Raw genomic sequence first — 288,358 nt, forward strand, 5'->3', positions numbered from 1 at the left:
TGGGCTTCTTTCCTACCTCTGGCAGAGTTTGCTCTCAATAATAGGCGAAGCGAGTCCACTGGTAAGTCCCCGTTTTTTGGGGCATATGGTTTTCACCCCCAGTTTTGTACTTTCAGTAGGGGGGGCTCTTCGGGGGTTCCGGAGGAGGAACGATTTTCCTCATCTCTCGCTTCAGTATGGAGAGGGGTGCTGAAGAATCTGATTACTATGGGGAACCGATACAAACGTATGGCTGATAGGAGGAGAGTGTCTGGTCCGGACCTAAGTGTGAACGATCAGGTATGGTTGTCTACCAGGAATATTAAACTTAAGGTTCCCTCCTGGAAACTGGGTCCCAGGTTCATCGGGCCGTACAGAATCAGTTCTGTTATTAATCCGGTGGCATTCCGTCTTGACCTCCCCCCTACGTTTAAAATTCACAACGTGTTTCACAGATCATTGCTTAAGAGGTATGTGGCGCCGGTGGTACCGTCACCTTTACCTCCCCCTCCTGTGGTTGTCAATGGTAACTTGGAGTTCCAGGTATCGAGGGTCATTGATTCACGCTTTAATCGCCGGTCCCTTCAGTACTTGGTTCATTGGAAGGGGTATGGTCCTGAGGAGAGGATGTGGGTTCCTGCGTCGGATATTAACGCAGACCGATTAGTTCGGGCCTTCCACACGACTCACCCGGATAAACCTGGCCCTGAGGGTCCGGAGGCCCCTCGTAGAAGGGGGGGTACTGTCACGGGTGTGTTGCCACGAAGATCGTCACGAGTACACAGCCTGACTTCTCGCAGCTGACTTGTTGGTGCTTTGTGTTTTCTCGGCAGTGAAGGAGTTAATTCTCTCTCTCTCTGGGCTAGCTGAGGTCCAGCCTCGCCCAGCTGCAATCAATGCTTCGTTAGTGAGACTCCTTTATATTCCTGCAGGTCTGTTTGTGAGGTGTCGGTGAAAGCTTTTCATTCAGACTTACAGAGCGGATCGTGGTGTTTGGAGTTGCTGAGATAAGTGTATTTGAAAGTGTTATTTCCCTTTCCTCGCTTTATCATTTATCTCCTTTCCCGTTGGTGTTTCCTCTGTTGTAGTTTTGTTGAAGTTGTATGCAAGGTGGTTTTGGTTTTTCCCTTGTACTGTCTCGTTCGTCTAAATACTGTGTGTGGGCATATTATCGCTGGTTCCCAATTGTTGTGATCGGGGTCCTTCTCAGGACTAGATTACTGTGGTGCAGGGATCCTCAGGAGGTAGGGGTTACGCTGGCGGCCTGGACCTCTGTACCTTTAACAGTACCTCCAGGATGAGGGATTAGTCAGGGCCCCAGCTTAGGGTCAGCTTAGGCCCCCTACCTCCAGTATTCTGTGACAGTGTGACACAAGGATCGTAAGTCCAGGCTTGAGACTGCAGAGGAACAAGGTCCACAACATAATACACAAGCAAGGAAACAGAACAGGTGCTGACTTTATATATAGCTTTTGCAGGAAGCAAGATGGCTGATGTGAAACATAAAGATCCATGTTAACTAAGGGCAAAAGAAACAACAGATTCCAGGCCTAGATCCTGACACCACCAAAGTGGCATCAATTTCAGTAGAGTAGAAGTAGTATAATGGGGACTGACACCTCTTCTACTACAGCCAACCCAGCAGATGAAAATCCAATCAGGAGTCTCCACATTTCCAAAAATTAGTGCCTGACACCACCGAAGTGGCATCAATTTCAGTAGAGTAGAAATATTATATTGGGGACTGTGATGAATGGCACCAGAGGGACCCCACAGAATCCCACCACTGCCTCTACATGTGATGAATGGCACCAGAGAGATCCAGCAGAATCCCAACGCTGCCACCACTGTGCAGTATCCACACCTCACCATCTGCCTGACATCAAATAGAGCACGTGATGCGGATCTGCCCTTTGGACCAATGTGACGTTCTGCACCCCCTCGGGGACGCGTAAGGTCAGATTGGTTCTACACAGACACCCCTGTTCACACGGGTACAGGAAAGCACTGGGAGTAAGAAGAGGTGGCCCACTCAGTCACCGACGTGGCACCACAGTCGCTCACACCCCTGACAGGCTGAGAGGCCCCTTCACTAGCCCCAGTGAAGCAGAACCTTGTCAGCCTGGTAGAGCTGCCACCAGTTTCTATTAGATATAATGGGAATTATATCGGGCCAGAAACCTGCCGCGGTAGCGTGTTCGTTGGACCGAACAATGGACGTAAGGATTTGTGGATTGAGATAAAAGAGCAGCCCAAGGTTAAATTATGTATTTAATCGCCTTAAGGGCACACTAGACAATACACTATATTCATAAGGGTTATACATACATAATGGTCAGAGATGCAAACAATAGTATTTGTACAAAATATATAAGCAGTTATTAAGAGTCAGTTACCAGTCAGATGGAAGGCCTGGCTTGGGGGGAGGGGCTGCCACATGGGAGGCTTGTGGGTCCCTCTCTCTTTTCTGTGACTTCCCTCACACGATGTGTCGTCGCGTCCTCCCCAGAGAAAAAACGCTTGGCTATAGCTGTAGGTGCTTTTAACCTCTCTGGGTCACTTCACCTCCTGACCCCTGGCTGCACCGCAATCTCCACCCGTGGCCTCCCTCAGCTAAAAACTCCAAAAACTAAAATGGGTTATACGTCCTTAATGGACGGTCCGAGGAAGCCAGTTCTGGTGTCATCGGATCCTGCCAGACCCCTGCTACGCATGGAGACCAACAGGGGCCCAAGGGGTTTCTGAAAGGATGTGCCGGGTGTCTCCCCATCCCTACACACTAGACAGGGCTGGACGCCAGGGTGACATTTCCCATTCTAATTCTCTTGGGATCTCGAAAATCTAAGTTATGAATAACTGGGACGTATAGTATTCCCATAACTTGGTATTGAATTATATTTGTCTCACACAAAGGGAAGGCCGCATGGCTTGGAAGAAATTCACAGCTAGCTGGTGGGGGTGTAACTCCTTGGCTGGGAGTTGCTGTGAGATATTTGTCAGTCACTGTCTCTCTGCTCCCTCCCTTCTTCTTAGCTGCAGAAGTGTCCGGTTACAGCTGTACACGGTAGACCTTATAATCCCCTGCCAAACAGGATACAGTGATTAATGTGGGATTATATCTCTAATATTCTTGACAGGGACCAACACCTCTTCCAATACAGCCAACACAGTAGAAGGAGACCCAACCAGGAGTCTCCACATTTCCAAATATTAGGGGCTGACTCCACCGAAGTGGCATCAATTTCATCAATTTTTGAGAGAACGCTGGCTGCCGGGCATGATAAAACCTCCAAGGCGTGACAGGCGAGCAGGCCACTCATCCATTTTTGAAGACCAAAATGTAAAAGGGTCAAAACTCTCCCTGATGGTATTGATATTGAGCTCTAGATACTCCTGCACCATCATCTCCAGTTGTTCACATGTGTCAAACTTGTACTCTGTTGTGCTGGTGCACGAGCTGGTCTAAAAAATGGGCGAAAGGACTCACAGAAATTGCTTCTGCCACTTACACTGCTGCTGCAGCTAATGTTTTGGCTTTGATAAATTGACGTGCTGGAAGTTCAAAGTCTACAGCTGCGATGCACACTGTGTGCCTCACTGCTGTCTTGGGGAAAACCTCTCTTAAGGTTGTGTAAAAGCGTGTTCCGATACTCCAGTGGGTCCCTTTCCAGGGCAGGAAGCATCTGGCAAAATTTACTCTTATAACGAGGATTTAACAGAGTGGCAACCCAGTAGTCAGCACTATTTCGAATCATAACTATTCGGGGATCATGTGGCAGATAGTGCAGCAAGAAGGCAGTCATATGTCGGGCTCTTCCATGAGGTCCAAGCCCATGCTGTGTTGGGGGCAAGTGTTGGGGATTGATGCTTGTTTCCTCCGCCTCCTCCCGCCAACCACTAACAACAGAGAGGGGATGATTATACTCTTCATCTCCTGACTGTTGCTCGCCCATCACCTCTTCCTCCATTTCTTCCTCGGCTCTTGCACCTTCATTAACAGTTTGTCTGGTATCACCAGCCCCCCTCAATCGCAGTAATCCACCCTCCCTTGGCACCCGCCTGTGTGACGACAGTCTGGAACTTTGAGACATTTTTATCCCTTCTGCATCTTCCTCTTCTTCTGGGACCACCACCTCCTGCAGCAGGCTATTCAAAGTCTGTTCCGGCATGTAGATACTCCAAAAATCAACGTCCAGATTCAACAATGGCACTTCAGACCTTACAATCAATTACCCTTCCTCAGGACTATAGTCCCAATGAAAATGAAGTTTTTCATAAATATTACTAAAAGAACAATCTTTATTGATAATTATTAAAAACAAAAAAATATATAAAAAAGCAGAAATGCCTATAGAGGGCACTGTGGTTCCAAAGATCAATATATCTAATACAAGTTGTTATAATATGTACACATTTGTCCTATTTACATCCAAAGAATATATTAAATATTAGTCACAATATTCAGTGGATAATTCTTTATATAATATCCTCATATCTCTAACAAGTGACTCAATATAAACTGCAGGTTATGTCATCTAAAGTGCAACTTGTGGCCAGAGGCTACTAAATGCTCTTAGACATCAATCTTATATAGCAGCAAAAAGTGCCCATACGCATCATTGTGACAGAGACACAGGTCTAAATCAACCGATATAATTAATTTGATTACCTTGGGGAAATGAAGACTCAGTCAGTAACCACAGGACCCTCTCCCCCCGACGCCGTTTCGCCTCTCTTCTTTCAGGGGCGTGTCGGGGTGAGGTGCAGTTATCCAATTATATACCCTGGTGGCCAATCAATTGTGCTTCCCTATCCGCATCAGAGATGACGTAATGGCGTGTGACACGTCTGCCACTCCTCACTGCATAATTGAATTTCCCAGAAGTGTTCCCTGACCCACAAGCGTGTAATGCAAGGGAAGCCATTTCGGCGCGCCCCAGGAAATTTGTGAGGGTGAAAAGCAGCGCATGCGCTCTGTCATTCTGATGCTATAGTGTGATTCAATGAATGAAACAGCTTCAAAATCAATTATCTATTAACTACATTCTGAAAACGCTGTCAATACTATTAGAACTATAGAATATCCTATCAAAACACAGACACCATACATCAATATACTGTACATATACCTATATCTAGTTACTACTAGGATTAACAATCTTAATACAGCACTGAAGGTAAGTGAAAGGGGAAATAAAAATACAAAGTGCACAAGTGCTCAATGAATGTACCAACATACAAATATTAAATATAAAATTTATTGAGAAAAAGAGGGGTGCAAATATAAAAACTAGGTGCATATGAAAATGTATGCATACTACACAGTACTAATAAAATAACTACATGCATGTGAACATATTACAAAGTGCTAAAGTGCTAATAATTTCCACAATATAAATATGATTTATAAGAAAATGAAAATAGATCAAATTTAATAATGTGCAATTTTAGAAAAGTGCATAAGTGCTATATATAAAGTTAGCAATATGACTATAAAATTATTAATCCCCTACAATAAAGTGCTGTGGGAATAATTATTCCAAAAGTATGTGATAAATAAAACCGATTAATATTAAAAAGGTGCAGTTTTACCGAAAGTGCAATACTGCTATATACAGCAATATATAATTGGCAATATGACAATAAATTTATAAATCCCCTACCTAAACCTAAAGTGCCTAGTAATTAACATATAATAAATCCTTTTGTCTCATAAATAACCCCTGTATCTATAAATAAGATACATAAATACAAATATAAAAAAAAAAAAAAAATTAAAAAAATATAAGGTGCTGAATTATATCCTAAATAAGCTCATCCTATATCCCTATTGACCCACATATTGTATCAGTAACCCCTATATCTATAAATAAGGTATACAAATACAGATACAAAAAATATAAGGTGCTGAAGTATATCCTAAATAAGCTCATCCTATATCCCTATTGACCTGCATATTGTATCGATAACCCGCATATTCATGTTACATCATTGATGACATACATGTTCATAAAGTATTAAAATACAGGTGCTTCTCACAAAATTAGAATATCCTCAAAAATTGTATTTATTTCAGTTCTTCAATACAAAAAGTGAAACTCATATATTATATAGAGTCATGACAAACACAGTGATCTATTTCAAGTGTTTATTTCTGTTAATGTTGATGATTATGGATTACAGCCAATGAAAACACAAAAGTCATTATCTCAGTAAATTAAAATAATTAACAAAAAACACCTGCAAAGGCTTCCTAAGCGTTTAAAAAGGTCCTTTAGTCTGTTTCAGTAGGCATGGGGAAGACTGCTGACTTGACAGATGTCCAGAAGGCAGTCATTGACACACTCCACAAGGAGGGTAAGCCACAAAACGTCATTGCTAAAGAAGCTGGCTGTTCACAGAGTGCTGTATCCAAGTATATTAATGGAAAGTTGAGTGGAAAGAAAAAGTGTGGTAGAAAAAGGTGCACAAGCAACCGGGAAAACGGCGGCCTTGAAATGATTGTTAAGAAAAGGCCATTCAAAAATTTTGGGGAGATTCACAAGGAGTGGACTGCTGCTGGAGTCACTGCTTCAAGAGCCACCACACACAGACGTATCCAGGACATGGGCTACAAGTGTCGCATTCATTGTGTCAAGCCACTTATGACCAATAGACAATGCCAGAAGAGTCTTACCTGGGCCAAGGAGAAAAAGACCTGGACTGATGCTCAGTGGTCCAATGTGTTGTTTGCAGATGAAAGTACATTTTGCATTTCATTTGGAAATCAAGGTCTCAGAGTCTGGAGAAAGAGTGGAGAGGCCACAATCCAAGCTGCTTGAGGTTTGGAGATCCATGTCATCTGCTCGTGTAGGTTCACTGTGTTTTATATGTTTTATCAAGACCAAAGTCAGCACAGCTGTCTACCAGGAAATTTTAGAGCTCTTCATGCTTCCCTCTGCCGACAAGCTTTTTGAAGATGGAAATTTCATTCTCCAGCGGGACTTAGCACCTGTCCACACTGCCAAAAGTACCAATACCTGGTTTAAAAATAACAGTATCACTGTGCTTGATTGGCCTGCAAACTTGCCTGACCTTAACCCCATAGAGAATCTATGGGGCGTTGTCAAGAGGAAGATGAGAGACACCAGACCCAACAATGCAGAAGAGCTGAAGGCTGCTATCAAAGCAACCAGGGCTTCCATAACACCTCAGCAGTGCCACAGGCTGATCGGCTCCATGCCACGCCGCATTGATGCAGTAATTGGAAAAGGAGCCCTGACCAAGTATTAAGTGCATTTACTCAACATACAGTGGGTACGGAAAGTATTCAGACCCCTTTAAATTTTTCACTCTTTGTTTCATTGCATCCACTTGATACATTCTAAAAAGTTCACTCTGCGCCCCATCTTGACTGAAAAAAACAGAAGTGTAGAAATTTTTGCAAATTTATTACTACATGTATATGTAGAAATGTATTATTTATTTCTACATATACATATAGAAAACAATGTTAATGATGCTGATGACGGCATCGTCAGCGCTAACCATCTTAGTAGTCATTTCAAAGCTTTGCAGAAGGGTGCAGAGGTCCTTAATCTGTGCCTACTCCGTAAACGTGATATGCCCCAAGTCCGTACTGTGTTGGCCCAGGCTATACGACATGACATACTGCGTCAGGGCTCATTGCTGCTGCCACAGTTGCTGCAACATGTGCACAGTGGAATTTCACCATGTTGGCACATTGCATATCAACCTGTTAACTGGCATGGACAAAGACCCCTGTATCGATGCAAGTTGATGACCGGAGGGATGCGAACGGCAGAAGTGAGCACACGGCTTCCGTTCTTTCTGCAGCAGCTCATCCAGACCAGGATAGTGGCGGAGAAATTGCTGTAACACCAGTTTGAGGACGTGAGCCATGCAAGGCACGTGTGTGAGCTCGTAGGGCCACCACCAGGTTTGCACAGTTATCGCACACGGCCTTCCCTGGCTCCAAGTTCAGCGGAGAAGCCATTGCTCAAACTCAGCCTGGAGAGCTGTCCACAACTCTTCAGCTGTATGACTGTGATCTCCAAGGCATATTTTAACACTGCCTGAATTTGGTGAGCCCTGGCTGCGCAGTATAGAGGTGGTGTGTATTCGCTCTGCACTGTTGGAATGCGTGTCTCATTAAGGCAGAGAGGAGGCCCTGCATACTCAAGTATGAAATACAGAGGTTTGTTCTGCAAGCCTTGGGAATTCCAAGACTTGTGGAGCATCCCCTTCCCCGCCTGACCACACAGCCACCACAGTCACCCAGTTCCCAGTCAGCGAGATGTGACGCCCTTTGCCATGCTTACTCATCCAGGTGTCTGTGGTGAAATGCACCCCGGCAGACATAGATTTAGTCAAGTAACGGGTGATGTCTGGAGTAGCGCAGGCACAGCTTTCTTAGAGAAGTAATGGCGACTGGGCAACTGGTACCGGGGGACTGCGACGGCCATCAGCTTTCAGAAACCGTCTGTATCTACCAAAAGGTAGCATTTCCGTGGCAAACAGATTGGAGATGGTAGAGTTCAACCTCTTTTCTTTGTCATGTGTAGGAGGAAACAATGTTTTACGTTACCACAATTGCGGGGCCGAGGGCTGGCTGCAGTGCTGAGAGAGGGCAGTGAACGGGACAAACTGCTGAGTGAGGTGCAGGAGGAGATGTTATGGTGGACTGAGAAAGATGTGGTGTGCTCGATGAAACAAACACAGCAGGCATGTCCGTTCCTGTTACAGCTGATTTGCTCTCACTCAGCCTGACTGGAACGGGTAAACAACCGGAGATTCTGCGGTTGGAGACCTGCGTGATAATGCTTGGCATGGTAACAGAGGAGGAGGAAGAAGCAGCAGATGCAGTTGATGGGGCTGCTGATTGTTGTTGAGATCCGCTGGTCTGCATTTTATCGCAGTGAGATTGCCAGAGTAATACATGTTGATTGCGCATATGAAGATTCATGCATGTAGTAGTCAAATTATTGCATTTTTTCCCTCTATTGAGTTTTTTCTTGCAAAGTTGGCTGATAATGTGAGTTGGCTCATCCTTTGCAGTGTCAAAAAAGGCCCAGGCTAGGCAACCCTTGCTGCCTCTGCGAGATGCAGACCCGCGACCGCTGCTGGCCAAGGCCACAGTTGTGGCTAAAGATGCAGTGCTCATCGTGGTTGCATCACTCCATGTCTATAGGGTGCAATGTAACCTCCTTGTCTTCCTCCTCAGATGAGCTATTCAGCTGCGTGACTCTGGGCTCACACCAACTGGGATCTACAACCTCATCATCATCCAATGAGTTATCCAAATCCTCACCCTGAGAGTCACCCTCCTCCTCTTCTAGCCCTGACAGCACAGTACAGTCCATGTGAGCCTCGGGTATCTGAGACTCATCAGAATCACCGCCCGGGGGTTAACATCTGGTGACGAGGATCAGGAAGCTACTCAGACCCTACTTCATCCTGCCTCGAATCCAACCTAAAGAAATTTTGGGCACAGATGCAGATGCTTTCCTCCTCTTGACTCTGTGAATCTTTGGAGTACATGTCTGATGCCCATGGCATAGAGTGTGTGAACAATTCTGCAGACTCACCCTGTGGTTTCCTACAGTCAGTTGGGTGGTTGGACAGTTGTGTCATGGGGGAAGCAAGGGTAATTGGGTATCCACATCTGTGGACTGTACTGTGTGTGATGTTTAAGTGAAGGAAGAGGAGGAGAGGCTACTTGAAGCAGCTATTGCCATCCACTGAAGCACATGCTCTTTCTGGCCCTCATCAACAAGGCGTATCACTGTGCTGCTGCCAAAGAAAGGGAGTGGAGTAGCCTGTCCAGTAACAAGTTGTCAGTTGTCTTTGGCTAGTACGTAACAGTGTTGGTTCACTAGTGCTTTCACTAACATTACCACCTACCCCACGTGTTCCTTGAACACCAAGCCTATTCCCCATTCTACCACAACCTCTCTTTTTTAAAGTCATGTTGCTCAGATAATGTGGTAGGAGCATGGTTTTAGCAAAAAAATGTAACTTTTTACTCTGCACCAGCTCTGCACACAGCTGAATTTCAGCGGCACTAAATCCCAAGGTGAAATATGGCTTGCTGTATCACATTACTAACAGAAAAAAAGTATTTTTTAGTGTGGATGTATAACAGAAAAGATATGCTCCAAACAATTTCAAACTGTGATCTCCCCTTCTGTATCACGTTAGTAACAGAAGAAAATATTTTTTTACTGTGGATGAGGCCTGTATAACATAGAAGATATGCTCCAAACAATTTCAATCTGAGATCTCCCCTACTGTATCACGTTAGTAGCAGAAGAAAATATTTTTTTTTTACTGTGGATGAGGCCTGTATAACAGAGAAGATATGCTCCTAACAATTTCAAATTGAGATCTCCTCTACTGTGTCATGTTAGTAACAGAAGAAAGTATTTTTTTAGTGTGGATGAGGCTTGTATAACATAGAAGATATGATCCAAACAATTTCAAACTCAGATCTAGCCTGCTGTATCACGTTTGTCACAGAAAAAGATTTTTTTACTCTGCATGAGCTCTGCATACAACTGAATTTCACCGTAACAAAATGACAAAGTGGGCTATGGCATGCTGCATCACATTAGTCACAGAAAAAAATAGATTTTTTTACTCTGCATACAGATGAATTTCACCGCCACAAAATGACAAGGTGGGCTATGGCTTGCTGTATCACGTTAGGAACTGAAAAAAAATAGATTTTTAAAGGTGTACATGTGCATGGAGCACAATAGAAGCAGTGTACAACAGACTTTTATGAAATGTGCTCTGCTGTCTTTGCCTGGACCTCACTAATGGCACAAGAAAAGCAAAATCTGCTGGAAGATCAATTTCACAGCCACACAGGACACTAGCTACCTAAACTATCTGACTTAGAAGCAACTGCCTAGCTAACTAGCTAAAATCTTTCAGTATCCAGGAGCAGCATCAGGAGAATCCTCTCTCTGCAATTATACCGACAAAATGGCGCTAAAACAACATGTCCGCTCTTTATATAGAGAGAGACATGAGATTTCAGCAGCCAATGGCACACGCCCTTGTGTCTGGTCATTGTGGATGGTTCCTGCTCCCTGATTGGCTAGCCGCAATTTGCACACATAAAGTTAGTAAACAAAAAGATTACAGCTACGCTGCTCCTCTGAGCTCTCCCCAGCCCCTCCCCTCATCAAACTCGTCCCCCCCACTCATCATACACCACCACCTTTGGAAGTGCATTGAGCTGTAGGGTGCATTGCTGGAAAAGGGAACAAAAAAAAAAAACCTCTTTAAATCTTAGTTTGCGAGTGTGAACGAGCTGAGTGTGACCGGAGCGTAAGTGCGAATGAAAGTAAGTGTGTGACTTGTTTTCAGTGAAGAGGTATTTGGGAATCCTGCAGAAAATACCTGTGTGAATTGTGGTGAGTTGCTGCATTGTGACCTGCTGAGTGCTTTTCTACCTGTTTAGTTTTATTGGGCTTTTTAAAACCTATTTTCTCACTACAGTTTTACAGTTTCTTAGTTTACTACCTGTGTAATTAACACTAGGACTACTGGACTCGTGACCCCGCCTAGAACTACTGAAAGGAGTCATTTTGACTCCTTGCTTGTTTTCGTTTATTTTTAGAGTTTCATTTGTGGTTATTTATTAATAATTATATTTTTTGTAATGTATTATTATTGTGAGATCCAACAGTAATGCTTTTGATTGTTTTTTTTCTGCTTTTCTTATTTTTCTACAGAAAATAACAATAATTATAATAGACGTTTTTCAAACATTTTTTTTTATTCAAGTGCACACATATAAACAACAACTGAAGAACAAAAAGCAGAGAAAATGTAGGTGGAGGAGCATAAAAATGAAAATATGGCGCAGAATTCACCTTCTAAACATTTGGTGTTTCGCATTTTAGGCATTGCCTTTGATTTATGGCAGTACATTGCCCACACAAAGACTTACCACAAGTCTTACAATTTCCGACAGATCTATTTTTCTTGCACTTTTCTTTGATCTGGCAAAATTTTGTTTGAACCATCACTTCTGAGCATGTAGAAACTTGGGACGTGGAACCCTTTTCCCTATCTGTGACATAAGGACCACTCAACTCTCTCACAAGCGTTTGCAAAAATGCCTTGCGTGACATTTTTTGGTGGGTAATCTCCTTGAATATTATCCATGCATTTATACCCGCAAAGTCTAAGGCATTTTCAAATGCATGAACAGGCCATCTCCTTGTGCATGTTCGTGTGGTATATTTTCGTGCCATCTGATCCACTACATCTACTCCATATTTTGTTTCATTGTAAAACTTTACCGTTTCTGGAGTTTTTTTAGCAGAATCAGACGCAACAACAACATCTGGATGGACGGAACTCAAAATGACAACATTTTTGTTGGGCTTTCCTTGATATACTGTAAGTGTAAAATTATCTTAATTTCTAAACACTTTAGTGTTGTACAATTCCTCTTTCATGGATTTTATTTCTTTAGGCACTTCTCGCCTTATCTTGTTCAGTGTTCCCACGATGGTTGTTCCTTTGCTTTTTAGCTGTTTAGCTAATTTTACTGAAGTAAAATAATTATCGGTTGTAACATTGCGACCTTTTTTCAAAAATGGGTCCAATAACTTCATTACCACATGGTCAGCTAAACGGTCCTCAGCACGGCGTGTGTCATCTTTGCCTAGATAAGGGAAGCCATTTGCCAGATATTTGCTCCTCTTATCAACAGCTAGCCAATATTTGTGGCCATATTTATCTGGTTTGGAAGGCATGTACTGCGTGAATGGACACCTAGTTTTGCTTGGGAAAAGTTGCTCATCCACCATTATGTATGGGCCAGGTTTGTAACACGCAATACAATTTTCAATAAACCTGTCCCACACAGTAGAAAATAGAGCAAACTTGTCCATTTGCAGTCTCTCCGATCGAGTAGATTTCTCATCAAATCTGAGAAACCTCATAATTTCAACAAAGCGGTCCCTAGACATTGTCGCTTTGCAAAACGGTATTCCCCAGTCATTACACCAAATACTGCTAATCGAGTGACGGTTCGTGCCAGATATTCCACGAGCATAGAATATCGCAATGAATGCATCTAGCTCCTCATCAGATAGAGTTTGTTCAGCATTACACAGTAATACAAGCAGGTAAAACACAAGGAAAATGTGAAAAGTTGACATGTAAATTGAACTACATCTATATGAACATCAGGGTAAATAAGACAGAGTGAAAAAATTATGCACAAAACTTTATAGCAACATTTAGTGACAAAAGGACCTCAAAATATAGTAGGGAGTCAAAATGACTCCCTTCAATAGTTCTTGGTAAATTTTGAAAAAAACGCGCAAATTTTTCACCAAAATTATTTATTCTCACAAAATCTTTTTTCACATCATATTTGAGGAAAAGTCACCGAGTTTCAAGCCGGAATTCTGAAAAATGTAGTCACAGAAGAGAAATAAAAAACGAAAGGAGTCAAAATGACTCCATCAGTAGTTCTAGTGTTAAGGGTTAACTACATTACACTAAAATCCTGAGGTGTAGCTATACTCACAAGGGGTTAATTAAGGGGGAGGGGTCATAATTAAGGGTTTATAAGGGGCAGCTGGTTGGGCATCCAGTCCTTCGGAAGTGCATTGAGCTGTAGGGTGCATTGCTGGAAAAGGGAAAAACAAAACAAAAAAAAAACTCTTTAAATCTTAGTTTACGAGTGTGAATGAGCTGAGTGTGACCGGAGCGTAAGTACGAATGAAAGTAAGTGTGTGACTTGTTTTTCAGTGACTTTGGATTCAAGGAATTTGGAAGGGAGGACTTTGGACTGAATTGCTGTCTGTATTTTATTAATTCTTCACTTTTCTTTTTACTTAACATTCTGTCTATTGCAATCCCCATTAGGAAATGAGCTCCATTATTGACAATGCTATCCAGTGTACATCTTGCCATATGTATGCATTCCTTGAACAGCCGGTTGGGGTTGCTTACTGCTGCGCGAGATGTGTGCACATTGTGCGTTTGGAAGCCCAGGTACTGGATGTAAATGAGCAGCTGGCAACACTGAGATCCATTGACAATATGGAAAGGAGTCTGCTGCTCACAGAGCTGCAGCTCATTGGGGTAGATGTGGGGGAGGGTGGTAGTCGGGAGCTGCAGGACAGTGAGGCCGTTAGTTGGGTGACAGTTAGAAGGGGGGGTAGAGGGAAGAGTTCCAGGGAGACTAGTCCTGATCTGGCACACCCCAATAAGTTTGCAAAGTTGGCAGATGAGGGGAGTGATGGTACAGGGGTAGCACTTCTGCAGCAAAGCATGTCCCCTGAAAGCCGGAGGAGTGTCAGCTCCAGCAAAGAGGGAAATAGGAGAGCAGGGCAGGCCAGGCAGGTGCTGGTAGTGGGGGACTCAATTATTAGGGGAACAGATAGGGCAATCTGTCACAAAGACAGGGATCGTCGAACAGTGTGCTGCCTACCTGGCGCTCGAGTCTGGCACATCGCTGATCGGGTTGACAGATTACTGGGAGGGGCTGGTGAGGACCCAGCGGTCATGGTGCACATTGGCACAAATGACAGAGTTAGAGGTAGGTGGAAGGTCCTTAAAGATGATTTCAGGGAATTAGGCTGCAAGCTGAAAGCAAGGACCTCCAAGGTGGTATTCTCTGAAATACTACCGGTACCACGTGCCACGCCGGAGAGGCAACGGGAGATTAGAGAGATAAATAAGTGGCTCAAGAACTGGTGTAGGAAGGAGGGATTTGGGTTCCTGGAGAACTGGGCCGACTTCTCAGTTGGCTACAGACTCTACGCTAGGGACCGGCTGCACCTCAATGGGGAGGGTGCAGCTGTGCTGGGGGAGAAAATGGCTAGAAGGTTGGAGGAGTGTTTAAACTAGTGATTGGGGGGGAGGATATTCATTTTATAGGTGGGGAAGATAGTGCAGATAGTGACCTGGGCACAAATAAAGAAATTGGGGGTGGGGTTAGAACAGTCAATAAAGCAAGAAGGAATAGAGGTACAGAGAGATACATAAAATGCATGTACACTAATGCCAGAAGCCTCACCAACAAAATGGAGGAATTAGAATTAATTTTGTTGGAAAATAATTATGACATGGTTGGGATATCTGAAACGTGGCTGGACGAGAGCCATGACTGGGCAGTTAATTTACAGGGCTATAGTCTGTTCAGAAATGACCGTACAAACAAGCGAGGGGGGGGTGTTTATATGTAAAATCATCCTTAAAACCTGTCTTGCGGGAGGCTATAGGTGAATCTAATGAAAATGTAGAGTCCCTGTGGGTGGAGATAAGGGGAGGGGGAAAAAATAATAAATTACTGATAGGGGTTTGTTATAAGTCTCCAAAAATAATGGAAGTAGCGGAGAATATCCTCGTAAAGCAAATAGATGATGCAGCGACTCAAGGAGAAATCATTATTATGGGAGACTTCAACTACCCTGAAATAGATTGGGGGACAGAAACATGTAGTTCAAGCAAAGGTAATAGGTTTTTGACAACTATGAGAGACAATTACCTTTCACAACTGGTTCAGGACCCAACAAGAAGGGGGGCACTGCTAGACCTAATATTAACCAATAGGCCAGACCGCATATCAAATATACGAGTTGGGGGTCACAAGGGTAATAGTGATCACAAATTAATACGTTTTCATGTAACCTTTTATAAGATGTGTAGTAGAGGGGTTACAAGGACACTAAACTTCAGGAAGGCAAATTTCCAACGGTTGAGAGATGATCTTAGTGCAATAAACTGGGACGATATCCTGAGACTTAAAGCTACACAAAGCAAATGGGAGACATTTATTAACATCCTGAATAGGACCTGTGCACAAAATATACCCTTTGGGAATAAACATGCTAGAAATAGGAGGAAACCACTATGGCTAAATAGAGCTGTAAGGGGCGCAATAAGTGACAAAAAGAAAGCATTTAGAGAACTAAAGCAAGTAGGTAGTGATGAGGCATTAAATAAATATAGGAAATTAAATAAATTATGTAAAAAACAAATCAAGGCAGCAAAGATTGAGGCAGAGAGAATCATTGCCAGAGAAAGTAAAAATAACCCCAAAATATTCTTTAACTACATAAATAGTAAAAAACTAAAAAATGATAGTGTTGGCCCCCTTAAAAATAGTCTGGGTGAAATGGTGGATGAGGATGAGGAAAAAGCCAATATGCTAATTTTTTTTCAACCGTATTTACACAAGAAAATCGCATGACAGAAAACATGATTAGTGATAACAAAAAGTCTCCATTAAATGTCACTTGCTTAACCCAGCAGGAAGTACGGCGTGGTCTAAAAATCACTAAAGTTGACAAATCTCCTGGCCCGGATGGGATACACCCTCGAGTACTGCAGGAATTAAGTAACGTCATAGATAGACCATTATTTTTAATCTTTAAATATTCCATAATAACAGGGTCTGTACCACACGACCGGCGTATAGCAAATGTGGTGCCAATATTCAAAAAGGGGACAAAAACTGAACTTGGAAATTATAGGCCAGTAAGCTTAACCACTACTGTGGGTAAAATCCTGGAGGGTTTCCTAAGAGATGCTATAATAGAGTATCTGAAGAAGAATAACCTCATGACCCAATATCAACATGGGTTTACGAGGGACCGTTCCTGTCAAACTAATCTGATCAGTTTTTATGAGGAGGCAAGTTCTGGACTGGACCAAGGAAATGCAGTGGATGTTGTGTATATGGACTTTTCAAAAGCTTTTGATACGGTTCCACACTAAGGCTATGTGCCCACGATGCAGAAAAGAAGCAGAAAATTTCTGCAGCATTTCTGCATCTCCCTGGCAGAAAAAACGCATGCAGATTGAGCATGCGTTTTTCCTGCAGAATACATGCGGATTCATATGCGTATCCACATGCTTTAACGCATGTGTTCCCGCATGCGGACTGACAAGCACTTTCTAGGCGATAGCATCACTTGGAAAGTGCTTGACAACTAGGTCACACTGTATAAATCCATGCAAACGGCAAACGGTAAAAATAAAAAAATAAAGCTATACTTACCTCCGATGCCGCCGCATGTGCCGTCGCGCTCCTTCCTGGTTCCTTCCTGGCTTGCCGGCATCTCGCGTCATCTCAGGTCCTGGAAGGAGAAGCGCTGCAGGGGCCGCCGGACAGGTGAATATAAACTTTATTTATTATTTTATTCTTTTTTTTACAGGTACAATGGTACCCAGGTCTGGATGAGAGTCTTCTCTCCTCCAGAACTGGGTACCATCCGCACATTGAAACGCATATTATCCGCTTGTACAAATGTACAGACACGGATTCTATGTGTCTCAATGCAAGTCAATGGCGGCGCTTCCGCAAAATTAATGAACATGCTGCGTATTTATGAGCGCTGCAGAAACGCTGCGGAAAAATCCGCAGCATGTGCATTGACATTGCGGAATGCCATTGGGGACCATGGGGTGCGGATTACCATGCGTTTTTGATGCGTTTCCGCTGCCGAAATTCCGCAGTGGAAACGCATGAAAAACGCATCATGTGCACGCAGCCAAAAGGTTGATACATAAAATGAGAACAATGGGGATAGGGGAAAATATATGTCTGTGGGTTAAGAATTGGCTCAGTGATAGGAAACAAAGGGTGGTTATTAATGGAAAACACTCAGACTGGGTCTCAATTAACAGTGGGGTACCACTGGTGTCAGTATTGGGCCCCCTTCTTTTTAACATATTTATTAATGACCTTGTAGGGGGCATACAGAGTAATATTTCAATATTTGCAGATGACACTAAACTCTGCAGGGTGATCAATACAGAGGAGGACAATTTTATATTACAGGTGGATCTATGTAAACTAGAAGCTTGGGCTGATAAATGGCAAATGAGCTTTAATGGGGATAAATGTAAGGTAATGCACTTGGGCAGAGGAAATAAAATGTATAATTATATGCTTAATTGTAAAACACTGGGCAAAACTGTAACTGAAAAAGACCTGGGTGTATTGGTGGACGACAAGCTCACGTTTAGTGGCCAGTGTCAGGCAGCTGCTGCAAAGGCAAATAAAATAATGGGATGCATTAAAAGAGGCATAGATGCTCATAAGGAGAACATAATTTTACCTCTATACAAGTCATTAGTGCAACCACACTTAGAATACAGTGTACAGTTCTGGTCTCCGGTGTATAAGAAAGATATAGCTGAACTAGAGCGGGTGCAGAGAAGAGCGACCAAGGTTATTAGAGGACTGGGGGGTCTGCAATACCAAGATAGGTTATTACACTTGGGGTTATTTACTGTGGAAAAACGAAGGCTTAGGGGTGATCTTATTACTATGTACAAGTATATCAGGGGACAGTACAAAGACCTTTCTACTGATCTTTTTACTCTGAGGCCTGAGACTGGGACAAGGGGGCATCTTCTACGTCTGGAGGAAAGAAGGTTTAATCATAATCACAGACGCAGATTCTTTACTGTAAGAGCAGTTAGACTATGGAACTCTCTGCCGCAGGATGTTGTAATGAGTGATTCACTATTAAAATTTAAGAAGGGCATGGATGCCTTTCTTGAAAAGTATAATATTACAGGTTATATATACTAGATTCCTTGATAGGGCGTTGATCCAGGGAACTAGTCTGATTGTCGTATGGAGTCGGGAAGGAATTTTTTCCCCAATGTGGAGCTTAGTGTTTGCCACATGGGGTTTTTTGCCTTCCTCTGGATCAACATGTTAGGCTATGGGTTGAACTAGATGGACTTAGTCTTCCTTCAACCTTAAAAACGATGTTACTATGTATGTTACTATCCTAGCCAAAGTGCTAAAAATACTTTAGTGGCAACGCAATAATTTCCTGCACTTTTACCGAATTTTACCAATTTTGCAGATTTTAAGAAAAAATGCTTGTGTTTCCGATCACGAATCCGAATGTGCCATATTAGTGCCGAATGTGAAATTGGTGATCTCTTTTCGAACATATTCACTCATCTCTACTCCTGGCTGGACCAAAAATAGTAGCGCAAAATATTTATATACTGAAATGTGGCCTGCTTGCTGGAGCACAATATTAGGACAAACCATTTAGATTCAGAAATGTGGACTTCTGCCTGGAGCAAAACTAGTAGCATAAAATATTTATATACTGAAATGGGGGCTGCTTTCTGGAGAACACTATTAGCGCCAAGAATTTATTTTTTCAATTGTGAACTCCTGGCTGGACAAAAATATTACCAGCACAAAATATTTCTATGCAGAAATGTGGCCTGGTTTTAGGACCATGCTACTAGCACAAAGAATTTCCATTTTGAAATGAGGACTCCTGGCTGGACTAAAATATTAGCAGCACAAAATACACTACTCAAAAAACTAAAGGAAACACTTAAACAACAGAATATAACTCCAAGTAAATCAAACTTTTGTGAAATCAAACTGTCCACTTAGGAAGCAACACTGATTGACAATCAATTTCACATGCTGTTGTGCAAATGGAATAGACAATAGATGGAAATTATTGGCAATTATCAAGACACCCTCAATAAAGAAGTGGTACTGCAGGTGGGGACCACAGACCACATCTCAGTACCAATACTTTCTGGCTGATGTTTTGGTCACTTTTGAATGTTGGTTGTGCTTTCACACTCGTGGTAGCATGAGATGGACTCTACAACCCACAGAAGTTGCTCAGGTAGTGCAGCTCATCCAGGATGGCACATCACTGCGAGCTGTGTCTGTCAGCGTAGTGTCCAGAGACTGGAGGCTCTACCAGGAGACAGGCCAGTACACCAGGAGACGTAGAGGGGGCCGCAGGAGGGCAACAACCCAGCAGCAGGACCGCTACTTCCACCTTTGTGCAAGGAGGAACAGGAGGAGCACTGCCAGAGCCCTGCAAAATGACCTCCAGCAGGCCACAAATGTGCATGTGTCTGCACAAACGGTTAGAAACCGACTCCATGAGGGTGGTATGAGGGCCCGACGTCCACTGATGGGCGTTGTGCTCACAGCCCAACACTGTGCAGGACGCTTGGCATTTGCTACAGAACACCAGGATTAGCAAAGTCGCCAGTGGCGCCCTGTGTTCTTCACAGATGAAAGCAGGTTCATACTGAGCACAAGTGACAAACGTGACAGAGTCTGGAGACGCCGTGGAGAGCGATCTGCTGCCTGCAACATCCTTCAGCATGACCGGTTTGGCAGTGGGTCAGTAATGGTGTGGGGTGACATTTCTTTGGAGGGCCGCACAGCCCTCCATGTGCTCGCCAGAGGTAGCCTGACTGCCATTAGGTACCGAGATGAGATCCTCAGACCCCTTGTGAGACCATATGCTGGTGAGGTTGGCCCTGGGTTCCTCCTAATGCAGGACAATGCCAGACATCATGTGGCTGGAGTGTGTCAGCAGTTCCTGTAAGGTGAAGGCATTGAAGCTATGGACTGGCCCGCCCGTTCCCCAGACCTGAATCCGATTGAGCACATCTGGGACATCATGTCTCGCTCCATCCACCAACGTCACGTTGCACCACAGACTGTCCAGGAGTTGGCGATGCTTTAGTCCAGGTCTGGGAGGAGATCACACAGGAGACCATCTGCAACCTCATCAGGAGCATGCCCAGGCTTTGTAGGGAGGTCATACAGGCACGTGGAGGCTAAACACGATACTGAGCCTCATTTTGACTTGTTTTAAGGACATTACATCAAAGTTGGATCAGCCTGTAGTGTGTTTTTCCACTTTAATTTTGGGGGTGACTCCAAATCCAGGCCTCCATTGGTTAATAAATTTGATTTCCATTGATGATTTTTGTGTGATTTTGTTGTCAGCACATTCAACTTTGCACAGAACAAAGTATTCAATGAGAATATTTCATTAATTCAGATCTAGGATGTGTTACTTGAGTGTTCCCTTTATTTTTTGAGCAGTATATATATATATGCTGAAATGTGCCCAGGTTTCTGGAGCACGCTATTAGCACAAAGAATTTAGATTCAGAAATGTGTACTCCTCGCTGGAGCAAAAATAGTAGCATAAAATAATTATATACTGAAATGTGGCCTGCTTGCTGGAGCACGCTATTAGTACAAACAATTTCGATTCAGATATGTGGACTCCTGGCTGGACTAAAATATTAGCAGCACAAAATATATATATGCTGAAATGTGCCCTGATTTTTGGAGCATGCTATTAGCACAAAGAATTTAGGTTCAGAAATGTGGACTCCTGGCTGCAGCACAATATTGGCAGCACAAAATATTTATATGCTGAAATGTGTTCTGGTTTTAAGACCACGCTATTAGCACAAAGAATTTAGATTTTAAAATATGGACTCCTGGCTGGACAAAAATATTACCAACACAAAATAATTATATGCAGAAATGTGGCCTGTTTCCAGGACCACGCTATTAGCACAAATAATTTAGATTTTTAAATGTAGACTCCTGGCTGGACAAAAATATTACCAGCACAAAATATTTATTTGCAGAAATGTGGCCTGGTTTCAAGACCATGTTATTAGCACAAACAATTTAGATTTTCAATTGTGGACTCCTGGCTGGACAAAAATATTAGCAGCACAAAATATTTACCGTATTTTTGACACACCTAGGTTTTATAGGAGGAAAATAGAAAAAAAAATGTATGCAAAAAATGTGGTCATGATGAATTGTTAAGGGGGAGGGGGTCTGCAGCTGACACTGTTATAGGGGTAATGTCCCCCAAATCTGTTAATATCCCCATCGTGGTATATATGCCCCCCTTTCCTATTATACGATGCCCCCATCCCCATTGTGGTATACATGGCACCCCTCATCCCCATCCTGGTATGCATGGCACCCCAATCTCCCATCCTGGGGTGCATGGCACCCCTCATCTCCATCCTGGTATTAATGGCACCCCTCATCCTGGTATGCATGGCACCCCTCCATTCTGGTATGTATGGCACCCCGCATCCTGGTATGCATGGCACTTCTCATTCTTATCCTGGTATGCATGGCACTCATCATCCTTATCCTGTTATGCTTGGCACCCCTCATCCTCATCCTGGTATTAATGGCATCCCTCATCCTGGTATGCATGGCATCCCTCATCCTGGTATGCATAGTACCCCTGATTCCGATCCTGATATGCATAGCACCCCTGATCTCCATCCTGGTATGCATGGCACCCCTCATCCTGGTATGCATGGCACCCCTCATCCTTATCCAGGTATGCAACGCGCCCATCATCCTTATCCTGTTATGCTTGGCACCCCTCATCCTCATCCTGGTATTAATGGCACCACTCATCCTGGTATGCATGGCATCCCTCATCCTGGTATGCATGGCACCCCTGATTCCCATCCTGATATGCATAGCACCCCTGATCTCCATCCTGGTGTGCATGGCACCGCTCATCCTGGTACACATGGCACCCATCATCCTTATCCTGTTATGCTTGGCACCCCTCATTCCTATCCTGGTATGCAAGGCCCCAATCATCCTTATCCTAGTATGCATGGCATCCCTCACCCTTATCCTGGTATGCATGGCACCCCTCATCCTGGTATGCATGGCCCCCTCATTCTTCTTCCTGGTATGCATGGCCCCCTTCATCCCTCTTCCTGGTATGCATGATACCCCTCATCCCTCTTTCTGGTATGCATGGCACCCCTCACCCTTATTCTGGTATGCATGGCACCCCTCATCCTGGTATGCATGGCCCCCCTCATCCTTCTTCCTGGTATGCATGGCCCCCTTCATCCCTCTTCCTGGTATGCATGGCACCCCTCATCCCCAATCCTGGTATGCATGGCACCCCTCATCCTGGTATGCATGGCACCCCTCCATTCTGGTATGTATGGCACCCCGCATCCTGGTATGAATGGCACTTCTCATTCTTATCCTGGTATGCATGGCACCCATCATCCTTATCCTGTTATGCTTGGCACCCCTCATCCTCATCCTGGTATTAATGGCACCCCTCATCCTGGTATGCATGGCACCCCTCATCCTGGTATGCATAGCACCCCTGATTCCCATCCTGATATGCATAGCACCCCTGATCTCCATCCTGGTATGCATGACACCCCTCATCCTGGTATGCATGGCACCCCTCATCCTTATCCAGGTATGCAACGCACCCATCATCCTTATCCTGTTATGCTTGGCACCCCTCATCCCCATCCTGGTATTAACGGCACCACTCATCCTGGTATGCATGGCATCCCTCATCCTGGTATGCATGGCACCCCTGATTCCCATCCTGATATGCATAGCACCCCTGATCTCCATCCTGGTATGCATGGCACCCCTCATCCTGGTACACATGGCACCCATCATCGTTATCCTGCTATGCTTGGCACCCCTCATTCCTATCCTGTATGCAAGGCCCCGATCATCCTTATCCTAGTATGCATGGCACCCCTCACCCTTATCCTGGTATGCATGGCACCCCTCATCCTCGTATGCATGGCCCCCTCATTCTTCTTCCTGGTATGCATGGCCCCCTTCATCCCTCTTCCTGGTATGCATGATACCCCTCATCCCTCTTTCTGGTATGCATGGCACCCCACACCCTTATCCTGGTATGCATGGCACCCCTCATCCTGGTATGCATGGCCCCCCTCATCCTTCTTCCTGGTATGCATGGCCACCTTCATCCCTCTTCCTGGTATGCATGGCACCCCTCATCTCCAATCCTGGTATGCATGGCACCCCTCATCCTGGTATGCATGGCCCCCCTCATCCTTCTTCCTGGTATGCATGGCCCCCTTCATCCCTCTTCCTGGTATGCATGGCACCCCTAATCCTCAGCACGCTGCACATAAAAAAAATAAATACTTCTACTCACTTTTCTTCTCTCTGCTCCAGTGCTGCGTCCTGCTTTGCTGCCAGCACTGATCTCACCGTGTGAGCCATGCATGATGTCACTGCCATGCACACTCACAAGGTGAGATGAGCTGAGGGAATAGTCACTGCTCCCCACTCCGGGACTGTGTGCGTGGGGAGCAGTGACTTCATTCTCCTTAATAGCCGCCACACAGTGTAACCGCAGCGCAACTACTGCTGCGGCCAGGCGATCGCGTGTGCCCGCTATTAAAGAGCATGAATATTCACTACTCTCCACTCCATAAATTACATAAACATCGAAATAATGATTTGAATCAACTTATGAGGAAGGAGCAGGAATTTGAGGATGCCCTTAATGAATTATTGGTTAAGAATGAGGTGGGTACTTTAATCTGCTCAGGACCATTTACATCTGTAAAACCTAAGTCACTTACAACCCCATCCTTTTGTAAGTATCCTGCTATTTCCAGTTTTGTGGATTTAGTAACTAAACATCCACCATGGTTCCATTTGCCATGCCAACAATGTTACCCCAGAGGAATATAGAGACATTGAAGAACTGTGCAAGAATAATGATATAATAGTCAAAGCAGCAGATAAAGGGGGTAACACATCGATGTCATGGAAAATAATTTCTATGTTGGGATGGTGGAACGAATCTTACTTGATTCTGATACATATGAAAAAGTGAGAACAGATCCTACACCACAATACTTGAATGAACTGAAAAATATATTGGAAGACTGCAAACGAAAAGGACTTTTACGTGAAGATGAATATAAATTTATGTATAGTAAACATCCTACAATTGCAACTTTTTATGCACTCCCAAAAGCGCATAAGAATAAACTTAATCCCCCTGGAAGACCAATACTCTCTGGAATTGAGTGCCTCACTGAGAAACCAAGCAAGTATGTGGACAAAATCATTCAGTCATTTGTTAGCACATTACCTTCTTATTTAAAAGACACTACAAGATACAATGTGTAAATTATTGAACCTCTCAGTGTCACAAGATACCCTTATCACCAGCTTGGATGTGGAAATGCTGTATAGTAGCTTTAAGCATGATCTTGGCATCCAAGCGGTAGAATTTTTCTTAAAATCACATGGTTCCCATCATCGTGAACACAATTCCTTTGTACTCACGCTTCTTAGGTTTGTGTTAGAGCACAATTTCTTTTTGTTTAATGGGATAATCCTCCATCATCTCAGGGGTACCGCTATGAAGACGGTATGTGCCCCCTCATATGCAAATTTACTCCTGGGTTGGTGGGAGGATCAACATGTGTTTAATGAGGATCTTTTATTTGACACCAGTCACATTTTATTTTGGCCACGTTTTATTGAGGATATTTTGATTTTTTGGGAAGGACAGCAATCACTGTTTTCTGATTTTGTCCACGTACTGAATAATAATCAATTGGGCTTGAGATTCATCATTGAGATTAATGTGCGAACCATCAATTTTTTGGATCTCACGATATGGATTGATCCAAAAGGCAACATTCAGACTAAAACCTATAGAAAGAAGACTTCAACAATAATTTGCTCCATTGGGACTGTTTTCATCCAGTGCCACTTAAAAGGGGCATCCCAATTGGGCAATATTTAAGAGTGAGACAAAATTGCTCAAGGGATGAGGATTTTTTGGATGAATGTTCAAATTTATATAAGCGATTTAAAGAAAGAGGCTATCCCAGTAAACCCCTCAAAAAGGCTATCCACATTGCGAAATATACTGAGAAACCAGCTCTTCCAAGCGAAAATATCATATCCACTTGATAGTAACAAAAAGCTGATCAGATGCATTGGTACATTTGATCAGGGTGCATCTGAAGTCAGAAAGATAATGACTAAACACTGGCATATCTTATGAGAAGATAGAGATCTGAATGATAAAATTACTCAATACCCTACTATTACATACCGAAGAGGACCCAATTTGAGAAGCCTATTAGTCTCTAGTCATTTTCAGTCTATGACAGAACCAAGAAGTAACTGGTTAACCAATAATATTGTGGGATGTTTTAAATGTGGTCATTGTAAGGCGTCTGATTATATTTTGAAGACCAAACAATTTGTCAATCCCAAACAACCGGAAAAAATCTTTGTTGTGAGAGATTTTTTAAATTGCACGACCTCAGGTATTGTGTATGCTGCTACATGTCCCTGTTCATTACTATATGCGGGAAAAACGAACCAACAATTTAGGAGATGTTTATTGCAGCATATCGGATCCATTAGGAACAGCTATGATACACCTGTGTCATGCCTTATGAGATTCCATCATAGCTTGGACCCTTTTAATATACAATTTTGGGGTACCCCAAAATACTCTCTCAAATGGAGGAAAGGTGATCTTGACCTACTCTTATTGAGAGAGGAAGCTAAGTGGATATGCCATCTTAAGAGTTTAAGTCCAGACGGTCTGAACGAGGGTTTTTCTTATGGCGCCTTTCTGTAGATATGTGGGTTATAAAATATGTATTTATGTGTCTATACACATGAAAATACATAAAAATAGATAAATGTATATAATTTATCAGCTATAAGTGTATAAGTAGGGAGTTTATTCATGATAAAAATTAAAGAATACATTTATGTAGTTTAGGGGTATTATTTTAAACTGCCACTCTGCGGTCTGTGTGCCCACTATTAAAGCTCATGAATATTCACTACAACCCACTCCCATGGGTTGTAGTGAATATTCATGGTCTTTAATAGTGGACACACTGACCGCTTGCCGCAGCAGGAGCCACGCTGCGGGTACAGTGTGTGTGATATTGTAGAGAGTGAATGGTCACTGCTCCCCACGCACACAGTCCCGGCGCGGGGAGCAGTGACTATTCCGGCACAGCACTTCACTGTGTGAGGGTGCATGGCAGGGACACCATTCGCGGCTCACACAGTGAGAGTGTCAGCAGCAGAGTGGGACGCAGCGCTGGAGGAGAGAGAAGGTGAGTATGATTGTTTATTTTTTTGGGGGGTAGAGTGATGGGTGCTCAAGGGGTGCTATGCATACCAGGATGGGAGATCAAGGAGTGCCATGCATACCAGGATGGGGGATCAAGGGGTGCCATGCATACCAGGATGGGGGATCAAGGGGTGCCATGCATACCAGGATGGGGATTGGGGTGGCATGCATACCAGGATGGAGATGAGGGGTGCCATACATACCAGGATAGGGATGAGGGGTGCCACGTATACCAGGATGGGGGATCAGGGGGTGCCATGCATACCTCGATGGGGGATCAAGGGGTGCCATGCATACCAGGATGGGGATTGGGGTGGCATGCATACCAGGATGGAGATGAGGGGTGCCATACATACCAGGATAGGGATGAGGGGTGCCACGTATACCAGGATGGGGGATCAGGGGGTGCCATGCATACCTCGATGGGGGATCAAGGGGTGCCATGCATACCAGGATGGGGGATCAAGGGGTGCCATGCATACCAGGATGGGGGATCAAGGGGTGCCATGCATACCAGGATAAGTAATTGGGGTGCCATGCATACCAGGATGGGGATGAGGGGTGCCATACATACCAGGATAGAGATGAGGGGGTACCATGTATACCAGGAAGAGGATGAGAGCCACGTATACTAGGATGGGGATGAGGGCCATATATACCTGGAAGGAGGGGACATACATGCTAGGATGGAGGATATTAACAGAATTGGGGGACATTACCCCAATACCAGTGTCATCAGCAGACCCCCTCCCCCATAACAGTGCATCATGACCACATTTTTTTGCTTAAATTTTTTTTTCTATTTTCCTCGTCTAAAACCTAGGTATGTCTTATGATCCGGAGTGTCTTATAGTCCGAAAAATAGGGTATATTATCAGTTACTAGCGATGATTAAGATGCTATCCCTGTAATCCAATTATTGAGAGAAATGTTAAGACTATGATCACATCCAATTGAATTATCCAGTGCTATAATGATACCTGTGTTGATACATATGCATCTATTAGGATAAATGTGACTATGCCTTTGACCAATCATATTGTGCCATGTCAGTATGACAGAGGTTATGATGCTCTTACATCTGATTGGGTGCTTCTAATGAGATCTCCCATTGGATATTGTGACTATGTTAGCAGCCAATTGAAATGCGCCACGTCAGAATGACAAGCATGAGGACACGCTCGAGTCCGATTGGATGTTTAAAACAGGATATTGTGACTATGCTGGTGGCCAATTGAAATGTGCCACGTCAGTATGACGAGTGCGATGATGCGCTCACGTCTGACAAAAATAGGATGTCCTTCCTTTATAGTGATTGGATGAGCGCCATTATATTCTGATTGATTACTGATGTGGCCAATGAGGTTGTGCCACATCGGAATGATAATTATGATGACGTGGCCATTTGTGATTGGAGAGTTACAGAAAACCAAATTGGATGGCCGTTTCCATGGTTACAATGAGGTATGATGCATATTGTGTGAACGAATCATGGTGCTCCTTATATCAGATTTATGCTAGGAGACAATTGGCTAGATGTTTGGCCGCCTTCCATTGGTGTAAATGAATATGTGGTCACTTTCTCTATTTGGTTAAACACGTTTCTATTGATTATGGGATACATACAGAGGCTATATATGAGACACATGTCTGGCCGGCGGCTATTCATATTAGTGTCCCATCCCCTGAAGATGTCGCTAGTGCAGTGAAACATGTTGGGGGGACGTGCTGAGATTTATTTATCCCATTCATCTCTAGTGATGACACCCCACTGTACCATCAGAACAACGTCATAGATTTTAGTCTATTTATCATTTTGGTTGATTAGGGATAATATTTTAATGCCCTCTACATTCACATTTTAATATAAAAATTAAAAGTTAAATCGTATAGCCTGTTTAGAGAGTGATAATTATATGGGTTTTCCCATATGGTTCATTATTTATATGGAGAGGCACATGTGACTTCGGCAGCCAATGCCAAAAGTGTTAGAACCTTGCTCTTAGGTTTTTTCCTTTGCTGGTCACATGACCTTGTTGGCCTATTTAATCCTGCTCCGCCCTTCTGGCTTTGCTGGACTTCATTGTATAACTACTTTCTAGCTAGCCTGTGCTCTGTATCTAACTCTGTTAGTTTGCTTGGTCTACGGACCTCAGTGTTCTATATATTTTGTTTGTTTGTCTGTCTGCTACTATTTCTGTTAGGAGGTGTCCCATTTTCCTCCCAGTCCTTAGTACTTGTAGGGATTCCTTCCCCACATCTATAGGTCTCCGTACAGACTAGCTTAGGACTTTAGCAGGTCTGATCACAGGATCAGGTCCCCTGTTACATCGTAGGGATAAAGCTGAGTTCTATCGTAGGGACAGATCTCCTCTCTTTCCTTAGCTCTGGTAGCAGAACATAACAGTAAGTCCAGCCTGCAAATTCTCTAAGGAAAGATTTTTCTGTTCCATCATGGTGTCGGTTCAGGATTTGGCTCATCGCCTGCAGGGACTCTCTCTGGAGGTGGCCGAGCTCCGTCAGCACGTGAGTAACTGTCCTGGAGCACATTTCTTGGAGCCTAAGGTATGTTTGCCGGATTTATTTTTTGGTGAACACCGAGAATTTTTTTCATTTAAAAATGCTTGCTTATTGTATTTTCGTTTGAGACCCAAGTCCTCTGGGGATGAATCCCAGCGCATAGGGTTCATAATGTCACTTTTGCGCAAAGAGCCTCAGGAGTGGGCCTTTTCTTTGCAACCTAGTGATACATGCTTCAGATCAGTGGATAGTTTTTTTTCTGCTTTGGGGCTATTATATGATGATCCTGACCGTGTCGCATCAGCTGAGACTGAGTTAAGACGTTTGAGACAGGGATCAGGTAATGTGGAAAAATATTGTACTCATTTCCGTCGATGGTCTACTCAAACAGGGTGGAACGATTCTGCTCTGAAAAGTCTATTTCTTGCTGGGCTCAATGAAAGGGTTAAAGACCTGCTAATTGCTTATCCTACACCTGAAGATTTGCAACAGGCTATGCAATTAGCTATACGGGTGGATAGGAGACTGCGTGCAAGGGTTAATGAGAGCAAATCCTCTGCTATGTCAGTTTCTGGTTATGAGAATGTGTGTACTAACAGTGGTGAACCGATGGAGATTGGATCGGTGGCACCTCGCTCTCAAGAAAAAGACCGTAGATTTTTTGAAGGCTTGTGTTTCTATTGCGGAAAATCTGGTCATTTGATTAAAGGCTGTGAACTTCGTATGAAGAAAGAAAAAAAAATGGTCAGTCATGCCCGTATTGCCTGTTTAAATTCCAAGGGTGTATTTTTAGCTGCTTCCACGATTGCTCAGGAAAAATTAATGGAATTTCGGGTGTTTGTCGATTGTGGGTCTACTCTGAATGTAATTGATGGGGGATTCTTGGAAAGACTCAATTTAAAACCCGAACCTTTATCATCCCCCATTGCTGTGGTTTCTGTGGATGGTTCCCCTTTGAAGAATATTACTCTCAAGGTCTGTGAATTTCCTCTCACTATTAATGGTGTTCACCATGAGAAATTGGATTTGGTAGTTTTGAATAACTTGCCTTCTCCAGTAATATTGGGATTGCCCTGGTTAAAATTTCACAATCCTGTACTGGATTGGTCTACCAGTGAAATTAAATCCTGGAGCCATAAATGTTATGACAAGTGTTGTAACGGGCGTATTGCAGCTTTGGATAGGGGAGAATTGCCTGTTCCTATTCAGGATTTTTGGAGAGTTTTTTCTGAGAAGGAATCGCAGGTTTTGCCTCCCCATAGAGACTATGATTGTTCTATTGAATTTGTCCCTGGAGCGACTCTTCCTAAAAGTCGTTTATTTAACCTTACTATTCCTGAGAGGAAGGCTTTGGAGGAATACATACAGACAAGTTTGGCCGCCGGTCACATTAGGCCTTCTAAGTCTCCTGTGGCGGTTGGATTTTTTTTTGTAAAAAAAAAGGACGGCGGTTTACGTCCTTGTCTGGATTTTCGTGAGATTAACAAAATTACTGTACGCAATCCTTACCCACTGCCATTGATTCCTGATTTATTTAACCAGTTAATGGGGGCCAAGTGGTTCTCTAAAATTGACCTTAAGGGGGCATACAATCTGTTGCGCATGAAGGAGGGTGACGAATGGAAGACTGCTTTTAACACTCCTGTGGGTCATTTTGAGAATCTGGTTATGCCTTTTGGTCTTACTAATGCTCCTGCATTTTTTCAGAATCTTATTAATGACATCCTTAGACCTTTGATCGGCAAAAATGTGGTTGTGTATTTGGATGACATTTTGATTTATTCGCCGGATCTGGAGTCTCATTGGCGGAGCGTACGTGAGGTATTACAGTTGTTAATGGACAATTCGCTTTTTGCTAAGCTGGAGAAATGTGAGTTCGCTGTACAGAGAATTAGTTTTTTGGGTTACATTATCTCCAGCGAAGGTTTTGAGATGGACCCGGTTAAAGTTCAAGCTGTACAGGAATGGCCTAGGCCTATTGGTTTGAAATCGATACAGAGGTTTTTAGGTTTCGCCAATTATTACAGAAAATTCATAAAAAATTTTTCTAGTATTGTCAAACCTCTGACCGATCTCACCAGGAAAGGTGCTGATGCGGTTCAGTGGTCTTCTGAGGCTATTGAAGCTTTTGTGTATCTCAAGGAGAGGTTCACCTCTGCTCCCATCCTTATGCAGCCTGATGTGACTAAGCCGTTTTTGGTTGAGGTTGATGCTTCCTCTGTGGGGGTTGGCGCAGTATTGTCTCAGGATAACGGGGATGGATTACATCCCTGTGCCTTTTTTTCAAAAAAATTTTCGGAGACTGAACTGAATTACGATATTGGTAATCGGGAATTATTGGCTATTAAACTCGCATTTGAACACTGGCGCCACTTCTTGGAAGGTGCGGAATTTCCCGTTCAGGTTCTTACGGATCATAAAAATCTGATATATCTTGATGCTGCCAAGCGCCTGAATGCCCGTCAGGCTAGGTGGGCACTGTTTTTCTCGCGGTTTAATTTCTCCGTTACTTACATCCCTGGTACTAAGAATGTTAAGGCGGATGCCTTGTCTCGCAGTTTTTCTCCCATAGTCGGTGCTGAGAAAGAGGAGAACATTTTACAAGAAGGTGTTGTGATAGCTGCTTTGGACTCCGTTTTGGAAGATGAGATTCTTAAAGCACAGGAGAATGCCCCATCTAACACTCCTCATGGGAGGTTGTTTGTGCCTGGGACCTTTAGGAGAGATTTGTTTGTTGAGTGTCACGAATCTCGGTTGGCAGGTCATCCCGGAATCTCTGAGACCAAGAGACTGGTGGGTCGCAGTTTTTGGTGGCCTGGATGGCAGAAGGAAGTCATTAAGTGGGTGCGTCAATGTACTATATGTGCTAGATCTAAGTCCTCACATACTCCTGCTGCGGGGTTGCTTTGTCCTTTGGAGGTTCCCAGTGCTCCTTGGACACATTTGGCTATGGACTTTATAACTGACCTTCCCCCCTCTGAGGGTTTTACTGTCATCTGGGTGGTCGTGGACCGTTTTAGCAAGATGTGTAACTTGGTTCCCTTCATCAAACTGCCCTGCGCTAAAACTCTCGCTAAGGCCTTTGTCAAGGAAATTGTCAGACTTCATGGCGTTCCTACTGACATTGTTTCTGATAGGGGTCCTCAGTTCGTGGCTCGTTTTTGGCGTGCCTTTTGTGACAGGTTGGGAGTTCATTTATCGTTCTCGTCCGGATATCATCCTGAATCTAATGGCCAGACAGAAAGGAAAAACCAGGATGTTGAGCAGTTCTTGCGTTGTTTTGTGGCAGACAATCAAGAGGGGTGGTCTGAGTTTCTGCCACTTGCTGAATTTGCTCTGAACAATCATACATCTTCTTCTGCTGGTTGTTCGCCTTTTTTTTGTTGTTCTGGGAGACATCCGTCGTTTGGGTCGTTCTCCAAGTTGGGATCTGCCGTGCCTGAGGAGGAGAATTTTTCCGGTGATTTGGAGAGAGTTTGGACGGATGTGCGTGGTAATCTTCAGGAGGCCAACAGAAAATCTAAAGACTACTTTGATAGGAAACGACAGGAGGTTTTGTTCGCTGTTGGTGACATGGTTTGGTTGTCCTCTAGGAATCTGCGGTTGAGGATTCCTTCTAAGAAATTGGGTCCCAAGTTTGTAGGGCCCTTTAAGGTGCTTCAGGTTGTCAACCAATCTGCTGTTAGGTTGGAGGTTCCTACCTCCTGGAGAATTAATCCGGTATTTCATGTCTCTCTGTTAAAAAAAAAGCTGTTGTGTCGGATGGTGACGCCTCTGCCTCTGTTCCTCCGGTGGTGGAGGACGGGGAATATGAAATTTCTCGCATCCTTAACTCTAGACGGTATAGAGGTAGTTTGCAGTATCTTGTGGCCTGGAAAGGTTTCGGACCCGAGGATAACTCTTGGGTGAGGTCAGATGATGTTTCCGCGTCCAGACTTATCAGAGCGTTTCACAGGAGATTTCCTGATAAGCCTGGTCCTAGGGGATCCGGAGGATCCTCTTAGAAGGGGGGGTACTGTTAGAACCTTGCTCTTAGGTTTTTTCCTTTGCTGGTCACATGACCTTGTTGGCCTATTTAATCCTGCTCCGCCCTTCTGGCTTTGCTGGACTTCATTGTATAACTACTTTCTAGCTAGCCTGTGCTCTGTATCTAACTCTGTTAGTTTGCTTGGTCTACGGACCTCAGTGTTCTATATATTTTGTTTGTTTGTCTGTCTGCTACTATTTCTGTTAGGAGGTGTCCCATTTTCCTCCCAGTCCTTAGTACTTGTAGGGATTCCTTCCCCACATCTATAGGTCTCCGTACAGACTAGCTTAGGACTTTAGCAGGTCTGATCGCAGGATCAGGTCCCCTGTTACATCGTAGGGATAAAGCTGAGTTCTATCGTAGGGACAGATCTCCTCTCTTTCCTTAGCTCTGGTAGCAGAACATAACAAAAAGTCCTTATGTCTGGATGCTGTGGATGGTTTCTGCGCCCTGATTGGCTGCCGGAATCTCCACACATTAAGTAAAAAAAAAAAAAGTAATAATTAAGAATAAGAACAGTCCACCGCTCCTCTGACCTCCTCTGACTTCTCCCCTCCCACTCCCCTCATCAAACACGTTCTCTCCTGCTCATCATACAACACCATTATCCTAGCCAAAGTCATAACAAAAGCATTAGTGGAAACACGATCATTTACCGAATTTTGCCAACTTTGAGGAAAATGCTCGGGTGTCCGAACAGGAATCCGAATGTGCAATGTTTGTGCTGACTTTGACATTGGCAAACGTTTTCCGAACATGTTCGCTCATCTCTATGCAGGAGCAGGCAATGGTGCAGGTGACACAGGGGGCTGTTTCTCATTTCTACATGTTGAGGACTCCAGCACTACCCGAACCCTGATCACTTACAGCCCAGGCACCTGGGAATTGGGCTCCATGAAGCAGGTGGAGGCAGTCCCCCAGCCTTCCGAGGAAGGAGTAGAGGAAGCGGACACCTGAAGAGGATTACTGTATTACCCTCCTTATAATTTTTTCATGACTTTGCACTTTCTGCAAAACGTTTGTGAGTATATGAGTACATTAAGTACACTTTCAAAATATTTAAGTTCAAAATTTTTTTCTGAATTCAATTAGTCATCCATACAATTTAATGTGCTTTGTGTAAAATTACGGTGGGTTAAATTTTCTAAAACCACTTGGCCTGGTGCCGTTCACAAAATATTTTTGTTCAAAAAATTGACTATTGTCATATATACTGTAGAACCTGCTTTGCGTGAAATTTTGTTGGTTTGAAATATAAACTAAAAATGGCCTGCTACAGTTGTTCAAATTTAGTTGTTCAGAAATTGACTATAGTCATATATACTCTAGAACTTGGTTTGTGTCAAATTTAGTTTGTTTGAAATACAAAATAAAATTTACCTGCTACAGATGTACAAATTTGGTTGTTCAAAAATTGACTATTCTCGTATATACTGAAAAACTTTGTTTGTTTGAAATTTTGCTGGTTTGAAATAAAAAACAAAAATCGTCCTGCTACAGGTTTACAAATTTGGTCCCTCGGTACTGAGTCTCCAGCCGTTATTTCTCCCGTTGTGGCGTCCCCGCCATCTAGCAGCACGTGTCCATGAATATCGCCCTTGCCAATGCGGTTACTGGGATTGTCCACTTAATGACCGACATGTGGGCAAGTGCTTGTGGCCAGGGACGCTACATTTCCCTTATGGCACACTGGGTGAACATTGTGGATGTTGGGGCCGAGTCCCACCCTGGCACGGCACATGTGCTACTGACGCCAAGGATTGCTGGCCCTACTTCTATCAGGATTTCCTACACCTTCTACACCAGTTCCTGTAGCCTCTTCTGCTCATCCTCCATTTCCGATGTGCTATCTCAGAACACGTCATCCAAATCAGCAGGAAGCAGCAACACTGCCTCAGTGAAGCGGAAACAGGCTCTGCTGAAGCTAATTTGTCTAGAAGACAAACTGCACACTGCAGCAGAATTATTGAAAGCGATAACAGACCAGACAGATCTGTGTCTCTCGCCACTGAACCTACAACCGGGCATGGTTGTTTGTGATAATGGGTGTAATCTGGTGGCGGCTGTGAAGCTTGGCAAGTTCACACATGTACCATGCTTGGCCCACTTGCTCAACTTGGTAATTCAGCAGTTTCTGAAAACCTACCCAGATTTGCCAGAGCTTCTGGTCAAGGTATGCCACATCAGCGCCCATTTCTTCAAGTCAGCTACATATGCTGGCGCTGTGGTTGTGCTGTAGCAGCATATGCAAGTGCCAGGTCACTGACTGGTGTGTGACGTGACCATGCACTGGAACTCCACACTGCACATGCTGGCAAGGCTTTGTGAGCAGCAGAGGCCAGTTGTGAAATAGGAGCTCCAACACGCCCATTGGTATTCTGGTCACCCTAAACAAATGAAGAGTGGGCATGGATGTCTGACATTTGTGCAGTTCTCGAAAACTTTGACGACTCCACAAAGGTGGTGAGCAGTGATGACGCCATCATTTGCGCAATGATCCCACTTTTGTGCCTGCTTAAACAGTCGCAGCTGACCATTAAACATGAAGCTTTGCATGTGGACCAGGTGGAGATGGAGGAAGACATGAGACAGGGAGATACTGCCAGCCTCACCTCATCTGCTCAGCGCAGATTGGGTAACAATGAGGAGGTGGAGGCTGAAGAAGAGGAGCAGGAACTGGAGCTGGCTTCATCCCGTCTCTCCTACGTGGATGGGCTGAGGAGGGGAATGAGGAAAAGAGATGGAGGAAGAGGAGGAGATTGAGAGTAGTCACCATTTTGGAGACAGGGAAGTGTTGGCTGTAGAAACCTTGGCACATATGGCAGATTTTATGCACCGCTGCCTTTCCCGTGACCCTCACGATACATTCATCTTGGCCAAAAAAAGAGTACTGGTTGTTCACTCTGCTAAACCCACGCTACAAGGATAACTTCTTGAGGCGAAGAAGTCTTCTAAAATGGTGCTATACCTGAAGGCCAAAATTCCCATCAGACAATGCCAGCAGCAGGGAGAAAACTCCGTTGGCCAACCAAGGAGGAGAGGTGAGGGAGACACACAGCAGAGACAGGTGTACATTGTCAAAGGCCTGGGCCCATTTCATAACACCCTCTCAGCGTCCATGCCCTCATGACCAGGTATTTTTAACAAGGAGGGAAAAGTTTTTAAAAATGGTCAAGCAATGCCTGACCGACAAAACCAGCATACTCCCTAATTCCTTTGCAACCTTCAGCTGTTGGGCATCAAAGCTGGACACCTGGCATGAGCTGCCCCTCTTTGGCTTGGAGTTGTGATGCCCTGCCGCTAGCGTCTTGTCTGAGCGGGTTTTTAGTGCCACCGGGGGGAATCATAACAGACAGGCGCTTTCGCCTGTCAACAGAGAATGCTGACAGGCTTACTCTCATAAAAATGAACTGGATTAGCCACCACTCTTCTACACCACCAGATGACAGCAGCACATAAAGTGTTTTTTAATATTCAATATTTGAATGAAGTCCTCCAGTTTCTGCTTCAAGGGTGTATGGATGACACCCATTTTGTCATCCATACACCCAGATGATTATACATATCCATACACCCATATAATTGCGTATATTGTTTCTTAAATCCTTTTTAAATTTTGCCTTATATAAAAGTCATTATACAAGAAAAAATATTTCTTAACATTTTTTTCCTGTAAACTGCAATTTCTCGTTGATTTGTAATGTTTTATAGTCAGTCCTTAAAGTGGAGTAAAAGTGTCACATCACTGTTCTCAGCAGCGATCTGGGTGTCAGAGATGTTTCCAGGGGTCTACCCCATGCTGTTCTCCTTCCATTCAGCACTTTTGCCATCCATTTGAACATTTTCATTGCCCCCCAGGCCTCCTTGTAACGTCTGCCAGAAAAAATGCTTGGATTTCCCATTGACTTCCATTATATTCGTTACTCGAGATGAGCACCCAAGCATTAGAAATTGCTTTGTTCGAGAAACGAGCACCTGAGAATTTTAGTGCTCGCTCATCTCTATTAGTTATACATGGGGAGTGTAAGATAGGAGAGTCTGGCTGCTATGAACCTTGAACCATTTTTTTCCCTATAATCGGTTATAAATCTTTTTTGCCACATAACAATTTACGAGTTCTTGCCTTTGATTGTTATTCCCAGGGAGATTACATCTTTTTTATGTTCACCTCTTTTTATTGCATGTTATCATTGTATGTATGAACTTTTTTCTGAATAATAAAGCTGTGATATTTTATGATACACTTTGAAGTCAGCACTCCATTTTGTTCAGTTAATTGAATTTTGTATTGAGTAGGAGTCTCTTCTGCTCAAATTTATATCTGAATTATTAGTATTGGACCATGCTACCTTGATAATGAACATGTTCTTCGCTCAATTAATTATTTTCAAGATTTCCTGTGAATTTTCTACTAAAACTCGTAAAATGGCAGACAATAACCCCATTGTTAGGCCCCCTAGTTGCCATAGCAACCACAAACACCCCACAGTCGTGCTGCAGAGCGCAATCTTCCTCTGTCAAACTCCCCACATCCAGCACTCACTATTCCCAATGGCATCTGAAGGGTTAAAGTGCTGGGATTGGAGCTAAATCCAGTCCCAGCAAGTGAAATAGGAGTTTAGCTGTGTACATCAGCTGGCTGCTGCTGTGGATGGCAGGAGCACATCTCATCCACCAATGCCAACCCTGAACGGTAACTACATCGGATTGCGGAAAGCTAAATCCGGACATACAGGTACCTCAATTTGCAGGAAGGAGTTAAATATGGAAAAACTGCCACAGTAGTTATGAGATTCTAAGGAAATGGACAGCTGCCCAGGTTTCCCTCTTGAAGAAACAAGTTTGAATGTAATGTAATGTGATATACCGTATTTTTCGGACTATAAGGGAGGGGGTCTGCTGCTGACACTGTTATAGGGGTAATAGCCCCCATCCTGGTATATATGGCCCCCTCCTTCTTGTTATACGTGGCCCTCATGCCCATCCTGATATGCATGGCACCCCAATCCACCATCCTTGTATGCATGGCACCCCAATCTCCCATTCTGGTATGCATGGCACCCCAATCCCCCACCCTGGTATGCATGGCACCCCAATCCCCCATCCTGGTATGCATGGACCCCCTCATCCCTCTTCCTGGTATGTATGGCACCCTTCATCCTGGTATTTATGGCCCCCCTCACATCCATCCTGGTGTCTATGGCACCTTCATCCCTCTTCCTGGTATGTATGGTACCTTCATTCCTCTTCCTGGTATGTATGGCACTCTTCATCCCTGTATGTATGCTTCCCCCTCATCCTGGTATGTATAGCCCCCCTCATCCTTCATTCCTGTATGTATGGCCCCCCTCATCCTGGTATGCATGTCCCCTTCATCCTTGTATGTATGGCTCCCTTTATCCCGGTATGTATGGCCCCCTTGACGCGCCCCCTGGGCCATATTCTTTAGGGGAATACCCGGAGCCGGATCAGATGGGGGTTGTAGTCTCCGAGTGGCTGTGACCCGGTCCGTGCCCAGGGTGTCAAGCTCAGAGTATGTGGCAGTCCTACAGATGTTACAAAGTTCGTTATGTCGACTACGCCACCCGTTGGATTGCGGTCACTACGGCCGCCGCTGCAGCAGGGTCCGCTGAGGCTGATGGTGTTGGTGCAGCTTTAGATAGTATAACCCCCAACGGGAGGGGTATGGCCTCAGGGGGTCAGGTGCAGAGGATGGGGGTTGTGGTGGTGCAGCGTAGATGATAAGTAAAGACAGAGTCGGGTTGTGCAGTTCAGGGTTCTTTACTTACTGCAGATGTTCCGGTCACTCCGGCCTTGAGTGACCACCCGAGCCGTGCTGCGTCCACCAGGTCCTGGATTCAGCCAACCCCCAAGCAAGTCCGGAGCGTGTCCCTGAGCCCTCCTTCTTGTCCTTTCTTCTGGCCGTCCCCACCAGGGATCCACCTAGGTCCAGCTCCCTCGGGCCTTCTGTTGGGAGACCCTTGGCCTTGGGTTCCCTGACCCTACACGTGGTTTGCCTTCAGGGTGGATGTGGTGGGTGGCCGTGGCAGATCCTGCCCACGGCCTCCGGTCTCTGGCTGAGGTATGCTTTAGCCCCCACCAGTTTGGGATCCGGTACCCTGTTGCCAACTCTTCACCCTGCGATTGTATTTGGGGTCTCAGAGTTCCTTCTTTCTCCCCCTCTGGGTCTTTCTCTCTCCTCTCTCACTCTTGCTCTGGGCCTGGGGCTGCTCTGCTCTTCTGCTCTCTTCCTCTGGCTTCTTTGCAGACTGACCCTGATCTTAGATGGTGCCCACCTTATATACTCCCTCTATGTGTGAGCTCAGGTGACCAGCACCCAATGAGCTCCTAACCTTACCCAGGCTGCTCCCCCTATCTGCCCCTACACTACTGGGATGTACCACCCCCCTCCCACTCCAGCCAGGAACAGACTCGGTCGTACCTGCACATTTCTAAGTGGGAGTACCTTTGGTCTGTTCCTCGGAAATGGGATGTGTGTAGTGCATGCAGCTTTCTGAGCTCAGTTCCACACTCCATCCTTACCCGGGAGTGGAATATCACACCTCTGGGTCGAGGTGCAATACCCCTGTAGCAGCCGAATCCTCAGGGTGCTACACCCTTCATGCCTCATTCCTGTATGTATGGCCCCACTCAACCTTGTATTCATAGCACCCCTCATCCTGGTATGCTTGGCACCCCCTGATCCCCGTCACGCTGCACAGAAAAAAAATAACCATCATACTCATCTTCCCTCTCCTCTATAGCTGCGTCCCGCTCTGTTGGCGACAGAGTTCTCACTGTGTGAACCGTGCATGGCGTAACTGCCATGTGCCCTCACACAGCGAGATGCTGTGCCAGTATAGTCACTGCTCACCACACCCATGGGAGTGGTGAATATTCATGGACTTTAATAGCGGGCACACTGACAGCTGAGTGCAGCAGGAGCCACACTGTGAGTACAGTGTGCGCTATTAGGGAGAATGAATGGTCACTGCTCCCCGCGCATGCAGTCCCGGCATGGGGAGCAGTGACTATTCTGGCACAGCATAGTGCCAGAATATGAATATTCATTTTCTTTAGTAGTGGGCACAGTGTAGGCGGCAGCAGGCGGCTGCTGCTCCTGTGCCCCGCTACTCAGCCGCTGTCGCTTCCCCCACATCCCCCACTACCAATAGCCACAGTATTTATGTACATTGGATTATAAGACCCACCCCCCACTTTCCTCCAAAATTTTGGAGGAAAAAAGTGCATGTTATAGTCCGAAAAATACGGTATTATGCATTATAATGTGACTTGTGACATGCGTTAAAGATGTTAGTAATATTGATAGTGTGTGTAGCTTGACAATAGGCATAGTTAGAGTTAATATTTGGGACTAGCCCAGAGTGGGCTAAGTTGCAGGGAAAGTGAAAATTTCCTTTACTAAAGGGAAAAGAGGACATGGAACCGCAGGACAAGTAAACGACTCATGCTACGCAGGATTGCAGTATTAACACTGACTTGTGATGAAGTAGTGAGAAACAATGAACTTAGAGAACAATAGAGAAAATGAAAGAAGGAAACAATGCTTTGAGTTATAAGGAAATGTCAAGTTCCCATTTAGTAAAAAGTTAATTTTTGAATGGTGGTCTCCCTCACTGAACTGTCTAACATCTGGACCCCCACTTTCATGCAACATGCCATGGCATAAGAGACGAGTACCTAGCCATGGCTACCGCCCCGCACCACGTTACAAGATATCGGTGACCAGGATATGAATCACTTATTAGAGATAATTTGGGTGGATGGTATTATTTTCTCAGTGAGTGGTAATATGCATAACTCTCCATGGAGAGGGCTCTTGAATTATACAAAAGAGAGTTAATGTCACAATTAACTTGTAAGAGATTATTACATTCTCAATACTTTAACAGTTACTGATATAACTCTATACCTAAGCCTGCAATTATCTCAAAAAATAAAAACTTGTTTTAACTCACAAGGGTTTGGAAAAACCATAACAGTAAATCACAACCCTCATACTTATGCTTCAATGGAATCTGAAGTAACATATGCATGAGAGTTATTTGTGACAATGTGTATCGTTACATGAGGATGTGAGTTTCTCCACCGGAGGGGCAAACAACTGCTTTTCTCCCCTTCCACTGCCCACATTATTATACACAGTCTGTCCTGCAGTTCTCTTGGTACATTTTATGTCTCCTTTGTCTGCGTTGGCAAACTGTTAATCAGTCAGTGACAGCATAAATAAAATTAAAGGGTTTAATTAAAAACTAATGAACAAGCGAGGCGAGAGTCCCAGGTTCTTTTTGAGCCAGCACACTGGCCCCGAGTAATTAAATTGTCAGAGAAAATGAGATGTGCAAGCCAAGTTAGAAAGCTTCAAATGCTCAGGAGCTTCATTCTGCACTCACATCAGCACAGTGCTTGTGTTCAGATTTCTTCAGGTTCAGGGCTTGGCTATTTTCCCCTGTTATCTGCATAATTTTCCACAAAGAGAAAAAAAAAGGCAAAATAATAAGCCACATTAGGGTTGTACAGTCAGAGCGTGAACTAGGAAAGAACACCAACAAATACACTCAACGTGTCCACAGGCACAGGGTTTCTTTGGCATCTGCTGGGCAGGAATATGGAGGTTTACACTGGCATCAAGACTGAGGCCCTGCCCTCGACATGCAGCGGAGTGAGTGTGTTTATCAGGGTCTCAGCATAAGAGATCATTTTATTCATGGGGCAGTATAATGATACTCTAACCCATTTCCGACATGTGCCGTACATGTACGGCACATGTCATGTCTCTCCCTTTGGCGCGGACTCCGGCGATGAGCCCGCACCTATCCGGGCACATGACTGCTGATCAATACAGCCATCATGTGCCCTTAACAGACACGGGTGGAATCACAATCCACCCACGGCTGTTAACTAGTTAAATGTGGCTGTCAATCTCTGACCAGCGGCATTTAACATTGCTGCACCGGAAGGATGTCATTAGCCCTGCCCATCGGCGCTCGTGTAACATGACCGCGGGTCGCCAATGGGTTGGCATGACAACCCAGGGTCTGCAGGAGACCCCTGCAGTTGTCATTGCCAGGATGCTATGAGCGCCGCACAGCGGTCAGCGGTCAGCTCTCATAGCAAGTGAGCATATTTCTTAAACACAGGCAATTAGATAATTGCAGCTTCTAGTCTCTTTTGGAGACTATTGAAGCATGCAAAAAGTAAATAAGAAAGTTTTTAAAAATATTTAAAAAATATATATATAAAAGTTTAAATCACATATTTGGTATCGCCATGTTCAAAATCGCCCAATTTATCAATATGTAAAAAGAATTAATCCGATCAGTAAATGGCGTAACGAGAAAAAAAATCAAAAAGGCAGAATTATGTATTTTTGGTCGCCGCAACATTGCAATAAAATGCAATAATGGGTGATCAAAACATTGTATCTACACCAAAATGGTACCAATAAAAATGTCACCTCAACGCGCAAAAAATAATTCCTCATCCAGCCCCAGAATCCGAACAAAGGAGACGCTACTGGTGTCGAAAAACGGTGACTTTTTTCATTTTAACAAACTTTGGATTTTTTTTTCCGCCACTTAAATAAAAAATAACCTATACATGTTTGCCATCTAAAAACTTGAAATTAACTGGAGAATCATAATGGCAGGTCAGTTTTAGCATTTACACTGTGTTCCAAATTATTATGCAAATAATATTTTCTCAGATTTTCCCAAATTACCTATATGAATTGCAGTCATTGTCATTTTCCAGTCAAAAAACTATTAGAGTACAATTGAAAGGTTTTTGTACAAACTGCCTATGATAACAGTATATTTAAAAAAAACAAAAAAAACTCAAACTGCACTCAAAATGCATGTTCCAAATTATTATGCACAGCAGAGTTTTCAACGTTTTCATTTTAATAAAGAACAAAAAAATGGTAATTTTTGAAATTATAAGCATTAGCAGGTTATTACAAACTGAAATCAAACAGTTTTCAACTCAAAACTTTATTCTAGGTGATGTTACATTTGCACATAGGACCCCTTGTTCAAAAGGAGCTTCTGAACTCTCTCGTCCATTGAATTTGTCAGGTTTTGGATGGTTTCTGCTTCAATTGTTTTGCATGAGGACAGAATACCCTCCCAGAGCTATTGCTTAGATGTGAACTGCCTCTGGCCATCATAGACACTCCTTTTGATGATGCTCCAGAGGTTCCCAATGGGGTTGAGGTCAGAGGAGCATGGATGCCACACCATAAGTTTGTCCCCTTTTATGCCCATAGCAGCCAGAGATGCAGATATGTTATGTGCAGCGTGAGACGGTGCATTATCATGCATGAAAATGATCTTGCTGCGGAATGCACGGTTCTTCTTCTTGAACCATGGAAGGAAGTGCTGTTTGAGAAACTCAACATACATTATGGAGTTCATCTTTACCCCTTCAGGGATCCTAAAAGGGCTGACAATCTCTCTCCCCATGATTCCAGCCCAAAACATTACTCCACCTCCTCCTTGTTAGCACCGTAGCCGTGTTTGCATGGGGTGTCCATCAACCAGCCATCCTCCACTCCATCCATCTGGACCATCGAGATCATTTCATGCAAATGTGGCACACCAGGGGTCTGGTTTCCACAGTAACAGCAATGTTATGTCTGAGAGCAGGTGGGAGGTCTCTTGGTCAGGGATCCTGTGCATGCCACACCTCCTGCCCAGTCCTGGGAGGGGAAGAACTTCCCCTATATAAACCTAGGGCTGAGGCAGGGTTAGTGAGTAGAGAAGAAGTAGAGACAGAGAAGAGAAGCAGATATAGGAAAAGAACATCAGGAGCTCTGTGGGAGCAGTGCTATAAGGAGTCAGGGGCTGGCAGCTGCAGAGCTCGCCCTGACTGAGAAGCTATCACCGGACCCGGAGTCCGAGGCTGTGGGGACTAATCTTTACCCAGCAGCAGAAACCGCCCGGCAGGGGATTTCAGGTCCTCTGGCCAAGAAACCCGAAGGCACGGTCACACGCGTGGGACCAGCACCGCCGTCGTGGAGCGGACGCCACTAGAAGGCCCCGAGTCACCGGCCATACGGGTGAGCACCACACGGTACACTCAGGGACGTGGGCTACTTATACCCGCCTTTAGCAAGGTAGCCAGAAGAGTACAGTCAGTTTGGGAGGCCTACAACTCCGCCTGGCCAGGGGAGATCCCATCTGCTCAAGGACTGACCAGGCCCCGATCGCTAGCCAGTACTCCGGGAGGGTCTATCTTTATCACCAGTAAAGACCCTGAATTACACCGCATCGTCTCTGAGTGATTCCTGCTACCCCCATCATCCACGTCGACTGCCCTGATGCCATACCCCTCCCGTTGGGGGTGATACTATCACGCTGCACAATCCTACCACCGGCCTCAGCGGTCTGCCCTGCAGCGGCAGCTCCTTCGCTGCATTCAACGGGTGGCGTAGTCGTCCAACATCTACCGCTAATACAGCGCCACTTAGTCTGACTCCCTGGGCACGGACCGGGTCACTGCCACGAGACTACAACCCTCAACAGATCCGGCTCCTCCCGCGTGCGCAACGCTGCGCGACACAGGCCCAGGGGTGCGTCAACTTTTGGCGTAGTCGGCAGGATCTCGTGCCCGCAACCACCGGGTACTGCGTGCCTGAAAAAGACTGTTCAAACTTGCCAGTGGTGAAGATTCCCGCCATCCGGCGCCATCTTCTGTCTTCTTCCCGCCATCCGCGAAGTTTTCCCGCCATCCGGCGCCATCTTCTGCCTTCTTCCCGCCATCCGTGGAGTTTTCCCGCCGTTGGACGCCATCTTGAAGACGCCGCGCGGGAAGAAGAGGGGCGTGGACTCCGAAAGCGCGCGAGAACTGAAGCCCCGTCTCACGTCCGGACGTTGCGTAAGGTCCTGGAAGGAGCCCAGCAGACGCCGTCGTCACAGGAGCGCGACGGAAGGTCCTCAACCCTGACGATCCACTGCGGAGCCGCGGCCTACGGAAGAGGATCATCGCAAGGTAGGCCACGGTCCACTAGGGGGGAGAAGGATGTCGGATACGGAGGAGAGCTTCACCGCTTCAACCCCCGCCAGCGCCACCGCTGTTGCGGTCATGCCTTTCACCATGCCCTATATCCCGGGGGCAGCCTGGCTACCCCAGTACTCAGGGGAGTCACATACCCTGCATGACTTTAGAGAAAAGCTGGATAGCCTCTTCCAGGTGTATCCCCTCACAGAGGAGCAAAAAGTGAGCATCCTGGTGGCCCAATTAACCGGGGCAGCCCAAAGGGAGGCAAAGTCCTGGCCACCTGGGAGGAGGACTGTCGCAGAGATACTAACCCGGCTGAGGGACACCTTTGATACCCGCACCTCAGCCGAGATCAAGCTTAGATTCTACGGGTGCAAACAGCGGGCACATGAGAGTATAAGGGACTATGCCCTGAACCTACAAGAGGCCCTGAGAGCCATTAAGCAGACCGACCCTGACGGCGTGGGAGACGAGGACAGGCTGTTGACTGAACAATTTATAGAGGGTTTATATTGCAATGCCCACCGAACCCAGTTGCGGGCAATGGCCTTACAGGACCCTCATCTGGGATTTGCACAGTTCAAGGACAGAGCCATCCGGGTGCTCCGAGAACCAGCACCAGGTGGCGTTGTGACCCACAGACGCCCCACTACCACTTACCACCAGGAGGCGGCGCCCTTGTCGGCAGGGCCTGTGGGAGCTGATGCGCAGGCTTTGAACAATGACCCGGCTCCAGACCTGCACCATCAGGTCCAAGAGCTAGCTAAAAGCGTTGCTGCGCTAACCCGAACTGTGCAGTCTTTACAGGTTTCCACTCCACGGAAGATCCAGCTGGCATCCGGACCGGAGGACATCCCGTGGCGTCGACCAAGGAGGACCCCACCGGCCAGAGGAAGACCCAGCGACCGATACAACGAGGACGGACAACCCATCTGCCGCCGCTGCAATCAACCCGGACATATGGCAAGATACTGTCCTTTAAACTGGCACAACCTGGGGTAGAGGGCCAACCCCCAGGAAAAAGATCATCAGGCCCATCGAACTGGCGCGACAGATATGTGGGAGGACGTCCAGTCTTGCCTGTGGTACTGGATGGCATCCCTATGAGTGCCCTATTGGACACCGGGTCACAGGTCACCACTATCCCGTACGTGCTCTTCAAGCAGTACTGGAATGACTCGGATATCACCCGCTACCCTGACGACGACTTGAGTATCATCGCCAGCAATGGTCAGCCCGTGCCACATATTGGATTTAAAGAGGTGACCATTAAAATCGGTAGAGTCGAACTGGCAGCACAGGGACTGATCATTGTAGACATTGACAAACACGAGAGTCACCCAAAGATAACTCTAGGAACTAATGTAATTGAAAATTGTCTTGCAGAGGTGATTTTCCTTTTACAACAGGTTGCCAAGAACGCCAGCTCCGGCCAGCAGCGAGTGCTCCAGAAAGAGATCCGGGCACTGATGCGACGGCAACAGATAGAACTCTCCGGTGGTGAGATTGGTAGCGTAAGAATGTGTGACCCTTTCCCTATTGCCATGCCCCCAAAAAGTGAAATGATGATTTGGTGCCGGGCAGCTATTGGTCTGAGAGGTAGAGATTACCAGGCTATGGTAGAACCAGTTTACTCAGACAGTAGGCCCACCATTTTGACAGCACGGGGGGTGGTCAATGTACGCCATGGGAGGGTGCCCGTTCGCATAATAAATATCGGGAAGAGGGAAGTGTACCTGCCCCGGTATGCCACGCTAGCCAAATTGTATACCATCAATCAAAATTCCATACAGTCCGTAGAACCCTTGCCTCCATCTTCCTCGGAGGAAGGTAACGGCTCTAAGGAAACAATGGAGGACTGGTGTCAGCAACTACATCTGGGTACTGACTCCACTCCCTCACACCAGAAACAGGGAGTCTATCGGGTGGTTCAAGAGTACGAGAGAGTGTTTAGTAAACACCCGTTAGACTTCGGGCGAGTCAAAGGGGTAGAACACCACATCCCCACGGGAGACCATCTTCCCATAAAAGAGAGGTATCGACCCGTACCCCCTGCACACTACCAACACGCCAAGGGGATGCTTAGGGACATGAAGGAGGCTGGGGTGATCAGGGATAGCTGTAGCCCCTGGGCAGCTCCACTAGTCTTAGTCAAAAAGAAAGACAACACCATGAGGATGTGTGTAGATTACCGGAAAATTAACCGTATCACACACAAGGATGCGTACCCCTTACCAAGGATAGAGGAGTCTTTGGCTGCTTTAAGATCTGCTAACTTCTTCTCTACCTTGGATCTCACTAGCGGGTACTGGCAGGTTCCTGTAGCAGAGGCGGACCGGGAGAAGACCGCATTCACCACCCCGATGGGACTTAGCGAGTTTACCTGCATGCCGTTCGGACTCTGCAACGCACCGGGAACCTTCCAACGATTAATGGAGTGCTGTCTGGGCCATAGAAACTTCGAGACGGTCCTGTTGTACCTGGACGATGTCATCGTATATTCCAAGACTTATGAGGACCACCTGAAACACCTGGCGGAAGTGTTCGAAGCTCTGGCAAGCTACGGCTTAAAGGTAAAACCCTCCAAGTGTCACCTCTTGAAACCAAAGGTGCAGTACCTGGGACACGTGGTGAGCGCTGACGGAGTGGCTCCCGACCCTGATAAGATCACCGCAATTAAGGAATGGCCAAGTCCCTCCAGTGTAAAGGAAGTGCGGCAGTTCCTCGGGTTGGTAGGCTATTACCGCAGATTCATCCCCGGTTTCACCAAAAAGGCAGCTCCTATGCAGGACCTCCTGATAGGCCAGTCCCGGAAGGCCAAGAACCAGAAGCCGCCCTTCAAATGGGAGAAGTTAGAAGAAGAGTTCTTTCGCCAGCTGAAGATGGCCCTCACGGGGGATGAAATCCTGGCGTACCCTGATTACAGCCAGCCCTTTATCCTCTACACCGACGCAAGTAACATCGGGCTAGGAGCCGTACTGTCCCGGATCCAGCAGGGGAAAGAACGAGTAATCGCTTAATCTAGCCGAAAACTGCGACCCACCGAAAAAAACCCTGAGAATTACAGCTCATTTAAGCTAGAGTTCCTGGCAGTGGTGTGGGCAGTCACCGAACGCTTTAAGCACTACCTCGCTTCTTCCCGGTTCACCGTGTACACGGATAACAACCCGTTGACACACCTGGACACGGCAAGACTCGGTGCCCTAGAGCAGAGATGGATGGCCCGTCTGTCCAACTACGAGTTCACAATCAAATACCGGGCAGGACGCTCCAATACCAACGCGGACGCCCTGTCCAGGATGCCAAACCTACCGGACGTAGGAGAAGATCCAGAGGGACTGGAAGAAGTCGAACTCCCCGCGTTCCACCGTCATGAGACTATCCAGTATTCCCATCGGGTAAGGAGTAAGCAAGCCGCTACGTTTAACCCCTTGCCTCACTACAACTGGGAGGAAACGCAAGACAGTGACCCTGCCGTCCGGCTGGTAAAGGAGATGCTGACTCGGCCCGAGGCTCGCCTTGACCCAGACGCTCCGGAGGAAGCCAAGCAACTGTGGGCTGAGAAGAGTCGACTGTTCCTTTACAAGGGGAAGTTGTGCCGCAGAATGGTTAACTCCCGGACGCATGAACTAATCTGGCAAGTAGTGGTGCCACGGAGAGACGCAGCCATGGTGATGGAGGCATACCACGACGGGGCTGGACACTTCGGATGGAAGAAGCTGGAGTTCCTGCTGCGTGGGCGGTTCCACTGGGTAGGCATGAGGGGAACCATCGAGAGGTGGTGCAGAGACTGTGGCCCGTGCAACCTAAGAAGGAAGGACCGTGCCAGCCAGAAGACTCCCCTGCAGTCCATCGTCACCCGGCAGCCGTTGGAACTGGTAGCCTTGGATCATGTAAAACTGACCCCAAGCAGAAGTGGCTACGTCTACGCGTTAACCATTGTGGATCATTACTCCCGGTTCTTGGTTGTCGTCTCCGTTAAGGACTTAACGGCTCAAACAGCAGCTAGAGCCTTCCAGCAGCACTTCTGCCGTCCACACGGGTACCCGGACCAAGTGCTGACGGACCAGGGACCTGCCTTTGAAGCGGAGATCTTCCAGGAATTCTGCAATCTGTATGGCTGCCGGAAGATAAGGACGACACCCTATCATCCGCAAACTAATGGACTTTGTGAGAAAATGAACCAGGTGGTAATGGATCTCCTGAAAACGTTGCCCCTGGAAGAACGCAGTCTGTGGCCTGAGAAGCTGCCCGATCTGGTGGACCTATACAACCACATCACGGTAGGTTCCACCAACTGTACCCCGGCTTACCTAATGAGGGCGAGACCTGGTAAGTTACCTGTTGACCTGGAAATGGGAGTCCTGACACCCGAGGACACTTCACCAGAAGCAGACTGGGACACAGAGAGGCAGCAGCAGTACCGGAAAGTACAGGAGAGCATGGAGCGAAGTCTCTGTCAAGCTAGGGAAAGACAAGAGAAAACTTACAACCAGTATGCTCCCGCTGTTCCCCTGGTACCCGGAGAGCAGGTCTTGAAGAGGAAAAGACGGCTCCACAAGTTGGACGACCAGTGGGAGAAGGACCCGTACACCGTACTGCCCTCAAGCCACGAGAACCCGAAAGTCTGTACCATCAGTAAAGACGGAGGGGAGACCATAGCCATTGTATCCCGGGATCACCTGAAGAAGTGTCCTGAACAGCTACGGAACCCTGAAGAGGAACAAGAAGACCATCGACCCGTAGAGGAAAGGGAAGATATGGTTAGTACTGTCCTCGGAGACTTCCCTCGATCCTGGACTCAAGTCAATGGTGCAGTTGTGGTACCCGTCCTCACGTTCCTCCAACCAGCATCCCAAGTGCCTATGGAGCAACAGGTAGAGCTGGAAGAGCAGCCGGTCCAGGAGGCAGCAGACTCCACACAAGCAGAACAGGAGGACCAACCCTCTGCTCATAGTGAGCCTGCCGTACCCCTAGTGAGCCAAAGAGCCCATAGACAGCTGCCCAGTTTACCCTTGACAGCTCCTACACCCTGTAGTTCAGGGCCAGACAGTCAACTCCGTAGGTCCACTAGGGCCACTAGAGGCCAGTTACCCGCACGTTGGAGGATTTGAAGTGTATAAACTGTTTTATTTGTGGTTACCTGTTTTTCTTGTTGCTTGTGTATAATTATGTGTTTCTAGTTATTTTTAGGAGTCCTTGGTGGATTTACCGGGAATCCTTGTACAATTGGTTGGAGCGTAACCTAGGAATGGACTAAAGACTGTTAAGGACTTGGGGCAGGACAGACCCCTACCTGGTTACGTCTCCCTGTTTTGGTGAAATGGACACCTTGCTTTTCTTCAAAAACTACACCCGGTTGCGGACACACCGTGACCATCTTTATGTGTTTCCTTATTGTATTTTATTGTTGTTGTTATACCCTGTTATGTTTTTGTAAAATATGTTTAGTCCCGGAGTACTAAATTTCACTAGGGGGGAATGTGGCACCCCAGGGGTCTGGTTTCCACAGTAACAGCAATGTTATGTCTGAGAGCAGGTGGGAGGTCTCTTGGTCAGGGATCCTGTGCATGCCACACCTCCTGCCCAGTCCTGGGAGGGGAAGAACTTCCCCTATATAAACCTAGGGCTGAGGCAGGGTTAGTGAGTAGAGAAGAAGTAGAGACAGAGAAGAGAAGCAGATATAGGAAAAGAACATCAGGAGCTCTGTGGGAGCAGTGCTATAAGGAGTCAGGGGCTGGCAGCTGCAGAGCTCGCCCTGACTGAGAAGCTATCACCGGACCCGGAGTCCGAGGCTGTGGGGACTAATCTTTACCCAGCAGCAGAAACCGCCCGGCAGGGGATTTCAGGTCCTCTGGCCAAGAAACCCGAAGGCACGGTCACACGCGTGGGACCAGCACCGCCGTCGTGGAGCGGACGCCACTAGAAGGCCCCGAGTCACCGGCCATACGGGTGAGCACCACACGGTACACTCAGGGACGTGGGCTACTTATACCCGCCTTTAGCAAGGTAGCCAGAAGAGTACAGTCAGTTTGGGAGGCCTACAACTCCGCCTGGCCAGGGGAGATCCCATCTGCTCAAGGACTGACCAGGCCCCGATCGCTAGCCAGTACTCCGGGAGGGTCTATCTTTATCACCAGTAAAGACCCTGAATTACACCGCATCGTCTCTGAGTGATTCCTGCTACCCCCATCATCCACGTCGGCTGCCCTGAGGCCATACCCCTCCCGTTGGGGGTGATACTATCACGCTGCACAATCCTACCACCGGCCTCAGCGGTCTGCCCTGCAGCGGCAGCTCCTTCGCTGCATTCAACGGGTGGCGTAGTCGTCCAACATCTACCGCTAATACAGCGCCACTTAGTCTGACTCCCTGGGCACGGACCGGGTCACCGCCACGAGACTACAACCCTCAACAGATCCGGCTCCGGGTAAGCTCCCGCGTGCGCAACGCTGCGCGACACAGACCCAGGGGTGCGTCACATGATAATGCCCCGTCTCATGCTGCACATAACACATCTGCATCTCTGGCTGCTATGGGCATAAAAGGGGACAAACTTATGGTGTGGCACCCATGCTCCCCTGACCTCAACCCCATTGAGAACCTCTGGAGCATCATCAAAAGGAGTGTCTATGATGGCGGGAGGCAGTTCACATCTAAGCAACAGCTCTGGGAGGGTATTCTGTCCGCATGCAAAACAATTGAAGCAGAAACCATCCAAAACCTGACAAATTCAATGAACGAGAGAGTTCAGAAGCTCCTTTCGAACAAGGGGTCCTATGTGCAAATGTAACATCACCTGGAATAAAGTTTTGAGTTGAAAACTGTTTGATTTCAGTTTGTAATAACCTGCTAATGCTTATAATTTCAAAAATGACCGTTTTTTTGTTCTTTATTAAAATGAAAAGGTTGAAAACTCTGCTGTGCATAATAATTTGGAACATGCATTTTGAGTGCAGTTTGAGTTTTAAATTTTTTTTTAAATATACTGTTATAGGCAGTTTGTACAAAAACCTTTCAATTGTACTCTAATAGTTATTTGACTGGAAAATTACAATGACTGCAATTCATATAGGTAATTTGGGAAAATCTGAGAAAATATTATTTGCATAATAATTTGTAACACAGTGTAGTGAACATGATTAAAAAAAAAAAAAGAAAACAACTGTGGAATTGCACTTTTTTTTTTCAATTTCACCGCACTTGGAATTTTTTTCCTGTTTTCCAGTACACCACAACTTATCCCACAAAAAATAATCCCCCACATGGCCATATTGACAGAAAAATAAAAATGTTATAGCTCTGAGAAGAAGGGGAGCAAAATACGAAAGTGCAAAAATGTAAAATGGCCCTGGGTGAAGAGGTTAATTTTTAATTGCACCGTGTCAGGAAGTGCTGCTGAAGATAGAGAAGAGGGAAGTCTGCATATTTCAGCTGTAGGAGTGAAATCTCATTATGGCGTTTGTGCTGAATGGAGACAAAAGGGATGGGAATGACTCCATTTGGAGAAAATATCACCTGTAAGGTACCTGGATGCAAATGTTTATTTGCGAAACTGACTTGGTCTCATCAGTACTGTGGTTACTATATGGTCCACAGTCTGATGATGGCTGAACAACATCTCTCGGTATCTCCTTACTAGAGATGAGTGTATGTTTCAATATTCGATTCGGATTACGATCTCCAAATTTGCAATATTCGCCGATTTATTCGTCGAATGTTTGCTGAACGTTGCCAAACACCATAGGATTCAATGTGGGCAAAAAAAAAACGCATACACAACACCTTCAAACGGGCCCAAAAGCTGCCAAAACACATGAAATTAGGGGTAGATGCCTGGAAAGTGCCATTAATTGGCTCAGAGTGCAAGTAGAATAAATATTCTTACTATTACAGCGACATTTATACCTTTACATGTCAAAAGGGGTCACCGACTGGTTCAAGAGGAAAGAGGATCCTGCCCACAAGGACGCACAAATAATCTGCAAGGGATGGGTGAGGGTAGGGTAGGTCAGGGTAGTCTAGTCATGAAGCGGTATGGTGGAGCAAGGCTTACCTCAGATTGTATGTGACGCACCCCCTGGGCCGCGCGTGTGTGGGGATACCCGGAACTGGACCCGTTGCGGATGCTGGGAGTTGAAGTCCTCGTGTGGCGGGGACCCGGTCCCGTGGCTCAGGGTGGTCAACTCAAATGGCAGTCTATTTATGTGGTTTTTATGATATTAAATGTCCGACTACGCCACTCGTGGATTGCGGTCAGGATGAACCGCCGCTGCAGGGCAGACCGTTGAGGCTGGTGTTGTGGGTGCAGCAGAGTGTAGTACAACTCCCCACGGGAGGAGTGTAGCCTCAGGGCAGTGTATGCGGAGGATGGGGGTGATGGTGCAGGAGTAGCAGTGACGACACAGAGTCAGTGATGCAGTCCAGGGTCTTTACTCACAGTTCTTATTATCCAGACCACTTCTGCAGGTAACGGCTGCCCACGTCGTACTGTGCTCACCAGGTGAGGGGCTCGGGCCAACTCCCAGGTATCTCCGGAGTGTTTCACAGGACCCCCTTTGTGTGTCCTTTCTCTGGCCTGTCATACCCCGCCAGTGACCTCGCTTCTGTCCGGCTGCCTCGGGCCTTCTCTTGGTAAACTTGGCGCCAGTCTCCCTGACCTTATATGGTGCCTTTGTAGCGCCCCGAGGGTTCGGCTGCTACAGGGGTATTGCACTTCAACCAGAGGTGTGATATTCCACTCCCAGGTAAGGATGGAGTGTGGACCAGAGCTCAGTTAGCTGCATACACACACTCACCCCATTTTCGGGGGACAGCTCGACGGTGCTCCCATTTATGCAGGCACAACTGACCATGTCCCTGGCTGGAGTGGGGAGGGGGGAGAGAACCCAGTGATGTAGGAGCAGAGGGGACGGTTTCTGGAGCACAGGAAGGAGCTCATTGGGTGCAGGTCACCTGAGCTCAGACACAGAGAGACAGATAAAAGGTGGGAGCCATCTTAGAAGTTCAGTCAGTCAGAGCAGAAGGGAGAGAGAGCTGACAGGGAGCTGCGGCTCAGCCTGAGCTCAGCTCCACGAGGCAGGCCTGGAGAGAAGGCCGGGGCCAGAGAGGAGAAGAGGAGAAGGAGATGGAAGGAAGGAAGGAGAAGAGACAGAGGAGTAGAAAGGCTCCAGAAACAAGAAGGCAGAAGGGACCCTAAGAGAGCAGAACGGATAGCAACCGTTGCAAGCCCGCGTTATATTGGGTGAAGGGTCAGGCTGTGGAAGGGTACCGGATTCCCAAGTTGGTGGAGGTAAATCATCCCTCAGCCAAGAACCGGAGGTCATGATCATCGACCCCCCCCGCCAAACCTGCTAAGAAGGCACCATATAGGATAGCGGGAAGCGGAGGCCAACGCTTACCCGACACGGTCCGCGGTAGCTGGACAGAAGTTTGGTCACTGGTGGGGCACGAGAGGCCAGAGGAAGGACAGAAGGGGGTCCTGTGCCATACTCCTGAATTGCCTGGGGGTTGACCGAGCTCCTCACCTGGTGGACGCAGCACGGCTTGGGCAGTCATTGCTGACAGAAGTGACATGGATAACAACTGTGAGTAAAAACCCTGGACTGCACCATTGGACTCAGTGTGATCTTTGCTGCGCCTGCACCATCACTCCCATCCTCCCTACACGCTGCCCTGAGGCTACACTCCTCCCGTGGGGAGTTGTATTACACTCTGCTGCACCCACAACACCAGCCTCAGCGGTCTGCCCTGCAGCAGTGGTTATCCCTGACCGCAATCCACGGGTGTCGTAGTCGGACATTCAAAACACTGATAAATAGACTGCCGCCATTTGGTCTGACCACCCTGAGCCACGGGATCGGGTTGCCACTACTACCCCCATCAGCACCGTACACTAGAAGGCCCGGTTCCGGGTACCCCACGGCCCAGGGGGCGAGTCACCTTCCTAGCGGGTGTAGCGAGGGGCTGCGCCACATGAAATGTCACAGCCTCCGGTTTCTAGCTGAGGGTAGTTCCCGGCCTCCACTAGTTTCGGGGACCGGTCTCCCCCTTTGGCCTGACCCTTCTACGCAGGTAGATTCGGGCGTGCGGTGGCGACTCGCCGGTCCACATCCCTGGGGTCCCTTCTTTCCTTGTTCCTGGAGCCTCCTCCGCTCCTCTTCCTTCCTTCTCCTTCCTTCAGGCTCCGGCCTCTCTCTTAGGCCTGCCTGCGGAGCAGAGCCCATGCAGAGCCTCTGCTCCCACCTCCTGCTCCCTCTTGTTCTCTGTCTGAACTAACCGAACACTGATCTAAGATGGTGCCCACCTTTTATACCTCCCTCTAGGTGCACCCAGGAACTGCTCTCTCCCTGCTCCTGCACTACAGGGTTCCCCCTTCCCCGGTGTTCCCTCCCCCCACTCCAGCCAGGGACAGGGACTGTCATGCTCTACTTGGAGCACATCGGTCGCCCTGCCCCCCGGAAATGTGGTGTAATGCATGCATGTATCGGGGTCCTGATCCACACTCCATCCTTACCTGAGAGTGAGATATCGCACATCTGGATGAGATGCAATACCTCTGTAGCAGCCGAGCCCTCGGGGTGCTACATTCCCCCTGGTAAATCACAGCACGTCCGCGGGCTGGAACAGAGCAAAAGACAGGGTAAGTTAGGACATGCAAAATTTATTTATTTATTTTTTTAAACTGTCAACTGCATATCACTTCCATTTATGGGAAACATTTTCTCTTTTCACCAATATAAGTGCACTTTTAATATCACTGGAACTCTTTTATCAAACATCATGTAAAGCATCGTACAAAGCATTTCGGTATATAAAACTTTCCATAGAAAACATTTTCAAGTGGTCTCTCTTGTACTAGCCGTGGTGCAACTTGCGACCAGGTGTCCATTTTTCAATAAGGTGCAAACTTGCAAACAGGTAACAGACGAACATGAGGGACCCGTTCGTAAACCCTCAACGTAGGCCCTGGGGTGGCTGCAGGGCGTAGCCGATCCAGATGCCGGATCTCGTCTTCGGCCACCTCTAACGGGTTTTTGTTCTGAGGTCAGTTGTTGTAGTTCCTTATAAAACCAGTAGGGGGCACTTTAAGAAGTGCAATTATTTACAAAGTTGACCGCTCCCAGTCCTCGGCCGGATAGTTCACAAAAGTTGGCTGCTCCCAGTCCTCAGCCGGATACTTTTCACAGACCCTTTTCGGGTAACTTTCAGCACAAACAAACAGGCAACAGTCAGGAAACAGTCCCATCCGGGGTGAACTTTTTCTTCCTGTACCCTAACGGGCAACTATGTACAGTGCACTCACGTTTTCCTTTAATAGCGGCGTCCTCCTTGTGCACGCTCTTCCTCCTCGCCATATTCTTCAGACCTGTCCGGGTCCTCTGGGTAGTAGTGCTCATGGTAATATTCTTCTTCCACCCGCTGGACGTTGAGGGCGTACCACCTTCGCAGGCCTCGATGCCGGGTGTAGGACACCATGTCCCCCGGATACAGATCCCGTCCCCGGTGACCCTCAGGCAGATGGCTCTCCACGTCCCTCCTATTAACAAAGAGGTCCGTGTCTGTGGTAAGCTCCTGGATAAACCCCCACCCTTTCTCTTGGTGGAACTTTACTATGGTCCCTGCAATTTTAGGACCGCGTGCAGCTTGGGGGTTTCGGCGGGTTCGTGTCTTCTCCGCGCTCCGGGCCTGCAGCTGCTCCCTTTTCTGGCGCCGCGCCCGCTCTTCTTTTTCAAGCTGCCTAATTTCCCGCTCGCAGAACTCCTGCCTTCGGGCTGCGGCCGCCCGTGTCTCCTGCGCAAATCCCATCAGATCCTCCCCGGTCTGGTCCCATTCGATCTGGACCTCTTCCTCCGGGAGCTGGGGGATGGCGACTGACTGTGGGACGGGCAGGAGCGGAGCAAGCGGGGCCTCGGCCTCTGCGGACAGGTTCTTCCGCTGACTAGGATGAACCCATCCCTCTGGCACAGGGACCGGCTCTCCATCGGGTCCGGCGAGCTGGCTGTACAGGTCGGTCCCAAGGGGTGGTGGCTTCGGGACCAGGACCGCACGCGGTTCGGAGGCGCCTGGAGAGGTCGGGCCTTGCGACCGGGCCTGGAGTGGGCCTCTTCCGACCGCACCCGGGATCAGGGGGCACGGCCTGGGGCTTGATCCGGCGACGGGGCTCACAGTTTGGGGCCTGCGTGCCGGCGGCGGGAGCAGGGGAGGCGCAGCGATGCCCGGGACGTCTGGCTCCGCGACAGGGTCCAAAGGCAGGTTGGTGGCATTAGGGCCGGTGGCAGGGGTGTCCCCCTTACCTGCTTCCAGGGCTGTGCTGCTCTCGGCTTCCGGCCTCCGCTCCTCGTCCTCAGGGGCTGGCTCGCTGGCCGGTGCTGGCGGCGTCCTGTGCTGCTGGGCCGTGACCCACTGGGCCTTCTCCTCTCTCCACTCTTTTACAGCTTCTCGCTGCGCCTGGACCATCCTCCGGTCAAAATCCTCCAACGCCGTTTGGAGGAACTCCGGGTCTTCTCCAGGGAGCTGCGCCATCAGCTCCCTGAGGCTGTACGGGGCCACGATGGCCTGCAGCAAGCCACCCGTCAGGGTGCTGGAGTCGGTGCTGCTCGCCATCTCCGGGTGTGGTCTGCCGAGACTGATCCAAACCACACCCTGCCCCCCGGTTTTCTTCTCTTTCCGCCCCTGTTGGGGGTGGTCCTGGGGCAATCTTCTGACAATCACTCTTAGGGGCAGCCCCCCCACGTTGATGAACATCTCTACAGCCGCAATCATGGCTGTTGGGGGTGGGCTCCGTCGTTGGCGCCATTCTGGGACCTCACCCACGATGGGAGGTGGCTTCTTGTTGTCTTTTGGGGTGCACATTATGGCATCCGTTCTGCTGGGGTGGGTGCCATATTTAATACAGTGAAACAGTCTCTTTTCAGGCACGCAGTACCCGGTGGTTGCGGGCACGAAATCCTGCCGACTACGCCAAAAGCTGATGCGCCCCCTGGGCCGCGCGTGTGTGGGGATACCCGGAACCGGACCCGTTGCTGATGCTGGGGGTTGTAGTCCTCGTGTTGCGGGGACCCGGTCCCGTGGCTCAGGGTGGTCAACACAAATGGCAGTCTATTTATGTGGTTTTTATGATATTAAATGTCCGACTACGCCACCCGTGGATTGCGGTCAGGATGAACCGCCGCTGCAGGGCAGACCGTTGAGGCTGGTGTTGTGGGTGCAGCTGTCACGGGTGTGTTGCCACGAAGATCGTCACGAGTACACAGCCTGACTTCTCGCAGCTGACTTGTTGGTGCTTTGTGTTTCTCGGCAGTGAGGGAGTTAATTCTCTCTCTCTCTCTGGGCTAGATGAGGTCCAGCCTCGCCCAGCTGCAATCAATACTTCTGTAGTGAGACTCCTTCATATACCTGCTGGTCTGTTTGGGAGGTGTCGGTGAAAGCATTTCATTCAGACTGACAGAGCGGATCGTGGTGTTTGGAGTTGCTGAGATAAGTGTATTTGGAAGTGTTTTTTCCCTTTCCTCGCTTTATCATTTATCTCCTTTCCCGTTGGTTTTCCCTCTGTTGTAGTTGAGAAGTTGTTTGTATGCAAGGTGGTTTTGGTTTTTCCCTTGTACTGTCTCGTTCGTCTAAATACTGTGTTTGGGCATATTATTTCTTGTTCCCTTTGGTTGTGATCGGGGTCCTTCTCAGGACTAGATTACTGAGGTGCAGGGATCTTCAGGAGGTAGGGGTTACGCTGGCGGCCTGGACCTCTGTACCTTTAACAGTACCTCCAGGTTGAGGGATTAGTCAGGGCCCCAGCTTAGGGTCAGCTTAGGCCCCCTACCTCCAGTATACAGAGACAGCGTGACATTTTCACCGACCCACTTAGTTTTTCTCCAGCTACTATGGATCCAGTAGCCGGTCTAGCTCGGCAATTGCAGAGTTTGTCCATGGAGCTGGCGGACGTTAGGTCCAAGGTTTGGCATCCTCAGGAGCAAGCCGGACCAGAACCTAAAGTAGCTCTCCCTGATAGGTTCACTGGGGGGCGGGACAAGTTTTTTGTTTTCCGGGAGGCATGTAAATTGTACTTTCGGCTGCGGCCTCGGTCATCGGGGAGTGAAGAACAAAGGGTGGGAATTGTCATCTCGCTCCTACAAGGGGACCCACAATCTTGGGCGTTCTCTCTTCCCCCGGGTTCCCCGGCTCTCCAGTCAGTGGATAGGTTTTTCGCTGCCCTGGGACTCGTATATGATGACCCAGATCGGATCTCCCTTGCTGAGTCTAAGTTACGTAGGATCCAGCAGGGAGATCGTCCGGCGGAGGAATTCTGTTCGGAGTTCCGTAGGTGGGCCACGGACACCCAGTGGAATGACCCGGCTCTTAGGAGCCAGTTTTGTCATGGTTTATCCGACAAATTACAGGATGTGTTGGCACAGTATGACTCTCCCGTGTCTCTGGAAGCCGCTATGGCCCTCGCTATTCGCGTGGACAGACGGCTTCGGGAGAGGTGCGGGATAACTCTACCCCCTGTGATGACTCCACCTCCTACAAGGTCCCCTCATATGGTGGTTCCCCTGGTCAGTCCAGAGGAGCCTATGCAATTAGGAGGGACATCATTTCGGGGGAGGGGACCGGTGGTGCGCCATAAGGCAGGAAGGTGTTTCTTCTGCGGCAGAAAGGGACATTTTATTGGGGGGTGTCCATCCCGTCCCTTGCAGAGTGAAGAGTCGTCGGAAAACTGTTGATCCCAGGTTGTGTGGTGGACGGCAATCTGGGAGTAGGTATTTCGTCCCTAGGTTCGTCTCAGTTTCTCGTACCGGCGGAGGTGGTGGTGGGTACGAGAACTGAGAGGATATCTGTTCTTCTGGATAGTGGGGCCGGGGCTAATCTGGTTGATGCTCGGTTTGCCCGGGTTCAAGGTATGCGGTTGAGTGAGTTGGCTAAACCCATCCCCATATTCTCGATCGATGCCAGGCCTCTCGGGCAGGGAAGTTTTTTGCAAGTTGTGCATGACGTAAAACTTCAAGTGGGGGCAATACATAAAGAACTGTTGTCTTGCTACGTGTTGGAGGGTCTTCCCACTCCTATTGTGTTGGGCCTTCCTTGGTTAGCTAAGCATAACCCGGTTATTAATTGGCAAACCAGGGAGATAAGCCAATGGAGTAAATTCTGTAATAAAAACTGCATGAACACGGTCATTGGTGCGGTTACTCCTTGGGTCTTGCCTCCATTTCTGGCGGACTTTGAGGATGTATTCTCGGAGAAAGGGTGTCAGGAACTACCTCCTCATCGCGTGTATGACTGTTCTGTAAAACTGCTCCCTGAGGCCAAGTTACCTAAAGCTAGGTTGTATAACCTTTCTGGTCCTGAGAGGCAGGCCATGAAGGATTATATCTCAGAAAGTCTGGCTAAGGGGCATATTAGACCTTCATCTTCACCGGTGGCTGCGGGGTTCTTCTTTGTTAAGAAGAAAGATGGAGGCCTACGCCCTTGCCTGGATTTCCGTGAACTTAATCGGATTACGGTCCGAGATCCGTATCCGCTCCCACTTATTCCCGATCTCTTTAATCAGATCGTGGGCGCCAAATGGTTTTCTAAGTTGGATCTCAGGGGGGCGTACAATCTGATTAGGATGAAGGAGGGGGATGAGTGGAAGACGGCGTTTAACACTCCGGAGGGGCATTATGAGAACCTTGTCATGCCATTCGGTCTGACTAATGCCCCGGCGGTGTTCCAACACTTTGTTAATGACATTTTTCGCCGCTTGGTGGGACAGTTTGTTGTCATATATCTGGATGATATCCTAATTTACTCGCCGGATCTGGTGTCTCATCAGGAGCACGTTAGGCAGGTGTTACAGATCTTGCGGGATAATAAACTGTATGCCAAGTGGGAAAAGTGTGTGTTCGCCGTACAGGAACTCCAGTTTTTAGGCTTCCTGGTTTCAGCGTCCGGTTTTCGTATGGACCCTGGGAAAGTGCGGGCAGTTCTTGAGTGGGATCGGCCAGAGAATCTTAAGGCACTACAACGTTTCCTGGGGTTTTCTAATTATTACCGGAAGTTCATTCGTAATTTCTCGTCCATGGTTAAGCCTCTCACTGACATGACTAAAAAGGGGACGGATTTTTCTAGGTGGTCTGACAAGGCTTGTCAAGCATTCTCCTCTTTGAAAAAATGTTTTGCCTCGGCGCCCATACTCATTCAACCTGATGCGTCTCAGCCATTCATTGTAGAGGTAGACGCTTCCGAGGTAGGGGTGGGAGCAGTATTGTCACAGGGTTCGTCCCCTGGTAAGTGGCATCCGTGCGCCTTTTTCTCTAAAAAATTGTCGTCCGCTGAGAGGAATTACGATGTCGGCAATAGGGAACTCTTGGCCATTAAGTTAGCTTTTGAGGAGTGGCGCCATTTTCTGGAGGGGGCAGTTCATCCGGTCACCGTCATCACCGATCACAAGAACCTGCTATATCTGGAGTCCGCGAAACGTCTGAATCCCAGACAAGCTAGGTGGTCATTGTTTTTTACCAGGTTTAATTTTGTCGTTACATATCGTCCTGGGTCAAAAAATGTAAAGGCGGATGCCTTATCTCGTAGTTTCCCGGGGGCCGGGAATACGGACAACCCGATTCCTATCCTTCAGGAGGGGGTGGTGGTTTCGGCAGTATGCTCTGAGCTGGAGGAGGAGGTATTGGAGGCTCAGGGGGACGCCTATGTTGGACCTCCAGGGAGATTGTTTGTTCCAGATCAGTTGCGACAAAAGGTGATCGAGGCACACCATAACTCAGTTTTTGCAGGACACCCGGGGAGTAAAGCAACTGTGGATCTCCTCTCGCGTCGGTTTTGGTGGCCTAATTTACATAAGGAGGTGGTTACTTTTGTCGTGTCCTGTGGGGTTTGTGCGCGCTCTAAGACCTCACATACCCGTCCGTCTGGGGCCCTCTTACCTTTGAAGATCCCGGAGCGTCCTTGGACTCATCTGTCTATGGACTTTATTACGGACCTCCCTCCGTCTTCGGGTAAAACGGTCATACTCGTTGTAGTGGACAGGTTCAGCAAGATGGCACATTTTATCGCTCTTCCGGCTCTCCCTAATGCTAAAACTCTTGCGCAGGTGTTCATTGGGGAGATTGTGAGGCTTCACGGGGTACCCTCCGAGGTGGTGTCTGATCGGGGGTCTCAGTTTGTGTCTAAGTTCTGGAAGGCGTTTTGTGCACGGCGGGGGATGCAGTTGTCATTCTCATCGGCTTTTCATCCTCAGACCAATGGTCAGACGGAACGTATGAACCAGAGCTTGGAGACATATCTCCGGTGTTTTGTGTCAGAGAACCAGGAGGACTGGGCTTCTTTCTTACCTCTGGCAGAGTTTGCTCTTAATAATAGGCGGAGCGAGTCCACTGGTAATTCCCCGTTTTTTGGGGCATATGGTTTTCACCCCCAGTTTTGTACTTTCAGTGGGGGGGGCTCTTCGGGGGTTCCTGAGGAGGAACGATTTTCCTCATCACTCGCTTCAGTATGGAGAGGGGTGCTGAAGAATCTGAATACTATGGGGAACCGATACAAACGTATGGCTGATAGGAGGAGAGTGTCTGGTCCGGACCTAAGTGTGAACGATCGGGTATGGTTGTCTACCAGGAATATAAAACTTAAGGTTCCCTCCTGGAAACTGGGTCCCAGGTTCATCGGGCCGTACAGAATCAGTTCTATTATTAATCCGGTGGCATTCCGTCTTGACCTCCCCCCTACGTTTAAAATTCACAACGTGTTTCACAGATCATTGCTTAAGAGGTATGTGGCGCCGGTGGTACCGTCACCTTTACCTCCCCCTCCAGTGGTTGTCAATGGTAACTTGGAGTTCCAGGTATCGAGGGTCATTGATTCACGCTTTAATCGCCGGTCCCTTCAGTACCTGGTTCATTGGAAGGGGTATGGTCCTGAGGAGAGGATGTGGGTTCCTGCGTCGGATATTAACGCAGACCGATTAGTTCGGGCCTTCCACACTACTCACCCGGATAAACCTGGCCCTGAGGGTCCGGAGGCCCCTCGTAGAAGGGGGGGTACTGTCACGGGTGTGTTGCCACGAAGATCGTCACGAGTACACAGCCTGACTTCTCGCAGCTGACTTGTTGGTGCTTTGTGTTTCTCGGCAGTGAGGGAGTTAATTCTCTCTCTCTCTCTGGGCTAGATGAGGTCCAGCCTCGCCCAGCTGCAATCAATACTTCTGTAGTGAGACTCCTTCATATACCTGCTGGTCTGTTTGGGAGGTGTCGGTGAAAGCATTTCATTCAGACTGACAGAGCGGATCGTGGTGTTTGGAGTTGCTGAGATAAGTGTATTTGGAAGTGTTTTTTCCCTTTCCTCGCTTTATCATTTATCTCCTTTCCCGTTGGTTTTCCCTCTGTTGTAGTTGAGAAGTTGTTTGTATGCAAGGTGGTTTTGGTTTTTCCCTTGTACTGTCTCGTTCGTCTAAATACTGTGTTTGGGCATATTATTTCTTGTTCCCTTTGGTTGTGATCGGGGTCCTTCTCAGGACTAGATTACTGAGGTGCAGGGATCTTCAGGAGGTAGGGGTTACGCTGGCGGCCTGGACCTCTATACCTTTAACAGTACCTCCAGGTTGAGGGATTAGTCAGGGCCCCAGCTTAGGGTCAGCTTAGGCCCCCTACCTCCAGTATACAGAGACAGCGTGACAGCAGCAGAGTGTAGTACAACTCCCCACGGGAGGAGAGTAGCCTCAGGGCAGTGTATGCAGAGGATGGGGGTGATGGTGCAGGAGTAGTAGTGACGACACAGAGTCAGTGATGCAGTCCAGGGTCTTTACTCACAGTTCTTATTATCCAGACCACTTCTGCAGGTAACGGCTGCCCACGTCGTACTGTGCTCACCAGGTGAGGGGCTTGGCCGACTCCCAGGTATCTCCAGAGTGTTTCACAGGACCCCCTTTGTGTGTCCTTTCTCTGGCCTGTCATACCCCGCCAGTGACCTCGCTTCTGTCCGGCTGCCTCGGGCCTTCTCTTGGTAAACTTGGCGCCAGTCTCCCTGACCCTATATGGTGCCTTCCTAGCGTGTGTAGCGCATGAAATGTCACAGCCTCCGGTTTCTAGCTGAGGGTAGTTCCCCGCCTCCACTAGTTTCAGGGACCGGTCTCCCCCTTTGGCCTGACCCTTCTACGCAGGTAGATTCGGGCGTGTGGTGGCAACTTGCCGGTCCACACCCCTGGGGTCCCTTCTTTCCTTGTTCCTGGAGCCTCCTCCGCTCCTCTTCCTTCCTTCTCCTTCCTTCAGGCTCCGGCCTCTCTCTTAGGCCTGCCTGCGGAGCAGAGCCCATGCAGAGCCTCTGCTCCCACCTCCTGCTCCCTCTTGTTCTCTGTCTGAACTAACCGAACACTGATCTAAGATGGTGCCCACCTTTTATACCTCCCTCTAGGTGCACCCAGGAACTGCTCTCTCCCTGCTCCTGCACTACAGGGTTCCCCCTTCCCTGCTGTTCCCTCCCCCCACTCCAGCCAGGGACAGGGACTGTCGTGCTCTACTTGGAGCATATCGGTCGCCCTGCCCCCTGTAAATGTGGTGTAATGCATGCATGTGTCGGGGTCCTGATCCACACTCCATCCTTACCTGAGAGTGAGACATCACACATCTGGATGAGATGCAATACCTCTATAGCAGCCGAGCCCTCGGGGTGCTACATATGCTTGTCACAAGAAGTGGGTCTTCAGCTTCCTTTTCAAGGTTTCCACGGTAGGCGACAGTCTGATTTGTTGGGGTACAGCATTATCACAGTAGGGGAGATGCAAGGGACAAATCTGTCGGAAGCCTAAATCACGTTAAGCTTCCAGGAGCTCACAACTGAGCAGATTAACCCCTGCACCAATTAATATGAAGGCGAAAGTCTTCTTTCTAATGACTGCAGGAGTGGGAGGAATCAGACGCTGCGGTCTTCTGGCTCCTCTCTGTCACTGTAAACCCTAGACACCTAGTAAGCTTCAACACAATGTTCACAAGGTAGACAGCAGCGGTGGTCGATCTCATAGACAACGAGCTAACTCCTTTATGAGGATTGAGGACAAAATATGCAAGTAGTTTGTATGTTCTCCCCGTGTTTGTGGGGATTTCCTCCAGGTTCTCCGGTTACCTCCTCAGTAGAAAAGCAGCCATACAGGAGTGTTCACAGTTCAAAAAATTGGGGCCTGACACCACCATTTCCATGGCCAACAGATTGGAGATGGAGGAGTTCCACCTCTTAACTTAGTCATGTGTGGGAGGAAACAATCTTTTATGTGACCACAACTGTGGGACCGAGAGCTGGGTGCAGTGCTGAGAGAGGGCGGAGTACGGTGAAACGGACAAACTGCTAGACCATGAGTGAGGTGCAGGCGGAGATGTTGATGCAGTTGATGGGGCAGCTGATGGATGTTGAGGTCTGCTGGTCCGCATTTTATCGCAGTGAGATTGCCAGAGTAATGAATGTTGATTGCGCATGTGAAGGTTCATGCATGTGACGCGCCCCCTGGGCCTGTGCTGTGCAGGGGGATACCCGGAGCCGGGTCGCTGGGATGCTGGGGGTTGTAGTTCTCCGTGGCGGTGACCCGGTCCATGCCCAGGGTGGTCAAACCAGTGGCAGTCTATAGGTAAGAACAATGTCCGACTACGCCACCCGCGGATTGCGGTCAGTGGGGACCGCCGCTGCGCTGCCGACCGCTGAGGCTGATGTTGTTTGCGCAGCCGAGTATGGGATAACTCCCCACGGGAGAAGTATTGCCTCAGGGCAGCTAATGTGGATGATGGGAGTGATGGTGTGAGCGTCCCAGTAGTAATGGTGCTGGTGCGGCAAGGAATCACAGAGACGTGTGGTGCAGTTCAGGGCCTTTACTGATGGTATAAAGCAGACCCTCCCGGGAGTACTGGTTAGCAGTAGGGGCCTGGTCAGTCTGTGAGCAAGCAGGATCTCCCCTGGCCAGGTGGAGTTGTAGGCCTCCCCGACTATCTGCACTCTTTCCTGGCTACCTTGTTCTATGCGGGTAGAAGTATCCCACGTCCCTGAGTATACCGTGTGGTGCTCACCCGTATGGCCGGTGACTTGGGGCCTTCCGTCAGCCTTCGATTCACGATGGCGGTGCTGGTCCCTTGCTTGTGACCGTGCCTTCGGGTTTCTAAGGCCAGAGGACATGGAATCCCCTGCTGGTTGGATTCTGCTGCTGGACCTGGATGTCCCCACAGCCTCGGACTCCGTGTCCGGTATTAGTGTCTTCAGCCAAGGCGAGCTCTCTAGCTTCCAGCCTCTGGCACTCGCTCCTGCTCCTACAGAGCTCCTGTTGTCACTTTCCCTGTGTCTGGAACTTCACTCCAGGCTCTGACTGCTCTGCTTTTTCTGCAGGCTATGTCTAACCTAATCCCGCCCCAGACCCAGTTGATAAGGGCAGATTCCTCCCCTCCCAGGTCTGGGCGGGCAGTGTTGCATGCTTAGGGCTCCTGACCAGAGAAACCTCCCACTTGCTCTCAGACATAATATCTCTATTACTGTGGCAACCAGACCCCTGGGGTGTCACACATGTAGTAGTCAAATTATTGCACTTTTTCCCTCGGGATAAGGATGCAGTGCTCCTCGTGCTTGCATCACTCCGTGTCTGCGCCGTAGGGTGGAAGGTAACCTGCTCGTCTTCCTCCTCCACCTCCTCAGATGAGCTACTCAGCTGCATGCCTCTGGGTTTACACCAAGTTGGATGTGCAATCTCATCATCCTCCAATGTGTTATCCCATTCCTCGCCCTCAAAGTCACCCTCCTCTTCTTCTTGCTCTGACAGCACAGTACAGTCGAGGGTCAGGAAGCTGCTCAGACCCAACCTTTTTTTCCCCCCGTGAGTGGAGAAGAATATCTGCGCCAAACAATTTTAAGCTGAAATGCAGTCTGCTTTATATACCCATGTTGAGTTTATCAGGTCTGTGTAACCCTGTGTGGAGAAGAATATCTGTCCCAAACAATTTTAAGCTGAGATGCAGTCTGCTTTATATACCCATGTTGAATTTATCAGGCCTGTGTACCCCTGTGTGGAGAAGAATATCTTCCCCCAAAAATTTTAAGCTGAGATGCAGTCTGCTTTATATACCCATATACCCATGTTGAGTTTATCAGGTCTGTGTACCCCTGCGTGGAGAAGAATATCTGCCCCAAACAATTTTAAGCTGAGATGCAGTCTGCTTTATTTACCCATATACCCATGTTGAGTTTATCAGGTCTGTGTACCCCTGTGTGGAGAAGAATATCTGCCCAAAACAATTTTACGCTGAGATGCAGTCTGCTTTATATACCCATGTTGAGTTTATCAGGTCTGTGTATCCCTGTGTGAAGAATATCTGCCCCAAACAATTTTACGCTGAGATGCAGTCTGCTTTATATACCCATGTTGAGTTCATCAGGTCTGTGTATCCCTGTGTGGAGAAGAATATCTGCCCCAAACAATTTTAAGCTGAGATGCAGTCTGCTTTATATACCCATTTTGAGTTCATCAGGTCTGTTTACCTTTGTGTGAAGAACAATACCCGCAAAAAAATTATTTTCACTAGAGTATAACTATTATAAAGGAGACCAAAACCTCTTCCACTGCAGCCAACCCAGCACATGGAAACCCAATCAGGAGTGTTCACATTTCCCTAAATTAGGGGAATTTCAGTACAGTAAAAATAGTATAATTAGGACCGACACTTTTTCCCCTACAGCCAACCCAGTAGATGGAGACCCAATCAGGGCTGATCCCATTTGAAAATATATGGACCTAAAACCACCAAAGTGGCATGAATTATACTAAAGTATAAGTAGTATAATAGGGACCGACACCTCTTCCACTACAGCCCACCAAATAGATGGAGACCCAATCAGGATTCCCCACATTTCAAAAATTCCTGGCAGACACCAACAAAGTGGCATCAATTTCAGTACAGTAGAAATTGTACAATTAGCAACGACACCTCTTCCCCTACAGCCAGGGCCAGCTCCAGGTTTTTCTGGGCCCCGGGCGAAAGAGTCTCAGTGGGCCCCTTTAATACAGACCACGATTCATGATGCACAGATACAGCAGAGAAATATATATATATATATATATATATATATATATATATATATATATATATATATATATATATATATATATATATATATATATATATATATTACAATGCAAAGATTTCACTTCTTACATTACATGAGCGATATCTATTGTAAATTCTACAATAGCTCAGAACCGGCAAATCGCTCCACACAGAATACTGGCCCCCATATAAGGCCCCATACGGAATACTGGCCCCCATATAAGGCCCCATACGGAATACTGGCCCCAATATAAGGCTCCATACGGAATACTGGCCCCAATATAAGGCTCCATACGGAATACTGGCCCCCATATAAGCTCCATACGGAATACTGGCCCCCATATAAGGCTCCATACGGAATACTGGCCCCCATATAAGGCTCCATACGGAATACTGGCCCCCATATAAGGCTCCATACGGAATACTGGCCCCCATATAAGGCTCCATACGGAATACTGACCTCCATATAAGGCTCCATATGGAATACTGGCCCCCATATAAGCTCCATACGGAATACTGGCCCCCATATAAGGCTCCATACGGAATACTGGCCCCCATATAAGGCTCCATACGGAATACTGGCCCCCATATAAGGCTCCATACGAAATACTGGCCCCCATACGGAATACTGGCCTCCATATAAGGCTCCATATGGAATACTGTCCCCCATATAAGGCTCCATACAGAATACTGGCCCCCATATAACACTCCATACAGGATACTGGCCCCCATATAATGGTGCATGCAGGCTGTTACCCCCCACATAATGCCCCATACAGGCTTTCCCCCCTTATAATGCTCCATGCAGGCTGTTACCCCCCACATAATGCCCCATACAGGCTGTCCCCCCCCTTATAATGCTCCATGCAGGCTGTTACCCCCCACATAATGCCTCATACAGTCTGACCCCCCCCTTATAATGCTCCATGCAGGCTGTTACCCCCCACATAATGCCCCATACAGGCTGCCCCCCCTTATAATGCTCCATGCAGGCTGTTCCCCCCACATAATGCACTATGCAGGCTGTCGTCCCCCCCTATAATGTCCCATGCAGGCTGTCACCCCTCCTCTTTATAATGCCCCATGCAGGATGTACCCCCCCTCTTTATAAGGCCCCATGCAGGATGTCACCCCCCCCTCTTTATAATGCCCCATGCAGGATGTACCCCCCCTCTTTATAATGCCCCATGCAGGATGTCACTCCCCTCTTTATAATGCCCCATGCAGGATGTCACTCCCCTCTTTATAATGCCCCATGCAGGATGTCACCCCCCTCTTTATAATGCCCCATGCAGGATGTCACCCCCCTCTCTTTATAAGGCCCCATGCAGGATGTCACCCCCCTCTTTATAATGCCCCTTGCAGGATGTCACCCCCCCTCTTTATAATGCCCCATGCAGGATGTCACCCCCCTCTCTTTATAATGCCCCATGCAGGATGTCACCCCCCCTCTTTATAATGCCCCATGCAGGATGTCACCCCCCCTCTCTTTATAATGCCCCATGCAGGATGTCACACCCCCCTCTCTTTATAATGCCCCATGCAGGATGTACCCCCCCTCTTTATAAGGCCCCATGCAGGCTGTCACCCCCTCTCTCTATAATGCCCCATGCAGGATGTCACCCCCTCTCTCTATAATGCCCCATGCAGGATGTCACCCCCCCTCTCTTTATAATGCCCCATGCAGGATGTCACCCCCCTCTCTTTATAATGCCCCATGCAGGATGTCACCCCCCCTCTCTTTATAATTGTCATGGGTGTGTCGCCACGAAGATCGTCGTGACTACACAGCCTGACTTCTCGCAGCTGAGTTTTTGGTGCTTTGTGTTTTTTGGTTGTGAGGGGGTTAATTCTCTCTCTCTGTGCTTGACGAGGCTCAGCCTCGCCCAGCTGCAGTTAATGCTGCAGTATTGGGATTCCTTCAAATACCTGCTGGTCTGATAGGGAAGTTGTCGGTGAAAGCATTTCTTGCAGACCTTCAGAGTGGATCGTTGTTTGGTGGAGTTCGGAGCGAGGAGTATACGGTGTGGTTTGTTCCCTTCCTCCCTTTATCATTTATCTCCTAACCTGTTGTTGTTCTTCCCTCTGTAATTGTGGTGTTAGTTTTTGTATGCAAGGTGGTTTTTGGTTTTCCCCTTGTACTGTCTCGTTTGTCTAGTACTGTGTTTTGGGCATTTTCTATCCTGCTCCCCATTGTTGTGATCGGGGTCCTTCTCAGGACTAGATTACTTAGGTTCAGGGATATTCAGGAGTTTAGGGTTACGCTGGCGGCCTGGACCTCTGTACCATTAACAGTACCTCCAGGTTGAGGGATTAGTCAGGGCACCCATCTAGGGTCAGCTCAGGCCCCTGACCCCCCTGTACGCTGAGACAGCGTGACAATAATGCCCCATGCAGAATGTCACCCCCCCCTCTCTTTATAATGCCCCATGCAGGATGTACCCCCCCTCTTTATAAGGCCCCATGCAGGCTGTCACCCCCTCTCTCTATAATGCCCCATGCAGGATGTCACCCGCCCTCTCTATAATGCCCCATGCAGGATGTCACCCCCTCTCTCTATAATGCCCCATGTAGGATGTCACCCCCCCTCTCTTTATAATGCCCCATGCAGGATGTCACCCCCTCATATTTTGCCCCATGCAGGATGTCACCCCCCCCATATTATGCCCCATGCCCGGCTCCATACATTAAAAAAAAAAAAAAAAATCAAATACTCACCTCCCTCCTCCTCACCTGCTGCCCACTGCTCGGGTCCGGACTCCAGCGTTGCCGGCGTCTTCCTGCTCTGCGCTCCCTGTGACGGCTCAGGGGAGCGCGCGGTGGAAAGACGTCACCACTCCCTCTGACCTGAGACGTCACAGGGAGCGCAGAGCAGGAAGACAGCGGATCTGCGGAGGCACGGGGAGAGGTAAGTATCCGGCTGCCGGGGCCCTGAGCAAGCGGGGAAGAAGGGTGGGCGCTGACACCGCTTTCCTCTGCCCATAGCCCAGCGGGGTGCGTGACCGCCAGTGGGCCCCCCTGCCTGCTCAGGGCCCCGGCACTTGCCCGGGTGCTGACGCCGGCACTGCCTACAGCCAACCCAGTAAACCAAGTGGATAGAGACCCAATCAGGAGTGTTCACATTTGAAAACATTTAGCCTAAAACCACCAAAATGGCATTAATTTCACTAGAGTATAAGTAGTATAATGGGGACTGACACCTCTTCCACTACAGCCAACCCAATAGATGGAGGCCCAATCAGGATTCCCCACATTTCCAAAAATTACTGGCAGATACCAACAAAGTGGCATCAATTTCAATACAGAAGAAATTGTACAATTAGGAACGACACCTCTTCCACTACAGCCAACCCAATGGATTGAGAGACCAAATCTGTATTCTCCACATTTCAAAAAATTAGAGCCTAAAACCTGCAGCCGCAGCAAGAGTAGGCACACAAGCCATATCACAGACTGCAATTCCACAAGATCAATGCAGTACACTAAAAACTACATCGCCTACTCTGTACAGTGTGCAATTGGGATGCAAAAGTCTTTTGAGATCCATGACTTGTTCATCTTGATGAAAGTTAGGCGGTCAACACTTTCATGGGACAGCCGCGTGCACTTATCTGTCAGGACACCACCAGCAGCGCTGAACACACGTTCTGAGAGAACGCTGGCTGCCGGGCAAGATAAAACCTACAAGGCGTGACAGGCGAGCTCAGGCCATTCATCCATTTTTGAAGACCAAAATGTAAAAGGGTCAAAATCCTCACTGATAGTATTCATATTGAGCTCTAGATAGTCCTCATGAGCCTCAGGTATCTGAGTCTCATCAGGATCACCTCCCTCCCCGGTGGTTAACGTGTGGTGATGAGGGTCAGGAACCTGCTCGGATCCTACTCCGTCCTGCCCCTAAAAAAAATGTTGGGCATCGGTGTAGATGGTTTCCGCCTCTTCTTGACTCTGTGAATGTTTGGAGTACACTTCTGCTGCCCATGGTATTGAATGGTGAACAGTTCTACAAACTCGCTCATCTGTGGTTCGTTACAGTCAGTTGGACACTTGGACAGTTGTGTCGTGGGGGAAGAAAGGGTAATTGGGGTGCCACCTCTGTGGACTGTACTCTGTGTGATGTTGAGGACTAGGAAGGAGAGGAGAGGCCATTTGAAGCAGCACTTGCCATCCACTGGAGCACCTGCTCTTTCTGGCCCTTATCAACAAGATGTATCGCTGTGTGGCTGCCAAAGAAAGGGAGTGGTGTAGCCCGTCCAGTAACAGAGAATGTCAGTTGTCTTTGGATAGGACATGACGGTATTGGTTCACTAGTGCTTTCATTAACATTACCACCTACCCCACCTATACCTTGAACACCAAGCCTATTCCCCCTTCCACCACGACCTCTCTTTTCCCAGTCATGTTACTCAGATACTATGGTAGGAGCATGCTATTAGCAAAACAAAATTATATTTTTTTCCTCAGCAACAGTGCTGCACACATCTGAATTTCAGCAGCATTAAATGACAAGGTAAGATATGGCTTGCTGTATAATGTTACTAACTGAACAAAGTATTTTTTTTACTGTGGATGACGCCTGTATAACATAGGAGATATTCTAGAAAACTATTTCAAACTGAGATGTCCCTGCAGTATAACGTTAGGAACCAAGCAAAGTATTTTTTTTTTACTGTGGATGACACCGGTATAACATAGGAGATATTCTATGCATGTCTCCCATTCTCCTTCCAAAGTCCTTCTGAATCTCTGTCCCAAGACTCTCTCTGCTTCTCTGGGCTCAAGTCTGACTCTTACAAAAACACATGTACCTTCTTAAATACACATCCACAGGGCTTGAGTATCCACAGCTCATCCCCCAAGATTGACTGGCAAACACCCTACAATGGTATTTAACATATCTAGCAAACATTCATTGTTCTAGCTAATCTATTTACATAGTTTGTATCACAGGGGCTTTTGTAAATACACATCATTGTTTCAGAATCAAAGAGCAGATAGCATTCAGGGTTATACAAATAATAGTCTGTGTTAATCAACTAAAGAAGAACACAAATTAAAGAGTCAACATAAAAATAAAGGTGTGCTGCTCTTGCCATCAGAAAGTATGACTGGCATGATTAAGATTTTACTCTGTATCGTCACACTGACGTATAGCAGAGTGTATGACGTTTGCCACACAAAAAATCTTTTGTGGACTCTGCCTAGCAAGACAAAAATCTGTTTTTTTATGTTACGGGTCCGGGTGGTGGAACCTCTGTGCTTCGGTGCAAGGAGGGACCAGAGGGGCATGACTAAGTGCCTACTCGGCCCGACCAAGGTCACACGGTGGCTTAGTCGACTCATGAACCAGGGAGGGACTGGGCAGGTGGACCAGGTGCCACTCTGGGACCGACCTTGTGTGAGAGGTGACTCCCACGGGTCAGATGGCAGGAACTGACCGGTACAGCGGATGAGCACGGCAGGAAGGCTGATGGGTGGTCCGGGTAGCTAAGCAGTCTGGTTCGGCAGATAGCCAGGCGGGTGCTCCGGTTAGGCAAGCAGGCGGGCACGGCAGGTAACTGGCAGGTGCTCCGTGTAGGCTGGCTGGCGGACACAACTATTAACAGGCAGGTGCTCCAGGTAGGCAGACTGGTGGGCACGGCAGGTTACGAGCAGGTGCTCCAGGTAAGCAGGCTGGCGGGCACAACTGTGGACAGACTGGAGGACAGAACTGTTAGACAGGCTGGCGGGCTGGACTCACAGACTGGCAGGCAGTACTGACAGGCAGCGGGACCTGAGGGCTGGAGCAAGTGTTTAGCACACGGAACAACAACCTTGCACAGGCACCTCCATATTGGAGGAGGTGCCTTATACAGTGCCTACAAGTAGTATTCAACCCCCTGCAGATTTAGCTGGTTTGATAAGATGCAAATAAGTTAGAGCCTTCAAACTGCAAACGAGAGTAGGTTTTATGAACAGAAGCATAAATCTTACAAACCAAAAAGTTATGTTGCTCAGTTGAATTTTATTAAATTTTAAACATAAAAGTGTGGGTCAATTATTATACAACCCCTATGTTTAATATTTTGTGGAATAACCCTTGTTTGCAATTACAGCTAATAATCATCTTTTATAAGACCTGATCAGGCCGGCACAGGTCTGTGGAGTTATCTTGGCCCACTCCTCCATGCAGATCTTCTCCAAGTTATCTAGGTTCTTTGGGTGTCTCATGTGGACTTTATTCTTGAGCTCCTTCCACAAGTTTTCAATTGGGTTAAGGTCAGGAGACTGACTAGGCCACTCCAACACCTTGACTTTTTCCCTCTTGAACCAGGCCTTGGTTTTCTTGGCTGTGTGCTTTGGGTCGTTGTCTTGTTGGAAGATGAAATTACGACCCATCTTAAGATCCTTGATGGAGGAGCGGAGGTTCTTGGCCAAAATCTCCAGGTAGGCCGTGCTATCCATCTTCCCATGGATGCGGACCAGATGGCCAGGCCCCTTGGCAGAGAAACAGCCCCACAGCATGATGCTGCCACCACCATGCTTGACTGTAGGGATGGTATTCTTGGGGTCGTATGCAGTGCCATCCAGTCTCCAAACGTCACGTGTGTGGTTGGCACCAAAGATCTCGATCTTGGTCTCATCAGACCATAGAACCTTGAACCAGTCTGTCTCAGAGTCCTCCAAGTAATCATGAGCAAACTGTAGACGAGCCTTGACATGACGCTTTGAAAGTAAAGGTACCTTACGGGCTCGTCTGGAACGGAGACCATTGCGGTGGAGTACGTTACTTATGGTATTGACTGAAACCAATGTCCCCACTGCCATGAGATCTTCCCGGAGCTCCTTCCTTGTTGTCCTTGGGTTAGCCTTGACTCTTCGGACAAGCCTGGCCTCGGCACGGGAGGACACTTTCAAAGGCTGTTCAGGCCGTGGAAGGCTAACAGTAGTTCCATAAGCCTTCCACTTACGGATGATGCTCCCAACAGTGGAGACAGGTAGGCCCAACTCCTTGGAAAGGGTTTTGTACCCCTTGCCAGCCTTGTGACCCTCCACGATCTTGTCTCTGATGGCCTTGGAATGCTCCTTTGTCTTTCCCATGTTGACCATGTCTGAGTGCTGTTCACAAGTTTGGGGAGGGTCTTAAATAGTCAGAAAAGGCTGGCAAAAGAGATCTTTAATCCACACATGTGAAGCTCATTATTCTTGGTGCCTGAACTACTTCTTAATACTTTTGGGGGACCAAACAGAATTATTGTGGTTTGAGGGGTTGAATAATAAATGACACTCTGAATTAACTTTTAACGTTTAAAAAAAAAAAAAAAAAAAAAAATTTGCTGCAGTGCATTTCCCACTTCCAGGCTGATCTACAGTACAAATCTCACAATGCCAAGTTAATTCCGCATGTGTCAACCAGCTAAATCTGCATGGGGTTGAATACTACTTGTAGGCACTGTATAGGGGAAGTCCTCCAGCCATTGGCCGGGGACTCTATAGGACAGCGCATGCGGCCCCTTTAAGAGGGAGGGAGTGCGAGCTTGCTCTAAGCACAGTGCCCGGGAAGCTGCGCGCGCTGCGCGCCACAACCGCAGGCGAGCGGGAAGACTCCGGACCTGGACCGCGGCGGTGAGGGGAACGGCGTCTCTGCCCAACAGGAGGCAGAGATGCCGATGCTACAGTACCCCCCTTTATGCCCCCTCTTCTTTAGGCCCGCAAGAATTTTTTTAAGAAGATGAGGGGCATGAATATTCTCCCTGGGTTCCCAAGACCTCTCCCCAGGGCCAAACCCCTTCCAATCCACAAGAAAGTAAGTCTTTCCTCTCACCCTCTTGGTGGCCAAAATGTTTTCTACCTCAAAGACGTCCTCAGCAGAGACTGGAGCTGGAGCGATACCTGGATTGTCAGAGAAAGAATTAAGGACAACAGGTTTGAGGAGGGATACATGAAAGGAGTTGGGAATCCGTAAGGTGACCAGGAGTTTCAGCTTGTAAGCCATGGGATTGATTTGGTTCAGAACCTCGAACGGACCGATGAACTGCGGAGCCAACTTATAGGAAGGTATTTTGAGACGAACATATTTGGAGGAAAGCCAGACCTTGTCTCCCGGACGGAATTGAGGTGGATCCAGACGTCTCTTATCAGCATGCTTCTTCATCCCCTCGGAGGACAGAAGAAGCGCAGATCTAGTGTCTTCCCAAATAGCCGAAAATTCGCTGACCAGAGACTCCGCGGCAGGATTGTCCACAGAAGAGGAGACGGGAAACGGAATCCGGGGGTGTTGACCGTAGACCACAAAGAACGGGGATTTAGAAGAAGACTCGCTCTCATGGTTGTTATAGGAGAACTCGGCCCAGGGCAGGAGCTCAACCCAATCATTATGGTGAGTGTTGACAAAGTGCCGAAGAAAGCTGGTAAGGACCTGGTTGATACGTTCCACTTGACCATTGGATTGAGGATGATAAGCAGTGGAGAAATCCAAGGAGACATCCAGCAGCTTACACGTAGCTCTCTAGAAGCATGAAATGAACTGAACCCCGCGATCAGATACAATGTGGAGGGGTAGGCCGTGAAGACGAAAGATGTGATGGATGAAGTCCTTAGCCAGCACAGATGCAGACGGAAGACCAGGCAAAGGGATGAAGTGGGCCATTTTAGAAAAGCGGTCAGCGACCACCCAAATGACAGTACAACCGGCAGAAACAGGGAGATCCGAAATGAAGTCCATTGCAGTGTGTTGCCACTGAGTGGAAGGCACAGGTAGAGGAAGTAGACGGCCGGAAGGAAGGTGCCTGGGAACCTTGTTACGGGCACAGGAGGGACAAGCCACAACGAAGGCCACCAGTAATGTCGGGCGATGAGCAGAAAGGTCTTCCTCTGGCCAGCATGACCGGCTAGTTTGGATGAATGGCCCCAGAGTAGAACCTTCTTACGATCCAGAACCGCTACAAAGGTCTTACCGGGTGGAAGATGAGACAGGTCAAATGGAGCCACAGTCATCACTTTGGTGGGATCAATGATATGTAGAGGCTCCTCCTCTTGGTCGGAAGACAGGAATGAGCGGGATAGAGTGTCAGCTTTAATGTTCTTGTCTGCCGGGCAGTAATGCAGAGTGAAGCAGAATCGGGCAAAGAATAGAGACCACCTGGCCTGACGCGGATTTAATCTTTGGGCGTTCTGCAAATAAGCAAGGTTTTTGTGGTCAGTGTAGATGACCACTGGGTGCAGAGCCCCCTCCAGCAAGTAGCACCACTCCTCTAGCGCTAATTTGATGGCCAGCAGCTCACGATCTCCTATGCAGTAGTTGCGCTCGGACAAGGAGAAGAGCTTGGAGAAGAAGCCGCAGGTTACCATTCTCCAGGACAAGGATTTCTGGGTGAGCACCGCTCTGGCTCCGGAGGAGGATGCATCAACCTCCAGGAAGAACTGCTTGTTGCAATCCAGACGGTGTAGAACAGGAGCAGAGGAGAAGGCTTGTATTAGGGAGACGAAGGCCTCTTCCGCTTAGGAAGTCCATTCCCTGGGTGAGCACGGAGATGGGAGCAGTCCAGGAGGAGAAATGAGGAATGAAGAGGCGGTAATAATTTGCAAAGCCCAGGAATCGCTGAATCGCCTTCAACCCCTCCGGTCGGGGCCACTTTAAGACAGCAGAGACCTTCTCGAGATCCATCCGCAGGCCAGTCTCGGAGAGAATATAGCCCAGGAATGGTAGAGAGGTCTGCTAAAAGAGACATTTCTCGAATTTCACGTATAGGCAATTCTGCAGGAGCCTTAGCAGAACCTGACGAACATCCCTCCGGTGTGAGGGCAGATCCGGAGAGAAGACCAAGATATCGTCCAGGTACACCACCATGCAAGAATACAGGAGATCACGGAAGATGTCGTTAACCAGCTCCTGGAAGACGGCTGGAGCATTACAGAGACCAAAGGGCATTACGCGGTATTTGTAGTGACCGTCCCGGGTGTTGAATGCCGTCTTCCACTCGTCTCCCTGGCGGATCCAGACCAAAGTGTACGCCCCACGAAGATCGAGCTTGGTGAAGATCTTCGTGCCTTTAAGGCGGTCGAACAGCTCTGAGATGAGAGGCAGGGGGTACTTGTTTTTGATGGTAATCTGGTTAAGACCCCTGTAATCGATACAGGGATGTATAGAGCCGTCTTTCTTCTTGACGAAGAAGAATCCTGCTCCAGCCGGAGAGGTGGATTTCTGGATAAATCCCCTAGCAAGATTCTCCTCTATGTACTCAGACATGGCCTGCGTATCAGCCAGCAACAAGGGGTAGATACGCCCGCGTGAAGGAGAAGCACCAGGTACCAGGTCGATGGGGCAATCATACGGCCTATGAGGTGGAAGTGTCTCTGCTTCCTTTTTGTCAAAGATGTCCGCATAGGACCAATAGGGTGCCGGCAGACCAGGTAGATTAGCCAGAGTAGATGGGGGTCGAGCTGGACGAACCGGAACCAAACAGGACTCATGGCATTCCTGACCCCAAAGGAGCACTTCACCAGATCTCCAATTCAGGACAGGCTCATGTCTTTGTAACCAGGGTAGACCAAGCAAGAGGGGGTGAGAGAGACCGGACAGCACATGAAAGGAGATCCTCTCCGAGTGCAGCATTCCCACCTGAAAGGTTACAGGCTCTGTGATGAGCAAGATGGTCTCTGGAAGAAGCCTCCCATCCACGGAAGCAACCGCCAACGGTTCAGCCAGACGTACAGTAGGAATCTGATACTGCTCCACAACAGCCTGTTGAATGAGATTCCCAGCGGCTCTGGAATCCAGATGGGCAATCTCGAAGAAGCGGGTCTCACCACTGGAAATAGAAACAGACAGAGTCAAGGGCGGAGAGGATTTACTCTTGCCTAGGACGACCTCTCCGAGCTGTCCTAGACACTGGAGTTTCACGGCCTCACCGGGCAGGAACAGATCAGATGCTCTTTACTGCCACAGTAGAAGCAACTCCCCACAGCTCGGCGCGGCTCCTGGCAAGACTTGACCATCTTGGTTTGGTCAATTTGCATAGGCTCAGGCGAACATGCCCAGGGAATTGCTGGTTGTGAGGTTGGCTTTTGGAATACTGGAGGGAAATCTTCTCTCCCGGGTAGTCTCCTTAGAACGTTCCAGAAAACGGATGTCAATCCGGGTAGCTAATGACTCCAGATCGTCCAGGGTGGAAGGGATGTCATGACCGGCTAGCTCATCCTTGATCCGTCCGGAAAGACCCCCCCAGAAGGTAGACACCAGGGCCTCGTTGTTCCAGGCAAGGTCAGATGCGAGGGTTCGGAAACGTACGGCATACTAGCCCACGGAGAGACTCCTTTGGCGGAGACGGAGAAGTGAGGAGGCAGTAGAAGATTTTCGTCCGGGCTCATCAAAGACCTTCCGGAAGGCAGCGAGGAAAGCCAGAAAATTGGACACCAGGGGATCCCCTCTCTCCCACGGAGGGTTTAGCCATGTCAATGCCTCCCCAGTGAGGTGAGACATGATGAACGCCTTATTGACCCGGTCGGAGGTGAACTGGTGTGCCAGAAATTCAAAGTGCAGCGTGCACTGATTAATGAAACCCCGACATAAGGCGGGATCACCACCAAAACGTGGAGGCACAGAGAGCCGGGGTCCAAAGCCAGGTGCCACAGAGCCACTGGGTGGAGGTGCCGCCGGAGAGGGTGCCGCTCGGCTAGAGACGGACCCAGACGGGGAGGACAGCGTGTCCAGGTGGGAGTTGACAGTCCGCAGATAGGACAGGATAGTTTCCTGTGGGGATCTCTGACGTGAGACCTCCTGGTACAGGTCAGAGTGCAAAGGAGCCTGGGGGCCACCGGGTTCCATGACCTGTGCAAACTGTTATGGGTCCGGGTGGTGGAACCTCTGTGCTTCGGTGCAAGGAGGGATGGGAGGGACGTGACTAAGTGCCTACTCGGCCCGACCAAAGTCACACGGCGGCTTAGTCAACTCCATGAACCAGGGAGGGACTGGGCAGGTGGACCAGGTGCCACTCTGGGACCGACCTTGCGTGAGAGCAGGTGACTCCCACGGGTCAGATGGCAGGAAATGACCAGTACAGCAGATGAGCATGGCAGGAAGGCTGACGGGTGGTCCGGGTAGCTAAGCAGGCTGGTTCGGCAGATAGCCAGACGGGTGCTCCGGGTAGGCAAGCAGGCGGGCACGGCAGGTAACTGGCAGGTGCTCCGTGTAGGCTGGCTGGCGGACACGACTATTAACAGGCAGGTGCTCCAGGTAGGCAGACTGGCGGGCACGGCAGGTTACGGGCAGGTGCTCAAGGTAAGCAGGCTGCCGGGCACAACTGTGGACAGACTGGAGGACAGAACTGTTAGATGAGCTGGTGGGCTGGACTGACAGACAGACTGGCAGGCAGGACTGACAGGCAGCGGGACCTGAGGGCTGGAGCAAGTGTTTAGCACACGGAACAACAACCTTGCACAGGCACCTCCATATTGGAGGAGGTGCCTTATATAGGGGAAGTTCTCCGGCCATTGGCCGGGGACTCTATAAGACGGTGCACGCGGCCCCGTTAAGAGGGAGGGAGCACGCGTGCCCTAAGCACAGTGCCCGGGAAGCTGCACGCAGTATGCGCCACAACAGCAGGGGAGCGGGAAGAAGCCGGACCTGGACCGAGGCGGTGAGGGGAACGGCGTCTCTGCCCGGCGCCGATGCTACATTTTACTTTGAAAACAGCTGAGGTTCACCGCCACTAAGATAGTAGGTCGCTTTTGGCAGACTGTCTCATGTTTGCCACACAAAAAAATCTTTGGTGGACTGTGGTTAGCAACAGAAAAAAATCTTTTTTTTTACTCTGAAAACAGCTGAAGTTCACCGCCACTAATGTAGTAGCTGACGTAAGCAGAGTGCATGATGTTTGCCGCACAAAAAAATCTTTTGTGGACTCTGCCTAGAAAGACAAAACATTTTTTTTTTACTTTGAAAATAGCTGAAGTTCACCCACCAAAAAAATGACAAACTGGGCTAACACAGCTTACACTATCACATTAGCAAATGAAAAAAAAAATTTTTTGTGCTCTGCACTGACAAGCTGTGCAGATAGTTGAATTTCAATCCCACAAAATCAAAAAGTGGCCTCCAAGGGCTTGCTTGCTTTATCACATTAGCAAGTCCAAAAATAGATTGAGAGTATACCCCTGCATGGAGCACAGACAGTACAACCTATGCACAACACTGTTCTATGCCATAGGCCCTGCTCTTTCGGTCAGAATCTCAGTAATTGCACAAAAACAAAAAAAAGTGCTGCAAGGTCGATTGAACAGATACACAGCACAGGACTTATCTACACTATCTGACTTCCAAACAAGCACCCATCTATCTAGCTAATATCTCTCATTACACAGGAGCTGGATGCATGAGCAGCGTCTAACACTAGTGACATGCATAAAATGGTGCTGAAGGAACATGGCCGGTTTTTATATGATGAGGACATGTGATTTCAGCAGCCAATTGCAGAAGCCCTTGTTTCTGGGACACTGTGGATGCTTCCTACACTCTGATTGGCTAGCCCCGTTTTCCTGACTTAAAGTTGCCGCCTACAGAAAAAAAATAACAGCGCGCCACTGATCTGACCTGTTTTGAGCTATCACCAGCCCCCCCACTCATCTACCATGTCTCCCCGCTCATCATACACAAGCACTATGCTAGCAAAACTGTTAAAAATGCTGTAGTTGCCCCGCAATCACGTAACCACGGAAATTCGCCAAACGTTACCGATTTTCCAGAATTTAACAAATTTTGCTTGATTTTCCGATCACAAATCCGAATGTGCCACATTCGTGTCGAACTTAAGTTTGGAGATCGGATTTCGAACATATTCGCTCATCACTACTCCTTACAGTTGTTAAGGACATATTGGAAATTATAGGTTCAAGCAATACAAATATATATGGGTCTGACCTGACAATATAATTGATCGCTGTACTAAAATTTGTGCTGTATTCATGTACTGACGTGGTTCTGGCTCTATATTCATGTACTGACGTTGGTTCTGGAACTGCATTTGTGCACTGAGGGTGGTGCTGATGCTGCATTCAAGTACTGATGGTGGTTCTGGTGCTGCATTCATGTACTGACTGTGGTTCTGGTGTTGCATTCATGTACTAATGGTGATGCACTTGTGCTGACAGTGGTTGTGATCGTGTACACATGTAATTATCCATATTGGGCTTCAAAACATAAAAATCCTCAAAATCTAACGATTTGAGACTATGAGAAGTATTTGGTAAGTTTCTGTTCCAAAAAGTCAGTTTAAATTAGAGTGTGTTCACGCTGATTTTTTGGTGCAGGAAATGAGCGGAATATTTCCAAATCCTCCTCAAATACTCAAAACTTAGTTCTGGTGATGTATTAATATACTGATGGTAACAAATAACATAACTGAGGGCACCACTAATATATTTAGGGATCAACCAAGCACATACTTAGATTCCAAAGCTATGGGATCACCAAAAAAAAAAATGCTTTATTAGAAAGAACACAAAGAGGTACACAGAACAGAAAAAAAAACTTAAAACCACTAGGTGATAAATGCACTAATATGGTGTGTCCATAATAAGACCACCATCTATCCTCAATAGCCCAGCAATGAAAATACACAGGAAATATAACAGTGGCTATAAACATGTACAATCCAAAGATACAGTATTATAAAATACCTTATAAATGGATTGATCCAGATGCGGTAATAATACAGCACAGTACTATAGATGCTATGTACTGGTTAGAACACTCAGTTATAAACTGCTTAAAAAAATAAAGGGAACACTCAAATAACACATTCTAGATCTGAATGAATGAAATATTCTTATTGAATACTTTGTGCTGTATAAAGTTGAATGTGCTGACAACAAAATCACACAAAAATCATCAATGGAAATCAAATTTATTAACCAATGGAGGCCTGGATTTGGAGTCACCCCCAAAATTAAAGTGGAAAAACACACTACAGGCTGATCCAACTTTGATGTAATGTCCTTAAAACAAGTTAAAATGAGGCTCAATATTGTGTGTGGCCTCCACGTGCCTGTATGACCTCCCTACAATGCCTGGGCATGCTCCTGATGAGGTTGCGGATGGTCTCCTGTGGGATCTCCTCCCAGACCTGGACTAAAGCATCCGCCAACTCCTGGACAGTCTGTGGTGCAACGTGACATTGGTGGATGGAGCGAGACATGATGTCCTAGATGTGCTCAATCGGATTCAGGTCTGGGGAACGGGCGGGCCAGTCCATAGCTTCAATGCCTTCATCTTGCAGGAACTGCTGACACACTCCAGCCACATGAGGTCTGGCATTGTCAGCATATGGTCTCACAAGGGGTCTGAGGATCTCATCTCAGTAACTAATGGCAGTCAGGCTACCTCTGGCGAGCACATGGAGGGCTGTGCGGCCCTCCAAAGAAATGCCACCCCACACCATTACTGACCCACTGCCAAACCGGTCATGCTGAAGGATGTTGCAGGCAGGAGATCGCTCTCCATGGCGTCTCCAGACTTTGTAACGTCTGTCACATGTGCTCAGTGTGAACCTGCTTTCATTTGTGAAGAGCACAGGGCGCCAGTGGCGACTTTGCTAATCCTGGTGTTCTGTGGCAAATGCCAAGCGTTCTGCACGGTTTTGGGCTGTGAGCACAACCCCCATCTGTGGACGTCGGGCCCTCATACCACCCTCATGGAGTCGGTTTTTAACCATTTGTGCAGACACATGCACATTTGTGGTCTGCTGGAGGTCATTTTGCAGGGCTCTGGCAGTACTCCTCCTGTTCCTCCTTGCACAAAGACGGAGGTGGCGGTTCTGCTGCTGGGTTGTTGCCCTCCTACGGCCCCTTCCACATCTCCTGGTGTACTGGCCTGTCTCCTGCTAGCGCCTCCAGCCTCTGGACACTACTTTTATAGACACAGCAAACCTTCTTGCCACAGCTTGCATTGATGTGCCATCCTGGATGAGCTGCACTACCTGAGCAACTTCTGTGGGTTGTAGAGTCCTTCTCATGCTACCACGAGTGTGAAAACACAACCAGTGTTGCTACCTAAGTGGACAGTTTGACTTCACAGAAGTTTGATTTACTTAGAGTTATATTCTGTTGTTTAAGTGTTCCCTTTATTTTTTTGAGCAGTGTATATATATATATATATATATATATATATATATATATATATATATATATACACACACACACACACTGGGTACGGAAAGTACTCAGACCCCTTTAAATTTTTGGTTTTGCTATATATGTGTATAATATACATACATACATACATACATACATACATACATACATAGTCTATGCCACCTAACAATGAGTATAGTCTGGAATAAAGATAAGGAATAAAAAAAACAAATGGAAATGGTACAAACGATCAATGTTTTCGTCAATCGGCTAATTGGATGACAAAAATGGATATGAAAAAGTGACCATAAGAATAAACAAACCTTTGTGGTCAGTAGTGTTGAGCGAGCACTAAAATGCTCGGGTGCTCGAAGCTCGGGCCAAGCTCACTGTGATACTCGGGTGCTCGACCCGAGCAACGAGCCCAATGTTAGTCTATGGGAGACCCGAACATTTTTGCGGCGGCTCCCCCGGCAGTCTGTAGAAAGCCTAAAAAGTGCCCAAAACTATAGTGACAGTGCTCAAATGACATGGGGACAGCATGGGGATCGCCCCTGGAAGCATTTCTGACCCCCAGGTCACTGCTGTCAACAACGTGGTCAGAGGTATTAAGCCACTTTTACAGGCTCACAATAAAACGTTCAAAAACGAAAGTGAAAGTGCTTTCCTGTGAAATATGTTAACCCCTTAACGACCATGGGTCTTTCTGTTTTTGTGTTTTCCTTTTTTGCTTCCCTTCTTCCCAGAGCCAGAACTTTTTAATTTTCGTTCAATATGGCCATGTGAGGGCTTATTTTTTGCAGGACGAGTTGTACTTTTAAACACCATCACTGGTTTTACCATATCGTGTGCTGGAAAATGGGAAAAAAAATCCAAGTGCAGTGAAACTGCAAAAAAAATGCAATTCCACAGTTGTTTTTTGGGTCCTTTTTTTACCACGTTCACAGATTGCTAAAACTGACCTGCCACCATTATTCTCCAGGTCATTATGAGTTCGTAGACACCAAACATGTATAGGTTCTTTTTTATTTAAGTGGTGAAAAAAAAATCCAAAGCTTGCTAAAAAAAACAAAAAAAATGACGCCATTTTCCGAGACCCTTAGCTTCTCCATTTTTCGGGATCTGGGGCCAGGTGAGGGCTTATTTTTTGCGTGCCGGGCTGATGTTTTTATTGATCCCATTTTGGGGTAGATCCGATGTTTTGATCGCCCGTTATTGCATTTTATTGTAACGTTGTAGCGACCAAAAAAACTTAATTCTGGCGTTTAAAATTTTTTTCTCGTTACGCCGTTTACTGATTGTATTAATTCTTCTTTTATATTGATAGATCGGGCGATTCTGAACGCGGCGATACCAAATATGTGTATGTGTTTTTTTTTATATATATATATATTTTATTTTGAATGGGGCGAAAGGGGGGTGACTTAAACCTTTATATATTTTTTTTAAAACTTTTTTTTACACTTTCTGCTTGCTTCTATAGTCTCCAGAGGAGACTAGAAGCAGCAGTTGTCTGATTGCTTCTACTGCATACAAGCGATGAGCAGATCACTTGTATGCAGGAGAAATGCTCACTTGCTTTGAGCGCTGACCACTAGGTGGCGCTCATAGCAATTGAGACATGACAACCACAGGCGTCTGCTGCAGACCCTGAGTTGTCATGCCCACCCATTGGTGACCCGCGATTACGTGACGGGGTCACTGATGGGGGGGGCTTAGGACTCCCGGAAGCGTGAGTTAAATGCCACTGTCAGAGATTTAACATGTTAACAGCCGCGGGTGGATTGCGATTCCAATAATCAGCTGACATGTGCTCGCTTCAGTGCGGGCTCACCGCCGGAGCCCCCGCTGAACCGGCCTTCCCGACCTGGTGCATACTATTACTGACCAGGTCGGAAAGGGGTTAAGGAACATCCTTTCCAGGGTAAAGACTTGTGTATAACGTAAAATAACCAAAAACAAAAATACTCCTCCACACCTTGGGCTATGTTCACAAGTGGCATTTTTAATGCGTTTTTGCACGTTTGTATTGCTTTCAACCGTGACAAATGCATTCACCGGGAAATGTCATTTTAACATTTTACAACCTTATCTGGCCATGTGCTGTGTGACACATGCATACAGTGCTAAAAAGACATGGGAACAGCATGGGGAAGACCCCTGGAAGCATCTCTGACACCCAGGTCACTGCCTAAAAGTGTGCCCATCCGAAGTGATCCTTGCCGCATCAGAAGATGCAGACTTGCAACTATCCCCATGCAAGTCCTTGTCCAAGGGCAGTGTTCAATTGTACCTCCCCCATTCCTTGCAATGCAAGCGAAAATATGCAGCCAACCACCCACCCACCCGCAGGCTGCAATACCATACTGCTAGCTTTCACTTGAAATGGGGCCTTTTAGTTTGGAGTAGGCCGAAGCTGGCCACTACCTCATGGCCGCTTCGGCAGCGAGGTATCCATACTCTGTCCCCAGCCGCCCGGCGGCCGGGTGTCCACGCTCGGTCCCCAGCCGCCAGGTGGCGGCCAGGTGTCCATACTCGGTCCCCAGCCGCCCTGATTTCTCCTGTCACCTTCCCCCACACTTTTCTTAGCCTGGCCTGCTTTAGGGCAGCATTGGACGAGCCCACCAGAGAACCAGACTCCTCCGGTGGGCCCTGGCTTCTCCATCAGGGGAGTTGAGAGTGCCTAGGTGAGGAGCATGATGATGATGATAGAAGTTAGCATCTGCTTTGTTTTCTTGGAATTCAAGCGCATGTATGTAGTAGCGGCTAGGCCTGAGGTGGTCCGCGTTTTGGCGCATATCCTACCTCCTCCGAGGATTGCTGGATGTTTTCCTGCTACTATCCCAGTTCTATGACTCCCGTTAAAACAAAGCTTCAGGTGATAAATGATGGATGAGGTGGTGGCAAAGGAGAAAGAGCAGGAGGAACAGGGACCATTCACATCAATATCAGGCCAGTCAACCAGATATGTCTTGTAGGATATGTTTCTGTATCAAAAGGAGCGGTTCGGCTACACAGTTATAGGGCATACAGTGAGTGCAATGCCTACCAAAAATTTCGAGCCACTCCAATGCCCCTTGGAAATGACATGGAGGTCAGAGGGCGTTAACTAAACCTTTTTTTCGATTTATAGCAGCTGGGTCTCCCGTGCACTGTTGGCCTAAGCAGTGAATGGAAGGCTTTCCAAAAATTATGAGAAACTGCAATGCCCCTTACAAGAGCCATGTGTGGCACCCCAGGGATCTGGTCACCACAATAATAGAGATATTACGTCGGAGAGCAAGTGGGAGGTTTCCTGGTCAGGATCCCTTAAACATGCAACATCCTCCTGCCCCAGTCCTGGGAGGGGAGAATTCTGCCCTTATAAACTGGATCTGGGGCGGGGTTGAGTGAGTCAGAGAACAGTCAGAGTCAGAGTGAGAGCAAGGGAAAGTAACAGCAAGGAGTTCTGTAGGAGCTAGGAGCTAAAGACCAGGGGCTGGAAGCTGAGCAGAGCTCGCCCTGGCAGAAGACAATAGGAACCGGACACAGGAGTCCGAAGCTGTGAGGACTTATATATCCAGCAGCAGAAACAGCCGGCAGGGGATTTCAGGTCCTCTGGCCATAGAAGCCCGGAGGCTCAGTCACAAGGGACCAGCACCGCCGTCGTGGCGCGGAGGCTAACAGAAGGCCCCAAGTCACCAGCCATAAGGGTGAGCACTACACGGTACACTCAGGGACGTGGGCTACTTCTACCCGCTTACAGCAAGGTAGCCAGGAAGAGTGCAGACAGACGGGGAGGCCTACAACTCCACCTGGCCAGGGGAATTCCTGCTTGCTCACAGACTGACCAGGCCTCTTATGCTAGCCAGTACTCCCGGGAGGGTCTACCTTATAATCATCAGTAAAGACCCTGAACTGCACTGCAAAGACTCTGAGTCATTCCTGCTGCGCTCATGCACCATCACCCCCATCATCCACACTCACTGCCCTGAGGCTATACTCCTCCCGAGGGGAGTTATCCCATTTTATGCTGCGCACACAACACCAGCCTCAGCGGTCTGCCTCGCAGCGGTGGTACTCCCTGACCGCAATCCACGGGTGGCGCAGTCAGACAATTAACCTCAAAACCTAAGAAAGATTGCCACTGGTTTGACCAGCCTGAGCCACGGGACTGGGTCACCGCCACGGAGACTACAGACCCCAGAGACACGGCACCGGGTATCCCACACACGTGTACACACGGCCCAAGGGGCGCGTCACATGCAGTACAGCATATTACAAACATAAGTCCCATTATTGGGGAGTGGGTGTCCCATAGTATTTGCTTATGCTTTCCCAGCAAAAGCTGCCAAAAATTAGGACGGAGCAACTTGCAATGCCCCTTACAAGAGCCATGCAGTACAGCATATTACAAACATAAGTCCCATTATTGGGGAGTGGGTGTCCCATAGTATTTGCTTATGCTTTCCCAGCAAAAGCTGCCAAAAATTAGGACGGAGGAACTTGCAATGCTGGCACCCTGGTGGTATAGTGGTGGTGGAGGCTGAGGATAAGGAGAAGAAGATTAAACAGCCGAAACGAGGAAGCGTATACCCATGTGTGGGTGTGAAGCGGTGCATGTGAATACACCTCCCGAAATAACACAGTGGATTTGACTTTGTTACTCTGCTGTCATTTGGTGGTGATGAGAAGTCTGACCCAATCCAGCCCTTGTTCATTTTGATAAGGGTCAGCTTGTCAGCATTGTCAGTTGACAGGTGAGTGCGCTTATCAGTTATAATTCCCCCAGCGGCACTAAAAACACGCTCCGATAACACGCTAGCGGCAGGGCAGGCCAGGACCTCCAAGGCGTACAGAGCGAGTTCATTCCAAGTGTCCAGCTTGGATACCCAATAATTAAAAGGCACAGAGGAATCACGGAGGACGCTGGTACGATCGGCAAGGTACTCCCTCGCCATCTTTTGAAACTTTCCACTCCTTGTGAGAGTACCCCGTGCCTCAGGGCCTGTAAGCTGGGCGGGTGTCAGAAAACTGTCACAGAACGTTGACAGTGTTCCCCTGCCTCTGCTGGATTGGAGTTGCATCTCTCTCGCCTGTACACCTTGGTTGGGCAACGAACTGTGACCTCTGCCGCTAGCGTGTTCAGATGGGAATTTTTTTAAGAGTTCTGCAGCAAGGGCCTTCTGGTATTGCCCCATTTTTGTAGACCTCTCCACCTCAGGAATAAGAGAGTGAAAGTTCTCCTTGTAGCGGGGGTCTACAAGTGTCACCAACCAGTAATGACTGTCACCCAACATTTTGACAACGCGAGGGTCACGGTTAAGGCAGCGTAACATAAAGTCAGCCATGCGTGCCAGACTGGTAACGGGCAAGATTTCCGTGTCCTCACCAAGATGACGACTGACCATGCTCTCCTCCTCCTCCTCCTCTTCCTCCTCCCCCCTGTCCTCAGGCCACCCACGCTGAACCGACGGTATGACACTTGTACAGGTACTACCATCTGCAACGCACGATAGCCGCTCCTGTTCTTCCTCCTTCTCCTCCTCCTCCTCCTCTCCCTCATTGTCCCCCAATGCACGTTGGGATGAGATGAGGCTGGGCTGTGTGTAATCGCCCGCTACGGCTTCTTGATCCATCTCATCATACTCTGGCTGCAATGCCTCCTCTTTAATTCTCTGCAGAGAGCATTGCAAAAGACAGACAAGTGGGATGCTGACACTAATGATGGCGTCATCGCCACTCACCATCTTGGTGGCCTCCTCAAAGTTTGTCAGGATGGTACATATGTCAGACATCCAGGTCCACTCCTGAGGTCTTATGTGTGGAGTCTGACCTGAATATCGACGGCCTTGTTGCAGCTGGTACTCCACAACTGCTCTTCTGCTCACAAATCCTTTGCAACATGTGGAGGGTAGAGTTCCAACGTGTGGGGACATCACACACCAGTCGGTGTGCCGGAAGCTGCAAACGCTGCTGCAACACAGCAAGGGTGGCGGAAGCTGTAGCCGACTTCCGAAAATGAGCTGACAGGCGGCGTACTTTCACGAGCAGATCTGGCAACTCGGGGTACGATTTAAGAAACCGCTGAACCATGAGGTTAAGCACATGAGCCAGGCATGGTACGTGTGATCTCACCTCGCCTCAGAGCCGCCACCAGGTTACGGCCATTGTCACACACGACCATGCCGGGATGTAGGTTCAGCGGTCTCAGCCACAGATCTGCCTGCTCTTTCACAGCTGTCCACAACTCACAAGCAGTGTGAGGTTTATCACCTAAGCTTATGAGTTTCAGCACAGCCTGTTGCCGCTTGGCGGAGGCAGTACTGCAATGCTTCCAGCTTGTAACTGATGTGGTGATATCTGAGATGGAGGCTGAACATGAGGAGGAGGAGGAGGATGCGCAGGAGCTGTACACTGTGGGGGCAACTCTGACTGACATAGGGCCCGTAATCCTCGGTGTGGGGAGGATGTGTTCCGTCCCAAGGTCCGACTGGGTCCCGGCTTCCACTATGTTTACCCAGTGTGTCGTCAGAGAGATGTACCGTCCCTGGCCACAAGCACTTGTCCACGTGTCCGTTGTCAGGTGGACTCTCCCAGTAACTGCGTTGTTGAGGGCACGGCAGATGCTTTGGGACACGTGCTTGTGTAGTACGGGGATGGCACACCGGGCAAAATAGTGTCGGCTGGGGACCGAGTACCGAGGGACTGCCACCGCCATAAGATTGTGGAAGGATTCCGTCTCCACCAGCCTAAAAGGCAGCATTTCCAATGCAAGCAGTCGTGAAATGTGCGAATTTAGGACTGTGGCCTGTGGGGCGTTAGCTGCGAATTTCCGCTTTCGTTCAAAGGTCTGGGATATGGACAATGGAACGCTGCGGTGGTACGTGGACGTGGACGTTGATGCTGTTTCTTGAGAAACTGCCATAACAAGTGAAGACTGAGAGGAAGGGGCATCTTTACATGCAGTATGGACAGGGGATTGCCTTGCACACACAACAGGGGGTTCTACTGCACGCACAACAGTGGAAGAAGCAGTGGTGACACCCGCTGACACTGGTCGTGGACCCTGGGTTTCGCCCCACAAAGTCGGGTGCTTTGCTGCCATGTGCCTGATCATGCTGGTGGTGGTCAGGCTGGTAATTTTGTCACCCCTGCTGATGCTGGCATGGCAGGTGGAACATATGGCCTTTTTGGGGTTATCAGCAGAGTCTTTAAAAAAATTCCAGACTCTGGAAGACCTACCGCTTGTACTGGCAACGTCCCTCGTGTTGGTGTTACGGGGAACGGTTGCCTGCCTTCTGTCTGCGGCCACCACACTGCTTCTTCCTGCCTGTTGGGGTACTCTGCCTCCCTCCCCCTGTGTGCTGCTGGCCTCACTCTGCATGTCCTCCTTCCACGTTGGGTCAGTTACTAGATCATCCACCACCTCCTCCTCTTCCACTTGCGCACCACGATCCTCCTCCTCACTTCCTGGCAATTGTGTCTCGTCATCGTCCACCTCTTGTGACAGATTGACAACGTCGACTTCCTGTGGCCGTGGCTGTTCAAATATTTGGGCATCGCAACATGGGATCTCCTCTTCCACCACTTCAAGCGTATCAGGCGAGGGGCCCAAATATGGAAATGGACCAGTGAACAGCTCTTCAGAGTGTCCAAGTGTGGGATCACTTGCTGTCTGACGACACTCGGCATGGTGGGAGGAAGGAGCATCAGGGTGAGGAGGAGTATGCGGTCGAGACTCACGGCTACTAAGAGTTGACCGTGTGGAAGACAGACCGGAGGTGGTGGTGCCCAGGTAACTGGAAGTATTGTCTGCTATCCAATTAATAACCTGTTCACACTGATCAGTTCTCAATACTGGTGTTGTTCTGTGCTTCCCTAGTAATTCGGTCAAGAAGTGGGAGCGAGAAGATGTGGCTGTTGGTTGTGGCACATTTTCACCTTGGCCACGGCCCCATCCTCTGCACGAACCATCACCAGAACGTCCACTTCCACGTCCCTTGCCACGCGCCTTGCCCATTGTAAATGAAGTAAAATAGCTTACACTTGCACTATCAATGGAAAAAGGGTAATAAAGAGTAGATTAGAACCGTGGAAGAGGAAAACCACAGTTATTGTTTACTGGGGTATACCACACTTTTTTAAATAGAGATATTTGCGGCTGAACAGTGAGCGACACACTCAAACTGCTTTTTTTTAGATACCAATGGCCCAAAACTGGATAGTACAGCGATTTGACCCGTGGAACTGCGAAACCACACTGGGATGTCGGGCCTACACAAGACTATTTTCAACAGATATACTTTTGTGTCACAACAGTCAGGAGACACTACTGTTTTTCTTTACGGAAAAAACTACTAAAACCTGAATAATAGAGATTTTTTACCGTGGAACAACAAAACCACAGTTATAATTTACTGGTGTATACCAGGCTTTTTAAAATATATATATATTTGCGGCTGAACAGTGAGCGACACACTCAAACTGTTTTTTTTAGATACAAATGGCCCATAGAACTGCAAAACCACACTTGTATTTCTCGGGCCTACACCAGACTATTTTCAACAGATATGTTTGTGTCTGAAAAATCAGGGAGACACTATTATTATTTTTATACAGCAAAAAATGCCAAAAACAGGATAATAGAGATGTTTTACCGTGGAACATCAAAACCACAGTAATAATTTACTGGTGTATACCAGGCTTTTTAAAATATATATATCTTTGCGGCTGAACAGTGAGCGACACACTCAAACTGTTTTTTTAGATACAAATGGCCCAGAGAACTGCAAAACCACACTTCTATTTCTCGGGCACACAGCAGACTATTTTCAACAGATATATTTGTGTCTGAAAAATCAGAGGCACACTTTTTTTTGGTGGGGGGGGGGGCACCAAAAGGTTAATAAGATGGGTATTTGTACATTGTGAAGGAGGGAAAAAAAAAAGAGGATTTAGATAAAAAAAAAGGATTTTTCCTGGCCCCCGGGACCTGGAGCTAAGTCCAGCAATTTCAGCAACAGGAGCAGCACACAGGACTGTAATGCAGCGTTTGCTGGTATAACCACTGCGTCTCCTATACAGCCTGCCTGCCTGCCTGATATACCTGGGATGGATATTAGTCCTGAGAAGGGCTGTTTGTTTGATCTGGCAGCCTTTACAGACCCTACACTAACTATTTTGCAGGATATATCTCTCCCTAAATCAGCAGCGCTGTCCCTACACTGTCTGATCCGGAGCGACTGTGTCCAAGATGGCGGCGCCCGGTTTTAAATACTCGAGGTGACGCTGTGCGGCCAGCCAATCACTGTAATGCCCACAAACAACAGGGCTGCGGCATTACAGTGACTGGCTGGCAATCCCTGCATGTTCATTGGCTCTGTAAAGAGCGCCAAACATGCAGAGCGGAGACCCGAGCTCCCGCCCGAGTAACCCGGAAATGCTCGGTGCTCGCCGAACATCCCGAGTAGCGTGATGCTCGGGCGAGTACCGAGCAGTGTCGAGCATGTTCGCTCAACACTAGTGGTCAGACAAAGAATGAATGAGGAAATGCCTTTATAAGTTTATGCCACGCTTAGTTGACCCTTTCTTTTTTTAGGGCTTCATGTTGTCCTTTCATCTATATCTAATCTATTAAATATTTGATTTACCTGGCTATATTTATAGTTCGTGTCCATATTATTCTATCATTATTCTAATGCATGGACTTCATTGTTTTTTCACTCATATAATCATTGTGATATATACTTATCCTGCTTTATCTCATTATCATTCATAATTAATATGAGTCACCAATATGTTTAACATATCAGCTTAATTTTTTCTTATACAAAACTTAAACCTTATTTGTTATACAGTTTAAAAATTCCATGGTATGTCATATAAAGTATATACAGGGTGGGCCATTTATATGGATACACCTAAATTAAATGGGAATGGTTGGTGATATCAACTTCCTGTTTGTGGCACATTAGTATATGGGAGGGGGAAAACTTTTCCAGATGGGTGGTGACCATGGAGCCATTTTGAAGTCGGCCATTTTGGATCCAACTTTTTTTTTTTCAATGGGAAGACGGTCATGTGACACATCAAACTTATTGAGAGTTTCATAATAAAAACAATGGTGTGCTTGGTTTTAACGTAACTTTATTCTTTCATGAGTTTTTTACAAGTTTATAACCACTTATAAAATGTGTTCAAAGTGCTGCCCATTGTGTTGGATTGTCAATGCAACCCTCTTCTCCCACTCTTGACACACTGACAGCAACACCGCAGAAGAAATGCTAGCACAGGCTTCTAGTATCCGTTGTTTCAGATGCTGCACATCTCGTATCTTGATGGTATGGTGTGGTATATGGGGTACAAAGATAGTGGGACCATTCTTCATCAATGGAAACCTCAAAGCCACTGGATATCTGAAATTGCTTCATGATGATATTTTGCCCTCTTTATGCACTGAGATAGATATATATATATATATATATATATATATATATATATATATACATACATATCTTGTATATAAGGCACCCACCCCAGTAGGGAGGTGCCTGAGCAACCCCCGTAGTTACTTACATGGAGTGTGTGTATGCAACTGTATGTTGCCAGATCTACTGTCCTAGTATTCCGTGTAGTTTGTTCATGTTCCTGTAAACCTGTCTAGTCTGAATGTTACCCTGTATCCAGAGTTGTCTGAACCAGAACCTGAAGCCACTCAGATGGTACCTGAACCAGTTCCAGAACCCTGTGTTGTCTGAACGTGAACCTATCCCAGTATTCTGTGTTGGCCGGACTGTTATTTGAATCCTGCCTGTCAGTGACTGAGTCCTTGTACGTAACTGCTATCCTCACCCCTAGGGTAAGCAGTTGCAGTGCCTCGGACTGCCCAGAAGTGTTACCTGGTGGCTACCGTCAACACGAGCCTAAATCCACCATCAGGAGCTCTAAAGAAGACAAGGTAGCCACTTAGCCATGCCACTCCTGGGTAAGCCCGGCCTGTGACACAGTGGGTTCACGATCCACGTGTATGACAGCATGACAGTTTGCTCAGGCCATGGACCCCGCTGATCCCAAGACCCAGATCCCAAGATCTCAGACTTCGGAGCTGCATCAGGGATGCCCTAATCACAGCTGCTTCATCTGCTCCAGCTCAAGTTGCAACAGCTGTGGCTGAGTTTACTCTGCCTGCAACCTACATTAAGAGCAAAAGGGTAACAGTGTTTTGAACTTTTGACTTTCAGGCTCCATAGCTCACCATCCACTACTGCTTCGAACGTGAGACTACCATAATTTTATAGACAATCATCTTGGCTATTTCATATGTGACAGACAGAAGTTGGGTTGGTGTTTTCAAAAGCATCCAGCAACTAGAGGGGTTAACACAGCCACAGGAGACAGGGAGAGGTTAGCACAGCTCCAGGAGATTCTGGGGAAGTTGTTATTCTCTGGGAGCAGCAGGAAGGAGCTATGGTGTGCTTGCAGAATCTCACAGAAAACTAAGGCAAGTGAAGCTATCTAGAGCAGATCGTAGAGAAAAGTTGTCGCTTGTATCAGGGAACCAGTACTGACAGCTAGGAGTCAGATCTATTGCATGAAGATAAGGCTATGTGCCCACGATGCAGAAATGCTGCATATTTTTTCCACTTCTCCCTGGCAGGAAAAACTCATGTGGTTTTTACATGCTTTTTTCCCGCCAGGTAGAGGCATCTGTCAAGCGTTTTTGCATGCATTTCTGCATGCGGGTTATCAAGCGCTTTCCAAGCGATTTTAGTAGTGATGAGCGAGCACTAAAATGCTCGGGTGCTCGAAGCTCGGGTCGAGCACATTGGAATACTCGGGTAAGTGCAATAAGTGCTCAAATATTCATTATCTACTCATGTCCTTCTTGAAACATGCAGGGCAAGATGCCAAAAATCAATAAATCAAAGTGTTAAGAGCTCTTCGTAGTGTCTGTGTGTGGGATCACTTGTCTTATGGGACACCCCATGTTGGGAAGAAGGAGGATCAGGGTGAGGATTATGTGGTCCAGACTCTTGGCTAATGAGACTGGACTGTGTAGAAGACAGGGTGGTGCTGGGAAACATACTGAAAGCATTATCTGCCATCCATCCGAGCACCTGTTTGCACTGTTCTGGCTTCAAGAGAGGTGTCTTGCACTCCCCTGCAAAGTGGGACAGGAAGCTAGGTCTCGTGGATGAGAATGTTTGTTGTGCTTTTGCAGCAGGCTCAGGTTCATCTAGTCCATGGCCTTGGCGTGTACCATCAGCAGCATGTCCACTTTCCCTTCCCGCACGCCTTGCTCATTTTAAATTAGAATATTAAATATAGATATGCCTTCAAACTTTCCGGTATTAATAGGGAAAAGAAATATATAATATATAGATATAGATGGACTGTAAGGCAATAAACTCTGCACTGCCTATATGCCTCTGATCCAAACTATCCCTCCTCCACCAGCTATCCCTACACTGAACGCATGTAACAGTGATTTTACTAGAGAAAGGACAGTATGTAGCCCTGAAAGGGTCTTTTGTTCTAATGGTGCAGCAGTGGTATACAAGTACTGCAATGACAATTAAACACTGCCTATATGCCTGCTATAATCTAAGCTCTCCCTCCTAGATCAACTCTCCCTGAACTGCTACCAGAGGAGAGTGTGCAGAGCATCGCATCATTGGGTCTTATACAAGACCTGATGTTGTGATGTGGCCGGCCGATCACAGTAATACCAGTAACCAACATGGCTATGGCATTACCATGTATGGAAGGCAATCCCTGCATGTTTATTAGCTGTCTAATAGCTGCTAAACATGCAGACGGGGACTCGAGGTGCTTGAACACCCACGATACTCGATTGAGTAACAAGCGTACTAGAGCACCTCCACACTTGATTCTAGTGATGAGCGAGCATGCTCGCCACTGCTCAGACTATGTATTATTGATAGATAGAGCTCTCTCTGTAGCATGTAACAGAGGTCATACCAAACCCATTTCTTGCACAGGGACCTTGAGCTGTCAGTGTCTGCCCCTGCACTGACTGATTTGCACATGCTCTCTTCTCTCCATCAAGTTGTGTGTTGCTATATTGGATCAGAGTGTTGCCCTAAAAGTTTATGCACACCTGTTACACTCAGTTATATGTAAGTGCCATATTGGAGTGAAGAATGCCCACTCCACTTATTGTGGACATATTAGGATGTTATGTTAGTAATAAATACTATAAGAAGCAGAACCACATTGTTTGAACAGGGACCTATGTGCACCAAGGGCAATAGCCACATAGCATATGGAAACTGCAAGTACATTGATCAATCCAGTATGTTTCTCGTGTGAGGTGTAGCTAGGGGTACAGCTTAGGGGGGACAAATCATCTGAGTTGGCCCCTAATCAGGTAACTGTAGAACTATGGTCGAGAACTCTGATCGTTGGTATAGAGGAATTTCAGCAGATGACTGCGCTGTTACTGAAAATAAAGCTCTACACAAAGGCCAACACTGATATTACTGCTATATGGTGATCATATAATGGTGGATACCAGACCATACAAGTAAGTACAGTACAGTTATATATAGTAAATTACAGCTGACATTCTTTCTGGTGCAGTAGGTCATTTTCCCGTCTTTTCCATCTGGCCCAGACCGATATGACAACTTCTTCTAGTCATGACTCATCTGCAGAGATTATAACAAAAACTCAATTGACTTCTCACATTTCCAGCCCTGTCCCCATCGATCCCCAACCTGCACAAACTCCTCATCATGCTCATACCCCAATACTGAACCACTGCTGCCATATGTGTCCTTATTACTGCACTTTTTTGGGGTACAAAAACAGAACTCCTCTTACTGCCCCACATAGTAATACCTAACTACTGTACCCCTTACAAAGTAATAATGCCTCATTTGGTCGCTCCATATAGTAAAATTGCTCCCTTGAACAGATCAATGCCCTAGAGAAGTGTCCACATTATGCCCCTTTGATGATTACAATACCGCGAGTGCCCCAATAATAATGCTTTTTAAATGCTGTGTTAGATCGGCTCATATGGTTGCACATAGATGTAGACACAGGAACACTGTCTTTAAATGTTCCAATGTGCAACGTTATCAATACAAACACGGCCTTCCCGCCTAATAGGAAAACCAAACATAGTGTATAGTACAGTCCTTGTTGCTACGGGAATCCGTCTGCTTCAGGAACAAACACAAGGTTTAGCTTTCCTTAACATGAAAATACAGCTCCAGAGCTTTCACCTCCAGGCCCACCCCACACTGAATGCTCTGGACTCCTACCACTCTACAGCTGTTAATCAGCCTAACACTAAACATGGCCGATTAACCCCTCTCAGCATTTAATGTGCTAGAGCATTTTCCTAGGTTTATATTACTGGCACTAACAACCTCAGTGCTACATATCTCCCCCCAGTAATTTTCCCTTTAACTTTGTCACAATGCCCACTGGGTCCCTCAATGTACAGCTCCTCTATACACAGTATAGTGGACCCACAGCTCTTATACAAAGTATGATATCCCCACAGCTTCCCTATACACCGAATCACCGTCAGTACATGAATGCAGCACCAGAACTACTACAGGTAAATGAATGCAGTGCCAGAACTACTGTCAGTAGATTAATACAGCACTAAAACCACATTTTTCCTCCTCTGCATACTGCCCACAAATTACTTGCCCTTCACATTAACATCACTCATATACAATAAGAGTCCCTATAACCTTTGGCTCTATAAGGCACTTACCTTTCCCACTTTGGCAGCAGGGTAACAGCCACAGTAGTGAACCAGTGGCAGAAAGGTGACCGCCTCAGCCGGGGGACGACCTCTGATCAGTTATGGATTGGTACAGGACCACGTTCAGTAGATGAATCCATTACAATATCCACTGTCTGTACATGAACTGAACTTCTCCATACTGTGCCCCTACTTCTCCATATTGTCCCCTATGCTCCCACCTCTCCATATTGAACACCCACTACTCAATACGGTCCACCCTTGCTGCCATTTCTCCATACAGTCCCCCCACCTCTCCATAATGTCCCCCACTTTTACATATGGCATCCCCAATTCTCCATATGGTCCTCAGATGCTCCCATTTCTCCATCCTGCTCCCCCCATATTATCCCCTACACTCACCTCTCCATACTGTCTCCCCACTTCTTCATATTGAACACGCACTTCTCCATATGGTCGCCCCGCGCTCCCATTTCTGCATACAACCACCCACTCCTCCATATTGTCCCCCATGCTCCCCCCTCTCCATACTGTCTCAACACTCCATATGATCCACCCGCCCCCATGCTACTCCCTCACAATTTTCCCTACTGCCCCATAATATACAAGTATGGCGTGTCCCTGCCGCCTCTGTGGCTCAGTGATTACAGCAGCAGAGTGGCAAGGTCAGCACTGTGTGACCTCATCACTGCAAGTCAGGGCGGGGAGATGACGAGCGGTCCCCTACCTCCCAGCGCTCAGATGTATTAACGTCTCACAGATGTGACTACATCTGTAAAGTGAAGAGGAGAAGAAGACATGCATAACAGCAGTGATCACCACCAATAATCAAAGTTCAAATGATGTTTACAAAAAAAATCACAAGCTTTTATTCAACACATGGACATACCAACAAAAAAAATCTTAAAACACCATTAAAAAAGGAATGAGGGACAAAACACTTTCCATTCCTAATCAATCCCACTACTTTAATAACCTTTCATGATTGAAACAGATCTTAGATGCAAAGCAATCCACATACATAGAGTAAAAAACAGGCTTTATGGTGACTCTGTGGTGGTCAATATTGCACTTGCCCGGGCAGTAATTACCCAACAATTAATGTATAAGTGATGCAGCAGTTGAACACCGTTTGAGATATACACAAAACCATATATTTTAGAATATCCCCGCGACCGAGAACATAAGTCTTCAATCATACAATTGTGGTGCCCCGAGGGTTCGGTCTCTACAGAGGTATTGCATCTCACCCAGAGGTGTGATATCTTACTTCCAGGTAAGGATGGAGTGTGGCTCAGGACCCTAACACCCACATGCACTACACCACATTTCCGGGGGACAGGGCGACAATGCTCCCAAGAGTGAGCACAACTGTCCCTGTCCCTGGCTGGAGTGGGGGGAGGGAACACCTAGAAAGGGGGAACCCGGTAGTGTGTGGGTGGGGAGAGTAGATTCTGGGTGCACTGAAAAGGGGAGTATATAAGATGGGCACCATCTTGGAGTCAGTGGAGAAAAGAGAGAGAAGAAGACTGGGAGCAGGGGCTCTGTACGGGCTCTGCTCCGCAGGGAGGCCAAGTCTCTAGGCTTGAGCCTAGAGAAGAGAAGAGCTGCCGAGTTCAGTCAGAGAGGAGAGGAACGGAGGAGGCTCCAGGAGTGGAGTGAAGGGACCCCAGGGGTGCGGACTGGCCAGTCGCAACCGTACACCCGCTGCTACCAGAGTAGGGGGGTCAGGCCAAGAAAGGGAACCGGATCCCTCATCTAGTGAAGGAGAGCAACTATCCTCAGCTAGTAACCGGAGGCCATGGCATTGCACGTGTTACGGCCCCTCACTACACCCGTTAGGAAGGCACCATATAGGGCCCAGGGAAACTGAACATACCTTTGCCCGCCAAGGCCCGAGGCAGCTGGACAGAAACGTGGTCAATTGTGGGGTTCGACGGGCCAGAGAAAGGACACACGAAGGGGGTCCTGAAAAGCATTCCAAAGGTACCTGGGAGTTGGCTGAGCCCCTCACCTGGTGAGCACAGCACGATGTGGGCAGCTATTACCTGCAGAAGTGGCATGGAGTGTAAAACTGTGAGTAAAGACCCTGGACTGCATCACTGGACTCTGAGTCATTACTGTTGCTCCCGCGCACCATCACCCCCACCATCTGCACTCACTGCCCTGAGGCTATACTCCTCCCATGGGGAGTTATACTACCCTCTGCTGCGCACACAACATCAGCCTCAGTGGTCTGCCCAGCAGCAGCGGTTCTCAGTGACCGCAATCCACAGGTGGCGTAGTCAGACATTTCAACATTAAAAACCAAGTAAACAGATCTGACACTGGTTTGACCCCCTGAGCCACGGGACCGGGTCGCCGCCACGGAGACTACAACCCCTGACATTACACAGAGACCCGGCTCCGGGTATTCCCCCCACACACGGCCCAGGGGGCGCGTCACAATCAAGAATAAAGTAACTGTTATGTTCAGGCTGTACTGGACACAAGTTGCTGTATAAGCCCAATATGTCCTGATCCAAGGATGTAACCAGGCGAGAGTGTCTGAAGCTGGACAAGCCTGTTTGGCCAAATACTATAGAGAGATCCTAATGTCCCTCTGATCCAACACTACAGTGGCCCTTCGTGATTAGAACACTTATTATAAACATGATGTTGTATACTCAACAGTAGAGCACAGGCTTTGTAGAAGCTCTGTGACGATCAGTATTGCACTAGCCCGGAGTATATGGTAGAAAGTAAACATTTTTGGATATGATTCTACAAATAGCAGCTATATTAGGGTTCACGCGTTCTTATTGACAGGACTTGCAAATAAACAAGCAACTGTAAATATAAACATAAAAAATGCAGTGGTTGATCATAACCCCCAGTAACCCTAATACTACCAAGTAGCTCGATCAAAGGGGATGTCACTATTATGTATGAGTTGTTGCAAATGCAGGGTGCTGCATCAGCCCAATACAAACCCAACCAGAAAAATGCCCTGTGAGCAATGTCACATGATGGAAAGCCTGTTGCACTGAAAGGTGTAGATGGGTCCTAGCAACCCAACGCGTATCGCCACACACGGTGGCTTCGTCAGGGGTCTGTACTACATCTGTGACTACATCTGAGCACAGGCAAAAGGGAGCCTGTGGCGAGCCGCATGATGTGCAACCCTGGTTTAGCTATATCGAGGTACTGTGCACTCCAATATAGTTAAGGGTAGCGTATCTCTGGATGGGCGCCTTGTGGTACCCCCCCAACTGAGCACAGGGTCACCACACCCTCTGCCTCCCCTATAGGTATGCTACGGTTTTTGGTATAAGAAAAGAAAGGTGCAACTCATGGCAGAATATCAGTTAATCTCCAGATGGTTGTATGTATATTTCAACCATTATATGTATTACAACTTAGTGCCATCTACCAAATTGGCAGACACTCATCTATGGGTCTATCGATCCCCTGGTGTGACAAAAGATGTGTACATTGGGTGTGCAATATGTATATGGAGGATACTGGGTCAGTACTCTAAAGCTTGCACCCATTTGTAATATCAGTTTTGTATAATGCAGCTTTCTTTAGAGGATATGGAGATTTCTCTCTATGTATAAGTGCACAAATACTAAATATATATATTATACACACACACAGTAGGGTTTCACACTCACAGGTAGGCATTAAGTAGCATTCACACAGACATCCTTGTGAAACATTGTGACATTTATTTGCACAGATTGCGCAGAACTAAAACATTAAACCATAAACATAAATCCCTAGCCTTGTCCTGGCGCTAATTAAACAGAACAGATCCTGGCTACTCAGACACGGCTGAGCTAGTCCCAGTTAGGTAAAACAAAACAGCTATTGTCCATAGTAACCAGTGATACTTGCGGCTTGGTGCACACAGCCTGTGCAGTCTCTTTAGCTCCACTAGCATCCACTCCAGTCAGCTTCCCCTTCAACAGGCTGACTAAAGTGAGCACCTAGCCTGATTATATAGAGAGCCAGCCAGGTGCAAATAATCAGAACCTGTAGAGCTAGGATTTAACCCTGTCCTACCTGGCTTTATTACAATGCTCACTGTAAGTAAATATGGATCTATACCAATCTCTATTCATATGGTTACATCATTCTTAGATACAAATTAAGAACATCTCAGCTGCTGTAAAACCTCACAATACACATCTCAGCTGCTGCAGAAAAGCATAATACACACCTCAGCTGAAATAACATATCAATATAGGATATGGTGATGATATTGTAAACTTTATTGATCAAGCAGTTGGTGTGCGGTAATCATGCAACAAGATGAAAAGCAGGCGCACATCCAGAAAAACACAATGATGTGAATAAATGTAAAACATGGTATAATAAAAGAAAGGGGCTGCATATTGTGTAATAGAATCCACATCTGAATTGTGGGGTAATATAACATGGTAACGTGATCAGAATATCACAGACCAGAGAAAGTCAATAGATAGGACAGAAAAATAGTTTATAAATACATAAATAATAAATGATGAATAGCTGATGAAAAAGATCACCCTGTGGTATGTATTATACTACAGTGATAAGAAGCAATGTGGATATGCCAAAACACATGGTTATAGGTAGGTAGATATATTGAGTACCAAGGATTAAGAAAGGAATGGTAATGGTGGAAATATATATGGTGTCAAACAGGTCACTAAGGTAAGTGTATCACAGATTGTATCATAACTATGGATGAGCCGACCCATGGATGTTCGGGTTTGTCGGGTTCGGCCAAACTAGTGTTTAAAGTTTGGTTCAGGATACAGACTTGACCCCAAACCCAATTCAAGTCAATAGTGGGCCCGAACATCCGGCAGTTCCAATCTCTGTCATCCGTGTGATAGCGTTGTAAACATCGACTCTCACCGGCGGTAACCTTACTGAAGTCAGCGCCGGTCACAGCCGCTGGGTATCACGGTTCCCATGCTGTCACACAGATGACAGCAGCTGTGACGAGCAGTGATAAGGTTACAGCCGGTCATGCTCCATCTGAGATGATTACTACTGTCATCAGTGTCTCTTGCTCTCACTGATAGCAGCGATATCAGGCGACGCTGATAAGATTAGTCGCCAGCCGACACCTGCGCATAGTGGTAGCTTTACTACTATCCACACCGGACACAAAGAAGAAGATGAACGTGGATTACTTTGTGGCATCATTTTATTAATAAGTGGGTGTAAGAGAGCTAGTGTGGGGGAGGCTTTCATCAAGTAAAGATTTTTTTCTGTGACTGTGTGTTTATTTATCTTTTACTACTGGGTTAGTAATTGGGGTTTCTGACTGTCACCTCTCCATTACTAACCCCAAAAACAATTATCCCGATTACCCCGGCACCAGGGTAAATGGGAAGAGCTGAGGCTAAATAACCATGGGCATTTGCAGCCTATTAATCAGCCCGTAGCTCTCTGCTCTCTTGTAGCTGGTTATTCAAAATTGGGGCGACCCCACGCTGATTTTTTCATTTATTTATTTACTGAAGAAAACGACATGGTGTACACCCTATTTTTAATAACTAGCTAAGAGAAAACAGACAGATGTGAGCTGCTCTTATTATTCTGGCAATGTGAACTGAGGTCTAAGATGGTAGACATGCAAGAAATAGGAGCATGTTCACACTAGCAAAAAAGAAACAAAACCTACAAAAGACAAAAATATATCTCATACCCTACCATCATTATATATAAATGTAAAGCAAAGTTGCATAATAAATATAGGGTACTTAGTGAACTATTTTTGATCAAAAAAAGTATACAAGCCGTCCCACCAGCGGCAAGGTGACCCTAAATTGGGACGGTACCTATACTGCCTATATTAAAAACCTTACTGTATATCAAAGTTGAAGCAATGCATATAAAAGGGTAGACAAATAGGACCGGGTCCCAACTCCAGACCACCCAGGCCCGTGGTAAGCTACATATATACCAGTCAGCTCAACAAAGGGGATGCCACACCCTTAAATTGCACAGAATGCAAACAAGACAAAAACCAGGCAATGTGAACTGAGGTCTAAGATGGTAGACATGCAAGAAATAGGAGCATGTTCACACTAGCAAAAAAGAAACAAAACCTACAAAAGACAAAAATATATCTCATACCCTACCATCATTATATATAAATGTAAAGCAAAGTTGCATAATAAATATAGGGTACTTAGTGAACTATTTTTGATCAAAAAAAGTATACAAGCCGTCCCACCAGCGGCAAGGTGACCCTAAATTGGGACGGTACCTATACTGCCTATATTAAAAACCTTACTGTATATCAAAGTTGAAGCAATGCATATAAAAGGGTAGACAAATAGGACCGGGTCCCAACTCCAGACCACCCAGGCCCGTGGTAAGCTACATATATACCAGTCAGCTCAACAAAGGGGATGCCACACCCTTAAATTGCACAGAATGCAAACAAGACAAAAAAACAGGCAATGTGAACTGAGGTCTAAGATGGTAGACATGCAAGAAATAGGAGCATGTTCACACTAGCAAAAAAGAAACAAAACCTACAAAAGACAAAAGACAAAAATATATCTCATACCCTACCATCATTATATATAAATGTAAAGCAAAGTTGCATAATAAATATAGGGTACTTAGTGAACTATTTTTGATCAAAAAAAGTATACAAGCCGTCCCACCAGCGGCAAGGTGACCCTAAATTGGGACGGTACCTATACTGCCTATATTAAAAACCTTACTGTATATCAAAGTTGAAGCAATGCATATAAAAGGGTAGACAAATAGGACCGGGTCCCAACTCCAGACCACCCAGGCCCGTGGTAAGCTACATATATACCAGTCAGCTCAACAAAGGGGATGCCACACCATTAAATTGCACAGAATGCAAACAAGACAAAAAACCAGGCAATGTGAACTGAGGTCTAAGATGGTAGACATGCAAGAAATAGGAGCATGTTCACACTAGCAAAAAAGAAACAAAACCTACAAAAGACAAAAGACAAAAATATATCTCATACCCTACCATCAATATATATAAATGTAAAGCAAAGTTGCATAATAAATATAGGGTACTTAGTGAACTATTTTTGATCAAAAAAAGTATACAAGCCGTCCCACCAGCGGCAAGGTGACCCTAAATTGGGACGGTACCTATACTGCCTATATTAAAAACCTTACTGTATATCAAAGTTGAAGCAATGCATATAAAAGGGTAGACAAATAGGACCGGGTCCCAACTCCAGAGCACCCAGGCCCGTGGTAAGCTACATATATACCAGTCAGCTCAACAAAGGGAATGCCACACCCTTAAATTGCACAGAATGCAAACAAGACAAAAAACCAGGCAATGTGAACTGAGGTCTAAGATGGTAGACATGCAAGAAATAGGAGCATGTTCACACTAGCAAAAAAGAAACAAAACCTACAAAAGACAAAAGACAAAAATATATCTCATACCCTACCATCATTATATATAAATGTAAAGCAAAGTTGCATAATAAATATAGGGTACTTAGTGAACTATTTTTGATCAAAAAAAGTATACAAGCCGTCCCACCAGCGGCAAGGTGACCCTAAATTGGGACGGTACCTATACTGCCTATATTAAAAACCTTACTGTATATCAAAGTTGAAGCAATGCATATAAAAGCGTAGACAAATAGGACCGGGTCCCAACTCCAGACCACCCAGGCCCGTGGTAAGCTACATATATACCAGTCAGCTCAACAAAGGGAATGCCACACCCTTAAATTGCACAGAATGCAAACAAGACAAAAAACCAGGCAATGTGAACTGAGGTCTAAGATGGTAGACATGCAAGAAATAGGAGCATGTTCACACTAGCAAAAAAGAAACAAAACCGACAAAAGACAAAAGACAAAAATATATCTCATACCCTACCATCATTATATATAAATGTAAAGCAAAGTTGCATAATAAATATAGGGTACTTAGTGAACTATTTTTGATCAAAAAAAGTATACAAGCCGTCCCACCAGCGGCAAGGTGACCCTAAATTGGGACGGTACCTATACTGCCTATATTAAAAACCTTACTGTATATCAAAGTTGAAGCAATGCATATAAAAGGGTAGACAAATAGGACCGGGTCCCAACTCCAGACCACCCAGGCCCGTGGTAAGCTACATATATACCAGTCAGCTCAACAAAGGGGATGCCACACCCTTAAATTGCACAGAATGCAAACAAGACAAAAAAACAGGCAATGTGAACTGAGGTCTAAGATGGTAGACATGCAAGAAATAGGAGCATGTTCACACTAGCAAAAAAGAAACAAAACCTACAAAAGACAAAAGACAAAAATATATCTCATACCCTACCATCATTATATATAAATGTAAAGCAAAGTTGCATAATAAATTAGGGTACTTAGTGAACTATTTTTGATCAAAAAAAGTATACAAGCCGTCCCACCAGCGGCAAGGTGACCCTAAATTGGGACGGTACCTATACTGCCTATATTAAAAACCTTACTGTATATCAAAGTTGAAGCAATGCATATAAAAGGGTAGACAAATAGGACCGGGTCCCAACTCCAGACCACCCAGGCCCGTGGTAAGCTACATATATACCAGTCAGCTCAACAAAGGGGATGCCACACCCTTAAATTGCACAGAATGCAAACAAGACAAAAAAACAGGCAATGTGAACTGAGGTCTAAGATGGTAGACATGCAAGAAATAGGAGCATGTTCACACTAGCAAAAAAGAAACAAAACCTACAAAAGACAAAAGACAAAAATATATCTCATACCCTACCATCATTATATATAAATGTAAAGCAAAGTTGCATAATAAATATAGGGTACTTAGTGAACTATTTTTGATCAAAAAAAGTATACAAGCCGTCCCACCAGCGGCAAGGTGACCCTAAATTGGGACGGTACCTATACTGCCTATATTAAAAACCTTACTGTATATCAAAGTTGAAGCAATGCATATAAAAGGGTAGACAAATAGGACCGGGTCCCAACTCCAGACCACCCAGGCCCGTGGTAAGCTACATATATACCAGTCAGCTCAACAAAGGGGATGCCACACCCTTAAATTGCACAGAATGCAAACAAGACAAAAAACCAGGCAATGTGAACTAAGGTCTAAGATGGTAGACATGCAAGAAATAGGAGCATGTTCACACTAGCAAAAAAGAAACAAAACCTACAAAAGACAAAAATATATCTCATACCCTACCATCATTATATATAAATGTAAAGCAAAGTTGCATAATAAATATAGGGTACTTAGTGAACTATTTTTGATAAAAAAAAGTATACAAGCCGTCCCACCAGCGGCAAGGTGACCCTAAATTGGGACGGTACCTATACTGCCTATATTAAAAACCTTACTGTATATCAAAGTTGAAGCAATGCATATAAAAGGGTAGACAAATAGGACCGGGTCCCAACTCCAGACCACCCAGGCCCGTGGTAAGCTACATATATACCAGTCAGCTCAACAAAGGGAATGCCACACCCTTAAATTGCACAGAATGCAAACAAGACAAAAAACCAGGCAATGTGAACTGAGGTCTAAGATGGTAGACATGCAAGAAATAGGAGCATGTTCACACTAGCAAAAAAGAAACAAAACCTACAAAAGACAAAAATATATCTCATACCCTACCATCATTATATATAAATGTAAAGCAAAGTTGCATAATAAATATAGGGTACTTAGTGAACTATTTTTGATCAAAAAAAGTATACAAGCCGTCCCACCAGCGGCAAGGTGACCCTAAATTGGGACGGTACCTATACTGCCTATATTAAAAACCTTACTGTATATCAAAGTTGAAGCAATGCATATAAAAGGGTAGACAAATAGGACCGGGTCCCAACTCCAGACCACCCAGGCCCGTGGTAAGCTACATATATACCAGTCAGCTCAACAAAGGGAATGCCACACCCTTAAATTGCACAGAATGCAAACAAGACAAAAAAACAGGCAATGTGAACTGAGGTCTAAGATGGTAGACATGCAAGAAATAGGAGCATGTTCACACTAGCAAAAAAGAAACAAAACCTACAAAAGACAAAAGACAAAAATATATCTCATACCCTACCATCATTATATATAAATGTAAAGCAAAGTTGCATAATAAATATAGGGTACTTAGTGAACTATTTTTGATCAAAAAAAGTATACAAGCCGTCCCACCAGCGGAAAGGTGACCCTAAATTGGGACGGTACCTATACTGCCTATATTAAAAACCTTACTGTATATCAAAGTTGAAGCAATGCATATAAAAGGGTAGACAAATAGGACCGGGTCCCAACTCCAGACCACCCAGGCCCGTGGTAAGCTACATATATACCAGTCAGCTCAACAAAGGGGATGCCACACCCTTAAATTGCACAGAATGCAAACAAGACAAAAAAACAGGCAATGTGAACTGAGGTCTAAGATGGTAGACATGCAAGAAATAGGAGCATGTTCACACTAGCAAAAAAGAAACAAAACCTACAAAAGACAAAAATATATCTCATACCCTACCATCATTATATATAAATGTAAAGCAAAGTTGCATAATAAATTAGGGTACTTAGTGAACTATTTTTGATCAAAAAAAGTATACAAGCCGTCCCACCAGCGGCAAGGTGACCCTAAATTGGGACGGTACCTATACTGCCTATATTAAAAACCTTACTGTATATCAAAGTTGAAGCAATGCATATAAAAGGGTAGACAAATAGGACCGGGTCCCAACTCCAGACCACCCAGGCCCGTGGTAAGCTACATATATACCAGTCAGCTCAACAAAGGGGATGCCACACCCTTAAATTGCACAGAATGCAAACAAGACAAAAAACCAGGCAATGTGAACTGAGGTCTAAGATGGTAGACATGCAAGAAATAGGAGCATGTTCACACTAGCAAAAAAGAAACAAAACCTACAAAAGACAAAAGACAAAAATATATCTCATACCCTACCATCATTATATATAAATGTAAAGCAAAGTTGCATAATAAATATAGGGTACTTAGTGAACTATTTTTGATCAAAAAAAGTATACAAGCCGTCCCACCAGCGGCAAGGTGACCCTAAATTGGGACGGTACCTATACTGCCTATATTAAAAACCTTACTGTATATCAAAGTTGAAGCAATGCATATAAAAGGGTAGACAAATAGGACCGGGTCCCAACTCCAGACCACCCAGGCCCGTGGTAAGCTACATATATACCAGTCAGCTCAACAAAGGGGATGCCACACCCTTAAATTGCACAGAATGCAAACAAGACAAAAAACCAGGCAATGTGAACTGAGGTCTAAGATGGTAGACATGCAAGAAATAGGAGCATGTTCACACTAGCAAAAAAGAAACAAAACCTACAAAAGACAAAAGACAAAAATATATCTCATACCCTACCATCATTATATATAAATGTAAATGAATAAAGAGAACCACCGAATGATAGGTCCAATCAGACAAAAGTAATTAATTAAATACCTTTATTAGAGTTATGGTTAAAGTGACACTACATGCACAAGGAGAGCCGCATAACAGTGACCATACAATGTAGTTACAATATATGCTATAGAGTATGCAGGTAGATGTTAGAGTAAATAAATACAATGTACTAAAAAATAGAAAACGGTACAGAGTAGACACAGATCACCAAATGGGCAATAAAAGGTAACATAAAGATGTCCACATCATGATAATATATACCACTATGGAGGGGAAAGTTCCTCTATATTCCATATCAATGACAATTCATGTATGCCATACCCATCTATGTAGTAATCAAAGTAATCGATCTACTGACTCAAATCATAAACGAATATATGAAAGAGTATATACCTGCACGCTGGTCAGCGTAAGTAGACAGGCACCAAGCGGCGTAGCCCCGACGCGCGTTTCGGACACACGTCCTTCGTCAGGGGGTAGCGTCCATAAGAACCAGCATGTTTAAAAATACTGATGCGACCAATCGGCAGGCACCGGATATCCTACATAATTAAGGCCACCCGCAATCATGACCTAAATCGAGGCGGGCGCGTACAGCTGTGTGTCCGCCGATGTATACAGGCAGCGTTTGATGTACACGCATGCGCCGGCCGGAGGGACCGGAAGCCGCGGGCATCGCGTCATGCATCAGCTGACGTCGGGAACACACGTGACCCGGGTCACCTGATGCATAGAGACACGTGACCGCAGCCTCACGGAGCACAGACGGCGCATGCATGTAAACGCCCACCCGTAGCCATGGGTACCAATCTGTCCGCTATATCAATTACACAGCGGAAGATCGGGAGGACAGGACCAAGAAATGGGCAGGAGACAAGTGGAAGCGCCACAAATAGAATAGGGATTACCTATTAAAAATGTGTAAGGTGAATAAGTGCAATACTGAATAAAGTGGCCATGCAATTCATATAATACAATCTTATATTAAATCCATATATAAACAACATTAAGGAGTATATATAGAGAGGAGAGAGATTAAACTTACATAATATGGTGAATATAGTGAACATGTGCAAATATGTCAGAGACCTAAGATGGCCAGATAAACATTATGATGTATATTATAAACGGTACCACAGAGTATATATACACATATATATATATGCATGTGTATATATATGTATCCATACCATAAAGTGCTCACGTGCAGAGAAGTGAATGAAAAAGAGTGAAAAAAGAAGAATGAAGACCAGATAGAAAGAGTCATATATTTAAAGATAATATTCAAGGGAGATAATATATCCCAAATATAGATTTAATCAACTATAGGCAGAGAAGAGAATTAATAGGGTGTAGAGATAGATAAGAAAGCCCATACCGAACTTGCATATCCATGTACAGATATGCCATATCGCCATGCACACATGCATGTATACATAATATACAGCACATGTGCAAAATACAGCAAAACGGAAAAGGAACATAACTCATATTTATACATGCCATCCATGTACACATAATATATGTACATAGATCACATGCATTTCTCTGGCCATGTGATATATTGATTAAACAGTGAAAACAGTTATATAGAAGAACCATGTATAAAAGAACAATGATAAAAGATATATACAGTAATAATACATAATGACAGACATGATAAATATGTATATATATAGGTAGTGATATGTGCCCATCTCCTCATAAAATTACAAATATTACAATACATACATACAGATATCATACAACATAATTAGACAGTTGTGATGGCGACTTCCAATCTTCAATCCCGAAATATATCATGACACTCGAATCCCATACAGATGTTAATCGAACGTCGCATCAGAAATGAACTATAAAGGGAAATAATTAAAGTTAAAATTAATATCATATGGAACATTAAAACTGTTAAAAACAAGCAAACAAAGCAGGTTCAAGGACTAAAATGGTCACAGGAATGGAACGTAACTGATGTTTTCGTTGAGCCCCAGAGGGTGGACCGTTTTCAATGTCCAGATCCATCTTGTTTCTAACTGGGCCAAGAGTTTACTTATCTTACCCCCTCTAATGTTACATGGAACCATATCAATCCCGATTACCTTAAGTGATGAGGCATCACACCCATGAAATACCTTAAAGTGTCTCGGTAATGTCTTCAAGAGGGATAGGTCATTGACTTCTTCTGCTGCTATGATACCGAGGACATGCTCACGTACCCTAACTTTCAATTGGCGGGTTGTTAATCCCACATAGATTAATGAGCATGGGCAAGTGGCATAATATACCACCGCAGTTGTGGTACATGTAATGTAGTGTTGGATATTGTACATTGTTAGTCCATCCGAACTTTGAAATATGTCAGATCGCCCCACATTTGGACAGGCCACACATTTTCCACAGGGTCTACAGCCTTTTAATGGTTTTGCTTTAGACAAAAACGTTGTTCTTTCATTAATGTAGTGACTTTTCACTAAGTCATCCCGTAAATTACGTGACCGACGAAACGTAATATTTGGTTTCGGGCTCAGATATCTCGAGAGCACAGGATCAGAATGTAGAATGGGCCAAGATTTGTCTAGAAAGTAACGCATCAGATTAGTTTGACCATGGTACTGTGTGATAAATCTAACAGTTCTGTTCGTTGCCTGTGTTTTGTTTGAATACAGTTCGTTATGTCTAGAGGTATGTTTAGCCCTATTAAATGCCCTTTTGATAGAGCGATGACTATAGCCTCTCTCCAAAAATCTCATCTTCAGTGCATCGGCAATGTGAACTGAGGTCTAAGATGGTTTCTTTTTTGCTAGTGTGAACATGCTCCTATTTCTTGCATGTCTACCATCTTAGACCTCAGTTCACATTGCCTGGTTTTTTGTCTTGTTTGCATTCTGTGCAATTTAAGGGTGTGGCATCCCCTTTGTTGAGCTGACTGGTATATAGTTAGCTTACCACGGGCCTGGGTGGTCTGGAGTTGGGACCCGGTCCTATTTGTCTACCCTTTTATATGCATTGCTTCAACTTTGATATACAGTAAGGTTTTTAATATAGGCAGTATAGGTACCGTCCCAATTTAGGGTCACCTTGCCGCTGGTGGGACGGCTTGTATACTTTTTTTGATCAAAAATAGTTCACTAAGTACCCTATATTTATTATGCAACTTTGCTTTACATTTATATATAATGATGGTAGGGTATGAGATATATTTTTGTCTTTTGTCTTTTGTAGGTTTTGTTTCTTTTTTGCTAGTGTGAACATGCTCCTATTTCTTGCATGTCTACCATCTTAGACCTCAGTTCACATTGCCTGTTTTTTTGTCTTGTTTGCATTCTGTGCAATTTAAGGGTGTGGCATCCCCTTTGTTGAGCTGACTGGTATATATGTAGCTTACCACGGGCCTGGGTGGTCTGGAGTTGGGACCCGGTCCTATTTGTCTACCCTTTTATATGCATTGCTTCAACTTTGATATACAGTAAGGTTTTTAATATAGGCAGTATAGGTACAGTCCCAATTTAGGGTCACCTTGCCGCTGGTGGGACGGCTTGTATACTTTTTTTTGATCAAAAATAGTTCACTAAGTACCCTATATTTATTATGCAACTTTGCTTTACATTTATATATAATGATGGTAGGGTATGAGATATATTTTTGTCTTTTGTCTTTTGTAGGTTTTCTTATTATTCTGGGTAGAGGCCAATATCCATGGACCTTCCCATCCTATTAATATCAGCACCCAGCTGTCTGCCTTGCCTTTGCTGATTATTAAAAATGGGGGGACCCTAAATAATAACATGGGGTCCCCCATATTTTTAATAACCAGCTAAGGTAAAGCAGACAACTGGGGGGCTGATATTAATAGGCTGGAAATGGCCATTGATATTGGCCCCTTCCAAGCCTAAAAAGACCAGCCCTCGACTGCCCCAGAAATGGCTCATCCATTAGCTGCGCCAATTCTGGTGCATAGCCTCGGCCGTTCCCAATTGCCCTGGTGCAGTGACAATCGGGATAATGGGATTGTTGGGTTGATGTCAGCAGTGTAAGGTCCACTGACATCAAGCCCACGGGTTAGTAATGGAGAGGCATCTATCAGACACCCCCATTAGTAACCCAGTACGTAAAAAGAAGAAAACACACAGAAAAAAAATCTTTATTTGAAAAAAAACACAGAAAAAAAAATCTTTATTTGAAAAAAGCAAACGTCCCAACAACTTCCCTCCTTCCCCGATTTATTAAAGAAAAACTTAAAAAAATAATCCACAGGGTCCGACGTAATCCACAATATGGAGGTCCCACTTTGATCCCAGTCTTCTTCATCCAGTCTATGGAGCTCCGTTCAGAGAGCGCAACTCCATACACTGGAGCAGCAGCCACTGCCGAGTCTCACACTGTGCTCCGTGAGACCCGGCTGCTGTGAATTGAGGTGACATCAGTAATCTTATCTTATTTATCTTAGTTCACAGAGGTCGGTTCTCACAAGGGCAGCGCTGCTGTGAATTGAAGAAATTGTATTGACATCACCTCAATTCACCAGGGCAGCTCAAGTGCCGTACTGATGAGCGACCGCAAGTCCGACACTCGGAACTACAGTGCTCATTAGTCCGGCACTCGAGCTAATGAGGAACACAGTGGCTGTGAACTCTAGTAACCTTAAAGGTTACCAGAGCTCACAGCCACCGAGTCTACAGGCATTTGAGGCCCGGAAACCTTTAAGGTTACTTGAGTTTCCAGCTGCTGGAACACCTGAAGGCTGTGAACTAAGGTTACCTTGCGTGTATATTTTACTGTACTAGTTAATAAATAAATGAAAAAATGTATAAAATTGGTATTTAACATTAGGCTATTTAAAAGGAAACCTCTCTCTTTTTATCCAATTAAGGTTTTTGTGATTATTTCTATTTAGAAAAATTTCGAGCACAAAGTGGATAGCAATTTATGTAAGTACGAAATAAGAAAAGTCATGTAATTCAGAATAGTGATTGCATTGCTGTCTATACACGTATATATAAAAATGAATTTCTGTTGTATGATGTCCGATCTTTATGCTCAGCCAAATTCCTGGACTAATCATGTCAGTATGATTATGACGATACCAAACTTGCATTTTTTCTTTGTTTAAGAGGTGAAGAAAAATTAAAAAATTCATAAAAAAACACAGTGTCTGCAAATTGAGACTCTGATTTGGCTTTTATCCTATGTCATATTGCACGACTCGTTAAAGGGTCGATTGTGACTTGTAGGATTGCTACTTCCAATAGGTGGCGCTATAGAGTACAAGTCCTCTTTTTCTCTGAAGAGGCAATTTGCATATTAAATTTCGCAGAGGAGCATTGTAAGGCGAATAAGCCTCCTTACCTTGACATGCCGGAGGCGGTGTGTCACTCTCCACAAGGAGAAATGTTACCCCTTAGATCTCAGTCCAGAGCCTCTCACCTAGCCAAATCAGTTCTCATACTTTGCACTGATGAGGGCCAACAGCCTGAAACACCGTGTCTGCAAATTGAGATTCTGATTTGGCTATTATCAAAAGTCATATTGCACGACTCGTTAAAGGGTCGATTGTGACTTGTAGGATTGCTGCTTACAATAGGTGGCGCTATAGAGTACAAGTCCTCTTTTTCTCTGAAGAGGCAATTCACATAAAAAAACAGAAATTAGCTTGAGTCGCCATTTTCGAATATCCGTAGCATTTTTATTATTTGGTCGATGGAGCTGTGTGAGGGTTTCTTTTTTTTTGTGGTGACCTGGTGTTTTTATTGATTCTATTTTGGGGCAGTTACGACACTTTGATCACTTCTTAGTGCACCTTTTTGTGCAGTTGTAACAAACAAAACAGGTTTGAAATTTTGATTTTCTTTTTACTTTACAGTTTTTACAGATTGGGTCAATTTATTTTATATTTTCATAATTTGGACTTTTATGAACACGTTGAGGCCAAAAATGTGATTTTTTTAATTTGCTTTTACTTACTTTAAATTTACCTGGAGAAAAAATGGTGATTCTAATTTAGATTTTTTTTTACATTTTTAAAAACTTTATTTATTCACTTTTTACTTTGTTAGTACCCTTAGGGGAATTCAACATGCAATCATCTGTTCGCTTATGATATATACAGCAATACAAGAGTATTGCAGTATATAGTAAAAATCACTTCACAAGTCTTCCATGATGCTCAACAACAGGCTGGACGTCACAGGAGAGATCACATAACATAGAAACTGTGATAGCTGTCAAAACTTTCAAAGCAATCCATCGGCTCCATGTCATTATGTCACTCTTAAATGCCATTGTCAGCAACTAACAGCGGCATTAAAGAGGTTAACAGCAGCAATCGTCTGGCACATCAATTGCTGTTGTTAGAGTCAGATGCCATCTATGTAATATAGCTGACATTTGCCCAGTGTAGAGTGGCCTCTGCTTCTGAGACCGTCCCAAAGTCCCTGACGCGCTACATGACGAATATATCCATCATAGGGCATTGAAGTGTTAAAACTATGTTGCATACCGTCAGTGGCGTTACTAGAGTCTGATGGGCCCCGGTGCAAGATTTGGACTGACCCCCCTGCATATTGAGACCGAGCTCCGGTCTATGCAGTGTGAGGACTGAGGCTTTCCACGGCAGGCGCCATCTAGTGATGTAATCGCGCCTGCTGCGCTTAGTCTCAGATGCACAGGGGCAGGCTGAATGGTGGAACAGAAACAGTAAAATTAATCTGTTGCATAACTGATATGAATGGAAGCAGAGGGACCCCACTGAATATCATTAGGTGCCTCTGGATTTTGTTATGTTCAGTTTTAGGATGGAAAATAAGGCTATGTGCACACAAAGCGATTTTATTGTGTTTTTGCGGCATATTTTCACTGGAAAAATGCATTAAAATCGCTCGTAATAGGTCTGACGTGCCCCCTGGGCAGTGGGGATACCCAGAGCCGGGCCTTGTAGATGCTGGGGGTTGTAGTCACCGTGGCGGTGACTCGGTCCATGACCCAGGGCGGTCAAACCAGTGGCAGTCTATGTGTATAGGTTATATAGTATGAATACGCCACCTGTGGAATGCGGTTATTGGGAACCGCCGCTGCGGAGCAGTCCACTGAAGCTGGTGATATGCGCAGCAAGGTAGTGTAACTCCCCACAGGAAGAGTATAGCTTCAGGGCAGCGTGAGTGGATGACGGTGGTGATAGTGCAGGGTGTCGCAGTGCAAGAAGAATCACAGAGTCCAGATGATGCAGTCCCGGATCTTTTACTCACGGTTAAGCAGTTCCACTTACAGGGCCAGTGTAAGAGCCCACGGCGTCCTGTGCTCACGCAGTAAGGGGCTCGGTCGACCCTCAGGTATCTCTGGAGCATTTAGCAGGACCCCCTTCAGTGTGTCCTCTCTGGCCTCTCTCCTTGTACCTCACACCTAACGGCACCTCTGTCCAGTGTCCTCGGGCCTTGGCGGGCGACGTGTGTTCCGTCCCCTGGCCCTATATGGCTACTTTCCTAGTGGCTGGTGTGGACGGCTTGCTGTACTTGAAGAGCCACAGCCTCCGGTTCCCAGTTGAGCCCTGTAGTCTCTGCTGGTTGAGGGATCCGGTTCCCTTCCTCTTGGCCTGACTCCCCTACCTCCTGGCAGCGGTGGGCGTACGGGTGGCAGCTGCATGGCCCGTATCCCTAGGGTCCCTTCGGTTCCTGTCCTGGAGCCTTCCTGCTCCCCTCGCCTCTCTTCACTCCTTTCAGGCTCAGGCCTCTTAACTAGGCCTGCCTGTGGAGCTGAGCTCGTGCAGAGCCTCTGCTCCTGTCACTTCTCCTCACCACTACTCACTAACCACCGAACCAAAATGGTTCCTTACTTTTATACCTCCTACTCCTGTTTTCCCAGGATCTACATCCTCCACCCATCCACTACCTAGTTCCCCCTCTCTAGGTGGTTCCTCCCCACTCCAGCCAGGGATCAGGGACAGTTGTGCTCTCCCATAGGAGCATTGTCACCCTGTCCCCCGGAAATGTGGTGTAGTGAATGTAGTGTTAGGGTCCTGAGCCATAGTCCTTCCTTATCTGAGAGTGAGATACCACACCTCTGGGTGAGATGCAGTACCTCTGTGGTGACCGAACCCTCAGGGGCGCCACACCCCCCCCTGGTAAAACACAGCACGTCCGCGGGCTGGAACAGAGCAAAAGACAGATATATATATCAAAGACATAGAAAAACTTTTAGGATGCATCCACATATAAGATTGTAAACAACACTTCTTCCCTTTATGGGAGGCATACTTCTTTTTTAACATTGCTGCAAAACATTATAAGTGCACTTTTAATAACACTTCCCTTCACGTATAAAACATTTCTTCACATATATCAGACATTATAAACATTTCCTTTGCGTATAAAACATTTCCGTCATAAACATTCTTCATATCAACACATTTTTCAAGTAAAACTTTTGGTCAACCGGTCACAGTGATGCCTGTAACCATAGTAACATAGTAACATAGTTTGTAAAGCCGAATAAAGACTTGCGTCCATCAAGTTCGACCTGTTAGTTCTGTAATTGCTAAAGTTGATCCAGAGGAGGGCAAAAACCCCAAATGATTTGGCCAATCTTCACCTGAGGAAAAATTCCCTCCCGACTCTGAAACCAGCAGTCAGAATAAATCCCTGTATCAACCTACTATTTTATTTTTAAGTATATGCTGAAATCTGCCTGGTATCTAGAAATGCATCCAGTCCCCTCTTGAACTGGTGTAGTGAATCCGACATTACCGTCTCCTCACTCAGTGAATTCCATATTCTCACTGCTCTTACCGTAAAGAACCCCTTCCTATGCTGGTGCTGAAACCTTTTCTCTTCCAGTCTTAGTGAGTGCCCTCTTGTTACCGTAATATCCCTCCTTTTGAACAAATCCCGGGCAAGATCTCTATACTGTCCCCTAACATATTTGTACACATTTATTATGTCCCCCCTCAACCTTCTCTTTTCCAGGCTGAATAGTCCTAGTTTTGCCAACCTCTCTGGGTATTGCAGCCCCTCCATTCCCTTTATTAATTTTGTTGCCCTCCTTTGTACCTTTTCAAGCTCATTTATATCCTTTCTATATATTGGAGCCCATAACTGAGCACAGTATTCCAAGTGTGGTCTGACCAGTGCTTTGTACAGTGGAAGAACAATGTTCTCATCCTTTGCAGCTATACCTCTTCTGATACATCCCATTACCCTGTTTGCCCTTACAGCAGCGGCCTGACTTTGGGCACTCCAATTTAGTTTGCTATCAATCAAGATGCCCAAGTCCTTCTCCATCTCTAAATTCCCCAATGATTTCCCATTCAGTGAGTACTGGTGACTTCCATTTTTCCTTCCCATATGTATGACCTTACATTTCTCCTCGTTAAACCTCATTTGCCATTTAATGCTCCACCTACCCAGCTTATCCAAATCCCTCTGTAGGTCTGCACTGTCCTCTTTTGTATTAATTGTTTTACATAACTTTGTGTCATCTGCAAATATTGATATTTTACTATTTATCCCGTTGACTATGTCGTTAATAAAGATATTAAATAACATTGGGCCTAGTACAGACCCCTGTGGTACCCCACTAGTGATGCTTACCCAATCCGAGTATATTCCATTTATAACCACCCTCTGCCTACTATCCTTTAGCCAGTTAGCTACCCACTTGCAGACATTTTCCCCCAGCCCCATCATTCTCATTTTGTATACAAACCTATTATGTGGCACGCTATCGAACGCTTTTGAGAAGTCGAGATACACGACATCCACTGGTTCCCCCTGATCTACTCGAGAGCTAACCTCCTCGTAGAAGTCAATCAGGTTTGTTTGGCAGGAGCGATTCCTCATGAATCCATGTTGGTTCGGGATTAAAAGATTATTAGCATCAAGATGCTCCCTAATTGCCTCTTTAATGAAGCTTTTAAAAATTTTGCCCACAACTGACTTCAGACTCACCGGCCGATAGTTTCCGGCGTCACTTTTCGCTCCCTTTTTGAATATTGGCACTACATTCGCCTGTCGCCAATCAAGTGGCACAGACCCAGTCTCAACAGAGTCCTTAAATATAAGATATAACGGTCTGTCTATCACATTACTTAGTTCCCTTAGTACCCGTGGGTGTATGCCATCAGGTCCTGGTGATTTGTTTATTTTAATGTTACTGAGGCGTTTCTGTACCCCAGCTTGGGTTAGATTTGTCATACTTAGTGGAGGATTAAGCTTGTCCCTTCTCATTTCTCCTGTTAGTTCGATTTTCTTTGTGAAAGTTGTCGAAAAAAAATTATTTAATAGATTAGCTTTATCCTCATCTTTCTCTATGATTTTGCCTTCCTCACTTTTTATCGGTCCAATATTATCCGATTTAATCCTTTTACTATTTATATACGTAAAGAACAGTTTGGGATTTGATCTACTTTCCCTAGCAATACGTTTCTCTGTTTCCTCCTTCGCTATTTTTATTTGTTTTTTACAGGTTCTCGTTTTTTCCTTGTAACACATTAGTGCCTCCTTACTGTTTTCCTGTTTTAATCTCTTGAATGCCTCTTTTTTGCTATCTAACGCCCCTTTTACGTTCCTGTTCAACCATATTGGTTTCCTCTTATTTCTGGCCCTTTTATTCCCATACGGTATATACTTCTCGCACTGAGTATTCAGAATTCTTTTGAAGGTTTCCCATTTACTATTCGTATTCCTTTGATTAAGAACTTTGTCCCAGTCAATAAGTTGAAGGCTTTCTTTCAGCTGATCAAACTTCGCCCTCCTAAAGTTTAATGTTTTTGTTGTTCCCTTATTGATAACCCTACTGAAGGGCATTTTGAAGTCGATAATATTATGGTCGCTATTACCTAGGTGCCCCCCTATCTGTACCTCAGTTATTCTATCAGGCCTATTAGTCAATATTAAGTCCAACACGGCCTTCCCTCTCGTTGGTTCCTGCACTAGTTGGGAGAGATAATTATCCTTAATATTTGTCAAGAACCTTTTTCCTTTTTGAGATCTACAGGTTTCTGTTTCCCAGTCAATATCCGGGTAGTTGAAATCCCCCATTACAATCACTTCATTATGTTTTGCTACTTTGTCTATTTGTCCTAATAGCAGATTCTCATTCTCCTCTGTTATATTTGGTGGCTTATAGCAGACCCCCAGTAATATTTTATTATTATTTTTAGTTCCCTCTATCTCTACCCACATGGACTCGACCCCCTCTTCTCCCTCTCCTATATCTTCCCTTAGTCTGGGTTTTAGACATGACTTTACATATAAGCAGACTCCTCCGCCTTTCCCCTGTTTCCGGTCCCTTCTAAATAAACTATAATCTATTAAATTTACCGCCCAGTCGTAGCTATCGTCTAGCCAAGTCTCTGTTATACCTACGATGTCATACCTCTCCTCCGATATAAGCGCCTGCAGCTCATCCGCCTTATTGGTCAGGCTTCTTGCGTTGGTCAGCATGCAAGATAAAACTTTGGGGTTATTTAGCATCCTATTCTTCTCTAACGATCTAACTGTACTATCCCCACCCCCCTCTCCACCCTCATTATATTCACTTCTCCCCTTCCCCCTTGCTTGCCTCACATCCCACCTATTTCCTTGGTTTCCCCCCCCGTCTCTAGTTTAAAAACTCCTCCAACCTATTAGCCATCTTCTTCCCCAGCACCGCTGCACCCTCCCCATTGAGGTGCAGCCCGTCCCTACGGTAGAGCCTGTAGCCGACCGCGAAGTCGGCCCAGTTCTCCATGAACCCAAACCCTTCTGCCTTGCACCAACTCTTTAGCCACTTATTCACCTCCCTAACTTCCCGTTGGCGCTCCTGTGTGGCTCGCGGGATTGGTAGTATTTCTGAGAAAACTACCTTGGAGGTCCTTGCCCTAAGCTTCCTACCTAGGTCCCTGAAATCATTTTTAAGGACCCTCCATCTACCACTCACTTTGTCATTGGTGCCGATGTGGACCATGACCGCTGGGTCTTCGCCAGCCCCACCCAGTAACCTGTGAACTCGATCCGCGATGTGCCGGACTCGAGCGCCAGGGAGGCAGCACACCATTCGGCGATCCCGGTCTTTGTGACAATATATAGGTGTATGGACGGGGATCAATTAGGGATGTGCAAGTGTATCAATTAGATATCGGCGGGGGATCAGTTAAGTATCAAGTATGGACGGGGGAATCAGATAAGTAGGTCAGGTGGATTAATTAAGTAAAAAGTAAAGTAAAGAAAGAATGAAATACAGTCAGCAATTCAGTCCTAAGTCCTCCCTTCCAAACTCCCTGAATCCAAAGTCACTGAAAAACAAGTCACACACTTACTTTCGTTCGCACTTACGCTCCGGACACACGCAGCTCGTTCACACTCGCAAACTAAGAGATTTAAAGATTTTTTTTTTATTTTTTTCTTCCTTTTCCAGCAATGTACCCTTCACCTCAATGCACTTCCAAAGGACTTGATGTCCAACCAGCTGCCCCTTATAAACCCTTAATTATGACCCCTTCCCCTTAATTAACCCCTTGTGAGTAAATCTACACCTCAGGATTTTAGTGCAATGTAGTTAACCCTTAAATACACAGGTAGTAAACTAAGAAACCAGGTGTCCATTTTTCAATAAAGTGCAAACTTGCAAACTCGAATATGAGGGACCCGTCCCAAACCCTCAACGGAGGCCCTGGGGTGGCTGCAGGGCTTGGATGATCCAGATGCTGGACCTCGTCTTCGGCCACCTCCAATGGGTTTTTGTTCTGAGGTACTCGTTGTAGTTCTTATAAAACCAATAAGGGGCACCTGAAGAGGCGCAACTATTTACAAGAAGTGGCTGCTCTCAGTCCTCAGCCGGTTAGTCTTTCGACCCGTTCCGGGTAACTTAAGTGCACACAAGGAATCTTTTTAACTTTTGATTACACCCTTCCGGGCAACTGGGTAAACTTGAACTCGCAGTGTCTCTGCATACCCTGACGGGTAACTTATTTACATTTTTAAAGTTTTGCTCCACCTACTGTACTCAGTAAGGGTGCTCCCTGTGGGGAGGCTCTGGTTCATCACGGGCTGACCCAGCTGGGTCTTCAGCATGGTGGAACTCTGTCTCCACCCGGTGGACATTGAGGGCATACCAGACCCTGACTCCTCAGTGCCTGGTGTAGGACAGAGTGTCCCCGGGATACAGGTCCCGATCTGGATGTCCCTCTGGCAGGTGGGATTCCACGTCTTTCCAATTCACAAAGAGATCCGTGTCTGTCAGCGGGTCCCAGATGAACCCCCATCCTGCGTCCAAGTTGAACTTCACCACGGTCCCGGTAATTCTGGGACCACGCGCTGCTCGCTTGTCATGGCGGGTCCGGGCCTTTTCCTCCATATTTCTTTCCTCAAGTTGCGCCCACCGCTCACGCCGTTGCTTCCGCTCTCTCTCGAACTTAAGCAGCTGTTGGTGGCAGAACTCCTTGCGGCGTGCTGCGGCTGCCCCGGTCTCCTGGGAGAACCCCATTAAATCTTTCCCCGAGTGATCCCACTAAAATTGGGCCTCATCCTGCGGTACCTGGGAAGCGGCAGCGGCGGGCTGTAGAGCGGGCAGGAGTGAAGGCCGCTTTGTCCTCCACCTCCGCGGACCAATCCCAGGGGGAACATCCGTACACCCATCCAAGTGTCGGAGGGGGCGGCTTCTGCAGAGGACCTAGGAGCGGGCCGGCGTAGCTGGTGACTGGAGCTGGTTCCGGGGTCTGGAGGGCACTTGGAACCTGCGCGTCCTGGTACGCGCATAGTGAGCACGTGGCGGTCTCGCCCTGGTTTAAAGGGCCTGGCTCTGGCGTCAGGAGTGGGGCTGCTTCGGTGACGCCCGGGATCTGCCACTCCACCAGGGGGCCCAGGGGCAGGTCGACGCTTATAGCGTCCGGCACAGGAGAACTTCTCCTACCTGCTCCTGCGGCCGCTCCTGCGTCAGATGCGGTCTCCTGATCTCGATCCCGGTCTTCGGAGGCTGGGGCACTGCCGGTGCTGGGCAGCGTCGCTGGCTGCCGGGCCGCCATCCTCTGCTCCATCTCCCTCTTCCAGTCCGCGATGGCGTCTCACTGCGCCCTGGCCATCCTCCGGCCCAGATCTTCCATGCCGGCGTGGAGGAACTCGGTATCCTCCCGGGGGAGCTTGGCCACCAGATCCTCCAGGGTATAAGGTGCTTCGGCTGGCAGCATGGCGCTGGCAGGGTCTCCAAAGCTGCCACGGTCCATCTCCTTTCCCGGGTGCGGCCTGCCTCGACTGGTCCAGACCACACCCTGTCTCTCAGTTTTCTTGCCTCCCCTCCCCTTTCGGCGGCGGTTCCAGGGCAGTCTGCTGTCGGTCACCTCCAAGGGCAGCCCCCCCACGTCGATGGACAAATCCACATACATGATCACTGCTGGTTGGGGCGGGCTCCACTTTTGGCGCCATTCTGGGACCTGGCCCACGATGGGAGGTGACCTTTGGTTGTTGTTTGGCTGGCACATAATGGCGCCCGTTCTTCAGGGGTGGACGCCACATTCAGTAGAAAACACAGTCTTCTAGGCACACAATACCCGATGATAATGGGTGGGTTACGTATCCTGCCGACTACGCCAAAGTTGACGCGCCCCCTGGGCAGTGGGGATACCCGGAGCCGGGCCTTGTAGATGCTGGGGGTTGTAGTCACCGTGGCGGTGACCCGGTCCGTGTCCCAGGGTGGTCAAACCAGTGGTAGTCTATGTGTATCTGGTTTAAATAGTCCGACTACGCCACCTGTGAAATGCGGTTATTGGGAACCGCCGCTGCGGAGCAGTCCACTGAAGCTGTTGATATGCGCAGCAAGGTAGTGTAACTCCCCACAGGAAGAGTGTAGCTTCAGGGCAGCGTGAGTGGATGATGGTGGTGATAGTACAGGGTGTCGCGGTGCAAGAAGAATCACAGTGTAACATACCTGGCAGCGTCCTTGCATAGTAGTCCATCTCCCACTGTGCAAAAGCGCGCACTTGATCTCCAGTCCAGAATGTCTCTCTGGCTTCCCTCCATGCTGTCTGTTTGTGTCTGTTTCTGCTGCTTAAGGGCGGCGCCCGGTCACTTCCTGCTTTTTGTACCTGCTGCAGGCACACCCCTTGTGCGTCCTCAGCCTATTGCTGTCTGTCACCTGGTATTTAACCCAGCTGCTCCAATCAATCCCTGCCTGAGCATTGTGTTTCTTTTAGTGTGCTCTTGCACTCTGAATGTGCCAGGACCCTTCTGTGTTCTCTTGTCTGCCTATCCTGGAGGCTGTATTTCCAGGCCTGTCTGAACACGCTCCTAGCCTGTTCCTCCTGCCCTCTAGGGGCTGCATTACTAGACCCGCTCCTGTATCTAGTCTGTCCTGTCTGAACACGCTCCTAGCCTGTTCCTCCCGCCTTCTAGGGGCCGATTACATAGACCCGCTCCTGTATCTTGTCTGTCCTGTCTGAACACGCTCCTAGCCTGTTCCTCCCGCCTTCTAGGGGCTGCATTCCTAGACCCGCTCCTGTATCTAGTCTGTCCTGTCTGAACACGCTCCTAGCCTGTTCCTCCCGCCTTCTAGGGGCCGATTACATAGACCCGCTCCTGTATCTTGTCTGTCCTGTCTGAACACGCTCCTAGCCTGTTCCTCCCGCCTTCTAGGGGCTGCTACCTAGACCCGCTCCTGTATCTTGCTACTGTGTGTGTTCTTGTCTGTATACTCTTCTAGCCTGTTTCCCGTGTTTCTCTATGTCCGTACCTTTCCTTTTTCTGCAGAGTCTGAACTCGTACCTAACACCTGCTCGTTGTCATTGTATTCCCGTTTGTGTGTTTGTGGTCCACTCGCTACTTCACTGCAAGTACCCTGTGGGTATCTGGTTCTGCCTTTGCTCACCGCTCCGGCGGTTCTAGCCTGCTCTGCCTTTGCTCACCGCTCTGGCGGTTCTAGCCTGCTCTGCCTTTGCTCACCGCTCCGGCGGTTCTAGCCTGCTCTGCCTTTGCTCACCGCTCCGGCGGTTCTAGCCTGCTCTGCCTTTGCTCACCGCTCTGGCGGTTCTAGCCTGCTCTGCCTTTGCTCACCGCTCCGGCGGTTCTAGCCTGCTCTGCCTTTGCTCACCGCTCCGGCGGTTCTAGCCTGCTCTGCCTTTGCTCACCGATCCGGCGGTTCTAGCCTGCTCTGCCTTTTCTCACCACTCCGGCGGTTCTAGCCTGCTCTGCCTTTGCTCACCGCTCCGGCGGTTCTAGCCAGCTCTGCCTTTGCTCACCGCTCCGGCGGTACTAGCCTGCTCTGCCTTTGCTCACGGCTCCGGCGGTTCTAGCCTGCTCTGCCTTTGGTCACGGCTCCGGCGGTTCTAGCCTGCTCTGCCTTTGGTCACGGCTCCGGCGGTTCTAGCCTGCTCTGCCTTTGCTCACCGCTCCGGCGGTTCTAGCCTGCTCTGCCTTTGCTCACCGCTCCGGCGGTTCTAGCCTGCTCTGCCTTTGCTCACTGCTCCGGCGGTTCTAGCCTGCTCTGCCTTTGCTCACCGCTCCGGCGGTTCTAGCCTGCTCTGCCTTTGCTCACCGCTCCGGCGGTTCTAGCCTGCTCTGCCTTTGCTCACCGCTCCGGCGGTTCTAGCCTGCTCTGCCTTTGCTCACCGCTCCGGCGGTTCTAGCCTGCTCTGCCTTTGCTCACCGCTCCGGCGGTTCTAGCCTGCTCTGCCTTTGCTCACCTCTCCGGTGGTTCTAGCCTGCTCTGCCTTTGCTCACCGCTCCGGCGGTTCTAGCCTGCTCTGCCTTTGCTCACCGCTCCAGGCGGCCTCGTCTTGCTCTACTCTTGCTCACCGCTCCAGGCGGTCTCGTCCTGCCCTGCTCTCGCTCACCTCTCTGGGCGGCCTCACTCTGCTGTGTTTGTCCGCCACATCTGTGGTTCTGTTCCTGAGTCCCAGTGTGTACTGGGTCCTATCCCGCCTGTGTTCCTACCTGCTAGTGCCTCCCTGTCTGCACTCTAGCCGTGCTTGCCTGTACCCCCCTGCCTGCATACCTGTCGTGCCTACCTATTCCCACCAGTCTGTGTGCCAGCCTAACCAGTCTGTTCCTGTATTCCCCTGTGTGGGTCAACAGCCGTGTCCGGGGTCTGTCCTGGAGTAGCACCTGGTCCCTCTGCTCGGTTCCTCCTTGGTGCACTGGCGTCGTATGCCGTCGTGTGACCCTGGTCGGATCGGGTGAATGCCTAGTTACGCCCCTCCAGGCATTCACTCTCCGGCACGGTCCAGTGGAATCACACGCACACGCCGCTCAGCCCGGGCGTGTGCATTACAGCATGCTCAGGCCATGGTTCCCGTTGAGCCCCACTGCCTTCGCTCCCTGAGACGTTTTCCAGCGAATACATGCATTAAAAATAAATAAATAGATTTTTTTTTTCCTTAGCTGAGTTCCAGGCGAATTATGCACCCGTCCAGATGGATCTATCAGCTCTCGTTCCTGCGGATCCGCCACGTTACTATGGGGATCCAAGACAGAGTCGTGCATTTGTGGAGCAATGCATGCTACACTTCAAGTTCTACCCTCTATGTTTTCCCACAGATCGGGCTAAGGTGGGATTCATGATGTCTTACCTAGCGGGTGATGCCTTGAATTGGATCACCCCCCTATGGGACGCACAGGATCCTATCGTCCTGGACATAATTGCCTTCCTGGTGGCCTTTCTAATGGTCTTCGATTATCCTAACCCGGAGGCTCCTGCTGAAGCTTCACTTCCCAATATCCCGGAACTGCCCCGATGGGTAATCTGTGTGGGTAGCGCAATAGTCCTCCAGCCCAATGAGACTTCTGCCCACCCAGAATCCTCACAGGGTGACTACACTCTTCGGAATACTTCTCCCAACCTCAAGAGGCAGTCCAGACGTGCTAGACGTAGAGGTAAGCCGTCACGCCAGGGTCTGTCCTCCCTGAGACCTCCTGACCCCAACCTTGAAGTCCCTACTGAAGCTTCATCTCCCTGTATCCCGGAGAAGCCCCAACGGGTAATGTACGTGGGTAGTGCACCAGTTCTCCTGCCCGAAGAGACTGCTGCCCACCCAGAATCCACACCGGAGGACCCCCTGTTGCCTCCTGAATCCCCCGGGATACCACTTGATGACAATTGGAGAGAGACTTCCCTATACTCTGCACCTGATACCTCGCCTGCTTCGTCCAGTGAGTCCGACCTAGTGTTCCCCGAAGCAGAGGTTACCCCCGAGTCTCTACTCCCCTCCGATCAGGCGGAGGATCTCCAGTTGTCTCCTGAACCCTTCGGGGTGCTACCTGGTAGCGAATGGACAGAGACTCTCCTATACTAAGTACCTGATACCTCGGCTGCTTCATCCAGTGAGTCCGACCTAGTGTACTCCGAAGCAGAGGTTACCCATGAGTCTCTTCACCCCTCTGACCTGGCGGAGGACCTCCAGTTGTCTCCTGAGCCCTTTGGGGTGCTTCCTGGTAGCGAAAGGACAGAGACTCTCCTATACTCTGTACCTGATACCTTGCTCGCTTCGTCCAGTGAGTTCAACCTAGTGTACTCCGAAGCAGAGGTTACCCATGAGTCTCTACACCCCTCCGACCAGGCGGAGGACCTCCAGTTGTCTCCAGAACCCTTCGGGGTGCCACCTGGTGGTGAATGGACAGAGACTCTCCTATACTCTTTACCTGATACCTCGCTCGCTTCGTCCAGTGAGTCCAACCTAGCGTACTCTGAAGCAGAGGTTACTCTCGAGTCTCTACACCTCTCCGACCAGGCGGAGGACCTCCAGCTGTCTCCAGAACCCTTCGGGGTGCCACCTGGTGGTGAATGGACAGAGACTTTCCTATATCCTGGATCTGTTACCTCGCTCTCTTCGCCTAGTGAGTCTAACCTAGTGTACTCCGAAGCAGAGGTTATTCCCGAGTCTCTACACCCCTCCGACCAGGCGGAGGACCTCCAGTTGTCTCCAGAACCCTTCGGGGTGCCACCTGGTGGTGAATGGACAGAGACTTTCCTATACTCGGCACCCGATACCTCGCCTGCTTCGTCCAGTGAGTCCGACCTAGTGTACTCTGAAGCAGATGTTTTCCCCGAGCCTCTTCACTCTTCTGACCCGGCGGAGGACCTCCAGTTGTTTCCTGAATCCTCCGGGGTTCCACCAGATAACAAAGAGACAGTGACTTTTCCTCACCCTGTACCTGATAACCCGTCTATTTCTTCCTATGAGTTTGACAAGATGTACCTCGAAGCAGAGATTACCCCCAAGTCTCTGCTCCCCTCCAACCCGGTGGAGGACTTCCAGTTGTCTCCTGTACCCTCTGGGGTGCCACCTGAAAATATATGGAGAGAGACTTCCTTGTGTGCTGTTCCTGGTACTCCACCCATTTCGTCTGTTGCTGAGGATGGCTGGATAGTAGGTAGCATCCTAGCTACCCAGAGGAGACCAGTTTTTCCGGTGGACAGTGGAAGTGATCTCCTTGAAGTGAAGGATTGGCCCTCGAATTCCCTGCGGAACATTCTGGCAGGCCTGAAGAAGAGGGGGCGTAAGGGGGGGGTACTGTAACATACCTGGCAGCGTCCTTGCATAGTGGTCCATCTCCCACTGTGCAAGAGCGCGCACTTGATCTCCAGTCCAGAATGTCTCTCTGGCTTCCCTCCATGCTGTCTGTTTGTGTCTGTTTCTGCTGCTTAAGGGCAGCGCCCTATCAATTCCTGCTTTTTGTACCTTCTGCAGGCACACCCCTTGTGCGTCCTCAGCCTATTGCTGTCTGTCACCCGGTATTTAACCCAGCTGCTCCAATCAATCTCTGCCTGAGCATTGTGTTTCTTTTAGTGTGCTCTTGCACTCTGAATGTGCCAGGTCCCTTCTGTGTTCTCTTGTCTGCCTATCCTGGAGGCTGTATTTCCAGGCCTGTCTGAACACGCTCCTAGCCTGTTCCTCCTGCCCTCTAGGGGCTGCATTCCTAGACCCACTCCTGTATCTAGTCTGTCCTGTCTGAACACGCTCCTAGCCTGTTCCTCCCGCCTTCTAGGTGCCGATTACCTAGACCCGCTCCTGTATCTTGTCTGTCCTGTCTGAACACGCTCCTAGCCTGTTCCTCCCGCCTTCTAGGGGCTGCTACCTAGACCCGCTCCTGTATCTTGCTACTGTGTGTGTTCTTGTCTCTATACTCTTCTAGCCTGTTTCCCGTGTTTCTCTATGTCCGTACCTTTCCTTTTTCTGCAGAGTCTGAGCTCGTACCTAACTCCTGCTCGTTGTCATTGTACTCCCGTTTGTGTGTTTGTGGTCCACTCGCTACTTCACTGCAAGTACCCTGTGGGTATCTGGTTCTGCCTTTTCTCACCGCTCCAGCGGTTCTAGCCTGCTCTGCCTTTGCTCACCGCTCCGGCGGTTCTAGCCTGCTCTGCCTTTGCTCACCGCTCCGGCGGTTCTAGCCTGCTCTGCCTTTGCTCACCGCTCCGGCGGTTCTAGCCTGCTCTGCCTTTGCTCACCGCTCCAGCGGTTCTAGCCTGCTCTGCCTTTGCTCACCGCTCCGGCGGTTCTAGCCTGCTCTGCCTTTTCTCACCGCTCCGGCGGTTCTAGCCTGCTTTGCCTTTGCTCACTGCTCCGGCGGTTCTAGCCTGCTCTGCCTTTGCTCACTGCTCCGGCGGTTCTAGCCTGCTCTGCCTTTGCTCACCGCTCCGGCGGTCCTAGCCTGCTCTGCCTTTGCTCACCGCTCCGGCGGTTCTAGCCTGCTCTGCCTTTGCTCACCGCTCCGGCGGTTCTAGCCTGCTTTGCCTTTTCTCACCGCTCCAGCAGTTCTAGCCTGCTCTGCCTTTGCTCACCGCTCCAGGCGGCCTCGTCCTGCTCTACTCTTGCTCACCGCTCCAGGCGGTCTCGCCCTGCCCTGCTCTCGCTCACCTCTCTGAGCGGCCTCACTCTGCTGTGTTTGTCCGCCACATCTGTGGTTCTGTTCCTGAGTCCCAGTGTGTACTGGGTCCTATCCCGCCTGTGTTCCTACCTGCTAGTGCCTCCCTGTCTGCACTCTAGCCGTGCTTGCCTGTACCCCCCTGCCTGCATACCCGCCTGCCTGCATACCAGTCGTGCCTGCCTATTCCCACCAGCCTGTGTGCCAGCCTAACCAGTCTGTTCCTGTATTCCCCTGTGTGGGTCAACAGCCGTGTCCGGGGTCTGTCCTGGAGTAGCACCTGGTCCCTCTGCTCGGTTCCTCCTTGGTGCACTGGCGTCGTATGCCGTCGTGTGACCCTGGTCGGATCGGGTGAATACCTAGTTACGCCCCTCCAGGCATTCACTCTCCGGCACGGTCCAGTGGAATCACACGCACAAGCCGCTCAGCCCGGGCGTGTGCATTACACACAGAGCCCAGATGATGCAGTCCCAGATCTTTTACTCACAGTTAAGCAGTTCCACTTACAGGGCCAGTGTAAGAGCCCTCGGCATCCTGTGCTCACGCAGTAAGGGGCTCGGTCGACCCTCAGGTATCTCTGGAGCATTTAGCAGGACCCCCTTCAGTGTGTCCTCTCTGGCCTCTCTCCTTGTACCTCACACCTAACGGCACCCCTGTCCAGTGTCCTCGGGCCTTGGCGGGCGACGTGCGTTCCGTCCCCTGGCCCTATGTGGCTACTTTCCTAGTGGCTGGTGTGGATGGCTTGCTGCTTCCTCCCCACTCCAGCCAGGGATCAGGGACAGTTGTGCTCTCCCTTAGGAGCATTGTCGCCCTGTCCCCCGGAAATGTGGTGTAGTGGACGTAGTGTTAGGGTCCTGAGCCATACTCCTTCCTTACCTAAGAGTGAGATACCACACCTCTGGGTGAGATGCAGTACCTTTGTGGTGACCGAACCCTCAGGGGCGCAACAGGTCTGCCATTTACTGCAATGCAAATCCACATGTGCTGTGCACATCATGCGGAAATTTCCACTGCAAATTCGCATTGCAGTAAAAACCGCAGCAAGACCAATTCTAGTGCGATTTCGCTGCGAAATTGCTGCCATTGACTTGCATTGGATTGCATTAGATCTGCATGACTACATGTAGTTGTGGCGCCCCTGAGGGTTCGGTCGCCACAGAGGTATTGCATCTCATCCAGAGGTGTGGTATCTCACTCTCACTCTCCTAAGGGAGAGCACAACTGTCCCAGATCACTGGCTGGAGTGGGGAGGAACCACCTAGAGAGGGGGAACTATGTAGTGAATGGGTGGAGGAAGTAGTTAAAGGGAGCACTGAGTAAAAGGTATAACAGCAAGGAACCATTTTGGTTCAGGGGCAGACAGACAGTAGAAGAAGTGACAGGAGCAGAGGCTAGTCAAGAGGCCTGAGCCTGAAGGAGAAAGGAGAGGAAAGAGGGAGCAGGAAGGTTCCAGGAGAGGAACCAAAGGGACCCCAGGGGTACGGGCCATGCAGCCGCCACCTGTACGCCCGCCGCTGCCAGGAGGTAGGGGGATCAGGCCAGAAGAAGGGAACCGAATCCCTCAACCAGCAGAGACTACAGGGCTCAACTTGGAACCGGAGGCTGCAGCACTTTAAGTACAGCAGGCCGTCCACACCAGCCATCAGGAGGGTAGCCACATAGGGCCAGGGGACGGAACACATGTTGCCCGCCCGAGGACACTGGACAGAGGTGCCGCTAGGTGTGAGGTACAAGGAGAGAGGCCAGAGAAAGGTACACAGAACGGGGTCCTGATAAGTGCTCTGGAGATCCCTGAGGGTGGACTGAACCCCTCACGGAGTATGCACAGCACGATGTGGGAAGTTATGATCTGCAGTATAACTTGGAAACTGATAACCGTGAGTAAAGACCCTGGGACTGCATCACCTTGTCTCTGTGTTTCTTACCGTGCCAGCACTCACTTGTCACGCTGTCTCTGTATACTGGAGGTAGGGGGCCTAAGCTGACCCTAAGCTGGGGCCCTGACTAATCCCTCAACCTGGAGGTACTGTTAAAGGTACAGAGGTCCAGGCCACCAGCGTAACCCCTACCTCCTGAGGATCCCTGCACCTAAGTAATCTAGTCCTGAGAAGGACCCCGATCACAACAAAAGGGGACAAGTAATAATATGCCCACACACAGTACTTAGACGAACGAGACAGTACAAGGGAAAAACCAAAACCACCTTGCATACAAAAACTACACAACTACAACAGAGGGAACACCAACGGGAAAGGAGATAAATGATAAAGCGAGGAAGGGAAAAAACTCTCCGAATACACTTATCTCTGAAACTCCAAATACCACGATCCGCTCTGTTAGTCTGCATGAAATGCTTTCACCGACACTTCCCTAACAGACCAGCAGGCATTTGAAGGAGTCTCACTACAGCAGCATTGATTGCAGCTGGGCGAGGCTGGACCTCGTCTAGCACAGAGAGACAGAATTAACTCCCTCACTGCCGAAAAACACAAAGCACCAAAAAGTCAGCTGCGAGAAGTCAGGCTGTGTAATCGTGACGATCTTCGTGGCGACACACCCGTGACAGTACCCCCCCTTCTACGAGGGGCCTCCGGACCCTCAGGGCCAGGTTTATCCGGGTGAGTCGTGTGGAAGGCCCGAACTAATCGGTCTGCGTTAATATCCGACGCAGGAACCCACATCCTCTCCTCAGGACCATACCCTTTCCAATGAACCAGGTACTGAAGGGACCGGCGATTAAAGCGTGAATCGATGACCCTCGATACCTGGAACTCCAAGTTACCCTTGACCACCACTGGAGGGGGAGGTAAAGGTGACGGTACCACCGGCGCCACATACCTCTTAAGCAACGATCTGTGGAACACGTTGTGAATTTTAAACGTAGGGGGGAGGTCAAGACGGAATGCCACCGGATTAATAATAGAACTGATTCTGTACGGCCCGATGAACCTGGGACCCAGTTTCCAGGAGGGAACCTTAAGTTTTATATTCCTGGTAGACAACCATACCCGATCGTTCACACTTAGGTCCGGACCAGACACTCTCCTCCTATCAGCCATACGTTTGTATCGGTTCCCCATAGTATTCAGATTCTTCAGCACCCCTCTCCATACTGAAGCGAGTGATGAGGAAAATCGTTCCTCCTCAGGAACCCCCGAAGAGCCCCCCCTACTGAAAGTACAAAACTGGGGGTGAAAACCATATGCCACAAAAAACGGGGACTTACCAGTGGACTCGCTCCGCCTATTATTAAGAGCAAACTCTGCCAGAGGTAAGAAAGAAGCCCAGTCCTCCTGGTTCTCTGACACAAAACTCCGGAGATATGTCTCCAAGCTCTGGTTCATACGTTCCGTCTGACCATTGGTCTGAGGATGAAAAGCCGATGAGAATGACAAATGCATACCCCGCCGTGCACAAAACGCCTTCCAGAACTTGGACACAAACTGAGACCCCCGATCAGACACCACCTCGGAGGGTACCCCGTGAAGCCTCACAATCTCCCCAATGAACACCTGCGCAAGAGTTTTAGCATTAGGGAGAGCCGGAAGAGTGATAAAATGTGCCATCTTGCTGAACCTGTCCACTACAACGAGTATGACCGTTTTACCCGAAGACGGAGGGAGGTCCGTAATAAAGTCCATAGACAGATGAGTCCAAGGACGCTCCGGGATCTTCAAAGGTAAGAGGGCCCCAGACGGACGGGTATGTGAGGTCTTAGAGCGCGCACAAACCCCACAGGACGCGACAAAAGTTACCACCTCCTTATGTAAGTTAGGCCACCAAAACCGACGCGAGAGGAGATCCACAGTTGCTCTACTCCCCGGGTGTCCTGCAAAAACTGAGTTATGGTGTGCCTCGATCACCTTTTGTCGCAACTGATCTGGAACAAACAGTCTCCCCGGAGGTCCAACAGGGGCGTCCCCCTGAGCCTCCAATACCTCCTCCTCCAGCTCAGAGCATACTGTCGAAACCACCACCCCCTCCTGAAGGATAGGAATCGGGTCGTCCGTATTCCCGGCCCCAGGGAAACTACGAGATAAGGCATCCGCCTTTACATTTTTTGACCCAGGACGATATGTAACGACAAAATTAAACCTGGTAAAAAACAATGACCACCTAGCTTGTCTGGGATTCAGACGTTTCGCGGACTCCAGATATAGCAGGTTCTTGTGATCGGTGATGACGGTGACCGGATGGACTGCCCCCTCCAAAAAATGGCGCCACTCCTCAAAAGCTAACTTAATGGCCAAGAGTTCCCTATTGCCGACATCGTAATTCCTCTCAGCGGACGACAATTTTTTAGAGAAAAAGGCGCACGGATGCCACTTACCAGGGGACGAACCTTGTGACAATACTGCTCCCACCCCTACCTCGGAAGCGTCTACCTCTACAATGAATGGCTGTGACGCATCCGGTTGAATGAGTATGGGTGCCGAGGCAAAACATTTTTTCAAGGAGGAGAATGCTTGACAAGCCTTGTCAGACCACCTAGAAAAATCCGTCCCCTTTTTAGTCATGTCTGTGAGAGGCTTAACCATGGACGAGAAATTACGAATGAACTTCCGGTAATAATTAGCAAACCCCAGGAAACGTTGTAGTGCCTTAAGATTCTCTGGCCGATCCCACTCAAGAACTGCCCGCACTTTCCCAGGGTCCATACGAAAACCGGACGCTGAAACCAGGAAGCCTAAAAACTGGAGTTCCTGTACGGCGAACACACACTTTTCCCATTTGGCATACAGTTTATTATCCCGCAAGATCTGTAACACCTGCCTAACGTGCTCCTGATGAGACACCAGATCCGGCGAGTAAATTAAGATATCATCCAGATATATGACAACAAACTGTCCCACCAGGCGGCGAAAAATGTCATTAACAAAGTGTTGGAACACCGCCGGGGCATTAGTCAGACCGAATGGCATGACAAGGTTCTCATAATGCCCCTCCGGAGTGTTAAACGCCGTCTTCCACTCATCCCCCTCCTTCATCCTAATCAGATTGTACGCCCCCCTGAGATCCAACTTAGAGAACCATTTGGCGCCCACGATCTGATTAAAGAGATCGGGAATAAGTGGGAGCGGATACGGATCTCGGACCGTAATCCGATTAAGTTCACGGAAATCCAGGCAAGGGCGTAGGCCTCCATCTTTCTTCTTAACAAAGAAGAACCCTGCAGCCACCGGTGAAGATGAAGGTCTAATATGCCCCTTAGCCAGACTTTCTGAAATATAATCCTTCATGGCCTGCCTCTCAGGACCAGAAAGGTTATACAACCTAGCTTTAGGTAACTTGGCCTCAGGGAGCAGTTTTACAGAACAGTCATACTCGCGATGAGGAGGTAGTTCCTGACACCCTTTCTCCGAGAATACATCCTCAAAGTCCGCCAGAAATGGAGGTAAGACCCAAGGAGTAACCGCACCGATGACCGTGTTCATGCAGTTTTTATTACAGAATTTACTCCATTGGCTTATCTCTCTGGTTTGCCAATTAATAACCGGGTTATGCTTAGTTAACCAAGGAAGGCCCAACACTATAGGAGTGGGAAGACCCTCCAACACGTAGCAAGACAACAGTTCTTTATGTATCGCCCCCACTTGAAGTTTTACGTCATGCACAGCTTGCAAAAAACTTCCCTGACCGAGAGGCCTGGCATCGATCGAGAATATGGGGATGGGTTTAGCCAACTCACTCAATCGCATACCTTGAACCCGGGCAAACCGAGCATCAACCAGATTAGCCCCGGCCCCACTATCCAGAAGAACAGATATCCTCTCAGTTCTCGTACCCACCACCACCTCCGCCGGTACGAGAAACTGAGACGAACCTAGGGACGAAATACCTACTCCCAGATTGCCGTCCACCACACAACCTGGGATCAACAGTTTTCCGACGACTCTTCACTCTGCAAGGGACGGGATGGACACCCCCCAATAAAATGTCCCTTTCTCCCGCAGAAGAAACACCTTCCTGTCTTATGGCGCACCACCGGTCCCCTCCCCCGAAATGATGTCCCTCCTAATTGCATAGGCTCCTCTGGACTGACCAGGGGAACCACCATATGAGGGGACCTTGTAGGAGGTGGAGTCATCACAGGGGGTAGAGTTATCCCGCACCTCTCCCGAAGCCGTCTGTCAACGCGAATAGCAAGGGCCATAGCGGCTTCCAGTGACGCAGGAGAGTCATACTGTGCCAACACATCCTGTAATTTGTCGGATAAACCTTGACAAAACTGGCTCCTAAGAGCCGGGTCATTCCACTGGGTGTCCGTGGCCCACCTACGGAACTCCGAACAGAATTCCTCCGCCGGACGATCTCCCTGCTGGATCCTACGTAACTTAGACTCAGCAAGGGAGATCCGATCTGGGTCATCATATACGAGTCCCAGAGCAGCGAAAAACCTATCCACTGACTGGAGAGCCGGGGAGCCCGGGGGAAGAGAGAATGCCCAAGATTGTGGGTCCCCTTGTAGGAGCGAGATGACAATTCCCACCCTTTGTTCTTCACTCCCCGATGACCGAGGCCGCAGCCGAAAGTACAACTTGCATGCCTCCCGGAAAACAAAAAACTTGTCCCGCCCCCCAGTGAACCTGTCAGGGAGAGCTACTTTAGGTTCTGGTCCGGCTTGCTCCTGAGGATACAAAACCTTGGACCTAACGTCCGCCAGCTCCATGGACAAACTCTGCAACTGCCGAGCTAGACCGGCTACTGGATCCATGGTAGCTGGAGAAAAACTAAGTGGTCGGTGAAAATGTCACGCTGTCTCTGTATACTGGAGGTAGGGGGCCTAAGCTGACCCTAAGCTGGGGCCCTGACTAATCCCTCAACCTGGAGGTACTGTTAAAGGTACAGAGGTCCAGGCCACCAGCGTAACCCCTACCTCCTGAGGATCCCTGCACCTAAGTAATCTAGTCCTGAGAAGGACCCCGATCACAACAAAAGGGGACAAGTAATAATATGCCCACACACAGTACTTAGACGAACGAGACAGTACAAGGGAAAAACCAAAACCACCTTGCATACAAAAACTACACAACTACAACAGAGGGAACACCAACGGGAAAGGAGATAAATGATAAAGCGAGGAAGGAAAAAAACTCTCCGAATACACTTATCTCTGAAACTCCAAATACCACGATCCGCTCTGTTAGTCTGCATGAAATGCTTTCACCGACACTTCCCTAACAGACCAGCAGGCATTTGAAGGAGTCTCACTACAGCAGCATTGATTGCAGCTGGGCGAGGCTGGACCTCGTCTAGCACAGAGAGAGAGAATTAACTCCCTCACTGCCGAAAAACACAAAGCACCAAAAAGTCAGCTGCGAGAAGTCAGGCTGTGTAATCGTGACGATCTTTGTGGCGACACACCCGTGACATCACTGCACTGGGACGCCCTGCACAACCACCATCATTCACCTGCGCTGCCCTGAAGCTACACTCTTCCTGTGGGGAGTTGTACTACACTTGCTGCACATACCACCAGCTTCAGTGGACTGCTCTGCGGTGGCGGTTCTCCATAACCGCAATCCACAGGTGGCGTAGTCGGACTATATAACCTATACACATAGACTGCCACTGGTTTGACCGCCCTGGGTCACGGACCGGGTCGCTGCCACGGTGACTACAACCCCCAGCATCTACAAGGCCTGGCTCCGGGTGCCCCCACGGCCCAGGGCGCGCGTCATAGTCATGCGACTCTTATGCGATTAATGCACGGACTGTACCCGGGTCTGGAGAAGAGGAGACTCTCCTCCAGACCTGGGTACCATAGTACCTGTAGTTAAAAAAGAATTAAAATAAAAAATAAACATATACTTACCTTCTAATGACCCTCTGTCTGCTCCCGGCGGCACTGCTGGCTCTTCGGCTGCTCGCAGTGGTAAAGGGACCTTCCATGACGTCATTTAGTCATGTGACAGGTCATGTGACCATTGATGTCGGCGGTCGCGTGACCTGTCACATAACTACTGTAAATGACATTATGGAAGGTCCTTTTTAGAGCACCGCGAGCAGCCGAAGATACCGGACGCACCGTACAGGAGACCGGGGGCCATCGGAAGGTGAGAATAATGTTTTCTTTTATTTTTCAACATTTGTATTTCTTTTTTTTACTATTGATGCATTTTTTTTACTATTGCAGCATCGTAACTTTGTCACACAGCATAAATCCATGCAGATTGCATGGATTTATATAGTGTGACCAAGTTGTCAAGCACTTTACAAGTGATGCTAAAATCGCTTGGAAAAGCGCTTGACAACCCGCATGCGAAATCGCATGTAAAAACGCTTGACAAACGCTTCTACCTGGCAGGAAAAACGCATGTAAAATCTGCATGCGTTTTTTCTGCCAGGGAGATGCAGAAACGCTCCGCAGCATTTCTGCATCGTGGGCACTTAGCCTAAAAGTTCTGCATCATGCTCTTTTTCTTCCATTCTAAATACAGAAACATAGAGGACACAGACACCCCACAATAATTACTGGGGCCCCTCTGCTTCCATTCTTATTAGCTATGCAACGGATTCATCTCAAACATTAATTAATTCCATTTGTTTGTTTCTAAAAATGGAAAAGACACATGTAATGTCAGAACGGAGGGGTCAAGAAGCCGAAGGCCTATCGCTGGTCTCTTAACCTGCATGACCTGGTACGGCCAATATGGTTTCTTACCTGATGGGCTTACCTTTTCCCACCATACCCAGGATCCCAAGATCCCATCCCCAGAATAAAAAAACGCCACAACCTGTTATTCGTTGGATAATTTTGGCCACAGCGGCCATTTATTAACAAACAACAAATAACAATCAAAATAACAATGAAATAAATATATATATATATATATATATATATATATATATATATACAGTATATATGGAGGGAGGGTTCTTGGAGCTAATAGATCTGGCTTTTAAATCAACTATAAGAACTCAAACTGCCATATTACCCTCAGCCGTTCAACACCAGCTCGAGGGCACCGAAACTTCCACTGTCCGTGAAAGCATAACCAACTAAAATGCTCCCGGGGTAAAACCCCGTCCAGAGCCCAGAACCGACTGCCAGATTACCCCCCACTCAATTTAAACGACTTGGAATTTTCCAAATTCCTTCCACCGACAATTCGGAACCAACTCCAAGAACCCCACGCCCGCCAACCACGAACAGCCCTGAAACCTTAGGTTCTTGAGTGCCCCAAAGCCACCAATGCCCATTCATTCCCCTCCTGTATTGCAAGGGCCGAAAGATCAATACCGATTGCATTGAGATGCACACCGTCCTCCAGCCAGAAATTACTCACTCCTGATTCCAACTCAAAATGCCTAACACTAATCCCACCATTCCGAAACACAAAGCTGGACACAGCCCTGTTCAATTTAACTCTTGCACTATTAATTCCTTTTACCGATCTGGCCGCCCGCCACTTTTTCCTAGGCACTATATCCGACCAAACCATCAGGACCCCTGGAAATGAAGACCACAACCTCAAAAAATCAAAACGGATATCCCGAATTAATTCGCTCACAGGCCTAGCCCTCAAATCGTTACCTCCCGTATGTACCACCAGAATATCAGGCGTTCTGTCCAATCTAGCCGCTTTATGAAACTCCAACATAAACCGGCTCTAAACCATCCCCCTAAAACCTAGCCACCTGATAACCACCTGCTCCCTCGGAAAGCCCAATTGCCTACCGTCACGCCTTACGTCAGCACGCAGCGCCCCCCAACGCACATACGAATGTCCGATAATCTAGGCTAACAAGGGAATGCCACCTAAAAGAAAAAAAATGAACAAGCATATTCAATGATTCGCAAGCAACTCAGACATGCGGTATTTAACGCCGAACATATGTCAAATAACGGTCCGAACTCCACCTACCAATCCGTTTTATAACCTCCGCCCTCAAGCCGCGCCTATCAGCTTCGGACGCCGCACCAATCCTAAAAGAATGTGAACTATAAACCCCTGGGCTAAGGCCCAACTCCTGCATGCCCTTTTTTAGGACTATAAACTGAAACTGGGAAAGGAATGTCCCGTCACAATGACATAACAGTGGGCCAGCTCTCCCTGACCACACTTGCCAATATGCCTCCAAGCACCTCCTTGGACTCATCAATGCCCCGTCCACTCTACCCAACACAACTCACTTACCTCTACCTAGCTGATCAGTCTTTCCACGCCTAATCCAAAAATCGACACCCCAGGCCCAGCAACCCATGTCTTCAGCTAATAAACCTCCCGCCCTATTCTTGCTAGGGGCGACCAACTCGCCTACTCTCATCGCTCCGAAAAAAGCCAATGAAAAAGCTAAGTTAAACAAGGCCGACTCGAAAGTAGAACAACAAATCCTTTCCAAAACAACACCTAACCTTTCCAATGTACTAAACGTGACTGGCCTATGCTTATCCAAACTTCCGCTACCTCTTCTAAAACCTCTAAGCGCCTGCTTGACTAAAAATGATTTCGTAACATCAGACAATCCCTGTAATTTGAAATCGAATGCAAGCCCAGCAACAAAATTACTGATTCTAGATGATGACCACCCTAACTCTGCAGCCCTACTAACAAAAAACAAGTCCGCCAGTGTTCTATCCTCGGCACTCTCCACCGCTCCCCACTGGGACTCCCAGCTTTGCCATACTCGCCACGATGCCTCATAAGAAGACCCGGTTGAACTCGCCACTGACTCCTGGATCAATCTTCCAGCTCGTCTGTAAACAGCTGCCAAAACTGTGAAGGGCATTCCACTTCTGCAACTTCTGCCTCTGGTGCCAGTGCACGGAAACGCTCCCACTGGAAACGAGACAAAGCATCCGCTATAGAATTTTGAACACCAGGCACATGTACCGCCGAGATCCATGCACTCAACTCCAAACACCGTAATACAAGTTCCCTGACCAACTTAATAACTGGAGGAGACGATGCCGACAAGCTGTTATTCACCACCACCACACCCATATTATCACAGTGGAACCTAACTCTCCGATTCAAGAAGAACCCACCCCAAATCGAAACTGTGACTACAATTGGGAATAATTCCAACAGAGCAAGATTCTTTGTAAGACCCCTCTCTTTCCATGAATCAGGCCATTTTCCCACGCTCCACTTCCCCTTACAAAAAGCCCCATAGCCCGCACCACCTGCCGCGTCCATGTAAATCTCGCAATCAAAACAGTTCAAAAACTCCTGCTGAATCAATGACCTACCGTTGTAATTGTGCAAAACACGCTTCCACACCAACAAATCCTCCCTATGTTCTCTATTCAAATGAATAAAATGATGTGATGCCCGCACTCTGGAGGTCGCCTTTGACAGCCTACGACAAAATATTCTGCCCATAGGCATGATCTTACAAGCAAAGTTCAATCTCCCAAGCAGCGACTCCTTCAATGTCACCTTGCTCAATTTACCTATTCGCTCAACCTCCAGCCTGAGCAATGACAATTTATCCTCGGGCAATCGACACTCCATTTTGTCCGAATCAATCAGAATTCACAAAAAACTCAGAACGGTACAAGGACCTTCAGTTTTACTTTTTGCCAAAGGAACACCAAAACGTTATGCAACCCACACAATGGCTGCTAACAAATTATCACAAACAAAAGAATCAGGGGGACCTATAAACAAAAAATCATCCAGGTAATGAATGACGGACTGCACCCCCGCCACATCCCTGACTGCCCATTCCAGAAAAGTACTGAAAGTCTCAAACAATGAACATGAAATCGAACAACCCATCGGCAAACACCTATCAAGCTAATAACCTTTGTTCCAAAAACAACCCAAAAGCGGAATGCTATCCGGGTGAACCGGAAGTAACCTAAAAGCTGATTCAATGTCGGTTTTTGCTAGCAATGACCCCGGACCGTACCGCCGCACCTAAGACACTGCTGCATCAAATGACGTGTATTCAACCGAACACAATTCTAGAGCGATACCGTCATTAACCGGGAAACCTTTTAGATACGACAAGTGCTGAATCAAACGAAATTTATTCAGCTCCTTCTTAGGCACTACACCCAAAGGAGAAATAATCACACCTTCAACCGGTAAACTATCAAACGGTCCCGCCATCCGACCTAACTCCACCTCTTTTGACAACTTATCACTAACAACCTCTGGATGCAACAAAGCAGACCTCAAATTCTTAACAAAGAAAGGGACTTTATGATCAGATGGCGGGATCCTGAAACCCTCCAAAACCCATTACTAACAATCGTAGCCTTCAATTGATCAGGATATCTACTTAGAAAGGGGGCCATCCCTAGCAGATTCACTGGAGTCACCCCCTTGACCGGCACCCATAGGCAGCTTTCCCTTTCCTTTTTTGAAGCACTTAGCGGCCCCATGGGAGCTCCCATTGCAATGGGAACAGACATGTTTAACCGGTTCCCGACCGCCCACTGTAGATAAATGTCGGCGCTTGCCGGGCTCTGTGCTGCGCCGACGTTTAAAAATGGTGGGTGGTCTCGCAGCGCTCAGGACCCCCAGGGTCCTGCAAGCGCTGTGATTCCGGTGCAGAGCGTTAGCTCTGACAGGGAACATCATCGGGACCTGATTAGATCAGGTCCCAGTGATGTTAACCCCTTGCTGTCTTCTATATGCTGCGATCTATAGTGATCGCGGCATATAGGAGACAGCAGGAGGAGAGGGGGTCGTCTTACCTCTCCGAAGACCTCCGTTTCCTTCCAGGACCTGGGGTTGCTATGGCAGCTGGAGGTCACATGACCGCCTCCAGCTCTGCCATATATGGTGTCCTGTCTGGCTCAGCCTGGAAGCTGAGCCAGAGAGGAGACTGACTGAAACAGTCAGGGAAGATCTCATGTAATGTAATATATGTCTATTACATTACATGAGATCAGTGATCAGAAAAATAAAAATTAATGTCCCATACAGGGACTAAGTAAAAATGTAAAAAAAAGTAAAAAAAAGTTTTTAAACTATTAAAAAAAAAATCACAAAATAAATAAAAATAAATAAATAAAATATTAAACCAATAAATCCGTATATTTTTACAAAACCAAAAAAAGTACACATATTTGGTATCGCCGCGTCCGAAACAACCCGAGCTATAAAACTGTCACACTAATTAACTCATTCTGTGCACACCGTAATAAAAATAAATAAAAAACGGAGCAAAAAAATATGCTTTTTCATCATATCGCCAAACAAAAAGTGGAAAAAAATGCGATCAAAAAACAAAATAGAAATAAAAATGGTACCGCTGAAAACGTCATCTTGTTCTGCAAAAAACAGCCGCCATACAGCTCCATCAGCCGAAAAATAAAAAAGTTATAGCGCTCAGAATAAAGCAATGCAAAAAAAATATTTTTTTCTATAAAATTGTTTTATTGTGTAAAAGCGCCAAAACATAAAAAAAATACAGTGTAGTATCGCTGTAAACGTACTGACCCGAAGAATAACGCTGCCTGATCACTTTTACCACACGCAGAATAGCATAAAAAAAAACCTCAAAAAACAATTCCTGAATTGTTTGTTTTTGTTAATTTTACCTCCCAAAAAACAGAATAGAAAGCGATCAAAAAATGTCACGTTCCCAAAAATGGTACCAATAAAAATGTCAACTCGTCCCGCAAAAAACAAGCCATCACATGACTCTGTCGGCCGAAATATGGAAAAATTATAGCTCTCAAAATATGGTGATGCAAAAACTAGATTTTGCAAAAAAAGCGTATTTTAGTGTGTGACAGCTGTCAGTCATAAAAACCCGATATAAATCTGGTATCTCTGTAATCGCACCGACCCGAAGAATAAAGTAATCTAATCAGTTATATCACACTAGGAACGGCGTAAAAAATAAATAAAACCAATTCTTCACCTGCTACTGATTTGTTTATTATGTCTCCCAAAGATCCCAGTAAGGCTCTGCTCACATTTATCCTGTGCTCTGCGCTGAGCACTTACACCAGAGTTTCCATGTAAATCTCTGAAATACGTGATTCAGCCTGAACCCATGACGGAAGATTCCCTGTAATGAGGCAGATATAGGCCACTGTGGACGCCGTCTAGCCTGGGATCCCATGGTGTCATTTGTTTTAGGCGTGCATAAAAGTGCGGTTGGCCACAGTTTTGTGCACTTCTGAAAAAAAGGACACTGCTAAACAGAGGCCAGACGGAGTCCAGAGTAACTCTGCTGCCTCATTATAGTGAATGGATCCTGCAGGGGTTTCATCTGAATTACATCACTTGGAAATTTAGATGGAAACCCCGATGTAAGTGCTCAGCCTAGAGCGCCGGATAAATGTTACGTAAAATTTTCCCAATAAACGCTTCAACTCAGTCCTCAAAAAAAGCTAGTCCCCACTCAGGTCCGTCATCTGTTAAAAATATAAGGGACTTCTAAGTTACTGGTAGCAGAAAGGCTCTGGAAAAGCGAAATCGCCCTTGCCCCCCAAAAGAAATTCAGAAAATTTTGTGTTCCCAAATCCAAATGCCTATTCTACAATAATTTGTTCTCCAATTGTCAAATAGCGCTCCGTCCCCCCAGATCTCGTCGTACGGCTGAGCGGTACGATACAGCCACATATGGGGTATTGCCACTTTTAGAAGAATTTGTGTGACACATTTCAGCACCATTTTTACCCATTGCCCTGTGTGAAAATGTAAAATCTGAGGGTAAAACATTTTTTTGTGGTAAAAATATAATTATGCTTTTTTCACTGCCCAATGGTATAAATTAAAAAATACTCACTACTTCCCTAGATGAATTCCTTGAGAGGTGTAGTTTACAAAATGGGGTTACTTGTGGGGGTTTCTGCTGTTTTGGCATGTCAGCGACTCTTCAAATGTGACATGGCGTCTGCTGCCTATCCCAACATAGCGCTCCTTTCTCTTCCGAACCCTGCCGTACACCAAAGCAGTGGTTTTCCCCCACATATGGGGTATCGGCGTACTCAGGAGAAATTGTACAACAAATTTCATGGTGCAATTTATCCTGTTACCCTTATGATAATGCAAAATTAGGGAATGAAAAACATTTTTTATGGGAAAAATGTGAAAATTTTATTTTTACGGCTCAATATTATAAACTTCTGTGAAGCAGCTGGGGGTGCAAGGTGCTCACCACACATCTAGATAAGTTCCCTAAGGGGTCTAGTTTCCAAAATGATGGCACTTGTGGGGGTTTCCACTGTTTAGGCACATTAGGGGCTCCCCAAATGTGACATGGCGTCCGCTAATTATTCAAACAAATTTTACATTCAAAAAGTCAAATGGCGCTCCTTCCCTTTCAAACCCTGCCATGTGCCCAAACAGTAATTTGCCTCCACATATGGGGTATCAGCGTGTTCAGGAGAAATTGAACAACAAATTTCATGGTGCAATTTATCCTATTACCCTTATGATAATGCAAAATTAAGGGATGAAAAACGGTTTTGTGGGAAAAATGTGAAAATTTTATTTTTACAGCTCAATATTATAAACTTCTGTGAAGCAGCTGGGGGTTCAAGGTGCTCACCACACATCTAGATAAGTTTCCTAAGGGGTCTAGTTTCCAAAATGGTGTCACTTGTGGGGGGTTTCCACTGTTTAGGCACATCAGGAGCTCTCCAAACGCAACATGGCGTCTGCTAATTATTCAGACAAATTTTACATTCAAAAAGTCTAATGGCGCTCCTTCCCTTCCGAACCCTGCAGTGCGACCAAACAGTGGTTTTCCCTCACATATGGGGTATCAGCACGCTCAAGAGAAATTGCACAAAAAAATTTGGGGTCCATTTTTTCCTGTTACCCCTGTGAAAATAAAAAAAATTTGGTCTAAAGTAACAATTTTGTGAAAAAAGTTAAATGTTAATTTTTTTCTTCCACATTCCAAAAATTCCTGTGAAGCACCTGAAGGGTTAATAAAGTTCTTGAATGTGGTTTTGAGCACCTTGAGGGGTGCAGTTTTTAGAATGGTGTCACTTTTGGGTATTTTCTGTCATAAAGACCCCTCAAAGTGACTTCAAATATGATGTGGTCCCTAAAAAAATGTTTTTGTAAATTTTGTTGGAAAAATGAGAAATCGCTGGTCAACTTTTAACCCTTATAGCTCCCTAACAAAAAAAAAATTTTGGTTCCAAAATTGTGCTGATGTAAAGTAGACATGTGGGAAATGTTATTTATTAACTATTTTGTGTGACATATCTCTCTGATTTAAGGGCATGAAAATTCAAAGTTTGAAAATTGCAAAATTTTCAAAATTTTCGCCAAATTTCCGATTTTTTCACAAATAAACGCAAGTTATATCGAAGAAATTTTACCACTATCATGAAGTACAATATGTCATGAAAAAACAATCTCAGAATCAGGGTAATACGTTGAAGCGTTCCAGAGTAATTACTTCATAAACTGACAGTGGTCAGAATTGAAAAAATTGGCCCGGTCACGAAGGCAAAAACAGGCTCTAGCGCGAAGTGGTTAAACTTACAGCTGTTCCCGTATTTGCACTGGCCATTAAATTGCCAGCACTTTCCAGACTTCTCTTTACCTCCCTGTGCTCCCTGACTACCCCCTCCCTGTCCTGACGATTGACTCCCGCTTCCTCTGCTCCCATGAAAGGACTGTCCGTACCTAGCCGGGCCATCACTTTCAACCAAAGGCCAATATCCTTCTGGTCCCACTTAATCTCAGGCCGCACTGCCTTCCTCTGCCTGAATTGCTCGTCGTACCTCAACCACGTCTGTCCCCCGTAAGTACGGTGCGCTTCCCCAATAGAGTCTAAATAACAGAATAAACCCGAGCAATTCTCCGGAAACTCTTCCCCAATGACCCCGGCCAATATACCAAATGCTTGAAGCCAATTAACAAATGTCTGGGGGATCAAGCGCCACCTGTGCTTCTCCTCTTCTTCCTTTTTGCTATCATCCTTCTTCCCTTTATCTAAATTAAACTTCTCCAAGGGAAGGAGGGAGAAAATTTCGACATATTCGTCACGCCAAATTTTCTCTTTCACCTCTTTTTTTAAATGCGCTCCCAACAGCCCCTCGAAACACACATAAACCTCACCCCTAGCCCTGTCATCCAGCTTAACCGCATCTCCCCTGTCTTTTTCCGTCTGCACCGATACCGAAACACCCGTAGATGCTACCTCTGTACCCGCCGCAGACTCAACCATGCCATAGCTAGACTGTGACAATACATCCTGACCTGGTAACCAGGCCCCTACTGGGGATGCTGATGACCCCCTCGCTGCCCCGCCCCCCATTCTTAACAAAATCTGCGACATGCTGTGCAAAATATCCCTAAACCCTGATACCTCTGCGTCACCGGGACCGCCAAAAATCCTCCCCCCTGGCCCTGCAACCTGACCACTACCTTCCCCAAGCAATACAGCCCCTGCGGGCAACAAACAAGACATAGAATCATACTCACGCAGCTGCGCAGGACGAATACTGCTGGGCAACGCGGTGTCGCTGCCCGCCTTTACCTCTCCTTGGCGTCGTCCACATGAGCCAGGCAGCAGGGGTTCCCTGGACTGCTGCCTGCCCGCAGGTGCTCGCCTCCCTGGTCTTCTGGTGATGATCCCAGCAGGTACTCCGACAGGAGCATCGCCAGTGGTGCCTGCCGCATGGTGTCCAGCTCCTCCGATCCTCCTGGTCCCTCTCGCGATGCTGTGGCCCCTAGAATTAGCAGCAGCTTGCCTGCTCGGCCTCGCTGTATCGCGCATGCGGCGATCGGCCGGGGTCCTGACCTCCGGCTCCGTCGGCGCTACTCTCACATGCCGCTCTTCCGGTGTGGCCCTAACTTCCGGCGTGGCTCTGCCTTCCGGCGCGGGCCACGATCCTCGCCGTGCAGCGCCAACAGGCCGGCTGAGTGGATTCCTGCTGTGGCGAGCGCGGCGGGCAGGAACCGCGCCGTCACTCTCGCCACCCTCAGGGTCCCCGGAGGGGCTCCGGAGCCTGCGCCTGCTGCACATGGTTACCTCCGGTGACAGTCTCTCTGGGGCCCTGGTCCTCCTTCTGCTTCTCCCCCACTGCGTGCACGGGCAACATCTCGCAGCTGGCCCACCAGGGATTCCACGGACTCCATCTTCTAAGGTAAATCCTGTCTGCTGCTCCTTAGGGAATGGTGGTTTTCCCGCACTTTTTCCCTATATATTCCCCTCTCCCACTGCCTGCCCCCAAGTTCCCCTATCCAATCCCCACCACTGCCACATTTAAAACTGGAGGGGGGGTGAAACCTCCAGGCCAATCATGGGTGGCTTCCCCCTAGCTGTGCTGTCTCCAGCCCCCTCCTTTAAACCTTATAAGCTTACATGAGGCTGCTGAGATCAACGAATGGTCCAGGCATTGTGCTCTGTACAAGGACCGTGAACTACGACTGTTTACACCTGGTCTATGGCATAATCTATTGGAAACCGGGAAAAAAACACAAGTGAGATGAAATTGTAAAAACAAAATCCAACAAACCATGGTGGAATTGCATTTTTTATTTTTTACTGTTCATTCTGCTGTAAAAATGACCTGGCAATATAATTCTCCAGGTCAGTACAATTCCGCCTATACCAAACTCAGAGTATGTGCACACATTGTGTTTTTTGCTGCGGTTTTTCTGTGTGTTTTTGTCGTGGACAAAACACATCGTTTTACTGTTCTAGCAAAGTGGACGAGATGTCTGAAGTCTCATGCACATCCTTATTTTTTCTTTGTAGATTTGAAGCAGTTTGAAATTGCAACATGTCAATTCCTTCACAGTTTTTGCAGCGTTTTTTCACCTATTCAAATGAATAGGAAGAAAACACATAAAAAACACACTGAAAAACCACAGCAAAACATGTGTATTTTAGCAAATATTTTTTCTAACAACACTCCGGTATTTGGAGAAGATGTTTCTGCTGCAAATACTGGACAGGTGCACATACCACCTTTATATTTTAGTAGTTAAAAGAAAATTCAGATCCTTGAAAAAAAAAAAGACTGTTTTGTGTCGCCATACAGTAGTATTTAAATAGATAAACTTCAGTGATCGGAACAAATTCCGTTGCTGCAATTACAGGCAGTTCTTGGCTATGCAGTATAGCTGGCATCTGCTCATACAGCTCTTAGAGACATGTGACGAAAATGTTCATCATATGTTATTAAGGGGTTAATACATTTGGAACTTTTTCCCCTAAAAAATTGATTTAAAGAAATTACAGTAACTTAATGACAGACACAACAAAGAAGTTATCAGACCCCCCCCAAAAAAAACAGATCCGCGTGAAACCACATGTAACTGACAAACATTTACATCCCATTTTTGTTGTGTATTAACAAATTACTAAAGGTTGTGAGACTGTAGTAGACGCTACAGATGTACTAACAACGCCCCGAACATCTCAAATGTTCGCTGTTACCTACATACAGAGATGAACTAAGACTTTAGGAGGGCACCATCCAGTGATCGGGATCTAACTGCAGCATGTCATAAGAGAACCATACAAATAAAAAGAAAGAAGACATGCAATTCAGCGGTGATCACCACCAGTAATCAAAATTCTAATGATAAATATAAATTACAAACATTTTATTTCAAGTAAACTCAACACATATGTGGCACCCCAGGGGTCTGGTTTCCACAGTAACGGCAATGTTATGTCTGAGAGCAGGTGGGAGGTCTCTTGGTCAGGGATCCTGTGCATGACACACCTCCTGCCCAGTCCTGGGAGGGGAAGAACTTCCCCTAGATAAACCTAGGGCTGAGGCAGGGTTAGTGAGTAGAGAAGAAGTAGAGACAGAGAAGAGAAGCAGATCTAGGAAAAGAACATCAGGAGCTCTGTGGGAGCAGTGCTATAAGGAGTCAGGGCTGGCAGCTGCAGAGCTCGCCCTGACTGAGAAGCTATCACCGGACCCGGAGTCCGAGGCTGTGGGGACTAATCTTTACCCAGCAGCAGAAACCGCCCGGCAGGGGATTTCAGGTCCTCTGGCCAAGAAACCCGAAGGCACGGTCACACGCGTGGGACCAGCACCGCCGTAGTGGAGCGGACGCCACTAGAAGGCCCCGAGTCACCGGCCATACGGGTGAGCACCACACGGTACACTCAGGGACGTGGGCTACTTATACCCACCTCTAGCAAGGTAGCCAGAAGAGTACAGTCAGTTTGGGAGGCCTACAACTCCGCCTGGCCAGGGGAGATCCCATCTGCTCAAGGACTGACCAGGCCCCGATCGCTAGCCAGTACTCCGGGAGGGTCTATCTTTATCACCAGTAAAGACCCTGAATTACACCGCATCGTCTCTGAGTGATTCCTGCTACCCCCATCATCCACGTCGGCTGCCCTGAGGCCATACCCCTCCCGTTGGGGGTGATACTATCACGCTGCACAATCCTACCACCGGCCTCAGCGGTCTGCCCTGCAGCGGCAGCTCCTTCGCTGCATTCAACGGGTGGCGTAGTCGTCCAACATCTACCGCTAATACATCGCCGCTCAGTTTGACTCCCTGGGCACGGACCGGGTCACCGCCACGAGACTACAACCCTCAACAGATCCGGCTCCGGGTAAGCTCCCGTGCGCGCGATGCCGCGCGACGAAGGCCCAGGGGTGCATCAATTTTTGGCGTAGTCGGCAGGATTTCGTGCCCGCAACCACCGGGTACTGCGTGCCTGAAAAAGACTTACCTGTGGTGAAGATTCCCGTCCGGCGCCATCTTCCGCTTTCTTCCCGCCATCGGTGGAGTTTTCCCGCCATCTGGCGCCATCTTCGGCCTTCTTCCCGCCATACGTGGAGTTTTCCCGCCATTGGACGCCATCTTGAGGACGCCGCGCGGGAAGAAGAGGGGCGTGGACTCCGAAAGCACGCGAGAACTGAAGCCCCGCCTCACGTCCGGACGTTGCGTAAGGTCCTGGAAGGAGCCCAGCAGACGCCGACGTCACAGGAGCGCGACGGAAGGTCCTCAACCCTGACGATCCACTGCGGAGCCGCGGCCTACGGAAGAGGATCATCGCAAGGTAGGCCACGGTCCACTAGGGGGGAGAAGGATGTCGGATACGGAGGAGAGCTTCACCGCTTCAACCCCCGCCAGCGCCACCGCTGTTGCTGTCATGCCTTTCACCATGCCCTATATCCCGGGGGCAGCCTGGCTACCCCAGTACTCAGGGGAGTCACATACCCTGCATGACTTTAGAGAAAAGCTGGATAGCCTCTTCCAGGTGTACCCCCTCACAGAGGAGCAAAAAGTGAGCATCCTGGTGGCCCAATTAACCGGAGCAGCCCAAAGGGAGGTAAAGTCCTGGCCACCTGGGGGGAGGACTGTCGCAGGGATACTAACCCGGCTGAGGGACACCTTTGATACCCGCACCTCAGCCGAGATCAAGCTTAGATTCTACGGGTGCAAACAGCGGGCACATGAGAGTATAAGGGACTATGCCCTGAACCTACAAGAGGCCCTGAGAGCCATTAAGCAGACCGACCCTGACGGCGTGGGAGACGAGGACAGGCTGTTGACTGAACAATTTATAGAGGGTTTATATTGCAATGCCCACCGAACCCAGTTGCGGGCAATGGCCTTACAGGACCCTCATCTGGGATTTGCACAGTTCAAGGACAGAGCCATCCGGGTGCTTCGAGAACTGGCACCAGGTGGCGTTGTGACCCCCAGACGCCCCACTACCACTTACCACCAGGAGGCGGCGCCCTTGTCGGCAGGGCCTGTGGGAGCTGATGCGCAGGCTTTGAACAATGACCCGGCTCCAGACCTGCACCATCAGGTCCAAGAGCTAGCTAAAAGCGTTGCTGCGCTAACCCGAACTGTGCAGTCTTTACAGGTTTCCACTCCAGGGAAGATCCAGCTGGCATCCGGACCGGAGGACATCCCGTGGCGTCGACCAAGGAGGACCCCACCGGCCAGAGGAAGGCCCAGCGACCGATACAACGAGGACGGACGACCCATCTGCCGCCGCTGCAATCAACCCGGACATATGGCAAGGTACTGTCCTTTAAACTGGCACAACCTGGGGTAGAGAGCCAACCCCCAGGAAAAAGATCACCAGGCCCATCGAACTGGCGCGACAAATATGTGGGAGGACGTCCAGTCTTACCCGTGGTACTGGATGGCATTCCTATGAGTGCCCTACTGGACACCGGGTCACAGGTCACCACCATCCCGTACGTGCTCTTCAAGCAGTACTGGAATGACTCGGATATCACCCGCTACCCTGACGACGACTTGAGTATCATCGCCAGCAATGGTCAGCCCGTGCCACATATTGGATTTAAAGAGGTGACCATTAAAATCGGTAGAGTCGAACTGGCAGCACAGGGACTGATCATTGTAGACATTGACAAACACGAGAGTCACCCAAAGATAACTCTAGGAACTAATGTAATTGAAAATTGTCTTGCAGAGGTGATTTTCCTTTTACAGCAGGTTGCCAAGAACGCCAGCTCCGGCCAGCAGCGAGTGCTCCAGAAAGAGATCCGGGCACTGATGCGACGGCAACAGCTAGAACTCTCCGGTGGTGAGATTGGTAGCGTGCGAATGTGTGACCCTTTCCCTATTGCCATGCCCCCGAAAAGTGAAATGATGATTTGGTGCCGGGCAGCTATTGGTCTGAGAGGTAGAGATTACCAGGCAATGGTAGAACCAGTTTACTCAGACAGTAGGCCCACCATTTTGACAGCACGGGGGGTGGTCAATGTACGCCATGGGAGGGTGCCCGTTCGCATAATAAATATCGGGAAGAGGGAAGTGTACCTGCCCCGGTATGCCACGCTAGCCAAATTGTATACCATCAATCAAGATTCCATACAGTCCGTAGAACCCTTGCCTCCATCTTCCCCGGAGGAAGGTAACGGCTCTCAGAAAACAATGGAGGACTGGTGTCAGCAACTACATTTGGGTACTGACTCCACTCCCTCACACCAGAAACAGGGAGTCTATCGGGTGGTTCAAGAGTACGAGAGAGTGTTTAGTAAACACCCGTTAGACTTCGGGCGAGTCAAGGGGGTAGAACACCACATCCCCACGGGAGACCATCCTCCCATAAAAGAGAGGTATCGACCCGTACCCCCTGCACACTACCAACACGCCAAGGGGATGCTTAGAGACATGAAGGAGGCTGGGGTGATCAGGGATAGCTGTAGACCCTGGGCAGCTCCACTAGTCTTAGTCAAAAAGAAAGACAACACCATGAGGATGTGTGTAGATTACCGGAAAATCAACCGTATCACACACAAGGATGCGTACCCCTTACCAAGGATAGAGGAGTCTTTGGCTGCTTTAAGATCTGCTAACTTCTTCTCTACCTTGGATCTCACTAGTGGGTACTGGCAGGTTCCTGTAGCAGAGGCGGACCGGGAGAAGACCGCATTCACCACCCCGATGGGACTTAGCGAGTTTACCTGCATGCCGTTCGGACTCTGCAATGCACCAGGAACCTTCCAACGATTAATGGAGTGTTGTCTGGGCCACAGAAACTTTGAGACGGTCCTGTTGTACCTGGACGATGTCATCGTATATTCCAAGACGTATGAGGACCACCTGAAACACCTGGCGGAAGTGTTCGAAGCTCTGGCAAGCTACGGCCTGAAGGTGAAACCCTCCAAGTGTCACCTCCTGAAACCAAAGGTGCAGTACCTGGGACACGTGGTGAGCGCTGATGGAGTGGCTCCCGACCCTGATAAGATCACCGCAATTAAGGAATGGCCAAGTCCCTCCAGTGTAAAGGAAGTGCCGCAGTTCCTCGGGTTGGTAGGCTATTACCGCAGATTCATCCCCGGTTTCACCAAAAAGGCAGCTCCTATGCAGGACCTCCTGATAGGCCAGTCCCGGAAGGCCAAGAACCAGAAGCCACCCTTCAGATGGGAGAAGTTAGAAGAAGAGTCCTTCCGCCAGCTGAAGATGGCCCTCACGGGGGATGAAATCCTGGTGTACCCTGATTACAGCCAGCCCTTTATCCTCTACACCGACGCAAGTAACATCGGGCTAGGAGCCGTGCTGTCCCAGATCCAGCAGGGGAAAGAACGAGTAATCGCTTACGCCAGCCGAAAACTGCGACCCACCGAAAGAAACCCTGAGAATTATAGCTCATTTAAGCTAGAGTTCCTGGCAGTGGTGTGGGCAGTCACCGAACGCTTTAAGCACTACCTCGCTTCTTCCCGGTTCACCGTGTACACGGATAACAACCCGTTGACACACCTGGACACTGCAAGACTCGGTGCCCTAGAGCAGAGATGGATGGCCCGTCTGTCCAACTACGAGTTCACAATCAAATACCGGGCAGGACGCTCCAATACCAACGTGGACGCCCTGTCCAGGATGCCAAACCTACCGGACGTAGGAGAAGATCCAGAGGGACTGGAAGAAGTCGAACTCCCCGCGTTCCACCGTCATGGGACTATCCAGTATTCCCATCGGGTAAGGAGTAAGCAAGCCGCTACGTTTAACCCCTTGCCTCACTACAACTGGGAGGAAACGCAAGACAGTGACCCTGCCGTCCGGCTGGTGAAGGAGATGCTGACTCGGCCAGAGGCTCGCCTTGACCCAGACGCTCCGGAGGAAGCCAAGCAACTGTGGGCTGAGAAGAGTCGACTGTTCCTTTACAAGGGGAAGTTGTGCCGCAGAATGGTTAACTAACGGACGCATGAACTAATCTGGCAAGTAGTGGTGCCACGGAGAGACGCAGCCATGGTGATGGAAGCATACCACGACGGGGCTGGACACTTCGGATGGAAGAAGCTGGAGTTCCTGCTGCGTGGGCGGTTCCACTGGGTAGGCATGAGGGGAACCATCGAGAGGTGGTGCAGAGACTGTGGCCCGTGCAACCTAAGAAGGAAGGACCGTGCCAGCCAGAAGACTCCCCTGCAGTCCATCGTCACCCGGCAGCCGTTGGAACTGGTAGCCTTGGATCATGTAAAACTGACCCCAAGCAGAAGTGGCTACGTCTACGCGTTAACCATTGTGGATCATTACTCCCGGTTCTTGGTTGTCGTCCCTGTTAAGGACTTAACGGCTCAAACAGCAGCTAGAGCCTTCCAGCAGCACTTCTGCCGTCCACACGGGTACCCGGACCAAGTGCTGACGGACCAGGGACCTGCCTTTGAAGCGGAGGTCTTCCGGGAATTCTGCAATCTGTATGGCTGCCGGAAGATAAGGACGACACCCTATCATCCGCAAACTAATGGACTTTGTGAGAAAATGAACCAGGTGGTAATGGATCTCCTGAAAACGTTGCCCCTGGAAGAACGCAGTCTGTGGCCTGAGAAGCTGCCCGATCTAGTGGACCTATACAACCACATCCCGGTAGGTTCCACCAACTGTACCCCGGCTTACCTAATGAGGGCGAGACCTGGTAAGTTACCTGTTGACCTGGAAATGGGAGTCCTGACACCCGAGGACACTTCACCAGAAGCAGACTGGGACACAGAGAGGCAGCAGCAGTACCGGAAAGTACAGGAGAGCGTGGAGCGAAGTCTCTGTCAGGCTAGGGAAAGACAAGAGAAAACTTACAACCAGTATGCTCCCGCTGTTCCCCTGGTACCCGGAGAGCAGGTCTTGAAGAGGAAAAGACGGCTCCACAAGTTGGACGACCAGTGGGAGAAGGACCCGTACACCGTACTGCCCTCAAGCCACGAGAACCCGAAGGTCTGTACCATCAGTAAAGACGGAGGGGAGACCATAGCCATTGTATCCCGGGATCACCTGAAGAAGTGTCCTGAACAGCTACGGAACCCTGAAGAGGAACAAGAAGACCATCGACCCGTAGAGGAAAGGGAAGATATGGTTAGTACTGTGCTCGGAGACTTCCCTCGGTCCTGGACTCAAGTCAATGGTGCAGTTGTGGTACCCGTCCTCACGTTCCTCCAACCAGCATCCCAAGTGCCTACGGAGCAACAGGAAGAGCTGGAAGAGCAGTCGGTCCAGGAGGCAGAAGACTCCACACAAGCAGAACAGGAGGATCAACCCTCTGCTTATAGTGAGCCTGCCATACCCCTAGTGAGCCAAAGAGCCTGTAGACAGCTGCCCAGTTTACCCTTGACAGCTCCTACACCCTGTAGTTCAGGGCTAGACAGTCAGCTCCGTAGGTCCACTAGGGCCACTAGAGGCCAGTTACCCGCACGTTGGAGGATTTGAAGTGTATAAATTGTTTTATTTGTGGTTACCTGTTTTTCTTGTTGCTTGTGTATAATTATGTGTTTCTAGTTATTTCCTTGGTGGATTTACCGGGAATCCTTTGTGTATAGTTGGAGCGTAACCCAGGACGGACTAAAGACTGTTAAGGACTCGGGGCAGGACAGACCCCTACCTGGTTACGTCTCCCTGTTTTGGTGAAATGGACACCTTGCTTTTCTTCAAAGACTGCACCCGGTTGCGGACACGCCGTAACCATCTTTATGTGTTTTTCTTATTGTATTATTATTGTTTATACCTTGTTATGTTTTTCTAAAAATATGTTTAGTCCCGGAGTACTAAATTTCACTAGGGGGGAATGTGGCACCCCAGGGGTCTGGTTTCCACAGTAACGGCAATGTTATGTCTGAGAGCAGGTGGGAGGTCTCTTGGTCAGGGATCCTGTGCATGACACACCTCCTGCCCAGTCCTGGGAGGGGAAGAACTTCCCCTAGATAAACCTAGGGCTGAGGCAGGGTTAGTGAGTAGAGAAGAAGTAGAGACAGAGAAGAGAAGCAGATCTAGGAAAAGAACATCAGGAGCTCTGTGGGAGCAGTGCTATAAGGAGTCAGGGCTGGCAGCTGCAGAGCTCGCCCTGACTGAAAAGCTATCACCGGACCCGGAGTCCGAGGCTGTGGGGACTAATCTTTACCCAGCAGCAGAAACCGCCCGGCAGGGGATTTCAGGTCCTCTGGCCAAGAAACCCGAAGGCACGGTCACACGCGTGGGACCAGCACCGCCGTCGTGGAGCGGACGCCACTAGAAGGCCCCGAGTCACCGGCCATACGGGTGAGCACCACACGGTACACTCAGGGACGTGGGCTACTTATACCCACCTCTAGCAAGGTAGCCAGAAGAGTACAGTCAGTTTGGGAGGCCTACAACTCCGCCTGGCCAGGGGAGATCCCATCTGCTCAAGGACTGACCAGGCCCCGATCGCTAGCCAGTACTCCGGGAGGGTCTATCTTTATCACCAGTAAAGACCCTGAATTACACCGCATCGTCTCTGAGTGATTCCTGCTACCCCCATCATCCACGTCGGCTGCCCTGAGGCCATACCCCTCCCGTTGGGGGTGATACTATCACGCTGCACAATCCTACCACCGGCCTCAGCGGTCTGCCCTGCAGCGGCAGCTCCTTCGCTGCATTCAACGGGTGGCGTAGTCGTCCAACATCTACCGCTAATACATCGCCGCTCAGTTTGACTCCCTGGGCACGGACCGGGTCACCGCCACGAGACTACAACCCTCAACAGATCCGGCTCCGGGTAAGCTCCCGTGCGCGCGATGCCGCGCGACGAAGGCCCAGGGGTGCGTCACATATACACAATGGACACACCAAAAATTCTTTAAAGCACCATTAAAAAAGGGGTGGTGGAGCCATCCACTCCTTTTAGACCCCTCTACTGTCAAAACCTTTCATAATTGAACCCAATTATATAGGCATGATTGTACAAATAAATATAAACCACCTATGTGAGACATCTGTGATGGTCAATATTGCACCGGCTTGGAGTGTAGGTCAAAATGGAATAATATATATAAGGTGCAACTCAATACAATACAAATGTCCTTGATGAAAAGACATACGACGCGCCCCCTGGGCCTAGTGTGGACGTGTGTGGGTTACCCGGAGCCGGGTCTCTGGGGGTTGTAGTCTCCGTGGCGGCGACCCGATCCCGTGGCTCAGGGTGGTCAGGCCGATGGCAGTCTTTTAGGGGTTTTAGGTTAATTGTCCGACTACGCCACCCGTGGATTGCGGTCAGGGTGTACCGCCACTGTGAGGCAGTCCGCTGAGGCTGGTGTGATGTGCGCAGCAAAAGATGGGATAACTCCCCACGGGAGGAGTATTGCCTCAGGGCAGAGAATGTGGATGATGGGAGTGATGGTGCGCGGGCGTCCCAGCACTAGTAGTGCTGGTGCGGCGATGAGCAGGAACGACTCAGAGTCTTTGCAGTGCAGTTCAGGGTCTTTACTGGTGATATTAAGGCAGACCCTCCCGGGAGTACTGGCTAGCATAAGGGGCCTGGTCAGTCTGCGAGCAAACAGGAGTTCCCCTGGCCAGGTGGAGTTGTAGGCCTCCCCATAGGTGGATTATAATGAGGGCAATCCGGGCGATCGCCCGGGGCCCCGAGCCGGCAGGGGGCCCGTGGCTCCAGGCGGGGTGTCTAATGCCAGATTGCCCTCATTATATGTGCGGGCCGCCGCGGCACATAGCGGTAGCAGTGGCGGGAGGGGGGGGGGCCCGGACCGCACCCCCAGCAGCGGCCGCCGCTACTTCTTCATCGGCCGGGCCAGCACTGCAGCAGTTAACTTCCCTGTGCTGGCCCGGCCGCGTCACTGCTAGGAGACACGGCCCTGTGCGCGGCTGTGTCTCCTAGCTGTAATGTCACGCAGTGCGCCCCGGCCTGCAGTGCTGCACCGGAAAAGAGACAGAGCAGGCAGGAGGAATGGAGCCTGGGGATGGTGAGTGTGTGTGTATGTGTGTGTGTATGTGTGTGTGTGTGTGGGCAGATGTGTGTGTGGGCAGGTGTGTGTGTGTTTGTGGGCAGGTGTCTGTGTGGGCAGGTGTGTGTGGGCAGGTGTGTGTATGTGGGCAGGTGTGTGTGTATATGTGTGTGTGTATATGTGTGTGTGTGGGTAGGTGTGTGTGTGTTTGTGGGCAGGTGTCTGTGTGGGCAGGTGTGTGTGTGTGTATATGTGTGTGTGTGGGCAGGTGTGTGTGTGTGTGGGCAGGTGTGTGTGTTTGTGGGCAGGTGTGTGTGTGGGCAGGTGTGTATGTGTGTGTGTGGGCAGGTGTGTGTGTGTGTTTGTGGGCAGGTGTGTGTGTGTGGGCAGGTGTGTGTGTGTTTGTGGGCAGGTGTCTGTGTGGGCAGGTGTGTGTGTGTGTGTGTGGGCAGGTGTGTGTGTGTGTGTGTGGGCAGGTGTGTGTGTGTGTGGGCAGGTGTGTGTGTGTGGGCAGGTGTGTGTGTGTGTGGGCAGGTGTGTGTGGGCAGGTGTGTGTGTGTGTGTGTGTGTGGGCAGGTGTGTGTGTATGGGCAGGTGTGTGTGTGGGAAGGTGTGTGTGTGTGTGGGCAGGTGTGTGTGTGTCTGTGTGGGCAGGTGTGTGTATATATGTGTGTGTGGGCAGGTGTGTGTGTGTGTGTGGGCAGGTGTGTGTGTGTGTGTGGGCAGGTGTGTGTGTGTGTGTGTGGGCAGGTGTGTGTGTGTGTGTGTGGGCAGGTGTGTGTGTGTGTGTGTGTGTGTGTGTGTGTGTGTGGGCAGGTGTATGTGTGTGTGTGTGTCTGTGTGGGCAGGTGTGTGTATATGTGTGTGTGTGTGTGTGTGTGGGCAGGTTAGAAAGTCTTGCCCTGTTGAACACTACACCTGACTTGAGGCCACCACCTCTTGGTTGTCCAATGTTCTTGCTTCTCTAGGGCTCTTCTCAGATATTCATTATACCAGCTCCCCAGAATACCAAAGCTAGGGTGGGTGACCGCGAGCCCTGGTGGTGGTCATAACTGCGGCCACCCAGGGGCAATATTCCATAACAACAATCCCCTGAGGTGGTGTAGGATGTAAGGACCTATTCGCACTACATTCAGCGCTGCATTCAGGTCTTTACACAAGGCTTACAACCATCACACGGACATCATACACACACCATCACACAGACATGATACACACACTGAGCACATCATCACACAGATATGAAACACACACAGGGCACGCCATCACATATACATGATACACACACCGGGCACAACATCACACAGACACAATACACACACCGGGCACGCAATCACACAGACACGATACACACGCTGGGCACGCAATCACACGAACATGATACACACACCAGGCACTCAATCACATGCACATCATACACACACCAGGCACAACCATCACACGGACACCATACACACTGGGCACAGCATCACATGCACATCATACACACACAATCACACAGACATCATACACACATGGGGCACAACCATCACACGGACATGATAAACACATCCGGCACGCCATCACACGGACTTTATACACACACCGGGCACGCCATTACAAGGACATGATACGCACACTGGACATGCCATCAGACGGACATGATACACACACCGGGAACTCCATCACACAGACATGATACACACTCCGTGCACGCCATCATACAGACATGATACACACACCAGGCATGATATGACACACACATGATACACACACCAGGCACGCCATCGCACGGACATGACACACACATTGGGCAAACCATCACACAAACACGATACACCCAGGGCACGCAATCACACAGACATGATACACAAACACCGGGCATCCAATAACACAGACATGATACATACACCGAGCACGCAATCACACGGACATGATACACCCACCAGGCACGCAATCACATGTACATCATACACACAACAGGCACAACCATCACACGGACATCATACACACACCGGGTACACCATCACACAGACATCATACACACACCAGGCACAACCATCAAACGTATCTCATACACACATCGGGCACAGCATCACATGCACATCATACACACACAATCACACAGACATCATACACACACGGGGCACAACCATCACACGGACATGATAAACATATTCGGCATGCCATCACACGGACTTTATACACACACCGGGCACGCTATCACAAGGACATGATACACACACTGGGCATGCCATCACACGGACATGATACACACACCGGGCACACTATCACAGAGACATGATATACACTCCATGCACGCCATAACACAGACATGATACACGCACCAGGCATGATATGACACACACATGATACACACACCAGGCACGCCATTGCACGGACATGACACACACATTGGGCATGCTATCACACAGACATGAAATACACACCAGGCATGCCATCTTATGAACATTATACACAAACTAGGCATGCCATCACACGGACATGATACACACACTAGGCATGGCATCACATGGAAATTATACACACGCTGAGCACACCATCACATAGACGTGATACAGACGCCATCACACGGACATTATATACACGTCAGGTACGCCATCACATGGACATGATACACACCGGGCACACCATCACACGGACATGATACACATACCGAGCACACCGTCACACGGACATGATACACACACCGGGCACACCATCACACAAACACGATACACCCAGGGCATGCAATCACACAGACATGATACACAAACACCGGGCACCCAATAACACGGACTTGATACACACACCGAGCATGCAATCACACAGACATGATGCACCCACCAGGCACGCAATCACATGTACATCATACACACAACAGGCACAACCATCACACGGACATCATACACACACCGGGTACACCATCACACAGACATCATACACACACCAGGCACAACCATCAAACAGATCTCATGCACACATCGGGCACAGCATCACATGCACATCATACACACACAATCACACAGACATCATACACACACGGGGCACAACCATCACACGGACATGATAAACATATTCGGCACGCCATTACACGGACTCTATACACACACCGGGCACGCCATCACAAGGACATGGTACACACACTGGGAATGCCATCACACGGACATGATACACACACCGGGTACACTATCACACAGGCATGATATACACTCCGTGCACGCCATAACACAGACATGATACGCACACCAGGCATGATATGACACACACATGATACACACACCAGGCACGCCATCGCACGGACATGACACACACATTGGGCATGCCATCACATTGACATGAAATACACACCAGGCATGCCATCTTATGAACATTATACACAAACTAGGCATGCTGAAGTGTCGATTCTACTGGGTGGGAATGCGCAGCTCCATTGAGAGGTGGTGCCAAAACTGTGGACCCTGTAGCCTCAGAAGAAAAGACTACAGAAGCCAGAAGGCACCCCTGCAACCCATCAAGACAACTCGACCTTTGGAGATCGTGGCCCTGGACCAGGTCAAGCTGTCAGCCAGCAGGGCAGGATATTCCTATGCCCTGACCATGGTGGATCACTACTCACGTTTCCTGGTGGTCGCCCCCGTCAAAGACCTGATGGTAGAGACAACAGCAAAGACGTTCCAAGCGTATTTCTGCAGACCCCATGGATATCCTGAGCAGGTGCTGACGGATCAAGGCCCAGCCTTTGAAGCCGAATTGTTCAAGGAGTTCTGCCATCTGTACGGGTGTAAAAAGATCAGAACTACACCGTACCACCCCCAAACCAATGGTCTCTGTGAAAAGATGAATAACATCATCATTGACCTGCTGAAGACCATACCACTAGAGGAGAGAAATCAGTGGCCAGACCTACTACCTGACCTGGTAGATCTGTACAACCACATACCTGTGAGTTCCACCAATTGTACTCCGGCATATCTCATGTGTGCAAGACCCGGGAAGTTGCCCATGGACCTGGAGCTTGGTGTAGTGGAACCAGAAGCAGATATGTCCACTGAGGACTGGGACATGACCAGACAGGAGCAGTACAGAAGAATACAGGCCTGTGTCGAGGACAGTCTCACTCGGGTGAGGGACAAGCAGGAAGCCCACTACAATAGAAGTGCGCCCGCAGAACCTTTCACAACAGGAGAAGTGGTGTTAAAAAGGAAAAGAAGAAACCACAAACTTGATGACCAGTGGGAGAGAAAACCCTACACTGTGTTAAATTCAAGATTTGGTAACAGAAAGACCTGTCTAATTACTAAGGATGGAGGAATAACGACTGCAACGGTATCTAGAGACCATCTGAAGTTGTGTGCAGACCTGCTAAAGCCCCAAGAAGTGCCTCTCACCGTACCAGAGGAACCTAAAGAAGCAGTACTCCATACTGACTTAGGAGATTTCCCGGCAGATTTGCCTCAACTCGGAGGAGCAGTAATAATCCCTGTGATCCACTTCTTTCAACAGCCAGAAGACCCTCCACAGCAAGTAGAGCCTGTAAGTGCTTCGGAAGAGCCTGCTCAAGAAGAATCCCCGGAAGAAGGATCCCCGGTTGGAGCAAAGCAAGAAGGCCCAGCCAATGGTACACTTGCCAGTCCCATAGAGTGGTTAAGGCAGTTTTACAATCTACCCACACGTAGAACTGACAGGGTAGCAGAAGGTACAGACACAGATACCATCCACACTCGTGTACTACGCAGATCGACACGTAGCACACGAAGTCAGACCCCTGTCAGATACAGAGAATAAAGAAGGAAACTCTGACAGTGTAAATAGTTGCCCCTGGGGTATTATATTGTATATTCTCATGTATGTATTAATTAACTTTGTGTTTTGCTTTATAATGGACAATTTAAGTGAAATGGACACTTCCCTTGTTACATAAAGAACTTAGTGGCTGAGGACTATGTGCAGTCCAAAAACTGCTTCTTGTAAATAATTGCACTTCCTGGAGTGCCCCTTTAGGTGACCTCAGAAAGAAAACCTGTCTGGTGTGGCACTAACAGAGGTCCAACTCGGGATCGCCATTCCCTGCAGCCACCCCAGGGCCTACGTGGAGGGTTTGGGACAGGTCCCTCAAGCTACCAAGTACTCTACCCTGTGAGATGGACATCCTGTCAGGGAACCTCATCAAAAGAGACTTGAATTCTGAGGTTGCTTATTAAATTGTATGTATCTATTTATTATTTATAATGTTTATTATGTAACGTTCAAGCAAGTGCCTCCCATAAAGGGAAGATTGTTATTATTGTTGTTATAAAAAGTACTTCAGACCGGGAGTACTGAGCTTTGCTAGGGGGGAATGTGGCGCCCCTGCTGCGCATGAGTGCCACAGATCCTAGAGGGGTGCATGGACGGATTCCTCCACAAGAGGCCCTCACAGCATACACACATCTCCACCTTCCACCTCAGACCACGAGAGGGAGCCCGGATACGGATATAAATAGGGAAGGTGGAGCTAGGCAGTGGAGTCTATGTCTGGATTTCCTGCAGTAGAGAAGCCTGAGAGAGGTCAGCCTGCGGTGGAGCTCAGTCCAGAGAGAGCTCAGACTAGTGAGCCCAAGGCGTGCCGACGCCATAAGAGCGGTGAAGAGTAGCGAGGCCTACTGCCAGTGTGAAGCCTAGTGAGGGCCCCGAGCACGGCTGAAGGCAAGTGGAGTAAGCGAGCTACATAGGGGGCAGAGGAGCTTAACCAGCTCACCCCATAAGCATTTACCGGACACCGGGTCCGCGTCTGCTAGGATCTCTAGGACGAGCAGAAACAACCGGAATCCCTGGCGAACTATATGTCCCAGGAACACCAAAAGCTGACTGTAATACCAGGGTCAGGAATCACTGAGGCCCAAGAGACCAGGGAGTGTGATCTCCAACAGAAAGCCCTACCACCAGGTCAGCCGGTGCAAGACAGAGACCAAGTTAGGCCTAGCTCCAGGCAGGTCATAAACTTAACAGGAAAAGGCAAGAAACATGAGGCCCCACACCCGCTCACTGGGGAGAGTCCTGATATGCACCCTTCACCCTACAGTGCCCCGGATCGTGCCTGAAACACCACCAGTAAAGGTACCGAAGTGAACTGTTGCGTTTGTGCCTATTCTTCCTCCGACCCGGCTGGGTCCCCTCTGTCCTGCATCCCTCCTCTTATGCTGCCTTGAGGCCCCGCTCCACCTGTGGGGAGCCGCACCATCTAAGCTGCCTGATGACCGGCCTCAGAGGACTGTAGCAGCGCTGGTGATCCTCACCAGACACCACGCGTGGCGTCAAGAACTTTCCCCTTTCCCATACACCTTTTCCCCCATCATTCCTTCTTTCTTTTAAAGAGTGACCCCAGGGTATGGCCTCGGGAGTCAGCCACCGCGGCATCCCCTAAAATTAACAGCAAGGCCTGGGCGCCGAGTCCCCATCCCTTGGGCGCGTCATATGCAGTGAGTACAGCGGCTGCCAAAATTTAGGAAAAAACCCAATAACAATTTAAAGACACATAGAGCTGGGCCACAGTAACGACATGTTCCCATTAGAAAGGAGTGGATCTGCTATACAGTTATAGGGTATGCATTGAGTATAGCAGCTGCCAAAATTTAGGAAAAACCTCAATAGCAATTTGAAGACACATAGTGGTGGGCCTTGGTAAAGACATGTTCCCATTAGAAAGGAGCGGGTCTGCTATCCAGTTATAGGGTATGCAGTGAGTCCAACGGCTGCCAAAATTTAGGAAAAACCCCAATAACAATTTAAAGACATATAGAGCTGGGTTACAGTAACAACATGTTCCCATTAGAAAGGAGCGGGTCTGCTATCCAGTTTTGGGTATGCAGTGAGGCCAACGGCTGTCAAAATTTTGGAAAAACTCCAATAACAATTTAAAGACACATAGAGCTGGGCCACAGTAACGACATGTTGCCATTAGAAAGGAGTGGGTTTCTCATACTGTTCTTGTGTATGCAGTGACTGCAATGGCTGCCAAAAATTTGGAGGCACTCCAATGCCTCTTGCAAGAGACGTAGAGGTTGGAGGACCTCCTGAAAACAATGTTCCCATTATCAGGAAGTGGCAAAAAAGAAAAAAGGGAAATCAGCTCACCCACCTAGAAGATCGCAGCACGGAACCAGCAGTGCAACTGGGCGGACAATGAGGAACCAGGAAGATCCAGCTGAACAAATCTTCTAAAAGCGATAATTTTATTTGGTCATGGAAAATTTCAAAAGTACACCTTGAGGAAAAATCAGCAAACGCGTTTCAAACTATATGTTCTTAATAATTGCATAATGGAAGACCACAAGGAAATGGCATTATATGTCATATCCTGCTGATCACCTGTTCAAAAGTAAGCCAATCAAGGTTAGACAAACATAACAATTAAAAACGTATAACATGATAAAATGCTTAAATCAATATAGTATACCAGCAGGGAAAGGGTTACATATCAAAGAATAGTAAATGGATATTATAGTCAAATAATTATACAAAGTGATACACGTGGAAAAATAGAAAGGGGAAAGAGGTCTCATTCATAATGATACATCAGGTCATGCCTGATGTTCATGCCGGCCGGTGCGCGTGTGTTGAGTGCGTAAATCCACCAGCTTTCTCTATTAAGGAGCTTTCTCCTATAATCGCCCCCCCTGTGTGGTCTTATAACTTTCTCAATACCGGTCACTCTAGAAGCCGTAGTATCCCCATTATGGCACATAGAGAAATGCTTAGATGCCGCAGGGCATTTTGTGGTGAATTTATTATGAGCATCTGACAAGTGACGTCTAATGCGTTTTTTTAGGGGAGTGCAGGTGCATCCCACATATTGAAGACAACATATATTACATGAGATAATGTATATAATGTAAGTGGAATTGCAATTAATTAATTTTTTTATGTTATATTTTATATTAGTAGAAAAAGATGTACAAATCTTGGTATTCGTTATATGGGTACAACAGAATGTCCACACTTATAAAAACCGGTTGTGTGTAACCAGGTAATAGAGTTAGACCAGTTTTCATTCAGATAGAGACTAGGGCATAAATGGTCACCCAAAGTGGGTGCTCTACGGTCTGTGAATCTGACCGGTGTTGAAAGCACCTCCCTCAGTTTTGAATCTGCATATAACATGGGTAAATATTTATTTATTATATTTTTAATTGAGGAGAATTGAGGTCTATATTGGGAGACAAATGTGATATGTTTAGACATATCACTTGTAGTCTTAGGTTTTGTTCTAATTGTATCACGTCTATCTTTTTATTAACAATGTCATATGCCCTGACTGGACATTAAACAGAATGCCAAAATTAAAGAGATTGCCAAGAGTGTGCAAAGCAGTCATCAAAGCAAAAGGTGGCTACTTTGAAGAACCTAGAATATAAGACATATTTTCAGTTGTTTCACACTTTTTTGTTAAGTATATAATTCCACATGTGTTAATTCATAGTTTTGATGCCTTCAGTGTGAATGTACAATTTTCATAGTCATGAAAATACAGGAAAATCTTTAAATGAGAAGGTGTGTCCAAACTTTTGGTCTGTACTGTATATGTATACAGTATATAGTGTGTGCATGTGTATGTATACAGTATATAGAGTGCGTATGTATATATCAGTGGCTTACCGCCAATAGCGGAAGGCCACACCGCTGCTATGGGACCCTTGAGCCAGGGGGGGCCCGCACCGGGCCCTCCGCGCCGGTTAGCACTCACACTGCCCGGACGCCCGCACAGAATGATGGGGGTGGAAGCATCTGTTGATGCGCCCTCCTCCATCATCATTGCTCACGCTGACGGCTGGAGGGGAGGCCCAGTGCGAGCAATGATGATGGAGGAGGGAACATTAGCAGACGCTTACAACCCCGTCATTCTTCCTTGGCGTCTGACGTCTCATAGCAGCAGGCACGATGACGTCATTTCAGGTTGCCCGCTGCTCTGAGATGTCCGGCGCTTCACGCCACACGCTGAGGAGACTGAAGCACCGGGTGGAACCAGGAGAGGTGAGTGGGGGTGCATTATGCTGTATAGAGGGCGATGGGTACATTATGCTGTAAGGAGGACCATGGAGGTGCATTATACTGTATGGAGGAACATGGGGGTGCATTATATTGTATGGAGGACTATGGGGATGCATTATACTGTATGGACAACATGATGGTGCATCATGCTGTATGGAGGTGGATTTTGCTGTATGGAGGACCATGGGAGCACATTATGCTGTATGGAGTACCATGGGGGTGCATTATGCTGTATGGAGGACCATGGAGGTGTATTATGCTGTATGGAGGACTAAGGGGGTACATTATATTGTATGGAGGACTATTGGGTGTGCATTATACTGTATGGAGGACCATGAAGCGTGCATTATATTGTATGGAGGACCATGGGGTGAGCATTATATTGTACGGAGGACCATGGGGAGTGTATTATATTATATGGAGGACCATGAGGTGTGCATTATATTGTGTTGAGGACCATGGGTTGTGCATTATATTGTGTGGAGTACCATGAAGTGTGCATTATACTGTGTGGAGGACCATGGGGGGTGCATTATAGTTGTATGGAGGACCATGGGGGTGCATTATATTGTATGGAGGACCATTAGGTGTGCATTATATTGTAATGAGAACCATGGAGTGTGCATCATGTTGTGTGGAGGGCCATGGGGTTGCATTATACTATATGGAGGACCATGGGGTGCATTATATTGTATGGAGGACCATGAGTGTGCATTATATTGCATGCAAGACCATGGGGGATTCATTGTATTATATGCAGGACCATGGGGGTGCATTATATTGTATGGAGGACCATGGCGGGTGCATTATATTGTATAGAGGACCATTGAGAAAACACTTTATTATATGGAGGACCACGGGGTGTGCATTATACTGTATGGAGGACCATGCAGCGTACATTATATTGTATGGAGGACCATGGGGTGAGCATTATATTGTATGGATGACCATGGGGAGTGTATTATATTGTATGGAAGACCATGGTGTGTGCATTATATTGTGTGGAGGACCATGGGGTGTGCATTATATTGTGTGGAGGACCATGGGGTGTACATTATATTGTGTGGAAGACCATGATGGGTGCATTATACTTGTATGGAGGACCATGGGATGAGCATTATATTGTATGGAGAACCATGGGGAATGTATTATATTGTATAGAGGACCATGAGGGGTGCATTATACTTGTATGGAGGACCATGGGGGTGCATTATATTGTATGGAGGACCATGGGGTGTGCATTATATTATAATGAGGACCATGGGGTGTGCATTATGTTGTGTGGAGGGCCAGGGGGTGCATTATACTGTATGGAGGACTATGGGGTGCATTATATAGTATGGAGGACCATGGGTGTGCATTATATTGTATGCAGGACCATGGGGGATTTATTATATTATATGTAGGACCATGGGGGGTGCATTATATTGTGTGGAGGACCATGGCAGGTGCATTAAATTGTATGGACGACCATGAAGGTTCATCATGCTGTATGGAGGACCATGGAGGTGCATTATGCTGTATGGAGGACCATGGGAGGACATTATGCTGTATAGAGGACCATGGGGGTGCATTATGCTGTATGAAGGACCATGGAGGTGTATTATGCTGTATGGAGGACGAAGGTGGTACATTATATTGTATGGAGGACTATGGGGTGTGCATTATACTGTATGGAGGACCATGAAGCGTGCATTATATTGTATGGAGGACTATGGAGTGTGCATTATACTGTATGGAGGACCATGCAGCGTGCATTATATTGTATGGAGGACCATGGGGTGAGCCTTATATTGTGTGGAGGACCATGGGGTGTACATTATATTGTGTGGAAGACCATGGGGTGTACATTATATTGTGTGGAGGACCATGAGGGGTGCATTATACTTGTATGGAGGACCATGGGGGTGCATTATATTGTATGGAGGACTATGGGGTGTGCATTATATGATAATGAGGACCATGGGGTGTGAATTTTGTTGTGTGGAGGGCCATGGGGGTGCATTATACTGTATGGAGGACTATGGGGTGCATTATATTGTATGGAGGACCATGGGTGTGCATTATATTGCATGCAGGACCATGGAGGATTCACTATATTATATGCAGGACCATGGTGGGTGCATTATATTGTGTGGAGGACCATGGCAGGTGCATTATATTGTATGGAGGACCATGGAGTGTGCATTTTATTATATGGAGGACCATGGAGTGTGCATTTTATTATATGGAGGACCACGGGGTGTGCATTATATTGTATGGAGTACCATGGAGTGTGGACTATATTGTATATATGACCATGGTGAGAGCATTACATTATATTGCATCGAGGTCCATGAGGAGTGCATTATACTATATGGAGGATTATGGGGGGCGCATTATACTATATGGAAGGCTATGTGGGGCCATTATAACATGTGGGGGTCCATTATACCATATGCAAGCAATTATACAGTATGAAGGTTTGTGTGGGTCCATCATACTGTGTTGGGGCCATTATACTATATGTAGGCCCATTAATGTGAATGGAGAGCTGTGTCGGGGTCACAGTTGGGGGATCATACTGTGTTGGGGTCACCATACTTTGCCTTGGGAGTTGAGGTGGGGTACAATAGGGTCATTATACTGTGCATGTCGAGGAATTCACCATGGTGGTATCAAATTGTGTTTGGGGGGCACTTTTGTTTGCATAATACTTTATGGGGCAATGAAAGAGGAATCTAGGACTTCAGCAGGAGGTAAATTACTATGTAAAGGATGGAAAGTTGTGAGATCTGCTCTTCTGTGACCTCGACAATTATTAATTTTTTTTTTGCTGGGGGCCCAATTAGAACTTCTGCTATGGGGCCCCATGATTTCTATGTATGCCCCTGACTACAGGTACTATGGTACCCAGGTCTGGAGGAGAGTCTCCTCTTCTCCAGACCCGGGTACAATCCGTGCATTAATCGCATAAGATCCGCATGTGTACATGTAGTCATGCAGATCTTATGCGATCCAATGCAAGTCAATGGCGGCAATTTCGCAGCAAAATCGCACTAGAATTGGTCTTGCTGCAGTTTTTACTGCAATGCGAATTCGCAGCGGAAATTTCCGCATGATGTGCACAGCACATGCGGATTTGCATTGCAGTAAATGGCAGACCTATTACGAGCGATTTTAATGCATTTTTGCAGCGAAAATATGCCGCAAAAACACATTAAAATCGCTTTGTGTGCACATAGCCTTATCTACCATCCTAAAACTGAACATAACAGAATCCAGGGGCACCTAATGATATTCAGTGGGGTCCCTCTGCTTCCATTCATATCAGTTATGCAACAGATTAATTTTACTGTTTCTGTTCCACCATTCAGCCTGCCCCTGTGCGTCTGAGACTAAGCTCAGCAGGCGCGATTACATCACTAGATGGCGCCTGCCGTGGAAAGCCTCAGTCCTCACACTGCATAGACCGGAGCTCGGTCTCAATATGCAGGGGGGTCAGTCCAAATCTTGCACCGGGGCCCATCAGACTCTAGTAACGCCACTGACGGTATGCAACATAGTTTTAACCCTTCAATGCCCTATGATGGATATATTCGTCATGTAGCGCGTCAGGGACTTTGGGACGGTCTCAGAAGCAGAGGCCACTCTACACTGGGCAAATGTCAGCTATATTACATAGATGGCATCTGACTCTAACAACAGCAATTGATGTGCCAGACGATTGCTGCTGTTAACCTCTTTAATGCCGCTGTTAGTTGCTGACAATGGCATTTAAGAGTGACATAATGACATGGAGCCGATGGATTGCTTTGAAAGTTTTGACAGCTATCACAGTTTCTATGTTATGTGATCTCTCCTGTGACGTCCAGCCTGTTGTTGAGCATCATGGAAGACTTGTGAAGTGATTTTTACTATATACTGCAATACTCTTGTATTGCTGTATGTATCATAAGCGAACAGATGATTGAATTCCCCTAAGGGTACTAACAAACAAAGTAAAAAGTGAATAAATAAAGTTTTTAAAAATGTAAAAAAAAAAAATCTAAATTAGAATCACCCTTTTTTCTCCAGGTAAATGTAAAGTAAGTAAAAGCAAATTTAAAAAAATCACATTTTTGGCCTCAACGTGTTCATAAAAGTCCAAATTATGAAAATATAAAATAAATTGACCCAATCTGTAAAAACTGTAAAGTAAAAAGAAAATCAAAATGCCAAAGCTGTTTTGTTTGTTACAACTCCACAAAAAGGTGCACTAAGAAGTGATCAAAGTGTCGTAACTGCCCCAAAATAAAATCAATAAAAACACCAGGTCACCACAAAAAAAAAGAAACCCTCACACAGCTCCATCGACCAAATAATAAAAATGCTACGGATATTCGAAAATGGCGACTCAAGCTAATTTCTGTTTTTTAATCTAAATTGCCTCTTCAGAGAAAAAGAGGACTTGTACTCTATAGCGCCACCTATTGTAAGCAGCAATCCTACAAGTCACAATCGACCCTTTAACGAGTCGTGCAATATGACTTATGATAATAGCCAAATCAGAATCTCAGTTTGCAGATATGGTGTTTCAGGCTGTTGGCCCTCATCAGTGCAAAGTATGAGAACTGATTTGGCTAGGTGAGAGGCTCTGGACTGAGATCTAAGGGGTAACATTTCTCCTTGTGGAGAGTGACACACCGCCTCCGGCATGTCAAGGTAAGGAGGCTTATTCACCTTACAATGCTCCTCTGCGAAATTTAATATGCAAATTGCCTCTTCAGAGAAAAAGAGGACTTGAACTCTATAGCGCCACCTATTGTAAGCAGCAATCCTACAAGTCACAATCGACCCTTTAACGAGTCGTGCAATATGACATAGGATAAAAGCCAAATCAGAGTCCATAGGATAAAAGGCAAATCAGAGTCTCAATTTGCAGACACAGTGTTTTTTTATGAATTTTTTAATTTTTTTTCACCACTTGAACAAAGAAAAAATGCAAGTTTGGTATCGTCATAATCATACTGACATGATTAGTCCAGGTATTTGGCCGTGCATAAAGATCAGACATCAGACAACAGAAATTCATTTTTATATATACGTGTATAGACAGCAATGCAATCACTATTCTGAATTACATGACTTTTCTTATTTCGTACTTACATAAATTGCTATCCAATTTGTGCTCGAAATTTTTCTAAATAGAAATAATCACAAAACCCTTAATTGGATAAAAAGAGAGAGGTTTCCTTTTAAATAGCCTAATGTTAAATACCAATTTTATACATTTTTTCATTTATTTATTAACAAGTACAGTAAAATATACACGCAAGGTAACCTTAGTTCACAGCCTCCAGGTGTTCCAGTAGCTGGAAACTCAAGTAACCTTAAAGTCTCCCTCAAAGGTTCCAAAAAGGTTTCCGGGCCTCAAATGCCTGTAGACCCGGTGGTTGTGAGCTCTGGTAACCTTTAAGGTTACTAGAGTTCACAGCCACTGTGTTCCTCATTAGCTCGAGTGCCGGACTAATGAGCACTGGAGTGCTGAGTGTCGGACTTGCGGTCGCTCATCAGTACGGCACTTGAGCTGCCCTGGTGAATTGAGGTGATGTCAATACAATTTCTTCAATTCACAGCAGCGCTGCCCTCGTGAGAACCGGCCTCTGTGAACTAAGATAAATAAGATAAGATTACTGATGTCACCTCAATTCACAGCAGCCGGGTCTCACGGAGCACAGTGTGAGACTCGGCAGTGGCTGCTGCTCCAGTGTATGGAGCTGCGCTCTCTGAACGGAGCTCCATAGACTGGATGAAGAAGACTGGGATCAAAGTGGGACCTCCATATTGTGGATTACGGCGGGCCGTGTGGATTCTTTTTTTTATTTTATTTTTTAATAAATGGGGGAAAGAGGGAAGTTGTTGGGAAGCTTGTTTTTTTTCAAATAAAGATTCTTTTTCTGTGTTTTTTTTTTTCAAATAAAGATTTTTTTTCTTTGTGTTTTCTTCTTTCTGCTTACTGGGTTACTAATGGGGGTGTCTGATAGATGCCTCTCCATTACAAACCCGTGGGCTTGATGTCAGTAGACCTTACACTCCTGACGTCAAACCAACAATCCCATTATCCCGATTTCCACTGCACCAGGGCAATCGGGAAGGGCCGAGGCTATGTACCAGAATTGGCACAGCTAATGGATGAGCCATTTCTGGGGCAGTCGAGGGCTGGTCTTTTTAGGCTTGGAAGGGGCCAATATCAATGGCCATTTCCAGCCTATTAATATCAGCCCCCCAGTTGTCTGCTTTACCTTAGCTGGTTATTAAAAATATGGGGGACCCCATGTTATTATTTAGGGTCCCCCCATTTTTAATAATCAGCAAAGGCAAGGCAGACAGCTGGGTGCTGATATTAATAGGATGTGAAGGTCCATGGATATTGGCCTCTACCCAGAATAATAAGAGCAGCTCACATCTGTCTGTTTTCTCTTAGCTAGTTATTAAAAATAGGGTGTACACCATGTCGTTTTCTTCAGTAAATAAATAAATGAAAAAATCAGCGTGGGGTCGCCCCAATTTTGAATAACCAGCTACAAGAGAGCAGAGAGCTACGGGCTGATTAATAGGCTGCAAATGCCCATGGTTATTTAGCCTCAGCTCTTCCCATTTACCCTGGTGCCGGGGTAATCGGGATAATTGTTTTTGGGGTTAGTAATGGAGAGGTGACAGTCAGAAACCCCAATTACTAACCCAGTAGTAAAAATAAATTTAACACACAGTCACAGAAAAAAATCTTTACTTGATGAAAGCCTCCCCCACACTAGCTCTCTTACACCCACTTATTAATAAAATGATGCCACAAAGTAATCCACGTCCATCTTCTTCTTTGTGTCCGGTGCCTGTGGATAGTAGTAAAGCTACCACTATGCGCAGGTGTCGGCTGGCGACTAATCTTATCAGCGTCGCCTGATATCGCTGCTGTCAGTGAGAGCAAGAGACACTGATGACAGTAGTAATCATCTCAGATGGTGCATGACCGGCTGTAACCTTATCACTGCTAGTCACAGCTGCAGTCATCTGTGTGACAGCATGGGAACCGTGATACCCAGCGGCTGTGGCCGGCGCTGACTTCAGTAAGGTTACCACCGGTGAGAGACGATGTTTACAACGCTATCACACTGATGACAGAGATTGGAACTGCCGGATGTTCGGGCCCACTATTGACTTGAATTGGGTTTGGGGTCAAGTTTGTATCCTGAACCAAACTTTAAACTCTAGTTTGGCCGAACCCGACAAACCCGAACATCCATGGGTCGGCTCATCCATAGTTATGATACAATCTGTGATACACTTACCTTAGTGACCTGTATGACACCATATATATTTCCACCATTACCATTCCTTTCTTATTCCTTGGTACTCAATATATCTACGTACCTATAACCATGTGTTTTGGCATATCCACATTGCTTCTTATCACTGTAGTATAATACATACCACAGGGTGATCTTTTTCATCAGCTATTCATCATTTATTATTTATGTATTTATAAACTATTTTTCTGTCCTAGCTATTGACTTTCTCTGGTCTGTGATATTCTGATCACGTTACCATGTTATATTACCCCACAATTCAGATGTGGATTCTATTACACAATATGCAGCCCCTTTCTTTTATTATACCATGTTTTACATTTATTCACATCATTGTGTTTTTCTGGATGTGCGCCTGCTTTTCATCTTGTTGCATGATTACCGCACACCAACTGCTTGATCAATAAAGTTTACAATATCATCACCATATCCTATATTGATATGTTATTTCAGCTGAGGTGTGTATTATCCTTTTCTGCAGCAGCTGAGATGTGTATTGTGAGGTTTTACAGCAGCTGAGATGTTCTTAATTTGTATCTAAGAATGATGTAACCATATGAATAGAGATTGGTATAGATCCATATTTACTTACAGTGAGCATTGTAATAAGGCCAGGTAGGACAGGGTTAAATCCTAGCTCTACAGGTTCTGATTATTTGCACCTGGCTGGCTCTCTATATAATCAGGCTAGGTGCTCACTTTAGTCAGTCTGTTGAAGGGGAAGCTGACTGGAGTGGATGCTAGTGGAGCTACAGAGACTGCATAGGCTGTGGTGTGCACCAAGCCGCAAGTATCACTGGTTACTATGGACAATAGCTGTTTTGTTTTACATAACTGGGACTAGCTCTGCCGTGTCTGAGTAGCCAGGATCTGTTCTGCTTAGTTAGCGCCAGGACAAGGCTAGGGATTTATGTTTATGGTTTTATGTTTTAGTTCTGCTCAATCTGTGCAAATAAATGTCACAATTAGTGTTGAGCGAGCACTAAAATGCTCGGGTGCTCGAAGCTCGGACCGAGCTTACCGTGATACTCGGGTGCTTGACCCAAGCAACGAGCCCAATGTTAGTCTATGGGAGACCCGAGCATTTTTGGCGCGGCACCCCCGGCAGTCTTTTAAAAGCCTAACAAGTGCCCAAAACGATAGTGACAGTGCTCAAATGACATGGGGACAGCATGGGGATCGCCCCAGGAAGCATTTCTGCCCCCCAGGTCACTGCTGTCAACAACATAGTCAGAGGTATTAAGCCACTTTTAAGGGCTCACAATAAAACGTTCAAAAACGAAACTGAAACTGCTTTCCTGTGAAATATGTTAAGGAACTTCCTTTCCAGGGTAAAGATTTGTGTATAAGGTAAAATAAATAACCCCCCCCCCCCAAAAAAAATACTCCTCCACACCTTGGGCTATGTTAACAAGTAGCATTTTTTATGCATTTTTGCACTTTTGTATTGCTTTCAACCGTGACAAATGCATTCACCGGGAAATGTCATTTTAACATTTTACAACCTTATCTGGCCATGTGCTGTGTGACACATGCATACAGTGCTGAAAAGACATGGGGACAGCATGGGGAAGACCCCTGGAAGCATCTGACACCCAGGTCACTGCCTAAAAGTGTACCCATCAGAAGTCATCCTTGCCGCATCAGAAGATGCAGACTTGCAACTATCCCCGTGCAACAGGGCACTGTTCAATTGTACCTCCCCCATTCCTTGCAATGCAAGCGCAAGTATGCAGCCAACCAACCACCCACCCCCAGGCTGCAATACCATACTGCTTGCTTGCACTTTAAATTGGGCCTTTTAGGAGGCGGAATCTGGCCACCACGTCATGGCTGCGTTGGCGGCCTGGAATCCATACTCAGTCCCCTGCCGCCCGGCGGCCGGGTGTCCACACTCGGTCCCCAGCCGCCAGGGGGCGGCCGGGTGTCCATACTCGGTCCCCAGCCGCCCCGCGGCCGGGTGTCCACACACAGTCCCCAGCCGCCTGGGGGCAGCCGGGTGTCCATAAAGGGTCCCCAGCCGCCCCTATTTCTCCTGTCAACTTCCCCCCACACACTTTTCTTAGCCCAGCCTGCTTTAGGGCAGCATTGGACGAGACCACCAGAGAACCAGACTCCTCTGGTGGACCCTGGCTTCTCCATCAGGGGAGTTGAGAGTGCCAAGGTGAGGACCATGATGATGATGATACAAGTTAGCATCTGCTTTGTTTTCTTGGAATGCAAGCGCATGTATGTAGTAGCGGCTAGGCCTGAGGTGGTCAGCGTTTTGGCGCATATCCTACCTCCTCCGAGGATTGGTGGATGTTTTCCTGCTACTATCCCAGTTCTATGACTCCCATGAAAACAAAGCTTCAGGTGATAAATGATGGATGAGGTAGTGGCAAAGGAGAGAGAGCAGGAGGAACAGGGACCATTCACATCAATATCAGGCCAGTCAGCCACATATGTCTTGTAGGATATGTTTCTGTAACAAAAGGAGCGGTTCGGCTACACAGTTATAGGGCATACAGTGAGTGCAATGCCTACCAAAAATTTTGAGGCACTCCAATGCCCCTTGGAAATGACATGGAGGTCAGAGGGTCTTAACTAAACCGTTTTTCCATTTATACCAACTGGGTCTTTTGTACACTCTTAGCCTAAGCAGTGAATGGAATGGCATATTACAAACATAAGTCCCATTATTGGGGAGTGGGTCTCCCATAGTATTTGCTTATGCCTTCCAAGAAAAAGCTTCAAAAAATTAGGACGGACCAACTTGCAATGCCCCTTACAAGAGCCATGCAGTACAGCATATTACAAACATAAGTCCCATTATTGGGGAGTGGGTCTCCCTTAGTATTTGCTTATGCCTTCCAAGCAAAAGCTTCAAAAAATTAGGAGGAAATGCAGTGCCCGTTCAAAGACTCGTGGAGGTCCCAGTAGCTTAACAAGACGGTTTTAATGCCCCTTACAAGAGATGTGGAGGTCAAAGTGGTATAACAAGACCCTTTTAATGCCCATCAGAAGAGACGTGGAGGTCAGAGTGGTATAACAAAACGGTTTTAATGCCCCTTACAAGAGCCATACAGTACAGCATCTTAAAAATATTATTCCCATTATTGGAGAGTGGGTCTCCCACAGTCTTTGCTTATGCCGTCCAAGCAAAAGCTGACAAAAATAAGGACAAAGGAACATTCAACAATGGCAACACGGACCACGGTCACCCTGGTGGTATAGTGGTGGTGGAGGTGGAGGATAAGGAGAAGAACATAAAACAGCCGAAATGAGGAAGCGTATACCCATGTGTGGGTGTGAAGCGGGGCATGGGAATACACCTCCCGAAATAACACAGTGGATTTAACTTTATGTTACTCTGTTGTCATTTGGTGGTGATGAGAAGTCTGGCCCAATCCAGCTCTTGTTCATTTTGATAAGGGTCAGCTTGTCAGCATTGTCAGTTGACAAGCGAGTGCGCTTATTAGTTATAATTCCCCCAGCGGCACTAAAAACACGCTCCGATAACACGCTAGCAGCAGGGTAGACCAGGACCTCCATGGCGTACAGAGCAAGTTCATTCCAAGTGTCCAGCTTGGATACCCAATAATTAAAAGGCACAGAGGAATCACGGAGGACGCTGGTACGGTCGGCAAGGTACTCCCTCACCATCTTTTGAAACTTTCCACTCCTTGTGAGAGTACCCGGCGCCTCAGGGTCTGTCCGAAGGGAGGGTCTGAGAAAACTGTCTCAGAACGTTGACAGTGTTCCCCCTACCTCTGCTGGATTGGAGTTGCCTCTCTCTCGCTTGTACGCTTTGGTTGGTCAACGAACTGTAACCTCTGCCGCTAGCATGTTCAGATGGGAATTTTTTTAACAGTTCTGCAGCAAGGGCCTTCTGGTACTGGCCCATTTTTGTAGACCTCTCCACCTCAGGAATAAGAGAGTGAAAGTTCTCCTTGTAGCGGGGGTCTACAAGTGTCACCAACCAGTAATAACTGTCACCCAACATTTTGACAACGCGAGGGTCACGGTTAAGGCAGCGTAACATAAAGTCAGCCATGCGTGCTTGACTGGTAACGGGCAAGATTTCCGTGTCCTCACCAAGATGACGACTGACCATGCTCTCCTCCTCCTCCTCCTCCCCCCTGTCCTCAGGCCACCCATGCTGAACCGACGGTATGACACTTGTATACGTACTACCGTCTACAGCGCATGATAACAGCTCCTGTTCTTCCTCCTCTTCCTCCTCTCCCTCATTGTTCCCCAATGCACGTTGGGATGAGAATGAGGCTGGGCTGTGTGTAATCGCCCACTACGGCTTCTTGATCCATCTCATCATACTCTGGATGCAATGCCTCCTCTTTAATTCTCTGCAGAGAGCGTTGCAAAAGACAGACAAGTGGGATGCTGACACTAATGACGTCATCGCCACTCACCATCTTGGTGGACCCTTCAAAGTTTGTCAGGATGGTACATATGTCAGACATCCAGGTCCACTCATGAGGTCTTATGTGTGGAGTCTGACCTGAATATCGACGGCCTTGTTGCAGCTGGTACTCCACAACTGCTCTCTTCTGCTCACAAATCCTTTGCAACATGTGGAGGGTAGAGTTCCAACATGTGGGGACATCAAACACCAGTCGGTGTGCCGGAAGCTGCAAACGCTGCTGCAACACAGCAAGGGCGGCGGAAGCTGTAGCCGACTTGTGAAAATGAGCTGACAGGCGGCGTACTTTCACGAGCAGATCTGGCAACTTGGGGTACGATTTAAGAAACCGCTGAACCACGAGGTTAAGCACATGAGCCAGGCATGGTACGTGTGTGATCTCGCCTCGCCTCAGAGCCGCCACCAGGTTACGGCCATTGTCACACACGACCATGCCTGGATGTAGGTTCAGCGGCCTCAGCCACAGATCTGCCTGCTCTTTCACAGCTGTCCACAACTCACAAGCAGTGTGAGGTTTATCACCTAAGCTTATGATTTTCAGCACAGCCTGTTGCCGCTTGGTGGAGGCAGTACTGCAGTGCTTCCAGCTTGTAACTGATGTGGTGATATCTGAGATGGAGGCTGAACATGAGGAGGAGGATGATGCGCAGGAGCTGTACACTGTGGGGGCAACTCTGACTGACATAGTGTTATGCACACGCCCGGACTGACTGGCGTGTGCGGGTGTTGTGGTTCCACTGGACCATGGACCGGAGAGTGCCTGGAGGGGCGTGACTAAGTATCTGGCCGATCCGACCAAGGTGGCACGATGGCATACGACGCCAGTGCACCAGGGAGAAACCGGGCAGAGGGACCAGGTGCTACTCCAGGTCAAACTCCGGACACGGGGGTTGACCCACACTGGGATTACTGGAACAGGCAGGTTAGGCTGGCACAGACTGGTGGATGTAAGCAAACACGGCAGGTATGCAGATGGGTGGATACAGGCGAGTATGCAGGCAGGGAGGTACTGGCCGAAAGGACGGGCTGGAGCACAGAAAGGATAAGACCCAGTACAGACTGGGTCACAGAACCGCAGATGCGGTAGACAACCACAGCAGAGAGGGAACGCCCGAAGCGGTGGGCAAGAACAGAGCAGGACAGGGCTGCAGGAGCAGCGAGCACAAGCAGGGCAGGACAGGACTGCCGGAGCAGCGGGCAGAAGCAGGGCAGGACAGGACTGCCGGAGCAGCGGGCAGAAGCAGGGCAGGACAGGACTGCCGGAGCAGCGGGCAGAAGCAGGGCAGGACAGGACTGCCGGAGCAGCGGGCAGAAGCAGGGCAGGACAGGACTGCCGGAGCAGCGGGCAGAAGCAGGGCAGGACAGGACTGTCGGAGCAGCGGGCAGAAGCAGGGCAGGACAGGACTGCCGGAGCAGTGAGCAAAAGGGTCAGAGCGGAGCAAGGCTGCCGGAGCAGTGAGCAAAAGGGTCAGAGCGGAGCAAGGCTGCGGAGCAGTGAGCAAGGAGTCAGAGCAGGCTAGAACCGCCGGAGCGGTAAGCAAAGGAGTCAGAGCAGACTAGAACCGCCGGAGCGGTGAGCAAAGGAGTCAGAGCAGGCTAGAACCGCCGGAGCGGTGAGCAAAGGAGTCAGAGCAGGCTAGAACCGCCGGAGCGGTGAGCAAAGGAGTCAGAGCAGGCTAGAACCGCCGGAGCGGTAAGCAAAGGAGTCAGAGCAGGCTAGAACCGCCGGAGCAGTGAGCAAAGGAGTCAGAGCAGGCAAGGCTGAGTAGGGGGGACAGGGCTCTGTTCACACGGAACAGACAGGAAGGGAAAGGCAGAGCCAGACACCCACAGGGTACTTGCAGAGAAGTAGCGAGTGGACCACAAACTCACAAACGGGAGTACAGAGACAACAAGCAGGAGTTAGGTACGAGTTCAGACTCTGCAGAAAAAGGAAGGGAACGGACATAGAGGCAAAACAGGTAAAGGATAGGAGAGAGTTCAGTCTGGAACTGAGTGTACGGAGGAGACCGACACTGCAGCGGAATACAGGAGCGGGTCTGGGAATACGGCCCCCAGAGAGGCAGGACGAACAGGCAAGGAGCATGTTCAGACAGGACAGACAAGATACAGGAGCGGGTCTAGTTAATCGGCCCCTAGAAGGCGGGAGGAACAGGCTAGGAGCGTGTTCAGACAGGTCAGACAAGATACAGGAACGGGTCTAGGTAATCGGCCCCTAGAAGGCAGGAGGAACAGGCTAGGAGCGTGTTCAGACAGGCCTGGAAATACAGCCTCCAGGATAGGCAGACAAGAGAACACAGAACGGGACCTGGCACATTCAGAGTGCAAGAGCACACTAAAAGAAACACAATGCTCAGACAGAGATTGATTGGAGCAGCTGGGTTAAATACCGGGTGACAGACAGCAATAGGCTGAGGACGCACAAGGGGTGTGCATGCAGAAGGTACAAAAAGCAGGAATTGATAGGGCGCTGCCCTTAAGCAGCAGAAACAGACACAAACAGACAGCATGGAGGGAAGCCAGAGAGACATTCTGGACTGGAGATCAAGTGCGCGCTCTTGCACAGTGGGAGATGGACCACCATGCAAGGACGCCGCCAGGTATGTTACAGTACCCCCCCCCCTTACGCCCCCTCTTCTTCAGGCCTGCCAGAATCTTCCGCAGGGAATTCGAGGACCAGTCGTTCACTTCAAGGAGATCACTTCCACTGTCCACAGGAAAAACTGATCTCATCTGGTTAGCTAGGATGCTACCTCCTATCCAGCCATCCTCAGCAACAGACGAAACGGGTGGAGTACCAGGAACAGCACACAAGGAAGTCTCTCTCCACATATTTTCAGGTGGCACCCCAGAGGGTACAGGAGACAACTGGAAGTCCTTCACCGGGTTGGAGGGGGACAGAGAATTGGGGGTAATCTCTGCTTCGAGGTACATCTTGTCAAGCTCACAGGAAGAAATAGACGGGTTATCAGGTACATAATGAGGAAAAGTCACTGTCTCTTTGTTATCTGGTGGTACCCCGGAGGATTCAGGAAACAACTGGAGGTCCTCCGCCGGGTCAGAAGAGTGCAGAGGCTCAGAGAAAACATCTGCTTCAGAGTACACTAGGTCGGACTCACTGGACGAAGCAGGCGAGGTATCGGGTACCGAGTATAGGAAAGTCTCTGTCCATTCACCACCAGGTGGCACCCCGAAGGGTTCTGGAGACAACTGGCAGTCCTCTGCCTGGTCAGAAGGGTGTAGAGACTCACGGGTAACCTCTGCTTCAGAGTACACTAGGTTGGACTCACTGGACGAAGCGAGCGAGGTATCAGGTACAGAGTAAAGGAGAGTCTCTGTCCTTTCGCTACCAGGTAGCACCCCGAAGGGTTCTGGAGACAACTGGAGGTCCTCCGCCTGGTCGGAGGGGTGTAGAGACTCTGGAGTAACCTCTGCTTCGGAGTACACTAGGTTGGACTCACTGGACGAAGCGAGCGAGGTATCAGGTACAGAGTATAGGAGAGTCTCTGTCCTTTCGCTACCAGGTAGCACCCCGAATGGTTCTGGAGACAACTGGAGGTCCTTCGCCTGGTCGGAGGGGTGTAGAGACTCGGGGGTAACTACCACTTTGGGGTACCGATTGTCAGGCTCACAGGACGAAGCGGACAAAGTATCGAGTACCGAGTGTAGAGAAGTCTCTCTCCATTTGTCATCGAGTGGTATCCCGGAGGATTCAGGAGGCAACAGGGGGTCCTCCGCCAGGTAGTAGAGGTGCACAGACTCAGAGGTAACCACAGCTTTGGAGCATCCTTGGACATGCACACCGGTTAAAGTGGGTGAAGCATCTGATGCCGGGTGCAGGAAGTTCTCCTGTGTGGAGTCTGGATGGGCAGAAGTCTCTTCGGGCAGGAGAACCGGAGCACTACCCACGCACATTACCGGTTGGGGCTTCTCCGGGATACAGGGAGATGAAGCTTCAGTAGGGACTTCAAGGTTGGGGTCAGGAGGTCTCAGGGAGGACAGACCCTGGCGTGACGGCTTGCCTCTACGTCTAGCACGTCTGGACTGCCTCTTGAGGTTGGGAGATGTAGTCACCCTGTGAAGATTCTGGGTGGACAGTAGTCTCATTGGGCTGGAGGACTATTGCGCTACCCACACACATTATCCATCGGGGCTGCTCCGGGATATTGGGAGGTGAAGCTTCAGCAGGAGCCTCCGGGTTAGGATCATCGAAGACCATTAGAAAGGCCACCAGGAAGGCCATTAGGTCCAGGAGGATCGGATCCTGTGTTTCATATAGGGGGTTGATCCATTCCAAGGCATCACCCGCCAGGTAAGACATAATGAATGCCACCTTAACCCGATCGGTGGGAAAACATAGAGGGTAGAACTTGAAGTGTAGCATGCATTGCTCCACAAATGCACGACTTTGTCTTGGATCCCCATAGTAACGTGGCGGATCCGCAGGAACGAGAGCAGATAGATCCATCTGGATGGGTGCGTAATTCGCCTGGAACTCAGTTGAGAAAAAAAATAAATTTTATTTATTTATTTTTAATGCATGTATTCGCTGGAAAACTTCTCAGAGAGCGAAGGCCGTGGGGCTCAACGGGAACCATGGCCTGAGCATGCTGTTATGCACACGCCCTGACTGGCGTGTGCGGGTGTTGTGGTTCCACTGGACCATGGACCGGAGAGTGCCTGGAGGGGCGTGACTAAGTATCTGGCCGATCCGACCAAGGTGGCACGACGGCATACGACGCCAGTGCACCAGGGAGAAACCGGGCAGAGGGACCAGGTGCTACTCCAGGTCAAACTCCGGACACGGGGGTTGACCCACACTGGGATTACTGGAACAGGCAGGTTAGGCTGGCACAGACTGGTGGATGTAAGCAAACACGGCAGGTATGCAGATGGGTGGATACAGGCGAGTATGCAGGCAGGGAGGTACTGGCCGAAAGGACGGGCTGGAGCACAGAAAGGTTAAGACCCAGTACAGACTGGGTCACAGAACCGCAGATGCGGTAGACAACCACAGCAGAGAGGGAATGCCCGAAGCGGTGGGCAAGAACAGAGCAGGACGGGGCTGCAGGAGCAGCGAGCACAAGCAGGGCAGGACAGGACTGCCGGAGCAGCGGGCAGAAGCAGGACAGGACAGGACTGCCGGAGCAGCGGGCAGAAGCAGGGCAGGACAGGACTGCCGGAGCAGCGGGCAGAAGCAGGGCAGGACAGGACTGCCGGAGCAGCGGGCAGAAGCAGGGCAGGACAGGACTGCCGGAGCAGCGGGCAGAAGCAGGGCAGGACAGGACTGCCGGAGCAGTGAGCAAAAGGGTCAGAGCGGAGGAAGGCTGCCGGAGCAGTGAGCAAAAGGGTCAGAGCGGAGCAAGGCTGCCGGAGCAGTGAGCAAAAGGGTCAGAGCGGAGCAAGGCTGCGGAGCAGTGAGCAAGGAGTCAGAGCAGGCTAGAACCGCTGGAGCGGTAAGCAAAGGAGTCAGAGCAGACTAGAACCGCCGGAGCGGTGAGCAAAGGAGTCAGAGCAGGCTAGAACCGCCGGAGCGGTGAGCAAAGGAGTCAGAGCAGGCTAGAACCGCCGGAGCGGTGAGCAAAGGAGTCAGAGCAGGCTAGAACCGCCGGAACGGTGAGCAAAGGAGTCAGAGCAGGCTAGAACCGCCGGAGCGGTAAGCAAAGGAGTCAGAGCAGGCTAGAACCGCCGGAGCGGTGAGCAAAGGAGTCAGAGCAGGCTAGAACCGCCGGAGCGGTGAGCAAAGGAGTCAGAGCAGGCTAGAACCGCCGGAGCAGTGAGCAAAGGAGTCAGAGCAGGCAAGGCTGAGTAGGGGGGACAGGGCTCTGTTCACACGGAACAGACAGGAAGGGAAAGGCAGAGCCAGACACCCACAGGGTACTTGCAGAGAAGTAGCGAGTGGACCACAAACTCACAAACGGGAGTACAGAGACAACAAGCAGGAGTTAGGTACGAGTTCAGACTCTGCAGAAAAAGGAAGGGAACGGACATAGAGGCAAAACAGGTAAAGGATAGGAGAGAGTTCAGACTGGAACTGAGTGTACGGAGGAGACCGACACTGCAGCGGAATACAGGAGCGGGTCTGGGAATACGGCCCCCAGAGAGGCAGGACGAACAGGCAAGGAGCGTGTTCAGACAGGACAGACAAGATACAGGAGCGGGTCTAGGTAATCGGCCCCTAGAAAGCGGGAGGAACAGGCTAGGAGCGTGTTCAGACAGGTCAGACAAGATACAGGAACGGGTCTAGGTAATCGGCCCCTAGAAGGCAGGAGGAACAGGCTAGGAGCGTGTTCAGACAGGCCTGGAAATACAGCCTCCAGGATAGGCAGACAAGAGAACACAGAACGGGACCAGGCACCTTCAGAGTGCAAGCACACACTGAATGAAACACTATGCTCAGGCAGGGATTGATGGGAGCAGCTGAGCTATATACCAGGTGACAGACAGCAATAGGCTGAGGACGCACAAGGGGTGTGACCCACAGCAGGTACAAAAAGCAGGAAATGATCGGGCGCCGCCCTTAAGCAGCAGAAACAGACACAAACAGACAGCATGGAGGGAAGCCAGAGAGACATTCTGGACTGGAGATCAAGTGCGCGCTCTTGCACAGTGGGAGATGGACCACCATGCAAGGACGCCGCCAGGTATGTTACACATAGGGCCCGCAATCCTCAGTGTGGGGAGGATGTGTTCCGTCCCAAGGTCCGACTGGGTCCCGGCTTCCACTATGTTTACCCAGTGTGCCGTCAGGGAGATGTACCGTCCCTGGCCACAAGCACTTGTCCACGTGTCCGTTGTCAGGTGGACTCTCCCGGTAACTGCATTGTTTAGGGCACGGCAGATGTTTTGGGACAAATGCTTGTGTAGTGCGGGGATGGCACACCGGGCAAAATAGTGTCGGCTGGGGATCGAGTACCGAGGGACGGCCACCGCCATAGGGTTGCGGAAGGATTCCGTCTCCACCAGCCTAAACGGCAGCATTTCCAACGCAAGCAGTCGTGAAATGTGCTAATTTAGGACTGTGGCCTGTGGGGCGTTAGCTGCGAATTTCCGCTTTCGTTCAAAGGTCTGGGATATGGACAATTGAACGCTGCGGTGGGACGTGGATGTTGATGCTGTTTCTTGAGAAACTGCCATAACAAGTGAAGACTGAGAGGAGGGGGCATCTTTACATGCAGTATGGACAGGGGATTGCCTTGCACACACAACAGCGGGTTCTATTGCACGCACAACAGCGGAAGAAGCAGTGGTGACACCCGTTGACACTGGTCGTGGACCCTGGGGTTCGCCCCACAAAGTCGGGTGCTTTGCTGCCATGTGCCTGATCATGCTGGTGGTGGTCAGGCTGGTAGTTTTGTCACCCTTGCTGATGCTGGCATGGCTGGTGGTACAAATGGCCTTTTTGGGGTTATCGGCAGAGTCTTTAAAAAAATTCCAGACTCTGGAAGACCTACCGGTTGTACTGGCAACGTCCCTTGTGTTGGTGTTACAGGGAACGGTTGCCCGCCTTCTGTCTGCGGCCACCACACTGCTTCTTCCTGCTTGTTGGGGTACTCTGCCTCCCTCCCCCTGTGTGCTGCTGGCCTCACTCTGCATGTCCTCCTGCCACGTTGGGTCAGTTACTAGATCATCCACCACCTCCTCCACTTCCACTTGCGCACCACGGTCCTCCTTCTCACTTCGTGGCAATTGTGTCTCGTCATCGTCCACCTCTTGTGACAAATTGACAGCGTCGACTTCCTGTGGCCGTGGCTGTTCAAATATTTGGGCATCGCTACATGGGATCTCCTCTTTCACCACTTCAAGCGTAGCAGGCAAGGGGCACAAATATGGAAATGGACCAGTGAACAGCTCTTCAGAGTGTCCAAGTGTGGGATCAATTGATGCTTGACGACACTCGGCATGGTGGGAGGAAGGAGCATCAGGGTGAGAAGGAGTATGCGGTCGAGATTCACGGCTACTAAGAGTTGACCGTGTGAAAGACAGACCGGAGGTGGTGGTGCCCAGGTAACTGGAAGTATTATCTGCTATCCAATTAATAACCTGTTCACACTGATCAGTTCGCAATACTGGTGTTGTTCTGTGCTTCCCTAGTAATTCGGTCAAGAAATGGAAGCGAGAAGATGTGGCTGTTGGTTGTGGCACATTTTCACCTTGGCCACGGCCCCGTCCTCTGCACGCACCATCACCAGAACGTCCACTTCCACGTCCCTTGCCACGCGCCTTTCCCATTGTAAATGAAGTAAAATAGCTTACACTCGCACTATCAATGGAAAAAGGGTAATAAAAAGTAGATTAGAACCGTGGAAGAGGAAAACCACAGTTCTATTTCTCTGGCCTACACCCGACTCTTTTAAACAATCTGAACAATCAGGGAGAAACTATTACTGTTTTTCTTTACGGAAAAAATACCAAAAGCTGAATAATAGAGATTTCTTACCGTGGAACAGCAAAACCACAGTTATAATTTACTGGTGTATACCAGACTTTTTAAAATATATAGATTTGCGGCTGAACAGTGAGCGACACACTCAAACTGTTTTTTTTTAGATACCAAAGGCCCAAAACTGGATACTACAGATTTTACCCGTTGAACTGCAAAACCACAGTTCTATTTCTCTGGCCTACACCAGACTCTTTTCAGCAGATATATTTGTGTCTGAAAAATCAGAGCAATAAACAGCAAATAACTTCTGTAGGGTCTATGTAGGGCTGATCAGATCTTTAGGGTCAGCTGTGGACTGCCCTTGTCAGGGCGGGAGCTTTGGGGTCCTAGGGACAGCATATGAGAACAGGGCATTATAGGGTCAGAGGTGGATGACCGCTGGATTAACCCTGTGCTATTCTGTGGAGAAATTCGTGCTGCAGGACCGGTGAGATTGTTCCTTTTCTTTCTACTTATGAATTTCCACTGTTTGCATATGATAGTCTCTCTCTACTATTAAGGAGTAAACATTATTGTAGTAAATTAAGGAACATATATCTCCTGTTGTATTTTCTGAACTAGTCCACCCCACTGGGTGAATAACATCCCTATTTATGTTTGTTTGTGTGTATCTAGATACTATTTTAGATTTTAATTATCCCATTAAAAGTTATATTTTAATTCTGCCATTTTTTGCTGTATAGGTCTGAAAAATCAGAGACACACTTTTTTTTTGGGGGGGGGGGGGGACACCAATAGGTTAATAAGACGGGTATTTGTACAGTGTGTAGGAGGAAAAGAAAAAGGGGATTTAGATGAAAAAAAAGGATTTTTACTGGCCCCAAGACCTGCAGCTAAGTCCAGCAATTTCAGAAACAGGAGCACACAGGACTGTAATGCAGCGTTTGCTGGTATAACCACTGCGTCTCCTATACAGCCTGCCTGCCTGCCTGATATCTGGGATGGATATTAGTCCTGAGAAGGACTGTTTGTTTGATCTGGCAGCCTTTACAGACCCTACACTAACTATTTTGCAGCAAAAATCTCTCCCTAGCTCAGCAGCGCTATCCCTACACTGTCTGATCCGGAGCGACTGTGTCCAAGATGGCGGCGCCCGGTTTTAAATACTCGAGGTGACGCTGTGCGGCCAGCCAATCACTGTGATGCCCACAAACAACATGGCTGCGGCATTAGTGACTGGCTGGAAATCCCTGCATGTTCATTGGCTCTGTAAAGAGCGCCAAACATGCAGGGCGGAGACCCGAGCTCCCGCCCGAGTAACCCGGAAATGCTCGGTGCTCGCCGAACATCCCGAGTAGCGTGATGCTCGGGCGAGTACCGAGCAGTGTCGAGCATGCTCGCTCAACACTAGTCACAATGTTTCACAAGGATGTATATATATTTAGTATTTGTGCACTTATACATAGAGATAAATCTCCATATCCTCTAAAGAAAGCAGCATTATACAAAACTGATATTACAAATGGGTGCAAGCTTTAGAGTACTGACCCAGTATCCTCCATATACATATTGCACACCCAATGTACACATCTTTTGTTACACCAGGGGATCGAGAGACCCATAGATGAGTGTCTGCCAGTTTGGTAGATGGCACTAAGTTGTAATACATATAATGGTTGAAATATACTTACAACCATCTGGAGATTAACTGATAGGTGCCACTCATGGCAGACTTTCTTTTCTTATACCAAAAACCGTAGCATTCCTACAGGGGAGGCAGAGGGTGCGGTGGCCCTGTACTCAGTTGGGGGGGCACCACAAGGCGCCCATCCAGAGATACGCTACCCTTAACTGTATTGGAGTGCACAGCACCCCGATATAGTTAAACCAGGATTGCACAGCATGCGGCTCGCCACAGGCTCCCTTTGTCTGTGCTCAGATGTAGTCACATCTGTTAGACGTGAATACATCTGAGCGCTGGGAGGTAGGGGACCGCTCGTCATCTCCCCGCCCTGACTTGCAGTGATGAGGTCACACAGTGCTGACCTTGCCACTCTGCTGCTGTGATCACTGAGCCACTGAGGGATATGCCATACTTGTATATTATGGGGCAGTAGGGAAAATTGTGAGGGAGCAGCATGGGGGGCGGGTGGACCATATGGAGTGTTGAGACAGTATGGAGAGGGGGGAGCATGGGGGACAATATGGAGGAGTGGGTGGTTTTATGCAGAAATGGGAGCGCGGGGGGACCATATGGAGAAGTGCGTGTTCAATATGAAGAAGTGGGGAGACAGTATGGAGACGTGAGTGTAGGGGATAATATGGAGAAGTAGGGGCACAGTATGGAGAAGTTCATGTACAGACAGTGGATATGGTAATGGATTCATCTACTGAACGTGGTCCTGTACCAATCCATAACTGATCAGAGGTCGTCCCCTGGCTGAGGCGGTCACCTTTCTGCCACTGGTTCACTACTGTGGCTGTTACCCTGCTGCCAAAGTGGGAAAGGTAAGTGCCTTATAGAGCCAAAGGTTATAGGGACTCTTATTGTATATGAGTGATGTTAATGTGAAGGGCAAGTAATGTGTGGGCAGTATGCAGAGGAGGAAAAATGTGGTTTTAGTGCTGTATTAATCTACTGACAATAGTTCTGGCACTGCATTCATTTACCTATAGTAGTTCTGGTGCTGCATTCATGTACCGACGGTGATTCTGTGTATAGGGAAGCTGTGGGGATATCATACTTTGTATAAGAGCTGTGGGTCCACTATACTGTGTATAGAGGAGCTGTACATTGGGGGACCCAGTGGTCATTGTGACAAAGTTAAAGGGAAAATTACTGGGGGGAGATATGTAGCACTGAGGTTGTTAGTGCCAGTAATATAAACCTAGGAAAATGCTCTAGCACATTAAATGCTGAGAGGGGTTAATCGGCCATGTTTAGTGCTAGGCTGATTAACAGCTGTAGAGTGGTAGGAGTCCAGAGCATTCAGTGTGGGGTGGGCCTGGAGGTGAAAGCTCTGGAGCTGTATTTTCATGTTAAGGAAAGCTAAACCTTGTGTTTGTTCCTGAAGCAGACGGATTCCCGTAGCAACAAGGACTGTACTATACGCTATATTTTGTTTTCCTGTTAGGCGGGAAGGCCGTGTTTGTATTGATAACGTTGCACAGTTGAGATTTTAAGACAGTGTTCCTGTGTCTACATCTATGTGCAACCATGTGAGCCGATCTACCACAGCATTTAAAAAGCATTATTATTGGGGCACTCGCGGTATTGTAATCATCAAAGGGGCATAATGTGGACACTTTTCTAGGGCACTGATCTGTTCAAGGGACCAAATGAGGCATTATTACTTTGTAAGGGGTACAGTAGATAGGCATTACTATGTGGGGCAGTAAGAGGAGCTCTGCTTTTGTACCCCAAAAAAGTGCAGTAATAAGGACACATATGGCAGCGGCGGTTCAGTATTGGGGGTATGAGTATGATGAGGAGTTTGTGCAGGTTGGGGACAGATGGGGATGGGGCTGGAAATGTGAAGTCAATTGAGTTTTTGTTATAATCTCTGCTGACGAGTCATGAATAGAAGAAGTTGTCATATCGGTCTGGGCCAGATGGAAAAGACGGGAAAATGACCTACTGCACCAGAAAGAATGTCAGCTGTAATTTACTATATATAACTGTACTGTACTTACTTGTATGGTCTGGTATCCACCATTATATGATCACCATATAGCAGTAATATCAGTGTTGGCCTTTGTGTAGAGCTTTATTTTCAGTAACAGTCATCTGAGGTTCCTCTATACCAACGATCAGGGTACTCGACCATAGTTCTACAGTTACCTGATTAGGGGCCCACTCAGATGATTTGTCCCCCCTAAGCTGTACCCCTAGCTACACCTCACACGAGAAACATACTGGATTGATCAATGTACTTGCAGTTTCCATATGCTATGTGGCTATTGCCCTTGGTGCACATAGGTCCCTGTTCAAACAATGTGGTTCTGCTTCTTATAGTATTTATTACTAACATAACATCCTATTTTGTCCACAATAAGTGGAGTGGGCATTCTTCACTCCAATATGGCACTTACATATAACTGAGTGTAACAGGTGTGCATAAACTTTTAGGGCAACTCTCTGATCCAATATAGCAACACACAACTTGATGGAGAGAAGAGAGCAGGTGCAAATCAGTCAGTGCAGGGGCAGACACTGACAGCTCAAGGTCCCTGTGCAAGAAATGGGTTTGGTATGACCTCTGTTACATGCTACAGAGAGAGCTCTATCTATCAATAATACATAGTCTGAGCAGTGGCGAGCATGCTCGCTCATCACTAGAATCAAGTGTGGAGGTGCTCTAGTACGCTTGTTACTCAATCGAGTATCATGGGTGTTCAAGCACCTCGAGTCCCCGTCTGCATGTTTAGCTGCTATTAGACAGCTAATAAACATGCAGGGATTGCCTGCCATACATGGTAATGCCATAGCCATGTTGGTTACTGGTATTACTGTGATCGGCCGGCCACATCACAACATCAGGTCTTGTATAAGACCCAATGATGCGATGCTCTGCACACTCTCCTCTGGTAGCAGTTCAGGGAGAGTTGATCTAGGAGGGAGAGCTTAGATTATAGCAGGCATATAGGCAGTGTTTAATTGTCATTGCAGTACTTGTATACCACTGGTGCACCATTAGAACAAAAGACCCTTTCAGGGCTACATACTGTCCTTTCTCTAGTAAAATCGCTGTTACTTGCGTTCAGTGTAGGGATAGCTGGTGGAGGAGGGATAGTTTTAGATCAGAGGCATATAGGCAGTGCAGTGTTTATTGCCTTACTGTCCATATATAATATATAGATATAGATTTCTTTTCCCTATTAATGCCAGAAAGTTTGAAGGCATATCTATATTTAATATTCTAATTTAAAATGAGCAAGGCGTGCGGGAAGGGAAAGTGGACATGCTGCTGATGGTGCACGCCGAGGCCATGGACCAAATGGACCTGAGCCTGCTGCAAGAGCACAACAAACATTCTCATCCACGAGACCTAACTTCCTGTCCCACTTTGCAGGGGAGTGCAAGACACCTCTCTTGAAGCCAGAACAGTGCAAACAGGTGCTCGGATGGATGACAGATAATGCTTTCAGTATGTTTCCCAGCACCACCCTGTCTTCTACACAGTCCAGTCTCACTAGCCAAGAGTCTGGACCACATAATCCTCACCCTGATCCTCCTTCCTCCCAACATGGGGTGTCCCATAAGACAAGTGATCCCACACACAGACACTCCGAAGAGCTCTTAACATTTTGATTTATTGATTTTTGGCCTCTCGCCCTGCATGTTTCAAGAAGGACATGAGGAGTTTCAGAGTCCCTCCTTTAGAAGTTAAAAAGGATGTGTCTGACCATGTTGCGTGCACACACCACAGACCCAGATAAGGTAGTAGAATGTCAAAATTACATTTACCGGTGGATGCAGTTTTATTTCCCCCCTGTACTGTCATCTACTTTAGTCATTGGTGACTGGTGTGAAGAATATTAAAGATATAATTCCATGTCAATCATTGTATCCTACTTGGCAGAGGATTATAAAGCCCCTTCAGTGTGTAGTTGTAATACCACCCCGAGCAGACTAGGAGTGACAAATATCTCATCTCACCTCATCATTTGATACGGATCCGCACTTTGCACTTACACGTAAGGTCTGATTGGTACAGTTTTACAGATTCCCCCTGACCTCACGGGCTCAGGAAGTCACCGGGGGTGAGAAGAGGTGGCCCACTCAGTCACTGACAAGGCACCACACTCACTCACACCCCTGACAGGCACCTCTCACTGACCCCCGTGAAACAGAACCTTATCAGCCCAGTAGAGCTAATTATTAACATGGAATTATATCTCCAATATTCTTCACAACTGGGAAATACATTGAGAGATGGCCTGTCTATTAAGGGATGGAGGAGGCGTTTTTGTTTTACTCTTTTTAATTTTGCCTTATACTGTATACAATTCATTATACAGGAAAGCATGTTTTGTACTTTTTTTTTCCTGTAAAATCTATTTTTATGTTTGGTTTTGTATATGGGGGGGGGGGGGACAAGTATGTGTGTATGTAAATATAATATGTGACCTTGTTGTTTTCAGGGCTGCGGTGATCAGTGTGACAAGATGAGTCGGGGCTGGGAGATGTCGACATAAAGGTCTGACCAGATGGAGAAGAAACAGAAAACGGCTTTAATCAGATGAGCCATCAGCGGTCACTGGATGTAAGTATTTATTCTGTATCTGCACTGTATAACTTGGAGTAAAATTGTTATTTGTAAAATCCCCTAGGCCACATTTGTCTAAAATGTCGGTGAGCTGACAGTTTTTTTTATTGGACGGCACATGGACTCAGGGTTTCATAGATCAATTCACAGATCTGAGACGCTGATCATGTTCTGTTCTGATGTGATTTTGAAGATCTGAATAGGACATACTCAGTGGGTCTGTGTGCTGCTCGAGAGAGAGAAAATTGAGCAGCACACGGATACAGAAATGTGGCCTTATTATATATAGCGCCGTCCCTTTGTGTATAGTGTACTCACTTATTACACTGTATGTATAGCACAGTCCTTAGAGGGGCATTCCCATCTCCAAGTTCCTATCTCAATAATATGTAGTAGGTGTAGTAATATTAGCAAATATGTATGGTGCTGTCCCTTATTATATAGTGTCCTCTGTTATGTACAGCACCATCCCATTATTACATAGGATTATGTCTTGTTATATATAGCACCGTCCCTTACATAGTGAATTCTCATTATTTTTGGTAATCACAGCGCCCTCTCTCTATCACAGTCCTCTCTTGTTAGATGTAAAATGACTGCTGATGGGGCAGCGTCTGACTAGAAGACCGGTCCATCAGCCGCCTCCATCAGAAAAGAAGCTTTCCCATATTCCATGAGCTGTCATTTCAGTTTATATCTAAGAGCAGACACTACGAAGTCAAGACAGGGCACTATGAATAACAAAAATAACGGGAATTCGATATGTAAAAGACAAGAGAGGGCAATATGTAAAATATTTATATATTATATATATAAATATATATATATATTAGAGTGGTCCAAAAGTAGGTGGACAAAGTGTAATAAGGTTATGAAGGGGGAAATTTATCAAACATGGTGTAAAGTGATTATGTGGAGTGATGAAGCTTCTTTCAAATTATCCGGCCATATTAACAGACATAATTGTATTTACTGGTATAATGAGAACATGCATTTAACATTAGAGCAACAACTAAATGAACCTGGTGTCAATGTTTGGGGTGGTATTTCAAGTTTTGGTGCTTTAGGACCAATATTTTTTTGATGGAACAGTCACAGGAGATAAGTATCTCGAAATTCTAATGAATCAAGTTGTTCCCCAGTTACAGCAACAGCCTAATTCAAATGACCTTTATTTCCAACAAGATGGGGCCCCTCCACATTATTCAAGAGTAGTCCGCGAGTATCTTGATGAAACATTTCCTAATAAATGTATTGGCCGAAGAGACCCACTTGATTGGCCGGCACGTTCACCAGACTTGACCCCAATGGATTTTTTCTTTTGGGGAGTACTCAAGGACAAAGTTTATAGTCGAAAACCAAAAAGTGTCAGTGACTTGAAAAATTACATAAGAGATGCATTTCAAGAAATTAATACCCAAAGAGACTTGTGCAAAAAAGTTTGTTGAAGCGTAAGAGGCGACTTCAAAGATGTGCAAATTGTAATGGAAAACAGTTTGAGCACCTGCGTTGATAAAATTTAAGGGCTTTTGTATTATTGTTCAGAATAAAATTGAATTGTCCATGTTATGCTTGTGTTAGTAAATATAATTTAATATATAAATCAAAATAAATATTATTTTCTGGCCACCTACTTTTGGACCACCATGTGTGTGGAGATAGATAATAGCTTTGTCGCCACAAAACGAGGGCGGCCCAGACACATTTCTTGCACAGGAGCCCCTAGCTGTCATTGTCTACTCCTGGATGGTGCTATATACTGTGTGAGTAACTATATATGATAATAAGGGACCGGCCCATAACACAGGAGTTATCACATTATCATGATGATGCAATTAAGGTTTCTTAATATTATATGCACAATACATGTGACCTGGCACAAAATACAAATGAATTATTGTTATATAAGAATGACACATGAGGAGCTTGATATTCTTGCACTGTATACATGTGCACTATACTTTCCTGCTGTATATTGATTAATCACTGATTATGGAGTGTAACCTATATATAACTTGTTTATGCACTGTGCATGTACATGGCTTAAGATGGGCTCACAGCTTGAAGAGCTAACATGTTGCTCATGCACGGGTCAATAAAGATCAGTGTTTTCACTATCTCGCATCTGGGGTGCTACTTCTTTTTTTTTTGTGCCATATCACTATAAATTATGTATCTATATCAATCTCTATTCATATGGTTACATTTTTATATGTAAAACAATAACTGCATACATGTGTGCTCATATATAAGTATATAATATACAGAATCGAGCCAAGCAAACTTCTTTGGCTGGTATTCGGACCCCGGCATCCTGGATGTATGTGGCATTTACACAAGGGTGCACGATTGCTTCACTGACTGAATCATTTTACATGACCCTAATTCGATACCCATGGAGTCTTGTGAATCTTTTTCTTCAGCTCTACATTACCCTATTATACAGTATATTGATGATGGGTTACACAGTGATTTTGGCCATGGCACATGTTGTGCGGCAAAAGATCATTGTAATCTGCTGCTACATTACATAGCAGCTAAAATAAAGTGAATAGGGTCACATTACATACCGCAGCAAGCAAAAAAATCGGAACTTGTCACATCACCACAGGGGTCGTAATGTGACCATATTCACCTGCATCACGCTACCATGTAGCAGCAGCATAGAACAAAGTTTTGCAGCTTGACCTATGTTGTAACCAAATGTGGTGTAGCCCCAGCTTTGGCTTGACCGTGTGAGTGTTTAGGCTAATGTCATTGCCATGTGACACCAATGCCTGGCACGCCAACATCAGATGCTGACCTTTGATTAGCCGGTGGTGTGTATTGCAGTGCAGGGACCCAGCGCGTCTCTGCGTCACAACACACTTCAGCTGATTGGGCGCACATCCAACTGAAATAGGCACTGGCGTCAACGAAGCCCCCTCCCCAGCATGGGCCCAGTCACACCCTCTGTGTAAATATTACACACCTGGGTAATGTAGGGGACAGTGCTGGACAACTGAGCCAGGCAGTGTTAGCTGTGGGTGTGAGTTTGGAAAAAAAGCACAGAGAGTTGCCTAGTCTGGAGCGCAGCATGTAAAAAAAAAAACAGGGTGCCGGCGATGGAGTCAAATTCAGAAGGAACAAAAGGGAGAAACCGAAAAACAATTTATTGGGATGTCATAAAAAATTTGCTTTAAAATGAAAAGGTTGCCAGAAGTGAGTTGTTGCCGCCAGAAGTGAGTTGTTGCTCTTGCCAGAAGTTAGTTGCTCTTGCCAGAAGTTAGTTGTTGTCTATGGAGAAATCAAACAATAATGTTAAAGCACATTTCAGTCACAAGTTATTGTTGTGTTATCCTGAGGACATACAGTATAACATAAGTGAGTACACCCCTCACATTTTTGTTAATATTTTATTATATCTTTTCATGGGACAACACTGAGGATATGATGCAATGTAAAGTAGTCAGTAGACAGCTTGAATAACAATGTGAATTTGGTGTGCCCTTTAGACATTAATGTCTGTGTGTCGAGTTATTTAAACCAGCAGGCAACAAAAGTGAGTAGACCACAAAGTGAAAATGGCCAAATTGTCCATTTTTTCCTCTCAGGTGTCCTGTGGCTCATTGTTACAAGGTCTCAGGTGTGAATGGGGAGCAGCTGGCTTTAATTTGGTGTTATCGCTCTAAAATTCTCTCATACTGGTCAATGGAGTTTAACATGGCATCTGATGGCAAAGAACTCTCTGATCTACATAAAGAGGGCCTAGGTTATAAGAAAATTGCAAACACTCTGAAACTGAGCAGCAGCACACTGCCAAGACCATACAGCAGTTTAACAAGACTGGTTTCATTCTGAACTGGCCTTGCCACAGTCGATCAAAAAAGTTGAGTGCACATGCTCAGCATCATAACCAGAGGTTGTCTTTAAAATAGGCATACGAGTCCTGCCAGCATTGCAGTGGTTAAAGGAGCGGGTGTGTCAGCCTGTTAGTGCTCAGACCACAAACCATACACTGTATCAAACTTTTCTGCATGGCTGTTAGCTCAGAAGGAAGCACCTTCTAAAGATGATGCACAAGAAAGCCCGCACACACTTTGCTGAAGACTAGAAGACTAAGGACATGGATTACTGGAACCATGTCCTGATGAGACCAAGATAAGCTTATTTGGTTCATATGGTGTCAAATGTGTGTGGCGGCAACCAGGTAAGATACACAAAGACAAGTGTGTCTTGCGTGCAGTCAAGCATGGTGGTGGAAGTGTCATGGTTTAGGGCTGCATGAATGCTGTGGGGAGCTTCAGTTCATTGAAGGATCCATGAATGCCAACATCTACTGTGACATACTGAAGCAGAGCATGATCCCCTCCCTTTTGGAGACAGGGCTGCAGGGCAGTATTGCAACATGATAACGACCCCAAACTCATTTCCAAGACGACCACTGCCTTGCTAAAGAAGCTGAGGGTAAAGGTGCTGGACTGGCCGAGCATGTCTCCAGACCTAAACCCTATTGAGCATCTGTGGGGCATTCCTCAAACAGAAGGTGGAGGAGCACAAGGTCTCCAACACCCACCCCACCAGCTCCGTGATGTCATCATGGAAGAGGATTCCAGTGGCGACATGTGAAACTCTAATGAACTCCATACCCAAGAGAGTTAAGGAAGTGCTTGAAAATATAAGTGGCCACACAAACAACTGACACTTTGGGCACAATTTGGTCATTTTCACTTAGGGGTGTATTCACATTTGTTGCCAGCGGTTTAGACATTAATGGCTGTGTGAGTTAGTTAGAGGGCACACCAAATTTACACTTTTATACAAGCTGTACACTGACTACATTACATTGTATCAAAGTGTCACATCTTCAGTGTTGTCCTCCCCCCACTAATCTGATATTGATGACCTATACTAAGCATAGGTAATCAAAATCTTGTGGTGTGACAGGAGAATCCCTTTAAGTAACAGACAAGCTATATTTTTATGTTTCTTAATATTTAACCATCCTGATTAATAATGAAAAAAATATTAACTACATAATTTGCTAGAACTGCAATGTTGTCATTTAAATGCTGAAACCATTTCTGCATGCGAAAAATTTAAAGAAATGCCTGTAAAATTATGTGGTCATTGGCAACTTCATGGACTGTAAAAATGTTTGTTTTAATAACCGTTCACTTAAAAGGGCACTCCCAAAATCATAATATGTATGAACAAAATTAAGACCATATTTACTTGTGTATGCCAATGCTACTCATATTTAAATCTCCCCCTTTTAGCAAATTCCCCCTCATGTTGCCATCCCATGGCTCCAATGCTATCAATCAAGCATGAGCCCTGTTGTCTCTTTATCTCTCCACAGACTGTTTGGCCAAGTATGCTCAGTGATCTGGCCTGAAGCACCAAGGAGAAGCCGTGTGCCCCTGGGAAATTAATCAATGGAAGAAAAGGACAGTACACACAGCTCTGTTAAGCTGGACACATGGAGGGGGTGAAGGGGAATAAAAAAATGCAAAAAAGAAATCTCCTGTTGGGCTGGTCTGTATATTAACAATAACTATACAGACTTGGAGCTTTGTATAAAACATTTCCATTGGGGGGAAAGATGTTTTAATGCCCAAATGCAGACAAAGAACAACAGACATAGAAAACTGTTTCAGATCCATATTGACTACCATGAATTATACTAGCTAGTAATAAGTTAGGAAAATTTAGTGTACTGGAAGTTTCAATTTTAAAGCTAGAGGCAGCATATTACAGAATGACAGTGAGACCTGGGGGTGACATGTACAGAAAGGATCTTGTATACTCACTGTTTTACATTCTGAAGTAGGAAAAATGGGAAAAGAAGGATCGAAGCCTAAAAAAAATGGATAGAAACAAGGTAACATGAGTGTTAAGAAAAGCATCCTCCATTTCCAGATCCCATGATATTGAGTGCACTCGCTTACTCTACAAATATGTCCAGAAGACCAATGAAATATGAGGGGATCTCCTGATCTTCTGGGACAGTAGACAAGTAGCACAGCTTATAGTCTGTCCTGGTCACTGTCTGAATGAAGTTTCGGGTACTGCAGCTCGCACCATTCAAGAGAATAAAACCGCCATCGATTAACTCTTTACCGACATCCACTATACATGTATGATGCAAGTCGGTAGCGGGTGTATGGAGCGGGCTCACCCGATGAGCCCACTCTATACCCAGCAAATAATGGCTGTGACACACAGCTAGAACCTGTCTCTAACAGCTGAGATTGTTAACCTATTAAATGCCATGGTCAAACGCTAACAACGGCATTAATATTGCATCGGATGCGTCATTATATGTGCCCATGTACAGTGATCAGACAATGCCAATGAAGACCTCCATGCCCATCATCATGGAGCTCATTTGAAACCCAGACAGTCCGTTGTGATAAAATAAATGGTGTCATTCAAAAGTACAACTCGTCTCGCATAAACACAAACCCTTATACGTCTATGTGGACAGAATAAAAGGTTATGGCTCTTGGGAGAAGGGGAGGAAAATATGAAAATTCTCACGCAGCGCTGATGCCGTAAGTGAGGTCACTGGGGCTCATCAGCTGATGAACTCATGTGACCTTTCTCACGGCAGCTCAGCGCTATGCACTAACACAAACACTAGAGCGATTACACTCCTGTGTCAGTGTCAACCTGCTGTCCTGTAGAGCAGTCACATCAGTGACTGTTGATCTGACCGCTCTAGAACTGAGATCATCATGGGACACTCTGGATTATGTCATCACGTCGAACAGGTGAGGGATATGGTTGTTTTTTATTTTTGTTTTTTTTTAACAGGGGACAATGACTTTAACGGATTGAGCATTAGGTGAGTATAAGGTTGCTTTTTTATTTTCTGTTTTTTTTATAGGGGACAATGGCTTCAGGGAATAAGGTGTCAGTGAGTATAACTGTGTTTTTATCTTAAAATAAATTTAAACTGTGTGGACTTTATTTCAAATAAAGGATTTTTTTCAGTCGTTTTCGTGTGTTTATTTCCAAACCTTACTATGGGGTTAGTAATAGGGGCATCTTATAGACGCCCCCATTACTAACCTGGGCGTCATGCCAGCTGCCAATACAAGGCTGACATGAACCCCAATCCAATTACCCCATTTGCCACCACATCAGTTCAAGTGGGAAGAGTAGAGGCTAAGCGCCACATTTGGCGCATCTTATTGATACGCCATTTTTGGAGCTGCTGAGGGCTGATATTATTAGCCTCGAAGGGGGCCATGATCCATGGCCACTTCCCTGGCTATTAATACCATCTCAGAGCTGTCTGTTTAACCTTTGCTGGTTAGGTTGTATAGGGGGGACCCGCCATCAAATTTTTTCAGGGTTCCCCCTGTAATCTAGCCAGGGAACATTTTTGGCTAATGGCCCCTTCTTTTGCTAGTAATATCAGCCCCCAGTGGTTAACTTTCCCTCTGCTGGTTATGAAAATGACGCGGGAGCCCACAACATTTTTTAAATTTAATTCTTCATTTTATTTAATTTAGAAGAAATCCCATGTCCACTGTGCTTGTTTTTGACACTGGGTAAACTCACCTGCAGCATGTCAATTTCTGGTCTCCACTGCAGATTTTGACCTATTAAAATGTCATTACATGTGGTGGATCCACATGTACTGACAAAACAAGTGCGACATTAGAACACAGCATTTTGGATGCAGCAAAAATACGCTGTGTCCAAAGCGCTGCTGGTTCCTGATCGTGCGGATGTACCCAAAGGCTAATCAAACAGCTGTGAGATTTTCTTAACAGCCAGGGAACATGTTGGCCTAATGTCCCCTACCTAGGCTAAAAATACCAGCCCTCAGCTGCTCCAGAAAAGGCACTTCATATTTGAAGTGACAATTCTGGCACTTAGCCCAGGCTCTTCCTGATGCCCTGGTGCAGTTGCATCAGGGTAATGGGATTAGGTAATGGGATTAGTTGTCACTGACACCAAACCCTAGGTTTAGTAATGAAGAAGTGTCAGCGAGACACCCTCATTACTAAACATGTACGTAAAGAGTTAAATAAACACACACACTGAGAATAAAACACTTTATTTGAAATAAAACAGACACATTCATTTAAATTAACCCAATACTCACCCCAGGTCCAATGGTAATCCAAGAGTTAAAGCGATGCCCCACATTTCTTTTTTCAAATATCTTTATTTAGCTCCAAAAAGAATTAATTTCTGTACAAAAATGCTTAAAAAAAGCATGCAAGAAATGCACCAAAAACGCATGTTTTTTATACAGAACTTTTTGCTGTCAAAAGATGCAGAAACTTTGCAGAGATTTCTGCAATCAAATACTCAACGTGCACACATACCCTAAGTCTCTGCCCTTACCTGCTTTTTATGGTGGTCTTCTTGACTTTGACCTTGGTGGTCTCCTTCCTACAATACATGAAACATATATTATGTCATGGAAATATGCAAGTAACAGTGGGTATTAGGATGAGTAAAAGGTTCATTTTCAGGAGAGCGACAGACAGAGGAAATTCCCCAGTTTCTCACTCCAACACAAATACATTCTTAGCACAATGTGCCCATTTCCTCCATCACACAGAAAAAGGGGTCTCCCAGGATTAGGATACTGATGACCAATCGTTAGGATTTGCCACCAATATCAGGGAAGCAAACGTCCGAATCCAGATGGAGACGTCACTGATCATCTGACCCTGACTGTTACCTAGTAGCGGCAGTGCAGATCGGGGGCTGTATGGTCTACAATTTATTAGAATACATTAATGCCTGGTTCAGATGTCTGTGGAGCGCGGTCCGAGTACAGACCCCGATGCACGGACTGCCAAACCTGACAGCCCCATAAGCAAACACAAGACTGAGACAGCGACATTATCAGGAGGATTTGTAGGACCAAAATCGAGAAAATGGTGTAAAATACTAAAAGAGCCATTGTCACATGATAAATCCTGTACTCCAGCAGTGAAGTTAGCGACTACCCCCCTGACTGCTGCAGATAATCACTGTCCTTGTGCCATTTACCATCTTTGGCCACATTGTTTTGTATTTGAAAACCACATAAATGTGACACGTATGAGTTATGGAAGGGGTGAGGATAAATGATGTTGGCAACTATGTTCCATTTCTCTTATAGTAACACATTTATATCTTCTTATATTAGTAGTAAATATCTGAACTTACATAACAATGTTTTGGTCTTCTTCATCTATCATTTTGGCAGTCTCCTCCCTATAGTACATGAAACAGATCATGCTATATGTTAGGCGAGAACTACACTGAGACTTTTCATAATACTAATGATTGAGTTTAGCTATATTCTGTACAATACACACACTATATACTCACTTTATATTGTGTACAATACACACACTATATATATATATATATATATATATATATATATATATATACACACAGTACAGACCAAAAGTTTGGACACACCTTCTCATTTAAAGATTTTTCTGTATTTTCATGACTATGAAAATTGTACATTCACACTGAAGGCATCAAAACTATGAATTAACACATGTGGAATTATATACTTAACAAAAAAAGTGTGAAACAACTGAAAATATGTCTTATATTCTAGGTTCTTCAAAGTAGCCACCTTTTGCTTTGATGACTGCTTTGCACACTCTTGGCATTCTCTTGATGAGCTTCAAGAGGTAGTCACCGGAAATGGTTTTCACTTCACAGGTGTGCCCTGTCAGGTTTAATAAGTGGGATTTCTTGCCTTATTAATGGGGTTGGGACCGTCAGTTGTGTTGTGCAGAAGTCAGGTGGATACACAGCTGATAGTCCTACTGAATAGACTGTTAGAATTTGTATTATGGCAAGAAAAAAGCAGCTAAGTAAAGAAAAACGAGTGGCCATCATTACTTTAAGAAATGAAGGTCAGTCAGTCCGAAAAATTGGGCAAACTTTGAACGTGTCCCCAAGTGGAGTTGCAAAAACCATCAAGCGCTACAAAGAAACTGGCTCACATGAGGACCGCCCCAGGAAAGGAAGACCAAGAGTCACCTCTGCTTCTGAGGATAAGTTTATCCGAGTCACCAGCCTCAGAAATCGCAGGTTAACAGCAGCTCAGATTAGAGACCAGGTCAATGCCACACAGAGTTCTAGCAGCAGACACATCTCTACAACAACTGTTAAAAGGAGAATTTGTGCAGCAGGCCTTCATGGTAAAATAGCTGCTAGGAAACCACTGCTAAGGACAGGCAACAAGCAGAAGAGACTTGTTTGGGCTAAAGAACACAAGGAATGGACATTAGACCAGTGGAAATCTGTGCTTTGGTCTGATGAGTCCAAATTTGAGATCTTTGGTTCCAACCACCGTGTCTTTGTGCGACACAGAAAAGGTGAACGGATGGACTCTACATGCCTGGTTCCCACCGTGAAGCATGGAGGAGGAGGTGTGATTGTGTGGGGGTGCTTTGCTGGTGACACTGTTGGGGATTTATTCAAAATTGAAGGCATAGTGAACCAGCATGGCTACCACAGCATCTTGCAGCAGCATGCTATTCCATCCGGTTTGCGTTTTGTTGGACCATCATTTTCAACAGGACAATGACCCCAAACACACCTCCAGGCTGGGTAAGAGCTATTTGACCAAGAAGGAGAGTGATGGGGTGCTACGCCACATGACCTGGCCTCCACAGTCACCATCCCTGAACCCAATCGAGATGGTTTGGGGTGAGCTGGACTGCAGAGTGAAGGCAAAAGGGCCAACAAGTGCTAAGCATCTCTGGGAACTCCTTCAAGATTGTTGGAAGACCATTTCCGGTGACTACCTCTTGAAGCTCATCAAGAGAATGCCAAGAGTGTGCAAAGCAGTCATCATAGCAAAAGGTGGCTACTTTGAAGAACCTAGAATATAAGACATATTTTCAGTTGTTTCACACTTTTTTGTTAAGTATATAATTCCACATGTGTTAATTCATAGTTTTGATGCCTTCAGTGTGAATGTACAATTTTCATAGTCATGAAAATACAGAAAAATCTTTAAATGAGAAGGTGTGTCCAAACTTTTGGTCTGTACTGTATATATACACACTGTATACTACATATACATACATACCATTCATGGAAAATAGGTAGTATATTTACCCTAAATGGGAGTCATACACATAGAGAAATTATTTTAAAGGTTACTTAGGTTTAAAACTACCAAATTAGGGACATAGTATAGGCTAAATCGTAGAGACAACGAGAATCTAAAACAGAAAAACAACGATCATTAAGCCTTCAAATTTATATAGAAATTTAACAAAGTTTATTAGGAATAATAATAACAAACAGACATGGGGGTAAGATATAAATGCAGCCAGTATGAACCGTACATATCCAGCTCCACGTAGTACAGCATAACATTTTTCACAGAAATTTTAGATATATATTCACAAATAGTACAATGAAGTAATGCAATACATTGGAATACACCATTAAATAATCTCCTATAGTCAAACCCCTACAGTCAAGTGCTCTTAATATTTAGTAATTGTATGGTACCATATAGATCCTACTGCCGTAAATAGTCATCTACCAACAAGGGACCCCACACATACATACCAAGGAGTCCCACAAGGGCCGTACAGGTAAAGAGGCGGGGCACCAGAGCACAAGGGAGAGAGCTGCACACGTGGAGCTGTAGCCCCGACGCGCGTTTCGGTTACCCTTCGTCAGGAGGCGTAATGACATGTCTACTGGATCTAATATTTATAGGCGCCGCAAGACGCCGAAAACCGGAAGTAACGTGTACATAACCATAGCGACCAGGATGCCAGCGGGCATCCGCATCACATGACCCATGATGACAGACCACACGTGACCCGAAAATGACGCATGCGTAGCCACGGCAACCGGAATGCCAGCCGGCGTCAGCGTCATGTGGCGAGAGGCGGCAGGCCACACGTGACCCGACGTCAAGCGCCACTACAGACACAGAAGGCCGGCAGCCGTCACGGAGCGACAGCACTCATGCGTGCAAGGTACGTGACATGTCATATATCAAAATATTCTCTCTAGTATGTAGTGTCAATACACGACATGCGCACGTAGTGTGCAACTGCCGTTTACTAGAACCACACACCAAGAGAGCCATAATCACTAATCACATAATCATTTAGTGATTATGCCTCTCTTGGTGTGTGGTTCTAGTATACGGCAGTTGCACACTACGTGCGCATGTCGTGTATTGACACTACATACTAGAGAGAATATTTTGATATATGACATGTCACGTACCTTGCACGCATGAGTGCTGTCGCTCTGTGACGGCTGCCGGCCTTCTGTGTCTGTAGTGGCGCTTGACGTCGGGTCACGTGTGGCCTGCCGCCTCTCGCCACATGACGCTGACGCCGGCTGGCATTCCGGTTGCCGTGGCTACGCATGCGTCATTTTCGGGTCACGTGTGGTCTGTCATCATGGGTCATGTGATGCGGATGCCCGCTGGCATCCTGGTCGCTATGGTTATGTACACGTTACTTCCGGTTTTCGGCGTCTTGCGGCGCCTATAAATATTAGATCCAGTAGACATGTCATTACGCCTCCTGACGAAGGGTAACCGAAACGCGCGTCGGGGCTACAGCTCCACGTGTGCAGCTCTCTCCCTTGTGCTCTGGTGCCCCGCCTCTTTACCTGTACGGCCCTTGTGGGACTCCTTGGTATGTATGTGTGGGGTCCCTTGTTGGTAGATGACTATTTACGGCAGTAGGATCTATATGGTACCATACAATTACTAAATATTAAGGGCACTTGACTGTAGGGGTTTGACTATAGGAGATTATTTAATGGTGTATTCCAATGTATTGCATTACTTCATTGTACTATTTGTGAATATATATCTAAAATTTCTGTGAAAAATGTTATGCTGTACTACGTGGAGCTGGATATGTACGGTTCATACTGGCTGCATTTATATCTTACCCCCATGTCTGTTTGTTATTATTATTCCTAATAAACTTTGTTAAATTTCTATATAAATTTGAAGGCTTAATGATCGTTGTTTTTCTGTTTTTGATACATATATTCATGCACACGCTATATACTGTATACATACACACACAGTATACTGTATAGATATACATACACATACAAATACTATATACATATGCACACACACTCTATACTACATATATACCAGGGGCGTACATAGAAATCATGGGGCCCCATAGCAGAAGTTCTAATTGGGCCCCCACCAAAAAATGTTTTAATAATTGTCGGGGTCACAGAAGAGCAGATCTCACAACTTTGCAGCCTTTACATAGTAATTTACCTCCTGCTGAAGTCCTAGATTCCTCTTTCATTGCCCCATAAAGTATTATGCAAACAAAAGTGCCCCCCAAACACAGTTTGATACCACCATGGTGAATTCCTCGACATGCACAGTATAATGACCCTATTGTACCCCACCTCAACTCCCAAGGCAAAGTATGGTGACCCCAACACAGTATGATCCCCCAACTGTGACCCCCACACAGCTCTCCATTCTCATTAATGGGCCTACATACAGTATAATGGCCCCACACAGTATGATGGATCCACACAAACCTTCATACTGTATAATTGCTTGCATATGGTATAATGGACCCCCACATATTATAATGGCCCTACATAGCCTTCCATATAGTATAATGCGCCCCCCATATTCCTCCATATAGTACAATGTACTCCCCATGGTCCTCAATGGAAAATAATGCACTTACCATGCGCCTCCATAAAATGTAGTGCATTCCCCATGATCCTCCATAGAATATAATGCACTCCCCATGGACCTCGATGGAATATAATGCTCTCACCATAGTCCTCTATACAATATAGTGCACCCTCCATGGTACTCCATACAATATAATGCACACCCCATGGTCCTCCATATAATAAAATGCACACTCCATGGTCCTCCATATAATAAAATGTTTTCTCCATGGTCCTCTATACAATATAATGCACCCACCATGGTACTCCATACAATATAATACACCCCCATGGTCCTGCATACAATATAATGAATCCCCCATGGTACTGCATACAATATAATGCACACTCATGGTCCTCCATACAATATAATGCAACCAATGGTCCTCCATACAGTATAATGCACCTCCATGGTCCTCCTTACAGCATAATGCACCCCCATGGCCCTCTATACAGCATAATGCACCCCCACTCACCTCTCCTGGTTCCACCCAATGCTTCAGTCTCCTCAGCGTGTGGTGTGAAGCGCCGGACATCTCAGAGCAGCGGGCAACCTGAAATGACTTCATCGTGCTTGCTGCTATGAGACGTCAGACGCCAAGGAAGAATGACAGGGGTGGAAGCGTCTGCTGATGTTCCCTCCTCCATCATGAATGCTTGCACTGGGCTGCCCCTCCGGCCGTCAGCGCGAGCAATGATGATGGAGGAGGGAACATCAGCAGATGCTTCCACCCCCATCATTCTGTGCGGGCAGCCAGGCTGTGCGAGTGCCAACGAGCAGGGAGGGCCCAGTATGGGACCCCTGGCTCACGGACCCCATAGCAGCGGTGTGGCCTTCCGCCATTGCCGGTATGCCACTGATACATACATACGCACTCTATATACTGTATACATATGTACTCTACATACTGTACACATACACATGCACACACTATATACTGTATACATACACTATATACATATACACATACTATATACTACAGTACATACTGTATATACATATGCACTCTAAATACTGTATATATACACACACTAATATACTGTATACATATACATACACAAACATACTATATACATAAACACACACACTATATACTACATATATACATACACACTATATACTGTATACATACTGTAAGTACTCTACATATTGTATACATACACATACTGTATACTTAAACATACACAAATTTTATACATATACACACACTAAATTCTATATACTGTATACATATGTACTATACGCACTGTATACATACACACACTATATACTGTATAAATATACACACACTATATACTAAAAAAGCCACATAAATCTAACTGATTAATAAGTCAGTAAAACCAGTCAGAATGAATGTAATAAAGTAAAATAAACTTTCATTGAAGTACATGGGTGTGGGGTGATATACCTTATATAAAAAAGGAAAGTTGTATAGGGAATCAAGCTGCTGGGTGAGAATTCACCAGTATGACATATCATGTCAACTTTATAGACGAGATATAAAAATATGTGAGTTTATACGGTAATACAAAGAAAGAATTAATAAAGTAATGCAAAATGTGCCAAAGAGTATAATTAACCGACCAATATAAAGATATAAGGTAAGAGTGAAGTGAATATAACCATATTATATAGAGAATAATAAGTCAGTACAAATAGTTCAGGCACATGCAACATAATCAGAGCAAATAACTGATGCACATTCTGATCATGGTACAATAAGTATAATACATAGTTAACAGCAGGGACCCCCATGTAATCTGCCCCCCCCTCCAACTTCCCAAGGGATTCCCAATATACCTTACTGGTGAATTCTCACCTAGTAGCATGTCTCCCTATAAAACTTTCCTTTTTTATTTATATATCACTTTACCATTCACCCAATTATACACATCGTCTCCTGACATCACCCTGCATTATTACAAAATACCAGCGATTGTCTTTCCGCCGTCTCCAACATCATGTCCTCCCTCTAGCTGACACTGAATCTGTCAAAAACTGAACTCCTTGTGTTTCCTCCCTCCACTAACCTACTTATGCCCGATACTGCCATATCCGTGTGTAGTTCTACCATTACTCCCCAGTAACACGCCCGCCGTCTTGGGGTCATTATTGATTCAGATCTTTCATTCACCCCCTACATTCGATCACTCGCTCGCTCATGTCACCTACGCTTTAAAAACATCTCTAGAATTTGACCTTTTCTTACCTTTGACTCTGCAAAAACTCCCCCACTATCAGTATTTGGTCAGTATTCGGTCAGTACTCTTTTCTTAGGAGTGGGAGCCAAAACCAGGAGTGGGTGATAAATGCAGAAGTGGTGACTTGTTTCTATTATACCTTTTCTCTGATTGTTCTTCACCTGGTTTTGTCTCCCACTCCTGAGAAAAAATACTGACTGAATACTGATAGTGGGACCGTGGCCTTACTGTCGCTCTTATTCATTCTTGTCTGGACTATTGCAACTCTCTACTACTCGGTCTCCCTCTTACTAAACCCTCCCCTCTCCAATCCTTCCTTAATCCAGCAGCAAGGATCATATTCCTTTCAAGCCACTACACCGATGCCTCTACCCTGTGCCAGTCATTGCACTGGTTACCCATCCACTACAGAATACAGAAACAGAGAAACAGTGTAGCTGTGGACTAAATGAAAGAATTTTTAAATCTATGCATGTAGTTATTAGGATTTATGATGAGCATTGATGCCAGGATGGACACAGACAGAAAAGTGCCCCGTGCAAGAATAATATATGGCCCTTTGTAGTCCAATAGCTCATCATAATGCATCATTCTACCTGCTATGGAGATGAAAGTAGCCCCCTTACCTCTGTGGCCCCTGTGCATCTACACAGGCTACACCAAGGGTATGTCTACCTCTGATTGGTGCCTTCCCAATCCTTCTCAGATATTAAGTCATCATATTAAATGTGCAACATCACACAATTGAAAGAATAACCATCATTTTATTTATTTTTTTCTCCTTAATCAATAATACATGTGAAAATAAGAAACTTTGTAATATATCTTATTAAAGAGAACTCGGCTTCTTTCACCTCCTGAACTGATCGTTCATTCTCAAAATTCTTAATTCACGGGTAAAATCTGTATTCAGTGAACACAAATCTTCCCATTATCGAGATAGGAGATGACAGTTGGTGCTCAGAAAGTTCTATGGCGAGCTGTAACTGTTGTTTCAGGAGAACTTACAGCAGAATGTCTGTCTGCCTCTAGCTGCTCCATCCTCCTCTTCCTCTCCCCCCTCTTCATAGAATTTAATAAGCACCAACTGTCATCTCCTATCTCAGTAATGGGAAAATCTATCTTCACCGAATACCACATCTGCTGGGAGTTTGTTTCAAGCATCTATTAGCTTGAGTAGAATAATATTTTCTAACATTGCGTCTCATCTCCCCCCCCAAATACTTAATATAAATGGGAGGTATAGAAGGTAAGCGGAAACATGAAATATAAACGGTTAAAGGGTGTTGATATTTCTAGGATCTTCCATCACTGTATGATTAGTGGGGAGTGAACCCTGGGACCCTCGCCAGTACTGAGAATACAGAATACAGACTGCTGATCCTGGGGTGCAGGGGAGTACAGGCTACTGATTCTTGGGTGCAGGGGAGTACAGACTGCTGATTCTGAGATGCAAGGGAGTACAGACTGATGATTCTGGTGTGCAGGGGAGTACAGGCTGCTGATTATAGGTCGCAGGGGACTACAGGCTGCTTATTATGGGGTGCATGGAGTACAGACTGCTGATTCTGGGGTGCAGGGGAGTACAGACTGCTGATTCTGGGGTGCAGGGGAGTACAGACTGCTGATTCTGGGGTGCAGGGGAGTAAAGACTGCTGATTCTGGGGTGCAGGGTAGTAAAGACTGCTGATTCTGGGGTGCAGGGGAGCACAGACTGCTGATTCTGGGGTGCAGGGGAGTAAAGACTGCTGATTCTGGGGTGCAGAGGAGTACAGACTGCTGATTCTGGGGTGCAGCGGAGTACAGACTGCTGATTCTGGGGTGCAGGGGAGTAAAGACTGCTGATGCTGGGGTGCAGGGGAGTACAGGCTGCTGATGCTGAGGTGCAGGGGAGTACAGGCTGCTGGTGCAGGGGAGTACAGGCTGCTGATTCTGGGGTACAGGGGACTGCAGGCTGCTTATTATGGGGTGCATGGAGTACAGACTGCTGATTCTGGGGTGCAGGAGAGCACAGACTGCTGATTCTGGGGTGCAGGGGAGTAAAGACTGCTGATTCTGGGGTGCAGGCCAGTACAGACTGCTGATTCTGGAGTGCAGGGGAGTAAAAACTGATGATTCTGGGGTGCAGGGGAGTACAGACTGCTGATTCTGGGGTGCAGAGGAGTAAAGACTGCTTATTCTGGGGTGCAGGGGAGTACAGACTGCTGACTCTGGGGTGCAGGGGAGTAAAGACTGCTGATTCTGGGGTGCAGGGGAGTAAAGACTACTCATTCTGGGGTGCAGGGGAGTAAAGACTGCTGATTCTGGGGCGCAGGGGGTACAGACTGCTGATTCTGGGGTGCAGGGGAGTAAAGACTGCTGATTCTAGGGTGCAGGGGACTACAGGCTGCTTATTATGGGGTGCATGGAGTACAGACTGCTGATTCTGGGGTGCAGGGGAGTACAGACTGCTGATTCTGGGGTGCAGGGGAGTAAAGACTGATGATTCTGGGGTGCACGGGAGTGCAGACTGCTGACTGGGGTGCAGGGGAGTAAAGACTGCTGATTCTGGGGTGCAGGGGAGTACAGACTGCTGATTCTGGGGTGCAGGGGAGTAAAGACTACTCATTCTGGGGTGCAGGGGAGTAAAGACTGCTGATTCTGGGGCGCAGGGGGTACAGACTGATGATTCTGGGGTGCAGGGGAGTAAAGACTGATGATTCTGGGGTGCAGGGGAGTAAAGACTGATGATTCTGGGGTGCAGGGGAGTAAAGACTGCTTATTCTGGGGTGCAGGGGAGTACAGACTGCTGATTCTGGAGTGCAGGGGAGTAAAAACTGATGATTCTGGGGTGCAGGGGAGTACAGACTGCTGATTCTGGGGTGCAGAGGAGTAAAGACTGCTTATTCTGGGGTGCAGGGGAGTACAGACTGCTGACTCTGGGGTGCAGGGGAGTAAAGACTGCTGATTCTGGGGTGCAGGGGAGTACAGACTGCTGATTCTGGGGTGCAGGGGAGTAAAGACTACTCATTCTGGGGTGCAGGGGAGTAAAGACTGCTGATTCTGGGGCGCAGGGGGTACAGACTGCTGATTCTGGGGTGCAGGGGAGTAAAGACTGCTGATTCTAGGGTGCAGGGGACTACAGGCTGCTTATTATGGGGTGCATGGAGTACAGACTGCTGATTCTGGGGTGCAGGGGAGTACAGACTGCTGATTCTGGGGTGCAGGGGAGTAAAGACTGATGATTCTGGGGTGCAGGGGAGTGCAGACTGCTGACTGGGGTGCAGGGGAGTAAAGACTGCTGATTCTGGGGTGCAGGGGAGTACAGACTGCTGATTCTGGGGTGCAGGGGAGTAAAGACTACTCATTCTGGGCTGCAGGGGAGTAAAGACTGCTGATTCTGGGGCGCAGGGGGTACAGACTGATGATTCTGGGGTGCAGGGGAGTAAAGACTGATGATTCTGTGGTGCAGGGGAGTAAAGACTGATGATTCTGGGGTGCAGGGGAGTAAAGACTGCTTATTCTGGGGTGCAGGGGAGTACAGACTGCTGATTCTGGGGTGCAGGGGACTAAAGGCTGCTTATTATGGGGTGCATGGAGCACAGACTGCTGATTCTAGGGTGCAGGGGAGTACAGACTGCTGATTCTAGGGCGCAGGGGAGTACAGTCTGCTGATTCTGGGGTGCAGCGGAGTAAAGACTACTGATTCTGGGGTGCAGGGGAGTAAAGACTGCTGATTCTGGGGCGCAGGGGGTAAAGACTGCTGATTCTGGGGCGCAGGGGAGTAAAGACTGCTGATTCTGGGGCGCAGGGGTAAAGACTGCTGATTCTGGGGCGCAGGGGGTACAGACTGCTGATTCTGGGGTGCAGGGGAGTAAAGACTGCTGATTCTAGGGTGCAGGAGACTACAGGCTGCTTATTATGGGGTGCATGGAGTACAGACTGCTGATTCTGGGGTGCAGGGGAGTAAAGACTGATGATTCTGGGGTGCAGGGGAGTGCAGACTGCTGACTCTGGGGTGCAGGGGAGTAAAGACTGCTGATTCTGGGGTGCAGGGGAGTAAAGACTACTCATTCTGGGGTGCAGGGGAGTAAAGACTGCTGATTCTGGGGTGCAGGGGAGTAAAGACTGATGATTCTGGGGTGCAGGGGAGTAAAGACTGATGATTCTGGGGTGCAGGGGAGTAAAGACTGCTTATTCTGGGGTGCAGGGGAGTACAGACTTCTGATTCTGGGGTGCAGGGGACTAAAGGCTGCTTATTATGGGGTGCATGGAGCACAGACTGCTGATTCTAGGGTGCAGGGGAGTACAGACTGCTGATTCTAGGGCGCAGGGGAGTACAGTCTGCTGATTCTGGGGTGCAGGGGAGTAAAGACTACTGATTCTGGGGTGCAGGGGAGTAAAGACTGCTGATTCTGGGGTGCAGGGGGTAAAGACTGCTGATTCTGGGGCGCAGGGGAGTACAGACTTCTGATTCTGGGGCGCAGGGGAGTAAAGACTGCTGATTCTGGGGCGCAGGGGGTAAAGACTGCTGATTCTGGGGCGCAGGGGAGTACAGACTGCTGATTCTGGGGCACAGGGGGTACAGACTGCTGATTCTGGGGTGCAGGGGAGTAAATACTGCTGATTCTGGGGTGCAGGGGAGTACAGACTGCTGATTCTGGGGTGCAGGGGAGTAAATACTGCTGATTCTGGGGTGCAGGGGAGTACAGACTGCTGATTCTGGGGTGCAGCGGAGTACAGGCTGCTGATTCTCGGGTGCAGAGGAGTACAGACTGCTGATTCTGGGGTGCAGGGGAGTACAGACTGCTGATTCTGGGGTGCAGGGGAGTACAGACTGCTGATTCTGGGGTGCAGCGGAGTACAGACTGCTGATTCTGGGGCGCAGGGGAGTACACACTGCTGATTCTGGGGTGCAGGGGAGTACAGACTGATGATTCTGGGATGCAGGGGAGTAAAGACTGCTGATTCTGGGGTGCAGGGGAGTACAGACTGATGATTCTGGGATGCAGGGGAGTACACACTGCTGATTCTGGGGTGCAGGGGAGTACAGACTGATGATTCTGGGATGCAGGGGAGTAAAGACTGCTGATTCTGGGGTGCAGCGGAGTACAGACTGCTGATTCTGGGGCGCAGGGGAGTACACACTGCTGATTCTGGGATGCAGGGGAGTAAAGACTGCTGATTCTGGGATGCAGGGGAGTAAAGACTGCTGATTCTGGGGTGCAGGGGAGTATAGACTGCTGATTCTGGGGTACAGAGGAGTACAGACTGCTGATTCTGGGGTGCAGGGGAGTACAGACTGCTGATTCTGGGGCGCAGGGGAGTACAGGCTGCTGATTCTGCTCACAAATCCATTGACCTCAATGGGATTTACCAGAAATAGCCAAGATGGGAATACGGCTCCAAATGCCAGCCTAACACAGAGTTTTCCAGAAAAAAATGCCATTTTTGTAAATCAATACTTCACATCAAAATAAGCAATATATATCATTATGTCATCTATAACGTTTGCTTTAATTTGTGCAATAAATCTCAGCACTTACAGAGACCGCTGAATTTTTTCAAGGATGAACATCTTTTCTTGAATTTCTTCTTTCAGGAACTTTATGTTCTCCTCCCTATTGTACATGGAAAATATATCTCATATTGAAATATGCAAATGCCAGTAATTAGTAAGATGTCCAGCAGTATTAGTGACCGTGACAAATGGAGTAAATTCCTCCCCTTCTCCCTTTATTCTAGGTCTTTTCTTTGACAACGGTTTTACATTTACTATATTCCACTGTTAAAGGGAATCTGTCAGCAGGTTTTTTGCTATTTAATACGGGAGCAGCCTGATATGGGGTCAGAGACCCTGATAAAAGCAAGATGTCACTTACTGGACTGCTTCCTGTAGGTTCAATACAGTTAGTGTTTTATCAGCAGGGGATTAACACTAGAGGACTAGCTGTCACTTGTCATGTAGTCCTCCTGCTCTGTATAACTCCATTCCCACCAGTGATTAGCAGCTTTATGTCAATCAGTGATGTTGGCGGTATCTTACAGGTATCAGCATTAACAGCACTGTAGAGAATACAGTGATTTTACTAATACGGCAGCCAGCCATCCAGTAAGTGACACATTGCTGTAATCAGGGTCTCTGTCACTACATTATGCTGCTTTTGGATTACATAGCAAAAAGTTGGTGATAGTTTATATGTAAAAAAAAAATTGTCACCAGGTTTCTGCCACATAATCTGAGAGCATCACAATGGAGAGACAGAAATCTTGCTTCCAGTGACATGTCACCTACTGGGCTACTTGCTGTAGTTTTATTAAAATCATTGTTTTATCAACAGGATATTATCATTAAAGGGCTAGTAAATATGTTACCAGGGGAGTAAAGACTGATGATTCTGGGGTGCAGGGGAGTACAGACTGCTGATTCTGGGGTGCAGGGGAGTAAAGACTGCTGATTCTGGGGTGCAGGGGAGTACAGGCTGCTGATTCTGGGGTGCAGGGGAGTAAAGACTGCTGATTCTGGGGTGCAGGGGAGTACAGATGGCTGATTCTGGGGTGCAGGGGAGTACAGGCTGCTGATTCTGGGGTGCAGGGGAGTACAGGCTGCTGATTCTGGGGTGCAGGGGAGTACAGGCTGCTGATTCTGGGGTGCAGGGGAGTACAGACTGCTGATTCTGGGGTGCAGGGGAGTACAGATGGCTGATTCTGGGGTGCAGGGGAGTACAGGCTGCTGATTCTGGGGTGCAGGGGAGTACAGGCTGCTGATTCTGGGGTGCAGGGGAGTACAGGCTGCTGATTCTGGGGTGCAGGGGAGTACAGACTGCTGATTCTGGGGTGCAGAGGAGTACAGGCTGCTGATTCTGGGGTGCAGGGGACTACAGGCTGCTGATTCTGGGGTGCATGGAGTACAGACTGCTGATTCTGGGGTGCAGGGGAGCACAGACTGCTGATTCTGGGGTGCAGGGGAGTAAAGACTGCTGATTCTGGGGTGCAGGCCAGTACAGACTGCTGATTCTGGGATGCAGGGGAGTAAAGACTGCTGATTCTGGGGTGCAGGGGAGTATAGACGGCTGATTCACTTACTGGACTGCTTGCTGTAGGTTCAATACATTTAGTGTTTTATCAGCAGGGGATTAACACTAGAGGACTAGCTGTCACTTGTCATGTAGTCCTCCTGCTCTGTATAACTCCATTCCCACCAGTGATTAGCAGCTTTATGTCAATCAGTGATGTTGGCGGTATCTTACAGGTATCAGCATTAACAGCACTGTAGAGAATACAGTGATTTTACTAATACGGCAGCCAGCCATCCAGTAAGTGACACATTGCTGTAATCAGGGTCTCTGTCACTACATTATGCTGCTTTTGGATTACATAGCAAAAAGTTGGTGATAGTTTATATGTAAAAAAAAAAATTGTCACCAGGTTTCTGCCACATAATCTGAGAGCATCACAATGTAGAGCCAGAAATCTTGCTTCCAGTGACATGTCACCTACTGGGCTACTTGCTGTAGTTTTATTAAAATCACTGTTTTATCAACAGGAGATTATCATTAAAGGGCTAGTAAATATGTTACCAGGGGAGTAAAGACTGCTGATTCTGGGGTGCAGGGGAGTACAGACTGCTGATTCTGGGGTGCAGGGGAGTAAAGACTGCTGATTCTGGGGTGCAGGGGAGTACAGACTGCTGATTCTGGGGTGCAGGGGAGTAAAGACTGCTGATTCTGGGGTGCAGGGGAGTACAGATGGCTGATTTTGGGGTGCAGGGGAGTACAGGCTGCTGATTCTGGGGTGCAGGGGAGTACAGGCTGCTGATTCTGGGGTGCAGGGGAGTACAGGCTGCTGATTCTGGGGTGCAGAGGAGTACAGGCTGCTGATTCTGGGGTGCAGGGGACTACAGGCTGCTGATTCTGGGGTGCATGGAGTACAGACTGCTGATTCTGGGGTGCAGGGGAGCACAGACTGCTGATTCTGGGGTGCAGGGGAGTAAAGACTGCTGATTCTGGGGTGCAGGCCAGTACAGACTGCTGATTCTGGGCTGCAGGGGGGTAAAGACTGCTGATTCTGGGATGCAGGGGAGTAAAGACTGCTGATTCTGGGGTGCAGGGGAGTATAGACTGCTGATTCTGGGGTGCAGGATAGTACAGGCTGCTGATTCTGGGGTGCAGGGGAGTACAGACTGCTGATTCTGGGGTGCAGGGGAGTACAGACTTATGATTCCGGGATGCAGGGGAATACAGACTGATGATTCCGGGATGCAGGGGAGTACAGACTGATGATTCTGGGATGCAGGGGAGTAAAGACTGCTGATTCTGGGGTGCAGAGGAGTACAGACTGCTGATTCTGGGGTGCAGGGGACTACAGGCTGCTTATTATGGGGTGCATGGAGTACAGACTGCTGATTCTGGGGTGCAGGGGAGTACAGACTGCTGATTCTGGGGTACAGGGGAGTACAGGCTGCTGATTCTGGGGTGCAGGGAAGTACAGACTGCTGATTCTGGGGTGCAGGGGAGTACAGACTGCTGATTCTAGGGTGCAGGGGAGTACAGACTGCAGATTCTGGGGTGCAGGGGAGTACAGACTGCTGATTCTGGGGTGCAGGGGAGTACAGGCTGCTGATTCTGGGGTGCAGGGGAGTACAGGCTGCTGATTCTGGGGTGCAGGGGACTACAGGCTGCTTATTATGGGGTGCATGGAGTACAGACGGCTGATTCACTTACTGGACTGCTTGCTGTAGGTTCAATACATTTAGTGTTTTATCAGCAGGGGATTAACACTAGAGGACTAGCTGTCACTTGTCATGTAGTCCTCCTGCTCTGTATAACTCCATTCCCACCAGTGATTAGCAGCTTTATGTCAATCAGTGATGTTGGCGGTATCTTACAGGTATCAGCATTAACAGCACTGTAGAGAATACAGTGATTTTACTAATACGGCAGCCAGCCATCCAGTAAGTGACACATTGCTGTAATCAGGGTCTCTGTCACTACATTATGCTGCTTTTGGATTACATAGCAAAAAGTTGGTGATAGTTTATATGTAAAAAAAAAAATTGTCACCAGGTTTCTGCCACATAATCTGAGAGCATCACAATGTAGAGCCAGAAATCTTGCTTCCAGTGACATGTCACCTACTGGGCTACTTGCTGTAGTTTTATTAAAATCACTGTTTTATCAACAGGAGATTATCATTAAAGGGCTAGTAAATATGTTACCAGGGGAGTAAAGACTGCTGATTCTGGGGTGCAGGGGAGTACAGACTGCTGATTCTGGGGTGCAGGGGAGTAAAGACTGCTGATTCTGGGGTGCAGGGGAGTACAGACTGCTGATTCTGGGGTGCAGGGGAGTAAAGACTGCTGATTCTGGGGTGCAGGGGAGTACAGATGGCTGATTTTGGGGTGCAGGGGAGTACAGGCTGCTGATTCTGGGGTGCAGGGGAGTACAGGCTGCTGATTCTGGGGTGCAGGGGAGTACAGGCTGCTGATTCTGGGGTGCAGAGGAGTACAGGCTGCTGATTCTGGGGTGCAGGGGACTACAGGCTGCTGATTCTGGGGTGCATGGAGTACAGACTGCTGATTCTGGGGTGCAGGGGAGCACAGACTGCTGATTCTGGGGTGCAGGGGAGTACAGACTTATGATTCCGGGATGCAGGGGAATACAGACTGATGATTCCGGGATGCAGGGGAGTACAGACTGATGATTCTGGGATGCAGGGGAGTAAAGACTGCTGATTCTGGGATGCAGGGGAGTAAAGACTGCTGATTCTGGGGTGCAGGGGAGTATAGACTGCTGATTCTGGGGTGCAGGATAGTACAGGCTGCTGATTCTGGGGTGCAGGGGAGTACAGACTGCTGATTCTGGGGTGCAGGGGAGTACAGACTTATGATTCCGGGATGCAGGGGAATACAGACTGATGATTCCGGGATGCAGGGGAGTACAGACTGATGATTCTGGGATGCAGGGGAGTAAAGACTGCTGATTCTGGGGTGCAGAGGAGTACAGACTGCTGATTCTGGGGTGCAGGGGACTACAGGCTGCTTATTATGGGGTGCATGGAGTACAGACTGCTGATTCTGGGGTGCAGGGGAGTACAGACTGCTGATTCTGGGGTACAGGGGAGTACAGGCTGCTGATTCTGGGGTGCAGGGAAGTACAGACTGCTGATTCTGGGGTGCAGGGGAGTACAGACTGCTGATTCTAGGGTGCAGGGGAGTACAGACTGCTGATTCTGGGGTGCAGGGGAGTACAGACTGCTGATTCTGGGGTGCAGGGGAGTACAGGCTGCTGATTCTGGGGTGCAGGGGAGTACAGGCTGCTGATTCTGGGGTGCAGGGGACTACAGGCTGCTTATTATGGGGTGCATGGAGTACAGACGGCTGATTCACTTACTGGACTGCTTGCTTTAGGTTCAATACATTTAGTGTTTTATCAGCAGGGGATTAACACTAGAGGACTAGCTGTCACTTGTCATGTAGTCCTCCTGCTCTGTATAACTCCATTCCCACCAGTGATTAGCAGCTTTATGTCAATCAGTGATGTTGGCGGTACAGTGATTTTACTAATACGGCAGCCTGCCATCCAGTAAGTGACACATTGCTGTAATCAGGGTCTCTGTCACTACATTATGCTGCTTTTGGATTACATAGCAAAAAGTTGGTGATAGTTTATATGTAAAAAAAAAAATTGTCACCAGGTTTCTGCCACCTAATCTGAGAGCATCACAATGTAGAGCCAGAAATCTTGCTTCCAGTGACATGTCACCTACTGGGCTACTTGCTGTAGTTTTATTAAAATTACTGTTTTATCAACAGGAGATTATCATTAAAGGGCTAGTAAATATATTACCATGTAGTTCTCCATACTAATGAGCTCTATGTAACTCTGCACCCACCCCTGTTTGGTAGTCTTTTGCCTATGCGCAGTGCACATAGATAGCCGTCAATCAGTGCTGTGGGTGGGTTATACAGGGCTTAGCATTCAGAGCACTGCTAGATCTGCAGCAGAGAAAGCAGTGATTGTATTAAAACAGCAGCAAGCAGCCCAGTAAATGACACATTGCTGGAATTGTTGCTTTTAGATGGGGTAGCGAAAACTTGGTGATAGATTCCCTTTAATGCCAGGGTCACACGACCATAGAGTCTCTCATCCAAGAGAATCGGACTGATTGTGCTAATGACACTCTGATTAAACTCTGATCTGAATGTCATCATAGTGTGATCCAGCGCTCTCTGATGAGAGAATAGGAGCTCACTGTGAGGAGAAAATGGAGAACACAATTTCTCCATCTTTTCTATTGTGTGAGTCCGTGGAAATCGGACTACACTCAGCTGGTATTGAGTGCAGTCTGACGTTTTTCATGCACCCATAGACTTGAGTGGGAGAGTGGCATCTGATTTCAGAGTGAAATCGCTGCCTGCTGTGATTTTTTTCACTAACAGATCCTGTCAGTGAAAAAAAATGGTCATCAGCACTGCCCCTATGAATAACATTGGGCCGAGTACTATGTGACAAAAATTCAGGTAACACTCGTCTGATGTATACGGTGGTGTGAGCAAGCTCTGAATGCTAAAATTCTGGCTGTCAGCAGCTGCAAAAGAGGGCATGTCTGTATGGGGATACCTAAAGATCTACAAGATTATTGGCAGAAAAAGACCATGTGGTCCATCTTGTCTATATTATTTCACTTTTTTAAATTTACAATAGATGATTGTTTATTCCAGACATAATGAATTTAATTTACTGGGGATTTCTAACTATGTACCAGAAAATGAATATTGTAAACATTGATAGCAAAAAAATAGCAATATTGCAGTTGTTTGGGATTTTGTCTTCTGCAGCCTCCATAGATTCTAATACATTGCAGGCTGCTCAGTCCTGTTCATTGGGAAAACTGTCAGATGAGCTCTGTATAAAGACCCCTTCAGAAAGCATACGTTATTTCTTTCTAAAGAAGCCATACTACAATAGTGATTCATGTGTGTTTTCTCCTGGTACCCATTTAGCAAGTTAAAGAAGCACTCATCTCATCAAAATTTGTATCATCTTAATTTATTGCAATCATCTTATTATATAGCACTGTGTACTTACAATTGCTCATTTTGCCTTTCTACCCAGTTATTTAATCTGTTTTCCATTAGGTCTATGACATCACGTGATTGAAAACTGACTAGCTGAATTCTTCTAAGCTCTATGTAGAAACAGGAGGTCAATTTTCCCTGCACAAGTCATGAGTCACAGCAAAAGTCTATGGCAGGAGGAAGAGCGGAGCAGCTGGGTCAGGAGTCGAACAGGGGAATGATAAATGCAGGGACAAGAGACTTGCTGTTTCTACATAGAGCAGAGAAAAGAGAAGAATTTTCTGGGTAGAAAGGCAAAATGAGCAATTGCAAGTACACAGTGCTATATAATATGATGACTGCAATATATTAAGAGGATAAAAACTTTGATGGGAGAAGTGCTTCTTTAAATAATAATTCCTGTACTGTTTGTATCCCATATAAACTACTATGGCATCTTTGCACTGTAAAATATGATACATGACTTGTGCCCAATAAATGGCAGCTCTCTGTGTAGACAGATATTTGTGTGTCATTAAGATCTTCAACTGGTGCCATCACATCATGGAGATATTCAACTATGCATTGCTAATTGCACCTAAGGACTATATTTAGGACGGGGCATAATTGCAAATAATTAACTAAACCAACAAAGAACCAAGCATGATCAAAAAACCCCAAATATCATGAAATATCATCTAAAAATAAATCTTTTATTATAAAAATAGATTAAAAATGATATACAGTACAGACAAGTGGAACATAATGGTAGAGAAAGACATACAGATGAAAAAGGAACAGAGTGTCACATTGTGGGACAGCCAAACAGTATAAAGACTAATCTATTGTGTAATGATAGATAGTACCCCACAAGGTTAAACAATAATCAATCATACCCTAGCTCCATGCAATCTAATGGATCAGCAGTAATTGTAGCAATACCATAACAATGGAGCATCATAACCCGGTCCACACATGAGCCCCAGTTTGAACAATACACTTAATACACTAGATTCTGACAAATGCAGCATCTCTTCATTAAAGTAACAGCCCAATGTGTCATTACAAATGTAAGGGGGAAGACCGGGGTGTAAGTACTTTCAGGCTGTGTGCCCACGATGCGTTTTTCACGCGTTTATGCTGCGGAATTTCCGCAGCGTAAACGCTTGGGAAACTCTTGGTAATCCGTCCCCCATGGTCCCCAATGACAAGCCGCAACGTCAATGCCCATGCTGTGGATTTTTCCTCAGCGTTTATGCTGCGCTCAAAAATCCGCAGCATGTCCATTAATTTTGCGGACACGCAGCGTAATCGCCGCCATTGACTTGCATTGGACTGCGTGACATCCGCAACACTGCATCTGCACAAGCGGATATCACACGGTTCAATGTGCGGATGGTACCCAGGTCTGGAGGAGAGGAGACTCTCCTCCGGACCCGGGTATCATTGTACCTGTTAAAAAAAGAGTAAAATAAAAAATAAAGATTATATTCACCTTCTGGCGGCCCCCGCAGTACTTGTCCTCCTTTGCCGGCAGCTCGCGAAGGACTGAAGGACCTGCGCTGACGTCATAGTGATGTGACAGTAGGTCCTACAGTACAGGGCACCGCGATCTCCCGGCAGCCAGAACAGAGCGAAGCAAGACACCGGGGGCCATCGGAAGGTAAGTATAGATTTATTTTTTTATTTTTAAACATTCTTTTACAGTCACACTATATAAATCCATGCTGGTTGCATGGATTTATATAGTGTGAGCAAGTTGTCAAGAACTTTCCAAGTGATGCTAAAATCGCTTGGAAAGCACTTGACACCCGCATGCGGAAACGCATGTTAAGAACACATCACATCCGCATGTATTTGGCAGGAAAAACGCATGCACAATCTGCCTGCATTTTTTCTGCCAGGGAGATGCAGAAACGCTGCAGAAATTTTCTGCTTCATTTCTGCATCGTGGGCACATAGCCTCAGAGCAAGGGATCTGGAACTGCTGGGACCGTGCCTCTGGTTGCAGGGGGAATACAGACTGTGAGTACAGGAGTTAGGTGACTGGGAAGCTGGGGGAGTGTCCAGAGTGAGAGCTGGGAGGTCAGGTGACCGGGGATCTGGTGGTGTGGCTAGAGAAAGGAAGAGACGAGGACGTTTGCGCGGGAAAGCGGAGCTGGATCCTGCTCAGCAGAGCAGTGTGAGAGGGTCCAGGCTCCTGGCTCCAATACTTGGAGCAAGAGACGAGTGCAGTGGACTGGAGGGAGAAGAGACCAAGGGTCAGTGGAGCCAAGCACGTGAGGTGCCGGGTTATGGACTAGGGGCTCAGCGGGTAAAATCAGAGACCGCCCGCTGCCGCCAGAAGATGGAGCATTGTTTTTGGAGGGGATGCCTGAAGAAATCAACACCAGCCTCAGCTGGCAACTGCCTTGTGAGAAGCAAGAGTCAACTAAGTGAAAAAACTATCGATTACATCCGGTTCGACTCTGCTACATCTAGTTAAACTGTGAACTGTCAGTAATAGACTTTTACCTGCTACTTCCCTTGTTTTCCCCCATATTTTCCCCTGTTACTCCCTGCGTGGAGGTTGACCCTGTTATCATAAACCTCCCCTGTTTATTAACTCCATATTGGCTGCTCTGTGTTTCTGTGTCACTGCATCTAAAGTTCCCGTGTTACACATAGAAGCACAGGTAAATTTGTGAATGTAAAATTTGCATGCAACTGAACAGTGGGCCCCCAGAGATATTGTTACTGGTGGGCCCTTGGCAGCCCAGTCCAACACTGTTTGCTTCTATTTGATCATTACATTTTTTCACTTACATATTTGTGATGTCTTCAATTACTTCACTTCTCTCAGTCATTAATTGAAGTATTATGGTGTCCGCCCTATAGGAAAACATATCAATGTGTATATTAGGTAGAGGTTAACTAGGACACTAGTAATTGATTTGAACTATTAAAGGGAACCTGTCACGTCCTAGTTGCTATGTACACTGCCCCCATAGCGTTGTTAGTGGTGCAATGTGCATCACTAACAAGCTCTTTTCATTAAAATTGGTGCAACTATAATGATTTTATAACCTTTAATATACTTAGATCCTACCTGCTCGTTCAGTCATAGGGGTGTGATCGTCACATTGAGTCCTGGGCGGGCGCCGCATTCAGTCACTGCTGTGCCGCCCATGTATTTGAATATTGCTCCAGGCAAGCGCTATTATTGTGGGGCGCATGCGCATTTGTACATGTCCTGCCGCTGGTCCCGCGCCTGCACACTGAGGCTGTGTGATTACAGCTTCACTGCGCATGCGCGGGAACATAACGCGAGTGCAGTGAAGCTGTAATCACACAGCCTCACTGTGCAGGCGCAGGACCAGCGGCAGGACATGTACAAATGCGCATGCGCCCCACAATAATAGCGCTTGTCGGGAGCTATATTCAAAAACATGGGCGGCGCCAGCAGTGACTGAATGCGGTGCTGCCCATGACTGAATATGAGAATCACACCCTTATGACTGAACGAGCATGTAGGATCTAAGTATATTAAAGGTTATAAAATCATTATAGTTGCACCAATTTTAATGAAAAAGCTTGCTAGTGATGCACATGGCAACAACGCTATGGGGGCAGTGTAGTAGCTAGGACGTGACAGGTTCACTTTAAAATAGATGTCCCAACTTAGTTCTCCCCTGTCAATAATATAGGGAATAAGCTGCTGATTGCTGGGATCCGTCCGCTATCCACAGTGCAGGGAATAAGCTGCTGATTGCTCAGGATCCGTTCGCTATCCACAGTGCAGGGAATAAGCTGCTGATTGCTGGGATCCGTCCGCTATCCACAGTGCAGGGAGTAAGCTGCTGATTGCTGTGATCCGTCCGCTGGACCCTCCAACTCTGAGATACCCTTGTAGGATGAAGCCGCGGTGACGCCTGCGCACCCCACCACTATACAATGAGGAGAAAGACTCTTACCTGTGATGTCCTCCTGCAGCTGAAAAACAAACAACAGGTTAGAATTAGATTTACTGAAGTATATAATAAAAGTCGCTCAGTTGCAGTGGACGACTTATTTTTAGGCCGTATTCACGTGTCATTTTTTTTTCTCATCTGCACAAAACAAAACCAACTAGTTGTCCTTATTGTGCTGCTTACGATTTTCATCTCTTTTTTTTGGACCATGTCCATATTTACCATCAGTATGTCATCCATTTCTCTTGTATGCAAAAAAAAAGCTGATGGAAATTTCCCAAGTTTTTTCTAGTAATCAGTCAATGGGTGAGTGTGATCCACAATTCGCCCCAAAGCTGACGTGTTACTAGCTCCATAGAATATAAGGTCAGTGATAACAACTGACAACGCACCTGGTACAGAAACTACCATGTGAATGAGCCCTTCCTTTATCGAATCTGATCTGGTATTCAGGTTTCAGCTGTACTGTAACTACTGCAGTACAGGGGTGTTACATCCAGACCACATGGCCGTGAGTCCTGGCTCTGTTCCCCCATCACCAAACCGTCATCACAATATTACAGCTCCTGTTCCACCATTCAGCCTGCCCCTGTGCGTCTGAGACTCAGTTCAGCAGGCGCTATTATGTCAATAGATGGCGCCTGCTGGGCAAAGCCTCAAGGACAAAGTATCTAAGTGCAAAAAAAGTGATATAGTGCAAAAAGAACACACACAACACATACACAGATAAGTCTATCTGTGTATGTGTTGTGTGTGTGTCCTTTTTTGCACTATATCACTTTTTGCACTCAGACACTTTGTCCTGAGGACACTTAATACCTATTGATGAGGGTTTACTTGGGTCACTGATTCCGCTAGTAGTGAGATTGCTATCTGCTTTGGTTGGACATGGTATTTGATCCATGAGTTCTGATCTCACCATATAAGTAAGTGACCCGGTATGGTTCTCTGTGTCCTCTAGGTTGGATATTTGTCTGTCAGTCCGTATTTTAAAATTACTTAATAAAACATAGATTTTATTTTTTGAGGTTACATGTTAACTTTATTCTAGTCCTCAAAACTATTTATAGAAATTGTTTATTCACTGAGAATTTCAGTACTTACATTGGATGTTGATCACTGCAGTCTGTAATAGTAACACAGAGAAATGTATAAAGTCCATGAAATATTTCATCCTCTTACATTGTACATTACATACTCATAGGCTTCTATTATGCTGGATAATGAATGGTGGTTAAATTATCGTACAAGATAGATTTATTAATCGTAGGGCAGTCTATGAGCAGAGAGCCAATCCGTGCCCCATGCAGCATTCATATAGTCTATAAACCGCAGCCTGGTGAGGGACCCCGGCATCTGCTGACAACTCAGGGGCGGCCTCTGCTGACAACTCAGGGGCGGCCTCTGCTGACAACTCAGGGGCGGCCTCTGCTGACAACTCAGGGGCGGGCTCTGCTGACAACTCAGGGGCGGCCTCTGCTGACAACTCAGGGGCGGCCTCTGCTGACTACTCAGGGGCGGCCTCTGACTTTATTTTCTACTTCTTCAAGTATAACATATGTGGAATATATTTGTAAATCATTTGCGTATTGTGAATCTCTGAAGCTGCGTTAATATTTTCCATATTTATTTGTATTAATAATGGGGTAAACTGGCCTGGTTGCATTGCTAAATCTGCCTTAATGTAGCACATAATTACGCGTATTCCAGGGGGCTGTACGCTACATAGATTTAACCCTTTAATGCCCCAGGCCAGATATGTTCGTCATGCAGTGAGTCAGGGACTTCGGAGCGGTCTCAGAAGCAGAGACAACTCCACAATGGGCAGATATCGGCCATATTATATAGACGGCATCTGCCCCTGACAGCAGTCATTGGCATGCCCACTGATTGCTGCTGGGAACCTATTTAATGCCGCTGTCAGTTGCTGACAGCTGCATTTAAGCACGACGTGATCACAGGGGTGCGGTGGGCTGTTATGACAGTTGGGAGCCGGATAAACACCCCCGTGTCTGTAATGTTATCTTTCCTGTTACGATCAGCCTGTGGTTGGGCGTCATAGAAGACTGTGATTTTTGCTATATGCCGCAATACTGCTGTATTGCGGTATATGGCATAAGAGGTCAGACAATTGCAGATTCAATTCCTCTAAGAGGACTAACAAATAGAGAAAAAAGTGAAGAAAAAATTCAAATCACGCCCCCTCTTCTCTAATTAACATTAAAGAAAGGAAGAAAAAATAAAAAATTACACATATTTGGTATCAACGTGTTTAGAAAAATCCGATCTATGAAAATCTAAACTTAATTGACCCATTCTGTAAAAACTGTGAACCAAAAAAAAAATCTAAATTGCGTGTTTTTTATTGCTACAGCTCCACAAAAAATGCATTAAGAAGCGATCAAAGCATCGTAACTACCCCAAAATAATATCAAGAAAAACACCAGGTCACCACGGAAAAAAAACCAAGCTCTCACACAGCTCCATCGACCGAAAAATAAAAATGTTACAGGAATTCAAAAGTGGAGACCCAAGCTAATTTTTTTTTTAAATTTCACCATCTCAATAAAAAAATGCAAGTTTGGTATCATTGTAATCGCACTGACCTGATTGGTCCAGTGCATAAAGAACGGACATCAGACAACAGAAATTCATTAATATATATACGTATAGAGGCAGCATTACAGTCACTATCCTGAATTACATGACTTCTGTTATTTCGGACTTACATGAATTTCTCTCTGATTTGCGCTCGTCATTTTTCAAATAGAAATAAATGGAAAAACCTGAGTTGGATAAATAGAGAGGTTTCCTTATAAATAGCCAAACCATAAATACCAATTATATCAATAGTAAGTGTTGCCATAATATAAGTTTTCTCATTAATAATGTATGTGACATGAGAATTGTGAAGTAGAGGAAGCTTGTCAGACACTTATATAGGTAGGAAATGGGAAATAATAAGGACAGAACAGGAGTGTAAGACACAGATACTCACTGTAAATCTCCTACTATAACCCTCAACGGAATTCTGGGTCAGCGGTTACTTATATAGTCCCCATGATGTCATAATGTCCAGGCAGAGGTGACCATGGTGCCGATCCTGTGATGTCACAACATTCTAAAACAAGCCATGCAGCCAATGAGATCCAATATAACTGTGTATAATAAAGTCTATGGAGGGTTTATAAATATATGTAAATCTGAGTGTAAATACTAAAAATGTATTTTATTGGGATTTTATGTGATACCAACAAAAAGTAGCAAGTATTTGTCAAGTATAAAGAAAATGATACATGGTTTTATAAGTATTTTAAAAATGTAAATCTGAAAATTGCAATGTGCATTTATTTTCAGTCCCCCTGAGTCAATACTTTGTAGGATCACCTTTCGCTGCAGTTACTGCTGCAAGTCTTTTTGAGGTATGTGGCTACCCAAATCCTAATAAAATACATTTAAAGTTTGTGGGTGTAACATGAAAAAATGTGGAACAGTTCACGAGGTATGAATACTTTTTCAAAGCACTGTATGGCATATCAGTACTACATGTCATACATTTCTGATTGCTGGTGTCCCAAATAGGAGAATAACAACCCCATGTCTCCCATTAATCCTAAAACCTAGGCCAAAAGTGAAGGTGAGGAGCAGAGATTATGTCACACTTTTGGTGATGTTAAAACAAGCGAATGAAAAATCGGCCAATATTCGTCCAAAAAAACTGAAAATTTCTCATCCGCCTTGTCATCTGCATGGAGTCCGTGTGCTATCCGTATGCTTGTTTTTACATTTGTGTGACATCCCTTTGACATGCATTTTTATACATCAACAGTAGTGATGCGCGAGCATGCTCTTCACTGCTCTTAACTCATCTGAGCATCACTGTGTTCGAGATGCTCGTTACTCGGTGAGTATTTTTTGAATGTTCGGGCGGGAGCTCGAGTCCCCACCTCGAATGTTTGGAGTATATTAGGCAGCCAATTAACATGCAGGGATTGCCTGTCAGTCACTGTAATGCCGTAGCCATATTGGTTGAGGCATTACAGTGATTGGCTGGCCGCATAGCGTCATCGGGTCTATATAAAACCCGGTGCAACAGGCCAGATTAACTCCCACGCCCAGAATATACCCGGGGTATATTCTGGCCCAGAGGGGTATAATCTGGCCTAGGCCAATTTATACCCCGGGGTATAGTTTGGCCTAGGCCAGAATATACCCAGGGTATAATTAGGCCTAGGCTACTTTAACCCTGGGTATATTCTGGGCGGGGGGTTAATCTGGCCTGTTACACCGGGATCCTATGCTCGTCACAGTCTACCCGTCAAAGAGGCAGAGTAGGGAGAGCTGCAGCAGAGCGAGGGAGAGAATTGGCGCTTATTGTAAACAGAGATTCCACACCACTATTATTAATCTGCACTAACAGTCCTTGTAAGGGCTCATTCTGATGAATATTAATCCTGCAGATAGCAATAGATAGGCAGAGTTTGTGGAGTCCTAGTATAGTACAGAATAGGGTCCATTGCACGTTTTTCTACTGCTGGAACTCCCATCAATAGCCCTAGATATCAGGGCTAATAATATTCTTTTTGCTCATAATCCTGATAATTTTGCTGGAAACCAATATAATACACTATTTTTACTGCTTCATTTGCTTGTCAGCAGCATACAACCAGATTTGGTTGATTTGAATAGCATTACTGTATTGTGAAAGCAGAGAAACTTGTCCATCATCTCAGGTGGTCAAATATTACTGCAGTATTAATCCTGAATTTTTTTTGCAAGCTGACAAAATATTATACTCCATTTAAAGTGTGGCAGTTGTGCGTTGAAAACATATCCACACTTGGTCACTGACCAACAGCATCACTATAACAGCACTGCATAAAAATTGGTCATCAGACATGATCAAATATTACTGCGGTAATAATACTGACATATTTTGCAAGCTGCAAAATATTAAACTTCCTTTAAAATGGACACGGCGCGTGGTAAGGGAAGGGTAAGTGGACGTGATGCTGATGGAGCATGCAGAGACTGAGGCCGTGGGCAAGGTGAAACTGTGCCTGCTGAGGGAGCACAACAAGCACCCACATCATGGCGACCTACCTTCCTGTCCCACCTTCTAGGAGGCCGCGGAACACTACTGTTGAAGCCAGATCTGTGTGAAAAGGTTGTTGGTTGGATAGCAGAAAATGCTTCCAGTCAGTTTGCCACCACCAACACGCTGCCTTCCACTCGGTCCAGTCTCAGTAGCCTTGAGTCTGGATCACATATTCCTCACTCTGATCCCCTTTCCTCCCACAAAGCCGAGTGCCCAGAGACAAGTGATCCCACACTTGGACACTCCGAAGAGCTGTTCACATTTCCATTTAAAGATTCTCGCCTCTCGCTCTGTCCGCGACAGCAGCGCAGAGGGGGAGGGAGACGTAGCACCACAACAGGCAGGAAGAAGCAGTGGGGTGGCCATTGACACAAGGCAGGAAACTGTTCCCCAAAACACCAATACGAGGGAGGTTGCCAGTCCAACTGTTAGGTCTTCCCGAGTCTGGCTCTTTTTAAAGGCTATCCAGTTAACCCAAAAAAGCCATTTGCAACATCTGCCATGCCAGCATCAGCAGGGGCAGCAAAACTACCACTCTGACCACCACCAGCATGCTCAGGCACATGACAGTAAAGGACCCGACTAGTTGGGCTGAACGCTAGGGTCCAGTAACAGTGATTGCAGGTGACACCACAGCCTGTTCCGCTGTTGTGCGTGTACGCCAATCCCCTGTCCATTACACAGGCGGAGATGCCTCACGCCCTGCACCTGTCGTTGCACACTTGCAACCGCCACCATCAGCAACCACGTCCACTTTCTTGTCACAGCACAGCGTTCAGTTGTCCCTACCCCAGTCCTTGGAACGCAAGCGCAAATATGAAGCCACCCACCCACAGTCCAAATACTAAACTGCTACATTTCTACACTGTGTGCCGAATTATTAGGCAAATGAGTATTTTGATCACATGATACTTTTTATACATGTTATCCTACTCCAAGCGGCATAGGCTTGGGAGCCAACTACCAATTAAGTAAATCTGGTGATGTGTATATCTGTAATGAGGAGGGGTGTTGACTAATGACATCAAAACCCTATATAAGGTGTGCTTAATAATTAGGCAACTTCCTTTCCTTTGGCAAAATGGGTCAGAAAAGAGATTTGACGGGCTCTGAAAAGACCAAAATTGTGAGATGTTTTGCAGAGGGATGCAGCAGTCTTGAAATTTCCAAACTTTTGAAGCGTGATCACCGAACAATCAAGCGTTTCATGGCAAATAGCCAACAGGGTCGCAAGAAGCGTGTTGGCCAAAAAAGGCCCAAAATAACTGCCCATGAATTGAGGAAAATCAAGCGTGAAGCTGCCAAGATGCCATTCGCCACCAGTTTTACCATATTTCATAGCTGCAACGTTACTGGAGTATCAAAAAGCACAAGGTGTGCGCTACTCAGGGACATGGCCAATGTAAGGAAGGCTGAAAAACGACCACCTTTGAACAAGAAACATAAGATAAAACGTTAAGAATGGGCCCAGAAATATCTTAAGACTGATTTTTCAAAGGTTTTATGGACTGATGAAATGAGAGTGACTCTTGATGGGCCAGATGGATGGGCCAGAGGCTGGATCAGTAAAGGGCAGAGAGCTCCACTCCGACTCAGACGCCAGCAAGGTGGAAGTGGGGTACTGGTATGGGCTGGTATCATCAAAGATGAACTTGTGGGCCCTTTTCGGGTTGAGGATGGAGTGAAGCTGAACTCCCAGACCTACTGCCAGTTTCTAGAAGACAACTTCTTCAAGCAGTGGTACGGGAAAAAGTCAGTATCGTTCAAGAAAAACATGATTTTCATGCAGGACAATGCTCCATCACATGCATCCAACTACTCCACAGCATGGCTGGCCAGTAAAAGTCTAAAATAAGAAAAAATAATGACATGACCCCCTTGTTCACCTGCTCTGAACCCCATAGAGAACCTGTGGTCCATCATAAAATGTGAGATCTACAGGGAGGGAAAAGAGTACACCTCTCGGAACAGTGTCTGGGAGGTTATGGTGGCTGCTGCACGCAATGTTGATCGAAAACAGATCAATCAACTGACAGAATCTATGGATGGAAGGCTGTTGAGTGTCATCATAAAGAAAGGTGGCTATATTGATCAGTATTTTTTTTGGTTTTGGTTTTTACATGTCAGAACTGTTTATTTCTAAATTTTGTGCACTGATATTGTTTTACCTGGTGAAAATAAACAAGTGAGATGGGATTATATTTGGTTTTTATTAAGTTGCCTAATAATTCGGCACAGTAATAGTTACCTGCACAAACAGATACCCTCCTAAGATAGCCAAATCTAAAAAAAAAAAGCCGACTCCAACTTCCAAAAATATTAATCTTGGATATTTATGAGTCTTTTGGGTTGATTGAGAACATAGTTGTTGATCAATAATAAAAATAATCCTCTAAAATACAACTTGCCTAATAATTCTGCACACAGTGTAGACTGCTTGCACTTGAAATGTTGCCTTTTAGACTCGTGGAGATGGAAGCTTCCCACAACCTCATGGCGGTGGTTGTCTGTCGGTACTCGGTCCCTAGCCGCCACTATTTCTCCCGGTGTGTGCTCCCTGCCTTACACAAGCATGTGTCCCAGAACATTACCCGTGCCCTCACCAACGCAGTTACTGTGAAGGTCCACCTAACCACAGGCACGTGGACAAGTGCTTGTGGCAAGGGATGGTACATTTCACTGACGGCACACTGTCCCCTGAGGATTGCAGGCCCTGGGTCAATAAGGGTTGCCCCTACATTCTACAGCTCCTGCACCTCCTCCTACTTTTCAGCCTCCATCTCCGAAAGAACCACATCAGTCGCAAGCTGACAGCACTGCAGCACTGCCTTGGCCAAGCGGCAACAGGCTCTGTTGAAGCTAATCTGCTTAGGTGACAAACCGCAAAGATGTATCAGAGCAGGCAGATCAGTGGCTCTCTCCGCTGAAACTACAACCAGGCATGGTCATGTGCAGGGTCTGGCTGGCAAATTTTGGCCTAGGGGGCAAGCATACAGCAGTGGCCCATGAGCAGCGGCACAGGCTCACTGCGCAGGCACAGAACTAGCGCCAGACATGTAGAAATGCGCCCCACAATAATAGCGCTTGCCGGAAGCAATATTCAAATACGTGGGCAACGCCAGCAGTGACTGTATGCGGCGCCGCCCCTGACTGAATTTGAGAATCACACCCCTATAAGTGAAAATAAACAGGTAGGACAAAGTATATATAATGTTAGAAAATCATTATACTACTATCAATTTTAATGAAAAAAGCTTGTTACAACAAAGCAACGGGGCAGTGTAGATATTAGATACGACATGACAGGTTCCCTTTAAAGCCAAGGATGTCAGACTCAAATACACAGAGGGCAAAAGTTCAAAGCTTGGACAAAGTCGCGGACCAACCTTGATATTTACTTAAAAAAATGTCTACAATTGAGGAAGTTTTTCTTTATCAAATATAACGATTCATTTAACAATTATAGTTGGCTATTATAATATGTTATGTAAAAGCAGTAAAAAGCACATGGCCCAATGGCCTAATTTAAATATGTAATTTAACAGAGGATAAAAATCCTTGAATGAAACAGATAAAAATGTATGACGCAAAGAAAAGTGCCCCCAAACACAGTATAATACCCCCACAGTGAATTCCTCCACACTCACAGTATGATGACCCTACTGCACCCCTCTCCCTCAGTCTACCCAGCAAAGTATGGTGACCCCATCACAGTATGATTCTCCAACTGCAATCCCTACACAGCCCTCCATACAGTATAATGACCGCAAAGAGTCCTCCATACAGTAAAATGGCCTCACATAGTGCTCCATACAGAATAATGGCCCCACATTGTCCTCCATGCAGTATAATGGGCCCCACATAGTCCTCCAAACAGTATAATGGCCCCACATAGTGCTCCATACAGTGTAATGGCCCCCCCATAGTGATCCATACAGAATAATGGCCCCACATAGTGCTCCATACAGTATAATGGCCCCCCACATAGTCCTCCATACAGAATAATGGCCCCACATATTGCTCCACACAAAATAATGGCCCACATAGTGCTCCATACAGTATAATGGCCCCACATAGGGCTCCATACAGTATAATGGTCCCCACATAGTGCTCCATACAGTATAATGGCCCCCACATAGTCATCCATACAGAATAATGGGCCCCACATAGTCCTCAATACAGTATAATGGACCCACATAGTGCTCCATACAGTATGACGGGCCCCACATAGTCATCCATATAGTATAATGGGCCCCACATAGTCCTCCATACATTATAATGGGCCCCTCATAGTTCTCCATACAGTATAATGGGCCCACATAGTCCTCCATACAGTAAAATGGCCCCACATAGTCCTCCATACAGTATAATGAGCCTCATATAGCACTCCATACAGTTTCATGGCCCCACATAGTCCTCCAAACCGCATACACAGCCCCACAGAGTGCTCTGCACTGTATACACGGCACCACAGAGTGCTCTGTACTGTATACACGGCCCCACATAGTGCTCCGTACCGTATACACGGCCCCGCATGGTGCTCCGTACTGAATACATGGCCCCGCATGGTACTCCTGTCACGGGTGTGTTGCCACGAAGATCGTCACGAGCACACAGCCTGACTTCTCGCAGCTGACTTGTTGGTGCTTTGTGTTTTCTCGGCAGTGTAGGAGTTAATTCTCTCTCTCTCTGGGCTAGCTGAGGTCCAGCCTCGCCCAGCTGCAATCAATGCTTCTTTAGTGAGACTCCTTTATATTCCTGCAGGTCTGTTTGGGAGGTGTCGGTGAAAGCTTTTCATTCTGACTTACAGAGCGGATCGTGGTGTTTGGAGTTGCTGAGATAAGTGTATTTGGAAGTGTGTTTTCCCTTTCCTCGCTTTATCATTTATCTCCTTTCCCGTTGGTGTTCCCTCTGTTGTAGTTGTTTAGAAGTTGTATGCAAGGTGGTTTTGGTTTTTCCCTTGTACTGTCTCGTTCGTCTAAATACTGTGTGTGGGCATATTATTTCTGGTTCCCTATTGTTGTGATCGGGGTCCTTCTCAGGACTAGATTACTTAGGTGCAGGGATCCTCAGAAGGTAGGGGTTACGCTGGCGGCCTGGACCTCTGTACCTTTAACAGTACCTCCTGGATGAGGGATTAGTCAGGGCCCCAGCTTAGGGTCAGCTTAGGCCCCCTACCTCCAGTATTCTGTGACAGTGTGACATTTTCACCGACCATCTTAGTTTTTCTCCAGCTACCATGGATCCAGTAGCCGGTCTAGCTCGGCAGTTGCAGAGTTTGTCCATGGGGCTGGCGGACGTTAGGTCCAAGGTTTTGCATCCTCTGGAGCAAGCCGGACCAGAACCTAAAGTACCTCTCCCTGACAGGTTCACTGGGGGGCGGGACAAGTTTTTTGTTTTCCGGGAGGCATGCAAATTGTACTTTCGGCTGCGGCCTCGGTCATCGGGCAGTGAAGAACAAAGGGTGGGAATTGTCATCTCGCTCCTACAAGGGGACCCACAATCTTGGGCGTTCTCTCTTCCCCCAAGCTCCCCGGTTCTCCAGTCAGTGGATAGGTTTTTCGCTGCTCTGGGACTCGTATATGATGACCCAGATCGGATCTCCCTTGCTGAGTCTAAGTTACGTAGGATTCAGCAGGGAGATCGTCCGGCGGAGGAATTCTGTTCGGAGTTCCGTAGGTGGGCCACGGACACCCAGTGGAATGACCCGGCTCTTAGGAGCCAGTTTTGTCATGGTTTATCCGACAAATTACAGGATGTGTTGGCACAGTATGACTCTCCCGCGTCACTGGAAGCCGCTATGGCCCTTGCTATTCGCGTTGACAGACGGCTTCGGGAGAGGTGCGGGATAACTCTACCCCCTGTAATGTCTCCACCTCCTACAAGGTCCCCTCATATGGTGGTTCCCCTGGTCAGTCCGGAGGAGCCTATGCAATTAGGAGGGACATCATTTCGGGGAAGGGGACCGGTGGTGCGCCATAAGACAGGAAGGTGTTTTCTCTGTGGGAAAAAAGGACATTTTATTGGGGGGTGTCCATCCCGTCCCTTGCAGAGTAAAGAGTCGTCGAAAAAACTGTTGATCCCAGGTTGTGTTGTGGACGGCAATCTGGGAGTAGGTATTTCGTCCCTAGGTTCGTCTCAGTTTCTCGTACCGGCGGAGGTGGTGGTGGGTACGAGAACTGAGAGGATATCTGTTCTTCTGGATAGTGGGGCCGGGGCTAATCTGGTTGATGCTCGGTTTGCCCGGGTTCAAGGTATGCGATTGAGTGAGTTGGCTAAACCCATCCCCATATTCTCAATCGATGCCAGACCTCTCGGTCAGGGAAGTTTTTTGCAAGCTGTGCATGGCGTAAAACTTCAAGTGGGGGCAATACATAAAGAACTGTTGTCTTGCTACGTGTTGGAGGGTCTTCCCACTCCTATAGTGTTGGGCCTTCCTTGGTTAGCTAAGCATAACCCGGTTATTAATTGGCAAACCAGAGAGATAAGCCAATGGAGTAAATTCTGTAATAAAAACTGCATGAACACGGTCATCGGTGCGGTTACTCCTTGGGTCTTACCTCCATTTCTGGCGGACTTTGAGGATGTATTCTCGGAGAATGGGTGTCAGGAACTACCTCCTCATCGCGTGTATGACTGTTCTGTAAAACTGCTCCCTGAGGCCAAGTTACCTAAAGCTAGGTTGTATAACCTTTCTGGTCCTGAGAGGCAGGCCATGAAGGATTATATTTCTGAAAGTCTGGCTAAGGGGCATATTAGACCTTCATCTTCTCCGGTGGCCGCGGGGTTCTTCTTTGTTAAGAAGAAAGATGGAGGCCTACGCCCTTGCCTGGATTTCCGTGAACTTAATCGGATTACGGTCCGAGATCCGTATCCGCTCCCACTTATTCCCGATCTCTTTAATCAGATCGTGGGCGCCAAATGGTTCTCTAAGTTGGATCTCAGGGGGGCGTACAATCTGATTAGGATGAAGGAGGGGGATGAGTGGAAGACGGCTTTTAACACTCCGGAGGGGCATTATGAGAACCTTGTCATGCCATTCGGTCTGACTAATGCCCCGGCGGTGTTTCAACACTTTGTTAATGATATTTTTCGCCACCTGGTGGGACAGTTTGTTGTCATATATCTGGATGATATCTTAATTTACTCGCCGGATCTGGTGTCTCATCAGGAGCACGTTAGACAGGTGTTACAGATCTTGCGGGATAATAAACTGTATGCCAAATGGGAAAAGTGTGTGTTCGCCGTACAGGAACTCCAGTTTTTAGGCTTCCTGGTTTCAGCGTCCGGTTTTCGTATGGACCCTGGGAAAGTGCGGGCAGTTCTTGAGTGGGATCGGCCGGAGAATCTTAAGGCACTACAACGTTTCCTGGGGTTTGCTAACTATTACCGGAAGTTCATTCGTAATTTCTCGTCCATGGTTAAGCCTCTCACAGACATGACTAAAAAGGGGACGGATTTTTCTAGGTGGTCTGACAAGGCTTGTCAAGCATTCTCCTCCTTGAAAAAATGTTTTGCCTCGGCACCCATACTCATTCAACCTGATGCGTCTCAGCCATTCTTTGTAGAGGTAGACGCTTCCGAGGTAGGGGTGGGAGCAGTATTGTCACAGGGTTCGTCCCCTGGTAAGTGGCATCCGTGCGCCTTTTTCTCTAAAAAATTGTCGTCCGCTGAGAGGAATTACGATGTCGGCAATAGGGAACTCTTGGCCATTAAGTTAGCTTTTGAGGAGTGGCGCCATTTTTTGGAGGGGGCAGTTCATCCGGTCACCGTCATCACCGATCACAAGAACCTGCTATATCTGGAGTCTGCTAAACGTCTGAATCCCAGACAAGCTAGGTGGTCATTGTTTTTTACCAGGTTTAATTTCGTCGTTACATATCGTCCTGGGTCTAAAAATGTAAAGGCGGATGCCTTATCTCGTAGTTTCCCTGGGGCCGGGAATACGGACGAACCGATTCCTATTCTTCAGGAGGGGGTGGTGGTTTCGGCAGTATGCTCTGAGCTGGAGGAGGAGATATTGGAGGCTCAGGGAGACGCCCCTGTTGGACCTCCGGGGAGACTGTTCGTTCCAGATCAGTTGCGACAAAAGGTGATCGAGGCACACCATAACTCAGTTTTTGCAGGACACCCAGGGAGTAAAGCAACTGTGGATCTCCTCTCGCGTCGGTTTTGGTGGCCTAACTTGCATAAAGAGGTGGTAACTTTTGTCGCGTCCTGTGGGGTTTGTGCGCGCTCTAAGACCTCACATACCCGTCCGTCTGGGGCCCTCTTACCTTTGAAGATCCCGGAGCGTCCTTGGACTCATCTGTCTATGGACTTTATTACTGACCTCCCTCCGTCTTCGGGTAAAACGGTCATACTCGTTGTAGTGGACAGATTCAGCAAGATGGCACATTTTATCGCTCTTCCGGCTCTCCCTAATGCTAAAACTCTTGCGCAGGTGTTCATTGGGGAGATTGTGAGGCTTCACGGGGTACCCTCCGAGGTGGTGTCTGATCGGGGGTCTCAGTTTGTGTCCAAGTTCTGGAAGGCGTTTTGTGCACGGCGGGGGATGCATTTGTCATTCTCGTCGGCTTTTCATCCTCAGACCAATGGTCAGACGGAACGTATGAACCAGAGCTTGGAGACATATCTTCGGTGTTTTGTGTCAGAGAACCAGGAGGACTGGGCTTCTTTCCTACCTCTGGCAGAGTTTGCTCTCAATAATAGGCGGAGCGAGTCCACTGGTAAGTCCCCGTTTTTTGGGGCATATGGTTTTCACCCCCAGTTTTGTACTTTCAGTAGGGGGGGCTCTTCGGGGGTTCCGGAGGAGGAACGATTTTCCTCATCTCTCGCTTCAGTATGGAGAGGGGTGCTGAAGAATCTGAATACTATGGGGAACCGATACAAACGTATGGCTGATAGGAGGAGAGTGTCTGGTCCGGACCTAAGTGTGAACGATCAGGTATGGTTGTCTACCAGGAATATTAAACTTAAGGTTCCCTCCTGGAAACTGGGTCCCAGGTTCATCGGGCCGTACAGAATCAGTTCTGTTATTAATCCGGTGGCATTCCGTCTTGACCTCCCCCCTACGTTTAAAATTCACAACGTGTTTCACAGATCATTGCTTAAGAGGTATGTGGCGCCGGTGGTACCGTCACCTTTACCTCCCCCTCCTGTGGTTGTCAATGGTAACTTGGAGTTCCAGGTATCGAGGGTCATTGATTCACGCTTTAATCGCCGGTCCCTTCAGTACTTGGTTCATTGGAAGGGGTATGGTCCTGAGGAGAGGATGTGGGTTCCTGCGTCGGATATTAACGCAGACCGATTAGTTCGGGCCTTCCACACGACTCACCCGGATAAACCTGGCCCTGAGGGTCCAGAGGCCCCTCGTAGAAGGGGGGGTACTGTCACGGGTGTGTTGCCACGAAGATCGTCACGAGCACACAGCCTGACTTCTCGCAGCTGACTTGTTGGTGCTTTGTGTTTTCTCGGCAGTGTAGGAGTTAATTCTCTCTCTCTCTGGGCTAGCTGAGGTCCAGCCTCGCCCAGCTGCAATCAATGCTTCTTTAGTGAGACTCCTTTATATTCCTGCAGGTCTGTTTGGGAGGTGTCGGTGAAAGCTTTTCATTCTGACTTACAGAGCGGATCGTGGTGTTTGGAGTTGCTGAGATAAGTGTATTTGGAAGTGTGTTTTCCCTTTCCTCGCTTTATCATTTATCTCCTTTCCCGTTGGTGTTCCCTCTGTTGTAGTTGTTTAGAAGTTGTATGCAAGGTGGTTTTGGTTTTTCCCTTGTACTGTCTCGTTCGTCTAAATACTGTGTGTGGGCATATTATTTCTGGTTCCCTATTGTTGTGATCGGGGTCCTTCTCAGGACTAGATTACTTAGGTGCAGGGATCCTCAGAAGGTAGGGGTTACGCTGGCGGCCTGGACCTCTGTACCTTTAACAGTACCTCCTGGATGAGGGATTAGTCAGGGCCCCAGCTTAGGGTCAGCTTAGGCCCCCTACCTCCAGTATTCTGTGACAGTGTGACAACTCCATACTGTATACACGGCCCCACATGGTGCTACGTACTGTATACACGGCCCTGCATGGTGCTCCGTACCGTATACACGGCCCCACATGGTGCTACGTACTGTATACACGGCCCCACATGGTGCTCCGTACTGTATACATGGCCCCACATGGTACTCCATACTGTATACACGGCCCCACATGGTGCTCCGTACTGTATACACGGCCCCGCATGGTGCTCCTTACTGTATACACGGCCCCACATAGTGCTCTGTACTGATTACATGGCCCCACATAGTGCTCTGTACTGTATACATGTCCCTGCATGGTTCTCCGTACTGTATACACGGACCCACATGGTGATCCGTACTGTATACACGGCCCCACATAGTGCTCCGTACTGTATACACGGCCCCACATAATACTCCGTACTGCATACACGGCCCCACATGGTGCTCCGTACTGTATACATGTCCCTGCATGGTTCTCCGTACTGTATACACGGCCTCACATGGTGCTCCATACTGTATACATGTCCCTGCATGGTTCTCCTTACTGTATACATGGCCCCACATGGTGCTCCGTACTGTATACACGGCCCCACATGGTGCTCCGTACTATATACACGGCCCCGTATAGTGCTCTCTACTGTATACATGGCCCCACATAGTGCTCTGTACTGTATACACGGCCCCGTATAGTGCTCTCTACTGTATACATGGCCCTGCATAATGCTCTGTACTGTATACACGGCCCCACATAGTGCTTCATAATGTATACATGGCCCCGTATAGTGCTCCGTACTGTATATGTGGCACCCCAGGGGTCTGGTTTCCACAGTAATAGCAGTATTATGTCTGTGAGCAGGTGGGAGGTCTCCTGGGCAGGAATCCTAAGCATGCCACACCTCCTGCCCAGTCCTGGGAGGGGAAGAACTTCCCCTATATAAACTGGGGCTGAGGCAGGGTTAGAGAGAGGAGTTCCAGACAGAGACGGAGTCTGGTCTGGACACGCAGAAACAGGGACAGATAGACATCAGGAGCTCTGTAGGAGCCAAGGAGAAGCGCCAGGGGCAGGAGCTGTGCAGAGCTCGCCCTGGGAGAAGGTACTAAAACCGGACACAGGAGTCCGAGGCTGTGGGGACTAAGATATACCCAGCAGCAGAATCCATCCGGCAGGGGATTCCAGGTCCTCTGGCCATAAAAGCCCGGAGGCTCAGTCACAACGAAGGGACCAGCACCGCCATCCCGGAGCGGAGGCTAACAGGAGGCCCCAGGTCACCAGCCATACGGGTGAGCACCACACGGTATACCCAGGGACGTGGGCTACTTGTAACCGCCGAAAGCAGGGTAGCCAGGAAGGGTACAGACTAACGGGAAGGCCTACAACTCCACCTGGCCAGGGGAACTCCGGCTTACTCGCAGACTAACCAGGCCCCAACTACTAGCCAGTACTCCCGGGGGAATTTGCCTTGTACCATCAGTAAAGACCCTGAACTGTACCCTCGCGTCTCCGTGCTTCCTTGTCGCACCATTAGTGCTGGGACATCCACACCATCATTCCCAACATCAACTTCATCCTCTGCCCTGAGGCCATACCCCTCCCGTTGGGGGTTATACCATCCACGCTGCACATCCGTACCACCGGCCTCAGCGGACTGCCCTGCAGCGGCGGCTTCATAGCCGCAATCAACGGGTGGCGTAGTCGGACACTAATACCATCATACCAATAACTGCCACTTAGTTTGACCACCCTGGGCACGGACTGGGTCACCGCCACACGAAGACTACTACCCCCATCGGATCCGGCTCCGGGTATTCCCCGCGCACACGCGCGCCACACTACAGCACTGGCCCAGGGGGCGCGTCAACTTTGGCGTAGTTGGCAGGATTACGTGCCCGCAACCACCGGGTACTGCGTGCCTGAAAAAAAAGAGACTTTTATACTTACCTGTGGTGAAGTTTCCCGCCGTCCGGAGTCGTTTCCCGCCATTTGGAGCCGATTCCCGCCATCCGACACCATCTTCTGCCTTCTTCCCGCCATCCGTGGAGTTTTCCCGCCATTGGACGCCATCTTGAGGGCGCCGCGCGGGAAGAAGAGGGGCGTGGACTCCGAAAGCCCGCGAGAACTGAAGCCCGCCTCACGTCCGGACGTTGCGTAAGGTCCTGGAAGGAGCCCAGCAGACGCCGACGTCACAGGAGCGCGACGGAAGGTCCTCAACCCTGACGATCCACTGCGGAGCCGCGGCCTACGGAAGAGGATCATCGCAAGGTAGGCCACGGTCCACTAGGGGGGAGGTGAATGTCGGATACGGAGGAGAGCTTCACCGCCACAGCCGCCGCCAGCGCCACCGCTGCTGCGGTCATGCCTTTCACCATGCCCTATATCCCGGGGGCAGCCTGGCTACCCCAGTACTCAGGGGAGTCACATACCCTAAATGACTTCAGAGAAAGGCTGGATAGCCTCTTCCAGGTGTATCCCCTCACGGAGGCGCAAAAAGTGAGCATCCTGGTGGCCCAATTAATCGGGGCAGCCCAAAGGGAGGTAAAGTCCTGGCCACCTGGGAGGAAGAGGACTGTCAGAGACATACTAACTCGGCTGAAAGACACATTTGACACCCGCACCTCAGCCGAAATAAAACTAAGATTTTATGGGTGCAAACAACGGGCACATGAGAGTATAAGAGACTATGCTCTAAACCTACAAGAGGCCCTGAGAGCCATTAAGCAGGCAGACCCTGACAGCGTGGGAAATGAAGATAAGCTGTTGACTGAACAATTCATTGAGGGTCTACTGTGCAATGCCCACCGAACCCAGTTGCGGGCAATGGCCTTACAGGACCCTGACCTGGACTTTGCACAGTTCAAGGACAGAGCCATCCGGGTGCTCCGAGAACCGGCACCAGGTGGCGCTGTGACCCACAGGCGCCCTGCTATCACTTATCACCAGGAGACGGCGCCCTTGTCTGCAGGGCCTGTGGGAGCTGATGCGCAGGCTTTAAACAGTGACCCGGCTACAGACCTGCACCATCAGGTCCAAGAGCTAACTAAAAGCGTTGCCGCGCTAACCTGAACTGTGCAGTCTTTACAGGTTTCTACTGCAGGGAAGATCGAGCTGGCATCCGGACCGGAGGACATCCCGTGGCGCCGACCAAAGAGGACCCCACCGGCCAGAGGAAGACCCAGCGATCGATACAACGAGGACGGACGACCTATTTGCTGCCGCTGCAATCAACCCGGACATGTGGCAAGGTACTGTCATTTAAACGGGCACAACCTGGGGTAGAGGGCCAACCCCCAGGCATAAGACCATCAGGCCCATCAAACTGGCGTGATAAATACGTAGGGGGACGTCCAATCTTGCCTGTGGTACTGGATGGCATTCCTATGAGTGCCCTACTAGACACTGGGTCACAGGTCACCACCATCCCGTACGTGCTCTTCAAGCAGTACTGGAATGATTCGGACATAACCCGCTACCCAGACGACGACCTGAGTATCATCGCCAGCAATGGTCAGCCCGTGCCGCAGGTGGGATTCAAGGAGGTGACCATTAAAATCGGTAAAGTCGAACTGGCGGCACAAGGACTGATTATAGTGGACATAGACCGTCATGAGAGTCACCCTAGGATCACCCTGGGAACCAATGTAATTGAAAATTGTCTTGCAGAGGTGATTCTCATTTTACAGCAGGTTGCCAAGAACGCCAGTTCCGGCCAGCAGCGTGTGCTCCAAAAAGAGATCTGGGCACTGATGAAGCGGCAACAGGTGGAACTATCTGGTGGTGAGATAGGTCGCGTGAGAATGTGTGACCCGTTCTCTATTGCCATGCCCCCAAAAAGTGAGATGATGATTTGGTGCCGGGCAGCTATTGGTCTAAGAGGTAGAGACTACCAAGCAATGGTAGAACCCGTCTACTCAGACAGTAGGCCCACCATTTTGACAGCACGGGGGGTGGTCGATGTACGCCATGGGAGGGTGCCCGTTCGCATCATAAATATCGGTGAGAGAGAAGTACACCTGCCCCGGTATGCCACGCTAGCTAAATTGTTCACCATAAACCAGAATTCTGTACAGGCCGTGGAACCCTTGCCTCCATCTCAACCAGAGGAAGGTAACGGCTCTAAGAAACCAATGGAGGACTGGTGTCAGCAACTACATTTGGGTACTGACTCCACTCCCTCACACCAGAAACAGGGAGTCTATCGGGTGGTTCAAGAGTACGAGAGAGTGTTTAGTAAACACCCGTTAGACTTCGGGCGAGTAAAGGGGGTAGAACACCACATCCCCACGGGAGACCATCCTCCCATAAAGGAGAGATACCGACCCGTACCCCCTGCACACTACCAACACGCCAAGGGGATGCTTAGAGACATGAAGGAGGCCGGGGTAATCAGGGACAGCTGTAGCCCCTGGGCAGCTCCACTAGTCTTAGTGAAAAAGAAGGACAACACTATGAGAATGTGTGTAGACTACAGGAAGGTCAACCGTATCACACACAAAGATGCGTACCCGTTACCAAGGATAGAAGAGTCCTTAGCTGCATTAAAATCTGCTAACTTCTTCTCTACTTTGGATCTCACTAGCGGGTACTGGCAGGTTCCTGTAGCAGAGGCAGACCGGGAGAAGACCGTATTCACCACCCCGATGGGTCTCAGCGAATTTAACTGTATGCCGTTCGGGCTCTGCAACGCACCAGGAACCTTCCAACGGTTGATGGAATGCTGTCTGGGACACCGGAACTTCGAGACGGTCCTGTTATACCTGGACGATGTCATCGTCTATTCCAAGACCTACGAGGATCACCTGAAACACCTGGCGGAATTGTTTGAAGCTCTGGCAAACTACGGCCTAAAGGTGAAACCCTCCAAGTGTCACCTCCTGAAACCAAAGGTGCAATACCTGGGACACGTGGTGAGTGCTGACGGAGTGGCTCCCGACCCTGATAAGATCACCGTAATTAAGGACTGGCCAAGACCCTCCAGCATAAAGGAAGTGCGGCAGTTCCTCGGGTTGGTAGGCTACTACCGAAGATTCATTCCCGGTTTCACCAAAATGGCAGCCCCTATGCAGGACCTCCTGATAGGTCAATCTCGGAAAGCCAAAAACCAGAAGCCGCCCTTCAGGTGGGAAAAGCTGGAAGAGGAGTCCTTCTGCCAGCTGAAGATGGCCCTCACGGGGGATGAAATCCTGGCATATCCAGACTACAGCCAGCCCTTTATCCTCCACACGGACGCAAGCAACATCGGGCTAGGAGCCGTACTGTCCCAGATCCAGCAGGGGAAAGAACGGGTAATCGCTTACGTCAGCCGAAAGCTACGGCCCACGGAGAGGAACCCTGAGAATAATAGCTCATTTAAGCTGGAGTTCCTGGCAGTAGTGTGGGCAGTGACCGAACGTTTCAAGCATTACCTTGCCTCCTCCAAATTCACTGTGTACACGGATAACAACCCGTTGACACACCTGGACACTGCAAGGCTCGGTGCCCTGGAACAGAGATGGATGGCCCGCCTGTCCAACTTTGAATTCACCATCAAATACCGGGCAGGACGCTCAAATGCCAACGCGGATGCCCTGTCTAGAATGCCGAACTTACCGGATGTAGGGGAAGATCCAGAAGATCTGGAAGAAGTTGAGCTCCCTGCGTTCCACCGTCATGGGATTACCCTGTATTCCAACCGTGTGAAGGACAGGCGCTCCGCGACATTCAATCCCTTGCCCCACTACAACTTGGTGGAGACGCAAGACAGTGATCCTGCAGTCCGCCTGGTGAAGGAAATGCTGACCCAAGCCGATGCCAGTCTGGACCCAGACGCCCCAGAGGAGACTAAGCAACTGTGGAAGGAGAAAAGTAGGCTGTTCCTCTACAGGGAGAAGTTGTGCCGGAGAATGGTTAACTCTCAAACGCATGAGTTGACCTGGCAGGTAGTGGTCCCCAGACAAGACGCGGCTATGATTCTGGAGGCGTACGACAACGGAGCAGGACATTTCGGGTGGAAGAAGCTGGAGTTCTTATTGCGTGAACGGTTCTACTGGGTAGGCATGAGAGGAGCCATCGAGAGGTGGTGCAGAGACTGTGGACCGTGCCACCTAAGAAGGAAGGACTGTGCCAGCCAGAAGACTCCCTTGCAGCCCATCATCACCCGACAGCCACTGGAACTGGTAGCCCTGGACCATGTGAAACTGGCTCCAAGCAGATCTGGGTATGTCTACGCCCTCACAATCGTAGATCATTACTCCCAGTTCCTGGTGGTGGTCCCGGTCAAGGACTTAACGGCTCAAACAGCAGCTAGAGCCTTCCAGCAGCACTTCTGCCGTCCACACGGGTACCCGGACCAAGTGCTGACAGACCAAGGGCCAGCCTTCGAAGCGGAAGTCTTCCAGGAGTTCTGCAACCTGTATGGCTGCACGAAGATAAGAACAACGCCCTATCACCCACAAACTAATGGACTCTGCGAGAAGATGAACCAGGTGGTGATAGACCTCCTGAAAACATTGCCCCTGGAAGAACGCAGTATGTGGCCTGAGAAGCTGCCTGATCTGGTGGACCTATACAACCACATCCCTGTAGGTTCTACCAACTGTACCCCGGCTTACCTAATGAGAGCGAGACCTGGTAAGCTGCCTATCGACCTGGATATGGGAGTCCTGACGCCCGAGGACACCTCGCCAGAGGCAGACTGAGATACAGGGCGGCAGCAGCAGTATCGGAAAGTGCAGGAGAGCGTGGAGCGAAGTCTGTCTCAAGCTAGAGAAAGGCAAGAGAGGGCTTATAATCAGTATGCTCCCGCTGTTCCCCTGGTACCTGGAGAGCAGGTCTTGAAGAGGAAAAGACGGCTCCACAAGTTGGACGACCAGTGGGAGAAGGACCCGTACACCGTACTGCCATCAAGCCATGAGAGCCCAAAGATTTGCGTGATCAGTAAGGATGGAGGAGAAACCACAGCCGTTGTCTCCAGAGACCACCTGACGAAGTGTCCCGAGCAGCTGCAAAGCCCTGAAGAAGAACAAGAAAACCCTCAACCCGCAGAGGAAAGGGAAGAAATGATCAGGACTGTACTCGGAGACTTCCCCCGGTCTTGGACACAAGTAAACGGTGCTGTCGTGGTACCCGTCCTCACCTTTCTCCAGCCAGCCCCGCAAGTGCCTACAGAAGAACCAGTAGAGCTGGAAGAGCAGCCGGCCCAAGAGGCAGAAGAGTCCACACCAGCAGTACAGGAGGATCAACCCTCTGCTAGTAGTGAGCCTGCCGTGCCCCTAGTGAGCCAAAGAGTGCGCAGAAAGCTGCCCAGCCTGCCCATAACACCTCCTACACCCTGTAGTGCAGGACCAGTTAGTGAGCTCCGTAGGTCCACTAGGGTTACCAGAGGCCAGATGCCCGTACGTTGGAGAATCTAAGTTGGCTAATTGCTTTAACTATTTTATGTTTACCTGTTTTGTTGTAGCCATTGCTAATTATGTTTTTCAGTTACAGATTTCTTTATATGGACTGACAGGTTATGGACAGTGAGTAACCGGAACTCTGTTGTAAATATGTTTGGAGCGTAACCCAGGAATGGACTAAAGACTGTTAAAGACTCGGGGCAGGACAGACCCCTACCTGGTTACGGCTCCCTGTTCTTTGGTGAAATGGACACCCTTATTGCTTCCCGGTTACGGACACGCCGTGACCATCTCATGTATTTAATTGTTATTGTTTATACCCTGTTTGTTATGTTCTGCTACCAGAGCTAAGGAAAGAGAGGAGATCTGTCCCTACGATAGAACTCAGCTTAATCCCTACGATGTAACAGGGGACCTGATCCTGCGATCAGACCTGCTAAAGTCCTAAGCTAGTCTGTACGGAGACCTATAGATGTGGGGAGGGAATCCCTACAAGTACTAAGGACTGGGAGGAATATGGGACACCTCCTAACAGAAATAGTAGCAGACAGACGAACAAACAAAATATATAGAACATAGAGGTCAGTAGACCAAGCAAACTAACAGAGTTAGATACAGAGCACAGGCTAGCTAGAAAGTAGATATACAATGAAGTCCAGCAAAGCCAGAAGGGCGGAGCAGGATTAAATAGGCCAACAAGGTCATGTGACCAGCAAAGGAAAAAAAAACCTAACAGCAAGGTTCTAACAGTACCCCCCCTTCTAAGAGGATCCTCCGGATCCCCTAGGACCAGGCTTATCAGGAAATCTCCTGTGAAACGCTCTGATAAGTCTGGACGCGGAAACATCATCTGACCTCACCCAAGAGTTATCCTCGGGTCCGAAACCTTTCCAGGCCACAAGATACTGCAAACTACCTCTATACCGTCTAGAGTCAAGGATGCGAGAAATTTCATATTCCCCGTCCTCCACCACCGGAGGAACAGAGGCAGAGGCGTCACCATCCGACACAACAGCTTTTTTTAACAGAGAGACATGAAAGACCGGATTAATTCTCCAGGAGGTAGGAACCTCCAACCTAACAGCAGATTGGTTGACAACCTGAAGCACCTTAAAGGGCCCTACAAACTTGGGACCCAATTTCTTAGAAGGAATCCTCAACCGCAGATTCCTAGAGGACAACCAAACCATGTCACCAACAGCGAACAAAACCTCCTGTCGTTTCCTATCAAAGTAGTCTTTAGATTTTCTGTTGGCCTCCTGAAGATTACCACGCACATCCGTCCAAACTCTTTCCAAATCACCGGAAAAATTCTCCTCCTCAGGCACGGCAGATCCCAACTTGGAGAACGACCCAAACGACGGATGTCTCCCAGAACAACAAAAAAAAGGCGAACAACCAGCAGAAGAAGATGTATGATTGTTCAGAGCAAATTCGGCAAGTGACAGAAACTCAGACCACCCCTCTTGATTGTCTGCCACAAAACAACGCAAGAACTGCTCAACATCCTGGTTTTTCCTTTCTGTCTGGCCATTCGATTCAGGATGATATCCGGACGAAAACGACAAATGAATTCCCAACCTGTCACAAAAGGCACGCCAAAAACGAGCCACGAACTGAGGACCCCTATCAGAAACAATGTCAGTAGGAACGCCATGAAGTCTGACAATTTCCTTGACAAAGGCCTTAGCGAGAGTTTTAGCGCAGGGCAGTTTGACGAAGGGAACCAAGTGACACATCTTGCTAAAACGGTCCACGACCACCCAGATGACAGTAAAACCCTCAGAGGGGGGAAGGTCAGTTATAAAGTCCATAGCCAAATGTGTCTAAGGAGCACTGGGGACCTCCAAAGGACAAAGCAACCCTGCAGCAGGAGTATGTGAGGACTTAGATCTAGCACATATAGTACATTGGCGCACCCACTTAATGACTTCCTTCTGCCATCCAGGCCACCAAAAACTGCGACCCACCAGTCTCTTGGTCTCAGAGATTCCGGGATGACCTGCCAACCGAGATTCGTGACACTCAACAAACAAATCTCTCCTAAAGGTCCCAGGCACAAACAACCTCCCATGAGGAGTGTTAGATGGGGCATTCTCCTGAGCTTTAAGAATCTCATCTTCCAAAACGGAGTCTAAAGCAGCTATCACAACACCTTCTTGTAAAATGTTTTCCTCTTTCTCAGCACCGACTATGGGAGAAAAACTGCGAGACAAGGCATCCGCCTTAACATTCTTAGTACCAGGGATGTAAGTAACGGAGAAATTAAACCGCGAGAAAAACAGTGCCCACCTAGCCTGACGGGCATTCAGGCGCTTGGCAGCATCAAGATATATCAGATTTTTATGATCCGTAAGAACCTGAACGGGAAATTCCGCACCTTCCAAGAAGTGGCGCCAGTGTTCAAATGCGAGTTTAATAGCCAATAATTCCCGATTACCAATATCGTAATTCAATTCAGTCTCCGAAAATTTTTTTGAAAAAAAGGCACAGGGATGTAATCCATCCCCGTTATCCTGAGACAATACTGCGCCAACCCCCACAGAGGAAGCATCAACCTCAACCAAAAACGGCCTAGTAACATCAGGCTGCATAAGGATGGGAGCAGAGGTGAACCTCTCCTTGAGATACACAAAAGCTTCAATGGCCTCAGAAGACCATTGAACCGCATCAGCACCTTTCCTGGTGAGATCAGTCAGAGGTTTGACAATACTAGAAAAATTTTTTATGAATTTTCTATAGTAATTGGCGAAACCCAAAAACCTCTGTATCGATTTCAAACCAATAGGCCTAGGCCATTCCTGCACAGCCTGAACCTTAACCGGATCCATCTCAAAACCTTTGCTGGAGATAATGTAGCCCAAAAAACTAATTCTCTGTACAGCGAACTCACATTTCTCCAGCTTAGCAAAAAGCGAATTGTCCATTAATAACTGTAATACCTCACGCACGCTCCGCCAATGAGACTCCAGATCTGGCGAATAAATCAAAATGTCATCCAAATACACAACCACATTTTTACCGATCAAAGGTCTAAGGATGTCATTAATCAGATTCTGAAAAAATGCAGGAGCATTAGTAAGACCAAAAGGCATAACCAGATTCTCAAAATGACCCACAGGAGTGTTAAAAGCAGTCTTCCATTCATCACCCTCCTTCATGCGCAACAGATTGTATGCCCCCTTAAGGTCAATTTTAGAGAACCACTTGGCCCCCAATAACTGGTTAAACAGATCAGGAATCAATGGCAGTGGGTAAGGATTGCGTACCGTAATTTTGTTAATCTCACGAAAATCCAGACAAGGACGTAAACCGCCGTCCTTTTTTTTTACAAAAAAAAATCCAACCGCCACAGGAGACTTAGAGGGCCTAATGTGACCGGCGGCCAAACTTGTCTGTATGTATTCCTCCAAAGCCTTCCTCTCAGGAATAGTAAGGTTAAATAAACGACTTTTAGGAAGAGTCGCTCCAGGGACAAATTCAATAGAACAATCATAGTCTCTATGGGGAGGCAAAACCTGCGATTCTTTCTCAGAAAAAACTCTCCAAAAATCCTGAATAGGAACAGGCAATTCTCCCCTATCCAAAGCTGCAATACGCCCGTTACAACACTTGTCATAACATTTATGGCTCCAGGATTTAATTTCACTGGTAGACCAATCCAGTACAGGATTGTGAAATTTTAACCAGGGCAAACCCAATATTACTGGAGAAGGCAAGTTATTCAACACTACCAAATCCAATTTCTCATGGTGAACACCATTAATAGTGAGAGGAAATTCACTGACCTTGAGAGTAATATTCTTCAAAGGGGAGCCATCCACAGAAACCACAGCAATGGGGGATGATAAAGGTTCAGGTTTTAAATTGAGTTTTTCCACGAATCCCCCATCAATTACATTCAGTGTAGACCCGCAATCAACAAACACCCGAAATTCCATCAATTTTTCCTGAGCAATCGTGGAAGCAGCTAAAAATATACCCTTGGAATTTAAACAGGCAATACGGGCATGACTGACCATTTTTTTTTCTTTCTTCATACGAAGCTCACAGCCTTTAATCAAATGACCAGATTTTCCGCAATAGAAACACAAGCCTTCCGAAAAACGACGGTCTTTTTCTTGAGAGCGAGGTGCCACCGATCCAATCTCCATCGGTTCACCACTGTTAGTACACACATTATCATAACCAGAAACTGACATAGCAGAGGATTTGCTCTCATTAACCCTAGCACGCAGTCTTCTATCCACCCGTATAGCTAATTGCATAGCCTGTTGCAAATCCTCAGGTGTAGGATAAGCAATTAGCAGGTCTTTAACCCTTTCACTGAGCCCAGCAAGAAATAGACTTTTCAGAGCAGAATCGTTCCACCCTGTTTGAGTCGACCAACGACGGAAATGAGTACAATATTTTTCAACATTACCTGATCCTTGTTTTAAACGTCTCAACTCAGTCTCAGCTGATGCGACACGGTCAGGATCATCATATAATAGTCCCAAAGCAGAAAAAAAACTATCCACTGATCTGAAGCATGAATCACTAGGTTGCAAAGAAAAGGCCCACTCCTGAGGCTCTTTGCGCAAAAGTGACATTATGAACCCTATGCGCTGGGATTCATCCCCAGAGGACTTAGGTCTCAAACGAAAATACAATAAGCAAGCATTTTTAAATGAAAAAAATTCTCGGTGTTCACCAAAAAATAAATCCGGCAAACATACCTTAGGCTCCAAGAAATGTGCTCCAGGACAGTTACTCACGTGCTGACGGAGCTCGGCCACCTCCAGAGAGAGTCCCTGCAGGCGATGAACCAAATCCTGAACCGACACCATGATGGAACAGAAAAATCTTTCCTTAGAGAATTTGCTGGCTGGACTTACTGTTATGTTCTGCTACCAGAGCTAAGGAAAGAGAGGAGATCTGTCCCTACGATAGAACTCAGCTTAATCCCTACGATGTAACAGGGGACCTGATCCTGCGATCAGACCTGCTAAAGTCCTAAGCTAGTCTGTACGGAGACCTATAGATGTGGGGAGGGAATCCCTACAAGTACTAAGGACTGAGAGGAATATGGGACACCTCCTAACAGAAATAGTAGCAGACAGACGAACAAACAAAATATATAGAACATAGAGGTCAGTAGACCAAGCAAACTAACAGAGTTAGATACAGAGCACAGGCTAGCTAGAAAGTAGATATACAATGAAGTCCAGCAAAGCCAGAAGGGCGGAGCAGGATTAAATAGGCCAACAAGGTCATGTGACCAGCAAAGGAAAAAAAAACCTAACAGCAAGGTTCTAACACTGTTATGTTTAGTCCGGGAGTACTAAATTTCACTAGGGGGGAATGTGGCACCCCAGGGGTCTGGTTTCCACAGTAATAGCAGTATTACGTCTGTGAGCAGGTGGGAGGTCTCCTGGGCAGGAATCCTAAGCATGCCACACCTCCTGCCCAGTCCTGGGAGGGGAAGAACTTCCCCTATATAAACTGGGGCTGAGACAGGGTTAGAGAGAGGAGTTCCAGACAGAGACGGAGTCTGGTCTGGACACGCAGAAACAGGGACAGATAGACATCAGGAGCTCTGTAGGAGCCAAGGAGAAGCGCCAGGGGCTGGAGCTGTGCAGAGCTCGCCCTGGGAGAAGGTACTAAAACCGGACACAGGAGTCCGAGGCTGTGGGGACTAAGATATACCCAGCAGCAGAATCCATCCGGCAGGGGATTCCAGGTCCTCTGGCCATAAAAGCCCGGAGGCTCAGTCACAACGAAGGGACCAGCACCGCCATCCCGGAGCGGAGGCTAACAGGAGGCCCCAGGTCACCAGCCATACGGGTGAGCACCACATGGTATACCCAGGGACGTGGGCTACTTGTAACCGCCGAAAGCAGGGTAGCCAGGAAGGGTACAGACTAACGGGAAGGCCTACAACTCCACCTGGCCAGGGGAACTCCGGCTTACTCGCAGACTAACCAGGCCCCAACTACTAGCCAGTACTCCCAGGGGAATTTGCCTTGTACCATCAGTAAAGACCCTGAACTGTACCCTCGCGTGTCCGTGCTTCCTTGTCGCACCATTAGTGCTGGGACATCCACACCATCACTCCCAACATCAACCTCATCCTCTGCCCTGAGGCCATACCCCTCCCGTTAGGGGTTATACCATCCACGCTGCACATCCGTACCACCGGCCTCAGCGGACTGCCCTGCAGTGGCGGCTTCATAGCCGCAATCAACGGGTGGCGTAGTCGGACACTAATACCATCATACCAATAACTGCCACTTAGTTTGACCACCCTGGGCACGCACCGGGTCACCGCCACACGAAGACTACTACCCCCATCGGATCCGGGTATTCCCCGCGCGCACGCGCGCCGCACTACAGCACTGGCCCAGGGGGCGCGTCATATACAAGGCCCCGCATGGTGCTCCGTACTGAATACATGGCCCCGCATGGTACTCCATTCTGTATACACAGCCCCACATGGTGCTCCGTACCGTATACACGTCCCCGCATGGTTCTCTGTACTGTATACACGGCCCCGCATGGTGCTCCGTACCGTATACACGGCCCCGCATAGTGCTCCGTACCGAGTACATGGCACCGCATGGTTCTTCATGCTGTATACACGGCCCCACATAGTGCTCCGTACTGTATACACGGCCCCGCATGGTTCTCCGTACCGTATACACGGCCCCGCATAGTGCTCCGTACCAAATACATGGCACCGCATGGTTCTCCATGCTGTATACACGGCCCCACATGGTGCTCCGTGCTGTATACATGGCCCCGCATGGTGCTCCGTACTGTATATATGTCCCTGCATGGTTCTCCGTACTGTATACACGGCCTCACATGGTGCTCCGTACTGTATACACGGCCCTGTATGGTGCTCCATATTGTATACATGTCCCTGCATGGTTCTCCGTACTGTATACATGGCCCCACATGGTGCTCCATACTGTATACACGGCCCCACATGGTGCTCCGTACTGTATACACGGCCCCGCATAGTGCTCTCTACTGTATACACGGCCCTGCATAGTGCTCTGTACTGTATACACGGCCCCACATAGTGCTCTGTACTGTATTCACGGCCCCACTTAGTGCTTCATACTGTATACATGGCCCCGTATAGTGCTCCGTACTGTATACATGGCCCCACATAGTGCTTCGTACTGTATACATGGCCCTGCATGGTGCTCCGTACTGTATACATGGCCCTGTATAGTGCTCCGTACTGTATACAGGGCCTCACATAGTGCTCTGTACTGTATACACGGCCCCGCATGGTTCTCCGTACTGTATACATGGCCCCGCATGGTGCTCCGCACCGTATACACGGCCCCGCATAGTGCTCCGTACCGAATACATGGCACCGCATGGTTCTCCATGCTGTATACACGGCCCCACATGGTGCTCCGTACTGTATACACGGCCCCGCATAGTGCTCCGTACCGAGTACATGGCACCGCATGATTCTCCATGCTGTATACACAGCCCCACATGGTGCTCCGTACCGTATACACGTCCCCGCATGGTTCTCCGTACTGTATACACAGCCCCGCATGGTGCTCCGTACCATATACATGGCCCCGCATAGTACTCTGTACCGAATACATGGCACCGCATGGTTCTCCATGCTGTATACACGGCCCCACATGGTGCTCCGTACTGTATACATGGCTCCGTATAGTGCTCCTTACTGTATACACGGCCCTGCATGGTGCTCTGTACCGTATACACGGCCTCGCATGGTGCTCCGTACTGAATACATGGCCCCACATGGTGCTCCATACTGTATACACGGCCCCACATGGTGCTCCGTACTGTATATCACTCGCCCCCAGGGCCTCGGGGTACACTTTAGAAGGAATCACGGTGGCTGGCCCAGGGCGGTCAGTACACAAAAGGGGTATCACTTATTAGTAAAAAGTTCAAAGAGTTTGTGACGCCACCTGTGGTGTCTGGTGAGGATCACCAGCGCTGCAGCAGTCCTCTGAGGCAGATGTCAGGGCAGCTAAAGATGGTACGGCTCCCCACAGGTGGAGCGGGCCTCAGGGCAGTGTAAAAGTAGATGAAAGGTGCGCTGGGCATTGTAGTGCGGTGAGGATTAATGGCGCCGGTAAAGAAACAGACAGAGGCTGTTCAATGCAGTCGTCCAAGGTTTTACTTACAGTTCTTAGGCAATTCACAAGTGCACTTTACAGGTGAAGGCCTCCCTCGTCGCGCTGTGTTCACCAGGCAGGGGTTCAGTCCTTCTTCAAGCAGCTTAGGAATGCCTGGCGAAACCCCACTTTCTCGTGTTCCTACTTTGACCGTCTTCACACTTGGTCCTTCTCACCGCTGCCCTACGCTGCCCACTCTCAATCCCGCTCGGGTATGCTGAAGTCCTTCCTGTATGTCGGATCCGGGACCAACCTGACCCCCCTGGAGATTAGAATGGAGCAACAGATCCCTCCTAATACCTGGCAGGAGCGGGGTTTATGGGTGCCATCCTGCACGCGCCGTACCCCCTGGGATCCTTTCCTTAGAACGGAGCCTACTCCCTGCTCCCCTCCGGGGCCTCTATCCTAGGCCCTAACCTGTGGAGCAGAGCTCTGACTGAGCCTCTGCTCCCGGACTGTTAGACCACTGTTCTTTCTCTATTTTATCCCGCCGGTTTACAAAAATGTCCCTGTTGAATTCGGGACTTCGGATGAAGCCCCACCGAGCCTTGAGGTTGAACTTCACAATGAGGCCTTCCTCACGGGGGCCGGGGTTGGCTGTCTCCGCCTTGCGGGTTTACGCCTTGTCTCGGGCCTCCAGGCGCTCACTGCGCACCTCCCGCGCACGTTGCTCCTTCTCGAGCTGCCGGAGCTCTCGCCGGCAGAACTCCTTCCTCTGCCGGGTGGCGGACTCTGTTTCGTAAGAGCCCCATCACATCTCCCCCCGGTTGTCCCAGCATAATTCTTCTCCGCCGGGGCAGGCAACCGGGGGTGCTAGCATTGGAAGAAGGGGGCATCGCTGCTGATCCTCGAAGTGGGCAGACCAGTCGAAGACCGGCGCGCCGTAAACCCACTCATATGACGGAGGTGGAGGTGGCGGGAGGGCTCCCAGTAACAGCCCCACAGCTTCCGCTCCTGGGATCAAAGGTTCCGGACAGGCGCTATGCAGGTGACCTTCCGGTGCAGCGCCTGGTTGGCAGCAGTTCCGGGACGGCTGCAGGTGGGTGGCCCTTTGGTTCTGCACCCGGGGGGGGAAGGTTCCGGGCTGCATGCACATCTGTTCCCACCAGGGCATGGCAGAATATGGCGTAGGCGGGGGAAGGGACCGGGACCAACCTGACCCCCTGGAGAATAGAATGGAGCAACAGATCCCTCCTGACACCTGGCAGGAGCGGGGCGTACGGGTGCCATCCTGCATGCGCCGCACCCCCTGGGATCCTTTCCTTAGAGCGGAGCCTACTCCCTGCTCCCCTCCGGGGCCTCTATCCTAGGCCCTAACCTGTAGAGCAGAGCTCTGACTGAGCCTCTGCTCCCGGACTGTTAGACCACTGTTCTTTCTCTATTTTATATCTACTGTGTAAGTGCTTCCTGTATCTGCTTCCTCCACCCACACCCACTATTGGTTCCCCCTACCTTTGGGTTTCCCCCTACTCCAGCCAGGGTCAGGGCTCAGCAGAAAACTACATTGCGTCTTGCCCCTCCTGCTGGCCTGGAACAGTGTTGTGTTGGATGTAGGTGTTTGGGGTTCCGTGCAACACTCCCATCTTACCTGAGAGAAGGGAGACACCACACCTCTGGGTGAGGTGCAGTACCTCTGTGGCGACTGAATCCTCAGGGGCGCCACATATACACGGCCCCGCATAGTGCTCCATACTGTATACACGGCCCCGCATGGTACTTCATACTGTATACACGGCCCGACATAATTCTCAGTACTGTATACATGGCCCCACATGGTGCTCCGTACTGTATACACGGCCCAGCATGATGCTCCGTACTGTATACACGGCCCCACATAGTGCTCTGTACTGTATACACGGCCCCGCATGGTGCTCCATACTTTATACACAGCCCCACATAGTGCTCTGCACTGATTACACAGCCCCACATAGTGCTCCATACTGTATACACTGCCCCACGTAATACTCCGTACTGTAGACACGGCCCCACATGGTGCTCCGTACTCTATACACGGCCCCGCATGGTGCTCTGTACTGTATACATGTCCCTGCATGGTTCTCCGTACTGTATACATGGCCCCACATGATGCGCCGTACTGTATACACGGCCCCACATGGTGCTCCGTACTGTATACACGGCCCTGTATAGTGCTCTCTACTGTATACACGGCCCTGCATAGTGCTCTGTACTGTATTCACGGCCCCACATAGTGCTCCGTACTGTATAGACCGCCTCACATGGTGCTCCGTACTGTATACACGGCCCCGCATGGTGCTCTGTACTGTATACACGGGCCCACATAGTGCTCTGTACTGTATTCACGGCCCCACATAGTACTTCATACTGAATACACGGCCCCGTATAGTGCTCCGTACTTTATACACTGCCCCACATGGTGCTCCGTACTGTATTCACAGCCCCGCATGGTGCTCTGTACTGTATACATGTCCCTGCATGGTTCTCCGTACTGTATACATGGCCCCACATGATGCTCCGTACTGTATACACGGCCCCACATGGTGCTCCGTACTGTATACACGGCCCTGTATAGTGCTCTGTACTGTATTCACGGCCCCACATAGTGCTCCGTACGGTATAGACGGCCTCACATGGTGCTCCGTACTGTATACACGGCCCCGCATGGTGCTCCGTACTGTATACATGTCCCTGCATGATTCTCTGTACTGTATACATGGCCCCACATGGTGCTCCATACTGTATACACGGACCCGCATAGTGCTCTGTACTGTATACACGGCCCCACATAGTGCTCTGTACTGTATTCACGGCCCCACATAGTGCTTCGTACTGTATACACGGCCCCGTATAGTGCTCCGTACTGTGTACACGGCCCTGCATGGTGCTCCGTACCGTATACACGGCCTCGCATGGTGCTCCGTACCATATACACGGCCCCGCATGGTGCTCCGTACTGAATACATGGCCCCGCATGGTGTTCCATACTGTATACACGGCCCCACATAGTGCTCTGTACTGAATACACGGCCCCGCATAGTGCTCCATACTGTATATGACTCGCCCCCTGGGCCGTGTGTGTAGGGGAATACCCAGAGCCGAGTCTCTGTGTAACGCTGGGGGTTGTAGTCTCCGTGGCGGCGACCCGGTCCCGTGGATCAGGGCAGTCAAACCAGTGGCGGATCTGTTTATTTGGGTTTTGTAATGCTTAAATGTCCGACTACGCCACCCATGGATTGCGGTCACTGAGAACCGCCGCTGCGGGCAGACCGCTGAGGCTGATGTGTGCGCAGCAGGGGGTAGTATAACTCCCCACAGGAGGAGTATAGCCTCAGGGCAGTGAGTGCAGATGGTGGGGGTAATGGTGCTTGGGATCAGCAGTAATGACTCAGAGTCCAGTGATGCAGTCCAGGGTCTTTACTCACAGTTTTACACTCCAAGCCACTTCTGCAGATGATGGCTGCCCACGTCGTGCTGTGCTCACCAGATGAGGGGCTCGGCCAACTCCCATGTACCTCCGGGATGCTTTTCAGAACCCCCTTCATGTGTCCCCTCTCTGGCCTGTCGTACCCCACAAGTGACCACGTCTCTGTCCAGCTGCCTCGGGCCTTGGCGGGCAAACGTATGTTCCTTTTCCCTGGGTCCTATGTGGTGCCTTCCTAACGGGTGTAGTGAGGGGCCGTGCATGTACAATGCCACGGCCTCCGGTTACTAGCTGAGGGTAGTTGCTCTCCTCCATTAGATGAGGGATCCGGTTCCCTTTTCTTGGCCTGACCCCCCCACTCTGGTAGCGGCGGGCTTGTGGTGGCGGCTGGCCGGTCCGCACCCCTGGGGTCCCTTCAGTCTTCTCTTAGAGCTTCCTCCATTCTTCTCCCTTCCTTCGTTCTCCTCCAGGCCCAGATCTTGAGACTTGGCCTGCCTGCGGAGCAGAGCCCGTGCTGAGCCTCTGCTCCCTCTCCTTTCTACTTCTTCTCCTTGACTGAACTCTGATCTAAGATGGTGCCCACCAAATATACTCCTCTATACAGTGCACCCTGGATCTACTCTCCCCACCCACACACTACCGGGCTCCCCCTTTCTAGGTGTTCCCTCCCCCCACTCCAGCCAGGGACAGGGACAGTTGTGCTCACTCTTGGGAGCATTGTCGCCCTGTCCCCCGGAAATGTGGTGTAGTGCATGTGGGTGTTAGGGTCCTGAGCCACACTCCATCCTTACCTGGAAGTGAGATATCACACCTCTGGGTGAGATGCAATACCTCTGTAGCGACCGAACCCTCGGGGCGCTAAATTCCCCCCTGGTAAATCACAGCACGTCCATGGGCTGGAACAGAGCAAAAGACATGCAAAAATATTTTTAAATGCAACCATATAAAAGCAATTCAACATTTTCTTTTTCCCTTAATGGGAGACAACTTTTCCTGTTACTTTTCAGCATTATTAAACTTTACTTTCTAATAGGTATAAAATTTTCTTTCAATATATAACTCTTTGCATATACAGTACAGACCAAAAGTTTGGACACACCTTCTCATTTCAACATTTTTCTGTATTTTCATGACTATGAAAATTGTACATTCACACTGAAGGCATCAAAACTATGAATTAACACATGTGGAATTATATACTTAACAAAAAAGTGTGAAACAACTGAAAATATGTCTTATATTCTAGGCTCTTCAAAGTAGCCACCTTTTGCTTTGATGACTGCTTTGCACACTCTTGGCATTCTCTTGATGAGCTTCAAGAGGTAGTCACCGGAAATGGTTTTCACTTCACAGGTGTGCCCTGTCAGGTTTAATAAGTGGGATTTCTTGCTTTATAAATGGGGTTGGGACCATCAGTTGTGTTGTGCAGAAGTCTGGTGGATACACAGCTGATAGTCCTACTGAATAGACTGTTAGAATTTGTATTATGGCAAGAAAAATGCAGCTAAGTAAAGAAAAACGAGTGGCCATCATTACTTTAAGAAATGAAGGTCAGTCAGTCCGAAAAATTGGGAAAACTTTGAAAGTGTCCCCAAGTGCAGTTGCAAAAACCATCAAGCGCTACAAAGAAACTGGCTCACATGAGGACCGCCCCAGGAAAGGAAGACCGAGAGTCACCTCTGCTTCTGAGGATAAGTTTATCTGAGTCACCAGCCTCAAAAATCGCAGGTTAACAGCAGCTCAGATTAGAGACCAGGTCAATGCCACACAGAGTTCTAGCAGCAGACACATCTCTTCAACAACTGTTAAGAGGAGACTTTGTGCAGCGAGCCTTCATGGTAAAATAGCTGCTAGGAAACCACTGCTAAGGACAGGCAACAAGCAGAGGAGACTTGTTTGGGCTAAAGAACACAAGAAATGGACATTAGACCAGTGGAAATCTATGCTTTGGTCTGCTGAGTCCAAATTTGAGATCTTTGGTTCCAACCACCGTGTCTTTGTGCGACGCAGTAAAGGTGAACGGATGGACTCTACATGCCTGGTTCCCACCGTGAAGCATGGACGAGGAGGTGTGATGGTGTGGGGGTGCTTTGCTGTTGACACTATTGGGGATTTATTCAAAATTGAAAGCATACTGAACCAGCATGGCTACCACAGCATCTTGCAGCGGCATGCTATTCCATCCGGTTTGCGTTTAGTTGGACCATCATTTATTTTTCAACAGGACAATGACCCCAAACACACCTCCAGGCTGTGTAAGGGCTATTTGACCAAGAAGGAGAGTGATGGGGTGCTACGCCAGATGACCTGGCCTCCACAGTCACCAGACCTGAACCCAATCGAGAGGATTTGGGGTGAGCTGGACCGCAGAGTGAAGGCAAAAGGGCCAACAAGTGCTAAGCATCTTTGGGAACTCCTTCAAGATTGTTGGAAGACCATTTCCGGTGACTACCTCTTGAAGCTCATCAAGAGAATGCCAAGAGTGTGCAAAGCAGTCATCAAAGCAAAAGGTGGCTACTTTGAAGAACCTAGAATATAAGACATATTTTCAGTTGTTTCACACTTTCCACATGTGTTAATTCATAGTTTTGATGTCTTCAGTGTGAATGTACAATTTTCATAGTCATGAAAATACAGAAAAATCTTTAAATGAGAAGGTGTGTCCAAACTTTTGGTCTGTACTGTATGTACATATAAAACATTTCTTTAAGTAGAAAACACAAACTATTTTCAGCAGCATTCTTGCGACGAAGTCTCTTTAGCAGGTCACAGTCCTTGTCGCGACTATGTGTCCATGTCACCCTACAAGGTGCAATTTTACTAAGTGCAACAAACATCTTCAGACATCTTTGTAGGTAGGTGTATATAAAACCAATAGAGGGCACTTTAAGAAGTGCAACTATTTACAAAATGTGGCTGCTCCCAGTCCTCAGCCGGATAGAAAAGGGGTTGGCTGCTCCCAGTCCTCAGCCGGATAGAAAAAGGGTTGGCTGCCCCCAGTCCTCAGCCGGATTACTCACAGACCCTTTTCGGGTAACTTCTAGCAAACATATAAACTTTTACAACAACCCTTAATCGGGTAAACTTTCTGTAATCCACCAACGGCGTGGCACTGAACTTCTTCACCCTGGCGGGTAACTATGTACAATCTCTTATTGCTGCGCTTCAGTAGCGGTATCCTGGCGCCTCATCCTCTTCAGGCTCATCCGGGTCCTCCATGTAGCGGCATTCAGGGAAGCGGTGCTCCTCCGCCCTCTGAACATTGAGGGCGTACCACCCTCGCAAACCTCGGTGTCGGGAGTATGATACCCGATCCCCCGGGAACAGATCCCGTTTCGGGTGACCCGCTGGCAGGCGACTCTCCACATCCCTCCTGTTGACAAAGAGGTCTGTGTCCGTCGTCGGGTCCCGAGTTAACCCCATCAGGTCCTCCCCAGAGTGATCCCACTCAAACTGGGCCTCGTCTTCCGGCAACTGGGAGACGGCGGCGGGCTGCGGAGCGGGTAGGAGCGAGGGCCGCTGCTCCTCCACCTCTGCGGACCAGTCCCACCGGCGATGTCTGTACACCCACTCGGCTGGCGGGGGAGTTGGTTCCTGCAGGGGACCCAGAATCTGGCTGGCTGGCTGTGCCGGGGCCCAGAGGTAGCGGTGTGTGGGCCTGCGGGGCATGCAGGGCAGGCGCGCCCGGGACTTGTGGGCCTTGTGGCGGGGTCAGGAGTGAGCCGCCGCTGGTGGCACCTGGGGTCGGAGGGCTTGGCTGTGGGCCTAGGAGCGGGCCGCCGCTGGTGGCGCCCGGGGTTGGAGGGCTTGGCTGTGGGCCTTGCTGTGGGGTCAGGAGCGGGCTGGTATTGGTATAGCCCAGGGTCAGCGGCTCCACCAGGGGGCCCAGGAGCAGGTCAACGCTGGCAGCGCCCGGGACAGGGAGACTCCTCCTACCTGCTCCCAGCTCCTGCATCACATGTCGCCTCCTGGCGCTGGTCGGGATCTGCCTAGGCTGGGGCACCGCCGGTGCTTGTTAGCGTCGTCGGCTGCCGGCTCGCCATCCGCCGTTCCATCTCCCGTTTCCACTCGGTGATGGCGTCGCGCTGGGCCCTCTCCATTATCCGGCCCAGGTCTTTCATCCCAGAACGGAGGAACTCCGAGTCCTCCTGGGGCAGCTTAGCCACTAGCTCCTCCAGGGTGTAGGGTGCTGCAGCCTGCAGCAGGCTGCTGGCTGGGGCTCTGGTGCTGCCGTCCTCCATCTTCCCCACCGGGTGCAGTCTGTCTAGACTGATCCAGACCACGCCCTGTCTACCGGTTTTCTTCTCCCCTCTCCCCTTTTGGGGGCGGTCCCAGGGCAGTTTGTTGCAGTCCCATGGCAATCTGCTGTCGGTCACTTTCAGGGTCAGCCCCCCCACCTTGATGGACACACTTGCATACATGACCACTGCTGTTTGGGGCGGGCTCCACTTCTGAAGCCATTCTGGGACCTGGCCCACGATGGGAGGTGGTTTCTTGTCATCTTTTAGCACGCACATAATGGCGCCCGTTTTTCTGGGGCGGGCGCCACATTCAGTACAGTAAAACAGTCTCTAGGCGCGTGATAACCGGTGATAACGGGTCGGTTGCATATGCTGCTGACTACGCCAAAGTTGACGCGCCCCCTGGGCCGTGGGGTACCCGGAGCCGGGCCAGTAGACGCTGGGGGTTGTAGTCACTGTGGTGGTAACCCGGTCCGTGACCCAGGGCGGTCAATCCAAGGCGTATTTATATATATGGGTGTAAATGTCCGACTACGCCACCTGTGGAGTGCGGCTAGTGAGGCCACCGCTACGGAGCAGTCCTCTGTAGCTGATGGTTTGGCAGCAAGGGTGATATAACTCCCCACAGGAAGAGTGTAGCTTCAGGGCAGTGGGCGTGGATGATGGTGGTTGTGCAGGGCGTTCCAGTGCAGTGAGTGCAGGCGCAGCAAGGAACACAGAGGCAAAATAGTGCAGTCCCAGGGTCTTTACTCACAGTTGTTGCAGTCCAGATTACAGGTACCAGAGCAATCTCCCGCTTTGTGCTGTGCGTACTCAGTGAGGGGCTCAGTCCACCCCCAGATAGCTCTGGAGTACTTATCAGGACCCCCTTCTGTGTGTCCTTTCTCTGGCCTTCTCCCTGCACCTCACACCTAGCGACACTTCTATCCGGTACCCTCGGGCCTTGGCGGGCGACGTATGTTCCGTCCCCTGGGTCCTATGTGGCTACCTTCTTAGTGAAGCTGGCGTGGACTTCTGACTCACAGTACATAAAGTGTTGCAGCCTCCGGTTTCTAGTTGAGCCTTCGTAGTTTTCTCCACTAGTTCAGGGACCGGTTCCCCTCATCTGGCCTGACCCTCTCAGACTTGGGCCTCAGTGCTAGGCCCGCCTCCGGAGCAGAGCTCTTGCAGAGCCTCTGCTCCTGTCACTTTCCTCCTCTGAACCAACTGACTCTCTCCCTTCTCAGTTGAACCAAGATGGTTCCTTGTTTTTATACCTCCTTCCAAAAGTGCTCCCAGGATCTACGTCCTCCACCCCATCCACTACATGGTTCCCCCTCTCTAGGTGGTTCCCCCTCCACTCCAGCCAGGGACCAGGGACTGTGCTCTCCCGTAGGAGCAATCTCGCCCTGTCCCCCGGAAATGTGGTGTAGTGGATGCAGGTGTTAGGGTCCTGAGCTGTACTCCCTCCTTACCTGAGGGTGAGATACCACACCTCTGGGTGAGATGCAGTACCTCTGTGGCGACTGAACCCTCAGGGGTGCCACATGTATACACTACGAAGCACTATGCGGGGCTGTGTAAACAGTACGGAGTACCATGCAGGGCCGTGTATACAGTACGGAGTATTATGTGGGGCCGTGTATACACTACGGAGCACTATGCGGGGCCGTGTAAAGAGTACGGAGAACCATGTGGGGACGTGTATACGGTATGAAGCACCATGTGGGGCCATGTATACAGTTCGGAGCACCATGCAGGGCCGTGTATACAGTAGGGAGCACTAAACGGAGCCATGTATACAGTATGGAGCACCATGCGGGGCCATGTATACAGTACGAAGCACTATGTGGGGCCGTGTATACAGTACAGAGCATTATGCGGGGCCATGTATACAGTACAGAGCACTATGTGGGGCCGTGTATACAGTACAGAGCACCATGCGGGGCCGTGTATACAGTACGGAGCACTAGGTGGGGCCGTGTATACGGTACGGAGCACTAGGTGGGGCCGTGTATACGGTACGGAGCACCATGCAGGGCCGTGTATACAGTATGGAGCACTATGTGGGGCCATGTATACAGTAGAGAGAACCATGTGGGGCCATGTATACAACATGGAGTACCATGCGATGCCAAGTATTCGGCACAGAGCACCATGCGGGGCCATGTATACGGTACGGAGCACCATGCGGGGCCGAGTATGCAGTATGGAGCATCATGCAGGGCCGTGTATACAGTACGGAGCACTATACGGGGCCATGTATACAGTACGGAGCACCATGTGGGGCCATGTATACAGTACAAAGCACTATGTGGGGCCGTGAATACAGTACAGAGCACTATGTGGGGCCGCGTATACATTACAGAACACTATGTGGGGCCGTGTATACAGTACAGAGCACTATGCGGGGCCATGTATACAGTACAGAGCACTATGTGGGGCCGTGTGTACAGTACAGAGCACTATGCGGGGCAGTGTATACAGTACAGAGCACTATGTGGGGCCGTGTATACAGTGCAGAGCACTATGTGGGCCGTGTAAACAGTACAGAGCACTATGTGGGGCCGCGTATATAGTACAGAACACCATGTGGGGCCGTGTATACAGTATGGAGTATTATGCGGTGCCATGTAAACGGTACGGAGCACCATGCGGGACAATGTATACAGTACGGAGTACCATGCGTGGACATGTATACAGTACGGAGCACCATGCGGGGCCGTGTATACAGTACGGAGCACCATGCGGGACCGTGTATACAGTAAGGAGCACCATGCGGGGCCGTGCATACAGTACGGAGCACTATGTGGGGCCGTGTATACAGTACGGAGCACCATGCGAGGCCGTGTATACGGTATGGAGCACCATGCAGGCCGTGTATACAGTATGGAGCACTATGTGGGGCCGTGTATACAGTACGGAGCACCATGCGAGGCCGTGTATACGGTATGGAGCACCATGCAGGGACATGTATACAGTATGGAGCACTATGTGGGGCCGTGTATACAGTACGGAGCACGATGTGGGGCCGTGTATACAACATGGAGTACCATGCGGTGCCATGTATTCGGTACAGAGCACCATGCGGGGCCATGTATATGGTACCAAGCACCATGCAGGGACGTGTATACGGTATGGAGCACCATGCGGGGCCGTGTATACAGTACGGAGCACTATGTGGGGCCGTGAATACAGTACAGAACACTATGTGGGGCCGTGTATACAGTACAGAGCACTATGCGAGGCCGTGTATACAGTACAGAGCACTATGCGTGGCCGTGTATACTGTACAGAGCACTATGTGGGGCCGTGTATACAGTACAGAGCACTATGCGAGGCCGTGTATACAGTACAGAGCACTATGTGGGGCCGTGTATACAGTACAGAGCACTATGTGGGGCCATGTATACAGTACATAGCACTATGCGGGGCCATGTATACAGTACAGAGCACTATGCGGGGCCGTGTATACAGTGCAGAGCACTATGTAGGGCCGTGTATACAGTACAGAGCACTATGTGGGGCCGTGTATACAGTACAGAGCACTATGTGGGACCGTGTATACAGTATGGAGTAGCATGCAGGGCAGTGTATACAGTACGGAGCACCATGTGGTGCCATGTATACAGTACGGAGCACCGTGCAGGGACGTGTATACAGTACGAAGCACCATGCAGGGCCGTGTATATAGTACGGAGCACCATGTGGGGCCGTGTATACAGTACAGAGCACTATGTGGGGCCGTGTATATGTGGCGCCCCTGAGGGTTCAGTCACCACAGGGGAACTGCACCTCAGAAAGAGGTGTGGTATCTCCTCTTTCAGGTAAGGATGGAGCATCTCTCGGGACCCCACTTCACACTCAACACTACACCACTCCTGTCCTGTAGGGGGCCTAAACGCACCAGGGTGCTGCCCCAGCCCGGGATAGAGGAGATGGGGGGAACCAAAGATAGGGGGAACCAAGTAGTGGGTGAAGGTGGAGGACACACTTACAGGAAGCACTTATGAATCTATATAACCTACGGCCTTCAAGGTCTTTTGATTGTGGTCTTCTGTCAGGGTCCAGCAAGAGTCTGTAGCTGGCTAAAGATTCACGGTCCTCGTTCTCTGGCCTTGAGACGAGAAGCAGGTCAGAGTTAACACGTGTCTCTGCCCGGTCAGGGTCATGTTCTAAGAAGGCCTTGGAGGGGAGCAGAGGAGATAGGCTCCAAAGGCAAAAGGATCCCAGGGGGATACGGATGGAGCGGAGTAGCCACCTGTATTCTTCATTTTGGCCTAGCCAGAGGGATTCCTGCTGCAAAAGGGGTAATCGGCCCCCGATATCTGACTTTGTCACTTCAAGTCTCAGTCAGAAAAGCCTGGAAGCTAAGTGGATCCCAGGGGGATACGGACGGAGCGGAGTCGCCACCCGTATCTCTCCAAACTGCGTTTATCCAGTGGGACCCGGCCTTACACCACGTTCACACTGACGTCACTGCATTCTGGGTCTTCTATCCTTGGATTACGATATCGGAGAGAATGAGACACAGGACAAGGATGTATGAGTCAACAAGCTCTAACTTTATTACAAAGCATAGGGTTTATATGCACCCTGGAGGCAGGAAACGGATTTACCATACATGGTTCGATTATACAATTTAGCTTTGCAAGCAAAAAGAAAACTAGTTTCTGTTCTCTTATGCCTTGAAACATTTTTAATTAGACGTATCTGGCTAGGAAGGACACGTTATCTTCTTCCAAGGACACGTTATTGATACAAGGAAGGAACATACAGCTGCTGTTATTTTGACCTAAAGTAACTATCAGACTTATACAGCATAGAAGGGGTCTTTGAACTTTAAAGGGCCTCATCTTCTGCTATAACAATACCAAACACAGTGAGGAGAAGACTCAGTGGGAGAACAAACTAAGGAGAGGAACACACCAGCGAGGTCTCGACAGGTGCTCCTGATCTACCTGGAAAGTGCTGAACCCCCTTACCCGGTGGCCGCAGTACGCCGTGTGTAGCAGAGAGAAGCTTTGCGGCTGAAAGTTCATCTAAAGTGAGTAAAGACCAGGATGACTTCATACACCGCCTCCGCTTGTTTATTCCTGCGCGGCACTGCACCCACCATACTTCCACATAGTCCTCCTACCCACTGCCCTGAGGCCTACTCCGCCTGTGGGGAGTAGTACCAACTGTGCTACCAGAACACCGGCCTCAGAGGACTGTCGCAGTGCTGGTGGCCATCACCAGGAACCGCAGGTGGCATAGTCGAATAACCACTCATCCTTGAAAGCCCAATAATTTTTATGTGACAGCCCTGGGCACGGAACGGGTCGAGGCCACGACTGCATCCCCCCCGCCACATCTACACTGACCCGGCTCCGAGTAACCCCACCGCCCAGGGAGGGCGATTCACTCATATACGGTACGGAGCATCATGCTGGGCCGTGTATACAGTACGGAGAATTATGTGGGGCTGTGTATACAGTATGGAGCACTATGCGGGGCCGTGTATTCAGTACGGAGCACTATGTGGGGCCGTGTATACAGTACAGAGCACCATGTGGGGCCATGTATTCAGTACGGAGCACCATGCGGGGCCGTGTATACGGTACGGAGCACCATGCGGGGCCGTGTATACAGTATGGAGCACCATGCGAGGCCATGTATACGGTACGGAGCACCATGCAGGGCCGTGTGTACAGTACGGAGCACTATACGGGGCCGTGTATACAGTTCGGTGCACCATGTGGGGCTGTGTATACAGCATGGAGTACCATGCAGTGCCACGTATTCGGTACGGAGCACCATGCGGGGCCGTGTATACGGTACGGAGCACCATGTGGGGACGTGTATACAGTACGGAGAACCATGCGGGGACGTGTATACGGTACGTAGCACCATGTGGGACGGTGTATACAGTACGGAGAACCATGAAGGGACATGTATACAGTACGGAGCACCATGTGGGGCCGTGTATACGGTACGGAGCACCTTGTGGGGCCATGTATACAGCATGGAGTAACATGCAGTGCCATGTATTCGGTACTGAGCACCATGCGGGGCCATGTATACAGTGCGAAGCACTATGTGGGGCCGTGTATACAGTACAGAGCATTATGCGGTGCCATGTATACACTGTGTTCCAAATTATTATGCAAAAAGTGTTTAGGAGTGATAAGGTAAGAATTTGTTTGTTTGTCAGTTAAACTCATTGATGGTGATGTGTGTCAGGGCTCTTTATATCACTGTAAGCAATTGCAGACACCTGTGCTAATTAGTTTGGCAGGTGTGTCCAATGAAAGGCAAGACTACTTAAGAAGGCTGTCCCACATTATTAAGTAGCCTACATTTTCTGGCAAAATGGGAAAGGAAAAGGATGTGTCGGCTGCTGAGAAGCAACAAATTATGGAGTGTTTAGGTGAAGGCATGACTACAATCAACATTGTGCGATGATCAGGATGAAGTGTCTTGGCAATCAAGAAGTATGTAGCTGATTCACAGTACACACGTGTGCGTGCTGATAAGGGCAAATTGAGGACTCTTTCCTACAGGCAATTACGTCAGGTTAAAAGAGCAGCAGCAAAAAAGCCCTGTCATAGCAGCAGACAAGTTTTTGAAGCTGCTGGTGCCTCCAACGTCCCCCGAACAACAAGATGCAGGGCCCTTCAGAGGTTTGCAGCTGTGCGTAAGCCATCCTGTCGACCTCCTCTATCCACTGCACACAAGCAGAAACGACTCCAGTGGGCCAAACAATACATGAAGACTGACTTCAAAACTGTTTTGTTCACCGATGAGTGCCGTGCAACGCTCGATGGTCCAGATGGATGGAGTGGAGGATGGCTGGTTGATGGACACCCCATGCAAACACAGCTACGGCGCCAACAAGGAGGAGGTGGAGTAATGTTTTGGCTGGAATCATGGGGAGAGAGATTGTCGGCCCCTTTAGGATCCCTGAAGGGGTAAAGATGAACTCCATAATGTATGTGGAGTTTCTCAAACAGCACTTCCTGCCATGGTTCAAGAAGAAGAACCGTGCATTCCGCAGCAAGATCATTTTCATGCATGATAATGCCCCGTCTCATGCTGCTCATAACACATCTGCATCTCTGGCTGCTATGGGCATAAAAAGGGACAAACTTATGGTGTGGCCCCCATGCTCCCCTGACCTCAACCCCATTGAGAACCTCTGGAGCATCATCAAAAGGAGTGTCTATGATGGCGGGAGGCAGTTCACATCTAAGCAACAGCTCTGGGAGGGTATTCTGTCCTCATGCAAAACAATTGAAGCAGAAACCATCCAAAACCTGACAAATTCAATGGACGAGAGAGTTCAGAAGCTCCTTTCCAACAAGGCAGTAGCGTACCGCCAATGGCGGCAGACCACGCCACTACTATGGGGCCCGTGGCCGGAGGGGGCCCGTGAGCCGGGAGGGCCCCAAGCAGCGTGGGAACGAGGAGGATAGGTGAGTAGGAGGTTGCGGCAGTGGAGGAGCGGAGCACACACAGTAGCTGCTGCTGCAGCTACCACGTGTGCCCGCTGCTAAAGGGACATGAATATTCCCTCTTCTCCACTCCCATGGGCGTGGAGAAGATGGAATATTCATTCTCTTTAGTAGCGGGCATGGAAGAGCGCTGAGCCCCGGCTCCTGCTGTCAGTGGCCGCCGCTAAAGAGAATGTATATTCACGCGAGAGGAGTGAATGTGGCGGCAGCAGCTCACCTCGGCTTCTGAGAGCGCGCGCAGCTCAGATGCCGACATGAGCTGCTGCAGACAGGACTCAGAGCTGGAGCAGAGGTGAGGAAGGAAGGTGAGTATAAGTGTTTATTGTTTTGTGTGCAGTGATTGGGGGATGAGGGGGCCACACATGCCAAGATACTTGGATTGAGGAAGCCACACATGCCAGGATTGGGGGATTGAGGAGGCCACACATTCCAGGATTGGGGGATTGAGGAGGCCACACATGCCAGGAATGGGGGATTGAGGAGGCCACACATACCAGGATTGGGGGATTGAGGAGGCCACACATACCAGGAATGGGGTATTGAGGAGGCCTCACATACCAGGAATGGGGGATTGAGGAGGCCTCACATACCAGGATTGGGGGATTGAGGAGGCCACACATACCAGGATTGAGGGGTTGAGGAGGCCACACATGCCAGGATTGGGGGATTGAGGAGGCCACACATACCAGGAATGGGGGATTGAGGGGGCCACACATACCAGGAATGGGGGATTGAGGAGGCCTCACATACCAGGAATGGGGGATTGAGGAGACCTCACATACCAGGATTTGGGGATTGAGGAGGCCACACTTACCAGGATTTGGGGATTGAGGAGGCCACACATACCAGGATTTGGGGATTGAGGAGGCCACACATACCAGGATTTGGGGATTGAGGAGGCCACACATACCAGGATTTGGGGATTGAGGAGGCCACACATACCAGGATTGAGGGGTTGAGGAGGCCACACATACCAGGATTGAGGAGGCCACACATACCAGGATTGAGGGGTTGAGGAGGCCACACATACCAGGATTGAGGGGTTGAGGAGGCCACACATACCAGGATTGGGGGATTGAGGAGGCCACACATACCAGGATTGGGGGATTGAGGAGGCCACACATACCAGGATTGGGGGATTGAGGAGGCCACACATACCAGGATTTGGGGATTGAGGAGGCCACACATACCAGGATTTGGGGACTGAGGAGGCCACACATACCAGGATTTGGGGATTGAGGAGGCCAAACATACCAGGATTGAGGGGTTGAGGAGGCCACACATACCAGGGTTGAGGAGGCCACACATACCAGGATTGAGGAGGCCACACATACCAGGATTGAGGGGTTGAGGAGGCCACACATACCAGGATTGGGGGATTGAGGAGGCTACACATACCAGGATTGGGGGATTGAGGAGGCCACACATACCAGGATTTGGGGATTGAGGAGGCCACACATACCAGGATTGGGGGATTGAGGAGGCCACACATACCAGGATTGGGGGATTTAGGAGGCTACACATATTAGGGATTGTGGGATGGAGGGGGCCACACATGCGAGGATGGGGAAATTTACCAGTAGCTGCTACATTTCCCACCCTAGGCTTATACTGAAGTCAATAGGTTTTCCCATTTTTATGTGGTAAAATTAGGGGCCTCGGCTTATATTCGGGTCGGCTTATTTAAAATATACGGTATTTTAAAATCAGTAAGTACTGCAGGACTGTGGGGTGCATTATACTATATGGGGGCTGCATTTTAACCTATGGGGTGTGTAATATACTGTATGGAGGACTATGGGGAATGCATTATATTCTATGGAGGACCATGGGAAGTTCATTATACTATATGGAGGATTATGGGGGGCGCATTATACTATATGGAGGTTTATGTGGGGAGCATTATTCTATATGAAGGATTATGGGGGCGCATTATACTATATGGAATATTATTGGTGGTGCATTGTACTATATTGAAGCCTATGTGGGGTCATTATAATATTTTGAGGGCTATGTGGGGGGCTATTATACTGTATGAAAGCAATTATACAGTGTGAAGGTATGTGTGGGGTCATTATACTGTTTGGAGGGCTGTGTGGGGGCCATTATACTGTTTGGAGGGCTGTGTGGGGGCCATGAGAGTGTATGGAGGGCTCTGTGGGGTTCACAGTTGGGGGATTATACTGTGTTAGGGTCACCATACTTTGCCGTGGGAGTTGAAGTGGGGTACAATAGGGTCATTATACTGTGCATGTGGAGGAATGCACCATAGGGGTATCATACTGTTTGGGGGGCACTTTTGTTGGCATCATACTTTATGGGGGCAATGAAGGAGGAATCTACGACTTCAGAAGGAGGTAAATTACTATGTAAAGGCTGGAAAGTTATGAGAGCTGCTCTTCTGTGACACAGACAAATATTTATTTTTTGTAGGGGGGGGGCCTAATTAGAGCTTCTGCTATGGCGCCCCATGACTTCTATGTACGCCCCTGCAGCAAGTGGTCCTATGTGCAAATGTAACATCACCTAGAATAAAGTTTTGAGTTGAAAACTGTTTGATTTCAGTTTGTAATAACCTGCTAATGCTTATAATTTCAAAAATGACCATTTTTTTGTTCCTTATTAAAATGAAAAGGTTGAAAACTCTGCTGTGCATAATAATTTGGAACATGCATTTTGAGTGCAGTTTGAGTTTTTTATTTTTTTTAAATATACTGTTATCATAGGCAGTTTGTACAAAAACCTTTCAATTGTACTCTAATAGTTGTTTGACTGGAAAATTACAATGACTGCAATTCATATAGGTAATTTGGGAAAATCTGAGAAAATATTATTTGCATAATAATTTGGAACACAGTATACAGTACAGTGCACTATGTGGGGCCGTGTATACAGTACGGAGCACTATGTGGGGCTGCGTATATAGTACAGAACACTATGTGGGGCTGTGTATACAGTATGGAGTATCATGCGGTGCCATGTATACAGTACGGAGCACCATGTGGGACAAAGCATACAGTACGGAGCACCATGTGGGACAATGTATACAGTACGGAGTACCATGCGGGGCCGTGTATACAATACGGAGCACTATAAGGGGCCATGTATACAGTATGAAGCACTATGTGGGGCCGTGTATACTGTACAGAGCACTATGTGGGGTCGTGTATACAGTACAGAGCACTATGCGGGGCCGTGTATACAGTACAGAGCACTATGTGGGGCCATGTATACAGTACAGAGCACTATGTGGGGCCGTGTATACAGTACAGAGCACTATGTGGGGCCGTGTATACAGTACAGAGCACTATGTGGGGCCGTGTATACAGTACAGAGCACTATGCGGGGCCGTGTATACAGTACAGAGCACTATGCGGGGCCGTGTATACAGTACAGAGCACTATGTGGGGTCGCGTATATAGTAAAGAACACTATGTGGGGCCGCGTATATAGTACAGAACACTATGTGGGGCCACGTATATAGTACAGAACACTATGTGGGGCCGTGTATACAGTACAGAGCACTATGTGGGGCCGTGTATACAGTACAGAGCACTATGCGGGGCCGTGTATACAGTACAGAGCACTATGTGGGGCCGCGTATATAGTACAGAACACTATGTGGGGCCGCGTATATAGTACAGAACACTATGTGGGGCCGCGTATATAGTACAGAACACTATGTGGGGCCGCGTATATAGTACAGAACACTATGTGGGGCCGTGTATATAGTACAGAACACTATGTGGGGCCATGTATACGGTTCGGAGCACCATGCGGGACAGTGTAAACAGTACGGAGCACCATGTGGGACAATGTATAAAGTACGGAGTACCATGCGGGGCCGTGTATACAGTACAGAGCACTATGTGGGGCCGTGTATACAGTACAGTGCACTATGTGGGGCCGTGTATACAGTACAGAGCACTATGAGGGCTGCGTATATAGTACAGAACACTATGTGGGGCTGTGTATACAGTATGGAGTATCATGCGGTGCCATGTATACTGTATGGAGCACCATGCCGGACAGTGTAAACAGTACGTAGCACCATGTGGGACAATGTATACAGTACGGAGTACCATGCGGGGCCGTGTATACAGTACGGAGCACTATATGGGGCCATGTATACAGTATGAAGCACTATGTGGGGCCGTGTATAAAGTACAGAGCACTATGTGGGGCCGTGTATACAGTACAGAGCACTATGCGGGGCCGTGTATACAGTACAGAGCTCTATGTGGGGCCGCGTATATAGTACAGAACACTATGTGGGGCCGTGTATACAGTATGGAGTATCATGCAGTGCCATGTATACTGTATGGAGCACCATGCGGGACAGTGTAAACAGTACGGAGCACCATGTGGGACAATGTATACAGTACGGAGTACCATGCGGGGCCGTGTATACAGTACGGAGCACCATGCGGGGCCGTGTATTCAGTACGGAGCACTATGTGGGGCCGTGTATACAGTACGGAGAATTATGTGAGGCTGTGTATACAGTATGGAGCACTATGTGGGGTCATGTATACAGTACGGAGCACTATGCGGGGCCGTGTATTCAGTACGGAGCACCATGTGGGGCCATGTATTCAGTACGGAGCACCATGCGGGGCCGTGTATACAGTACGGAGAACCATGCGGGGACGTGTATACGGTACGGAGCACCATGTGGGGCGGTGTATACAGTACGGAGAACCATGCAGGGACATGTATACAGTACGGAGCACCATGTGGGGCCGTGTATGCGGTACGGAGCACCATGTGGGGCCATGTATACAGCATGGAGTACCATGCAGTGCCATGTATTCGGTACTGAGCACTATGCGGGGCCGTGTATACGGTACGGAGCACCATGCATGGCCGTGTATACAGTACGAAGAATCATGCGGGGACGTGTATACGGTACGGAGCACCATGCGGGGCCATGTATACAGCTCGGAGCACCATGCAGGGCTGTGTATACAGTATGGAGCACTATACGGGGCCATATATACAGTACGGAGCACCATGCGGGGCCATGTATGCAGTACAGAGCACTATGCGGGGCCATGTATACAGTATGGAGTACCATGCAGTGCCATGTATACGGTACGGAGCACCATGCGGGGCAGTGTATACAGTACGGAGCACCATGTGGGGCCATGTACACTGTGTTCCAAATTATTATGCAAAAAGTGTTTAGGAGTGATAAGGGAAGAATTTGTTTGTTTGTCAGTTAAACTCATTGATGGTGATGTGTGTCAGGGCTCTTTATATCACTGTAAGCAATTGCAGACACCTGTGCTAGATAGTTTGGCAGGTGTGTCCTATGAAAGGCAAGACTACTATGCGGGGCCGTGTATACAGTACAGAGCACTATATGGGGCCGCGTATACAGTACGGGGAACCATGCGGGGCCCTGTATACAGTACAGAGAACCATGCGGGGCCGTGTATACAGTACGGAGCACCATGCGGGGCCGTGTATACAGTACGGAGCACTATGTGGGGCCGCGTATATAGTACAGAACACTATGTGGGGCCGTGTATACAGTATGGAGTATCATGCGGTGCCATGTAAACGGTACGGAGCACCATGCGGGACAATGTATACAGTACGGAACACCATGTGGGGCCGTGTATACAGTACGGAGCACCATGTGGGGCAATGTATACAACATGGAGTACCATGCGATGCCATGTATTCGGTACAGAGCACGATGCGGGGCCATGTATACGGTACGGAGCACCATGCGGGGCCGTGTATACAGTACGGAGCATCATGCAGGGCCGTGTATACAGTACGGAGCACCATTCGGGGCCGTGTATACGGTACGGAGCACTATGTGGGGCCGTGTATACAGTACGGAGCACCATGCGAGGCCGTGTATACGGTACGGAGCACCATGCAGGTCCGTGTATACAGTAAGGAGCACTATGTGGGGCCATGTATACAGTACGGAGCACCATGTGGGGCCGTGTATACAACATGGAGTACCATGCGATGCCATGTATTCGGTACAGAGCACCATGCGGGGCCATGTATACGGTACGGAGCACCATGCAGGGCCGTGTATACAGTACGGAGCATCATGCAAGGCCGTGTATACAGTACGGAGCACTATACGGGGCCATGTATACAGTACGGAGCACCATGTGGGGCCATGTATACAGTACGGAGCACTATGTTGGGCCGTGAATACAGTACAGAGCACTATGTGGGGCCGCGTATACAGTACAGAACACTATGTGGGGCCGTGTATGCAGTACAGAGCACTATGCGGGGCCGTGTATATAGTACAGAGCACTATGTGGGGCCGTGTATACAGTACAGAGCACTATGTGGGGCCGTGTATACAGTACAGAGCACTATGCGGGGCAGTGTATACAGTGCAGAGCACTATGTGGGGCCGTGTATACAGTGCAGAGCACTGTGTGGGGCCGTGTATACAGTACAGAGCACTATGTGGGGCCGCGTATATAGTACAGAACACAAGGTGGGGCCGTGTATACAGTATGGAGTATCATGCGGTGCCATGTATATGGTACGGAGCACCATGTAGGACAGTGTAAACAGTACGGAGCACCATGTGGGACAATGCATACAGTACGGAGTACCATGCGTGGACATGTATACAGTAGGGAGCACCATGCGGGGCCGTGTATACAGTAAGGAGCACCATGCGGGGCCATGTATACAGTACGGAGAACTATGTGGGGCCGTGTATACAGTACGGAGCACCATGTGAGGCCGTGTGTACGGTATGGAGCACCATGCAGGGCCGTGTATACAGTACGGAACACCATGCGGGGCCGTGTATACAGTAAGGAGCACCATGTGGGACCGTGTATACAGTATGGAGTACCATGCAGGGCAGTGTATACAGTACGGAGCACCATGTGGGGCCATGTATACAGTACGGAGCACCGTGCAGGGACGTGTATACAGTACAGAGCACCATGCGGGGCTGTGTATACAGTACGGAGCACCATGTGGGGCCGTGTATACAGTACAGAGCACTATGTGGGGCCGTGTATATGTGGCGCCCCTGAGGGTTCAGTCGCCACAGGGCTACTGCACCTCAGATAGAGGTGTGGTATCTCCTCTTTCAGGTAAGGATGGAGCATCTCTCGGGACCCCACTTCACACTCAACACTACACCACTCCTGTCCTGTAGGGGGCCTAAATGCACCAGGGTGCTGCCCCAGCTCGGGATAGAGGAGATGGGGGAACCAAAGATAGGGGTAACCAAGTAGTGGGTGAAGGTGGAGGACACACTTACAGGAAGCACTTATGAATCTATATAACCTACGGCCATCTTAAGTTCAAGGTCTTTTGATTGTGGTCTTCTGTCAGGGTCCAGCAAGAGTCTGTAGCTGGCTGAAGATTCACGGTCCTCGTTCTCGGGCCTTGAGACGAGGAGCGGGTCAGAGTTAACCCGTGTCTCTGCCCGGTCAGGGTCATGTTCTAAGAAGGCCTTGGAGGGGAGCAGAGGAGATAGGCTCCACAGGCAAAAGGATCCCAGGGGGATACGGACGGAGCGGAGTCGCCACCTGTATTCTTCATTTTGGCCTAGCCAGAGGGATTCCTGCTGCAAAAGGGGTAACCGGCCCCCGATATCTGACTTTGTCACTTCAAGTCTCAGACAGAAAAGCCTGGAAGCTCAGTGGATTCCAGGGGGATACGGACGGAGCGGAGTCGCCACCCGTATCTCTCCAAACTGCGTTTATCCAGTGGAACCCGGCCTTACACCACGTTCATACCAAACACAGTGAGGAGAAGACTCAGTGGGAGAACAAACTAAGGAGAGGAACACACCAACGGGGTCTCGACAGGTGCTCCTGATCTACCTGGAAAGTGCTGAACCCCCTTACCCGGTGGCCGCAGTACGCCGTGAGTAGCAGAGAGAAGCTTTGCGGCTGAAAGTTCATCTAAAGTGAGTAAAGACCAGGATGACTTCATACACCGCCTCCGCTTGTTTATTCCTGCGCGGCACTGCACCCACCATACTTCCACATAGTCCTCCTACCCACTGCCCTGAGGCCTACTCCGCCTGTGGGGAGTAGTACCAACTGTGCTACCAGAACACCGGCCTCAGAGGACTGTCGCAGCGCTGGTGGCCATCACCAGGAACCGCAGGTGGCATAGTCGAATAACCACTCGTCCTTGAAAGCCCAATATTTTTTATGTGACAGCCCTGGGCACGGAACGGGTCGAGGCCACGACTGCATCCCCCCCACCACATCTACACTGACCCGGCTCCGAGTAACCCCACCGCCCAGGGAGGGCGAGTCACTCATATACGGTACGGAGCATCATGCTGGGCCGTGTATACAGTATGGAGAATTATGTGGGGCTGTGTATACTGTATGGAGCACTATGCGGGGCCGTGTATTCAGTATGGAGCACTATATGGGGCCGTGTATACAGTACGGAGAATTATGTGGGGCTGTGTATACAGTATGGAGCACTATGCGGGGCCGTGTATTCAGTACGGAGCACTATGTGGGGCCGTGTATACAGTACAGAGCACCATGTGGGGCCATGTATTCAGTACGGAGCACCATTCGGGGCCGTGTATACGGTACGGAGAACCATGCGGGGCCGTGTATACAGTACGGAGCACTATACAGGGCCGTGTATACAGTACGGAGAACCATGCGGGGACGTGTATACGGTACGGAGCACCATGTGGGGCGGTGTATACAGTACGGAGAACCATGCAGGGACTTGTATACAGTACAGAGAACCATGTGGGGCCGTGTATATGGTACGGAGCACCATATGGGGCCATGTATACAGCATGGAGTACCATGCAGTGCCATGTATTCGGTACTGAGCACTATGCGGGGCCGTGTATACGGTACGGAGCACCATGCATAGCCGTGTATACAGTACGAAGAACCATGGGGGACGTGTGTACGGTACGGAGCACCATGCGGGGCCATGTATACAGCTCGGAGCACCATGCAGGGCTGTGCATACAGTATGGAGCACTATACGGGGCCATGTATACAGTACGGAGCACATGCGGGGCCATGTATAAAGTACAGAGCACTATGCGGGGCCATGTATACAGTATGGAGTACCATGCACTGCCATGTATACGGTACGGAGCACCATGCGGGGCAGTGTATACAGTACGGAGCACCATGTGGGGCCATGTACACTGTGTTCCAAATTATTATGCAAAAAGTGTTTAGGAGTGAAAAGGTAAAAATTTTTTTGTTTGTCAGTTAAACTCATTGATGGTGATGCGTGTCAGGGCTCTTTATATCACTGTAAGCAATTGCAGACACCTGTGCTAGATAGTTTGGCAGGTGTGTCCAATGAAAGGCAAGACTACTTAAGAAGGCTGTCCCACATTATTAAGCAGCCTACATTTTCTGGCAAAATGGGAAAGAAAAAGGATGTGTCGGCTGCTGAGAAGCAACAAATTGTGGAGTGTTTAGGTCAAGGCATGACTACAATCAACATTGCCAAGACACTTCTTCATGATCATCGCACAATCAAGAAGTATGTAGCTGATTCACAGTACACACGTGTGCGTGCTGATAAGGGAAAATTGAGGACTCTTTCCTACAGGCAATTACGTCAGGTTAAAAGAGCAGCAGCAAAAAAGCCTTGTCATAGCAGCAGACAAGTTTTTGAAGCTGCTGGTGCCTCCAACATCCCCCGAACAACAAGATGCAGGGTCCTTCAGAGGTTTGCAGCTGTGCGTAAGCCATCCTGTCGACCTCCTCTATCCACTGCACACAAGCAGAAACGGCTCCAGTGGGCCAAACAATACATGAAGACTGACTTCAAAACTGTTTTGTTCACCAATGAGTGCCGTGCAACGCTCGATGGTCCAGATGGATGAAGTGGAGGATGGCTGATTGATGGACACCCCATGCAAACACGGCTATATACAGTACGGAGAATTATGTGGGGCTGTGTATATGTAGCGCCCCGAGGGTTCGGTCGCTACAGAGGTATTGCATCTCACCCAGAGGTGTGATATCTCACTTCCAGGTAAGGATGGATTGTGGCTCAGGACCCTAACCCCCACATGCACTACACCACATTTCCGGGGGACAGGGCGACAATGCTCCCAAGAGTGAGCACAACTGTCCCTGTCCCTGGCTGGAGTGGGGGGAGGGAACACCTAGAAAGGGGGAACCCGGTAGTGTGTGGGTGGGGAGAGTAGATCCAGGGTGCATTGTATAGAGGAGTATCTATGGTGGGCACCATCTTAGATCAGATTTCAGTCAAGGAGAAGAAGTAGAAAGGATAGGGAGCAGAGGCTCAGCATGGGCTCAGCTCCGCAGGCAGGCCAAGTCTCAAGGCCTGGGCCTGGAGGAGAACGAAGGAAGGGAGAAGAATGGAGGAAGCACTAAGAGAAGACTGAAGGACCCCAGGGGTGCGGACCGGCCAGCCGCCACCGCACGCCCGCCGCTACCAGAGTGGGGGGGTCAAGCCAAGAAAAGGGAACCGGATCCCTCATCTAGTGGAGGAGAGCAACTACCCTCAGCTAGTAACCGGAGGCAGTGGCATTGTACGTGCACGGCCCCTCACTACACCCGTTAGGAAGGCACCGCATAGGACCCAGGGAAACGGAACATACGTTTGCCCGCCAAGGCCCGAGGCAGCTGGACAGAGACGTGGTCACTTGTGGGGTGCGACAGGCCAGAGAGGGGACACACGAAGGGGGTCCTGAAAAGCATCCCAGAGGTACCTTGGGGTTGGCCGAGCCCCTCATCTGGTGAGCACAGCACGACGTGGGCAGCCATCATGTGCAGAAGTGGCTTGGAGTGTAAAACTGTGAGTAAAGACCCTGGACTGCATCACTGGACTCTGAGTCATTACTGCTGCTCCCGAGCACCATCACCCCCACCATCTGCATTCACTGCCCTGAGGCTATACTCCTCCCGTGGGGAGTTATACTACCCCCTGCTGCGCACACAACATCAGCCTCAGCGGTCTACCCGCAGCGGCGGCTCTCAGTGACCGCAATCCAAGGGTGGCGTAGTCAGACATTTAAGCATTACAAAACCCAAATAAACAGATCCGCCACTGGTTTGACCGCCCTGAGCCCCAGCACCCTGACTAGTAGCCTGCTGCAGGCCGAAGCGGCTCCGTACAGCCTCGCGGGGCTGATGGCCCAGCTCCCCGGAGAGGACCCTGAATTCCTCCAGGGTGGACTGGAGGATTTGGACCAGAGGATGGTTCAGGCGCAGCAGGAGGCCATAGCGGGATGGAAGGAGGAGATGGACCGGCGGGTCGCGGCCCGGCAGCAAGTGGCACTGCAAGCACCCGACAGCGTGCCTTCCCCTGAGGACAGAGGAGGACCATCAGAGGCTGAGAGCAGTGCTGCGAAGGTAGCAGGTAAGGGGTGCGCCCCTGATACTAGCCTGGATGCCACTAGCCTTCCCCTGGACCCCGTCGCGGAGCCAATCGCCCCGGAAGCCGCTGCACCTCCTCCACTCCTGCCGCCTGCACCTAGGCCCCAAGCCCCAAGCACAACAGCTGGACCACGCCCCACGCCGTGCCCCTTGATCCCAGGTGCGGTTGGAAGCGGCCCGCTCCAAGCCTGGTCGAAAGGCCTGATGCCCCCAGGCGCCTTCCACCAATGGGCGCCCCCGGTCCCAACACTACCACCCCTGGGCACGGACCTATATAGCCAGCTGGCCGGTCCTGATGGAGAGCCGGTTCCCCTGCCGCACGGATGGGTTCACCCTTGCCACCAGAGGGACCTGTCTGCAGGGGCCAAAGCCCCACTTCCTCCGCTCCTGTCCTCTCCGCAGCCAGTCACCATTCCCCAGCTCCCGGATGAAGAGGTCCAAATAGAGTGGGACCAGACTGGGGAGGACTTGATGGGGTTCTCCCAGGACACAAAGGCAGCCCGCCGCAAAGAGTTCTGCCACCAGCAGCTGGCCCAATTCGAAAAAGAGCGCAGCTTGCGGCGTGTGCGGTGGGAGAAGTTAGAGGCCAGGAATATGGAGGAGAAGGCCCGGGCCCACAGAGATAAGCAGACCACCAGTGGTCCCCGATTCACCGGGACCGTAGTAAAGTTCAATCTGGACAAAGGATGGGGGTTCATCCGGGACCCACTGTCAGACACGGACCTCTTCATAAACAGAAGAGACGTGGAGTCCCGCCTGCCAGAGGCACGCCCAGATCGGGACCTGTATCCAGGGGACACTGTGTCCTACACCCGTCACCGAGGAGTAAGGGGCTGGTATGCCCTCAATTTCCACCGGGTGGAGACAACACCCTACCGTGCTGAAGACCTGGCTGGGTCAGCCTGCGGTGGACCAGAGCCTCCCCGGAGGGAGCACCCTTACTGAAGTATAGTAAGTGGAACAGAGCTGCTAATGTAAATAAGTTACCCGTCAGGGTATGCAGAGACACTGCAAGTTTATGTTTACCCAGTTGCCCGGAAGGGTATAATCAAAAGTTTTACATGTGTAGATTAGTTACCCGAAAAGGGTGTGAATGGACAGTAGGAAAGAGGACAGTGATCTTCCTGAGAACTGATATTGTAAATAGTTTGACACTTCTTAAAGTGCCCCCTATTGGTTTTATAAGAACTACAACGAGTGACCTCAGAACAAAAACCCGTTGGAGGTGTCCGAAGACGTGGTCCAACTCCTGGATCGTCTATGCCCTGCAGCCACCCCAGGGCCTTCGTTGAGGGTTTGGGACGGGTCCCTCATGTTCGTGTTTGCAAGTTTGCACTTTATAGAAAGATGGACACCTGGTTGCAAAGTGCACTGTGACCAGTTGACAAAAAGTTAAAAGTGAAAAATGTGTTGTCTAGAAAAATGTTTTATATGCAAAGAGTTTTACTGAAAGTAAAGTTTATTATAATGCCAGTGACATTTAAAAAGAAAGTGTTATGGGTAATTTTAATACCTAGATATCAATTATTAAATTAGATAAAACAATTCTGATTCATGAGGCCTCTGCTTGAGTGTTTTAAGACATACATTGTGAAATGTCTGACTAAGATAGTGGTTTCCTGTGAAAGTCTCTGAGAAGATTTTACGTTGGGTCAAGGGAAATGTGTTTGTTACTGATAAGCTATTTTGGTTTTCTGTTCAGTTGTATGTAACAATAAAGTTCTGCTTTTTGTCTAGCTAATAAATTGGTGAGTCTAGGTTGTCACACCAGAAGACTCTACTTGCTGACAATGCATGTCACATGTATTCTGTCTCTCTTCCTTCATCGATGAAGTACCTTAATTTGAATCTCACTGGCAATGTGAAGACCCTTTGCTGTCTAAACCAAAGTTCTCCTTAAACCAAAGAGGGTCTCCATAACAAAAGTATACCTCTCATAAAGGGAAGAAATGTTGTCTATGCTCTTATATGCGGATGCATCCTAAAAGTATTTGCATGTCTTTAAAATTGTCTTTTACTCTGTTCCAGCCCGTGGACGTGCTGTGTTTTACCAGGGGGGTGTGTGGTGCCACTGAGGGTTCAGTCGCCACAGACGTACTGCATCTCACCCAGAGGTGTGGTATCTCACTCTCAGGAAGGAGTACAGCTCGGGACCCTAAAACCTGCATTCACTACACCACATTTCCGGGGGACAGGGCGAGATTGCTCCTACGGGAGAGCACAGTCCCTGGTCTCTGACTGGAGTGGGGGAACCACCTAGAGAGGGAGAACTATGTAGTGGATGGAGTGGAGGACGTAGATCCTGGGAGCACATGTGTAGGAGGTATAAAAACAAGGAACCATCTTAGTTCGGTGTGGAGTTCCAGTCAGACAGTGAGAGGAGGAGATGTGACAGGAGCAGAGGCTCTGCACGAGCTCTGCTTCGGAGGCGGGCCTAGCACTGAGGCCCAAGTCTGAGAGGAGAGGGAGCAGGACGGCTCCAGGAATGAGGAGTGAAGGGACCCTAGGGGTACGGGCCATGCAGCAAGCCACCCGTACGCCCGCTGCTACAAGGAGGTAGAGGGGTGAAGCCAGATAAGGGGAACCGGTCCCTCAACTAGTGGAGAAAACTACTAAGGCTCAACTAGAAACTGGAGGCTGCAGTATTTCATGTGCTGTAAGCCGAAGTCCACACCAGTCCCACTAAGAAGGTAGCCACATAGGACCCAGGGGACGGAACACACGTCGCCCGCCAAGGCCCGAGGGTACCGGATAGAAGTGCCACTGGGTGTGAGGTGCAGGGAGAAGGCCAGAGAGAGGACACACAGAAGGGGGTCCTGCTAAGTACTCCGGAGATACCTGAGGGTGGACTGAGCCCCTCACTGAGTACGCGCAGCACGACGTGGGAAGTTGCTTAGACGTCTTTAACTTGAACTGCAATAACTGTGAGTAAAGACCCTGGGACTGCACTATCTGACTCCGTGTCATTACTGACTACCTGCACCATAACCACCATCGTCTATACACGCTGCCCTGAAGCTCCACTCTTCCTGTGGGGAGTTACATCACATTGCTGCACATACCACCAGCTTCAGTAGACTGCTCGGCAGTGGCGGTTCCAATAACCGCATTCCACAGGTGGCGTAGTCGGGCTATACATAACAGATATACATAAACTACCCTTAGATTGACCACCTGGGCCACGGACTGGGTCACCGCCACTGTGACTACAACCCCCAGCATCTACAGGCCCGGCTCCGGGTACCCCACGGCCCAGGGGGTGCGTCAGTTTTATATTTGGTAATAGAATCTTCTGGAAAAAATGCTGTCTTTGACGCTGTCTTAATTTTATTTTTTGTCCAGAGCATATTTTTGTAAAGGTAAAAATATTTAGTTTGCTTATTTGTTTTCTGGGGTTCTACGCACATTATTCTGTTATATACATACAGTACAGACTGCGTATACTGTAGCCTAATCAAGTCAGTGGTGGTCTGGCCATGAGCAACATAGGCAAAGACAGCTGGGTGAAGCTATGCGTGCATGATTATTGTTTTTAACCCATCCATTTATTGTGATTTGAGGTCGGAAGATGTAGGGTAAAATGAATTTTACTGTAGAAATATTTAATAAACCTTTCTGAAATCCAGTTCACATGCATATCTACAAATTCAAAAGTAATGTTATAAACCTATACATATACATCTAATCTGAAGAAGACAGAACATGAATCTTTGTGTGTTGAATGTTTAATGCAAGTACGGCCATCTGCTTTTCTGGATTTTCAGTTTCCATAGCTGGTAGCTGTTTGTTTAGTACTGATTTGGTGAAACAAGATAGAAAGTCCCAGTAGAAGTATCATATAAAAAGCTGTGCCTCATTCAGCTATGCTGTCAGAGCATGTCTGCACACTAGGAGCTCATTGGTCCCTTGGTAGGATTTTACCAAGGATTGAAAGGTTGGAGCTCCAGCATCAGCAGGATTCAGCACTCTTGGGGAGGATCACATGCTTGCAAAAATCAGAAGTC

The 288,358-nt window shown here is 48.0% G+C and overlaps 1 long non-coding RNA gene across 2 annotated transcripts; it reads left to right on the forward strand.

Annotated features, from left to right (window-relative positions):
- Positions 1 to 37,844: 37,844 nt before the first annotated feature.
- LOC141271366 (uncharacterized) lies at positions 37,845 to 200,870 on the forward strand. 2 transcript variants are annotated; one of them, XR_012321916.1, is made up of 3 exons: positions 37,845 to 38,032; positions 195,244 to 195,365; positions 200,710 to 200,870. It is a non-coding gene; the product is annotated as an uncharacterized lncRNA (long non-coding RNA). The 2 variants fall into 2 exon arrangements; XR_012321915.1 differs by lacking the exon at positions 37,845 to 38,032 and adding an exon at positions 95,887 to 95,961.
- Positions 200,871 to 288,358: the final 87,488 nt, after the last annotated feature.

The sequence above is a fragment of the Phyllobates terribilis genome, unplaced genomic scaffold, assembly GCF_046119375.1.
Source record: "Phyllobates terribilis strain yellow unplaced genomic scaffold, ASM4611937v1 Scaffold_5__5_contigs__length_657084704, whole genome shotgun sequence".
NCBI lineage: Eukaryota > Metazoa > Chordata > Amphibia > Anura > Dendrobatidae > Phyllobates > Phyllobates terribilis.